A 288358-nucleotide genomic window follows, 5' to 3' on the forward strand; every position below is an offset into this window, starting at 1 on the left:
CCTGCCAGATGGGGGGTGCCAGCGGGCTGCTGATCACTGTGACCAGCAGTGATCAGTACATACTGGGTGATAATCCAAAGATGCAGGGGGCTGGGAGGTCCCTTTGAGATTGGTGGCTGCTGATAGATTATCTTCCAGCAGCCGCCCAGTGGGCGTTTCTCAATGTCCTTTAAGTTGAGAACATGGGTCTGATCCAGAGTTGTACGCAAAACTGTGTACAACTCTAATGGTGGGTGGACTGTGCATGCGCCAGAGTGCGCATGTTCTGTGAAGCAGCTGCGGCTCCAGTCGCAGTGTCGGGAAAGCGGCAGCCTCATTGACAGGCTGTGGTTGTTTTAAGGTGGGGGGGGCAGTGAGGGAAGTGTGTTAAAAAATGGGGGTATGCAGAGGCCAGTGTCCGCTTCTTCCAATGCAGATTTACTGGCCTCTGCAGCGTGAAATCCCCAGGCCATCCTGAAGGTTACTCAATGGCCAATGTTCCTGCAGAGACCCGAAGCTGCACCTTTGGACAGCAGCGGATCAGCCGACAGGAAGCGTCTCTTACACAAGACGCTTCTTGCAGCATTACTATATTTTAGCATTGCTGCTGTGTCCAAAGAAGCAGCTGCGATACTAATATCGTACAACTCTAAATCAGGCCCCATGTCAGGGAAAGCCCAGCCTGCATCTGATGCAACCACACGAGGCAAGTTGTTAAGAAACAACAATCTTTAGTGGCTTTGTTATCTACTTTATCAAAGAATTTCACAACTGTATTAACCTTTGAAGAATAAATTTAGAGTCCATCATGTGGAAAACAAGAGATCTGACCATTTTTAACCACTTGCCTGGTATGGACAGAATTTTCTTTCCACACCGGGCAGTTCTTTATCTGTACTGGACGTCAAATTTCATCCAGACAGATAAATATGAGGGCGGCTGCAGGAAGAGTAGCACCCTCTCCCCCTCTGTCAGCTGTGCTGATGATCACTGCTGATTGGTCAGCAAAGCAGAACCCCCTACCCAGCGCCTGCAGAACTGAGCAGCTGCTGGGGAAAAGTAAGTTAACCTCCCCCCTCATGCCCCTGACATAACTGGTTCCTGTATCCGGTCTCAAATTGAACGTTGCGATGGTCGCAATGTTTCCGATGTTCTGATGGAGGTTCCAATGTTCGGTTATTTCAAAAACCGTTTTTTTAGGTTTTTTTTCAAATCTTAAAAAAATTTTTTTTTCCTGAAACGATTTTGGATAAGTTAAAATGGATGTTCCTCCCTAATTCACTCATAAAAAAAAAAAAAAAAAAAGATAATTTTGGAGCGGCTTCTGGAAAAAAAAATTGTCAGTTAAGTGGTTAAAAAAAACAAAAAACTTCTCGTCCTTCATTTTCCAATACTGTCTAAGTAGACTCAGTATTCTTCGTGCTGGTACCGCAGCACATATACTACAGTTACTTTTGGGAATCCACTTATATGCTCTAGAGCCATATCCTTAATAAAATAATAAGAATGTTGTGCCTCTGTTTGTTCCAAGTTGGCGCAAAAACTACTGAACTGATTTTCATGAAAACTTTATCATTGTGTAGTGGAAACTCATAGAAGTAACCTGCACTTTGTTTCATCTCGATCCATCAAACTAAAGCTGAGCAATAACAAAAACAAAATGTATTGACATCATCAATGCAAGAAATTGGTATGGCACCATGCACACGGCTGGTAAAGGGTGGGGGGAGAGGTGCTTTGGACCCACGTTTACTTGAATAGGATAGGCTACATAGCAGTCTGTGCACAGAGCATACGGTGACATTGGTGTAAATGGTGGGTGAAGGCTCTGCAACCACCAGTCTACATTGCCCTAATAATCATGTGGGCCACTCCCGCGTTAAAGCCCCTATAACACCTCAAATTAAGAAAAGGTTGGCAGAAGCTATTTCATTGTGTGCAAAGCCGTGGGCAACAGCTAGTAGATAATATATTATTTCTGGTAGCACAGCTGAGATTGTACTTTGACGCAGGTTTAGCAAGTTCTGTTAACTCTTTAACCCAAATTAGATTCTTACTGTACCTTTATGTCTTTTCATATAGTTAGTTCTGTTCTACTTTTGCAGTCATAAGTGATATTTGCAGGCATTGAAGTGTTACAAAACTGAGCATTATTGAACAAATTAAATCCCATATTATGCTGCGCAGTCTAAGTTAATCATGGGTTCGTTGATTAAAAAGTGAATTATACTTTTTGCTTGTAATATAGTGATACTAAACTTGTTTACAGTGAGGAGATACTGTACCTCAATTAAGACCAGGTCAACAGACTGTAGGATCTGACCATTTCAGACCTGTAATGGCAATTTTGTTATTAAATGTATCATTTGTTCTTTTTACTTTCTCTGAGATATGAAGGTGGTATGGTCAACATTTAAGGTGCCCATACACTGTGCAATATAGCTGATCTGTAGAGTTGGTACGATATAGCTGCTATATCGTACCGTGTGTGAGCATGATATCGGCCAGTGTGCACTCCCGTGGTGTCGTACATTGCACCTCCAGAACTTACTGCATGTTCACTTTATCTGGGGATGCGATGTACGATCTCATGCAGCGCTATGCGGGTGGGGGAGGGGGTGCTGGCATATCGGGCGGGCAGCGGATCGCTCCATGTGTAGGGACTGCCCGATATGTCGGCCATCGGATAGGCCATTGCGTGCCAAGGTGCATATCGCACCGTGTATGGGTAGCTTAACACTGATTCTAACTATCCCTTTGTGGCAGTTCATAATTATGGTCAATTCTGAAGCTCTGCAGCCAAATTTTAAGTACATGTCATTAAGTGCCAAACACACACTGACTCTCGAGGTCTTGTTAGTCTTTGCACATCATAATGCTGACTAAGCTGCTAATAGGGCAAAGGATTCAGGGCCTGATTCAGACCCGGTCGGTATCAGCAGTGCGTTTGCTATTGCCAATGTTTGCTAATCTGCGCATGCATCGCAGTGCGCGTGCACGAACTACACAATGTGTTCATAGACCGCTTGCTCACCCAGCACAGCCAGCCCAGCAGAGTGAGTGACAGGAGAGGCCGTTTGTGGGTGGTAACAGGGGCAGTCCAGTAAAAACGGTGGGTTGGATTTGCGAACGAGGCGTGCCTGAGTTTTTCAACGCCGTTTTAGAGGTGTGCATAATTAACAGGCAGCGTCATAGTACACGTCACTTGCCTTTTTTTTTACACTGATTTCCTCGCAATGCTTGCGGTAGGGTAAAGCAACCGCAAGCACTGCGTTAGCATCCGATGGTGCTCGATGTACCAATGTTTTAATACACTTCCTGGAGATGACGTGTGCTGGTGGGCTGCTCTGCCTGTGTGATTGGGCGTACGCTCAGACAAAGTGGCCGCTCGCTAAGACATGGTGGGCGTGCTTATGCCTTGGTGAGCGTTTGCTTCCCGTGGCATCACTTTGACAAATTTGCAAACACATCCAGCGAGCGTACGCAGACAGCGAGCGTACGCATATAGTGACCAGCAGTGACAAACACAGAATTTTGAAAGGGGGGTTTCCAAACCAATGACCAAAAAACAAATTGAAACACATACTGGTACCACTCCTTGGGTTCTCAATAATCCAAGATTGCTAATACATTACTGTGCAAAATTTCAGATGCATTTATTATATATTTCGTCAATGCCTTAATGAAGGAAAATGCATCTGAAATGTTTCACAGTAATGGATTAGTAATCTTGGATTATTGAGTACCCGAGGAGTGCTGTATCTGACTGAATATATATATATATATATATACATACATACATATACATTCTGTTGCATAGTCCCATAGTCCGGCACTCAGGATGAATTGAATAAAGTTTTGTTTAGTTCAATTATAAAGAAAATCCCATGTGGAGCTTTTCAGCCCCTCCAAGAAATAAAAAGGCGACATCGAGTCCTCCGCTCACTGGCACAGACACACACACCGACAAAGACTACACAGACACAAAGATAGACTACACAAACACACACACTGACACAAACATTGAGACACACACTGACAGACTACACAGACACACACACTGACACAAACATTGACACACACACACACTGGCAGACTACACAGACACACACTGACACAAACATTGACGCACACACAGACTACACAGACACACACACTGACACAAACATTGACACACACAGACTACACAGACACACACACTGACACAAACATTGACATACACACATAGACTACACAGACACACACACTGACACAAACATTGACATACACACAGACTACACAGACACACACACTGACACAAACATTGACATACACACACAGAGTACACAGACACACACACTGACACAAACATTGACATACGCACTGACACAAACATTGACACACACACACACAAAACCTCTCACTTCAAAACACAAATAAATACAGCTCTGGCATCATTTATTAAAGAACACCTCCCACCCTGCCGATACACAGACCTGCGGTGTGGCTCCAGGAGAGAATGCCGGCAGCAACTCTCAGCCTCTCACAGCGCTGGTGCTCTCATGGGAACTGCCTGGGAGGGCTGTGTACTGCCGATGCAGCTCCCCCTACGGCCAGCACAGTATAACAGCAGGCACAGTTGCCTGAGCTTCGACAGGAGAGTGAGGAGACTCTCTTTACTAAAAAAAAAAAATTCAGCTGCGTGGCGATGGAGCAGCTAGCAGGGGGGGTTTCTAGGTACTCAGAAACCCCCCCTGCGTGTGCGTGTGACCGGGTCTGAATCAGGCTCTCAGTCTCCAGTAACTGACCTTACTTATCTAGCACAATTTCAGGGTGTGTAGCAAATGTGTGATACCCTGTAGTACGTGCCTTGTAATTTCTCCTATAAAGTGAGCACCTTTATAAGAAATAAATACATGTTTTCCCCCTAAATCTGCTTACAAATTCCTTCAACAACTTATTTGCACCAGTGGTGGAATCTGCTTTCTTATATGGGAATGCATCTAGCCATCCTGAAAATAGGTCAACACAAAATATCATATATTCTAATGTATGGCATTATATAAAGTCAATCTGCAAAGTTTGAATAGATAACATTGGGGGAGATGAGCCCTTGTCATTATTGGCGCTTTTATCTACAAGGTAGCGTGCCCATATGAGTATGAGTGGACAGTGGCACTGACCGTTCCGGCAGCTGCAGCTATTGATTTCAACAGCTGCAGCTGACACCCTAACATCACAGTAGAGACAGCACTGTCCCTGGCTGCGGCAGCTGCCGGCTGCGTGTGAGATCTTGTAATACTTGTGAGATCTTACTCGTGCCCAGTAGAGCTGGCCGGGAGGTGAGACACAGCACATCGACACTAGGCTAATGCGCTGTGGGCTCTGGCAGGGATCGCCAGAGGGGGAGTTTAGACTCCACCACTCCGGCAGACGGGATGTTTATACATCTCGTCAGTAGTGCTTCGCTTTGGTAAAGAGGCGAAGCATGAAGAGTCATAGCAGCACAATCAGGGCCGCTATAATACATCTCACCCATTGTTTGCAACATATTTGTTGTTATTTAGATAGTTACCAGTATTATGCTGTTGACAAACAAATAGCAGTTTCTGCAAAATTGAGATGCTACAGTACCATTGCAGTCTTCCCTCCTTTAGAGAGGCTGCAGCTGTCGAAATCGATAGCTACAGCTGTTGGAATGGTCAGTGCCACTGACTGTTCATCCATTGCCTAGCATATCGATGTGCTATCTTGTAGTTAGCAGCACTGATAACGACAGGGACACAATGCGCCCCTATCATTCTGCTCGCTTCCCTACATTACTACATGCAGAGAAGCCGTAACTGCAGCACTTAATGTGCGCAGTTACCAGTTTCCGCCCTTTCACCCCTTCATACATCTCCCCCATAATGAGAAAGTTGTGCCAAAGGCATAAAGAGAGAGTGGTACCAAAAGTCTGAGTGAGGTGTCTCTCCAAACACCAGCAGGCAGATCTATGGTACTGTATAAAAAATACTCAAAGTGCGCTAACTACCATACCAGAATGAATACAATGTGATATTTCACTTAATTGTACAGCTTTACATAACGTACAGTATATTCTGACAATATGTCTAATAAACAAATTATATATTCAAAAGCCTTTAAATTATGTCTTCTTTTCCTGAAGTCGCTTTAACACGTACTAATTTATCCAATTAATCTGAAAAATATCCTCAGGAAGGGGTGTAAGACCCTGAAACGCTGACCAGCACTTGCACTAATAAATCCCTCTGGTGAGAGTTATGGATTTTCAAGTCTCTGAGTGCCGCCAGTCATTGTGGAGTATATGTAGTAGTCACCACACGAGGAGGGCACCAGAGCCACTTGGGCTGCAAGCCCTATGTTAACAGAGTGCCGGAGGAGCGCATGTTTTTATATTTTTTTTCAACAACCTTTTTCAATTGTTGTATAAACTATATGTATTATCCAAAAACAAAAAGTATTGTAAATATGAAATCATGTTTTCCATACAATTTATGATATTCCACTTAGGGTGCTGGTGCCATATTTAATCGCCACATTGGAAGCAACCCGTCTTTGAGCTCATACAAATAACTCCATCTCTTTTATTATTGGCAACTTCATAAACACCGTTTTAGAAGTGTAAGCCACACTTTTTATTCATGATCATTTTTATCAATTTATTACCATTTAAATAAAAATGAAACTTGTTTTCAACTAACGAGTGGCCACTGGTCTTTTTGGGGTGATTCTGGTGAGTGGGTATTTTTCATATTCGTTGGATAAATAAGTACTTGTTAAAGCGACTCCTGGAAAAGAAGACACAATTTTAAAGGGTTTTGAATATATAATTTGTTTATTAGACATATCGTCAGAATATACACTAAGTCAGGGGTCTTCAACCTTTTTCACAGTGTGGGCCACATTAAAAAATTCAACGAAGCCCGAGGGCCACTAAGCTATATGCCACACAGTAGCACAATCTTGATTCACCCAATTCACATTACACCACATAGTCGTGTCCAGGGCCGTAGCTAGGGTAGTGCGGCCGGTGCCATCGCACAGAGTACCACAGGTCAGGGGGCGCTGTTTGGGCCTGTCACATTTCTGTTTCATTATCATTCTTGCTTGTAGCTTCCTCTTATTTCATCCCCAGCATCTCCTGGCCTTTCCTATCTCTTCCCTGGCCCTTCCCCATGAAGCCATGGCCCTTTTTTGGGTGCATTATGTCCCTTTGAAAAATGAGGGGGGCGCCAATGCTCTTTCTGGCACAGGGCACCAAAAAGTCTAGTTACGGCTCTGGTCGTGTCCCTTATTCATGTATGACACACAGCAGTGTCCCTTTTACACAATGCCCACATTCGTGCCCCTTATACACAATGCACACAGAAGTAGTGCCCCTTACACATAATGCCCACAGCAGTAGTGCCCCTAATGCAATGGTCACTATAGTGGTGCCCCTTATGCAGTCCCCTCAGTAGTGGTAGTGCCCCTTGTGTAGTGCCCCCAGTAGTGGTAGTGCCCCATATTGCATACCGCCAGTAGTGGTAATGCAGTGCCCCTTATACAGTGGGCACAGTGGTAATGCCTCTTATGTAGTGCCCCCAGTAGTGGTAGTACCCCTTATTCAGTGCTCCCAGTAGTGCTGCCCATTACGCAGTGCCCACAGTGGTAATGCCTCTTATGTAATGCCACCAGTATTGGTAGTACCCTTTATTCAGTGCTCCCAGTAGTGCTGCCCCTTATGTAGAGCCCACAGTGGTAATGCCCCTTATGCAGTGTCCCCAGTAGTGGTAGTGCCCCTTATATAGTGCCCCCAGGAGTGGTGCCCCCATGCAAGCCCCCATTAGTGGTGCCCCAGTATTAGTGCCCCCAGTAGTAATTCCCCCAGTACTAGTGCCCTAATAGAAATGCCCCTAGTAGTATTGCCATGTAAGGGGCATGCCCTGTGAAGCAGCTGCGGCTCCAGTCGCAGTGTCGGGAAAGCCGCAGCCTCATTGACAGGCTGTGGTTGTTTGAAGGTGGGGGGGGGGGCAGGGAGGGAAGTGTGTTAAAAAATGGGGGCGTGCAGGGGCCAGTGTCTGCTTCTTCCAATGCAGATTTACTGGACTCTGCAGCGTGAAATCCCCAGGCCATCCTGAAGGTTACTCATTGGCCAATGTTCCTTCAGAGACACGAAGATGCATCTTTGGACACAGCAGCGGATCACTGAAGCCGACAGGAGGCGTCTCTTACACAAGACGCTTCCTGCAGCATTACTATATTTTAGCATTGCTGCTGTGTCCAAAGAAGCGGCTGCGATACTAATATCATACAACTCTAAATCAGGCCCCATGTCAGGGAAAGCCCAGCCTGCATCTGATGCAACCACACGAGGCAAGTTGTTAACAAAGCCACTAAAGATTGTTGTTTCTTATCTACTTTATCAAAGAATTTCACAACTGTATTAACCTTTGAAGAATAAATTTAGAGTCCATCATGTGGAAAACAAGAGATCTGACCATTTTTAACCACTTGCCTGGTATGGACGGAATTTTCTTTCCACACCGGGCAGTTCTTTATCTGTACTGGACGTCAAATTTCGTCCAGACAGATAAATATGAGGGCGGCTGCAGGAAGAGCAGCACCCTCTCCCCCTCTGTCAGCTGTGCTGCCGATCACTGCTGATTGGTCAGCAAAGCAGAACCCCCTACCCAGCGCCTGCAGAACTGAGCAGCTGCTGGGGAAAAGTAAGTTAACCTCCCCCCTCATGCCCCTGACATACCTGGTTCCTGTATCTGGTCTCAAATTGAACGTTGCGATGGTCGCGATGTTTCCGATGTTCTGATGGAGGTTTCCGATGTTCAGTTATTTTGAAAAACGTTTTTTTAGGTTTTTTTTTTCAAATCTTCAAAAAAATATATTTTTTTTATGAAATCATTTTGGATAAGTTAAAATATATGTTCCTCCCTAATTCACTCATAAAAAACCCGACAATTTTGGAGCGGCTTCTGGAAAAAAAAATCGTCAGTTAAGTGGTTAAAAAAAAAAAAAAAAACTTCTCGTCCTTCATTTTCCAATACTGTCTAAGTAGACTCAGTATTCTTCGTGCTGGTACCGCAGCACATATACTACAGTTAGTTTTGGGAATCCACTTATATGCTCTAGAGCCATATCCTTAATAAAATAATAAGAATGTTGTGCCTCTGTTTGTTCCAAGTTGGCGCAAAAACTACTGAACTGATTTTCATGAAAACTTTATCATTGTGTAGTGGAAACTCATAGAAGTAACCTGCACTTTGTTTCATCTCGATCCATCAAACTAAAGCTGAGCAATAACAAAAACAAAATGTATTGACATCATCAATGCAAGAAATTGGTATGGCACCATGCACACGGCTGGTAAAGGGTGGGGGGAGAGGTGCTTTGGACCCACGTTCACTTGAATAGGATAGGCTACATAGCAGTCTGTGCACAGAGCATACGGTGACATTGGTGTAAATGGTGGGTGAAGGCTCTGCAACCACCAGTCTGCATAGCGCTGATAGTCATGTGGGCCACTCCTGCGTTAAAGCCCCTATAACACCTCAAATTAAAAAAAGGTTGGCAGAAGCTATTTCATTGTGTGCAAAGCCGTGGGCAACAGCTAGTAGATAATATATTATTTCTGGTAGTACAGGTGAAATTGTACTTTGACACAGGTTTAGCAAGTTCTGTTAACTCTTTAACCCAAATTAGATTCTTACTGTACCTTTATGTCTTTTCATATACTGTAGCGGTCCATGTGTAGGGACCGCCCGATATGTCGGCCATCAGATTAGCCATCGCGTCACAAGGTGCATATCGCACTGTTTATGGGTAGCTTAACACTGATTCTAACTATCCCTTTGTGGCAGTTCATAATTATGGTCAATTCTGGAGCTCTGCAGCCAAATTTTAAGTACATGTCATTAAGTGCCAAACACACACTGACTCTCGAGGTCTTGTTAGTCTTTGCACATCATGGTGCTGACTAAGCTGCTAATAGGGCAAAGGATTCAGGGCCTGATTCAGACCCGGACGCAAGCGCTGAGTGCTCGCAACCGAGTCGATGGTGGCCCACAGCGCACGTGCATGACGGAGCCGGCTCCGTCGTACGCATGCGCGAGACCCGGCTAGCGACAGGCACTCGGTCGCTCCGGGTCTCGCACCTAAGGGGGCGAGCTGTCAATGTTGAGTGACAGCTCGCCCCGTTTGGTGGGCGGGCCAGGGGGGTTCCCATGTGAACGCCTTCTTTTGGGGCCGGCCCCACTGACATCACGAGTGATGTCAGTGGGAGAGATTTCGGCTCTGTTAGAGCCGAAATCTCTGTGGGGCTTGTGGCAACGAGACCCTACCACAAGGGTCTCATCGCAAGCCCGATGGTCGCGATGGTCTTCACCATCGTGACCATCTTCCTGGCTGGTCACCCACAGCTATGCGAGCGGCCAGGAGGCCATTCTAAAAAAAAAAAAGACCGGCCCTGATTCAGAGCGAGCGCTCTGTCAGAGCGTCTGGCTCTGAATCAGGGCCATTAAGTGCTGCAATTAACGCTTCTCTGCATGTAGTAATGTAGGGAAGCGAGCAGAATGATAGGGGCGCATTGTGTCCCTGTCGTTATCAGTGCTGCTAACTACAAGATAGCACATCGATATGCTAGGCAATGGGTGAACAGTCAGTGGCACTGACCAATCCAACAGCTGCAGCTATCGATTTCGACAGCTGCAGTCTCTCTAAAGGAGGGATGACTGCAATGGTACTGTAGCATCTCAATTTTGCAGAAACTGCTATTTGTTTGTCAACAGCATAATACTGGTAACTATCTAAATAACAAATATGTTGCAAACAATGGGTGAGATGTATTATAGCGGCACTAATTGTGCTGCTCTGACTCTTCATGCTTCGCCTCTTTACCAAAGCGAAGCACTACTGACGAGATGTATAAACATCCCTCCTTCCGGAGTGGTGGAGTCTAAACTCCCCCTCTGGCGATCCCTGCCAGAGTCCACAGCGCATCAGCCTAGTGTCGATGTGCTGTGTCTCACCTCCCGGCCAGCTCTACTGGGCACGAGCAAGATCTCACAAGTATTACAAGATCTCACATGCAGCCGGCAGCTGCCGCAGCCAGGGACAGTACTGTCTCTGCTGTGATGTTAGGGTGTCAGCTGCAGCTGTTGAAATCAAGAGCTGCAGCTGCCAGAACGGTCAGTGCCACTGTCCACTCATACTCATATGGGCACTCTACCTTGCCATTTGGGGGCGGCCCCACTGACATCACAAGTGATGTCACAAATTTCCAGCTGTTAGAGCCGAAAGCTCTCTGGGGCTTGCGATGGGCAGAACCCTTCCACAATGGTCTTGTCGAAAGACTGATGGACGCGATGGTCTTGACCATCGCGACCATCATCCTGGCCGCTCGCAATAGCTGTGGGTGGTCACCCACAGCTATGCGAGCAGCCAAGAGGCCGCTCCAAAAAAAGAAAGCCCGGCCCTGATTCAGAGAGAGCGCTCTGTCAGAGCGAGCGGCTCTGAATCAGGCCCTCAGTCTCCAGTAACTGACATTACTTTTCTAGCACAACTTCAGGGTGTGTAGCAAATGTGTGATACCCTGTAGTACGTGCCTTGTAATTTCTCCTATAAAGTGAGCGCCTCTATAAGAACTAAATACATGTTTTTCCCCTAAATCTGCTTACAAATTCCTTCAACAACTTATTTGCACCAGTGGTGGAAACTGCTTTCTCATATGGGAATGCATCTAGCCATCCTGAAAATAGGTCAACACAAAATATCATATATTCTAATGTATGGCATTATATAAAGTCAATCTGCAAATTTTGAATAGATAACATTGGGGGAGATGAGCCCTTGTCATTATTGGCGCTGTTATCTACAAGGTAGCGTGCCCATATGAGTATGAGTGGACAGTGGCACTGACCGTTCCGGCAGCTGCAGCTATTGATTTCAACAGCTGCAGCTGACATCCTAACATCACAGCAAAGACAGCACTGTCCCTGGCTGCGGCAGCTGCCGGCTGCGTGTGAGATCTTGTAATACTTGTGAGATCTTGCTCGTGCCCAGTAGAGCTGGCCGGGAGGTGAGACACAGCACATCAACACTAGGCTGATGCGCTGTGGGCTCTGGCAGGGATCGCCAGAGGGGGAGTTTAGACTCCACCGCTCTGGCAGACGGGATGTTTATACATCTCGTCAGTAGTGCTTCGCTTTGGTAAAGAGGCGAAGCATGAAGAGTCATAGCAGCACAATTAGTGCCGCTATAATACATCTCCCCCATTGTTTGCAACATATTTGTTATTTAGATAGTTGCCTGTCTTGCTGTTGACAAACAAATAGCAGTTTCTGCAAAATTGAGATGCTACATTAGAAAACTAGGGATCAAACCAGAATTTGTGAACCATTGCAGTCTTCCCTCCTTTAGAGAGACTGCAGCTGTCGAAATCGATAGCTGCAGCTGTTGGAATGGTCAGTGCCACTGACTGTTCATTCATTGCCTAGCATATCGATGTGCTACCTTGTAGTTAGCAGCACTGATAACGACAGGGACACAATGCGCCCCTATCATTCTGCTCGCTTCCCTACATTACTACATGCAGAGAAGCAGTAACTGCAGCACTTAATGGCCCTGATTCAGAGCCGGACACTCTGACAGAGCACTCGCTCTGAATCAGGGTAGGTCTTTTTTTTTTTTTTTTAGAACGGCCTCCTGGCCGCTCGCATAGCTGTGGGTGACCACAGCTATGCGACAGCACGCCCCCTTTGGTACGAGACCCGGATTGATGGATTGCCCGCCGCTATCTGAGTCTCGCGCATGCGCACGACGGAGCCGTTTCTGTCGTGCGCACGCGCTCTGGGCCACCATCGACCCGGTTGCGAGCGCTCAGCGCTTGTGACCAGCTCTGACTCAGGCCCAATGTGCGCAGTTACCAGTTTCCCCCCTTTCATCCCTTCATACATCTCCCCCATAATGAGAAAGTTGTGCCAAAGGCATAAAGAGAGAGTGGTACCAAAAGTCTGAGTGAGGTGTCTCTCCAAACACCAGCAGGCAGATCTATGGTACTGTATAAAAATACTCAAAGAGCGCTAACTACCATACCAGAATGAATACAATGTGATATTTCACTTAATTGTACAGCTTTACATAACGTACAGTATATTCTGACAATATGTCTAATAAAGAAATTATATTTTCAAAAGCCTTTAAATTATGTCTTATTTTCCGGAAGTCGCTTTAACACGTACTAATTTATCCACCTAATCTGAAAAATATGCTAGAAAAGTAAGATCAGTTAATGGAGACTGGATCTTCTGTCAGCTATTTAATTTGAGATCACGTTTCTTGACTAATAGCACTAATGCTGCTACTGATTGCAAACGAGCTGGAAAAGCTCTAGCAATATTGTCGAGATTAAAATTATAGTACAGTAAGGGACACATGACCTGATTCAGACCCGCTCGCTAGATGCGATCGCTCGCACCCAGTGTATGCAAATTCCGCCAAGTGACAGCATAGCAGGCGCTCGCTCGGAAAGGCATAAGCACGCCCACTTTGTTTTTGCGAACTATCACTTTGCCTCTATAGACGCCCTTCAGCTTATGTAGAGACGCCCAGTAGCGCACGTCATCTCCAGGAAGTGTATCAAAACATTGGTAAATCGAGGACTATCGGAAGCGATCGCAGCGCTTGTGGTTGCCTTACCCTACCGCAAGCACTGCGAGAACTTCAGTGTAAAAACAGGCATGTGACCTGTGCTATGACGCTGGCTGTAAATTAAGCACGCCTCTGAAACAGCGTAGAAACACTCAGGCACGCCTGCGTTCGCACCTCCACTCCCCCGTTATTAGAGTCCTGCCTCTGTTACCACTGACGATACTGGCTCAGAACCTCTATACACACCTTCCTATACCTTCTAATATCCTGCCTATACCTTCTAAGGATAACACTAATTTGCGTACGCAGTCATACAGTAAATAAAGACTTAGACCTGGAATCTGTGGTTCCAAAGCACAAGTATTATTCAAGTAAAAGTTCAGACAGTTACACGCAATTGATCCAGACACAATTTAGGCACAAAAGGAATTATACAGACCCAAGTACAGTATACATACACAGCGCTTCCGGTACCAGGTGCTAGGCATCAGCAAGAGACCCCTCGTCTATCAGCATTCGGCACGAAGACTCAAACCCAGTGTTGGAGCACACATATTTATACTCCCCAGGAATAGGTAAAACAATAGAGACGTTTGTTGCTGATGCTATTGGTTCCCAAGGGGGATCCATCTGTTATGGAGCATTTAACAGGCTGGTTCAAATAGACTCTCCCTGCCTCTAACAGCTGGGGGTCTCTCCCTTCCTGCCCCCTGTAACATCCTAACAGTTAATACATTTTGTTGCTTGAAGTTTCTGCGATCCATAACTCAAGAATGCATGATGCGATCTCCTCACCGATAACACCGGAATACTGTGGAAAGAGTACGCATCAATACAAAACCAAACACGGCTTTCTTAGCATGTATAAAACCTTAGTTACCAAATATCTTTATTTCACAGCATTTATATTAACCGAACAAACTTAAATCTTATATCTTAAAGCTAATGGAACCTTGTAAGTGAATATGTAATGTGTGAGTGTACAGGGTTTGATATGAAGACGCTAGTTAACTTGGTGCGGATGCGAGCACATTTAGCTACTAAACGGTGTTTTCATTCGGGGTCTTGTGCATTCGCTAATATGCGACTAGTTAACAGCGCTATTATGCGTATTATTGTGTATATGAGAAATGATGGGAGATGCAATCGCATGGTGCTAATAGTATTATCGCCACATGTACTAAAATGTGAGTTTATCTAAAATGGCGCTTAGGCGGCCTTTCGCAAAATGGCGTTTTGCGATTTCATTCTCAAGATGGCGTCTTGCGGCCAGTCACAAGAAGGCGTCGCCGTGATTCAATTTTAAACTGAACTTATCTCAGCCAATTACTCAGCTTCGACAGTCCACCCTTTGATAGCAAACAACATGCTATCACAATCTGCTATTAGAATTTAATTTAGGCTACATTTACATATTATTTAGTGTCATTGTGGGATGGCACAAGGTGGTTCTTAATCCATCAATAATGTGTCTCTGGATGGGGACATAAAACTACTATTATACGCACACCGCGGATCTTGGAAGATCATGTGAAAGGTGTGGGAATGCACCAGTCTTATAAAAGCAGTCTTGCAGGGGAATTTAGACTTTACATTATCTGAGGTGTTTTAAAAATAACATTTCAATAATACATTCTATGCATGGCTAAATATAATACATTAAATGATGGTATTTCATAGTTCAGGGTTGTAATGCAGTTCTATATTTACCTCGGTATTCATATTGTCATTACTGACCACCATCGTAGTTTCGTTCTTGCGTTTTACTCTATTTTTAAATTTTCCACACTTCAACACAATAGGAACACACCGGAAGCATATGCCAATTATTATGATGACAATTAGTATAAGGATCAAGAATTTACCTATGCTGACGATCACTTCCTGGACCCATTCCCCTAGACCTGAGAACCATTTCACTGGGTTCAGCCATGAAACCCATCCTTCTATCTTCTCCCCTACTTCAGCCACTGATGCGTTATGGTTCTTATGAAACTCCCATTTTAGCTGCAGAATTTCATCCATCTTTCAGTCTATCACCTCCTTGGGGTCGCTGGTATCATTGGTGACATAGGTGCAACATTTTACTCCAAATTGGGTGGCCAATGTTACGCAATACCCTCCAGTAACAGCAGTTAAATAATTCAGCACTAGCCTGTGTTGCGCCAGTTCTTTCTTGTATGCTTGCAATTCTCTCCCTGTATACCTGAATGTGTCATCGTACATCTCGGTGATATTATATATCAATTTAGCAAGTTTATGGATATATCTAAAATTTAATGTACCCCGAGCAATCCTGGTGGGATCCAATGCGACTAAAACTTGAAAGCCAGTTGTCTCACTGATTAACTGAGTGGCTTTATGTACGTCACCAGGTATCATATTTCTTTTGCCTCTGTGTTCATATTGTGTGTGAAGATATGGTGACGGTGTGTTTTCATGTATACCAAGTATTTCAACATGTGTGAGGGTCATAACTTCTGGGACTACTCTTCCTAGGTAACACAAACCTTCGGAACTCGGGGAGAGCCGTTTATACGCTTTTCTTCCACAGATGAAATATACATTATCAGGGAGAACATAAGGAATGGTATGCATCATTATCATTAAGCACATTTCCCTTGCAAACAATCCTATTTCTGGGTCTTCCATCTGGTACATGCAAGTTTCTGGCTGTATTATTTTAGCACAATAACCATTTGGCACCTTACCAAATAATTTCTTTGGTGGAGCTCAATGTATACCGATACCTAAAATGTTTCCCACCAGACTTAATGGAGCATAACAGATCATGGTTTATGGACTCATTATCAGCTCTTTGTGAGAAGGTCATCGTCTGATTATTCCCCGTCACTTCCCAACTCCCGGGTTTATTGGGGTTGGTTATGTTTAAACACAAAAGTGATCTATCTACTTGGAATTGATAGAGTTTGAAATGAGGTGGTTTGGATGAGAGGAATTTTCCATCCAATGTTTTCCCTTTTGGTAATTCTAAAATTTCCGTGATATTCAGCGGAAATGGCACCAACCCTACATTATGCTGTCCCTGTGGCACATGTGAACACACCCAGCAATCAGTTTGATTTAACACTTTGCCTACCATACTGTGATAATCCTCTAAGAACTGTATCCAACGGTGCCAACCTATATACGGGCTATATTTAGGTTGGTACCATTGGATACAGTTCTCATCAACTAGGGACCCACAAAGCTCACAAATACAGGAATCTTCAGACGATAAACCTCCACACCTTCCCTGAGTATCCGGAATGATAGCTCTCTTAACAATAACAGTACTAAGCTTGGTCAGACACTCCCCTGATTGGCATTGCACTCCTCCTGACTCCACTCCATCGGCACTGCCATCAGCTCCCATTTCCTCGATCGTTCTCCCATCACAGAAAGTGGATACTCCCGAACCAACCAAGATGGTGAACACTCTAAAAGAGAATATGAAAATGAACACAGCAGGCCCGTCCATTGTCACAATAAGACCTGCAGATTTCTTTGAGTTCAGGTATCTCACTACAACCTGTTCAATCCTCCCGGAACAAGCTCGCGAGCGACAGGTCCACACTATCAGCCTTGTTTCCGACTTGTTTCTCCACTGGTTGATTGACCTTTTTGCAGTGAGTGGAATGGACCCAGGTATCTCTCTCGGCCACCTTCAAAGATGTAGTACTGGTCAGCAGCACCTGGTATGGATCTTCCCACCGATCAGTCAAACAACCTGAATGCAAGAAATTTCTGATCATTACATATTCTCCTGGTTCAACATCATGACAGTTAGTTTCAGGCATATCATTAGAAAACAATTTCAGTTTCTGCTGCTGTTGCTTTAACTGCTTACTCATTGATATAAGATACTTTACAGTTACCTCGTTGTTACCCTTCAGGTCTTCCTGTGGACTTATAATCAAATGAGGTTGTCTACCGAACAATATTTTAAATGGGGACAGATTCAGAGGAGGTCTAGGAGTGGTCCTTATGCTATGTAGGACCAAAGGTAACTCTTCTGGCCAGCCTAGTCCAGTCTCTGCCATGACTTTACTTAACTTATTTTAATAGTCCCGTTCATCCTCTCTACCTTGGCACTGGCTTGCAGTCGGTAGGGGGTATGAAGTCGGCTATTAATACCCATCAGCTTACACATATTTTGAAAAACATCACCTGTGAAATGAGTACCCCTATCACTCTCGATGATTTTAGGGATACCGTACCTGCATACAAATTTCTGAACTATTTTCTTGGCAGTAAACGCAGCAGTATTAGTGGCCGCTGGGTAGGCCTCAACCCAGTTAGAAAATACGTCTGTGCACACTAATACATACTTAAGGTTCCTGCTGGGTGGTAATTGGATGCAATCAATTTGAATGTGGGCGGTTCGGTAGGGATCGCTTTCCCTATGTTCTTTCTGAAGCAGGTCAGACAGGACATTGCTATCTTTTCTGCTTGTGAAGATAAACCTGTTGCGCACCAGTATGCCCTCACCAACTTGCACATACCCTGTTTACCCAGATGAGTCAGGCCATGTGCTGCCTCAGCCAGGCTGGGGTAATATGCCTTGGGGGCTACTGGCTTACCATGTCCGTCCCTCCAGAGCCAAGAGGACTCTTGCCCACATCCCTTGGACTTCCAAATGGATTTTTCCTGAATTGAACACAAATTTTGCATCTCAATTAATTTCAGCATAATTGTTTCAGTTGGAGAAAACATTTTTAACCCTGCTGCCCATTTTGCAGCTTCATCAGCTCTGTTGTTGCCCAGTGACACCGTGTCATCCTCACATGTATGGGCTTTGCATTTAATTACTTCCACCACTTTGGGCAGTTGGATTGCTTCTAAAAGATGTTTTATGTGTCGGGAATGGGCAACTGGTGTGCCTGCTGCTGTCATAAAATTTCTCAGACGCCATAGAGCCCCGAAATCGTGCACAACCCCGAACGCGTACCTCGAGTCAGTGTAAATGTTAGCAGATTTACCTGCTGCTAATTCACATGCTCTAGTTAGTGCTACTAACTCTGCCACCTGGGCTGAGTGAGGAGGACCGAGAGGTTTAGCTTCTATGATGTCTGTGTAATTTACAACAGCATAACCTGTACATAATTCACCTGTGTCTGTTTGTCTATGACAACTCCCATCCGTATAAAAGGTCACATCCACATTCTCTAAAGGTGTGTCATGTATGTCAGGTCTAGCAGTAAAGGTCTGATTCAGATATGTCATACAATCGTGCGTATCATTATGTCTGCCGAACTCACCTACCGCCAGCAACTCCTCTCCTTCCACCCTTTGTACATCATGTTGTACATATGGTAGGTATGTTGCTGGATTCAGCGTACTGCAACGTTTAACAGTAATATTTGCAGGAGCGATTAGAGCTAGTTCCCATTTGGTGAACCTACCCGAGGAGACGTGTCTGGTTTGAGCTGAGTTCAATAGAGCAGATACAGCATGGGGAGTGTAGACAATCATATCATGGCCCAATACTACGTCCTCAGTTTTACTCACCAATAGAGCGGTAGCTGTTACACTTCTCAAACAGGTGGGGAGTGATCTTGTCACAGTGTCCAATTGGGCACTGTAGTATGCTACGGGCCTACTGGCATCACCATGTTTTTGTGTAAGGACACCTGCAGCACAACCATCGGCTTCCGTACAATACAAATCAAAAGGTTTTTCATAATCAGGTATTCCCAATGCAGGAGCTCTTGTCAGACTATCCTTAAGATTAAGGAAAGCCTGTTCTGATTGCTCTGTGTGTATGACACGTTCGGGCTTTGAGGAAGAGACTAATTCCTGTAAAGCAAAAACCAAGGGAAGGGAATGGGGGAGGGTAGATGAGCACAGGATGAGGAAATATCATCAAAAAAATATGTATAGGGTAGAGTCATATGAAAAATCCACAATCATCAGCATCCAAAACCCTATAATCAATAGGGGTGTAGGAAAATAAACAAAGTGGAGGTGCTCCCCTGAGAGTATAAATCAATAGGAAAAAGAAAGAAGGAAGAACTCTCTGGTTGGGGTCACTCTTAAATTGTAGTAATTACGTAATTAATAGATAACTTTTAATACATATGCATTAAAATAACTGCCATTGTACAGTACAAATCCTAAATAGAAGTAATTAAATGGACATACAAAGACGAAACAAAAAACAAAAAACAGAACATGAAAAATCAAACTGATATGTAGAAAGCAATGTGAAATATTCATCAGCGGGGTGATATCAGAAGAAAGAAAATTACTGGTATAATCCTGTAATAAAAATATTTCTGAGTTGACCCACCTAATAGTCAGTCCAATGACTGAATTAATTAGTACATATAGTGTATTAATATACAAGTGAAATAGGTTGTATAGGATATGCAACCTTTTACAGCACCAACACACAGTTAGTATCGTAGATCTCAAAACTTAGAGAATTATATGTCACACGGATATCTGTAGAGAGCTCCCACTATACATATTTACAGAATATATAGACTGACGTAAGCAAGTCCATCTACCATACTGAGGCATATGAAAATGAAAAGATATAAACAAATTATGCTTGTGTCTACACCACTTGTCATGTATATATAATGGTAGGTACCGCTGAAAAAAAGAAGTATGAGAGATATAAGGGGGTTGTGAGTAAGATTACTCCCTTTACATGGTGTCAAGACAGCAGCTGCTGCTTGTCATTATGAATCACAGTGAATGGCATGTGAGCATGCTGTCAGGCTCACCCAAGGGTGTGAATAAGTAAATTGAGCATCTGCTGTTAGATCTGATGTGAAAAAGGAACCTGGTGTCAAGGTAGTGCAGGAACGTATCCAGATCAGGCTCTAATGAGAGTGCCCATAGACTAAAAGCAGATTTGCAGTAGATAGTAAATGTGACTCAAGATAAATTCCACAGTATAATATCATCTCTAATGCTGCTAGTCACATGCCACAAGGGTAGTGGTGAGTAGTGAGAAGCATGGAAGCATATACTATGGTATGAAGGAAGAGAAGTTATGGCTGCACTATGACCCACACAGGGTAAGCTATGCTCTGTTAGAAGGTGTTTGTCCTCATCTAGGCTATAGGTCAGCTGTGCGCTCTCACCAGTATCTGACTGAGGAAGCAGCTCGTGAAACGCGATCTTGGATCAGGTGTATTCCCGCTGTGTACAGGCGGGACTTTACAGCACAACACACGGAAGACTCCCGTCTAGGTAGATCGTTTCTACCACTTGCCGATTCTTATCAGGGTATACAGGTACCGCTCTTCTTTTGTTTCCAGGCGCACGTGTCAACCCTCTTGCATGTGTAGGTGATTGGCCCTGCACTACCCCTACAGGCAAACAGAGCATAGCTTACCCTGTGTGGGTCATAGTGCAGCCATAACTTCTCTTCCTTCATACCATAGTATATGCTTCCATGCTTCTCACTACTCACCACTACCCTTGTGGCATGTGACTAGCAGCATTAGGGACGATATTATACTGTGGAATTTATCTTGAGTCACATTTACTATCTACTGCAAATCTGCTTTTAGTCTATGGGCACTCTCATTAGAGCCTGATCTGGATACGTTCCTGCACTACCTTGACACCAGGTTCCTTTTTCACATCAGATCTAACAGCAGATGCTCAATTTACTTATTCACACCCTTGGGTGAGCCTGACAGCACGCTCACATGCCATTCACTGTGATTCATAATGACAAGCAGCAGCTGCTGTCTTGACACCATGTAAAGGGAGTAATCTTACTCACATCCCCCTTATATCTCTCATACTTCTTTTTTTCAGCGGTACCTACCATTATATATACATGACAAGTGGTGTAGACACAAGCATAATTTGTTTATATCTTTTCATTTTCATATGCCTCAATATGGTAGATGGACTTGCTTACGTCAGTCTATATATTCTGTAAATATGTATAGTGGGAGCTCTCTACAGATATCCGTGTGACATATAATTCTCTAAGTTTTGAGATCTACGATACTAACTGTGTGTTGGTGCTGTAAAAGGTTGCATATCCTATACAACCTATTTCACTTGTATATTAATACACTATATGTACTAATTAATTCAGTCATTGGACTGACTATTAGGTGGGTCAACTCAGAAATTTTTTTATTACAGGATTATACCAGTAATTTTCTTTCTTCTGATACCACCCCGCTGATGAATATTTCACATTGCTTTCTACATATCAGTTTGATTTTTCATGTTCTGTTTTTTGTTTCGTCTTTGTATGTCCATTTAATTACTTCTATTTAGGATTTGTACTGTACAATGGCAGTTATTTTAATGCATATCTATTAAAAGTTATCTATTAATTACGTAATTACTACAATTTAAGAGTGACCCCAACCAGAGAGTTCTTCCCTCTTTCTTTTTCCAAAATTCCTGTAAAGGTAAGGCCAAAATATAAAAACCTGGTATCCACATTCTACAGTATCCACACATTCCCAAGAAGGTATGAATTTGCTGTCAATTCTGCGGCAGTGTCATGTTTTGTATGGCCTGGATTCTATCTGTTGTAAGATGTCGTAACCCCTGGGTTAGGCAGTGTCCCAAATATTTTACTCTGGGCTGGCACGGCTGTAGTCTGTCCTTAGCCACCTTGTATCCTGTATGCGAGAGATGAAGTAACAAAAGTTTAGTATCATTCAAACATGACATAAACGAGTCAGAACATAGCAATAAATCGTCCACATATTGAATTAGAACAGATCCATTGGCAGGTTGAAAAGATTGTAAACAGTCGTGCAATGCCTGGGAGAAGATACTGGGGCTATCTATGAAACCTTGGGGTAACCGTGTCCATGTGTATTGTAAACCTCTGTATGTAAATGCGAATAGATACTGACAGTCAGGATGGAGAGGCACAGAGAAGAAAGCAGAACAGAGGTCAATGACAGTGAAATGGGTTGCATTTGGTGGGATCTGCATCAAAATGACAACTGGATTTGGCACTACAGGTAATTGGCTCTCTTCTACCTTATTAACACCTCTAAGGTCTTGTACCAGCCTATAACCCCTCCCACCACTCTTCTTCACCAGGAAGATGGGACTGTTGGCTACACTAGCTGTACGAACTAAAATTCCCTGTTGCAATAATCGCTCAATTATTGGAAAAAACCCTAATTCTACCTCCTGTTTTAGTGGGTAGTGGGGAATTTTTGGAGCTTGCCTTCCGCTTTTGAAATTTACCATTACGGGGCTTATGTTTGCCATTAATCCAGTGTCCTGTCCATCTTTAGTCCAAAGGGAGTCTGGAATTAGGGACAACATTTCATTTATCTGAGATGGATTTTCATTTAAACTTGTAGAGTGACACATTATCCTTTGGGGAGTGTCCAACATATCCCACACCTCGTGTGCCACTCTCTCTGGGATGTCTAAAAATACACCATCAGGGGTGCAATATATGACACATCCCATCTTACATAACAAGTCTCTACCCAGAAGGTTAGTAAGAGCCGCAGCAGCCAGGAGAAAAGAATGCCTGGTATGCAACGGCCCAATAGTAACCTCTGTGGACTTTGTTAAAGGATAATGTTCCACTTTACCTGTTACCCCCATTGTTGGTACTGTCTCATTGGTCACCTGTAATTAACGGGAGATTTTATCACTGACCTGGTCGCCCCTGTGTCTACAAGAAAAGGATATTCAGTACCAGCTATATCAACCATCATGACCGGTTCTTCCCTAGTACTTCCCATTAACCTGACTATCTGTAGACTACAGGTATGACCTGACCCCTAGCGTTGGCTACCATTCTCCAATAAAGCATTTACGGCTACAATTGGAGCTGGTGCCTGCTGAACATTTGCTGGCCTCTGTGCATATCCCTTATGGGGATATCCAGGTCTTCCCTGATGTGGGGTTCCTACTCTTTTTACTGTACAGTTTCTACTTAAGTGTCCTGGTTGTTTACAGTTAAAACATGTTCGTGTATTGGGTGAAGACATGTGGTGTTGTGAGGTTTGCGCAGAGGGTAAAGGTGGTGGATATGGGTGCGGATAGGAAGGGTAAGGGTATTGTGGGGGATAAGAAGTTGGTGGGTAGTATGGGACCTGTCGTTGCATCGGGTTAGTGGGATAGAGTTGTGTTTGTTGTTGCGTGGGGTTAGTGAGAGCACATACTTGTTCAGATGTGAGTGTGTGTGCAAGTGCAAGTGTGTCTGTTGACTGTGATGTTACCGTCATTCCCTCCAGAGCTTGTATACTGACAGCCATTAGTTTTTCGCTCTGGGCTTCTCTCTTCTTTGAGATGTTTTTATCATGTTCGATGACGGTTTCTATGAGGGTATCTATTGTGAGTCCCCGCCAGCCAGGCTGTGAGGTCTGAACCCGGGTTTTTAAACTCTCCTTCAGACCTTCCACGAGTATCGTGACTATCATTCCTCTGTGGTGAATATCTTTAATATCTTCTATCCCAGTGTACTGGGTGATAGCCTGCAGAGCCCGGTCGCAATAATCTTCTGCAGATTGACTCTCCTTCTGCTTTATGGTGAAAATTTTGTTCCAGTTAACTACTACTGGAAAATATTTACCCAATTGAATTACAATGCGGGAAATGTTACCTTGGTTTACTTGGTCTGTTAAGGGAACGTCACCATCCAATACACAATCCGTGATAAATTTTGTCACGTCGGTATTGCGTGGTAGACAGGCCCTTAACACCACACGCCAATCTTTATTAGTGGGTTCATGTGAACTACCCAAATTTCTCAAAAATCTTTGACATTTGGCTAATTCTTTTTTGGGATCGGGGAAATCATTTATGATGGAATTTAGTTCTGCTCTTGTCCAAGGACAATGCATTACTACTTCCCTCGTGGGCACTATACCGTTTGCATCTGCATTTCCATTTGGAACAGTTATTGTCCGAATGGGATGCATACCGGTAGCGCTGCTACCTTTGACCTGATTACCTGGCTGGGGGTTTAGTCTGCTGCTGCTACTTATGGTATGAACAACTTCCTCTACGGATGCAGAGGGCATTAACACTTCCCTTGCTGTTACCGATGGAGATGGCATCACCACTCATGATTGTGGTGATGCAGCATCTATCATCTGCACAGCATGGGAAATGGCAGACATTACAATAGGCTCATCATCCACATCATAAACATTTTCTTTATGGTTGCTTAAGAGAGGGTACAAATTGCTTATTACATTTTATGAGTATTTTTGGTAACTGTACTTGCACCTCCATCCAAATAAAGTGGGGGAGGTGAGCGTGAACTGCTGACAATACTCTCCACAACGCTACCTTGTCACACGTGCGCGCCATTTTGCGGCTCGCCCGTATTGAAATTCAGCGTCGCGGATGTATTCTCTGGCGATGTGCTCGTGACGCTAGTTTGCATAGTTTGCACATTTTTAAGCCACGCATCCCCTTCATGCTGCCACAGTTTTAAACATTCATAATATTTAACCTTTTTCTCTCGGGAGCGCATCAGCCTGATGTGATCCCGGACATTATCTAATACATTTTTATCAAAACTACCAATTCTGGGAAACGGTTTAACACTCTTCATCGTCATTTTAAACCATACATCACACGCAATAGCTTATCGCATAAGTACCGTACTTAGTATGCATAATACGACGATCCGATCCGATCGGCGCCTCCATTAGCAGCACATCATTGTCTAACATCTCCACTGTTTGTGCGGCTCCCATTCTGAGACAAAATCCTATGCTTTTCAATGAAGATTTAAACTGGTGAAAGACAATCAAGATACTTTCACTTACCTGTGGACGATTTAAGTCGGCGGCGCCCACACACCTGGATAAGATTTGAAAAAGGCAACTTCCACACCCGGATAAGATTTAGTAAGGCAACTTCCACACCTATGGAAGTTTATATGTCGGCCACTTCCACGCACCTCTCTACAACAAAGACAACATGTACACCTGCTACTGTGTATAGAACGGCAAAGCTGCTTACCGAGCGACTAGCACTTAGCCCTTAAAGGTCATACGGTACCTTTAACCGTAGGGTACAAGTTACCCCTACCATCAAAACACTGTTACACACTTTTTCCTGTGCAGAAAAATACACGTTAACCCAGATATTGGTAATAATTGAAAAATTTAAACCTCAACGGCTTTATCCAAAACACGTGGCAGCACAACCAGAAGTATGTATACGCTATTGTGAAACCAGTCGCATACACAATAATGCAACTACCACACAACCGTATGACAACCTTTAGCTGCGTACACAAAAGTGCGTCTTTGCTGTGCGCAAACCTGCGACTTAGCCACGTACTCAGTACTGCGGCACCCCTTTAAACGTAAGGTTCTATCAACAGAGGAAAACAAACTTTTTCCTCTCTTAGTCAGCTTCCTTGATTCACACGGAGACGGATAGCGATCTTTCAGCACAAAGCGGTTGCAGGCAAACCCTGCATGTGGCCACTCCACCCTTTGCTGAAATATCGATAGCCATATGTACCGTGTGAGCAGGTAAGTGACTTGACTACGAGCCCCCAACTAACGATACTGGATCAGAACCTCTCTACACACCTTCCTATACCTTCTAATATCCTGCCTATACCTTCTAAGGATAACGCTAATTTGCGTACGCAGTCATACAGTAAATAAAGACTTAGACCTGGAATCTGTGGTTCCAAAGCACAAGTATTATTCAAGTAAAAGTTCAGACAGTTACACGCAATTGATCCAGACACAATTTAGGTGCAAAAGGAATTATACAGACCCAAGTACAGTATACATACACAGCGCTTCCGGTACCAGGTGCTAGGCATCAGCAAGAAACCCCTCGTCTATCAGCATTCGGCACGAAGACTCAAACCCAGTGTTGGAGCACACATATTTATACCCCCCAGGAATAGGTAAAACAATAGAGACGTTTGTTGCTGATGCTATTGGTTCCCAAGGGGGATCCATCTGTTACGGAGCATTTAACAGGCTGGTTCAAATAGACTCTCCCTGCCTCTAACAGCTGGGGGTCTCTCCCTTCCTGCCCCCTGTAACATCTTAACAGTTAATACATTTTGTTGCTTGAAGTCTCTGCGATCCATAACTCAAGAATGCATGATGCGATCTCCCCACCGATTACACCAGAATACTGTGGAAAGAGTACACGTCAGTACAAAACCAAACACGGCTTTCTTAGCATGTATAAAACCTTAGTTACCAAATATCTTTATTTCACAGCATTTATATTAACCAAACAAACTTAAATCTTATATCTTAAAGCTAATGGAACCTTGTAAGTGAATATGTAATGTGTGAGTGTACAAGGTTTGATATGAAGAGGCTAGTTAACTTGGTGCGGATGCGAGCGTATTTAGCTACTAAACGGTGTTTTCATTCGGGGTCTTGTGCATTCGCTAATATGCGACTAGTTAACAGCGCTATATTGTGTATTATTGTGTATATGAGAAATGATGGGAGATGCAATCGCATGGTGCTAATAGTATTATCGCCACATGTACTAAAATGTGAGTTTATCTAAAATGGCGCTTAGGCGGCCATTCGCAAAATGGCATCTTGCGATCTCATTTTCAAGATGGCGTCTTGCGGCCAGTCGCAAGATGGCATCGCTGCAATTCAATTTTAAACTGAACTTGTCTCAGCCAATTACTCAGCTTCGACACCATCCACAATCGGCCTCTCCTGTCACTCATTACACTGGGCTGTCTTTGCTGGGCGAGCGATCGGATTCTGATCGCTCCGAGTAGTCCGCGCACCCTGAAGCGTACGCATGCGCAGTCGCTAACCATCGGCCGCAAACGAGCGAGCGGCTCTGAATGAGCTTGACTGTCTGATTTCACGTTGTTGTGTGAGAACCTCTGCTTGTATGTGTTCCTTGTGACAAAACAGCATGGATGGTTTTCGTGTAATATGGGAGTCCCAAAGCAGTTGGTGAAACAAGACCATATTTAATGTGTATAAGTGCCTGCAGCCTGTATTGTGCCCAATTTAATGTTTCAGGTTAAACAGAAACCAATATCATATATCCCAATATTTATAAAAACAAAATGGTGTAACAATTAAGCCCCGCCTTGATCTGTTCATCCATAATCACAATTAGGTCAAAATGTCAGAAATCTGAACTGAACAACCTAATTTCAGTAGGAGATATGTAACATCTCATGTAAGGGGGGACATGTCTAGCACACTCAGGGATCATCTGACAGCAGGATCCAGTTATTCCAAGATATTATCATAGTTTAGACTTATTTCTAGGCTGTGGGACCTGTGTCCCTCATCGCAGTGATAGAAATTTTTTTTTCGGTCCAATTTACCAAAAAACAGGCATCTGAGCAATACTTGTGGTATGAGTACTCTCACCTCATCTTTGGCTAGTATAGGTTCCTTCTGCACATTTATGACCCAGCTTTGCCAGGTCTCGTTTGTACACTGCACCGAAAGCCTAGACTGGGGCTTCCAGTTGCAGATTCCAAATACAATAAAAAAGAGAAAAGATTTATGGATATATTAGTAATAAAAAATAGAAGAAGAAAATAAAACTATGTGGAAACTATCGCTGGATATCCCTAGCAAAGGCAAATACATATTCTCCTATATTTTGATTATTTTTTGGCACAGAGGGGATGGGTCACAATGATGACACACACACACACACACACACACACACACACACACACACACACACACACACACACACACACACACACACACACACACACACACACACACACACACACACACACACACACACACACACACACACTCTCTCTCTCTCTCTCTCTCTCTCTCTCTCTCTCTCTCTCTCTCTCTCTCTCTCCAAGGAGTGGATGGGACACAGGAGGGTGCCAAGAATCAGGCATCTCCCAGATGACTGCAAATCAGACTCTTGCACCATTAATCAGTCCCTTGGGGGAGCGAGGTGGTTGGGAACTAATACCAATAGAGATTTTAACAAAGTAAAAGGATTAATATTGAAAATAATAAATAAATAAGTTATATGGTTGGTACATTACTTTAGAATAATTTCACTGCTTAGGACACTGCCTTTTCAAGTGTCCCCTCAGTTAAAGTAGAAACAGACATAAGTTTTATTGTCCCATGAATCATTGTAACAAAACTTGTTTCTCTGTTAACACCACCATAAGATCTGACTGCTTTTAATATTATACTGTACGAGAGGAAATATTTTACCCCTTTTCAGTCCCTTAAGAGTCTAATTTATAAAAGTCCCCAAATTAGATGTTTCTAGGTCCAGGGGTTTGGGCTGGGCGTTGATGAGTCAGGACATTGGTTTTATATATTAAGATATATCCATATATCTATTGCCCCAATAATACATTGTCATCGGGGAACAAAATGGCTGCCAAGGAGCCATACTTGTATTTGCCTTTTTATGTATGTGTCAGTATTCAAAAGCGTATAAACAGAAACTAATTGTACAAGCGAGGGAATGTGTCCTTCTCACCATAGTTTTGTATAATCCAATACTATGGGGAATATTCAATTGGGCGCGAGGTTTAGCAACGTTAAAAACCTTGCGCCCCTAGCGCCCAATTTTGGATTACCACAGGTATGTGCTCTCCCGATACCCACGGAATGCAATTTAAACAAGTGGTCACGGGGTTGTCAGCTCTGAAAACCCAATGTGCGTAAAAATAAAAAAATTCTGCACTTACCTGCCCGCGGGTCTCTGGTGATCTTCATGGGTCCCGGTGGCATCCACTCTAACTTCTCACTGGAGAGGGCGCTGCTGGGAGTCCCGGGGGCTGCTGGGAGGCTCCAGTGGCTGGTGGGAGGGGCAAGGGCTGCTGGGAGATGTAGTTCTCCCAGCGCCCATTCCGGGGGGCCACACTGACACTGGGGGGGACACATACAGCGGGGGTCACACTCACACACACTCATGCACACACACACTTACTCATACACACTCACACACACTACATACTCACCGCTGCTGCTGGAGTCCGGGTCCCAATGCTGGATGCACAAGACAGCACTTCGGAAGGTGAGTAATTACTGACTAATTAAGCTAATTGGAAACTTCCAAAAGCTTAATTAGTCATTAGGAGGGGTGACGCCGGGGTCCCAGAGCAAGTCCCACTGATTTTTCCAAAATGTAGAGATTTTAGAAAAAATCACACTTGCTCTGGTGGTGCAATTATAAAACCCCCAGCGTACAAAATAGAAAAAAAATTATGCACCTAATTGAATAGCAAAAAAACTGCACCTGCAGGGAAAACCTCGCAGGTGCGGGTTTTTTGCTTTACTCGCACCCAATTGAATATGCCCCTATGTGCCTTTTGTTTGCAGTAGCAGAGAGATATATACCATTGTAACTTTAGATGCGCTAAATGTTGCTATTCACGCATATTCTCATGCACAAAGAACAATAAACCTTTTACACATTGTTAAGCATTATAGGTCATAGAAAGATCTAGAATCCAATGGTTAATTCCCTTATAATAATAATAATAATAATAATAATAATAATAAATTAGGCAATACTGCCCCCTATTGATATTAAAGTAAATTACCAACATATGGATCATTTTTATGGAGACTATATTATCCCTGCCACGCCCACAACACATGGTATAAACTAGGTTTACAGGTGTAACAACTGGGCCTCATGGGAAGAGTGCAATTGGACTGCGTGTCTACCTGTTGCCAGGTTCAGGGGTCCCTAGAGTCATTGTTCGTGCCCTTTGGGGAGAACGTGAGTGCACAGCGTGTCTCCTGCCTGAAATCTCTGGTCTCAAATCGAGAGAAGGGCACTCAGAGTATGATTTGCCAAAACACTTGCTGCACCCAGAAGAGAGCCAAGAAGCTTAAATGCAGCGAAGTGTTTTTGGGCATTGTTTGTATATTCACATTAATATCCATATTAATGCATTGCTTCTGTTTGTTTGAACTTTACTAATATGGGTGGAGGGGGGAGGTGTTGGCTATCGGCAGAAAAACAGGAGTAATTTACAGGAAAAAAACACAAGTCACAGTCTGAACATGTACAACAAATTTCCTATACAGTGCCCCCAGTAGTGCTCCATATACAGTGCCCCCAGTAGTAGTCCCCCTATGCAGTGCTCCCAGTAGTAGTCCCCTCTATGCATTGCCCCCAGTAGTAGTCCTCCCTATGCATTGCCCCCAGTAGTCCCCCCTATGCAGTGCCCCCAGTAGTAGTCCCCTCTGTGCAGTGCCCCCAGTAGTAATCCCCCCTATGCATTGGCCCCCAGTAGTAATCCCCCTATGCATTGGCCCCAGTAGTAATCCCCCCTATGCAGTACCCCCAGTAGTAGTCCCCCCCATACAGTGCCCCCAGTAGTGGCCACTCTCCCCATACAGTGCCCCCAGTAGCAGCCCCCTTATACAGTGCCCCTAGTTGTGCCTATACAATGCCCCCAGTAGCAGCCACCATCCCCAGACAGTGCCCCCAGTAGCAGCCCCCCCTATGCTCTGCCCCCCTTACACACAAAAAAAAAGCAACTTACCTGATCCCCGTTCCTGCCGACGACCACCACTGTCCACTCCTCGTCATGATATCTCTCCCATCACCCGCTGCGGGGGGAGCCGGAAGGCGGAGCTCCTGAGTGAGCTCCAGCCGGCTCCCTCCATGGACGACGCAGCAGCCAATGACAGTCTGTCTAACTCTCATTGGCTGCTATAGCAAACACACAGCCGCTGCTGGGCTGGTACCCGCCTCTGGCTCTTCCCCATTCAGGACTATCAGCAGTGACAGCTTAGCTTTAACGTGCCTAAAAAAGCCTCACAGTAAAAAGAAAAATAAGGCTTGCGGGTATTATTCACTTCATTTACTTAAATGAGACAGCCATGAAGAAGGCACTATACTGAGTATATAACCTGCACACATTTTTAAGTGTGTTTCTAAACTTTTAGACACACCCGAAAAGGGAACGTGACCTGATAGAAAAGTGGGCATGGCCTGATGGCACGCTCCCGTTTACATCACTAAAGGACGTGCCCATCTGACTGACCCCAGGCTTCCCCCCGTACTGTGAAAAGATGCTGCGCGCAAGCATTTATTCCCGCCCTGCATACTTCCCCCCCACCGCGGGACACTACGGCCCGTGGATGGGACAGCAGGACAATCCCAGAAAAATTGAATTCTACTATATTCAACACAGAGTGGGAAGCCATTTTGTGAGACCAGTATGAAACAGTCTATAAAACAGTATGAGGCAGTCCTTAAATGACTACAGTGACAACACTAAGGGGATATGAGGAATCTGCATTAATTGTACTACTTCTGTCACTGCTTGCTAGTTAATTTAGAAGATATATTATCATGGAAAATGGCTGCACCATCATGGAGGGTAAACCTGTGGTTATTTTCTGTTTTCTGTTGCACTTGCTGTAATATGCGGTTAGTACAATAATACTAAGAGAGTTTGCTAGCCTCTGTAATTTCAATACAAATGAGGGCACTTCTAACGTCACGTGACTGAGGATACTTGTCTTAATTGCCTACAAATCCACTAAAAAAAACGAATACATCAATCCGCACTGGTATCCATTCTTATAACGATCAGTATTATGTGTATAGACTCATGGGCCCCTTATATCATGTAGCTTTAATTAATTAGTTCTTAATTAAGGACAGGGGGTGCTATCCATACGACAATAATTAGACTGTATGAACAACAAAGAAAGGAAAATATATATCGTTATTGATGCACTTAGACTAAAACATTTATTATATGCATGTCAAATTTATAATCAATGTTAAAACAGTGAAATATAAAACTGAATTGTGTTGATAGAGAAATTAGTGTAAATTAAAATGTTAATTCCGACCGCTTAGAGCTCTTCTAATGACCTAAACTACTGTGTTTTATTATTAATGTAAATCCATGTTGTTACACAGGAATAAATAAACACATTTTCTTTCCTCAAATGATCACGTGTGTGTTTCTATTTTCAAAAATTTGTTTTTCTGATTATTTATACAGATACTGTTTTCATATGTCTTAAAAATCTGTATTCTCATACCCCTTTTACACCTAAATTCCGGGTCTGACCCGGAGTTGGAACAAAGTTCCTATCCGGATCAGACCCGGAATTTTGCCGGCGCTGACTCGGGATATTCCCGAGTCAGCGCCGCTCACACCGCAGTCGGGTCTGCATAGACCCGGCTTTTGCAGAATGAAAGTGGACACTTGGAGATGACGTCATCTCCAAGCGCCACTGAAGCCGGGCCAATCGGCCGGCTAGCAGCGCACTCCAGGTCTTCGTGACCCGGAGTGCGCTGTTCCCATAGCAGGGTTTCACGGGCTACGCCCGTGTTAAACCCTGCTAGTTACCTGGGTTGGATTGCCGGGTCACTCGACCCGGCGATCCAACCCTCTCCCCTTTTACACCAGGGAGCTGCCCGGGTTAACCCTTCAAAAACCCGGGTTTTAGCTCCGGTGTAAAAGGGGTATCAGGGAATAATTATTACTCCCTCAGTAATATCATGTGTGTTAGAAACACAGGACCTCATTCAGAGTCAGTCGAAGCGGCCGCACGGTCATACGGAAAAAGGGGCCAGATATGCAAATGATTCCCTCGCAAGTTGCGTCCCTAAGTTCAGATCGGTAGTTGTTCAACCAAGGGGAGGAAGCGGTCGGAAGACAAAAAAATACGCCCCCTTCTCGTACGCTTTGCACGTCATCTCCGGCCATATAAGGATTAATCGAGACCATCGGGAACCATCAGCACTGGTCGTAGAGCTTAAGGTTGACCATACCCTCTCTTAAGATCTACGATCATGTCAGTGTAAAAACCTCCCATGTCACATGTGCCATGACGCTACTTTGTTAATTATGCACTCCCATAATCCGTATGCACTCCCATAAAACGCCGTTCGCATAATTAGGCACGCCTGCGTTCGGATCTCCACTCCCCCGTTTTCAAGCACCTTCCCCTGTTACCACCCACAAACGCCTCCATCTGTCACTCAAACTACCGACCTGGCTGTGTTCAAGGAGAGAGAAATTTCTGATCGTAGCGGCTAGTTTGCGCAATCGCATTGCGAACTTTACGCATGCGCAGTATAGCGAACAACGGTGGCAGACGACCGTGCGGCCGCTTCGACCGACTCTGAATGAGGTCCACAGTATTCAGTATGGAATCGGTATGGTATACAGCCGGACGTCAGCAGATGAGATACCGACGCCGGAAGTCCGTCAGATGAAGATCCCAACAGGGGAGGTAAGTAGGCTATCCCTACCCCTCTCCCCCCCATAACCCTCCCTTAGGGGTGCCTAACCCTAACCTCCCCCCCCAGGGGTGCCTAAACCTAACCCTCCTGGGGGGTGCCTATCCCTAACCCCCCCTTCCCCTAGCCTATCCCTAATCATCCCGGGCGTCAGGATTTCGGCATGGGGCTAATGATAGGTTTAGTATTTAGACACCTATCATTAGTCCCATGCAGGGATTTTACTGTCGGAAGTCGGCGGTCGGCATTTTGACCACCGGCTTCCTGACTACATACCTCCAGTATATAAAGAACTTATACTTTGTGTCTCTTTTTAGAGACTATCAGAGAAGCAATTCCATTGCTTGTTATTGTATCAAGTAATCCAATAAATGGTTCTCTTATATCAGGCACATTGACAGACTTGTTTGAGAAATGTTATACTCCTTTGTCTTACTACTATAGTTCTACTACATATAAGAGATAGCTGTACATTTACCTATTATAGACAGGGGTGGATTGGGTATTACTTTCTGCGTGGAAAATCACGGTGGGCCGATTGGTTGTGGGGCCGCTTGTTAATTGAGGCCACGCCCCCCGATTTACGTTACCTGGCCGGCTCCTGTGTGTTTTACACAAACAGCCCGGCTGCCTGTCATTACTGCCTCGCCGAGCCACTCTCGGAAAAAGAGAGGCCAGCAGCCTATTAAAGCCCCACATGCCGCGGCGCCATCAAGGAGTGAGGAGGTGAAGTGGCGCGGGACCATGGGTGACAGCAGCTGTTGGTGAGGCCGTGGTGGAAGTAAGTTGCGGTGGGGCTAGGGGGCCGGCCAGGGTAGTCTGTCAGTCTGATCGTCTTCTCTCCACTCTCCCCTCCCCGGGCTGTGAAGTGTCAAGTTTAAGTTTAATTTCACAGCCTGGGGAGGGGGGCCAATCGGGCTGGCTGCAGTCCAGAGAGAGATGATCTGTCTGTGGGGAAGGGGGGGGTCTGCTATACTAGGGGTGGGGGAGATGATGATCTGTCTGTGGGGGAGGAGTCTGCTATACTAGGGACAGGGGAGATGATCTGTCTGTGGGGAGGGTGTGTCTGCTATACTAGGGGCGGGGGAGATGATCGGTCTGGGGGAGGGGGGTCTGCTATACTAAGGGCAGGGGAGATGACGATCTGATTGTGGGGACTGGAGGGTCTGCTATACTAGGGGCGTGGGAGATGATGATCTGTTTGTGGGGGGTATTCTGTGCTAAGGGGAAATGATCTGTGTGTGAGAAAGAAGGGCTACTCTGTTATAGGGCAGGGGGACACCACTGGGGAGACGCAGGATGATGGAGCGCAGGAGACGCAGGAGGATGGCACTGTGGGGAGACACAGGTGGATGGTGTCGGAGAGTATTGGGGGTGGCACTGGAGACACACCAAGGCAATGGCATTGGGGGGCATAGCTATCATCTCCTGGAGCAGTGGCCATGCCCCCAGCATGACAAAATGGGGGGAGTGGCTTGTGGGCATGGCATTTCACATTAGATCACACCCCTTGCAATTAGGTCCCACCCACTTTTCCATGCGCACACACATAGGGCCTCTTCCACATTTTTTTCCAGGGCCACTTTAAATTCCCAATCCACCCCTGATTATAGATATATATGTACTTATCAGGAAACACCCTTAGTTGCAGGTCAATATACTGAATGTTGTCATCTCTCTTTATGATAGTACATATATATATATTGCCAATATTTATGCAATGCTAACGCAAGTGTTTCATATCCAGGACAGGCATCCTGTAATACTAAGCTCCAACATGACAAAGACAAGATCGCAATTCATGTAGGACAGATATATATATATCTCTAGCTGTTTCTCTTATGTAGTGCAGTCATGGCGCTATCTATAAGGGATTTTAGAAAGAGGTACTGTAGTCACTTTATCCTCTCTGTCCCTGTTCCTCCTAAAGTATAAATTATATTATGCAGCCTTAGAAATATTCTTTATTATGCGGCTTAATAATAGAGGTTTTAAGTGGATTAGCCTGTGTTCGGCTGCTTCCCCATATGGTGTTAGTCAGTGGCGGGCTGGGCCGGGGGGCAGGGTGCCATCTGCCCCCCGGGCCAGTACAATTGCACAGCACTAGTGGCCGCCGCTGCACTCTGTAAGAAGATATCAGTGACAGCAGGTTCCTATGCCTGCCTCCTGGCTGTCACTGTCAGACTGCAGCAGTGCAAGTAAAGAAGGTGCCAGCAGACACAGACAGGCACTGGGGAAACTACACGGGTGGTCCGGGGCTGCAATGCACCACCCGTCCTGGCCGCGGCATTTACAAAGTGTGCCGAATCCTATAGCTGCCAGGAGGCTGTTCTCTCTGCTTGTGTGAGGCCAGGCGGTGCGGTCAGGGGCGGAACTACTGGATACAATGGAGGAGGGAGTCTCCATTGCTCCAGCCCCCGGAGGTATGTGCTGCTGTCTGCAGGCTATCTGCCGGAAGAAGGGAGGGCACGGACGGGTGGGCGGGGGGTTAGGGGACTACCTGCTGGGCCTGCATTAAAATGAGAGATCAGTGCTGTCAGGGTGGTGTTGTATGGGCAGAGTGGCACTCGCTGCTCCCGCCACGCCCATACCTCCGAGGCACTGATCTCAAATTAATCCAGACTCAGCAGGTGATCTCCCCCCATGTGTTCTGTGTTAGGGGCGGTGGAATCTGTGTGGGTGAAGCGCCATGTGAGGGGTGGGGGGGAACAGTGTGGAGGGTCCTGAGTGTGTAGGGAGAGCGTTTGTGTGAGGGGGTTCTGAGCAGTGGCGGAACTGCCGGAGACAATGGAGGCAGTTGCCGCCGGGCTCCAGGCCTGAAGGGGGCACCTCCTCCATTGTCCCCCGTTCCATATGTTCCTTCCTGTTACTGTAATAGAGGAGCTGCCGAGCTGATTGCTGATCAGCAGCATCAGCGGTGCCCCTCCACTGCGACCTGGACCCTCTGCTCGGGTCGCGGACGTCACAAAACATGTGACCGCAACCATGAGCCACTTGCCTGCTGAGTGGGAGCCCGGATAGTGCGGTTGGGCGTGCTGCGTACATGCTGAGGACGGCTATCACGCACTGTGGGGAGCGCGCAGGAGTCGAGAGAGCAGCCAGCAGTCGGGACTGGGAGAGCAGCCAGCACATAAGCACGGGCAGTGCAGTGGTGTCAGCAGACAGGCACCAGTCTGAGCGGCATGGAGGGGATGGAGACCCTAGCTATAGATGTCCCAGGCTCCAGCCAAGGTAGGGGAAATTGCATTCAACATGTACAGGGAAGGGGGGGGGGAGTGTATCATGGTGGCCAGGGGAGAAAACAGGGGGGCTGAGAGAGGAAAGTTTAGAAAAGGAAAACTAGCAGAAGGGGGCACAGATAGAGGCACAAGGGGGCATAGAGATGCAAAAGGTACAAAAGGCCCAGACAGACAGAAGGGGTGCAGGTTGAGGCACAGAGAGGTAGGAGGGGGGAACTGAGAGTCAAAATGGGGCACAAGTTTGTAGGCTTGCCATATCATCCCTTTATCTCAGGATACATGTGGATTACACAGGTTCTGTGGCCAGGGGTGCATCTATAGTGGCTGCAGGGGTGCCCCGCACCACACACCCTGCACCCATAGTATTACTTATCTCTCCGGAGACCCACGTCGGTGCGGGGGTCCGGCGCTGTAAAGATGACTGGAAAATGGGCGGGGGGGCGCCAAATTAGAATTTGCCTCCGGGCGACTGGGATGAACTTACACCACTGGTTCTGAGAAAGGGGGAAGATCTTTGTGTGGTGGGGATCTATCACTATGATGTGACCAAGCTGGTGCGAAACGTACGTCATCATGAAGAAATAGCTGCACACGAGCGAGGCTAACAGACGGAGCGGGCAGGCACCATCCTGCTTAACAGCGTGGAAAGAATCCCCCGCTGTTCTCACCACTCCGATCTAACCCTCGCCGCGATACACACTCAGACCCCCGCCTGCGGTGATTGCACACTGACAAGCGGTGCACTCTGGTGATCTTTATAAGCTAAGTATATGGTGCATTGGAACACACTGCCTCCAATTGAGACAATAAGCTTGTTATCGGAAAAGCACTGTAGATATAATTCTCTTAATCCCCATGCACGCTCACATAGGGGTTTAATCCAGGACATGCGCTTTTTGTGTATTCTGCAAATTAGATATAGCGGCTTCCTGGATGAGTTATAATTACTTTTAAATATTTTCTACAATTTGTTTTGATACTGCTGCTTTTCTCCTATATGCGGGTATTGGGATTTGTTTGATTGTATCAGATCTCGAGAACCCTGCAATATAGTTTTGTTTTACAATGTGTCAGGAGGATATTATTGTATCTGTCTTCTAGCAGCTCAGTATTTGTTACACTATCAGTCTCTCTGTTTTATGAAACTTATTACTGGGGGTTGCGCAAGCAAATGAGCGCCTTTGCCCCAGTCTAATACAGAATATACATGCTAAAATATGATGGCACATAATTACTAGAGGACTTCAATATGTATGTCTGTATAGCAGTTAATTATGTGGTATCGCGTTGTGTAAGTACTGATTATATTGTACCATTATTGTTAACTTCTGCAAAAGAGTCCAAACATTTATGATATACCGTCTGCTGTCCACAGCTTCTCTATATGTTGATTTAATTATCATTTTGGTAATATAGAATCATTGTTCACAGAGATATGAATTGACATACTGAGTTATGCATCAACAATAATTTTTTCTTTTCTCTGCTCTAACACAGGTGACATATATGCTAAGATGGTGTTAATTCATACTAATATATTATCAGTTTTCTTAGCCTAAATTACTGGATTGTCACCAATCGAGTTCACCTTAGAAACCAAGAGAGGGGTGGAACCATTAATATTGGGCTAATTCTGCCGGATTGTGAACACTTTGTGTATCTGATGTGTGTAGCACTGTATAAGCAATTTAAGTGCTCCAATTGAAACTACCATTTTAATTCGCTTAAGTATATGGTTACTCTATATGCTATATATGATTGTCACTTATATGTTACATGTGATTTGTGTCTGTTCAGTGTTTGTATTCTATTTTATTCCTTAATTCATTAAAAGTTATATTTTAATTATTATTTATCTTTCTAAGTAGTGCCCCCAAAAGGAGACTTCCTTCTCTCTCTGTCTGGGATCTGTATGGGTGCAGCAATGTATGTGTGTGAGGAGGTGATCTTAGTGATTAGGGAGAGCTGTGTGTGAGAGCTGGAGGCTGTGTGTGTGTGGTGGAGGCTGTGTGTGTGTGTGTGATCGGGGGAACTGAGTGAGTGGGCAGAGAGCTATATGGGGGGATATGAGTAAATAGACAGAGCTATGTGGTGGGGGGCCTGTGTGTGAGGGAGAGCTCTAAGAGGGTGGGATCTGTGTGAGGAGGGGAGAGCTATATGAGGGGAAAGATCTGAGTGAGGGGGGGAGCTGTGTGAGGGATATATATATAATGTTTGTATTTATATATACATTAATATGAGGCCCCAAAGCAGCATTTTTATTATCAGTTGTTAGTCTCGATAATTATAATTTCTTGTCACCAATATTGCACGTGTGTATATATAAATAGGGTGCTGCATTGCCGTGCCCCTTTCCTCCCCCCGAGTGTTGATCCAGTAACGCCAGCGGGAGGGTGGGGGCGGGGTTTTCCGGTGATGGTGCGTTCAGGCATTACCCTTTCGGGGCCAAGCTGCTAAATGCTTCACTGGCTTGTGTTTGCCCTCCAGGCTGAAAGTTGCCAGCCAGCCCCTGGTGTTAGTAGTATGCAGTATCGCAAAGCAACAGGGGAGACCGCCCGCCTCTGGCTGTTTCCCCGTGTAATATGGTCACAGTATTAATCAGAAAGGGGGATTCTTATATCTCGATTCCCCTTGGAGGGATTCTTGTGTCTCGATCCCTCTTTCTCACTGTGCACTGTTAGTATGCAGAAAGCACAGTTCAAAAGGGACAGTCGGTATCTGGCTGTTTCCCCGACAGTGCCTGTCCATTCCCCTTCCCCCCCATCTCTCCCCACCACCTGCACATGTTCACCTGCATAAACCACACAGATTATCAGCTGCCACATGCATGTATTTTAAACAGCTAGTCCTCACTATACTGCGAGTGACATCAATAAATTACTTTGTACATCCCCCTTGGTATATATCCAGTCTGCATTATTTCACTCACAGTGTTTCTGCAAGTGGGGTCCAATCTACAACATCTACAACATTCACTAAAGAGAGCGCGATCCCTACTATAACATAAATTGTGTTTACATTTTTTTTATGTTCAATTGGTAATTTATCACACTAGTTTAGATTGGGGTATCTAAACATAAGGATCTGCAGCACTCACATCAATTGCTTCTCTTACCTACAGTGAGCGCCGAGAAACGGATCTACGTGATCTCCCTGTACATGTTTCCCCGATCAGACTGATCGTGCTACTAATCATAAAGGGACTTCTATATCTCAATCCCTCACTGTACTGCTTAGACAGTATTCAAGTACCACTATCAGTAAGGTTATTATCTGTTTAGCATATTTGTTATTTTATAAACATACAGTAGGTCTCAGCAGAGCTGTTTGGCTGGTACAAGCCGACGCACGTTTCACTGCGTTCGTTTTTTCAAGGCAAGCAGAGCGCTTAGCAAAACACACAATCCTCAATTGCCACATCATAAACACTTTTGTCCAATCCTCAAGTCTGTTTCCCATAACATCAACTCCAGCTAGAATGCCAAAGGTCTGCAATGCTGTAATTGCTGCAAAAGGAGCATTCTTTGTCGAAAGCAAAGTTTGAACGACAAAATTATTATTTCAAATAAAAATCATTATTTCTAACTTTGCCAATGTCTTGACTATATGTGCTATTCATTTTGCAACTCATTTGATAAATAAAAGTCAGTTTTCATGTAAAACACAAAATTGTCTGGGTGATCCCAAACTTTTGAACGGTAGTGTAATTCATGTGTGATAGCGAAGGTCAATTATACTCTATAACAATAAAAAGGAGTGTTATTTATTCTATAAGTTGAATATACTTATAATTATTATAAGCTATAACTACTAGTGTATATGACAAATGAGAAAAATATATGTACTTATAATAGTAATTGTATGGTGTGCATAATTTATGTGAAGTGATAGTGTAAATAACTAAAATTGTCATATTATTATCCTTTATTTATATGGCACCACAAGTGTTCCGCAGCACATTACAGAGTACATAAACTAATAAGTGAACAAGAAACAAGTAACTTACAGTACATTACAGTGCAGAACAAGACATGGTTTATGTACATTGCTGCAATAACAAATGAAACACTCACAATAAGCAGCAGGGAGTTGGCAGTCACATGTTAGGTGCCCTTGTGGGGAGTAAAGAGTAGAAGAAAGTTTAAAGAGAAGAACATGAGGGAAGAGGTCCCTGCTCGTGAGAGCTTACATTCTAAAGGGGATGGGCAGACAGACTGGCGTGACACAGAAAGGGTAGATAGGGAGGAAAGAGCATGAGGTGGGTTAGGATGAGGGCTGGAAGGCCTTGATGAAGTTGTGGGTCTTGAGAGCCCATTTGAAGATTTGTAGAGAGGCGGAGAGTCGGAGAGGGAGAGAGTTCCAAAGGTAGGGAGCAGCACGGGCAAAATCTTGGAGGTGTGAGGAAGTAATCAGGTGGCAGAAGAGATGGCATGCATTTGTTGAGCAAAGTAGACAGGCGGGAGCGTGAAGGGAGAGGAGGTCAGAGATGTAAATGGGAGAGGATTGGGTGAGGGCTTTGTAAGTGAGTGTAAGAACCTTGAATTGGCATCTGAAGGGGAGCCAGTGTAGGGCTTGAAGGAGAGGGGAAGCAGATGTGGAATGTTTAGAGAGGAAGATGAGCTGAGCAGCAGCATTGAGGACAGATTGTAGTGGAGAGAGGTGGGAGACTGGGAGGCCAGCTAGGAGGTTACAGTAGTCCAATCTGGAGATGACCAGCGAGTAGATGAGGGTTTTAGTAGCATCCAGGGAGAGGAAGGGTCTAATCCTGGACATATTTTTGAGATGGAAATGACAGGACTGCCAGAAGTGCTGAATGTGTGGTTTGAAGGAGAGGGAGGAGTCTAGAATAACTCCAAGACAGTGCACGTTGGGGCTAGAGGAGATAGTGTGAACAAATAATGAAATTGTGGGAAGTGATGTAGTGGAAGAGGGTGGGAAGATGATCAGCTCAGTCTTAGACATGTTAAGTTTAAGAAAGCGCTGGGACATCTAGGAAGAGATAGCAGAGAGACAGTTGGAGTACACGGGCAAGGAGAAAGGGAGAGAGGTCAGGGTTGGAAAGATAGATTTGAGTATCATCAGCATAGAGACTATATTGGATGTCAAAAGAGTTGAGTTCACCTAAAGAGGACGTATATAGAGAGAATAGGAGAGGTCCAAGAACAGACCCTTGGGGAACACCTACTGTTAGTGGAAGTAGGTGGGAAAAGGAGTCATGAGAGGAGACAGAGAAGGAACGATCAGAGGTAGGAGGACAGCCAGGATAGGGCAGTGCCATGTAGACCATGAGAGCGAAGCATTTGCAGGAGAGGGTGGTCTACGGTGTCAAATGCAGCAGAGAGGTCAAGGAGAATGAGCAGAGAGTAGTGGCCTTTGGATTTGGCAGCAAGGAGGTCATTGCTGACTTTCGTGAGGGCAGTTTCAGTGAAGTGGAGAGAACGGAAGCCAAATTGAAGGGAGTCAAGGAGGGAGTGGGAGGAAAGAAAAGTGGTAAGGTGGTTATAAACAATGTGCTCAAGGAGTTTGGAAGCAAAAGGTGCAAAACGGACAGTGCCAGATGATAGGGAGAGATTGAGGAGGTGGGCAAGATGAGAACAGGCAGAAGGAGAAAGGTAACAGAGGAGACAGAAAGGGATAGGGTCAAGGGGTAAGGTGGGGAGGACCGGATGAGGGCTATGACTTTCTCTCCAGAAACAGGGGAGAAGGATGTAAAAGTTGGTGAGACAGATGGGGAGGGGTTGTCAGGGAAAGGAGGGGCAGGAGTGCTGGGTCTCATGGTATGATGTCATCAAGTATGAAGTCAATTTTAGATGTAAAGTAGGTAGCAAAATCAAGGGCAGAGAGTGAGGAGGGAAGGCAAGGAAGGAGAGGACAGAGGAGGGAGTTGAAAGTGGTAAAGAGACACCAGGGGTTTGATGACTGGGAGATGAGGTTCTTGAAATAAGAGGAGAGGGACAGGGCAGCACTGTAGGATGAGAGAATAGATTTGAAATGGAGGAAGTTTGCATTAGAGCGTGATTTCCTCCACTGACGCTCGGCAATTCGTGAACACTTTTGCAGGTATCTGGTGCATTGGAATTCCAGGGTTGTGGTGTGGATCTGTGAGGGTGAGTAGTAATTGCCGAAGCAACAGAGTCAAGAGCAGAAGTAAGGGAGGCATTGTACAGGGAAGTGCAGGGCAGGAGAGAGAAAGGGCAGGAGGGCAGGAGAGAGAAAGGAATGGGGAAACAAGCCCGTCCAGCAGGGAGGAAAAAGCAATAGTGTCAATAGCCTCAATGTTACGCTTAGTAATGGTAGCCTTAGGAGGTAGAAGAGGGGAAGGAGAGATGGATAAGAGAGGGGGAATGGGAGCAAACAGAAATATCACAACTGTGAGTAAAGACCAGGTCAAGTGAGTGCCCACTCACGTGGGAGGGTGAGGAGGTCCATTGGGAGAGACCAAATGAAGAGGTGAGGGAAAGGAGGATTCTGTGGGAATGTCAATAGGAATATTAAAATCACCTAGGATAATGGAGGCAAGATCTGTGAAGAGAAAGTGAGGGAGCCAGGAAGCAAAGTTGTCAAGGAATTTGGAGGGAGGGCCAAGGGGACGGTAGATGACAGCTACTCGGAAGTGTACTGGTTGGAAGAGGCGTATAGCATAAACCCCAAATGTGGAGAATGTAAGGGATGGTTCAGAGGGTATTAGCTGGTAGGAATAACTGGCAGAAAAAAGGACCCCAACACCACCACCATGGCAACCCCCAGGCCGAGGGGTATTGGAGGAGTGGCCCCCAGAGGAGAGAGCAGCAGAAGTGGTGTCAGAGGGTGAAATCCAGGTTTCAGTAATGGCTAGGAGATGTAGTGAGTTGGAGATAAGGTCACGGGTGGGGACCAGTTTATTACAGACTCACCTGGCATTCCAGAGGGCACAGGATAGAGACAAAGCGTTTGTGGGGGAGATGTAAAAATGAGATTATCAAGGTTGCTGTAGCGTGGAGGTGAGATTAATTTGGGGGGGCGATATGAGTAGAGTGCAGCGATGGTGCGGGTACCTGAGCTAGAAAGAGAATCTGTAGGAGGTGGGCTGGGAGGGAGATGTGGATGCCAGTGGGGTGATGTGACAGGGAGAGGAATGTAGGAATAGGGATTAGCGGAGGGGTAGTAGGACAAAGGGGGTGTAGAACAGGATGAAAATGGAGTAATGGGAGAGGAGGGGAAAGAAGTCAGAGGAGGGGGGAGGAGACAAGGGGGAAGGGATAAAGGTGGAAGCAGGGGCAGAACAGAGGATTAGGTAGAGACTGAGTGAAGGGGGGAGTTGAAGAAAACATTGTCATGGTGTGGATAAGTAAACTAGATGGACGAAAAATTGGAAATATAAATGAAATATGATTGCAAGAAATTTGCAGAAATGCAAGTGAAAGAACAGTGTTGGTAAATATGTTTGTTATTAAGCGGAATAAAGATGGGGATATAATGCGTGCAGAAATTGAATAATAAAGTAGACTGTAAGTAGATAATGGATGTGAGGCTAGACAAGAGAGCTAAGATAAAAGACAGTGGCCCTCATTCAGAGCCACTCGCTAGCGGCAGTACGCTCATTCCGAGCGATGTTCGCATATCTGCGCATGCGTACGGTTTTTAGTACGCATGCGCGAACCAGTCAGTGCAGCCGAAAATCATTTGTACGCAATATAGCGAGTGCCTGCTATTTTGAGTGACAGAATGAGGCGTATGTGGGTGGTAACAGGGGAAGGTGCTTGAAAACGGGGAGTGGAGATCCGATCGCAGGCGTGCCTAAAGGTCAAAACGGGCGTTTTATGGGTGTGCATAATTAATACAGCAGCGTCAATGACCACGTCACTTGGTTTTTTTTAACTCAGAACTGCTCGCAAAATAGCGGTTGAAAAAACCAACCACAAGAATAGCGAGCAGTTCATATCCTGTTCGATGTACTCGATTAATCTAATAAATAGCGGACATGACGTATGGTGCGAGCGGCCAGGGGGGCGTTTTTATCAAATAAACGAGCGTATGAACAGACTGCAATGTGCGAACGGATCATTTGCATAGCCACCCCTTGTTTTTGAACGAACGAACGCAAATAGCGAACGGCTCTGAATGAGGGCCAGTATTTCCAAGTGGAAAGAGGCAAACTGACATAGGCACAAATACAGTATGCATTGAGATGTATGTGAAAATCAGAAGGCCAGCATTATTAATAGCAATAGAAGTGTTGAGTTTTTGCCGTGACCACACAGGGAGTCCAGTGTAGCAGTCCTGAATATGTAGACAGCAGAGGTTTGTCGTGTAGAGACTTTGAACTCACAATTTTTGATGCAAGTTTGTCCTGATATTGAGTGGATTGTTGAAAGATGGAACATAGAGTATTCTCCTTCTGTTTATCTTTGGTTTAACTCAGGTATAACGCTACAGTTAAGCACTTAGAAAAATCTGCACTTTGAAAAAATGTACCTTCCAACCAGGCCTACAGCCTAGATACAGATATGCAGGCAAGTGTGGACACTAATAATGAAAACCCCCAATTGGCCATCCAAAAGAAAGCTAGCAATAAAATGGCTTAAGTAAACAGGCAGCACATAACAAACATCTAGGACTAGAAATAAATCATGCCTTCACTGGAGACAATCCTTATAACAAATTAACTACTATTACAAATCATAAGTATAATTCAGTATAGAAATAACGGAGACTGAACTGAGACCTCTACCTTAAACGTGTATAGCTATATTTTCATTAAGAGGTAATTATGCTATATATAATAATTATCATCCAAAATTAAAATTCATAGATGATCAGGTTTTATTTAAAATCATTGTATTTTTATCTAAAAAGTATAGGATATTAATACACCTCTCACCAATATTGGAATCAATATCTCCTTATATGCTCTTTTTATTGTTACTGAGTATATATTTTTGGTTCATTATAAGGAGAATAATTTATATATAGAGTCACTTTATTAATTACACCATATATTTTTATCACATTTACACTATATATCTTATTTAATTTATAGCCTTTTTTAATTAAATAATTATAAATAAGATCAATATGAGCAAATATAAATATTTTTGCTGTTAAAGAATTTGAAAGGAAATATCTGTATACTTTAAGTTGAATTTGGATATTGTCTAGAATATTTTGCATTACTTATTAATTCTTAGTATCTATATGGATAGGAATGATAACAATTACTATCCCTCTTATAGAGCACTATTATAGGGATTAAGTATATGTCTAAACTATATAACTAGTCCTAATGATATATAGATTGCATCATACCTTATTAGATTTCCAGGCACTGGGATGCCGGAGTTGACGTTATGGGAAACAGACTCGAGGATTGGACAAAAGAGTTTATGACGTGGCAATCGAGGATTGGGTGTTTTGAAACCACCCAGGATAAAAGGCGGTACTTGCTAAGCACTTGGCTTGCCTTGAAAAAGCTGACTCAGTGAAACATGCGTCGGCTTGTACCGGCCGCACGGAGCTCTGCTGAGACCTATGTTTACAAAATACCAAATATGCTAAACAGATAACCTTACTGATAGTGGGACTCGAATACTATCTAAGTCTTACCGTGAGTAATTGAGATATAGAAGTCCCTTTATGGTATGTAGCACTGCACAATCAATCTGATCGGGGAAACAGCCAGCTATGGACTGTCCCTTTTGAACTGTGTTTTCTGCATACTAACAGTGCACAGTGAGAAAGAGGGATCGAGACGCAAGAATCCCTCCAAGGGGAATAGAGATACAAGAATCCCCCTTTCTGATTAATACTGTGACCATATTACACGGGGAAACAGCCAGAGACGGGCGGTATCCCCTGTTGATTTGTGATACAGCATATTAACACAGGCTACTCCACTTAATACCTCTATTATTAAGCCACAAAATAAAGAATATTTCTTGGGCTGCATAATATAATTTATACTTTAGGAACAGGGACAGAGAGGATAAAGTGACTATGGAATCAGTATGTAAACCCAACATGAGAAGCCCGACAGCAGGAGATCCCGACACTGGCTGGTAAGTACCCTAAAACTCCCCTCTCCCCTTATCCTCCATTAGGGATGCCTAACCCTAACCCTCCCCCCTAGGGGTGCCTAATCCTACCCAACAAAACCTAACCCCCTCCCTGCGGCTAATGCTAAGGACGCCCGGGACTTACCTCGTTCGGGCTGTCGTCCTTTGGCATCGGGATACAGATAGGCGTAGGTATTTTGACACCTATCTGAAGTCCCCCATCAGGCTTCTCGTGTCGGGATATAGACCGACGACATTTAGTCTTTCTAAAATCCCTTATAGATAGCGCCATGACTGCACTACATAAGAGAAACAGCTATATTATATACATATATATATACACCTACAAATCACAGACCTGATGTAAGGGGTGTACCAGGTGAGATATAAGTATTCAGTGTGAGATGGTAAGTTAGGTTTTTAATACCTTTGTTCATTAATAGTAATAAAAAATATAAACTACTGTAAGAGAAGCAAGTGTCAAGCTCCAAATGTATACTATATACATGTTCAGACAAACTAAATAACCACAACATAAAGCCTGACCACCACAAGCGTTTCATTAACAATTGTTATGATAAGGACCTGGAGGTTTATGTGTCCAGCTATCTTTCTGTGGCTAATATACAGGAAATTGCCAATGTGCTACTATCCCAACATGAGTGTCTGTCTCCCATAAGTGTATGCCAACATGAGTGTCTCACATAAGTGTATGCCAACATGAGTGTCCCACATAAGTATGCCAACATGTGTCTCACATAAGAGTATGCCAACATGTGTGTCTCACATAAGTGTATGCCAACATGAGTGTCTCACATAAGTGTATGCCAACATGAGTGTCTCACATAAGTGTATGCCAACATGAGTGTCTCACATAAGTGTATGCCCACATGAGTGTCTCACATAAGTGTATGCCCACATGAGTGTCTCACATAAGTGTATGCCCACATGAGTGTCTCACATAAGTGTATGCCAACATGAGTGTCTCACATAAGTGTATGCCCACATGAGTGTCTCACATAAGTGTATGCCAACATGTCTCACAAAAGTGTATGCCCACATGAGTGTCTCACATAAGTGTATGCAAACATGTGTATCCCAACACGAGTGTCTCACATAAGTGTATCCCAACACGAGTGTCTCACATAAGTGTATGCCAACACGAGTGTCTCACATAAGTGTATGCCAACACGAGTGTCTCACATAATGTATGCCAACACGAGTGTCTCACAATCTGACAGTATTATGTGTTTCAAACCAAATAGCATAACTCGGGATTGTGCACAGGCCAGAATGGGAGTAAGCTAGATAGTAAAATAGTCGCCCCCCGTTCCTGAATGAGATAACCAAACTGACACCAGACATATAACCCACTATTACGCTTAACAACCCCTACAATTATTGTTACAGTTTGAAGGTGACTTGGAAATGATAAGTATTACCACAATCCACCCTAATATGACACTCCTGTTCCACAACCCACCCAGTAAGTAATCTTCAGGATGGAGTAATGACATGAGGGAGATACAATATTACACCCTTATGTCAAGGAGCACTAAAATAAGGCTGTGCCACTTCGGAGAGCAATAGGGCATTACATGTGGTTGCTCAGGATCCCGGCGGTCAAAATCCCGATGCCAGCATCCAGACAGAGTTAGAACCCGGACATCTGTCAATCGGTATCCCAAGCCTTCTCCTACCCCTTCCCGGTGCCTAAACCTAACCTCCCCCTCCCAGCTCCCTAAACTTAACCGCTTAGTGCCTAACTCTGCTACTTACCTTCGGGATGCCGGCGCCGGGATTCTGACAGGTGTCGGGATTCTGGCGCCGGTATTCTAAGCGATGACATCCCACGTGACGGGAAACTGAACGTATACCATGTAGAGGGGTGTATGGAAAACCTGTAGGCAATCGTGCTACCAGACCATTATAAAAGCTGCCACATTCTAGTGCCTGCACATAAAATCATTGCAGAACAAAGGTAAAGGATGACAAGTAGCATACATTAGGTGCCAGATAGGGTTCTGTTGTGTGTGTGTGTCTGGTCCCAATTACAAACAATAAGAAATACTAGGTGCAAAGTATGGAAAACTTGCCATAGCTATCGCCAATAGAAAGCTGAACCAAATCTTATTCTGACCTCCAGTATATGTGGTGCTAACACCAATATGCAAACTCCAATCTACTATCAAATATATAAAGAAAAAAAAAAAAAAGACTGGGGAATTAGTAGGCTCATAGGATCCAAGTGTCTTCCAGATCCCTGACTACCATTTGGTTCAGAGTGGGAAGGGGACTCTATTCTATTACACAGCATGGACTATAGAGCTGCAAGTGCATATTACTCGTATAGGGGCAGATGTACTAAGCTCTGGAAAGTGATAAACTACCAGCCACTCAGCTCCTGTCATTTTTCAAACACAGCCTGTAACATGACAGTTAGGAGCTGAGTGGCTGGTAGTTTATTCCTCTAAAATGTATCACTTTCCAGAGCTTAGTACATCTCCCCCATAGTGTGACAACCAAGTGTTCCCTGGTGGGAAGTACTCAATGAAGTAGTAATCAGATCTTGGTCATGTTACAGGCGTTGGGGGGAGGCTGTTGCTGTAAGGTGAGAGTCTATACTTAGGCCACTTACAAAAGTGCAAATTACGCTTTCTATCCTGTACTCAGAATTGTACACCTCTCTGTAGCTGCACCGTCCTCAACACTCATCACCATCAGCGTGCATGTACACCAAGCCCTGTGACTGGTGCAAGAGATCCATCCAAAATCAAATGGGATATCTGGTACGCACAACTCAGCAGGGCCCACAATTCCATCTATGCATCCACAACATGCCCTCAGCACACTGAGTCTTGCGGCTGAGATGCATATGACGCGGAATCGTCTGTAGCTGCTCATAATAGCGAACGCTTGGCTGCAAGCTCTGTGTGAAAAATCCCAAGATCTGTCAGTCACATGGACTTGTCAATCAGTGTCCGTGATTTCAGAGGAAGATATTGCAGTGAGAGAAAGGGGTGGGGAAGTGTATTTTTAAGAAGGGTGTTTCATGCAGGGACACACGGCCATTACAATTTCCCAACAGGTCGACAATTTTTCACCAGCTCAGCTGACGCTCGTGCGTTCTCTCACTCTACTCTTAATGGGGGCCTAACGGAGAAGCACATTTCTAGGCACATTCTAATACCCCTTTTCCACCATAATCCCGGGTCTGTCCCGGGATTTTTTACCCGGCTTAGACTCAGTATCCATTGCACCCTCGTCCCAGGCTTTTCCCGGGTCACATCCATTTCCACTGAAAGTCCAGTGGGTAAGTCCAGCAAAACCTGTGGATGTCATTAAAAATGGCCTTTATTCAGGCCATTTTTAATGACATCCTTTATTATTTATTTTTGTTTTATTTATTTAATTTAATTATCATTCATTTGTTTATTTATTTATTTAATTTAATGACATCCTTTATTCAGACGTCTCCTCCGGTCTCTTGGTGATTACATCAGCAGCCAGCACCCTGGAAGGACCAATCAGTGGCTTTTGCAATTACCTGGGTCAAAAAACCCGGATAAGATCTATTTCCACTTCGGTGTTACCGGGTTTTACCTGCTAAAAACCCTGCTCAATACCCAGGAAGAAATAATGGGTCAGTAGACCCGGGATTTTTTTCCTTGGAGCAGTTTTCACTGAGCCGTGTCCCACGTAGGCACAGCAATTACCCAGATTTTTTAGGCAGTAGAAAAGGGGTATAAGCCATATCATTAAAAGGTATAGCACACATACATTTGTCTCAATGTCCCCACATTCTCAGGATTTAATGAAAACATACATAAGTCGAAACCAAGTAACATTTCAATTAAAAAACAGAAAAGCTTGTTTTATTGTAAGGGACGGTACTAAAGTGACATTTCATGTATTTGATGCAACATTTCTGCACAGTGTGCCCCTGAAGACTTCCTCATCTCTCCTCGGTCCCAAGGCTTCTCCTGGGAGCAGAGAGTCGGCACGGTCTCTCATGTGTACTAGGCAGACCATCAAGGTGCACTGATGCAACACAAAAGAGTTGGTCTGTGCGTCCGCTGTGCTTCGTAAATGACCTCCAGTGAATATACTGAGTAGTTAGGTGGGTAAGATAAAGGCTCCCTGTTACTCAGTATACAATCGATTTTGTTACATGGGTGATAGAAAAACAGAATTTAGGTTTTGTAATAAACACTAAAAAAAAATTAAACAGATGTGAAATTACAACATATAAATTCTATATAAGCACAAGCATGAGAAAAATATGTTTTTTTTATTAAACAGAAATATAGGACCTGATTCAGGATGGATCGCACAGCTGCGTAATCACATTCAATGAAGCTGCAAAGTATGCTATTGTCTGCCACAGCTCAGCCAGCATAGAGACGCCCACTGCTGCTTTCTCACATCCGTAACACCTTCCAGTCCAGCGTATACATCGCTACCATCGAAGCCATCGGCCCGTCAAGCACAATTACAGCAGGTCTGACCATTCGCAGAGACTGCAAGTCTTGTCGCATGCAGTGAATACTCAAGCTGCGTATGCAATCGTAGTGGCTAATATATGCACGTCCATGCAATGGCGTCCAAATGGGCAGGCACACCTGAACCACTCCCCCATCACCACCCACAAACGCTCACGACCTGTCACTCACTCTGCAATGGATTCCTATGTGCGCGCAATTGCGGTACGACTGCAGCGCGGTGCATACGCAGTACTGAACAATCGGCCGATCTGCGTACGCTGCTGAATCAGTCCCATAGTTCTTGTAAAAGGCATTCCTAATAATGCGCAGGTAAGTATATTATCACTACAGAAAATGACATTAAAGCCGCTCCTCTGGCAGTAGCACATAACTTAATGTTGTTTGAACAGGGTAAAAAGTGAGACAAGTTTGCTATTCAGTTTATTAATAAATACTATATAAACACGTGAGGTCAAAAACAGGATTCATGTTTTAATAGATGATGGGCGCAGACCCCATTTGACGTGGACACACAGCAGAAGCAGTCATGTTGTGTGCTGCACCAACATAGATGAAAATGAAGCCTGTCCATTAACTAGGAGGAAGCAACTTCACTGAGGCAATTCTCCAGAAGCTCCTAGAAAAAGGATAGGCTCTCCCAAAATGGCTGCCTCCAGTGTATTTGATGGAACGGATGGCTACATCTACATGTAAATACCAAGTACGCTTTTCAAGTGGGAAGACATGACTTGTTTTATCTAGTACAACTTTTGCAGATGCTTTGCTATGAAGTATCACTTGGAAATGTTTTTCATCTACTTTAACATTTGGCCAGAGATATGGTTTCGTTCCTTATGGTCAACTGTATCGACAATGAACACACATCAATTGCTTTGTTTGTGCTTTTTATTTTTACAGGGGAACCCCAACTCTGAAACATATAACCCTCCCGTTAATAGGTCTAGGGGTCAATGTGGCAAAATTTGCAGTATATTTTCCATGGCAAAGAGCCACAAGAAGTTTGAAAGCGAGAGTAGGATATTGGTTGATTGGGCCAATTGGATGCTGTGGCATCACTACCTCATGGATGGAGTTCAAACTTCTCCTTACAATCACACCAAGGTGAAAAACCATTACAGGAGCTGGTAGGGATGGATATCGCTGCAGGACGACACAGCTCCTGAGGTTCTAAAGTGATGTAAGGGCTGCTAATTCTCCTTTAGGTATTTAAACCCAATGACAATTATGAGCACAGCAGCTATTACCACAAGAAACATTCTAAAAGTGCAGCGATGTGAAGACCATGAGGGCTTGCTGGGCACATGAATAACAGGCGACAGAAGCACCTGACGAGCAGAAGACAAGATGTGTTCAGCAACTACAGTTTTAGGCTGCCTAGATTCAGCAATACATCATGGCCTAGAAGAGCATTGAAAATTAACTTTTACAATACAGAGGGTTAACCAAATATTATATTAGCTTTTATAACGTAAAAACAGAACATTTGCCACAAACTCCATTTAAACAAAACAATAATTAACAATTGAAAAAAAAAAAAAAAAGAGCTTCACTCTATGGTACTTATTTGTTTTACAAAGCATTTTTCATTACAATCATATACAAAAATGAACACGTTGCATGTCTTTGTGCTTCATAATAGGACGAAAAGAGTGATGGAATCCTTTCCCTGTTCCCAGAAGGAGTTTTTTTTCAAAAGGAGTTAAGCTTATCTGTGCCCCTTGGCAAGATTCCTCCTGGAGTTGAGTTCTTAAAAAAATATATATATTTCTATATATACTTTCTTGGTTTTAAAAAAAAATAATCTTAATACCGTGCACTAAGAAGTGTTTATTTTTTGGCGGGAAAACATTCCCAGTATGCGGTTGTCATTACGTCAAATTTATGATAGTTTTGTGTTCAACAAGGTCCTTAAGAAACATCTGCTCCGCCGATATATTGTGATATTCATTCTGCCGAGAGAAAGAAGACACAGTAGATGTAAAACACTGATCATATGAGTAACTCGGCCTGGGCCGTAGGTGTCTTATCGCTTGATAAATACTAACGCTCCAACACAACTGTCAATGCAGGCCCTCAGCACAGGGTTACATGGCTCAGTGGCCAATTTCTCATACCATACAAGCTCTAGAATGCAATGGACACTGTTGCTGATATTGCCCATTGCTGGGAAGAGATGCAATGCGTTCCTAGCTGACATTTTGGCTTACTGCAGTGGCTTCACCACCCTCTACCTGCAGAAACATAGCAGGTTGTCACCAATGCCATGTCGATTGTTCTAACACTTGAATACATTACCACTGATGTAACAAAAAGACACATATACGTGCTAGAGAGATTTTGGGGTGCAGTGAATTATATTTAGAAGAGGTTTCGGCCGCTTTTACAAAAAGGTTAGTTTTACTTTCTGGATACATTCCGATACACAGAGCGGTGTCAAATCCAACGGTAACAAAAATAAACAATTATACTCTCAATGGCATAGATCAGATAAAGCAATGTAATAAACAAAACATTGCTGGAAGGGATTAATATAAAAAAAACAAAAGTGGGGGCAAAAATTTGAAATATTCTTAATCCACAAAACCTTTCAGCACAGTTTATAAAAAGGCATCTTAATTTCTGGTTGCCAAATCCAGCTGTTCTCTCTAAATCCTCATCTGGTTGGTAAAATTGTCTCATAAATGAGCACTAGGTGAAAGGAGCCCATCACTGGGCAGACAGGCGGCATTGACAGACACAAATCTTTTACCTGTGCCATTACAGACATTGTTTCGTTTCCATAATAGTGAAGTGAACTATTCAAGGATGTCAAGTTGTACTTAAATCCTGCTATATGAACTTCATTGCATATGTGAAATGCCAATGCGATGGCAATGATTCCAGTTGTGGGGTGCTTTGGCTTCTAGAAAACAAAACAAAAAAAAGAAAAAACAGGCAAAAAGTTAGAACCAATCCATTTTTAAAATTTACGAAATAGACAGAGCACAAACTTTTCTCTAACTGCAACAGAGAATTAACCAGCAGGTGGCAGCATTTGCAAGCACTTAATGTTCAGGTTTGTGCAAACACAACTGTGAGTGGCTTTTAACCCTAAGTAGTTGCATAAGATAAATATCACTTTCCTTTCATTCCCTAAATTAAATCCACTAACAATTCTACACTCTGAGCCAATTCCATTGATTTCATGAAACCTGATCTACAGTAACTTAGTCTAACAAATTTTCCAAAACAGAAAAATTTCACAACTGTAAACAAAAAAGTCTTTAAGAACTGATGCGCCCTAAGCCTTGGAGAGAGATAAAGTGGACGGAGACAAAGTACCAACCAATCAGCTCCTGACACTTTACAGGCTGTTTTTGAAAAATGACAGGAGCTGATTGGTTGGTACTTTATCGTCGTCCACTTTATCTCTCTCCAAGGATTTGTACATAGACCCCTGAGTGGTTAGAAACTTTATGCCTGTAAGATGTATATAGAAATTCATCGGCACTCCACATATGTGAACAACAGTGTGCATTGGTGCCCTCCCCCGCAGCAGGCAGGCTGATTACAATACAAGCGGGTATAGCATGGTGGCACTACCTGCACTTTGAACATAGCAACAAAGCAGGCAACAGACATTGTCTTTTAATCCAACATTTCAGTCATTTAATTATCTTCCTCAGGGGCAAATACATACTAAAGTGTCTTACCCTACATACCCAAATGACACCCACGTGCAGGATGTATGGTCGGTCCACGTCTAGATGCGTCATCCAGGGGCGCACCCATGACAACAGACACTATGTCCATAAGGATACCACCCCCACAAATTTACAATAACAAAGCAGCGATTCAAAACAAACTATACATCTAGTGACACAATTATAAATAAAGCATATAAATCAGTATCTCCAAATCATAATGCATACTGGGACTATACATCAAAAAAGAATAATATATGTGGTGCTGCATGAAATGTGACTCTTGAACTAAATCTATATAAATAAGCAAGAAAGTGTGTCTGCTCGGCCAGAGTTTTGGACCTAGCCCCACCAAATTTGGCATGGTGGTGTAGTTTAACCAGGATTAGGTTTTTGCCTAGGTTTGAATTTAGTCAGGGCCACACACTGTCACATAATCCCTAAAAATGGGGACACTTAAATTACATAGTTAAGGTACAAGGGCTGGCTCTAGTGGAATTTAGCAGTTCCAAAAACCTGTGTGAAAGCTACAATGGTATCTAGTGTTCACTCTAGGTCCGGCGTCGGGCAGGGCGTTGGACCTAGAGAAAGGGCACTCTGGCGCGCAGCAAAGGGCACAGGAAAAGAAGCGCCCCCTTTTCATTAATCTTGGAGGCGTGTTCGGCACTTACAGATACGCCAGGCTGTGCCCAAGCTCTCATGTCTTTGTGAATTTATGCCGAGCGCATTCCCCCGGCATCCATTCACCAGCGGTAATCGATATACCGCAATTTGCCCCACCCGCAGGACATTGCGGCGAGCGGGTGGGAACTAAAGCAGCCTAGCGGAAACGCTACAGTAACCTCACAGTCTGAGCAAGTGTCAAACTTTATGACTCATGCAAGTTCATATTAAAACCAGAGTTAGTCCTTTTTATAGTGACTATATATATTAGTCAGCCCTTTGTTTTTGTATGCAAAGGCGTAACTAGAACTTTGTGGGCCACTTAGCAAGATCTTAAAAGGCCCCCCCCAGAGGTAAAAGAAAAAAAAAATAAAGAAAAACATACATTTGTCCCAACACAGAGCCCATTCAGGTAATGCCACACAGTTGTACCCCTTATACACATTATGCCATGCAGTAGTAGTGCCCCTTATACATTATGCTACACAGTAATGCCCCTTACACTACACCGTAATGCCCCTTATACCACTAAGCCACACAGTGATGCCCCTTACACATTATGCCCCCCCAGAAACTGACCTCCCTGTCTCCCTCCAGCAGCCTCTCGTCTCCCTCCGTGTGCCATCAGCAGCCAACAGTTGTGGATTTTGTGCCGGGACGTCAGCTAATCAGAGCTGGCGCAGCGTCACAAGCCAGCTGGACAGACAGTGTCGCACAATTTCAATATGGCGCCGGTCACAAGCCAATTGGAGCTTGCAGACCGGCAGCCAATCAGGAGCAGCCACTGCTGATTGGCTCCTGGTCCACCAGCTGATTGCCTCGCGACCAGTGGTGCTCTCTCTCCTTGTCTGCCTGCCAATGCGCCAACTGTAATCAGCTAGCGGGCCGGCACCAAATCAAAACCGCTGACATCTGGACCCTCCTCGGCAGCCCTGCCTGGACTGGCCCACAATGTGTGTGTGACTGGGTGCAGGGGGAGCGGCGGGCCACAAAGTCACCATAGCAGCTGCACCCTTTGCACCCACGGTACTTACACCACTGTTTGCTTGAATGTTAGCAAACTGTGTGGTCTTCTACAGGATCAATGGAATGGGGTTATATGCAGGGACAATGTAAACAAATAAAGGCTGCAGGTGTACTTCAGGGCCCAGTCTTCAACCCGGGTATCCCAGTTAGTCTCTAATAACAAAGAGCTCAAAAAGACAAATACAGCAAGTACAAAAGGAAAGTGCAAAACAATTAAGTTATAACTGCATATAAGAAGAATACAACAAATGCATAAATCAAGACAATAAAAATTATAAGAACCGAAACAAAAAATACTGGAAAATCTAATATATGGCAGAGCATCACCAGGGATGAAACCCAGCGTCTGGTGATGTCTATGCGTTCCAGACTTCAGGCTGTAATTGCCTGCAAAGGATTTGCAACAAAGTATTAAAAAGTGAAAGTTAGATTTAGGATTGTTTAGTTTGTCCCATTACTTTTGGCCCCTTAAAAAGTGGGAGGCACATATAGAAACCGTTGTAATTCCTACACCGTTCACCTGATTTGGATGTAATTACCCTCAAATTAAATCTGAAAGTCTGCAGTTAAATCACATCTTGTTTGTTTCATTCCAAAGCCATTGTGGTGGTGAATAGAGGCCAAAATATGAAAATTCTGTCAATGTCCCAATATTTATGCACCTGACTGTATAAGGAAGACACTTTTGTATATATTATCCGTGAGGAAAATTAAATGACATATATATATATTTTGGGAAGATAATTCTGGATCTAATTTAAGCGGGATGTAGTTATGTGACTGGCGGCCGCATGGGCGCGATCACAATACCGACTGCCGAATGCCGGCAAAGGATTCATGATAGGCGTCGAAATACCAACGCCTATCATAATCCTGACGTCGGAATCCAGGACGACGTGTGGCCGGACGAGGTAAGTAAGGTTTAAGGTTTAAAGCAGCTGGTGGGGTTAGTGGTAGGTTTTGGGGGAAAGGGTTAGGCACCCCCAGGGAGAGGTTAGGGGTTATGCATCCCACTGGGAGGGTCATGTTTGGGGAGCGGTTAGGGGGGGGTTAGGGTTTGGCATCACTAAGGGAGGGATAGGGACAGAGGGGGGGGCAGGGGGAGGTTAGAGTACTTACCTGCCTCTGTCGGGATCTCCATCCTGTCGGGATTTGAACCAGCGGCTAAACAGCCACCGGCATTTCAATCCCATTCCATTTTAAGCTATCAAAGAATTCTGATTTCTGAAGTGCCACTGAATGTTATAATGTACCATAATAGGGAGAGCACCACACAATCCTCCCACAGCACTAAACAATGACAATGAGATACTTGCAATTATCAATATGGAACCACATTACATACAATGCTCACTGTATACAAATGTATCACTATTTTTATCAGGATTTGAAAAACGGAGAATATTATACATTACTATACAAAAGGAAAACTTGAAAATGGCAGCTTATGTACATTGTGTTACATGAAATGATGTTAGCCACATTATGCAATTCACCGTGGATATTGATCAATTAGGTTATTACGCAGCATGTGGCCATGAAAGCAGACGCTAAATAGTCATAGTAACCTGAATACAACGCTTCCAATTATCAGGCACATAGGTAGATAAGAGGACAGCTATCAGCCTCTGTATGTAGTCATCTACTGACCACAGTAAAAGGTTCTATTCATGTCAGAAATGATCCAATCAGCATCGATCAAGGGGACAAACAGAAGGAGTTTTTTATATTTTTAGCCACGTTTTTAATCGAAGTGTACACCGTCCTGTTTCAGTTAAATTAAATCAGCTCCCTAGCAGCCTAAAGAACCTGATAGGACTGATAGTTCCCCAGCGGGAGTTTGCAGTGTAACATGTTAAGTATGGTCTTAATGTCCAACCTTGAGCTTTGGACACTTCACAGAACAGGAAAAACTCTTACTCAGAGCTCTTATTGCAAGAACAAAAACAACAACAATGTCATTGAACTTACTTCTGTCTTTGGAAAGTTTGTTGGAAAATTCAATAGATTTTGAGATACTCGCCGAAGGATAACAGGGTTGAGCACTCTCAGCTGATGAGGTTGGTAGATTAAATTCATGGCAGGTTTTCTCCAAAATCCATAAGTGCTCTGCAATAATAGAACAGTATGAGTGCAATGAGTATGTACACTTAGGAAGACAGAGATACAGGTGGTAAAACACACAAAAAAAGGCTTATTTACTAAGGTCATCATTCTGAGGTGGGAGTAAAGCAAAAAAGAGCAAGTAACTATGCACTACAAGGGTACAAATACATAAAAAAAAAATTTACACTGCAATTTAGATTTGTTTGGACACGCTCATCTTACATCTAAATTTCTCTGCACATTTTATAGCTGCCCTGACTGCAGTGCGACATGGGTTTGCCAAAGTGCAAAGTTACATGCTCTTTATTGCTTTACCAAGACCTCAGAATCAGGGGCCTATGTACCAAGCCTTGGAGAAAGAAAGCGGATGAAGATAAAGTACCAAATAATCAGCTCCTAACTGTCACTTTACAGTCTCTCTCTCTTCAAGGATTAGTACTTAGACGCCTCAGTCCCCAAGTAGGGGTGTGTGTGAGGTTATGGGGAGGCAGTGTGTGTGTGTATGTGAGGCTATAGGGGCAGTGCATTTGTGGCTATATGGGCAGTGTGTGTGTGTGTGAGGCTATGGGGGCAGTGAGTGCGAGTGTGTGTGTGTGTGTGAGGCTATGGGGGCAGTGAGTGCGAGTGTGTGTGTGTGTGTGTGAGGCTATAGGGGCAGTGAGTGCGAGTGTGTCTGTGTGTGAGGCCATGGGGACAGCGCGCGCGCATGTGTGTGTGTCGCTATAGGGGCAGCGTGTGTGCGGCTATGGGAGCATTGTGTAGCTATAAGGCCAGTGCGTTTGTGGCTATATGGGCAGTGTGTGAGTGAGGCCATGTGGCAGAGTGTGTGTGTGTGAGGCTATGGGGCTGTGAGTGTTCGAATGAGGCAATGGGAACAGTGAGTGAGTGTGTGTGAGGCTATGGGGCAGCGTGTGTGTGACTATGGGGGCAGAGTGTGTGTGTGGTTATGGGGGCAGCGAGTGTGGCTACGGGGCAGTGAGTGTGTGTGGGGCTACGGGGGCAGTGTGTGTGAGTGAGGCTATGGGGGCAGAGTGTGTGCGTGTGTGTCTAGGGGGCAGAGAGTGTGTGTGTAAGGCTATGGGGACAGTGTGTGTTTGTGGGTGGCTATGGGGGCAGTGAGTGTGAGAGGGGCTTTGGGGCCAGTGAGTGTGTGGGGGGTCATGCCAAAGGAAATTCTCGCCCTGGGCTCCACTTGGCCTAGAACCAGCCCTGCATCTAGTACCAGTATGGAATCTGCGGGGAAACCTCTAATAATAATAATAAAAAAAAATTATATATATATATATTTATATTTATATATTATGGTGCGTACACAGGTAGCGATTTAAATGATCGATTTGAACGATATCGTTACTGTTCAAATTGGTAATTTAAATGGCCCTTACCATCGACCAGCAATGCGCGGCCATGTATGGACGATAGCAATATCGTCCATCGGCCGTGCATGCCGGTCAACTTGCTGGATATGGAGTAGCTTACTATATAGGGTGTCGTCGGTAAGTATGTGGTGTGGTGGGTGATCGATAGGTGCATGACGATCAGCCAGCGATATTGTATCGCTGGCAGATCGCTACTTGTGTATGTACCATTAGACTGATGAGCCCAAATGTTATTTGCCTTTGAGTTACGGGCAGTGATGAGATTATAGTGATGTGTTCTCAAATTTAAAGTCTCAGAAATTACTTAAAAGGCAAAACCAACCCTGCCTCGAGGACACATCACAGTCTTGCCACTGCCTGCAATTGGCACTGCTATTACATTTGGGCCGTGTGGTTTTACATATGTATGTGCTACATTTTTCTGTACTGCAGTCACTGGATAATGACTGTAACCAGAAAACAGGTAAAAACAGGGATCACTGGTTACAGTGACACAATAATAAGGAGCCCGCAGCACTGGATAAAGCTGCTATCCACTATTTATCAGTGTTACTATTTCAGACCATCAATAAAAATAAACCAAAACAATAGTCTGCCATACTGATGTGCCCACATACAACTTACTTCCTTGCGCATTAAAAAGCCTCACTAGTCATGCCATGCCGTCACTCAGTAGTGTCGAGCGTCTTTTTGCGCAACGTTTTACCTCCAAATAAGTTTTATTCGCAAAGCGATGCGAAAAGGACACACAAGCTGCTTCTGCTGATTAAAATGATATGCAGCATGTCTATATTCCGTGTGCAACTGCAGGTGAATCTGCATGTGAAATGCTACGTTACAGTGTCACAGCCGCTGACACTGTAATAGAGCATTTCGCACACAGTGCCTGAATCAGAGCGCACATAAGCGGCCACTCGTTCGCTCTGAGCGATGTTCGCACAACTGCGCATGCGTATGGGTCGTAATGCACATGCGCAAACCAGTCATTGCGGTCGGAAATAGTGCGCTCGCTAAACAGCGAGGAGCTGCTAATTTGATTGGCAGAATGTACCGTTTGTGAGTGGTAACAGGGGAAGGTGCTTGAAAACGGGGGAGTGGAGATCCGAACGCAGGCGTGCCAAACGCTCAAAAGGGCGTTTAATGGGAGTGCATAATTAGTCATCGACCACGTCACTTGGTTGTCTTTTAGCTTGAACTGCTCGCAGTGACAGCGGTAAGAAAATCCTACCACAAGCACTGCGAGCAGTTCAGATGCCTTTCGATGTACCCGATTAATCTAATAAATACCAGAGATGATGTGTGATGCGAACGGCAAAGGGGTGTCTTTACAAAATATCGAGCGCATTTTTCGTTCGCTGGCTCAGACATACAGGCATCAACAAACCGCAAAGAGCGAGCGCTCAATTTAAATAACCGCCCCCTTTTTTGGAACGACCGTCCGCAAATAGCGTCCGGCTCTGAATCAGGCCCACAGAACATAGGCATTCCGCATAACATTTTAATCAGCAGAAGCTACTTGTGCGTCCTAGTCGCATCACATCACACAATTGAAGGTAAAAAGTTGCATGAAAAGACGTTCGGCAGTACCAAGTTGAATGACGCTCACTCGTTATGCTTAAGGCGACTTGTAGAGCACGGAGGTAAGTTGTATGTGGATACATCTGGATCTGGGATAATGTGTTAAATATCAATACAATATTTCATCAGAGACATGGTAAATACCTCTCCAAAGCATTAATTTTTTACATATTAACGTACGAGAAAAGCATTCATAGCAAAAGCAAGTAGATAAATACGGCTTTATGTGCAGAACGGGTGTGGTATATAATATTGACATCATCTAGATAGACACTAAATGAGTCAACACCAAATGGTCTCGAGGCAATATGTCGACAGGTACAAAAGGTTGACTGACAAATGGTCGACAGTGAAAACTAGTCCACACATTTATTGTAATTTAAGCCTAATCCTCAGCCTAACCTTTACCCTACCCTCCCTCTAGTGCCTAGCCCTAACTCTTCCCCTTGTGCCTAAGCCTAACCGTCCCCTCCGCAGCCTAACCCTTCACTAAAAGCCTAACCATAACTCTTCACCGTAACCCTAAAAATGGTGGAAAAACATGTGTCAACTATTTTTTTGTCTCGGCCATTTGAATATTGACCTTTTGACCTTGTCAACCTACTGCCTGTTGACAATCTGGTGTCGACCTATTGAGTGTCTATCTAGACACTATCTTTAATCCGGATACCAAGCAGAACAACTGGTGTCTTAATACATTACCAAAATAAAGAAACAAAACAATTTTGTGAATGCAGTATGTTTTGCATTTAAAGACAATAACCTTGTTATGACTACATTTTATACAATGTCTTATGACACCACTGTGCAAAGATACTCTTTGATATTATCGCCACAAACAATGAGAAAATCAACAGTATTTATTTAAAGGAGGATTTGCAACGTCAAGTTACACTGAATATACTGATTGTTCTGTGATAGGACACATAGTGCCGGGAGCTGAAGACAAGGCTGACCTGAATGAATGTTTAGTTAATGCGACCATGTTTTGCATACACAAATACACAGGATCTTCATGATAGCAAAGGCAGACAAATTAGTATTTAAACACAATTATGTAACTTTTCAGTAAGACCAGTTACCCCATATGACCAGATTCCTTGACCCACTAGTTGAGTTTATTGATAATCAATTATACTACTTAAGAAAGCAACAACTCTTAAGGCTCCCATACATCTGCAATCGATTGCGCAATTCTGCAATTTGCAATCGATTGTGTATAAAAATCTGCAAAGTATGGGCTTTACAGATCGCAACCAAAAAGTGACTGGAATGATTAGATCAGATTGTCCAACATGTTGGATTTACCAGTAAAATGATGGGCCTTTCAAGATTGGCAGATCTGTGTTTGCTGCAATCGATCTGCAAATCACTGAAAAAGATCTGTAAGGTATGGGGACAGATTGCTAGTTTGGGATATCCTAACATGGCAATAAATCTTTAAATTGTTCAATTGTGGTTTTCAGATTGCTGATGTATGGGGGTTTCTAGCCATGTAGTTTCTCAGCAGGTGGCAATGAGCAATGTTATAGGTGTAAAAAAAAACAAAACATGTTATTAAACCATTCATTTTGCATAGACTGCATGTATGACACTGGTGGTCAAACAAAGAATACTACAGACAAGTGCATATTTTAATGTACCAGAAAATGTACAGCAATTGTGCCTAAAAGTTACACTGTGAATAGTCAATTGGAGGTGCTCTGATTACCTGTCCATTATTTGCTTATTATCTCGTATTTATAAGGAATTACAAGGATTCAGTAGACCCGAACAAGGGGATAAGACTGTCAACAAGATACAGAAGTACAGACCAATACAATCTGTATTCATGTAGACTTTCCTTGGTTCCAAGATGCCCTGAAAACCCCATTTGCCACAAAATGCACTGAACTGCCAGCATACACTGCGACGAAAGGTCTGACTTATTCTATATGCACCAATACGCTCTACCCCCTTTTCCAGCTAAGCCTGTCCCCATTAGCACAATAAACCATGCTGGGCTGTACTGAGCTCCATACTTGCATGGGATTTCGTGTGCAAGCTGCAATTTTAAATGTCCACCTAGGAAACATATTACATGCGTTACACAAATAATCGCTAACACCTTGCAGATTTGTATCCATTTCCCTGTTCCAACCTATAACTTTCTTTTTGGTGTAATGTATTAATCTTGCAAGAGGTTAATGCCACAGAGAGTATATGCCAATTGCTCAAACAGGTTCCTTTCCATCGCTTTAGCCTTATGTTTGCATGAAGCCCGTATGGTTTGCATACTGTGATGTAAAGCAGTTTAAACCTCTCTAAACCAGTGCCTCTTTAACCTGGTAAAATCCTTTACCCAGCATAATTTTAGAAACGTAATAACAGCTGGCTATTGACGAGGGGTTGCAGAAACAAAGATGACAAGACCTCAGCTTGTGTTCTTCCACTTTGAAATATCCAGAAACCTGGAGACTCTCTTTATCCAGAAAATGTTCTAACCCTCAACAGCATTAAACCTAGAATCTGATGGTGTGACTATGTTATAATGTACAGATGTGTCCTGCTACATCGCTGCTGCGTACGCAGCAAAAAGCACCACTCGGGGCTCGAGTCGTACGTCCGTGAACAGATACGCGCACCGCGTTCGCACCAGCGCCCACATAGGATTGCATGGTGTGGTCGCAGTGTGCGCCAGACCGTACCGTAGTGTATGCTACTGCGGGTAATCGCATGGCGCGATGTGTGCGCACGTTTGTAGCGTGATCTGCAAATATGTAGCTGGACACATCTGTTTGTTCTGGAAATGATGTGTTGACTCAAAATTACACCCCCACCTACAACTTGATCAACAAAAGTCATCAGATTATATATTAAATTGCCTATATGGGACATTGTATATATCAGTACTGTTAAAATAACCTGCACTTTTTTCATCTCGATCCGTCAAAGTAAAGCTGAGCAATAATAAAGCAAAATTTATTAACATTGTCAATGCAAAAGATAGGTGTGACACCATGCGCACAGCCGGTAAGGGGTGGGGGGAGAGGTGCTTTGGGCCAGTGTTCACTTGACTAGGATAGGCTACACAGCAGTCTGTGCACAGGGCACACAGTGACATTGGTGTGAGTGGTGGGTGAATAGTATAGGCTACATAGCAGTCTGTGCACAGGGCACACAGTGACATTGGTGTGAGTGGTGGGTGAATAGGATAGGTTACATAGCAGTCTGCGCACAGGGCACACAGTGACATTGGTGTGAGTGGTGAATGAATAGGATAGGCTACATAGCAGTTTGTACACAGGGCACACAGTGACATTGGTGTGAGTGGTGAGTGAATAGGATAGGTTACATAGCAGTCTGTGCACAGAGCACACAGCGACATTGGTGTGAGTGGTGGGTGAATAGGATAGGCTACATAGCAGTCTGTGCACAGGGCACACAGTGACATAGGTGTGAGTGGTGGGTGAATATGATAGGCTACATAGCAGTCTGTGCACAGAGCACACAGTGACATTGGTGTGAGTGGTGGGTGAATAGGATAGGTTACATAGCAGTCTGTACACAGGGCACACAGTGACATTGGTGTGAGTGGTGGGTGAATAGGATAGGTTACATAGCTGTCTGTGCACAGGGCACACAGTGACATTGGTGTGAGTGGTGGGTGAATAGGATAGGCTACATAGCAGTCTGTGCACAGAGCACACAGTGACATTGGTGTGAGTGGTGAATGAATAGGATAGGTTACATAGCAGTCTGTGCACAGGGCACACAGTGACATTGGTGTGAGTGGTGGGTGAATAGTATAGGCTACATAGCAGTCTGTGCACAGGGCAAACAGTGACATTGGTGTGAGTGGTGGGTGAATAGGATAGGTTACATAGCAGTCTGCGCACAGGGCACACAGTGACATTGGTGTGAGTGGTGAGTGAATAGGATAGGTTACATAGCAGTCTGTGCACAGAGCACGCAGTGACATTGGTGTGAGTGGTGGGTGAATAGGATAGGCTACATAGCAGTCTGTGCACAGGGCACACAGTGACATAGGTGTGAGTGGTGGGTAAATATGATAGGCTACATAGCAGTCTGTGCACAGAGCACACAGTGACATTGGTGTGAGTGGTGAATGAATAGGATAGGTTACATAGCAGTCTGTGCACAGAGCACACAGTGACATTGGTGTGAGAGTGGTGGATAAAGGCGCTGCTGCCACCAGCCTGTACAGCGCTGCTGGTCACGTGGCCTACTCCAGTGACAGGGCCACAAGCAATACAATTGTAACATCTCAAATAAAAAAAAAGTTGGCAGAAGCGATTTCATCGTGGACGAAGCAGCGGGCAACAGGTAGTTTCATATAAAATACTCTTAAGAGGAATTCCATAGTCCAAAAAGACTCCCTAAATCAGAAAAGATCCAGTAAATACTGGATTATACTACTATTTGCGCAGTATAGACTTGTCAGAAATTGACTATTGTGTCTCTGTGTTGGGTCAATTGAATGTAATGCAACAAATTTACAAGGACAAAGTAAATTGTGACATAACTGCTGTATAACTCATGGGGGCAGATGTATGAAGCTGTGGAAAGTGATAAAGTGGAGAGTGATAAACGACCAACCAATCCGCTCCCACCTGTCATTTTTCAAACACAGCCTGTAACATGACAGTTGTGAGCTGATTGGTTGGTCGTTTATCACTCTGCACTTTATCACTTTCCAGAGCTTCATACATCTGCCCCATGGTCTTATCTCATGTTTTCCTATACAGCAGTACAGAGCAGATGTACACAACAGAGCACTTTGCATCAGGTAACAGATGTGCAATCACTAATCACCATCCCAACGGCAGTCTCTGTCCTGTAATTAGCACTGCTGCAACCTTCATACCTAGATGCAAATGACTAACCGACTCTTGCAAAGCACCTCATTGTCGCTTGGCTTTTTTTGCTAGTGCACGATGCAAACTACAAATAAAATCTGTCTAGCTACGTGAATTCCAGCTAACTTATGTCAATGAATATTAGAGAACAGTGCTTATATATAATATTGATTGGATATATTTACAGATTTTCAGTGTTTATCCTTTTTACCCCCACAAGCCCAGCCCGACATCATGGACACACAAATCTGTCCTGACACAATTTGACAGTAGTGTTGGAGGACACGAAGGTAGCTAAACAATAGGGAGATCCTGAATGAATCTGTCCTGCAAGCAGAACATGACAACCTAAATACATCAACAGCATGCAATCCCTCTCATGGGACACATTTTTAAAATACCATTAATTTATGCAGTTTTCACATTACAAAAAGATCAAAACCTAGAAAATATGTGTTTAACCTACATGTGTGAAAAACACAATTCTGGGCGCTCAATGGTTTCGTTGACGCTTAGTAATAGTACAGATGTATGTTGTATTTACAGGGATCGGTATGTAATGCCCTCCTTTAGGGGTGCCTAACCCTAACCTTCTAATCTCCCCCCGTTAGTGCCTAAACCTAACCCCCCCCTCCCTGTACCCTAAACCTCCTGGGGGGGGGTGAGTAACCCTAACCCCCCCCTAGTGGTGCCCAAACCCTAACCCCCCCCTTCTCTACTCTAACCCTCCTGGGGGCGGTGCCTAACCCTAAGTCCGCCTGGGGGTCCCCCCCTCCCACGGCTACACTTCGTTCGGTAAGCCGGCTGTCGGGATTTAGTAGTGGGGCTTATGATAGGCGTCAGGATTTCAACGCCTATCTTTAGTCCCATGTTGAGATGTGGCTGTCGGGATATCGGTGAGCGGGATAGCGCCCACCGGTATCCTAACTAGATCCCATATTTACATCACATATAGAATATTAAAACAGATGTGTCCACATACTCTATCCTCTGTGCCCCACAAGTCGCGTTACAAATAACGAGTGAGCGATGCGTGACTCTGTAGCGCTGAGCGTCTTCTCGTGCGACTGTGGGTACATCTGCATGCGAAATGCTACGTTACAGTGTCAGCGGCTGTGACACTGTAACAAAGCATTTCGCATGCAGATGCACTGGCAGTTGCACACAGAATATAGGCATGACACATTTTAATAAGCAGAAGCTGCTGCTTTGCAAATAAGACGCATTTGAAGGGGAAAAGTTACACGAGAAGACGCTCTATGCTACTGGGTCACGCCACGGAATGGCACGACGACTACAAGGGCTGTTTAACGCATAAGGAGGCTAGATGTATGAGGACACATCTGTACGTCCTGATTCAGAGATGGATGCAAATCCCATCGCAACTGAAGTTGAAACTCATCATAGCTAGTAGATTGGGTCAACACGTATAAAAGGAGTCATAACAGGGTATGTAGAGGTCGGCAAATCATACGTAGCCCTAAGATGGAACTAATTAATATTCAGGACCACAGGAAACGCAAACTCTCAGACATACTGTTAAGCCGGGTACACACAAGACAATATGTTGTCCAATCCGGCGGATCAACCAACATATAGTCTGCATCGAGCAGTGTGTACCCGCTATGTCACTGACAATGGGCGATATCGTCATGGGGGCCATGCTGACAAATGCAGCATGGCCCCCGCTGTCGCACTGTCGCACCATCGCTCCAGGCATCGGCAAGTGTGTATGCACTTGCCAATGACAACATCCCCGCCGGGACTCGCTGCACGAGACATCGGCTGGGTACACATTGTTAAGTGTGTACCCAGCATAAGTCCTTAAAACAGACATCATCCAATTATTAAATGTACCTCCAGCACTGTGCAGCTGCGCATTTACCCACATACCCAGAATGCCAACAAACTTTCCCCCCAACCAGGGCACAAATTCTATGGCCATCGTGCCGCAACCTGATTTCTGGATACAGGCAGAACAGGTCTGTTCTACGGACAGTTTTCAGTGACGTGTTCAAATGAACATCGAAGAGTATCCGGTCAGAATGTCGACATGTACTTTACGTTGACAACCAATGTGTCGACATTGATGACAACTTTTAACATGTTGACAGCAGAATGCCGACATTGTTTTTTGCTTATTTTTAGGGTCAGGGTTTAGGCTAAAATTAGCAAAAAACATAAGTCTACATTCTGGTGTTGGCATTTAACATTTTAACCATGTCAACCTTTTTGAATGTTGACGTATTGGTTGACGACCTAAAGACCATGTCGAAATTCAGATCCTGACAAATGTCTGGTGCGACCATCTGAATGTCAACATGTCATACCATACACACTTTAAATTTTCAGTCAGTCATACCTGTGCTTTGGTAGCCAACACACACAAGAGTTTGATGAATGTCAAACAGGAACAAAGGTGGTTACAAGTGTGGTACCCAGAGTCCTGGGAGTACCACTTATTAGTATCATCTATGCCAAGATACGCCTGCCATACTAAGAGGTAATGCTGCATGTGTTTTAGTGTGTAGATGTTAATATTGTATTGCCATATATCATAAATCTTCGCAATTGTAAATAATACATGGCGCCCTAGCTGGCAGTTATCTATTGGGCGCTATACCAGAGACTATGCCCTATTGTTTGGGGGTGATGTGGTCTTCCCCACCCAGACTGTACTGCTGGAGATTGGGGGTTGCGAGGCAGGGGCTCTCCCACTGGACATGGGAGGGGAGCCCTGCCTGTATTAGAGACACTGGCCAGCTACCGTTGGAATAGCCGCAGTGCTGCAAGCGGGCCCGGCGGGAGAGAAGCTGGGCCGTGCAAGGGACCCGGACGGGGACTATAAAGGGGGCTGCCCAGCTGGCCGTTGGGCAGTCCTGAGGTACTGGCGACAAGAAGCGGACCTCTTCTGAGCAGCTTACCTGGCTGCTAACCGTGACCGGAGCCAAGTGCAGAGGGGAGGACAGTGCGGACCGGTGGAGCGATAATCCAGAGATGTGGAGCAACTGACAGTCCGTGTCACAGGAGGTGTGCAAAGAGGTTGAGGCCATTAGTCCAGAGGCTGGCTGGAAGGTGTGCCGGAGCCCAGAGGCAGTGCTTACTGATAGGGGTGGAGATCTCCGTATTGCAAGGCATCCCTCTCAGGAGAAAGGAGCAAATGTCGAGAGAGGTCTGTAAAGAGTGCACACCCCTGCCTTTCTGTCCGATCACACTACTGACAGGCTCTGCCATAGCATACATTTGACTGTGAAAGGGACACTTTCTCTCCTTACACTGCAGAGTATATTGCAGCCAGAATAGTTGTAATTTCACTTAGAAAGATTGCCCAGGAAGAAATTAGATTGGCAATTGCCAAAGGAATATTTTACATAGTGAAAGGGGAGCAGCTATAAACGGTCATCACAATTAACCAGTTCAAGACTCGCAGTCCCAAACAGTTATATCTGTCAGTTACCTGCAGGATCAATACAACTTATGAGACAGCAGGGATTGCTTTCATAGCTGCTTTCATAGGAGCTCACTTACTTGCTGTGGCAGAGGAAACCGGCTGTAATTAATAGAAAAGACTAACTTGCTACCTTCCGAACCCTTACAGTTTAATGATAATTGCTACTAAGCACCTCACCCTTGCCCTCAACGCAGAGAGATAGGAGACAGCGCCAGGGTGCTGGAAATAGTTTAGTAAAGCCAAGTGGCTTATCCACAATCAAATGTGTCAAAAGGAGCCTAGGAGTACAGGAGAGACATCAGCGCACCACCTTACAGAATTAACTGGCCAGCAACTTGTAAAATATTAAAGACTTTAATAGGTATAGTCAGTTGCAATGTTTATGTAGGTCATAAGTTACACATAATAGTGTCTTTCGTAGTGTTCAGATCTTTACTGCATGTCTCTGTCTAACTCATTCACAGATGTACAGTCCCAGGGACAAGACTGTTCCTGTGTAATAAAACTTTACGTTATTCTGCGTATTTTATGTGCATTGAAAATGTGTTTGCATGTACTTGTCTAAACTGTATGTTCAGAAAAGTATAAGTATATCTGTTTCAAATATGCACTGTTATTGAAGTTGTTGTGAATAAAACATCACGTTTAAGTACCAGTTGGCTTGATACATTGTCGAACAACGGGAGACTCTCTCTGTATCATAAGGTAACTTCCAGAACCATATCTCCTAAGTGTGTCGGAAGTGAAAATTGACAGGCTGCCCAAAGCTTTGTGATACTCTTTAGATTGGGGTGTCACAACAATCTATTCCTAACACATAATACATGTAATAACTGCACGTAGCACACATATGCCAGTACCTCTACAGCACCCACAGGGAGGAATAAGCCCACAGGGAGATTTTGCATGGATAAACAGTTGTGGGTAAGGCTACTATGCTGGATTAACCCAAACTAGTATTTTACTTATTAACCACTTACCACTCTTTTGTGTAAGAGTAACTCTGACAGCCATTTCACATCATGTGGTTTGAACATCATAAGCACCACAGTTGTGTTGGGATCATAGTGCAAAATGTCTGAAAAGATGGACTCTGGGTAACAAAGGCGGAAAGTAGTTTTTTGACCAACATCCTCTTCATATCCTAGAACAGGACCATCGTTCATCCTTACAAAAGAGGGGGAAAAAAGGTATTCGATTAAAAAAAAAAATCTTTAAACCTTTAAATCTTTACTTGCATTCATTGCACTTTCTATCACAATTTTAAGAAGTACTGTCATTTTTGTGCGAGTTTTACATTACAGTGCATCAATTCCCATATGAGGGCTGACTCATGTTTATTGCAATGCAGCTCCCTAATTATAAACTAGTGACATCAATGTGGCGGTCTTTGCATGTCTAGGAACTAGTGACATCACTTTGTGCATCCCCTGCTACAGTGAGGTCACTGGCACCTCATGATTTGGCAAATGGCTGCCATCAGGTGACTGGTCCAAGAGCCTCCAGCACAGGCAGTGAGCGGATGCATCGTAACATCATCTGCACCTCAACCGCTCCTGTGCCTCCTTCTTACTCTTAGAGCCATATTCAATTGCCGGCGAAAAGTCCCGGACTTTTTGCATGCCGGAGTTTTTCGCCGTCATCGCCAGTTTTGCCTCTGGAAAAGTATCGCGCTCGTCACTGCGATTCGCCCTATTCAATTGCAAAGGACGCGAGAAGGCGTCCCGGTGAAATTGAGATGGGCGAAAAGGTAAATCAGCCTGAGACTCCCCTAAAGATGCATTGACATGGGGGATCACTATGGATACCCCCAAATGGCCCTGCTGAAGGTATTTGGGGTGCGTTAATACTCCCTATTGGTGCTATTTAGCGTTTTTGCACAAGTGGTGAAGAAAAGCATTTAGCAGTTTTTTGGGGGGAAAATTAGTAGCCTCAGCAGATTAGTGGTACATGAAAATGGGTGCAAAAATGGTTAAAATTCACTAAAGTGCTTTTTTAAAAAAAACTTAAAAAAACGCACCTTCAGCATGCACCTGCAATCAAAAAAATAGCTTGGGCATACTCGGGGGACCCCCTGGTGTCCGCTGGTTACAAGGCGCAGACTTTTTGCACCAGCTGAGTTCCTATTCACTTATCACTATAATTATTTCCACATTTATGAGACCTATCCAAACATTATATAGGAGCAATTCTTATTTTATTTAGAAGGTTTAACACAGTAAAATGTTTATATGCAGCATGAATATACTGTACACTATATGTGTCAGTTTGACACCGAAACAGCTAAAGTTCATATCACAGTTGTTTGCAAATGTGATTTATAATTGGTTTAGTTGCCACATTATATAGTGTTACAACTATAGTTCGGATTTATGATACTGTTGTAACAGTATTGCTTTTTTACTTGTTACCTATTTGATATTAAATTTATTTTATTGTTACTCTTGGAGCCATCTGACTTCTTAATCAGACCTCGAATGCTGGGTACACACTTGGCAATATATAGCTTGTTCCACTGACAAGCGATATATCACGAGAGCATTGGCAGGTGTGTACCCCCCGATAGGTCTGTTCACAAAGATATCAGGTCGACCCTGCAGCACAGCCAATGCCGATATAACTGAAAGATATATCTGTGCAACTGGCTGTATGTGCGGACGACCTGCCGACCACCCATACAATGGCTGCATGGGCTACCGACATCTCAACTACGCATGCAAATTTAAATGCTCGCCCAGTTGTGAAGTCAGCCCAGATACATCAAGCAGCCATTTGGTAAAGGTGTATAGCTTACCAATCGGCCGCTCTGACTGCTGTCCCATCCGTCATCAAAGTGTGTAACCAGTTTAAGGGCGGTTTATTTTTAATGTGGGTAGAGTTGTAAATCTCACAGTGGTTTATTCTAAACAGCCGCTGGGGTCTGATTCTTCTTTTCATGTATTTTTTCTCAGCAACACTGCACGCCAACTGGGGTTTCCTTTCTTATTGCTGACAACTGTATAAGCCAGCAAATCTATCCCCACATCCTCTCTGACCTTTGCCTGTGAGAGAACGCCCCATTACAGAGATAGGACTGATATGCATAAGATGTTGCATCACCCATACTTGTGAACGCTCAGTTCCAGAGCATGGACACAGCAATCTCTGTAAACAGGCGTACACTCAAATCTACATCGAAACCAAAATGTTTAGCATTATCTCTGTTCCCAGCTTTCAGCCAATCTAGGTACTGAGAGAACACACAGGGGCGCTGAGAGGGGGGTCCTAATAACCTGGGCCCAGCTTGCTAGAGGAGCCCACTGCCGCCCCCCCACCTCCTTCTTACATCACAGCAGCCCAGCACGATGCTGTGTGCTGGGCTGCACTGGGAGACTACTCGCGGCTGCTAAGCAGCAGCAGTCTCCTATGCCTGTGGGGGGAATCGAACACACTGATCGCGCCCCCCACTGGCTATGCGCGCCAGGCTGAGGGGCTCACAGCGCCCCCCCTCCCCAGCGAGCAGCGGTGCTGCAAAATAATATTTTTTCCCCTAAGGGACTGTGGCCACGCCTCCCGCGGCTGTCGGCACGCCTGAGAACACACAGGGGCAGATGTAACCTTGGAGAGTGATAAAATGGATTGAGAAAGTACCCACCAATCTGCTCCTGTCATTTTTCAAACACAGCCTGTAAAGTGACAGGAGCTAATTAGTTGGTACTTTATCTCTCTCTCCAAGGTTTAATACATCTCCCCCAAAGTCTCATTCAAGTGTATTACAGAAAGAAAGCCTGATGTGCATAGGAGAAATGTCTACCCATGCCCGATAATCCCTGTGTTAGTAAAATATAGGATAGTGCTAGATTCCAAAAGACAGTCTCTAAAAGTGCTAAATATACAATCCCATAATTAGCTTTTGGTTTTTCTTTTTCTATGATGCCCTTGTACAACATTATGTCACTCCGCTGGATCCCATTTACACTTCAGCCACCAAGCCTGTTTGCAGAAGGTCACTTGATCTCCAAATCAGTCCCCCGACTCCATGTACCTGTGTGTTTAGCAGTAGCAGTAACATGACACTTGTCTGTGAATCAAAGCTGTAACTGTATCATTGCTACGTATCAGTGTATGTGCTATCTGTTGAATTTGATAGCTGCTAAAAAGAAAATTATAGGGAAAAGTGACAACTTTGTGCATCCTTATAATAAGCTACAGTAATGAATGTTTTTTTTTTTTAATTAATAATCAATGTTTGAATTACTTATAGTCTTGAAGCGGCAAATGACACTATGGCTAATAATGTTAAGTGTCCTGCCAAGAGCAACAGCAATGAAAGAATGACACAGACAACAGTAAATCCCAAACCTCAGAATATAAATAGTGCATCATAGTCATAAAAGGCATGAAGCTTTATAAATCATAGAAGTCTAGCATTCAATTGTAAAAAGAACCTCCAGGTCTGTCTGGTCTGCTGCTCTTGTGTGGGAGTTTGTTCTGTTTGGGGATGGGGGAAAGAGATATTAATAATATATACTAAGTCTTCGCAATAGCCATTTGTTTTCCCTGTGAATTTTTTTTTTCAAAGCTATTATTATATAAATCCCCATGGGAACGGAGACTATTCTAGTTTTGTATATTCCAAATATTCCCTTTCAGTCATCTTGTCAGTTCAGACAATGTAACCTTATCCTATTTTTTACAAAAACTGGTTCATCCTGAGTACTATAAATACTATTAGGGGTAAATTTACTAAAGTGATAGTATTTAGAAGTGAGTTTTAAAAGTGATGTTGCCCATAGCAACCAATCAGATTCTAGCTATTATCTTCTAGAAGGTGCTATTTAAATGTTAAGTAGAATCTGATTGGTTGCTATGGGCAACATCACTTTTAAAACGCACTTCTAAAAACTCTCACTTTAGTAAATTTACCCCTTATATTTAAATATGTCCATCATATCACACCCTCTCCACGTTCAGCTCTTGCAGTCTTTGCTGACAATTTTTGTTATGTTGCTTTTATCTGAATTATGCCTTTTATTCAGGTCTTTGAGAGGTACTGTATGTCCTCCAGAACTGTACAAAGCCCAGGAGTTGAGGTCGTCTCAGTGACCTGTAAAGTGACAGTATAACCTCCCATCTTCCTGCTACCAGCAGCTCTTCCTATACAACCACCTCTAAGGGCTTTTCCCACAGCTGCCCTTTAGGTCATCTCAAACTTGTACGTAAAAGGTTATGTCGTAGAAGGAGTCAGTAATTTGTAGTTACTGATGGCCAGAGGGAATCCCTATACCCCAAAAGTGGTGTAATCCTCCACCTACTAGCGGATGGCAGAGACAGCCCATCCGGTCACAGATACTGAATATGCTATATCCACTGATCTGATCTATCACTTTGGTTAATCAAGTGAAATAAAATAAAAATGACAACAAATCCAATAGATTTATTTGACACGATCTCCCAGAAAATCTTTGCTGCCATGGATACTGTAGGAAAGATTCCTGGACTGCACACCCTGAAAATATATAAAGGGAGGTGCTACCTGATGAGACTAATTGTAGGCACAGAAACAGACAGATCACAGGTGCACAACTCCAAATTACTGATAATATATAAATGCAATAAAAACCTCTATTGATTGCAAAATTTTATTGCATTTATATATAATCAGTAATTTGGAGTTGTGCACCTGATATTTGTCTGTTTCTGTGCCTGCAATAAGTCTCATCAGGTAGCACCTCCCATTATATATATTCAGGGTGTGCAGTACAGGAATCTTTCCTATACACTCCATTTAATGTGCTTTTTTGCACACCTGAGGGAAAGGAGATGCCCTCAGTCTGGATTAGCACCCCTCTTTTATTGGTTTAAAAGCATGGAGTCTGGTTTTTATATGCACACTAGTAATAGGCACAATTTTAGGTAAGTCCTACAAGTTTGTATACTGTAGTGCAATTTTGGGTTGATTTTTGGGACGTTGGTCCCCTGGCTTGCCTTCGTTGGTCTGCTCCAGGGCACCGCATTAGAACACATTCTCTCATTTCTGCACAATTGTAATACTTTGTTTGTTTCATCATATTTGCATTCTCACCTTTCTATGCAGCCATAGCTGCTCTTACTTTTTTTTACTTCACTTTTCTCACTATTGCAATGCCCTGGGGTGGCTCGGCTGCGCTGATTTGGGGGGCCTGTGCTCTGGAGTTGAATCCTAGTATGTTAGGGACCTACCCTAAAGAGGTTACCTGGACATGGTGGGTAGGCCCATAACCTTGGCCGTGATTATGCTAAAAACCCTCTGATTGCAAAATTTTATTGCATTTATATATTATCAGTAATTTGGAGTTGTGCACCAGAGATCTGTCTGTTTCTCTGTCTTGGATACTGTAATTTATTTGATTCAAAACAAATCAACATTTTTTCTTTTGCCTGTTAATGTGATACTGGCCTATAGCCAATACATTCTTCCCTTTTTTGTGTAGTAAAACTACATTTGCCATTTACCAGCCTCCTTAAATTAAACCGGTTTGCAGTGATGGGTTAAAAAGTATAATGGCTCTGCAAGCACTACTCTTGTTTCTACATAGTCTTGATCCATTGTGTTAACTTACTATAAATTTGTGTTTATCTACTGTACTTAAAATATTTGTGTGTACAGTACGGTATATATTTCCACACTTGTGTAAATGCTCACAGTAAACAGAACAAAAAATACTTATCCATACAGCAATTTATTTTCCTTTCCAACATATCCACCTCTTCAGGTTTCAGCTTATTCCTTTATTTGTTTTGATTTTTACTAATGTATTTAGATAACGTCTTATCACCCTTTTTACTGCGCAGTTGTTTCCTCTCTTTGCACTTTGGCATGTTTTATTATAGGGTTTAATCTCTTTGGCTTCCGTTTATTTTTAGAACAAATTTGGCACATGGTACTGTTGCATTAAATGTTGCATTTTGTGTTTATTCCACGGTTGCTACATGCTATACAACTTCCACCCCTAGAGGTTCTCGTTTGAATAAAGTCGGCTTTTCTAAAATCTGACACCTTTGTTTTACTGCTGCTCTGTTTTATTGCTGCCTGTACATAAACCCACACTGACCGATGGTCACTAGGCCACAAGTCCTTCCTACAGGCACATCCGATACTACCCACAAATGGTAAAGAGTAATTCTCAGGGGTTGGAACTAACCTGCTTGAGAGATTTCACACACAAGCATTATTGAAAAATAAAGTGCCCATTACGTTCATGCTGTTGTGAGAGACTGCAGTCTAGTGCTGTCATCCTATGCAGTGCTGTACTGAGGATTCTTTCATTCTAAATCTTCATCTGCTGGAGTTCTCATGTGTCACGTGAATCCAAGGTGAACTTAAGAGGCACATTGTCTCATTATTACTAGATATACAAATACACAAATAAAAATTTACCATACCTTATTACTACATCATATCTATCGATTGTCTTGCCTAAAGTGCTGTTTCGAAGTATGCCTCCATTACCAACCACCATACATTTCTTACAGGAAATGCTGCAAAAAGAGCAGACAGGAGTTACTTGTTACTTTGTTGTTACTACTTTACCAAGTTCATCCTATAGACTGATTAATGCATATGCATATAGTGAATAATGAATCAGTAGTCATCTGTCTAATGCAAGCTAGACACTGAAGGCCTGATTCAGTGTTAAGAGTAAATCAGAAAAATAGCAATATGCGTCTGGAACAAACCATGTTACAATTCGAGGGGTGCAGATGCATTTATTTAGTTTTTGCATGCAAGGAAAACAGTCTGTTTGTGCATGTAGCAAACAAATACTGGACAGCTTTATTTTTACACTGAAATTTAGTGTTATGCTAAAACACGCGAAGTAAGGGCATGAACTGAGGGCAGAGGGACATGTGCCCCCCCCCCTCCCTTCCTGGGCAGGACTGCTACAGGAGATTTTGGGCCGCCTTTGAAGCAATGACATGGGGGTGGAGGGGAGCAGTTAATGTGCTACAGTGCTCCCGCAGCTACAGACAGTGGTGGATTCAGTGGGTGCAATCGGAGCACTAAGCACAGACCATCCGTGCTCCCCGGTCACCAGCCTGCTCTCTCCCTACTAGAATGCGCTACATGCTGGAGCTCTGCCACTAGAGCCGCCACAGCCTGCCCACGGATAAGAGAGAGAGCCAGGGCACCGGGAACATGACTGCTTCATGGCCACCGTGCTGGACAGGCAGTGCTGCCTTAAGAATCTGAGGATACCAGGCAGCAAGGGCACAAACAGGCACTGTAGTAATCAGTGAGCATGTGAAGAGATAAAACCACACAGGCTTAGGGCGGGATATACTAAAGGAAAAATGCGGTAAAAACCCCAGTTTCGGGGGTTTTACCGTATTTCCATATGCACCAAGTCCCATCCACCCTTTTTTCGGACCGGAGGGTAACACCAGAAAAACCTGGCGTTACCCTATAAAAGCCTATGGGCTTCTTACCGGACCCTGCACCCGACGCTTAGCCGCCTCCTCGCCATCGTCCAGCGCTGGCCCCCACTCACCTGTCCATGGTCGCCAGCCAGAGCTCCTCCTGGGTCCTCTGTCTCCTCCTCCTCCTCCTAATCTTACTGGGTGCAGGGAGGGGGAGGAGCAGCCTGGGGCTTGCCGCACATGTGACCAGCAGGAAGCTCCTGGGGCTTGGAGGCAGCGGTGTCCCACGGAGACCCCGTCACCAGGCATCGGTTGCTTCGCAAAGGGCAGCTCTTATCGCAAAAGCTGTCCTTTGCGATACTAATCGCATATGTTAGTACATATGCGATTAGTAAGGTTGCAATGACTGTCGGAATGGTTACTTAAACCTTAGTACATCCCGCCCTTAGTCAGAATAACATGGGCAGCCAAAAAGAATTCTCGTTGCTGCTGTTTTTTCTCTAGCAGTGAGTGAAAAGGGAAAAAATAAATAAATGGGCGAGTATATAATGATCTATACATCCAATGGAAAGAGTTATTTTAGCACAGAAAAGTAAGGGTAGATCTTGGTAAACCGAAAACTGACTTTGTACGTAGGTAATTAACCGGATAATTTATTAAATGGTCATACAGTATTTAGAGGTGAGCGCATCAAGCAATCAAAGAGAGTACGACGTTGCCCATAGCAACCAATCAGTTTTGAGGTAGCGTCTATAAAATTCGACAGCATTTACACATCTATAAAATAATCGGTAGAAGCTGATTGGCTGCCATGGACAACTTCACTCTTCACTGCTTGATTGATACATCAACCCAATAGTTTGCTATTCCCCCTCTATTACAGTCCTCCAGGAACTTGTGACACTTACTTCTTGATGTCATCTGGGAGGTCACATTTTGGGAGTTTCTTTAGAGCCGTGTCAAAATACCTGTCTGGTAAAAACACAAATGAAACCATGTGAAACTACAATGCCCTGCACAGACACAACGTAATAGAACTAATATGGTTTATAGTGTGACTTGGGGGAAAAAACATTACCACAATTTAAAGGTTATAAGTATCTGAAAACATTCATAATAAGAGAAAATGGCTTGTACAAGATGTTGTACATGGAATTGTGTTGGGTAATTAAAAGAGAGGGTTACTAAAGAGTGATTTCACCATCTTAAGGGATCTATTTACTAAGCTTTGTTAGGAGATAAAGTGAACGGAAATTAGGTACCAGCCAATTAGCTCCTGCCAGCTGTGTTTGAAAAATTACAGTTAGAAGCTGATTGGCTGGCACCTTATCACCGTTCACTTTATCTCCGAACAAAGCTTAGTAAATAGACCCCCAAACCTCAGGTCAACAGGACAGATATTTGCTAATCCCACTTTTCTCCAACAACTCTGACCTTTGGCACTGGTTAGTTTTTTTTGTTTTTTTTAGAAAAAGTTACTAGCTGTACAATATTGCTCTTTGATAATATCCTAGATACTGGTAATGATACTGGTTAGACAAAGATGATGTGACCCTTGTGTCATGGCTGTTTTGTTGGGAGAGGGATGTGATCACACTAATTGCATTTGGCTGAATTTTATCTAAAGCAAAGTTACACTATACTGTGCGCTTAGGCTGTAGGTCATAAGCAAATCCCATGACCTGCAACAGAATCAAACTGAGTGTATAGGAGGTTACTGAGACAGACAATGTCTATAGGAAAAACCAATATATGTTCAGTGTGATTTTCATCTTACAGTCATTGAGCTCAATCCAATAAGGAGCGAGTTTGCAAAAGTAAGTTTATAAATGAACTTGCATACATCGTCAATTAGAAATATCAATTCACTGTAGTTGTGGTGAGCTTGGCGACCTGAGAGAAGTGCATGAAGAAGTGGGGAAACTGCCCTCGCCCCCAAAAATTAGCAACTGAGATAAGAGATAAGCAGGATAATACAGAAGGCTGTTAGTGGCTATAAGGCAGGTACTGGAGGTTTTTAAAAGGAGTCAACTGTCTGATTTTTGCACTTTTTATTAATGGTGGAAACATGGTAGCAAGCGTTTTTCATCAAAGTCTTTCCAGCATTTTGGGGTACAGAAAGTCGTTTGTAAAATGATTTTTCAGTGTTTTAATACCAATTTGTAAAGAGTTGAAAAATTGCTTTTTGCCTCTGATCTCAAAGTTCTAAAACCCCTCTCCCATCAATACAACACCCCAACAAACTTGTCCCACATCATTTACACCTCCACATACCTGTCCCACATCATTTACACCTCCACATCACTTACACCTCCACGTACCTGTCCCACATCATTTACACCTCCACATACCTTCCCACATCATTTACACCTCCACATCACTTACACCTCCACGTACCTGTCCCACATCATTTACACCTCCACATACCTTCCCACATCATTTACATCTCCACGTTCCTGTCCCATATCATTTACACCTCCACGTACCTGTCCCACATCATTTACACCTCCACGTTCCTGTCCCATATCATTTACACCTCCACGTTCCTGTCCCCCATCATTTACACTTCCACATCACTTACACCTCCACGTTCCTGTCCCCCATCATTTACACCTCCACATCACTTACACCTCCACGTACCTGTCCCCCATCATTTACACCTCCACATCACTTACACCTCCACGTACCTGTCCCACATCATTTACACCTCCACATCACTTACACCTCCACGTTCCTGTCCCACATAATTTACACCTCCACATCACTTACACCTCCACGTATCTGTCCCATATCATTTACATCTCCACACGTTACTAATCTTAAATTGTGCTCCAACCAATCAGCTCCTAACTGTTGTTTTTCAAACACATGACAGTTAGGAAGATGATTGGTGGGAGCACCATTTAAGATTAGTAACAAGGGATAACAAGAATATCACTCGTTATGAAATGAGGCCCTATGAAGCACTGTATTATGGTGCTACATCACCAGGCCATATTAATCGGACACTTTCTTTCACTGTTTAGCTTCCATGAGACAGATAAAAGCTCATTCAGTAGTTCAGTGCGTATTTTTGCACATAAATACAATATTAGTACATGAGGACTTCTCTGTTTTCCACACAAACCATTCCATGAACAAGCACAGTTAAACCACTTACAGTGGAGAACATGATGCAATGTGCAATACTGTATATGCCCTTTTTACTGCTCAGCGTACATAATGGACACGCGCATGCTTTCCACAAAAGACTTTGGGCTCTATTTACTAAGCAGTGTTAGGAGACAGAGTGAAAAGTGATAAGAAAGTGATAAGGTGCCAGCCAATCAGCTCCCAACTGTCATCTCACAGGCTGTGTTTGAAAAATGACAGTTGGGAGCTGATTGGCTGGCACCTTATCATCACTTTTCACTCTGTCTCCTAACATTGCTTAGTAAATAGACCCCTTGATATTCTAAAAGGGATTAGACTTGCACATAATTACACTCTTTTTACATGGAAAAGCAGTAAGCTCAGAGTCAATATTCTAATATATCAATGTTTGTGCTGTATTTCTGTGTAACAGTAAAAAACAATTAGGCGGGCATTGCCCAGATTATAGCTGCGCCGTGCGGCCTCAATACCTGTAATGTCAAACAAAGAAATATTACCAGCTCGTTAGTTGTATACATAGATCTGCTGCCCTGTTGCATCCTTTTCTCTTGCTGGTTTTAAATTGAACAATAAGCCATTTTACACAATGTCGTTCATCTGCTTAAAGTACATTATTGACATAATGGTTCAGTAAGAATGCCCCTGGGTATAAAGGTTGTGAGCATTAAACACGGGCATAAATAAGGTCGAGCATGTCACGAAGACAACTGACGCACAAAAATAATCCCGTAGCCTGATAGTCTTATCATTTGATATTTAGAAGAGATTTCACGCCGGGTCTGCTTGCATTAAACATGTAGTGGTTTTTCAGATGACTGGCGTTTCACTCATCAAGTAAGTGCATGTACGGGTACAGGTTTTCCATGGAAGTCTTCCCATTACTGCCCCCAGCTAAACAGTCTCCACCCTGTGTCATATGATTTCTACTAAACAGACATTTAGCTGGGCAACCTCAGAAACAGAATGAAACACGGCATCCTTCAGCCGGGGAGCATTCACTGAACCGTTCATGCGGTTATCATTGGGGTTGGGTACAGGATGCCAGCGCTCGGGATCCCGGTGGTCAGAATCCCCATGTCGGCATCCCACCAAGGTTAGGATACCGACACCTAACCCTACCCCTAACCCTCCCCGCTGCCTAAACCTATCCCCCCCCCCCACCCGTAGCCTAAACCTAACCGAACGCAGCCTAAACCAAACCACCCCCTCTAGTGCCTAACCCTAACCCACCCCCTAACCACCCCACTACTTACCGTCGGGAGTCCAGCGGTCGCGATGAGGCGCCGGGATTCTGGCACCGGCATTCAGATTGCCGGGAGTTAAAGAACATAACTTGAACAATAGCTGCCTAGGTCACAACAAATTGCAGAGTTAACCATACATGGGCTGACCCCATCTAGCCAAATGTAATAAGATTGACCAGGCCCGATGGGACCCTATTAGTGCGTCTGGGAAAAATGACTGCACACATCAGATGTGATCCTCATTAGACAAGATAAACCCTATGTCCAGATTGCTACTTGATTGCTCATGCTCAGATGTTGATCTGTGACCTTAGAATTTTTAACCAGTTTGTTCTAAAATATTTTAATCGGTCATTTAAAAGGCTGGTATGAGCACCACTAGTCAGTCATAGGAGCACAGTAAAGCCCTGTAAAGTGAATACCATGTGCAACTCAATATTTAATTTAGATAATAAATGTAATATTAAAACACAGTGGGGTACATTTAATAAAGTGTGATGGTGTTGCCTATAGCAACCACATAGATGGTAGCTATCATTTCTATATTGCATTCTAGCATACTTTCCAACTCTCCCTGATTGCCAGGGAGACTCTCTGAAATAGTAGCAATCTCCGTGACTCCCCGACGAGCCCAGCAATCTCCCTGATTGCACCTTACCTGAGCGTTATTCAAATTGGCCTCGAACATTGTTCGGGCACTAATTGACCCCGCGATCTGCGAAAAACGGTGATTTTTCGCTGATTATCCCCAATTTTCACCAATATTTATTTTCACCCTATCCTATTATTTTGGTCGAAATAATAGGATAGTTCTCCCGAAAACACATAGGTGCCGCGATAAGCTCAGGTGAAAAAAACGGCAATTATCATGGATTCTTTTTCAGGACACATCAGGTCCCGAAAAAAAAAACCATGATAAGTGCACAGTGACAGTTCGACTTCGGGGCTAATTGGATAGCCACAGGCTAGGTAATTAGCCGCGGCTAATTGGATACCCCCATTATATAGTGGTTATATAAAAAAAAACATACATTTAAATGGGATCATTAGTATAATTACCCTGCATTGGGTATAAGGCCCAATGATCCCTATGGCTACATGCATTTTCTGAAAAGTATCAGTGTGTTTTCATCAACAAGTAGAGCTTACTAACTGCTTTCGTGCTCATTTACATTTGTATGTAAATTAATTTTATGACACGCCTCTCAGATATAGCAGTACACACCCACTTTATTGTGCGCTTATAGGTGTTTGCTTCCAAATCTCCCTGAAATGCTTTTTCAAAAGTAGGCAAGTATACATTCTAGAAAATGATTGACAGAATCTGATAGGTTGCTATGGCAACACCTCCACTTTTAGAAGCTTTAGTAAATCCATCCCTGTGTCTTTTCTACAGTTTTTCTCAGCCTATGCTGTTCTTATACTATACAGTACTGTCAGGGTTATGTATTACTGGACATATTTGTTACAGTAGTTCATGTTTTAGTAATGCAAAAGTTTCAAAATGTTGTATATAAAGAACTATGACTGAATGGGTTCATATCAGCTTTCCCCCCTCAAATGAACACTTTATTTTACATATAGATGTTTTTCATGGGAAGTCCACGTTTTACATGCTGGAATTACCTTTACTATAGTCAATTATCAATGGCCTTGTATGGTTTTTCTTTTTGTACAAGGCACTTCGTTCAAGACTTACCATCCTCATTTTGCTGAATGAAGTTTAGTTTGTATTACAAATTCTTGACTCTGTTCTCTTCCAAAAACTGTAAACTTACCTGTTAATTGCATCTGATATCTTCGGCTGCTGAATTGCCTTCTATTCCTCACTATAATGCTGTCAGCAGCGGACTTCAGATTACGCTGATTACAGCAACTCATCTCATTTCTTCTGAGACAAATCACATAACACTCCAAACATTGTGCAAAGCAGGGGTTGAGGGAACATTCAGAAAAGGAATACCTGATAGATTTTCATTGAATTGCATCACAAATCGTGCAATCAATGTGGTATATTTACTAAAGTGCGGGTTTACAAAAGTGAAGGTTTTGCCCATAGCTACCAAACAGATTCTACTTATTATTTATGTAGTACAGAGGTTCCCAAACGCAATTCTCAAGGCACCCCAACAGATCAGGTTATACAGATATCCATGGTTGAGCACAGGTGGTTAAATCAAATTGACTGAGCTACTAATTAAGTCACCTGTGGTCAAGCATGGATATCCTTAAAACCTGGACTGTAATGGTGCTTTGAGGACTGAGTTTGGGAACCTCTGTTCTAGTACCTTTTAGAACATGATAGCTAGAATCTGATTGGTTGCTATGGACAACATCTCAACTTCTGTATATCTACAATTTAGTAAATATACCCCAATATATGCAGCTTTGCTTTGTTATATCGCCTGCTCCATTCACTTCTATAACGAAGATATAGACAATATAGTGGGTCACTTTGAAGCATAAAATATAAGCAGTTCAGTCTACCATGGTATAATGACACATGACTGCTATAGTATAGCTCTGAGGCTGGGTTTATACCAATTTGCCTGGAAAGTAGGGACAATGCAAATGTACAAGTATTTAATGTTTTCAGGTAATATAATATATATATATATATATATATATATATATCACAGCAGTTTACAGTGGATATTTTAATAATTCACACCATTCCATGGAGAGAATTGAACCCAGAGGCAGCCATGCTAACAACTGTATGCCCACAAGAAAATATTGTTCTCCTGGGAGTGATCAAAGTATTGCAATGTCATATAACTGATCACAGCGCACAGATTGTCAATTTCAACATACAGTACATTAACATGTATTAAGGTCCTTTACAAAGACTCCCTCCAAACAGCAGCTGGCTTTCATTTCCAGCGCTGCATCAATCATCCCCTAGGTTTATTTACTCTGTCAAGTGCGTTTGAATTCTAGTAAAGTATTCCTAGTGAATTGACATGCTGCATTCTCATGGATATTAGACCAACAGACAAAATAAAAATCCTCACAGTGTGTAGGTGATAGGTACATTACCTTTTAGGAGGGAGGGGATTCAATAGTTTTTTTGGGAGCAATTCAATTGTTGCTCCGATTAGGTGCGAATGCCACAGACGCCTACATTTCTTCTCTGTGGGGGATCAGAGATGTGCGAAAAGTCCGGCCATTTGGGACTTTTCGCATCGCGCGCATTAGTTTAGATGGGTTTAGCCACTTTGCACGGCTAATTCTGGTGCTTTTGGGCAAGCTTGATAATTAATGAGCATCCAAAACAATTTAATTGCCCCGTCGGGAGCCCATTATTTATTGCCGTCCACAAAAAAACAAAAACAATTGAATTGCCCGCTAAAAGTTTTCTGGCCCGATTCACCCAGCACTTGCATGGTTGAAACCAAATACAAACTAATATTGTGCTGGAACTGATGATTTGACACTTTAGCAAAATTGGTGTCAGATTCCCCAGGATTGTTGGAGCACTCTCTCCAGATGTGGAACAGGAAACCTGGAAGTACCACCAAGCTCAGACGCTATTGCAATGCAGTGTTGAAATTTTCTCCTCCCTACCCCATATTATGGCCCTTTCACCTGTTAACAATGCCTATTTCGAGATATCAGAAATCTATTCTGAATCATTTAAACAATGTCGCTAAGGACTCGAGGTTCGCTGATGCTCCTATCATCTTTCAACAGAGTCAGAATGGTTCTCTACAATGGATTTCTTAATGGATATAGAGGCTATTATCTCCTCCACAGAAGATAATGATGATTCCTTTCAGGACACTTGGCTTCACTCGCCTTATGCCCTCACTGAGACCTTCTTTCTAGTCCCATTATGTCTTCTAGATTTTCGGTCACTTACAGTAGCTCTATCTTGGCTAATGGAATCGGTATGGATTTACTTGCGTCTGGCGGTTGGAATCCTGACAGTGGCTGCCCGACATGGGTGAAAATCCCGATTGTCCCTAAGGTAAGTATTGACTAACTTAATTCTCTCCCCTAACCCTAACCCTACCTTAGGGGTGCCTAACCCTAACCTTCCCCCCAGTGCCTAACCCTCCCCCTCTAAGTGCCTAAACCTAAGCCCCCTTTTCCCCGCCGCCTAAAACCTAAGTCCCCCCGGAGGTGCCTAACCCTAACCCCCCCTTCCCCTAGCCTAAACCTAACCTCCCAGGGGGGTGCCTAACCCTAAATCGCCCCCGGGAACCCTAAACCTAACCCTCCCCCCGCGGCTATCCGCGCTCGGAGTCCCTTCGATCGGGATGCCGGTCGCCTGGCGTCGGTAATATGACAAGCGTCTAGATTTAGATGTCTGTCATTTAACCCTCGCCGGGATTAAGCAGTCGGGAAGCCGGCTGTCGGGATTAGGTCCGCCAGCTTCCCGACTGCATACCTGGCTAACCAGCCGATTAGTTTATACTTTTACACTCCTATGAGGCCTTCCTTCCCACTTCAGATCTTGATGCCCTTCATAGACAACTCAACCCACTCCCTCCTCCCTTTTTCTACCATTGTTTTACCAGCCCTACTCCTAAAACAGAATAGGTGCTTTATGTATAAAACTCTTCTCCTGCACTCAGCTTTGATGATGCCATGATGAGACTGATCACTCACCTCATCACCTAGTATACAGGTGGTTGCCCTGTTAGTGTATCAATGTATACCTAATATTTGTTTACATGTGCCCTCTGTTCAGTGCTATTTACAGTATCTCTTATTTCTCCTTTGTAACCAATAAAGATATTTTTTACTAAAAGTTTAAGGGGCAGATTTAAATAGGCATAAAGATCCGTGATGCGTGGCTGCGCACATTGCGGGTAATTACGGGCGAAAAACCTTGATTATTTTTACTCGCACCTCTACCGAGTTCAAGTAAAAACAAGTGCGGTTATCCTGCCTCCATAACGTGTGTCATAGTAGTGATTTCAAAACAAGATTTTACAGAGTATATATTTATAGTCTAAACATGATTATTTAAAGTTATTTATTTATTCTGTGGCCTTTTGTACTATACTCTTATTTCCTGTCAGCAAATGTAGGGTCACAAGAGGTAAACCACGCACAAACAGATATACTAAGCTCTAGGAAGTGATAAATCAACAACAATCAGTTCCGAACTTTCTAACACAGCCTGTAACATGACAGTTAGGAGCTGACTGGCTGGTCATTTATCACTCTCAAATGTATCACTTTCCAGAGCCTTAGTACATCTTAGTACGCTGTGTTTTGCATTAGGATTTACAACAGAGCAATAAGTACAACAGTTTTGAGTTTGTACAAAGGAAATGTTTACCTGATCTGGTGTGAATGCAAATGAATCTGCAGATTAGAATCTAAGCAATTAATCTCTTACCACCAAGCACTAAAGTATGTAAATCCTTTATTACAAAGTAAAATATGCGTGCAATACCTTCAACTGCACAAGAAATGTAATCTAACATCTGAAAAACACATGTAAAAGGGGGTATCCACTAGGCGATTTTAGCAAGCGATTGCACGATAACGACGTCATTATCGTGCAATCGCTTGCAAATCACCCATGTATCGGGCATGTTTTGGTCAGAAGCAACCAGCTATGCGCGTGCACGCTGGTTGCTTCCGACATCTATCATCGCCCGTACATGCTGGTCAACCTGGCGATCTCGTCAGGTTCAGCATGTGGGGAGATGATGGATGTGCCTGGACTGAACGAGTGAACGTTCAGTTTAGGCACATCACTAGATATACAAACGAGAGCACGATTACGACATTTCAATCATGCTCTCGTTTGTATATCTAGCAGTGGATACCCGCCTTAAGAATGAGAAACATCTTAAGGTGGGTACACACCTGAAAGATATATCTGCAGATCAAGTGACCTGCAGATGATGGTCGTTCGTACATACTGAACGACCATCATCTGCATGCTGCAGTGGGTCCCAGCATCCGGAGGGCATGGCCTAATCGTGGGAGGTGTGGCCACACCACCTTCGGAAAAAAAAATATAAAAACCCATTTGCAGTGCTTGGGAGGTGGGCGCTGTGTGCCCCTCAGCCCGGCGCTCATCGCGTGATCGCTCCCCCTTTGGCATAGGAGACTGCTCGGGCTGCTGCTTTAGCAGCCTCGGACAGTCTCCCAGTTCAGCCCAGCACACAGCAGCGTGTGCTGGGCTGCTGTGGATGAGGAGCTGTGCCGCTCGCGGCTCCCCCTCCCTCTCTGCACCCCTGTGTACGGGCAATCGGCTGATCGCCTGTACACACTTGTCGATGGACAGATATGTCTGCAGCAGGGCCGTAGTTAGGGTAGTGAGGGCGGTGCCATCGCACAGGGCACCACAGGTCAGGGGGCGCTGTTTGGGCATGTCAAATTTCTGTTTATTATCATTCTTGTTTGTAGCTTCCTCTTATTTCATCCCCAGCATTCTCCTGGCCTCTCCCATCTCTTGCCGGCCCTTCCCCATGAAGCCATGGCCCTTTTTTTGGTGCATCAAGTCCCTTTGAAAAATGAGGGGGGCGCCAATGCTCTTTCTGGCACAGGGCAACAAAAAGTCTAGTTACGGCTCTGGTCTGCAGACATATCTGTTCATTGGCTGTGCAGCACAGCCAATGCAATATGTCTGTGAACGACGTTGTTCACAGACATATCGTCTGTACACACTGGCCGACGGGAGCAAAATATATTGGCCGATCAATTGATCGGCCAATATATCGGCCAGTGTGTACCCAGCTTAAATAAACCTTAACTACAGCATATTGTTTCTAACTGAAGAACTTTGTTGTATATACGGTCTACATGCGCGAAACCAGCAACTATTGTTACTAAACTTCAGTCACCTACATTCTGGCTAATATGTCAAAATAAAGGGATGGCAAAAACTAAAAGATAAGTGAAAGCAGTACAAAAAAGAACTCAATCATTCCCCAAACGTTTCTGTAAAATTTCCCATAACGCGGCACCAATTTCAAATGTCTGACGCGGTTATGTAGCACTATGGGGGGAAATGTATCAAATCTTCTAAAGAATGACAAAGTGGCAACCAATGAGCTTCTAGCTAGCATTTATATGATACTGTAGTGCCCTCCCACCCATATATGCAAAATGTATGTTTTCTGTATTGCCGGGTAACATTTTCTGGTGATCACCTGTGTCTACCAGGATGTCACTTCATATAAAAAGAGGGTTCCCCCATCTCTATAAGTGCTAGGAAGGAGGAGATAGGGGATAGAGTCATTTTATATCCCACTCGCCATGTGCATCGATGGGCTAAATATTAACTGCAATATAGCTAAATTGCGCTCTATCTCAGAAATCGCCTCAGTGATGGTAGTTCATTTTCAGACTGTATTCTGTAGAAACTGATCGTAGCACTTGTGACAAAGTCCTAGATGGACTGTGATAACATTAGCAGAACGTGTTGGGGAGCAGCCAGACAGCTCTAAGCCTGCATTTAGCATTACCCAGAGGAAACTAAAACTGCAGCTCTGTACCTTCTAAAACTCAAAACTACCACATTGACGTATTGGTAAATACTAATAAGTTTAATAGAAGTCACTTGAAAATGGAAATGTCTGTTAGTTAGGCTTGCCATAATACCCCTTTAATCCGGGATACCTATGATTTACACAGGTTCTGAGGTTGATTAAACCAGGCGACATCTAGGCGGGAATTTAGCCAACCACAAAAGCTGTGTAATTCATGTACGTCCCGGATTAAAGGGATATTATGGCAAGCCCACACTGTTAGTGACTTTAAAAAATAAATAAATAAAATAATGGAGAAAAACCTGAATAAACTGTAAGGCAAACTGAGAACTTACCTCCTCTTCGGGTTCCATAAGGGAGGTCAATTTTATTGAACCCATGAATTGCAGACTGCTTCAAGTAGTCATCACACAGAAAAGGGGTGATCTCAGATATGCTGTGGGGAGAACAGCCATGTTAATGGGATATTATACGTGTCCCTCACTGTCAGCATCAATTATATTGTTACAGCAAGGTTACCTTTTATACACACACGACATGAATGAATGTAAGGTGTTCAGACAAATAAACTTTATATTTAGCAAGTACTGTTATTTTTATAAATTGTGCCAACACACACTAAGGTGTTATAGTGTACAATGGATACGGATAAATGCTCTTGTTTGCACTTGTTCTTTTGTCTGTTATACTCAATGAACCATCCCCTAGTTTATATTATTCGTTATAGGTGTTCCCCTGACTACTGTAGTTCACGGAAGAATCATAATCTAGAAATACCAAGATGTGAAGATCAACTAATAGTTGAGAAACTTGACTTGTTTGTTTAATATAAAGTAGAAGGAATTAAAGTGACAATCACAGGAGCTGGAACATTACCTGGTATTATTAACTGGCCAAGGCCGGGAAATAGCACAGTGCTTACAGTCACCAACTGCCCCAAATCAGGAGCTAGCGTAATGTCTGCGGTCACCAACTGCCCTTAACCAGGAGCTAGCATAGTGCCTGTGGCCATCAACTGCCCCTATCCAGGAGCTAGCATAGTGCCTGTGGCCATCAACTGGCCCTATCCAGGAGCTAGCATAGTGCCTGAGGTCATCAACTGCCCCTATCCAGGAGCTAGCATAGTGCCTGAGGTCATCAACTGCCCCTATCCAGGAGCTAGCATAGTGCCTGAGGTCATCAACTGCCCCTATCCAGGAGCTAGCATAGTGCCTGAGGTCATCAACTTCCCCTATCCAGGAGCTAGCATAGTGCCTGAGGTCATCAACTGCCCCTATCCAGGAGCTAGCATAGTGCCTGAGGTCATCAACTGCCCCTATCCAGGAGCTAGCATAGTGCCTGAGGTCATCAACTGTACCTAGCCAGGAGCTAGCATATTGCCTGTGGCCATCAACTGCCCCTTAACCAGGAGCTAGTGTAGTGCCTGTGGCCACCAACTACACTTAATGAGGAGCTAGCATAGTGCCTGTGGCCATCAACTGCCCCTAACCAGAAGCTTGTGGCAGTGCATGTGGTCATCAACTGCCCCTAACTAGGAGCTAGCGCAAGGTCTGCAGTCACCAACTGCTCCTATACAGGAGCTATCCTAGTGCCTGTGGCCATCAACAGCCCCTAACCAGGAGCTTGCGGCAGTGCATGTGGTCATCAACTGCCCCTAACCAGGAGCTAGCAGTAGTGCCTGTGTTCACCAACAACAAAGAACCAGGAGCTAGCATTGTGCCTTGTAATGTTAACTCCAATGAGCACCTTTAGCTGCTGTTTTATAACACTATGTCATTTTTTTCCAAGATTACCCCCAATGTATAGCACTGCGTAGTATGTGGGCACTTTTTAAACAAAAGAGAACAACAATTAAAAACCTACCCAACTTTTAGAATTTTTTATCGTTAATTAATAAGACATGCGTTTTGTTTTCATTACTGGATTAAGACAGATAAAGGAATTAATCAGATTAAGGATTTATTGATTTGTTCTACAAGAATTTTAGAACAAACAATTTAAATGGTTTTGCAAACAGACTTTTCACCAGGTGCTTCCAACCAGCGTTACCTCCAACAAGTGTAAAGGGGAAAATGATAAACTAAATATTGCAATGGAAAAAAAAATAAAAATACATACTTTGGGGCCTATGTATCAAGCTGATTTTTACATAAAATTATGCATAAATCTCCAGCAAAGTGCAAATTAGCACTGCAGACCGAGACCCCCTTTATTATCAATGGGGACTGATGCTGTGTACACATGGAACAATCTGTACCACCAACGACTTGAAAGATATATTTCATTGAAGTCCTTCTGCCGCATCTCTGAACAGGCAAAGTTGACGATGTCGTCCAGATTGGTCTGCATGTTCGAACTATCATAGATACAGTTATCGTTCATGCGGGAAAGCGCATCGTTGGTCGTTCACTGCATATATAGTTGAACTATATCGTTTTCGTTCATAGATATCGTACCGTGTGTACGCACCTTAAGACCTGACCACTATATATTAAACCCCAAAAAGCAAAGCTTATCGGAGTTTAGCCCTGGTAGTTTATACCATCTTTAGATGGTGTAAACTACTGTTTACCTATGGGGGCTCCCGATGCAGGAGGGAGATCTTTTGATCTCTCCCCTGCAGCCCCCGGCCAGTCCAGGAAGCGGACGCTTTGCGCATGCGCAGTGTCATCTTCCCCCGGGGAAGTCTACCCCTTCAGTGAAAGACTTCTCCTAATGCCGAGGATATAACTCACGGGGACAGCGTTTACCTCAACCTTTGTCCCTGCGAATTCTCAGAAGTACATAGCTGGGATATTTTTATTAAAAATAATAATATCCCCGGCGAGTTGGAACGTTAATAATCCGCGATTATTAATACATAGACCCCTTTGTCTCTACGCTGCAAACGACATGTGCTTATTTGCATCAACAGAACAAAATATTTGAATAACACACCAAGCCCAGTATACACTAGATTTAATCTGAAACATGTATTAATGCAGTGGTTCCCAAACACGCTTCTCAGGACCCGACACAGTTCACATTTTCCAGGTCACCTAGAAGGGGCACAGGTGTATTCATTACTCACTGACAGGGTTTAAAAGATTCACAGGTGGAGCTAATTATTTCACTTGTGATTCTGTGAGGAGACCTGGAAAACATGCACTGTTTGGTTCCTGAGGACAGAGTTTGAGAACCTGTGTATTAATTTAATTGTTCATTAGGTCCACTTCTACTAATCCAAATACTTCAAATGTTATTGTATTTCAACTCAATACCTGTATGCAAATACATACATTACTACAATTTTACTACTGTACAGACAATATAATCCATGTCGCGGGAGAAGAGGGAAAATTTGGCTTGATTTGCAATTTCATACCGTGCTAAAAGTAACAGTTCCCTTTCAGCTTTAATCAATGCATTGCATTGAGCCAATCGAGCCTCCACACTATACATAAGAATGGGCTCTGATTAAGTCTCGCCCTATATAGAGAAGTCATTTCCGTCAAAAGATCGTATCTCGGAAGCTCGTGGAACCTCCACATCATATTCGCAACTGCCCAACATTGGTAGATTAGGAATTGGGACAGGTGACCGGCCTGAGGTGCGCTGGGATCATGACCGCCTCAGTGTGTGGACTATCCCCCTGGTGGGAAGCTTCCAATAAATGTAAACATTTTCTGCTGCGTATAATATGCAAATATCGACAAATGAACAGATTGCGGGTCTCAAGTTTGTCCCAACAAAACAGATAGTTGGGAGGTCTCTATTTGTGAATTTGCCAGGGTGTATACTGCATTTAGGGCCAGATTCAATCAACCTCGCTAACTTATACCCCTTTTACACCAGAGCAAAAACCTGGGTTTTTGCTGGGTCTACCCGGGTCGCAGCTCAGTGTTAAAGGGTGCTTGAATAATAACCCGGGTCAAGTGACCCAGCAATCCAACCCAGGTAGCTACCAGGGATGGACCTGGGTAATGGTGCAGTGTAAACGGAGCAACCCAGGTTATCCTACCTGGGTCATGCCTAAAATTAGCTTATTGGTGGTTGTGGAGCAGTCACCTCCCACTTTTTATGATCTCACAAGTTTAGCAGGGCAGACCCAGGTCCAGTGTGAACGGGGCTGACCTGAGAATAACCCAGATCGATGGTGCTGTGTAAACAGTGTCTGACCTGGGTCTGATCTGGGTTGGAACCATGCCTGAAAACCCAGGTTGGACCCGGATTTTTGATGGAAAAGAGGTATTACTGCATGGGGAAAAGGAGTTGTAGCCTCGGAATTTTACACCCGGAGCTATTAAATTACCAGTCAGTCATTTTCCTCATGCGATAAATCTGTGTCTAAGGTGCGTTAATCCGCCCATATATTCAGGAATAAGTACCCAGAGCTATTGATTAAGCCACAATAAGGGCAAAAAGCCCAAAAGCCCTACTTAACGCGGATTTCTAATCAAACTTAAGGAGGAGGTGAACCGTAAAGTGCTGCCTGTGGGCTTTTCGTGAGCTGCAGCGGGCTGCAATTGAATAGCCCCGGGCACTGCACTGCGAATTGCGATTGTGAATCTGCCTGGCCACTGTAGCCTTTTTGAACAAGGTGTAATATGCTCTGTGAATAACCTATATTTGTGTTAATTTAGGGGAAAAATTTAGTGTAGGGTGGGCAATAAGCAGCCCTCCAGCTGTTGTTGAACTACACAACCCAGCATGCCTTGCAACAGTTTTAGTATGGCCAAATAGCAAAACTGTGGCAAGGTATGCTGGGATGTTTAGTTCTACAACAGCTAGGGGGTTGCTTATTGCCCACCCCTAATTTAGAGGAACTATCCCTGTGTTTTTTCTAATATGTACGCCCACTGTTCCTGTTAAACTATCCCAACAGCACTTTGCCATTGATCACTCACTCGGACCATCACTTTCCTAATTGTACAATATAAAAAAACCTCTCTATATTAAACAGATAAGCAAGGTGTTTCTGGAGGCAGCACACGTCTAACATTAGCCATAAAATAATATTGTACGCTGTTAGTACTGCATACAACAACATGGAAGGGCAAGATATTGCTGCTTAGAAGACATTTATTTAAAGGCTTATTAGGAGCCTTTGACAGAAAACAGCTATTACATGGAAAACATTTACTGTTATAAGAGGGGATGTGATATAAAACGGCTGAGCAATTCCTCTCTGGGAGAGAGAGAGGCTTGATTCAGTACAGGAAATCAGTCCTATCACCTCAGTAACCTAATCTGACGCTACAACACAGAACATGTCATTCTGCCAAGAAATGTTCCATTCCTGCAGGTCTGCTTTCACTAACCACTTCTGACTAGGGGGCAATTTATTGCTTCATTGCCAGAACATTTTCCAATTTTGATGCGTGTTTTTAAACAGAATAATTTTGAGAAGAAGCTTAGTATACATTAGTAAATTTAGCCTTCGTTTGGGATTTTTCTTTTCTTTTCAGGACAGCGGCCTGTGCTGCTTTAGGAAACATAGGCCCTGATTCAGACCCGCTCGCAGCTGCTGGCCGATTTTTAATTTTTATTTTTTTCTCCAGCCGCTCGCAAAGCTGTGAGAGACCACCCACAGCTTGTACGAGCGGCCAGGAGAACAAAGCGATAATCGCGAACATCGGCCTTGCGATGAGACCCTGTGGTAGGGTCTAGGCTTCTGCAAGGCCGAGTGGACCTCCTGCTCTAATAGACCAGGAAGTCCACTACTGACATCAGTAGTGATGTCATTTTGCCCTCCCTACAAACACCAGGCATTCTTAAGGAAACGCCTGCGTTTGTCCGGCCACCCCCCCCTACCCGCCCACTCACCTTCAACAGCCGCCCCGTCTTGTTGCGAGCACCATAGCGAGTGAACTTCAGTCGCTTGGCCAGGGCTCACGCACGCCGGACGCGGCGCATGCGCAGTGCACAGACATCGGGCCGCTTGAGAGTGCACAGCGCTTGCGAGCGGCTCTGAATGAGCTCCATAGTGGGGAATTCAATAAGAGGCAATAAGCTGTTTTCGTGTGAAAAGTTATCACGTTTCGTAAACGATGGTTATCGCCCAATTCAATTGCAGGTTAACACTCAATAATTGCGGCTGTATCTGCATGCGAAGAGCTACGTTACAGTGTCACAGCCACCGACACTAACGTAGCGTTTCGCATGCAGAAGCACCCGCAGTCGCACACAGAATAAAGGCATGCCATGTATCATTTTAATCATCACGGCGATTACGCGTTGTTTAATACGACTTGTAGCGTACAGAGGGCCTGATTCAGACCCGCTCGCAAGCGGGTCGATGTTGGCCCAGTGCGCATGCCGTCGCTCCGGGTCTCGCTACAAAAGGGGCGTGATGTCGATGTTGAGTGACAGCACATCCCCTTTGGCACTCTTGGGCTTGCGGCAACGAGACCCTACCACAAGGATCTCGTCGCAAGCCCGATGGTCGCGATGGTCTTGACCATCGCGACCATCTTTTTGGCCGCTCACTATAGCTGTCGGTGGTCACCCACAGCTATGTGAGCGGCCAGGAGGCCGCTCTAAAAATAAAGAGGACGGCCCTGATTCAGAGCGAGCGCTCTGTCAGAGCGTCTGGCTCTGAATCAGGGCCAGAGGTAAGAGGTATGTTGACACATCTGTAGGAGTATCACACGTATACTATGTATAAGGTGCAGTTACATGTTATTTGTAGTTTGATGTTAGAGAGAGACTGTCTCAGAACTCCCTAGTTTTAATTCAGTGTAACTAAAGCTGGGTACACACTAGAATATCAGAATGATATATTGTGTGAATTGTATAGTGTGTACGCCTGATTGCGCATGCATGGTGGTCTTTAATCGCACTGTTCCGTCTGCAGTGCTGCACAGCAGATGGGACGATGCAATGAAGGACGCCATGCTCCTACATGCAGCACAGAACGATACATGGCAGATCATGCAGTATATACGGCTGGTGCAATGTATAGTTACATAGCGTTGTTCTGCAGCTGGGTACACACATCGTATAGTGTGTCCCCAGCTTTGGATCCAATAGCAGCTGACCTCCCCTATAGCACCTGATGACGTGACTAGTGTGATGTCCATGCATTTTTTTGTGGTCAATGTGGCTGATCTGTACATCGCAATCACTTACAGCACTGTCTGCAGTAACTGTGTGGTCAGGAACCATAATAATAGTTATTGGTCACTGCACTAGAACATGCATCTGTCACATACATCTGGGTTCTTAGAATAAAGCCTTGTGCTTGATTGTAATGCCGCGGTAATCAGCCAGCCTCAATTAACATCAGCTGGGAGGCAGCCAAAATTATAAGTATTTAAAACCCAAACCCTTTTCCCAACCTAATTCTCTCCCTTTGCCCACCTCCATGTCTCTCCCTTTACTTACCTTTAGCTGGTCTGCAGCAGATCACTTCCTGTCTGATTTGTTGTAGTACCCCATTCATCAACAGGCAGCCTGAGGATTCACTGACTGTTGCTTTCCACTGACAGGACCGCTCCTGCACGCTCCCCATGCTCATCACAAAAAAAAAAACCCTCCCCTCTGCATTCTGAGCTCCAACCCCTCTCCCACCATGCACAAGAAAAAAATAAATACACTGGATAGTCTCATTATGTCACCGGTCGCCGCAGCACTGCGGTGAGAGCACAGCATTACACCAGGGAGCAGCGGGCACAGTTTTGGGAACCACTGGTCTATGCTTCGATTTCAAAATATTAGCGCAGCATGGGTAAGTCCCAGATACTTTACCAGCTGATCGGTGGGAGGGTATGCTGGGACTTGTAGTTTCACAACAGCTCGGAGAGTCACAGGTTGGCCCAGGCCTGTATTAGAGCCTTTAGAAGACTAATTATTATGAAAAATTATAAAATGCTTCTATGGGAGCAATTCAATTTGGCAAGACGGACTCAATGTGCCGTTCTGATACGGCCAACCATGTCCGGTGTTATCGCAAGTTTTCCCTCGCACCTCAAAGAGGTTCACAGGAAGACTTGTGAGAGTAACATAACTGGCGATACATCGCCGATATTTAAATTCTCCCCTATGGACATTAAACTGCGTTACCTTGTAATGGTTAAATGTTACTATCTTCCTCCCTCCCCTCGCTGGTGCCCCAGGGATACAACAGTTTGTGGTGCTGCATAGGGGGAGTTAGATGTGAGTTGGAAGAACCAAATTGAAGGCAACAATCACAGAATGAATGTTTTTTTTTCCCTTCTGCTCTGGTGTCCAACCACCTCCCCTTGCAGTAATTTTAATGTTGCGACCACAATGGGTCAGTTGACAGAGACAGAGAAGCCCTGAAAAACAGCTGCACAGAGGCGCCCCGGGGGCTCCTGAAAGGTTATGGAGCAGGTCACTAATATATAACCATTAGGTGGCAATGTAGCTTTAAAGAACCTTATATTACAATCATTTCCTCTAAGACGACAAAAAAAAAAAAACTACTAATCCAATGTAAATCTGATTAATACAATTAGATTTTCCTGCCTCTTTGAATGAGTTCAAACAAACAATGTCCTGTGAAGTCTGACAAATTATGAGAACATTTTTAGCTATAAATTATGAAGCAGAAAACACGGATCTAACTTTAACTACATCCTGCGAAGTTCCCCCACAAGACTAATTACACAGCCAAAAAAAAAAAATTGTTCAGTTGTGAAGGATATTTGAACGTATTCAGGGTATTTTGTTGTTGCTGTATTCAAAAATGAAAGTAGTTTTTTTTTTTTTACATTTTCTAGTTCTTGAGATAATGGACATCCTCAAGTAATAGGGAACTTGTCCATAACGCATGTATATGGGAATTTATCTGTACATTCCGGAAGAAGAGACATGCAAATATTCCAAGCGTTCACTCCGTGATCATTCAAGAAATTCCCCATATATATATATATATATATATATATATATATATATATATATATATATAAATATATATATATATATATATATATGTGATCGTCCACCCAACCAGCAGTCAGTTGACAGCTACAGGATGCGGTCTATATTGCACGCAGGGATTTCGGTGCCCAGAATGCAACACCGGATTCCTGACACAATCCCGGTGCCGGCATCCAGACCACTGGAATCCTGAAGATAAGTACCGGGGGTTAGGGGGAAGGGTTAGGCACAGGCACTAAGGTTAGGTTTAGGGTGCAGGGAGGGGGAGGTTAGGTTCAGGCACTGGGGCGGGAGGGTTAGGATACCTACTGACAAGTGTCGGTATCCTAACCCTGTCAGGATGCGGGCGTCGCGATTCTGTCCACCAGGATTACGAGCGCCGGCATCCTGGACCCATCCCGATAGTTACTGTGCTTTTCTTGTTTCTCATCTGTGTCTCAAAAAATAGAAAAGAGATATAATGGCACCACAAAGTTACCTCTAATAGGATTGGCAATAAAATGAGTGTTGATCAGTGTTATACGTGCAGTGTACAGCACATTCAGAGTGAGCGGTTTAGAACATGAAAGTATAACAGTGACCTCTGAGTAACACATAGGACAGGAGTTAGCAGATTCTACGCACATTTGATGTAAAGTGGCTACACAAAAGTAATGGTCTCACGGGAACAGCTGAATGACCAGACCAAACATGGCTACTTTTGCTGAGCAGATTCTCCGTTCCATTCATTAGGATTGGATTTTGAGTGTACATTAGAACTATGGGGTCTAATCAGTATGGCTGAAAGAAATCAAATTAGCAAACCATTCATTTTCGAGAGTGTGGGGCCAGATTTAGAGGATGGCCCTACCATATCGAACAGCAGCCCTACAACAGCATTTATTGGAGGGGAACATTTATGAAACCAGAAGCAATAGTACAATATTCAGTAACCAATCTTTTTTCAGTACTGTATGACAAACATTCTTTGCAGCTACCTGTGCCCCAATTTTCAGAAATGCACTGTACTGCTGAGCTATTTGTTTAGACATATTTGCATATACACCACTAATACACATATATGTAATTTAAGAAGCAAAACATAAAGAGAAACAATTAGATGCTGGATAAAATATGAATAAAGAGAATCCACTTGCTTATCATACAGAAACTTGGCAGATGTGCCAACACTAAAGTTACAATAGAAAAAAAACAATGAATAAATACATTCGGTACACGTTGTACGCCTTTAGCAAAACCTTGGCTACAAGTGAACATAATACACAAAGCACAGTGCAAAGCATTACGCTATTGAAAGTTTATAGGGGGGAGATATTTCAGTTGCTTGGCCTGGTTGACATAGAAAAGCGGTAAAATAACTGAGCAGAGCAGGATGAAACTAATACAGACAGTATGGACCCATAGCACATACAAAATACATATACCAAGTATATCTTATGACCACGCACAAGATAAGTACAATAAGGGTTTCATTTTTTTTTAATTTCCCCGTGTTTATCCAATAAGGACTCCCTGTCACTTTGCAGTCAATTCAACTCTGCGGGAATGGCGTCAGCAGAAAGCTCCCGAAGCTTTTCAATTCAGCAGCCTAGGTGTAGAACATTTGTTGAACCTTCTACAAAAGTGTTGGGAAGAACTTCCTAAATAATATTTGAGTTTCATTATAGATGTCATGAGCGTGTACAATGGTTATATCAGCAAAAGGCAGCTACTTTGACGAGTAAAAAAGATTAGATTATAGTTGGTTAAACAAAACGATGCTATGATTATCTGCCATATGCTTCCATTTCAGAGCACATTCACACATTAAACTAAACTTCAATAAAATTTGTAAAAAAAAAAAAAAAAGGGGGAACTGCTAAAACTTTTTACCGGTTGTGAATACGTAGTATCTTGATCTTATACAATATCTGAAATGTTTACATATATACCTGAGTATGTTACCAACAGCTCTGTCATATAAAACAGCCTGCAGCGTAGTTCTAGCACTTTGCAATAGATGAGTGATAATGCTTTTTAATTACACACAGGAAATCTTCTCACCTTTAAATAGAATGGGACTAAAACGTACACTGCAAAGCTGTAGGCACGAGCTTCCTCTCTACAGTGTAACTATGATGCTGTGAGCACTAACATAAGTGAGGGTGAGGAAAAACTCATCTCCAGTGACTCAACTCATGGAAGCTACTGTAATCAGGGTGGCTGCTGCTTTTGGGCCACCAGTGTAAAATTAAAAGGGACTGTCTGCCAGAGAGCTGGTAAGTAGACTACTTACACTGTCACCAACAGGTGGAACATCAGCCATTTTAATTCAATTGATTTTAAGGAGCCAGTAAGTTTTGGCAACTGATCCCCATTCTTTTGTTTACTTTGCTCTGGAATGTGCTGGCTTACTCTCGTAAAACGTCTAGAAAACGCATTGTGAATTTCATCATCACTCAGACTCTGGCTTCTAATAACCCCATCTGCTGACAGGACTGCTTGATCTTTACTCACCAAATTCCTCTCTGGTAAAAATCACCCCAGCCCAGTAGGTCTACTTCATGCTGTACAACACAGCAACATAACACCTTATAAGGGAGTAATGCGAAACGCGTGGTAGAGGATGACACAAGGCTTTGGCCAGCTGATTCGTGGTCATTGATAATTATGATCTTTCACATGCTTTATCTACTTTTGGCAAAAATAGGGTTGAAACCCCCTAATGGAAGTGTGACTGAAATCTAAAGTCTGTGCTCTCAGATTATATGACCATATTACTTTCTAACAATTCAGAAGCATTCTTAATGTAAGATTTGCTTTTGCGGGATTATACCAGCTGTTTAGCTGGCGGCAATGCAAGCATCGCCTGTATCATGTGGTAGGAAGCCATTTTGTGGGCTTTGCCCAACTCATGAGCATACTTCCCATTAATGCCCTATGAACCAATGACTAATGAATAATGGCTGCATCTCACGAATATAAATACTTATTTTAACACAGTCATTATACTAGCTTGTGATAAACACATATGTTAATCATTCAACGCTCTTATCTCACCAGTAGTGTTTAAAAATGCTGATCCTGTTTTGAATTTCCATTTCCTTAAAAAATAATACAAATACATAAATAAACTAAAACATAGAATGTCAGGAAATGACTACTAGGCTACATTACCACTCACAGAGGCGGAAACATTATAGAAGGCCAACATTATTCTTTTGGTAACGGATAGCGATCTGCAAGCTGTTGCTGGATTACATAAACAGAAATATGGGATGATGTGGTTATGGCTCGTACACAAAGGCTAGGATTCTGCAGTGTATTGCAAAAGGCGATAAACATTATTCACTGTGAATAAGGAAAATATACACACAAGGGTGATCTACCCAGTACTAGAAAGGCACGCCAGTTTGCCCCAGAACAGCTGAATTCTTTGTGACATGGATTCAACAAGTTGCTGGAAACATTATTAATGATTCTGGCCAATGGTGACACGATAGCATCACTCAGTAGCTGCAAATTTGTCAGCTGCACATCTCCAGCTCTACCACATAACAAAGGTCCTCTACTGTACTGAGATCTGGTGACAGTGGAGGTCACTAGAGTACACTGATATCATGGTCATGTTCGTGGAACTAGCTTGCAATGTAACTATGGGGGGCAGGGGGGGATTTATCAAAATTTGGAGAGAGAAAGTACCAACCAATCAGCTCCTGTCATTTTTCAAACACAGCCAGTAAAACGATAGTTAGGAGCCAATTGGTACGTTCTCTCTCCAAGCTTTGATAAATCTCCCCCATGGTGCATTACCCTGCTAGAAGTAGCCATTAGAGAAACGTAAACTGTAGCCATAAAGGGATGCACAAGGTCAGCAACAATGCTTCCGTACGTTCTTATTGTTACAATCCTTTAATGGTCATGTTACACTATCCTTGTTGAGAAACTTTCCTTTCTCCTTAGCTCCCAATGACATTGGCGGGTTTCTTATTCTTTAAGAACACCCCTCTAAATTTCTGGAAGCCTATTACACTTATTGTTATAGTCATTATATAGTGCATTTTCTGTCAGCATTTATCAAATTCTCAATTAGTATAAAGGAGTCTAAAGTGTGCCAAGAAAACATTCCGCACACCAGCACCAGCCTGAGCAGTTGGCACAAGGCAGTATGAATCCATGTTGCTTACACCATATTATGACCCTACAATCTATGGGGGGAATGCAATTGTTTTTTCGCTTGCAGCTTATAGTGCCGGACACCAGACAGAGCATTACAATTGCTGCTCTGTATGGGCGCATACAGCGGCTGGAGCACACATTTCTGCTTGCATCACCCAGGCAGCCGAGCAGAAAATGTGCGATAAGTCATGAGTTGGGGCACCCAAAGCAGGACGTTAGATGGGTTTAGCCATATTACGCGGCAAAACCCTGTCTATTTGGGTGCGATATGTATGGGCAACCAAAAACGAAAGCAATTGAATATCGCATCCCGATCTCCCGTTACTTTAGATGGGAGATAGGGTGCAATAAAACATTTGAATTGCCCCAATATGTCGCACCAGAACTCAAGATTTGTCAGACCTGCTCAGTGTTGGAAAGCATGTGCCCACTGTGGGCCTGATTCAGAGCCGAACGCTCTGAATCAGGGCGTTTTTTTTTTTTTTTGTGCGGCCCCCTGGGCCAGCGGCTATCGCGGCTTGCGACGAGACCCTTGTGGTAGGGTCCGTTGGGTACGCCTCCGTTTGGCCAGCCCCCCCCCCCCGCCCACCTCCAAAATGGTGCGAGCTGTCGATTAAAATCGAAAGCCGCCCCCTTTTAGTGCGAGACCCAGAGCGACAGAGTGGTCGTCTCTAGCCGGGTCTCGCGCATGGCGCACGTCGAAGCCGGCTCCGGCATGCACAGTGGCCAAACATCGACCTGCTCGCGAGCACTATGCGGGTCTGAATTAGGCCCTGTATCCCTAATCTCCTGCTCTTAGCCAGGAAAAGTGAAACCAGGTGTGGTCTTCTGCTGCTATAGCTCATTTACAATTCCACATGCTGTGCATTAAAAAATGCTTCTGCATACCACTGTTGTAACGCATGGTTATTTTTACTACTGCACCAGTCTTGTCAGCTTGAAACAGTCTAGCCATGCTCTAACCTCTTTAACAAGGCATTATTGCCTAAAGAACTGCTGTTCACTGCATGTATTTGATGTGTGCAACATTCTCTGCAAACTATAAAGACTGCTGTGAGTAAAAAAAAAAAAAACACAGGAGATCAGCAGTTCTTAAGATACTCATACCACTCTGCCTGGCAGCAACAATAGAGTCTTAAATCACATTTCCTCCTCATTCTGGTGTTTGATCGGAACAGCAGCTAAGGCTCCTGATCTCACTTTATGCATTGAGACACTGCCACATCATTGGCTGATTAGATATTTCCATTAACAAGCAGGTGGCCACTAACCACATAAGTTCTAACACGCAGAGAGCAGAATCAGCAGTAGGGTCCAGGTGGGGTGTTTTATAGGATGAAATATTACTTTCCTGATTAAGTGGGATGGGAGGAACACCTTAAATATGGATATGGCCTCCGTATATTATTAATTCACAACAAGTAGAGTCACTTCACATTTCTGCCTATGTTATTATGATCACTTACTTCAATATTAACCGGAACTTTTCATTATAACAAGACTTGTAGTCTTTAACTGGGTCTGTAGGAAACCTGGAAGAAAAAAAAATGTAGTCAAATCAGTAAATATAAATTCAAGCTCTATATTTGTAAATCTGATCAGGTCATCCAGGTACTCTTCTAATATCTGTTAGTACTGGCCACTCTGGTACAAATTAACATAACAGCTTCTATCATTCTTTATCTACCCAGTCGCCAACTCCGCTATCTCATCTAACACTTGGAGGGAATAGAGATATCACCAAGTACATGAGGCACTAAAGCTGGGCACACACATTGACGACGGACCGGTCTGCAGACCAACCCGCTGTCAAGGGCGACCGATTGGTAAGCTATACACACTCAGTAATCGGTCGCTCGATGTGTCTGGGCTGACATCACAACTGGGCAGGCATTTAAATCAGCAAGTGTACAGGTGAGCGGGGTCGCCCATACACACATGCAGACACATATCAGGTTGGCTGTGCTGTAGGGCCGACCTGATATGTCTGTGAACGTCGTCATTCACAGACACATCAGGTGTATTCCCCCACCTATGAACCCATGATAGATTGCTTGCCGAGAGAACGAGCGATATATCAACAAGTGTGTAACCCATCTTAAGGGGGAGATTTAGCAAACCTTCTAATGAGGAAAAGTGGAGGGTCTTACCCAGAGCAGCCAGTCGGCTTCTAGCTATCATTCTATAGATACAGTAGATAAATGACAGCTAGAATGTAATTGGTTGCTTTGATCAACACCTCTATTGTCCTCTCTATAAGATTTGATATACACAGTAATAGAGTTTACTCCAGTGGTGTCAGCAGTTGTAATAAAATGGATAGGGTCAAATATGGAAGTAGCCACAAAATCAAACTAGCATTCTTGGAAACAAGTTTTTTTACATTGTAGTGAACGAAGCCAAATTCACAAGCGAACAGCTTAGCAAGACAAAGTGGTAACATAATAAACAGTTATAACAAGACAATATATTAACATATATGATTTTATTGCTGGGTAAAAGTAAATGTGATTGTTGCAGGAAAATGCATATAGAGTGTAAATGGAAATATTTAATGCAAGCAATATGGCTAAAACATAAAACATACTATATACATCAGCAGCTCCATCCCATCATACCACCCATAGAGCACCATATAGTGTCACATGTCCCCATATATCCCAAAGTAATGGTTAAATATCAACTGATAAACCCTCATATTCCTTCCTATAGCCTTATGTGATTTCCCAAGCCAAATTAGTGGTTGTCACCACTGCCCCAAACTGTGCACTGCAGTATAAAGTAAGCAAAGATGGGTATGGGAAAAAGTCACGCTATAAGTAGAAATATGGTAAGAACTTACCCTTGTTATCTCTTTTTCTACGAGGTCCATTGAGTCCACAGGAAACCTTTGGGTATAGGTGATGACGAAGACATCCGGGCCCCATGTAGTTACATTTTTTCTTCCAGGATGCAACGTGGACTCCCTCTATACCCCGCCCCCGGGCCGGAGGCTCCTCAGTTACATAGCGAGCCAAAGGCCGGAGGAGGATAAAAGAGAAAAAAGTCTGGAACACACTAGAATCACATTCTCACACCAAAGGAGACGGAAAACTGGTGACCAGAGCGAAGCCCATCTGAAGTACAGGTGTGAAAAAGAGATAACAAGGGTAAGTTCTTACCATATCTCTACGTTTCTACTTCAGGGTCCATAGAAGGTCCACAGGAAACCTTGGGGATTCCCAAAGCAGTACCCTCAAGGACGGGGACGCTCCTGTGCAGAAAGGAAAATCTGCCACTCAGAATGCTTCCTTCGGGCGGCGAAGGTATCAAAGGCATAATACCTCAAAAAGGTCTGGATAGGAGACCACGTGGCCGCCTTACAAAGCTGTACAGCCGAGGCACTATGACTAGTTGCCCATGAAGGGCCTACAGACCGAGTAGAATGAGCAGTAACAAAGGGCGGGACTGGAAGACCCTCATGAATGTAAGCCTCAGAGATAGCCATGCGAAGCCATCTAGCCAAAGTTTGTTTATTGGCTGGCCATCCTCTCTTGTGGAATCCATAAAGAACAAACAAGGAGTCAGATTTTGAAGGAGAACTGGTACGATCCACATAAATCCTGAGGGCACGTACCACATCCAATGAGACCTCCCCTGCCGAGAGGTCTGAGGAATTAAAGGCCGGCACAATAATTTCTTCATTAATGTAGAAACTAGAGACCATCTTAGGAAGGAACCCAGAGCGAGTTCGAAGCACTGCCCTGTCCCTATGAAAAACTAGAAATGGGGAACGACAAGAGAGAGCCCCTAAATCAGAACTCTTCTGGCAGAAGCAATGGCCAGAAGAAAACAGTCTTGGCAGTAAGCCATTTGAGATCCACTGAGCCCAGTGGTTCAAATGGAGGGCTCTGGAGAGCCTTAAGGACAACAGCCAAATCCCAAGGCGCTACAGGAGGGACAAAGGGAGGCTGGACACGAAGGACCCCCTGCAGAAATGTGCGGATGTCAGGAAGAGGAGCAATCCTTCGCTGGAACACCACTGAAAGGGCCGAGATATGGACCTTCAGTGTAGCAAGGCGGGCAAGGTCTAAACCCGCTTGCAGGAACGCCAACACTCTGGGTATCCTAAACACTTGAGAGTCGTAATCTCTGGGACGACACCATTCAAAGTAGGTATGCCACACCCTGTGGTATATCCTGGCAGAGGCAGGTTTCTATGCTCTGAGCATGGTGTTAACCACAGAGCTGGAAAACCCTTTGGACCTTAAGAGGAACGTCTCAAGAGCCACGCCGTCAAAGACAGACTACCCAGATCTGGGTAGAGGCAAGGACCCTGAGACAACAGGTCCGGATATTGAGGCAATAGCCACGGAGTGTCGCTGGAGAGACTCCGAAGATCTGAGTACCATGGATTTCGGGGCCATGCTGGAGCCACCAGCAGGACCATGCCTCCCTCTTGTTTGAACTTCCAAATTACTCAAGGAAGGAGGGAGATTGGAGGAAACCGGTACACAAGCTGGAAAGTCCACTTGACTGACAGAGCGTCCACCAAGAGAGCACTGGTGTCTCTTGTCCTGTACCCGTACTGAAGCAGCTTGTGATTTAGTCGAGAGGCCATGAGGTCCACGTCTGGAAGGCCCTACCTATCCACTAAGAGTTGAAACACTTCTTGGTGAAGAGCTCAATCCCCTGGATGCACGTCGTGACGGCTGAGGAAGTCCGCTTCCCAATTCAGCACCCCTGGAATGAACACAGCAGATATGGCTGGTAGATGGCCTTCCGCCCATGTCAGAATGCGTCACACCTCTGTCATTGCCGTCTGACTTCGAGTTCCTCCTTGATAGTTTAGATAAGCCACTGTCGTGGCATTGTCTGACTGTACTTGCACAGGTTTTCCGTGAAGCAACAGCCTGGTTTGCTGCAGAGCCCTGAAGACTGCAAGCAGTTCCAATATATTGATTGGAAGCGCAGTTTTCTCTGCGGTCCACCTTCTCTGAAAGGAGTGTGGATCCGTCACTGCGCCCCAGCCCCGAAGACTGGCATCCGTGGTCAAGAGCTAGCATACTGTCACAAATAAATGGCAGAAAATAATAATACCTGCACTTAATGACACTTCCTTAAATCAACTACAGAGACTTAACATCTAGTAGGACAACAGAGGAGAGGTATGTAGGGGGACCCTTACTCCGCACTGCCTGTGGAGTTCAGCAACACACAGCCACGAGAATGACCATCGAAGAACTCATGGGGAGGCGGAGCCAGAAATAGGAAGCTGTCACAAATCAAGCCAGACCACAGTGGAAAGGCATGTCCAGCAGCGGGGAGGAGCCGGCTGTTAGACAGGGAAGGCTGGCCAGCGTTTAGCCCCTGGGACGCTGGAGTGTTCCGAAAAACTCCAGTCCCAAGTCTCAGGTGACTCAGTGCCTGGCCACACTTGCCGTCATCCCGAGGGTGTCCCCCAACCCTGAAGGAAAAAGACTGCGTCTCTGCAAGTGTTGCTTACCTGCACCCCTTAGCGTCCAGCCGCAGTCTAGTAATCCTCCGGGGGCCCTACTAGCCAAGAACCCTGAGGCCCGCTGAGAGGCATGGATCAGTACCGGCGTCTCAGCACCAGTGGCCGTGCAAACTTCTACTGGACTGTTCACGCTGACCGCACTTAGAAAAACTTGACATTTTCAGGGCTGCTTGTAACAGCACCACTGCAATACAGTGACCCGACTCCGTCGGGCACCAAACGAAACTGAGGAGGTCCTGGGAGAAAAAAATAATAACTGCACGGTGCGGGGATGTCTCCGTCATCACCTATACCCCAAGGTTTCCTGTGGACCTTCTATGGACCCTGAAGTAGAAAACAAGCTGCCTAAGTGGTCATAAGGTATTACCAAAGAAATACTGTTAAACCTTTTTTTTTTGTATAGCAGTCTGCACTGCAGTACCTCCAACTAGATTGAGCATGGAACTTGCTTTTCAGAGCTAAAGGTTGTGCTTCTACATAATTGGTAAATGGCACAATGTTTTGTTTCATACACTATGGGCTCGATTCAATTCAAAGCGAATTGAATAGCGCCGGGAATGAGTTCCCGGATCTATTCAATTCAGTACGCTGTTAAGCCCAACTAAGGATTTCTTCTCACACCCCTCCTTTGTTGTTTTTTTATTAAACCAGTGCTTATCCCTCCTTAATATAGGCATTTAGTACACTTCAAAAAGACTAATTTCTGAGTATTGTTTTATACAGCAAGTACCCGGTAACACTATGCAATGCAGACATTGGACAAGCAGCAGTTCTTCCGCATTAAATATATTTTGTCAACATTCATCATCTCAACGCGAGAATGTCGACCATTCATCATGTTGACATGATTAGAATGTCAACAAAACGTTCTTGGTGGTCCTGCTTGGTCTCCCGGGTTTGGCGGTCAGCTGACTGAGTTCCGTCTGATCCTGTGGCGGTTCTGGCAGTGAGTAACGCTAACCCTTAACCGTCCCCCCAGCAACCGAACCCTAACCCTCCCCTCCCACAGCCTACCTCTGTCAGCATTCTGAAAATGAGGCATTTGACATGTCGACATTTCAGATATTGACATTCTGCAGATGTCGACATGTTTCATTGTGGTGTCAACATTGTAAATGTTGAAATGATGACTGCATCCCTTTGTTTCTGGTACCCAAAGCTCATGTTTTATCCATGTTTTCTAACTCCCATAATACTAGTAACATGGTACAGCAACAGGCTATCATGCATTTGCTTTGGGCATAAGTAGTAAACAAAGAAAAGAGGACAAGCGTATAAGCACATATATGCGGGCCATACATCTACGACCCCTATTCCCCGTTCTGCCGAGCCAATCGGCGATCAAGAATTTGTTGGAAGCCTTATAAGGATTTGGTGGCAAACTGAATCTTACTAAAAACTGCGGAGATTGAACTGAATGTCAAATCATCGGCTAGTAACGGACTCTTATTTTAATTTTTAGATTATACATTCTTATTTAAAGGAGACACAATCATCAAAACCACAAAATATTTAGTTTCTCGTTAGACAAATAAACAACTAGACTCAGAGCTAGAATAGATGTTATTAGATAAAACATTCTACTCGTCATTTTACCCAATTTTGTCCATATTGTGTTTCTCTCAGTTATATCAGTATCAATTGCATTACACATAGAACAAAATATAAATAAATTATATATAGATATATATATATATATATATAGATATATATATATAGAGAGAGAGAGAGAGAGAGAGAGAGAGAGAGAGAGAGAGAGAGAGAGAGAGAGAGAGAGAGAGAGAGAGAGAGAGAGAGAGAGAGAGAGAGAGATCATCATTATGTTCATTAATATTATGCAGACTGGCGCAGTCCATTGACTTTTTATTAAACAAGTGAATAAACACAGCAGAGTCACATGAGTATCATTTAGAAAGACATTTAGGAGACATTTGGAGATTAGGTCACAGATTATAGAATGACTGATTAAACAGAAGACAACACACAATGAATATGCTTTTTATATAGCTCTGGATGATGAAACTAATGTGCATGCGTGATTAATGCGTTAGTTTTTGGTTATGCGTTGCTGAGAGTTAAAGCGGAGGTTTTTCTTGATTATAGGAGCATTTTGATGAAAGGGTCTCTTTAATATACCTTAGTGCATTGTTCAGAAAGTCTGTAGTCGACGGTTTGAGCGTTGTGCAAGGCTCTTGTAGGGGCACAATGGACCTGTACATACGAGATTCCAGATCAATAAGTCAAAACAAATGGGGAAAAAAAACTGAAAAAAAAAATATACTTTTATAAATTCGTTTTGGGAAAAAAAAAATATATCAGTTACGGCTAGGCTTCATAAACGACCATTGTTCTGCTTTACTTCCCGCAGACACAGGAGCAAGGGGTCCCAACAGTGGCTGTCTGTTTCATGTTCTGTCTGATCATGTGATTTTTACACGTGGTTACATGTGAGTCAATGCGCCCTCGGCTTTCATTTTCCACAATACTGGTATCCACAGAGTCGAATTTTAATAGTATGTCTTGTCACAGGCTTAGATGAAAGTTGACTGAAATTGCCAACAAGTGGTAGCTGTAACAAACTATGTAGGGCACAAAGTTAGGACTATATATGCAAAATACTACTATGTAAAGATCCAGACTGGTGCTAAATAAATGTACTGTATGGCCTCCTTTGCTGAAAATGTATTTTATTAGTTTTCGTATATCCAAGTAACAACTGCAAACTGTTAATGCTAAAAAGTTGTTGCTAAATAAGTATTTGACTAGCAATTTTGCTGCGAACATAATTTCCCTATTTTATTTATTTTTTTTTTTTTTAGATGCATCCGTCAAGGGAGAGTTAAAACTTGCTGACACCTGCTGATAAGGTTGGCTGCCTTCCCATAAACTTTCATTATCTTTGGCTTGCAGATAATTTATTGAAACCTGCTCTTGTGTAAAGCAGTGTAGGTTGAGGACTCAAATGACAGAAAACACTGCAAATTTCAAAAGACACTTTAATGTGCAAACTGCTGAACTGTTAATGGAACAAAGACTGGGAGGTCTCTAGGACACCCGGCCTTGTACACATGTGATTTCATACAACCAAACTGTTTTCAAACTGCAAACACAAACTGGACACAAGCTAACGGGACATAGAAAGTAAACCGAACCAGTTTTTACTGCATCGGTTATAATAGGTGTATTACTGTAAATAATAGGAACTGTTTCTATTTGCTTTTCCCCATTTATTTTAATGGCGTATTTAAAAAATAAAATAAAATCAGCATTACAGAAAATAACCCAAAACAAGGTAGTTATTCTAATCTACGAGAAAAATAATAGGTTTTATAATGTCTTTGAAAGCTATAGGACAGTGCAGACATTATATACGGATATTACTACTTATGATTAAAGGCTCATATGACACTTTTGGGTCAGTTCAATTAGCCGCGAGTCAGCTCGCCCCACAAGTAAGGGTGGGCATGCATTGCGCTTATGGTATCCCCGGACTCACAGACCCTTTTTAGCTGCCCCAAAGGGCAAGATGATGTGCCCTTGATGGAGTTTCCACGCTACTGAAACGACATTGTCCTGTACGTGGCTAATTGATCTGACCCCACTCGGTGTGACCAGCTTAATGCATAAATACAAGCATAGGAATACTCATGCTTGGCAATAATGGCAGACTCTATGGGGTCAATTCAATTAGATCTCACCCCGGACTACTGGAGTTTTGTACGCAGCCCCATGGGACTGCAAACAAAAATCTGTGAGTCTGGTGGTAACACAAGTGCAGCCGTGAGTAAGTAGAGTCTTTTTGAACTGTCCCCTTTTGTGTTTTTAACAAAATTTCCCTACCATACCATCTGCTGGGATAAACATGCAAGTGAATTGCTCAGGATGAAGAGTTGAATGGCCTGCATGTAAAATCAAATAGGGCAATAAATTATATGGCGTATCTGCGTAATCATCAGAGCTCCCTGTAATACAGTCATTCTGTCTGACCCACCAGGTGTCCACCCAAATTATCCAATTAAGTTGTATACATCCATTAGCCCAATCAACCAGATCAGTCAACATAGAAAAAGTATTAACTAACTACTGATCTAACAATAGGTAGTTTTCTCAGAAGCTGCAGGAAGACAGGAGTGAAAACAGATCAGAGTGTCGGACGACCTTTGAGCCGAGCAAATTCAAACATAATTAAACATTATTGATGTTACATGTATAGTAAAAAATAATTAATATATATATATTTTTTTTTTTATTATTTACAATGCACTTACGTAGAAATGGTTTTCTTTTGAACAAATATATGGAGCATGAAATGAAGCAAAGCTGCAAAAACTATTCCAACAAACAGGAACTTTCTCATGACTAAAAAACCTAAAAAAGAAAAAAAAAACAATAAAAACGCAAATGAAATGTACAATTCTTTTAATTACAAAACAAATTGCATGCGTTTGATGCCTAGTATTCATTCGGATATACCTGCGCTTTACTATGGTGCAATCTATGGCATGTTAACAGGTAAAAATAGTCCTAGTGTTCATTCTTGCATCCTGCATGTAATCAGTGAGGAGGGCATATTTTAATTTTGAAGGGCAACATTTTAGACGTGATGTATCACTACAGCTACTGTAGCTGCAGCGATACGTCACATATAAAATTTTGCCCTTCAAATTAAAATATGCCCTGCTCACTGATTACGTGCATGGTGCTAGAATGAACACCAAGTTCACACTTCCAGCCCTAAGTATATTTCTAGCCATAGACTTAACACCAGTCACAATACTAAATACAGACCTAAAATTGTAGTGCTCGTTCATAACTATGAAGGTTTTTGCCCATGGTCAATTTAAGGGTTGAATGGTAAAAGTTTAATAGGAATATTTAGGCAATCTACCCCACACAACCATCTTTCCTCCAAAGTAGTTTGTGAAGTTCAGCATACATGGTCTTCCCCTATGCAGGCCTCCGATTCCCTGACCGCTTACATGATTATTTCAAATCACTATACAACCTTATGATTAGCTGTAAGAATACATGGCCTTTCCTTCCCTAAACAGCCGTCTGATTGGTTTCAACCATACATGGTCTTTTATTCTCTAAATAGATTTCTGATTGGCTAAAAGCATACCTAGGGGTAAATTTACTAAGATGGGAGTTCTATTTAAGAAGTGATGTTGCCCATAGCAACCAATCAGATTCCACTTCTTATTTATCTAGCACCTTCTAGAAGATAATACCTGGAATCTAACTGGTTGCTATGGGCAACATCACTTCTTAATAGAACTCCCATCTTAGTAAATTTACCCCTTAAGCTGCATACACACACAACGATTTTTTGAACGATTAACGTTAAACGATATCGTTTAACGATAATCATTTGAAAAAATCGTTCACTTTCTGAGTCAAATGATGAACGATTATCGTTCATGCGCGTTCACGTTTGTAGTTTAGTCAGACTTGTCAACTGAACGATTTTCATTAAGGGAATATGCAAAAATCGTTTGTAGTTCATAAAAATCGTTCATTACACTTTAAAAAATCTGACAGATAATCTGACAGAAAATCGTTCATAAAAATCGTTCATAAAATCGTTGGTAACAAAATCGTTGTGTGTGTGTATGCAGCTTTAGTATTTCCTTCCATAAGTAGGCCACTGATTGGCTATAGGTATACAAGAACTTTCCTTCCCTAAGCAGCATCCTGACTGTCTATTAGAATACATGGTCTATGCCAGGGCCGGTGCTAGGCGGCCCCCTGCAAACTAAAAACATGCGCCCTCCTACAAATATATCCTCTTGGCATGTCTCTTTAAAATACCCTTATTTGGATTTTTATTTTACTCTTATTCTCTGCTTTTCTCCCTCTCTCTTCTATTTCCTTTAACTGGGGTCTTTATACATATAATAGATGCTTTAATTAGATAAAACGGTCTGCTCGGCATTTAACCCAATTTTGTCCTTATTGTGTTTTTCTCAGTTATATCAGCATCAATTGCATTACACAAATAACACACACATATACTATGAGAGAGAGAGAGAGAGAGAGAGAGAGAGAGAGAGAGAGAGAGAGAGAGAGAGAGAGATGCAACAATGGGCAGCACTCCCAGCGACTTCACAAAAACCCCAGAAACGCTCGTGATATTAAATCAACGTTTCAGAACTCTTATGAAGGTTCTTTCCTCGGGATACAATCCTGATTGTATCCTGTGGAAAGAACCTTCATTAGAGTTCTGAAACGTTGATTTAATATCACAAGTGTTTGTGGGTTTTGTGAAGTCGCCGGTAGTGCCGCCCATTGTTGCATATATTTTTTTCTTTCCAACACAGGGATAGGTAATTTAGGAAGGCACCAGGCGCACATTATATCTTTAGCCCTTTGGAGTGCCGGCCATAATTGCTGTATATATAGATATATAAAACGCAAATTGGGAGGCACTCGATGAGACTTTACACCAAGGAATAAAACACAGCAGTACTTTGCTCTCTTAGACAATGTTTCAGTGTCAAGTCTCATCGAGTGCCTCCCAATTTGCGTTATATGTTTGATCACACGGGATGGGCACCACAGCTATTGCCATCTAAAGAGAAGTGCCGGGTCTGTAGAAAATTCTAGAATAAATATATCTATATATCCTGATGACAGTGCACATTAAACTGGTACTGAAACGTTTAAATGATTAACTGATATTGTTAAGGAGTGTTTATTGCTGTGAGTGCCGCACCTGCTGTGGATACGGGTTGTGAAGGACTGGGAGGGCATCCGGGCGTTTGGATACATGGTTTTTGTGAGTGCCAGACCAAAAGTACGAGACCAAAAATGCTATATATGATGCCATTCACAGACATATCCGTTGTACACACCTGGCGGTGCTCTATAGATGGATATATCGCCCATCCAATGGACGGGTGATATATCTAACAGTGTGTACCCAGCTTTAGTTAACCAGACAGGGATACTTTAATTATGTTGTTTGTATAAGAGGCAACCATTGTTTAACAGACTATGTTCTGATAGTTTACACATTTGATCTGATAAATGAAAGCAGAATACACTGCCAAAAGAGGCTATGGCATCTGGTTTCAAGTTTAAAAAGGAAAGTGGCCGACTAATCCTTCCACAGTCTCACAGTTCTAAACCTTCTACATAATCCTACTTCGTTCACAATACAAACATAAAGGGATATACGTATAATCTTGGCAGTTGTAGGCTACCACTAATCTACAGTTGTAGACAGGTGACATGAAATAGAAAAATAAAATCTGGGCACTTGATTAGGGTGGCCTAAAGCAAATCCACAAGTTGTAGCATACAGAAAAAAATGGGGACGTGTACCCATCCAAAAAATAAAAAAAAGTGTCCACAGAAAAGGAATGACTTGCGCTACTTGTGGTTGAGAAATAGAAATCACTTCAAGTATTTCTTTTACCCATTTACAATGTACAAAATAGCTGTACATACATTCAGATTAAAAATAATATGAAGAAAATCGCTGCTACAACACTGCATGAATAAAACATTTTCACAAAAATGTCATGCATCAGCTGTCATAACACACATCTACATAGCGTTCCCGCTAGGCTGTTTTAGCAGGGTGCGGCGCCCTGCCCTCCTTCTGGAGGGCAAAAAGCACCCTGCCCTCACAGCCTGCGGGTGCCGTCTTCACCCGTGGGTCGCAGTGCCCCGCGGGTGGGGAAATGTGCGGTGACCCGGTCACCTCCGGAGAATAGACGCCGGGCACAATTCTCCCTGTCGGCAGCGTTTGGGGGCTGCCCGGCGTGTCCATAAGTGCTGGGCACGCCCCCAAGAGTAATGAAAAGGGGACACGTCTTATAGACACGCCCCCTTTTCAATGGCCATGCCCCCTTTTCGGGCGCGCGCACAGAAGTGCCCTCTCTAGCTCCGGCGCCCTGCCTGCCGCCGGAGCTAGAGTGAACACTACTACAATCTCCAAACACTTCTGTTATTACCCATACTTGAGGTGGATACACACTTGGTGATATATCGCTACTGCATAGGCAGGTGTGTATACCTGATAGGTCTGTGTACACTTACTGCAGGTGACCACCGACATTTAAATTAAAAATTTAAATGCCCACCCATTTGTGATGTCAGTCCAGACACATGGAGCGGATGCTTGGTAAGTGTGTATTGCTTACCAATCGGTCAAGCTGGCGGCGAATGGGTCTGCCACCTCACATAGCACCTCATGCTGAAAACACAGACACTCCTAAAAATAAAAAAAAATCACCAAACATCACAACATTATCCACAACCAAAAATGTATAAGCATACAGAAGAAAGGAAAAATGCACATAGGGATGCACAGGCCGCAAGAAAAAAGGTAATGCTAAGGATAATCTATTCAATAACGTCTAATGCTGAAAAGAGAAACAGACAGGTGAGGGATTTTATGTAGTGTACCTATGCACAATGCAGGAAAATTCATAGAAGTCTCTGGCAAAGTGCTAATTAGCACTGCAGATTGCAGCCCCCATTATCAATAACGGCGACTACGATTTAACCCCTATGTACTAAACTCTATATATATAAAAAAAAAAAAGCTTTCCAGAGATTAGCCATGGTAGTAGGAGATAGATCTTTCGATCTCACTCTCGCAGACCCAGCTGGCCCCGGAAGCCGACATTGTGCGCATGCGCAGTGACCACTTCCTCCGGGGAAGTCTTTCACTTCTGTGAAAGACTTACACAATTTGCAGGGGATATAACTCGCAGGGACAGTGGTTACTGTAACCGATGTCCCTGCGAGTTCCCCTTGGTACATAGCGAGGATAATTTAATTAAAAATGAAAATATTCCCTTCGAGTTGGGTCGATAATAATTGCGGCTATTATTGATACATAGAACCCTAAATCTGTCTAGTATCAGCTGAGACTCCACAAACTCCTCCCCTAGCAATCCTATAGGACAGGAGAAAACCGCAACTAACATTCACAATCTTAAAGGGTAAACAACTCCAACACATTAAAGAGGCAATACACAGAAAATACCTCATGGTTTAGGGGTCTATTCCAGGCATGCCAACAATCTTGCTGCCTCTTCTGGGAGAGGCAGCCAGTTCGGCACAGCTGGGGGGGGGGGGGGGGGCGTGTCACTGTTTTGAGGGCATGGTGGTGGGACGTGACCACACGATCGCACCATTGCAGCCCTGCCCCGGGGCCACGATGACGCAGTTCATCACGAATCGGCTCATTAGCTACCCCCTGACCAGCCAGTTTCAAAAGGTAGGAGCCGCGCCGGCGGGGGCTGCGCGCAGGTGGCGCCAGTCGGGAGATTTGCCCACTCTTCCGGGAGCGACACCCTATTTTCATGAGGCTCCCGACCATTTTGGGAGAGTAAGCAAGTATGTTCTATTCATGAGGTGGAGAAAAGCCCTGTTTTACTAATCTATTCATACAACAATATGGGGAGAGCGGTTCATAGAGGCGCGGAAAGCTCTGCTTTCCGTTTCGCTTCACAAACTCCATTCGCCATCTCAGGATGGCAAATGGATGCTTGTTAGGGGAGAAGAGTAGTGAAGACAGCAGTCTCTCTGCTTTCTCCCAGGTCTCTCCACCCCTTTCCTGGACAGCAGCCAATCAGAGGAGCCCAGAGCATATTCATATGCCGAATCTTTTCTGAATTATGACTGCCTGCTGCTCAATCTGTTCCTGCTATATCCCCGCCAGCGCCACAATATTATTAGCAAAGTGACTCGGCATATGCATGTCACCTCATCTTAAGTGGCCGGCACCAGCGCTCCCCACCACTATAGTTAAGTGACCCAGCATATGCCGGGTAACCTCCATCCTGACTGCTCGCTGCCCTTGATTCCTCGTTCCGTCCTTCATTACTTGCAATGGTGCTGCATGTTGGACATACACACTGAGCGATGTGGACGATATGTCGTTCCGATTTGGCCGTAAACTACATATCGTGCCGACATAGTCTCAATGTGTACCCAGCGTGAGTCTGGCTCTCTTTTGATATGATAAAAAAACCTAATAACTTTGGATTGTTAATATTAGAAAGCATTAAAACATGGTTGATCAAGGTTTCTAATACATAGCAATGTTTCACAGTATTAATATAATAAGCAGGATTCAACTTTTTATTAAAACATTAATGCAAAAAAACATGGTTTAAAAAAAAAAAAAAACGTTTAAAAAAAATAAAAAAATTTTCCCAACCCTCAAAAAAAATTAAACCAAAGAATAAATTAGATAATTACACGTCTGTTATCGCATCATCCCCTCTGCTGTGCTGCAAGTCAGATGGGAGATTGTCATGAACGATGTGGTGCACATTGCGTAGTATGTACGCACGACTGCAAATAGTGTAGAGGAGAAATTAATAATTAGATAAACCCCCGACACAATATATTGTACCGCCATTCCGAAGGTGCCATAGTGTGTACGCTCAATATCGTATGTTCGAGGATTAGTAAAATTGGAACAATCTTCACATCATTTGTTACATCATTCATGTGTGTACCTAGCTTTAGACACTAGTTATCCAGATATACACTGAACTCCTCCAAGTAGAGATAATAATGTTGGTCACATATTAAAAAAAAAAAAAGTAGGCTTAAGATATTGATAAAGATCTAAGATTGTCGTTAGCACACAGATGTTTTTGTAGGTGGTACATAAAAAAAAACAGGAATTTGTGAGAGTAACACCATGCTGACCCAGCATGAGAAAATACACCAAATAAATGATCAGTGCAAAATAAACTGCTGAATCTTCCTGATCATTGCCTGCAGCAGAAAAGGCAAAGACGCTTCTACAGCAAAGCATATTTAGGGAGGGAATTCAATTAGCAGTGAGCGCTCAATTGCCAGCGCTGTAATCCACTGACTAGCGGAGCTCTGCTCGCACCCTACTGAGCTGCAAGTGGTGCCCATAATTAAATTAACAAATGACTCATGTATAAATGCATTATTTCACCATTCTGACTTGATGCAGATCATTACAACTGAATCGTTGATACCAATAAAATGTATAAACGAAAAACAAGAGCAAAAACACATGCCCATATTGGAGTAGTAAATTATTGATAAATTATTACGCAGCTCTTTACAGGGAAAAGTTAATAATTCACCTCTGTGCTACTACATCAATCTAGTTAGCAGAGTAGTCAATTCCTTTATTTTATGTAGAACCATAAAATACAACAAGAATGCAAATAAAAAATATTTACTACCCTTAAATATGAAACAAGACAATTTTAAATTCTACTTTAGCTGAACATTAAGGCCTTTGGCGATAGGTTCTCAACCTGTAAATCCATTCCTCTTATTTTTTGTGACAGTACTGTCCCCCATTTCCAGCATGTCTTCAAATCAATCCCTTTAACGCACTGGATGCACAATTCATGCCTTATCGGTGGAGAGTAGAACTGTGCTAGGTTTGCATGAAAAGGAAAAAAATCTGAGGCATGCTCTGAAGTAGTATAAACCTCCTACCACCACCATAATTTTCCTTAAAATACATATTTCTCCTGACATACTGCTCTGTTCAGCTTCATGTATATTTGAAGGGCTTTTTTTGTTTGGTTATTACACTGCTAGAAGTGTTCCTAGAATTGCACAGCTCCGTTAAACTGCTACTGGAAGGTGAAAAATGCATACTGTTAAAAGTAGAACACAAAAATAAATCTGTGCACCTAAAAAGGCTCCTACACACCTTTATCCGTTTAATAGTCATGCTCAAAATCTCTTCTTTGTACTTCTCTGCAAAATGAATCATGCACGGAACGCCCTCTCCCTGCTCAAACTCCTCGAATTGGCTGGAGCAAACGACTGCTGCTTCTCAGACGTCGCTATTCTGTTCTTCATGTCCATACGTCCCATAAACTTGAGACCACATCCAAGTAGATGAACCATTCCTTTGTTATTGTAAGTTATGAAGGTATCTAGTTTATACTCTATGGCAGAGGTTCCCAAACTCGGTCCCTCAAGGCTCCCCAACAGCTGAGGTTTTAGAGATATCCATGGTTGAGCAAAGGTGGTTAAATCAAATTGACTGAGGCAGGGGCGTTTTAAGAGAGGAGGGGGCCTGCGTGCAGACACAGTGTGGGCCTCCTCCTCTCTCCAGTGGTCCCGCGGTGCACTGTAGATTCTGGATTAGTGCCAGAATCGATTGCGCAGGACCATTTTCCCGAGGACAGTAGTATTGCGCATGTGCAAGTCACTGGGAAAATGGCCGCCGCCATTTTCCCAGTGATTTTTGCTGCTCTGCACTGCCGGCTCTGCGCTGCAAAGCAGCATGACGGAGAGGTAAGCATAAAACTATGGGTGCAGAGTGTGCGTTGTGGGCCCCCCTGGAACCAGGGGCCCGTGTGCCCCAAACACCCTGCACCCGTTATAGATACGCCCCTGGACTGGGGTACTAATAAAGGGGTCTATTTACTAAGTGATAAGGTGCCAGCCAATCAGCTCCCAACTGTCATTTTTCAACCACAGCCTGTGAGATGGCAGTTAGGAGCTGATTGGCTGGTACCTTATCACTTTTCACTCTGTCTCCTAACACTGCTAGTAAATAGACCCCTTAGGCCGGGATGTACTAATGTTGCAGTGACCATTCCGCCAGTCACCGCAACCTTACTAATCGCATATGTACTAACATATGCGATTAGTATCGCAAAGGACAGCTCTTGCGATAAGAGCTGCCCTTTGCGAAGCAGCCGACGCTGGGTGACGGGGTCTCCGTGGGACCCAGCCCCCTCCGAGCCCCGGGAGCTTCCTGCTGGTCACCAGTGCAGGAAGCCCCGGGCTCCTCCTCCTCCCTGCACCCGGAAGAAGATTAGGAGGAGGAGGAGGTGGAGGACCCAGGAGGAGCGCAGGCCGGCGACCATGGACAGCAGGTGAGTGGGGGCCAGCGCTGGGCGACGGCGGCGAATCGTCGGGAGCCGGGTGCGGTAAGAAGCCCATAGGCTTCTATAGGGTAACGCCAGCTTTTTCTGGCGTTACCCTCTGCACCGATAAAAGTGCGGCTGGGTCCTAGAACATATGGAAATGTGATAAAACCGCCGAAAACGGGGTTTTCACCGCATTTTTCCTTTAGTACATCCCGGCCTTAGTCACCTGTGATCAACCATGGACATCTCTAAAACCTAAACTGTTGGGAAGCCTTGGGGACCGCGTTTGGGAATTTCTGCTCTATGGGTTAAATTTACTATGTTATTTGTGTAATACCGCTGGATTTTGGTGGTTTTGAAAATCACAGATTTATTAAGGCAAAAACGCTGGGAAAGCTACCAGTTTAGAAGGCACCACTTAACATATCGCCACCCCGATTCTTTTTTCTTGAGAAGAATCGAGGCCATCAAATTTATCAAGTAGAGATTTTAAAAACTCGTCGCCAACCCCTTTTACTCTCATCTGTCAATAACACCCTTGACTACACATTTTTTTTTAAAATATATTTTACTCTTCCTACCACAATATAACTTCAATGGCATTTACAAACATTGTATCAGTTCCTGTTTTCTATGTTTATATTATGTATTACCATAATTTCTCAAAAAAAAAAGGGAATCACCTTGCAGTAGCGATAAATAAAATAGAATTAATTAGCTTACTCACACATAGGAGTCTTGTGTCCGGTACATCTGAGCCGTGTAGGATTGTATCACACTCGATCGGTCCACTACATGCTAATACCAATCAATAAGGGATGTAGTCGGCATCCCGGCATGCAGGATGCCAACGTTGTAAATACCGGCGCCAGTATGCCAACTGCCGGCCAGCGCCAAAATCCTGACAGTGTTGGGTTCCTGGCACCAGTATTCTGACCGCCGGCATCTCGAAGGTAAGTATTGGCAGTTAGGGGAGGGTTAGAATGCGGGGTTAGGCACTAGGGAGAGGGTTAGGCACCGGGGAGGGGTTAGGTTTAGGGTGCGAGGAGGGGAAGGTTAGGTTTAGGCACTAGGGGGTGAGGTTAGGTTTAGGCACTAGGGGTTGAGGTTAGGTTTAGGCAGCAGGGAGGGGTGCTAGGTTTAGGGTGCGGGGAGGTTTAGGCAGCGGGGAGGGATGGTTAAGGTTGGTGCTAGCATACTTATCACCTATGGGTGTCGGGATGCCGCTGTCTGTATTCTGACCAGCGGCATCCCGACCGTCGGCAATCCATACCTAACCCATCAATAATAACAGGAAACTTCCATCAATATTAGAAATGTAATTTATCTATAAAAAACACACAGGTACACGGTACCACCACATTCTAAGAAGTCAGTCCTCCTCAATCCTCTCCCAAATAACCACATTTCAAAAACTGGGAGGATTCTTGGTAATCACTTTAGGTGTCGTATCAGTGTCGTATCAGTGTCAAATAGTCAGCCAACACTTTTTAAAGTACTTGCCTCTTTATCAGGGTGTACAACATTTACAACAAACCTGCTATTTATACAAAATGACGGCACATCATGTGATCTATTTCATTTATTTATAGCTACAGATGTCTCCACATACATCTATCCTCCGTATGCTACGCATAACGAGTGAGAGCTGTGTGACTCAGTACCACCAAGCGTCTTTCCGTGAAATTTTTTACCTTCAAATGCGTCTTATTCACACAGTGTTGTGAATGGGACACACAAGCAGCTTCTGCTGATTAAAATGATATGCGGCATGCCTATGTTCTGTGTGTGACTGCGGCTGTATCTGCGTGAGAAATGCTACGTTACAGTGTCAGCGGCTGTGACTCTGTAACGTAGCGTTTCGCATGCAGATAGACCCGCATTCACACACAGAACACAGGCATGCCGCATATCATTTTAATCAGCAGAAGCTGCTTGTGTGTCCCATTCACAACACTGTGTGAATAAGACGCATTTGAAGGTAAAACATTGCACTGAAAGACGTGCGTGGCGAGACTAGAAAGGCTGTTTAACGCACAATGAGGGTACATGTATGAGGCCACATCAGTACTACAAGGTGATTTCCTTCTTTTTTTGTGGAGGACAAATGGATTTCACGTCTTTTAGCCCACATTCATTCCAATTGTGATCATGAAGACTAATATTGTTGCGCGCTGAACCAGTCTCATCTATATTTTTATTTTGTTGGAATTTATGAATGTGTGGGCCGTGACACATTATACGTTGACTAGGTTCTTAGCAGCCTACTGTGCGCAGGAGGAAGGTTGTTTTTGTATACCATCGTTTCTGTTCACCATTTTAAATAAAGCATTAAAGAAAAAAAACAGAAGTACAGTATAAGCAAATAAGCCCCATGGAATCTGGTCAAGGACGCAAACCCTGAAGCCTTGTGGTTGCCAGCCAATTTTACAGATCAATCTCATCTCTAATACAGTTCTCTTTTTAATACAGTCGCTCTGGACATTTGCACGGTATTAAACCCTGCAAAAGGAGAGACAGAAATGGTGAGTAAGGAAGCAACAGAGGAAGTCAGATTTCCTGTGCATTGTCCTCGTCATAGCTCTCATGAGTCCCCATAAAAGAGCTGATTAGCTGTAAAACAAACACAGAATTGCACAAAAGAGATCCTGGTAATTGCTTCTGAGACTTCAGACAGTTTAGAGCAGCTAACTACATTAAGCTTCATGGCAGTGGTTCTCAACTCCAAAAATGGGGATGAATTGTGTTCTCAGCACAAATTAATATCTATTTGTGTTATTTTAACCAAGTCAACAGTGCCAAATACATAAAAAAAAAAAAAATACAACGGGGTTACTATAAAAGTGTTTTTGCTGTAAAGTTATCATGTTTGTCTTTGCAGGGTATTTACCAACTGTCCCACAACATTTTTTTTTTTTTTTTTTTTTTAATAATGCCTGGTCCGTGGAATAAGTGTTGAAATTCTGATGAGATAGTTTCATATACTCATTTCATTGTACATAAAAAATAAAAAAAAAAGAGTGACCGTTATGTATAATTAGGGAGCAAATTTAAACAAATCAAGACATTTTAAGGATCCAGGGAATTTACACAAGCCTACTATACTTACAGCCTTAATGCATGGAGGTTTAATTTGGATAATAAAGTATAATTAACATAGACACAGAGTCTATGTATTCATATTGTGCCCATTGTAACACCTTCATTTTCTATGACAGCTGAACAAGAGTCCAAGCCATGTATAGTGGGGCAGGGGGTTCAAGTTGAACCTTGCTGCAGCTTCCTTCAGGACAGTGAAGTCATGTGCTGGGATGCCAAAAGCCATTGATATTTTAACGAATGGTGGAGGCAGCTGAGGGTGAGTGCAACTGTTTCGTAATGTACAGATGTGTCCTCTTACATCTAGCCTCAATATGCCAGGCGGAGCGAGATGCCAGGCGCAAGTGAGACGCCAGTTCCCGCGCTACTCTGCGAGCGTCGGACAACCTTTTTGCAGAAAATGCATCTTAGTTGCAATGCGATGTGATTAGGACGCACCAGGAGACTGCACTGATTAATGCGATACGCGACACTTGTATATCTGTGGGAGTCTGTATACGAAGCACAACGGAACTTGGCATGGAAAAAAGCTGAGGTCGGGGAAGCGTACCATCCTTCGTATACATATTCAGTGTTGCATATCAAATTAATCAGCACAGTCTCCAGGTGCGTCCTAGTCGCATCGCGGCAAAGACGCATTTTCATCAAAAAAAGGATGCATCCAAAAGCGGCTGTTTGGAGCAATTGCAGCAATGAAGTATTTATTTTATTATTTATTTATTACCAGTTATTTATATAGCGCACACATATTCCGCAGCGTTTTACAGAGAATATTTGGCCATTCACATCAGTCCCTGCCCCAGTGGAGCTTACAATCTATGTTTCCTAACAAGAAAGAAAAGAGAAAGAAGACTCTCTATGTGGGGGCACTCTAAGACATTATTAGAAAACTTAACTTTTATTGGATCTATCTCAAAGACTGACACAGTTACTCACAACATATAACATATATATATATATACTTAGATACAAAGATATGTTAGAATCAACAAATTGTTCAAACAACCTGCTGCAAGAATATATACTCAAGCACAGAAGCTTTTGAATATCCAATCTCTTAGATATTAGCTGCCTTAAAAGGGCAGTCTATTAACGTCAGATATCCTAATCCCTCAAAAATTCCGGAGTATGAATGAACTTATTGCAGAGAGTTATGGCCTTAAATCACCATCATAAACTTTATACATGTATTAATCACTGTTTCAATAACCACATTGAATAATGTTATAACTCTTAATAAAAGTTGCGGCTGATGGTAAACACATGATCACATCATCTTAATTAATGGTTTGCTCTTAAAGATAATCACATATGGTTGTTTATGCCAATATCATAGGTATTTTATATGCACATATTTCCAAGTCACATGGCTGAGATCTGCACAGGAAGATTACTCCAAAAAATTCTCAGCTCAACAGTATAATTTACCAGTATGTGTGTTAATAGAGCAACCAAGAAGGCTCTATATGTTGATAGATTAGTTCTGAAAAGCGCCTGCATTCATATGAAGAGATAATCGGCTTTTGGTCACATACCCGTCGATAGAGGTGATGAATGAGAGTTACCTACTCCAATGCAGGTGATCTGCAAGATTCCCTGCATCTGCTGTCAGCTTCCAAAGATTGAAGCTGATGAGAGTACAGAAAGAAAAAGTCAACAGATAAGAGAAGTGTGACCTCACGTATTGGATATTTCAGAAAGCAGGTTATGAGGACAAGGGTGACAATATTACATAACATAAAAAATACATTGTATATGTGTCTGTCAGACAGCTCATGCACACAAACACGGACCCAGGAGGAAGCCCTTAGGGTGAAACGCGCGTTGGTCTGATAGAGGGAATACCGGAGTGCGCATACCGGATCCCCGCATTAGCAGCAGCCGATTTACCAGATCCACCCAGTATTACACTATTGGTAACACTTATTCACTTTATTCTCTTTTCTTATAGCACTCAGCAGATAGTGAGGGTTATCCTCACCAAGGGAATCCCACCCCCATATCTGCAGGAGGAGTGCTATGTACCTTTTCCTCCCAGTAGGGCTTCCAGCTTTATCTACTGAGCATTCACTGCAATCCTTCTGGATTTGCACATGCCGCATGAATCTTGCTGGCTCTGCATAGAAAAGAGGTTTTTCTCCTTCCTTTTCTATATCTTATTCTTATTCATCACTAAAAATTTATTTTATATACTTGTTTCTTTACCAAAAGATACACACTATTTCTTTGGTATATTGCTCAGTGATTTAAGTGAATAATGGAATCTAAGGCTATAATATAAAAGCTGCTATTACATTATGCATTTGTATAGGGCAATGATTATTTTATATAATTGAAACTATTGAATTGCCTGACACATATACAATGTATTTTTTATGTTATGTAATATTGTCACCCTTGTCCTCATAACCTGCTTTCTGAAATATCCAATACGTGAGGTCACACTTCTCTTATCTGTTGACTTTTCTTTCTGTACTCTCATCAGCTTCAATCTTTGGAAGCTGACAGCAGATGCAGGGAATCTTGCAGATCACCTGCATTGGAGTAGGTAACTCTCATTCATCACCTCTATCGACGGGTATGTGACCAAAAGCAGATTATCTCTTCATATGAATGCAGGCGCTTTTCAGAACTAATCTATCAACATATAGAGCCTTCTTGGTTGCTCTATTAACACACATACTGGTAAATTATACTGTTGAGCTGAGAATTTTTTGGAGTAATCTTCCTGTGCAGATCTCAGCCATGTGACTTGGAAATATGTGCATATAAAATACCTATGATATTGGCATAAACAACCATATGTGATTATCTTTAAGAGCAAACCATTAATTAAGATGATGTGATCATGTGTTTACCATCAGCCGCAACTTTTATTAAGAGTTATAACATTATTCAATGTGGTTATTGAAACTGTGATTAATACATGTATAAATAAGTTTATGGTGGTGATTTAAGGCCATAACTCTCTGCAATAAGTTCATTCATACTCCGGAATCTTTGAGGGATTAGGATATCTGACGTTAATAGACTGCCCTTTTAAGGCAGCTAATATCTAAGAGATTGGATATTCAAAAGCTTCTGTGCTTGAGTATATATTCTTGCAGCAGGTTGTTTGAACAATTTGTTGATTCTAACATATCTTTGTATCTAAGTATATATATATATATATATGTTATATGTTGTGAGTAACTGTGTCAGTCTTTAAGAAATTATTATAAAACTTAACTTTTATTGGATCTATCTCAGAGTGTCCCCACATAGAGAGTCTTCTTTCTCTTTTCTTTCTTGTTATTTGACTTAATGACTCAAAGGGGAGCACCACCGGTCATAGGAATAATAATTTTCGTTTAAGTGAAATATTTATCATATTAAGAAACTGACAAATTACCGGTTTATATTGAATTACTTTATTGATATAACGGGTTAGGTACCTGTGCCCAGGCCATCCCTCTATATTATAAATCTATGTTTCCTATCACATGCACACACACATACACACTAGGGTTAATTTTTGTTGGGAGCCAATTAACCTACCAGTATATTTTTTGGAGTGTGGGAGGAAACCGGAGTACCCGGAGGAAACCCACGCAAGCACAGGGAGAATATACAAACTCCACACAGATAGGGCCGTGGTGGGAATCGAACCCACGACCTCAGTGCTGTGAGGCAGTAACGCTAACCATTACACAGTTTGTGCTGCCCATATATGTTATGTACATATTTCATTTTTAGGTTAATACGGAGAGACTCCTAAAAGTTATATTTATTATTGCAGTCAAAAATAGGGAAAACTAAAGCAGACTCAAAATTAAGTCAAGACACAAAAAGTTGCAGAGATCTTGCAAGTACTTTTCACATCTTATCCAGTATATTATCAGTAAATAATTTAAGTAAAATTGACCAAACCTACCCACCACACCTTAACAATCAGAATACCGACATCCACCTTCCATCTACACATACATAGGAGTGTGTCAGAATACCTCATTTTCAACATAACTTATAAGTCAGTCATAGCCTTGAAGGTAAAACCACAACAACTCCTCTACATAACAAATAACCAACATGGGATAGCTAAATTGAAATCCAGGTCAGCAAAAATGGCACCGAGTACAGGAGGTTGGTGGCAAAATAAAGTATTGCCTAACTTTGTAAACTGAGCAAAGACTAATCAGATACCAAAAGCCCAACTACCATCCCCCATCCCACCCCCAACTGAGTCACAACCCCAGGTCCAGGACATCCTTCATTTGTACAGTACAATAGTCATCCCATGTAAATATATCTGGTAGTAAAGTAAGCTCACTCAACTAAAGGTAAACCTATGGTGGAGTGCGGACAGGGTGAGATAAAGCCTTTTCCGATAAACACACAACACGTTCATAAATATTATGAAGGTTTTCATGGAACGCTCCTCAAGTGGCAGGGTTATCTGGCTGAGGCACACTCACTGGTTGGCATATACCAACTGATTAGCACAAACAAACAGAGTTTGAAGTTCATTAAGGCCAAACCATCACCGGAAAGAAGTCTGCAAAAGGTATCTACAGGTCTACTGAAGCCCAAGGCAGTCAGCCTAACAATGCAACTCTGCATGTGAGTATAGACTCCAAAACTGGAAATTGTGGAATATATACAAAAACCTTTGGCAGAAAGAATAATTTTCTGTTAGTGACTGAACAGGGGTCAGTTGATCCTGCTGAAAAATCAAGGTAACATTAGATATATATATATATATATATATATATATATAGCCACAGAAATCTTTGCAACGGTCGTACATACACATTGAACGACCATCATCTGCTTCTGGCTGCGGGTCCTGCTGGCGTGTCCCAACCCCCTCACCGCAGCCTCGGTGTACGGGCGGTCGGTAGATATATCTGCCATTGGTGGTGCAGCACAGCAGACGCGATATGTCTGAACGATGTCGTTCACAGACATATCGCTGGTACACACTGGCCAACAGACACCAGATATATTGGCCGATCAATTGATCGGCCAATATGTATGTCATTGTGTACCCAGCTTTAGTGAGACATACACCACAGGCCCTTACCGATTCGAAACTCCTGCAGACGTTGGTGAACTGGGTAACTATCAGATTTTCAGCAAGATAATGTAACAAAGGGAGCTCCAGCCATATGATTTTTACTTAAATTAGGAAGCAACTGACCCCCCCCGTCTAAAATGAAAATTGCACTGTGAAGTGTCGCCACCCCTCACTAAGGCATAGTACAATCTCATCCACAGAGACAAACATGCAAAGTCCTCCTACAAAGGTAGGCCATGCTCGCCATGCTTCAAAGAGTAAGTGCTCCAGGACGACTTCCTACATCCTACGTGGACGCCGGTTTGTAGCTCCTTCCCGCCCAACTTGTACTTTGTCAGATTAAAGAATTAGTAAAACAGACAAACACATGACAACAAAACAAAAAATAGAGGGAAACTAGAAAACAGCAAGATGGATGCCAATCTCACAACCAGTCTTATATACCATAGTACTAGCAACCCCCCTCCAAAGGCCAAAACTGACCAATAACAAAAACACGTTCACAAAATCTACCTAGTAACTGGTGACAAATTATTAAACAGTTACAAAAAACTAAGGACTCGAATGCCATTTTCAGACCAAAGCCGAGGCATCGACCCTGCTTTTTCTCAGGTTATTGCACAGATTGGACCTAGGTCACAGCTATGAAACCCCCTTTCACACTGTATCTTGGTTCAGAGTTATTCCCAGGTCGACCCCTTTCACACAGAACCAGTGTCAGCCCGGTCAATTGTGTGAGTCATTAGAAGTGGACGTTTTGTTACAGGCTCACAAAGATGAGTCATGAAAGTGGGTGTCAGCGCTCCTGAACTGCCAAGGAGTTACTTTTACTGTAACCCGGGAGGAATAACCCAAGTCACACCCTATCAGACTGCAGGCAACCATGGTTGAACCCGGGGAAAATCCTGGTGGCGACCAGGGTCAAAGCCTGGCAACTTGGACCCGGGTAGACCCTTTCAGACAGAGAAAGGACCCAGGTTGACCCAGCATGCCTCTGAGTGAGAAGCTTGGTCTGAGAGTGGTATTATAAACTAAAGTATCTAGCGTCCTAGTATTTGAAGGCCCCATAGTTTATAAGGGCACCCATGTACCACCCAAAGGTGAAAAATGTATATAACGCATGTAACTGATGAGGAAGATGGGTCCCCTCAGCTCTGGGTCCCATAGAAGCTGCACCCCTTAAATCTATGGTAGTTTTGCCCATGCATGTAGGACACCCTCTAGCCTGGCGAAATGCAGCAACTCAATGTGACATCGATTCCTCAAGTGGACAGCAGACCTCTGGAGAGATGATGACCCATGCCGTCTGGATATTTCCCCAGAGCTCACTGATATTTGTAGGTGCAGGGTCTTGGTCTTGGGTATGAAAGGGCCTCTCTATCATGTCCCATAAATGCTTGATTGGGTTCATGTCAGGCAAATTTAGTGGTGGCCACACCATTCGTCGTAACTCTCCAGAATGCTCCTCGAACCAATTCTGGACAACTTGGGACAGATGATATGGCGCCTTGCTAACAAATGGGTTCCATGGGCTAATAGGGCCTTCGCCACACCCGAACCCTACCGGAAATGTGACTCATTGGACCACACCACATGTTGCCAGTTCCCCAGGGTCCAATTAGCAACATCACGAACCCAGGTGAAGCACAGTGCCTGGTGTTGTAGTGTTAACAAGGGCACTCTGGTGGGTCTTCTGCTCCCATATCATATGGAAGCTAAAGAACGCTGCATTTAACTGCTGGATATGCGTCTGGTACCTCCTGCATTGCATATTGATGTGATTTGAGCCAGTGATGCTTGTCTGTTACCACAGACAATTCTGGCCAGATGTCGCTGTCATGATCATTAAGCACCTGCGGTCGGCCACTGAGCTGTCCACGGTGGGTGGCAATGCCTTCCATGAGGTATTCCCTGCACACGTGACACCGTAGATTAAGGAATGTTGAATGTTCACACACCTTCAGAAATGGAATGTCCCATTCGTCGGGCAAGCTTAAACCGACTTATTACAGTCAGCCCACTGAAGACAGCCACACTAGTACCAAACACAGAACCAGGACCTTGGAGCTAGCTTACAGTACACAGCCCAGTCTATGGTGGGATTGTGTGCTCTACTTTGTTAATAAAGAAAGTATGAAAATAAGTTAGGTCTGAAAAAGATACCACTGCTGATTTAACATTCATTCAACTTAAATAAAAACGAGCTGATGGCTTAAACTTCAGGACAGGTAAGTTCTGTATACACACAAAAAAAAAAATTTTGTTTAAGGGCAGTGGTTCTTGGGGTGGATGGCTAGATATGTCCACTTCTTGGTGAATATACAAAAATTGTACTATTCCTCCCGTTTTGCAAAATAACAAGAATAGGTTTTAAATATTATGCAACATGTTTTCTTATATTTAACGAAGAGATAATAACAGAATATCATGAAGGACAAACTCTACTGCTCTGATAAAAATTTCAGCTGACTTAGGAAGAAACCAAGCGATTTCATTATCTCTGTGCTGGGCATGCATCCTCTGAAAATGTTTACGTATAATTAAAATATGAGAACATCTGTTGGAAAAGCAAGCAGGAGGATTTAAATACATTGTTAGTGTGGGAGATGGCTATGACCTGTCTGCCAGCACCAACTTGTCCCAAGTAACTAGTAGCCAATTAACTACTAGGCTCTCCACATTACCTCCAGACAGCTGCATAATTTACACTGTAAGGAAACTGGAATAATTGATGGGACCTTGTTTCTTTAAGTAAAACATATTCATTCACTAAGAGGTATAATTTTCTGACCTAACTACTTTTCATGCTTCATTATTTTTTACCAGTTATCCCACCATGAACTGAGCTATCTCCTTTACACTTACCCACTATCATGGACTTGGGCTCTGTATTGTAAGCTAGCCACCAATGCACAAGTTCTAAGAAAAGGGGGGGGGGGGGGGGGGGAGAAAGAGAAAAAGAAAAACGATGCACGTGGTCAGTGGTAGGTTAGGTCAGCAGGCCAGCAAATGGCATGTTAGAGGGTAAAGGCTGACAGATGGTCTAATTGGGAGGGGGGGGTGCAGGCTACCAAATGTCCTGATGGAGGATGCCGGCTGACAAAAGGCCTCATGAGGGGCATAGGCAGGAACATTGATGTGATGGAGGTCCTTAGTGAGGCACACAACGCAGGTAGCAATTTTGTGGGTTGAACTCAATACATGTGAAAATTTACCATATCTACTAATAAAGGACCTATGAAATCAGTGTTACTTCATGATTTACATACTGGTGGCAGCATATAGTTTGAAGCTAGAAACCAGCAACATCACTAAGGCAGATCTAGCACTATAGGTTCTATGTACCAAGCCTTGGATAGCGAAAAAGTGGATGGATAATAAGTACCAATCAGCTCCTGTCATTTTTCAAACACAGCCGGTACAGTGACAGGAGCTGATTGGTTGGCATTTTATCTCCATCCACTTTCTCTCTCCAAGGTTTAGTACATAGGCCCCAATGTCACTCATTGCATAATCATTAATGGAAGTAATGTTGTAAAGCAAAAGGGTTTCTATTTATACATAGAGAAAATAAATCATGCAGCTAACCAGTATACACAGAGGTATGAAAGAATGGGTGTGGGAAGAAAGGCGTGAAAACACACAGCCCTTAATTATCAGATATTTACTAGCCTAGGTACATGGATTGTTAAAACTGTTTAGTTAAGGTGTTATTTACTCTTTAACGAGGTATTCAAAAAAGAGTGAGGCGATTAAAATAAACATTTAGATTGTGATTAATCTGCACTCGTTTGTATTTATACAAAAGCAAATTCTTTGCACTGTCAATGGTGGAGAAAGGGGAAAAAACCACCAAGTACATATAGGATTCAATAATTCAATGCATGGAAGGTCAGAGGCTGTGCCCTTACAGCATCTCACTAATCATTTGACCTGACATCAGAAAGCCGACACATGGCGACGTCTGGGGAACGCGGTCACACAGGAAGCACGGACGCGGGAGAGAGCCGAGTGTTCAGGCAACTTGCTGATCAAAGAGAAAGCGAATGCGGAGTAAAAAAAAAGGTTGCCATGAAATCAACATATTTTAAAGGGATGAATGAAATAAGGTAGTTGAGAGACAAAATCTGCACTAAATAGAAGACAGCTCGCTCAATCTCATCCTACGAACCACCAAAAGAGATACAATGATATACATGAAAATTAAATAAAAAATGAGAGATATAGGGGGCCCTCTCTAACAGTCTCCCAGGTGAGGTTGCCAAATAATTTCTTTATCACTTAGGAGATGTTAAACATATAAATAGAAACAAAATAATCATTGTGTAGTAAGTAAGCATTGATCAAAGAGTTCACACTATTCGTGGCACTTCACACTCCTATGCACATAGGGAATGAGGGAGGCAGATCACCAGGAGGACAAAATAGGGATAGTAGTCCACTCCCAAATATTTCTATGCAGAAATAACCTTATTTCTCCCAGATGGTCCCCCAAGGTAATATGCTTACAGTGTCATTTCTTGTAAATGTAGCACTGAAAGATCATAAGGGAGATGCACTAAGCCTTGGAGACAGATAAAGTGGAGAGAGATAAAGTACCAACCAATCAGCTCCTGTCATTTTTCTAGCACAGCCTGTAAACTGACAGTTAGGAGCCAACTGGTTGGTACTTTATCACTCTCCAAGGCTTAGTGCATCCGTATATTATCAGGTCCATTTCACTGATACCAATGTCCATTCATGTGGGAGTAAAAATGTAAGAAAAAGGCATCTAGTGCATTACTTTTAAAAGGTGTTTTAATAGTACACTAACATAAAACACAATAAGAGGTATTGTAAATATACTCAGAGAGAGGGGGGAATACATTCTTACCAAATCCCAAGTTCCTTTAAGGCATATAAAGTAAAGAGTTCCTAGAGGGTCACCAGTAACCTTCCAAATAAATTTACTGGTAGTGTGATTTTCCCCGATTCCACAGCCTCCTTTTTTACCTTGAAAGAGACTTTATACACAAGTCGAAACGCGTCGGTGAATTCACAAACGTGAAAAAGTTGACCATTATGCATACACAGACATCGTGATTCTGTCTATTTTATTATTTTCACTTGACCTAACTTTACAATTGTTTAGCTAGTCTACAAATAAGACTGCAGTTACTCTTAGGGGAAAAACATTTTTTTTTTTTAGGGATGGCTTCTTCATGATTAACAACTTTTATTGCAGATATCCCTGGATCTGGACTGATTCTCTTATGGTCGCTCTAGTTTTAATATCCGTGTCTCTATAAACAATAGTGCTGTTTGCATTATCTATATGTATTTCATCTGCTAATTTTTTTCACATCTTTTCTATTTATATTTTCCTGGGGTTTTTTCTTCTGTACTGTCAATTTGATTATTAAATTGTTTATTACTTTGATATACAGTAGGCATTCTATATTATACATTTGTTACTTTGGGTTTTCACATTAGTGGCATATTCAAAGGCAGCATAAATGTTTTTTTGCCCATTCAATTAGCCGCAAGAAGTTCAGCTACAGTCATTTCAATAGGATTTAACACTTTTTTTTTCTTGCAGCCCCAGATCTGGTGCAAAGTTGGGGAGAAAAAAAACGTTAATTTAGGGCAAAAATGACGGGCTTTGGTTCACCCCCTCAACTATCATTAAGTTAATCATTTAGTGTAATTGGGCCAATAATTGCATGCCATGACGATATTCTGCAAAGATTATAAAAGATATGAAAGTTATATGGAGGGTGCTGTACAGATGGGACAGATGTTTTTTAAATAATTTTTAAAACTGGCTTCATGACTCAAAAATCAGCTTACATGAATTTTTATGCACCCCAAATTTAACTACAGCATTTATTTTAACAGAAAAAAATAGCTTTCTAGTGTTTTTGTAACTGTTCTTAAAAAAATAATAATAATAATTTCAAATCAGCAATTTAAAAATAACCAAATATTTTATTTTTCTTTTGGACAGCAAAATATATTTATAATGTTATCCAATATTATTTTTACTGTGTTTTAGGTACAGGCTGATTTCCCCATTTGTAAGAAAAAAAAATTCCTGCAGGTTTTTGCAGAAAAAAAATTACGCCATAAATTTTTTCAATTGGATAGTGCAAGAATCTGGAGCGCGCATAGCCACGTTATTCCAAACTTGTGAGCACTAGGCCATTAACTTTGCTGCAAGAATCATGCAGTCAATTGCATATGCCCCTTAGCACTCCTTATTGCTAATATTAAAACCATTAGATTACAGATGTATCCTTTTTTACTGTAGCTTCAGTCACGCCAAATAGCCCATATTCAGCACCGCCAGGTCTGTGCGTCTCGGCAACGCCAAGCTGTTGTTTTTTTTGCTCAAAATGTGCATCTAATTCACATACATAAACCCGGGAGCGATATAACTGCACTGCTAGAGTACAGTGACCACTGGGTACTGATGCAAGCAACCACAACTTATTCTCACGGAAGAGGGGGGGGGGATTATTTGAAACCGCACAGGAAAAAAAAAATAATCTAAAGAGTCATTGAGATATAATAATCAATAGCCAGCATATTTTAAATTGAAAACAGGATATAATTCCTTTATAATTCACAAAAGGTTGCTGGTGGTGCACCACTGGAAAAGTACAGACAGTACTTATATAGTAGGTGGTGAGTCATAAGAGAAATGACTCAAAAATATAATTTTCCATTATTGTTGCACTCTTGACATTAGATAATTATAACATAATATATTAATACAGCATAAAACCTAACTTAATTAATTAAACAGACAAACATAAAAAGACATACAAAACAGATCTGCTTGAAATTGAAGCATATAATGCTGCAGATCACTTACTCCCATTAGGAGCATAGAATGTAAAACTGGCTCAAAAATAAATGTAGGTCTATTACTATACCAATAACCTGTAATCCAATGTGTACTAATTGTTTAATACACCATTTTCCATTGCATTAATTCCTTATTGGTAGACCATCTTTAGAACAAGAAAAATAAAAGTGAAATATATCAGTAAAAAAAACACTCCAATAAATCAATCCCATATTAGACTTAGCTTGTGGTCTACATATGGGTGTGGTTTGAATACAGCAAGACTAATCACATCCTCATAATTAACCCCTGTCAGTTGGTCCACATGTAATATTGGATATTGCTGAATATATTATATCACATGGAAAACAAAGCAAATAATAGCCTATATAATTGTATCCATATCAAACATAATGCAGAATGTGATACAGGTTGAGTCTCTCATATCCAAATATTCCGAAATATGGAATATTCCGAATTACAGAATATTTTTAGTATGACTGAGAAAGTGAAACCTTTGCTTTCTGATGGTTCAATGTACACAAACGTTTTTTAAATCATAAAATCATTAAAATACAGTATACAATAAGGCTCTGTGTATAAGGTGTATATGAAACGTAAATAAATTTCATGTATGTGCACAAACTTTTTTTGATGCTCAATATTATTAAAAATATTTTATAAAATGACCTGCAGGCTGTGTGTATAAGGTGTATATAGAACATAAATGCATTCTGTGTTTAGATTTGGGTCCCATACCCAAGATATTTCATTATAGTATGCAAATATTCCAAAACACGGAAAATATTCTGATATCCAAAATACCCCTGGTCCCAAGCATTTCGGATATGGGAGACTCAACCTGTATTGAGAAAAAGAATATAAACTAATATATGGTATACATAATTGTAATATACAGTAGGGCCAATCCAGGTAAAAATAGAAAGAAAAGACCCCTGCCCTATTGGGGGAAGACCACTCACCTCTACCCCCGTTTACCCCAGTGGGTATTGGACGGGTCAGAGGGAGATGGAGACCTCCTGGGTGCAGGGTGAAAAAATGGAGACAGAGAAAATGTAGTCGGTTCCTACTTTCCCTGCTGACTCCGGTATCACCCTGTTGCGATTGCGCATTGCAGGGCGGAATCACCGGTGACAGCGGGATGAGGGGGCCGACAGAGTTACCTGATTGCCCGGCAAGGTGGTCTGGCAGGGGAGAGATGGTCGGGAACAGCGTCCCGCTGAATAGTCTTGCCGCCTCTGACCCGTCCAATACCCACTGGGGTAAACGGGGGTAGGGGTGAGTGGTCTTCCCCCAATAGGGCGGGGGTCTTTTCTTTCTATTTTTACCTGGATTGGCCATACTGTATATTACAATTATGTATACCATATATTAGTTTATATTCTTTTTCTCAATATCACATTCTGCATTATGTTTGATATGGATACAATTACCGTATATACTCGAGTATAAGTCGACCCGAATATAAGCCGAGGTACCTAATTTTACCACAAAAAAAACTGGGTAAACTTATTGACTCGAGTATAAGCCATGGGTGGGAAATGCAGCAGCTACTGGTAGTAATCCCTCCCTTGGTACTGCCCCCAGTAGTAATATTTCCCCTCTGGTAGTGCCCCCAGTAGTAATATTCCCCCTTTGGTAGTGCCCCCAGTAGTAATACCCCACCTGGTAATGCCCCCAGTAGCAATATCCTTCCCTGGTAATGCCCCCAGTAGCAATATCCTTCCCTGGTAGTGCCCCCAGTATTAATCCCCCCCCTGGTACTGCCCCAGTAGTAATCCCCTCCCCCTGGTACTGCCCCCAGTAGTAATACCCCCCCTGGTAGTGCCCCCAGTATTAATCCCCCCCCTGGTACTGCCCCAGTATTAATCCCCCCCCTGGTACTGCCCCAGTAGTAATCCCCCCCTGGTACTGCCCCCAGTAGTAATACCCCCCCTGGTACTGCCCCCAGTAGTAATACCCCCCTGGTACTGCCTCAGTAGTAATACCCCACTGGTAGTGCCCCCAGTAGTAATACCCACCCTGGGAGTGCCCCCAGTAGTAATACCCACCCTGGGAGTGCCCCCAGTAGTATTAATCCCCCCCTGGTAGTGCCCCCAGTAGTATTAATCCCCCCTGGTAGTGCCCCCAGTAGTAGTCCCCCCCTGGTACTGCCCCCAGTAGTAATACCCCCCTGGTACTGCCCCAGTAGTAATACCCCCCTAGTAGTGCCCCCTGTAGTAATACCCCCCTGGGAGTGCCCCCAGTAGTATTAATCCCCCCCTGGTAGTGCCCCCAGTAGTAGTCCCCCCCTGGTACTGCCCCCAGTAGAGAGATGTAATATAAAAAAAAAAAAAAACACTTACCTGAAACCCCGCTCCTGGTCCCGACGCTGCTACTTGATCCTCCGGCCGCTTTGCATTATGGGAGAGACGTCGTCATGACGACGTCTCTCCCATTACCCACTGCGGGAGCCGGAAGATGGCTCCCGCAGTGGGAGCAGCAGCAGACGGTGAGAGTCTGACAGACTCTCATTGGCTGCTGATTACAACAAACACGCAGCCGCCGGCTCCGGAGGCTGTGTGTTTGGCAGTGTGTAGTGCTGACCGAACTCCGTCCGGTCAGCGCTACACACGCGGTGCAGCTGTGTCACAGAGACACAGTCTGCACGGCAGCCCACATGGTACGCTACTCTGCTGCGTACCATGCGGGCATCACTCGAGTATAAGCCGAGGGGGTGCTTTTTCAGCACAAAAAATGTGCTGAAAAACTCGGCTTATACTCGAGTATATACGGTATATAGGCTATTATTTGTTTTGTTTTCCATGTGATGTAATATTGGATATTGCTGAATATATTATATGTGGACCAACTGACAGGTTAATTATGAGGATGTGATTAGTCTTGCTGTATTCAAACCACACCCATATGTAGACCACAAGCTAAGTCTAATATGGGATGGATTTATCGGAGTGGTTTTTTTTACGGATATATTTCACTTTTATTTTTCTTGTTCTAAAGATAGTCTATCAATAAGGAATGAATGCAATGGAAAATAGTGTATTAAACAATTAGTACACATTGGATTACAGCTTATTGGTATAGTAATAGACCTACATTTAGTTTTGAGCCAGTTTTACATTCTATGGCCCTTATTCAGAGCCGGACGCTCTGACCAGAACGCTCGCTCTGAATCAGGGCCCACCTCCATTAATATGAAGCGTCCTCCTGGACGCTCGTATAGCTGTGGGTCACCACCCACAGCATATACGAGCGTGCAGGATGATGGTCGCGATGGTCTTGACCATCGCGACCATCGCCACTGCGAGCAGAAGCCTGCGGTTGAGTTTTTCAACCGCAAGGCCAGGAGTGATTTTGGCTCTATCAGAGCCAAAATCACTCCCACTGACATCACTAGTGATGTCAGTGGGGCCGGCTTCAGACGGTAGGCGTTCCCTTCGGTATGCCTCCATCTGGCAGGCACGCCCACTAAAGGCGGCGTGCTGTCAGTCAACATCGACAGCATGCCCCCTTTGTTGAGACACTACGAGCGAAGGAAAGTCCTTCGCTCGTCGCGTCTCGCGCATGCGCACGACAGAGCTCCCTCCGTCGTGCGCATGCGCAGTGCAGACCATCGACCCACTTGCGAGCGGACAGCCGCTCGCGAGTGGGTCTGAATGAGGGCCTATGCTCCTAATGGGAGTAAGTGATCTGCAGCATTATATGCTTCAATTTCAAGCAGATCTGTTTTGTGTGTGTTTTTTCATGTTTGTCTGTTTAATTAATTAAAAGTTAAGTTTTATGCTGTATTAATATATTATGTTATAATTATCTAATGTCAAGAGTGCAACAATAATGGAAAATTCTTTTTTTTGAGTCATTTCTCTTATGACTTAACACCTACTATATAAGCTTATTCTCAGACCAAGTTTCATTGTGCTTTATCTACGATGTTGTACATGGATAAAACCAATTCCTGTACAGTTAAACTCGCATCCCAGCATCTCTAGTACACCGAGTGCTTTTCGCTGAAATATACTGTACGTTACTCCTCTCGGAGCTTCTCATACGCACCAGGCGTCTCGCAAAGTATGGTGTAAAGACATCCGGTGCATAAGGCCACATCTGTAGGTGAAAGAAACGAAAGGGGAGTTATTTTTCTCTTCTTACTTTCAAGGGGGGGGTCACAGATTGTTTGTCATCTATCTCTACCCATTATTTAATGGGTTTTTTTTTTTTTTTTTTTAATGGCCAGTTCAGTTGTTGAATGCAATTTTTTTTTTTTTAATAAACTAAAAGGTAGACTTTAAACTATTGCAATATGTCAAGCGACAATCAAATGATTAGTGACTTGCTGGTGCCTAGGATCTATTTGTTATTAACTCCATATCGGCTGGTCAGCCTACACATTCCCAGACAGTTGACAAACATACTTATCTAAAATAAAGACTCTGAGGCATATATGGTGGGGAATTAAAGGGTCAGCTTTTATTTAGTTTTAAACTATTTTAAGTTATAACTAAATGAAAAAAAGGGGAGGAGCATGGTGGCAAACAAAGAGCGGCCGTAACCATCTGCAAACTTCCACAACCAGGTCTAGATGGGGGACCTTCAGCCAGCCCATCATACTCCACTCAAGGTATCCAAATCCCCTCCCAATGACACAAATTCATAAGGCCCACCTGGATCAGTGGTTGCCGCTAAACCCAGAAGGGTAGAATCAGCCTAAAAACAGTAAATTGGCGAGGAGCGCACCTCAAGATCTAAAATCAGACTGCAGCCGCTCTTTCCCGCAAAAGCCAAAAGCCTACTACAACTAGTGAGGGAGGGTGAGATGTCCAACAGGCAAGAGGACCTAGAAGGTTCCACAGGGGATAGACATACCCTCAAACACTCCCACCCACCCCCATAACCACTCTGCCAATGAAACTTCATCTATGCTAATCATCTAACATTACAATTATCCCTGTCTAGTCCGTGTCAGCTGACCCAAGCCTCATGTGTTTAAACCCCCGGCAGGCATACGACATGCCTTCTGTCACTCCTCTACTAAATCACAAAGGCCGGATTCCCATACAGATGTCCGGTCCCCACTACACACACACACGTAGTTAAAGTAGCCACTGTGGGACCTACAGGGGATAGTTGCAGCGGGAAGCCTTTCTCGGCTGGCTGCCGTTTCTTCATAAAGCTTCACTGAAGCTTTTTGAAGAAATGGCAGCCAGCCAAGAAACGCGTCGCCACTCCCCTTGACCGTGACGTAGATCGGGATACCCCATCCACTGCACTCCAGCGCCCCGTTCTCTCCCGCCGAGGTTGAGACAGCTACACCGCTGACAACACAGACTCCGGCTTATGAAATAGAGACAAAGCCGGAGGAGAGACTTCTGACTATGGCCGCCCCACACTGATTCATCTGTGGGATAGGATTAACACCCGGTTATCGATGTAACATCACTACTCCTACCAGGCAGCAGAGCCTGATCAACTCTGCAAAGTCTGTCATCAGATGGACGGTAGGACGAATTTAACTTAAACTTATCTAAAATCGGAGCAAGTCATAACGTAGAGACGCAATAGCGGTGATTACACTTCTATGTTTATGGATATATCCAGAGAATTATAGTCAAATGCCTGACAACTCATGAGTAATATCTTTTGGCTAAGGCACAGCCATATTATTAATCATTTGCTGGAACTTTTACCATTATACCATCATACAGAGGCTTACCAAAGAACTACATCTCAATTTTTTATTATATATAGGTTACTATTGTAACCATAGAGACCTAACTGCTTATATCTGTAATCAATATAACATCAAGAGAGATATAATTATCTGTTTCAATGTGCAAATAAGAATTTGGGGCCCCATCTATATGTTTTTCTACATGCACAAGTTTCCTTTTTATTATAATGATTAAGGTCATTAAGGATTGTCATTTCTACTCTGATACATATTGATACTGGTCGTTATTGCAATAATATATATATTTTATTAAATCTTATTATATACCAAATGAAGTTTGTACTTTTCTAAACCTTTAGCAGCGCTCCACATAGTTCTTCTCTTTTTATCACTGTATACACAGGGCCAGCACCTCAGTGGTAGCAGCAGCAGAGGTGAAGGACTGAGTCAGTCACAAGTTTACACAATTCACATATAAGTATAGCGCCTCCTTTTTTGGAAAAATGAAATGCCTGTACCACCTTAGCTGGCTACTTTTAACATGCTGCACTTTTTACTTTCTGACAAGTCAGACACTTGCAACGCTGAGCAGGGTGCGCATTTGTTGATGAATGATGCGTGCTGCCAATGCCAAAATAGCACCACTCAGACAAGTTAGGGGTCAACGTTTCGATGTACAAAACACTGTCTTCAGGACTAATAATACCTTAGCAAATAAAGTAAACCTATATTCATAGGTTTAACTTTATTTCTTTACTATAGGGTTACTTTATTTGTTCTGCCATTATTGGTCCTGAAAATGGTATTTTGTACACTGAAATGCTGGCGATGTTTATTAGGTACTCTGTTATGGATATAACACATTTAAGACCCAGAGTACCATCCCTTCCCTTTGTACAAATATATAAACAGCCACGCAAACGTCTGTGATTTTTGTTTAACAATGTGGTCACATACCGCATGCATCCCACATCTAGGAGCGGCAAGTGCAGTGGATAAATGTCTTGTTTATTTGATTCATTTTTAAATTGATCTTTTTGTGATCACGTCTTCTCATCCACCCAAGTGTTACCTCACTTATTTTAACTTGTATCAGGTGCTTTCCTGGGTATTGTATGGCTGATATGCTTGGTGGCAGACTCACCTTTAAAAGCTTCAAACCAGGAATCATATCTTAAGTGCAATTCTAATGTGATAGCAATTGCCATGTTTATAATTCTGAATGACAGAGTAGGAACTTGCAGAAAATTGAGGTTCCTTGACAGGTGCTGCTTAAATGTTTTGATGAAAATATGAACTAAACAGCCACGCTTTATTACGGCATCTGTGAGTATAATTATATATATATATATATATATATATATATATATATATATATATACACATAGATATATGTACAAACATACTATATATATTCTCACACACACACATTATATATATATATATATATATATATATATATAAAACTTTCACACTACAGAGAACCCCACATAGAACAACAGAGAACAACCGCCTTCCCTTGAGCTACACAACCTGCTCTGTACCATAGCAAATGTGAGCTGCGTCGGTATGGAAAATTTTGCATACAGATTGGCAAGGTTTACAAGATGCTTATTCAAATTGCATAAATTGCATTTTAAGGTGAGCAGCTTCAGTGTTCTCCCCAGGCTGTTTTTGGCGGGTGCACCACCCGGCAAGAAACAGCCTACCACCCGGCAGTTTGGAAGCCTCCAAGTGGGGACAGTATCTGGGAGCTGTATAAAAAGGACCGGATCCTACAGACTTTGCAGCTTTTTCATAATCAGACAACTGGGCCTCTAATAAGAAGGAGAATTAATATATAAAATGTTATTTCAGATCATTATAAGGTCAAGGTTTAAAACATTTTATTATTGCGAAGGCCCCACCCGGCTACTTCTTGATGCCACCCGGCTGGAAAAATTTTCTGAGGAGAACACTGAGCTTTAAACAAATTGATACATGCATACAGATAAATGTACATGTACATACCCTGATACATGGTACAAAACCCTCGACCGGGACGGATCAGCTAATCTGAGTCGGTCAAATCCTCATAGCAAGCTTTGGGCTTGTCCTTCGACACAGAAAAAGTCCACATTGAATCGTAATTTTGAGATCCTACAACAAAAAAATAGTGAGAAGAGAGAGATAACATTATATACACGGCAATTCCTGGTGAGTTTTTAGTTTTTGAAGAAAATAGAACACATGTTGTAAAAACACCGCATAAGCCAATACCTTCATTCCTCCCCTACTCAAGATATTTATTATAGCAGATAACTGCTTGCATCCAGCTAGCCGTTCTTTATCTAGTTTAGCTGTTTGCAGTAGAAAAAGCAGTTGTATGCAGGCTCTACATAAATAAAAGTTAATAAATAATCTCAGACACCTACTTTCTGCTTAAAAATACTATTTACTGTTTACAGGCTTTAAAGCCAAAGGGCTGGTGTAAGTAATAATGCATACCTAACATCAGAGTACTATGACAACCAGGACAAACACAGAATACTAAATAATTCCCACGTGTTATTCTTATAACGGCCCCCCTTTTTCCACCCAAAATATTCAACTGACAATGATAACGTTCCCATAATTCATGCTCACAATGCAACCAAATGAACATGATAAATGGTCAGTTTCCTGTTACGGTTTTACCTAATTAACTCATGGGGTGTAATTTATCTCTACGGCAAACTTTACGTCACCTGGTGTCCCATTTTTTTTTTATTATTCCAAGTGATAGAAACCCTAAGGAAAAATGACCAAATAATACAAATATATATACTTAATAAATAAATCTTGACATTTTTAGATATTATATGGAAAATATATTAAAAACCAGATATGTGCTACTGCAAAATATTTGTTTAATATTTAAACAAGTTAGATGCAAGTACTTTGTTTCATACAGAAGTACGTTTGACATCGCTATCTTTCTTTATCACTGCGACAGGAGGCTCACGTCACCATTTCCATGTCAGGTCACTATGCACCTTCTATTATCAAAGTTCAGCCTGTGTCCTCCAGCTTTTCTGTGTTCCCCTCCTCACACTACCTGACACATACAGTCCTTTCTTCACTGACAAACACACAAGTGGACAGGTCACCGATTATCTCCTGAAATATTCTGTGCTGCTGAGAGCGTCCCAGTGAATGGCTACAGGTTTGTTTTAGCTCCAAATCAGGTTACACGGAAGAGCTGGAGACAAAGTAATAAATATAAAAGTGTTCCCTGATGTTGCTCATACTGTATCTACCCTCCTTTTTTCCTATCTGATTTCAGTTCAAAACCTTTACTTAGGTTGATTCATTTTAAAGGATCTTAATGGCTATCTAATACCCCGTTACACCAGAGCAAAAACCTGGGCTTTTGCTGGGTCTACCTGGATCGCAGCTCAGTGTAGAAGGTTCCCTGAAAAATAACCTGGGTCAAGTGACCCGGCAAACTAACCCAGGGAGCTACCAGGGTCGAACCCAGGATGGACCTGGGTAATGGTGCAGTGTAAACGGCACAACCCGGGTTATCCGACCTGGGTCATGCCTAAAAAGAGCAGATTGGTGGTTGTGGAACAGTCACCTCACACTTTTTATGACCTCACAAGTTTAGCAGGGCAGACCCAGATTCAGTGTGAATGGAGCTGACCAGAGAATAATCCAGATCGATGGTACTGTGTAAAAGGGATCTGACCTGGGTTGGAATCATGTCTGAAAACCCAGATCGGACCCGGGTTTTTGGTGAAAAAGAGGTATTAATTAAGGTCCAGTAGGAGCATGGTGGAATGAGCTGCGGCACGTGCGTCTGAGTATTGTGGTATGGAAGATATTCATAATTTTTGCTGAAATCTGTATATTGTGCCAGTAATAACTTGCGGAGAAGCATTGCGTAAAACTTTCTATAGGACCTTGCAGAAATTCCAACTATGACCTGAGGGACAAGTGGTGATAAGGATCAGGAACGCTAGTAACTGAGGAGCTCATTCAGACCCGCTCGCTAGAGGAGTTCGCTCGCACCCAGCGCATGCAAATTCAGCTAAGTGACGGTGCGGCAGGCGATCGCACGGCAAGGCATAAGCACGCCCACTATGTCTTGGCGTGCGATCACTTCGTGCATGCAAACGCCCATCAGCCTGTCTTAGGACTGCACGTCATCTCCAGGAAGTGTATGCAACCATTGGTACATCGAGCACCATCGGATGTGATCGCAGCGCTTGAGGTGGACTATACCCTGCCGCAAGCACTGCGATCACTTCAGTGTGAAATACAACCAGGTGACGTGTACTATGGCGCTGCCGTTAACTGTGCACGCCTCTGAAACGGCGTTGAGACGCTCAGGCATACCTGCGTTCGCACCTCCACTAGCCTGTTTCTAGCGGCCAGCCCGTCACCACCCACAAACGGCTGCTCCTGTCACTCACTCTGCTGGGCAGTCTATGCGTAACGAGCGAACTCTTGCACTGGTTCGCGTACATGCACTGCTATGCGTACGCATGCGCAGAAAGCGACAATCGGCCAGCTACGAGCAAACGCATCCTAGCGAGCGGGTCTGAATCAGGTCCTGAATGCGATGTGACGCTAGGCATAACCACAATGCCTGGCTGCGCATATATATAGGCCATATACGGTAGGGATGAGACTGCAAGTTTTCCCTCGCTTTCCTATGGGGTGAGAGGAGAACTTGCATCCATCGCTCTGAATTAAAGTAGGGGGTAATCCCAATTACCTACCTATTCTGGCTATGGTATGCATTTTGGTGACTTTTCTTGGGGACTACTGAGAGAGCATAAAGAAATAGGACCTCACAGAATCTTCACTTTGTGGCAAAGTGGGCAACGGTGCAGTATTGTGCGGGGTGGGGTATTCTGCACTCCTATGCCTGACAATTTGTGAATGTGTGTTGGTCTAGTGCTGCCAAATATACATGTGGTCCTTTCCTGATCACCGATAAACAGTCGAAAATTCTATAGGATTGATATCTTTATAGGCGCAAAATAGAGCAAATAACTATGTATAGATAGGATGTCTTTTGTAATGCTTGAAATTCAAAAAAAAAAAAAAAAAACAGAACTGAACTTATTTTTTTATCCAAATACTGACCCTTTCCCTTAGCAGTCAATCAGCTTCTGTCATTTATCTAGCAGACCAGGCCTGGCCAACCTGTGGCTCTCCAGCTGTTGTAAAACTACACATACCAGCAAGCCCTGCCACTGTTTTAGCATTCCCTAACAGCAAAACTGTGGCAGGGCATGCTGGGAATTGTAGTTTCACCACAGCTGGAGAGTCACAGGTTGGCCAGGCCTGTAGTAGTCTATAAAAGGACAGTTAGAAGCTGACTGGTTGCTATGAGCCACTTCTCCACTTTCTCTCTCTCGAAGGTTTAATCATACTTGTCTACTCTGCTGGGAGTCGTGGGAGGCTCCAGATTCTTCGGGTAACCCCCCCGCACCCCCCGGAATAGTAGGCAGATCTCCCGCGTCCTGCCCACTTCCTAGTTAAGTGGGCAGGATGGGTGGATTTTCCGTGAAATTTGCGGGTCCATAGGGAGGGGGCGGGGCTAAATGACGTGAAGCACGTCAGTAAGCCCCGCCCCCTCAGTGCAGACCCGCTCATCACGGGAGGTTTCCTGTAAATGGGGTGGGGCCTAATGCCAGCTATAGTCTGGCCCTACCCACTGAAGCAGAGAGAAGATGGTCCTCTCCGGCTGCTCCCGGAAAGGAGTGAAAGAAAGTCGGTAAGTATGGTTTAATACATCTCCCCCAGGGTCACTGAGCAACTGTCTGTACTAGCAGCTTTCCTCTGCAGTCTCCACACACCTTACAGTACCCACTGAGTATCAGTCTCCCTATGGGGGCTTTATCGCTCTTGAATGTTTGATACATTCACCACCACCATATAACAGCAGCTTTTTCTCCTGCAGCTGCCAGTTTAATCATTGCACCACTGGGCAGCTGTCCCACTATAGAAGCAGCTTTCTTTTCACTGCAAGTGCACCCACCACACATTATAGTATCTCTGTAACAGCAGATCTCTGTGATTTATATACATCGCTACAGCAGCAGTCATAATACTGTAAGCAGCAGGGTGGCAGAAGCTCCTGTCATTTTTTTAAACTCAGACGGTAATATGACAGTTTGAAGCTGATTGGTTGGTACTTTATATTAACTTTCACGCTCTCCAAGCTTAGATAAAGTCCCCCCTAAATTACATGACCATGCATTATTTCCCAACAACGGCACACCTCCCAGCATGACCGCACAACTACTACTACTACCTACTGTGACTAAAACCTAGTCACAAAGCCACAGCAGTATCACTCCACATAATAATGCAAGCGCTGTTTGTGACACAAGCGTTCAACTTCCCATGCCAGAAAAGACCTGTACGGAGGGTATTATTACAAAAGCCAGGCACACAGTAGACGTCATGCAGACGATTCGATGTCGCTTCAGAGTTCCCTGGAACTCCCAGACCAACGATATTGTGCATACAATGACCAAACGACATACGCGAGTCGATCGACATGATCAAATTATTGGATATCTGGCTAATTTAAATACGTGAAGACATATTGTTCGTCGCTCGTAGCGTACACACTGCACAATTTGCTCCTAGTCGTTAGCGACATATTCGAAAATTGATTTGTGTGTACAGACAACAGGACGACGCTTGCGAGCCGCGGGGGCCCACATCACTACCGGTATAGTGCGTACACACTGAACAATTAAATATTTTGCCATAACGATTGGTCGTTATCGGCAAATTCGTTTAAAATGTCGTTTAGTATGTACCCAGCTTTACACAATCACAAATCTTGCATGAATAACAGTCATCTTCAGGCACAAAGAGTACCTAAAAAATAGCCCCTCTCTCTGCACCAGGTCCTGTGAGACTCTGCTAGCAACAGTTGCCTTTTCTGCCGAAAATGTGTCTAAGTCGCAATGCGAAGTGATTACACTAGGACACACCAGCATACTGGGCTGATTAATTTGATATGTTACACTTGTATATCTGTATGCAACAGAGTCTCTGAATCTGTACATGAAGTGCTACAATGTAGCGGCTGCAACTTTTTTTCATTCTAAGCTCCGTTGTGCTTCATATGGCCCGTACACACGGAGCGATCAGACAACTATCAGATATTGTTGTCTGATCGTCCTGCATGTGCTGGATGTTCGATATCAAACAGCTATAACGACGATCGCAGGTCCCTATAGTAACCAGGCTAACCTGGTCGATATCGACCAAGTTGGCCTGCATGCACAGGCGATGGTAGATATCGACCATCCGTGCCTGCACATCGACCATCATTAGGAGGTTGGTAGGGGCCCAAAAACAGGACGATAAGAACAATAACAACATCGTTATCACTCAAATCATCCTGCAAAGTTGGACCATGTGTACGCACCAATATACAGACTCAGGTGCACACAGATATAAAAGAGTTGCATATCAAATTAATCAGCACGGTCTGCTGGTGCACCCTAGTCACATCACATTGCGATTAAGACGCATTTTCGACAAACAAAAAAAACAGATGCTAGCAGAGTTGCTCGGGACCTGGCGACTCACTCACGCCAGGCAAGTCGCGCTGCATGGCATATTGAGGCTTGATGTATGATGACGCATCTGTATCACTGGTATCCTGAAGCAAATCATTGCATCACCAACCCATAGATTTGCTCACAGTACTCCACCCTTGCATATGGTTAGTACACATTAATGTCACTAAAATGACAGCATTGTGGAGAAAGCTTTTCATACTGCAAAGTTTGCTGGAAATCCAAATATTAAATAAAAGCAAACACGGAAAAAATTACTAACTCTGTTACTCAGAAGCATTAAATGTCAATAAGTAGAATATGGCAGGGAAGAGATATCTATGCCAGGTATTTAGACACAAAATTAATTGTTGTATATAAAACACACAATAATGATACACACAACTAAAGTTATAGTATGCCTACACAGAGGTGGGTTGGATCAATAATGAAGTGACAAAGCAATAAAATGCACTTTAACAACATTCTGCTCTGGTTAGCGGAAACTGTACCAGCAGCTGAAGGGTAACTGCCCTTCCCCAGATCATATCCACAAAACCACTTCCATACACGAATCACTGCAGTACTTGAAAGAGATCAATTATTCATTCTAACATAGTAAATACACACAGGTTACAAATAATCCATACAAAAATAAAAAACAATAGAACACACAAAATGGAGTTGGTTTATTAAATAGATGAACGTTCATACTTTTTATAGGTACTATAGAAAATAAATGTAAAAAACCCAAAAAAACTAATTTGAGCATCAATTAATACGTAAAATTGTGATTTTATTAAATTAAATAGACACTAAAGTCATCCACACATTTTTATTCATATTTTTATACTGCAATGGAAAGTAGGCCACTCTACCAATAAGAAATATGTATTGCAGGAGTGAATAAATAAGCTTTGAACCAGATATTATACCTGTAAAACATATTAGTGACTATGTATCATCGAGACATGATGCACAAAGGGTCTAATGCAGAGTCGGGCTTACACCAGTTTGAGTACAGTAAAATATGCTAATTGGTTCTGCATATGCCCAGAAAACAGGCCACGGACATTAGGCATATTTGCTGGAATCTGACACTTGCAGCTGCTTGAGACTGAAGCGGGAGCAGGCCGCTTAACATTGGCTGAGAGCGCGCGTATCCGTGTAACTGCGAATGGTATGTCATATTATTTGCAGGTGCTTGTGGGCTGGTACAAGATGGCTCCTCCCCCTCACACTGTCCTATACAACCATTGTACATCATAGAACAGAAAGATCACAGGTATGTGAGAGTGCAGCTCTAGTACAGGCACTTTTATTTGTTTTTCTTAGTTAATTGGAAATGCCAAACATAACTATTGTTTTAAAACCAACCACTCACTCAGACTTGAGAAAACCACTGTAAAAACACAGTTTGTCTCTGTACTGCTCCATAAAGGACTTGTGAAGTTTATATGTACTATAAAGTTAATTTTTACACTGGAAATGACTAGTCACCCTTCAAACAATAAGAGGATTGATAACGCCCACCACTCTTTCCACAGTAATCTTGGCAAAGTGCTTAAAATTCAGTTCACCTGGATTTATGCTATTGAGTATCAATTATGTATTATTGCAACAATGCTAGCTGCAAACAAAGAACCAGCTGCGACAGTCATTGCCTTCCCATGTGTGTTCTGTGATCAGGGTTACCTATTCCCTTGCAATAATCTATAGGTTTATATAGTAAATAATTATGGTGCCTGCTCACAACGGGATGCCGGCGCTTAGAGTGCCGTTACCGGAATCCCGACACCTGTCAGAATCTCAGCGCAAGGAAGTACTGAGGTTAGGAGGGTTTGAGGTTAGGCACAGGCACTAAGGGGGAGGGTTAGGTTTAGGATCCAGGGGAAGGAGGGTTAGGATACTGCCTCACAGGTGTCGGTATCCTAACCATGTTGGGATTCTGACCACCGGAATCCCGAGTGCCGGCATCACGTACCCAATCCCTCATAACAACTTGCTGGCGTGTACTTGTGACATCAGGCATCCATTAGTTACTTTCAAGGTGCGTACACACTAGGCGATCAGGAAAGACAGTACGATTACGACATCGTAATCGTACCGTCGTTCCTGATCCCCTGTAGTGTCTGCACTGAACGATCAGTCGTTCAGTGCAGGCACTGTCCATCATTCCTGAACATGCCAATCTGTCGTTATCGTCAGATTGTACTGCATGTTCAGGCGATGGACAATGTCGGAAACGACCAGCGGGAGTGCGCATCGCTGGTCGTTTCCTACATACAAGTGCACGATTTGTGCATGATTACTGAGCGACTGCACGATTACGATGTTGTAATCGTGCAGTCGCTCAGTAATATCGCCCAGTGTGTACCCACCATTAGGGTTTTAACATGCAGCTGCCCCTACCATCCAGAACATATTCTGCACTGGTCCCATCCCGCTGATATACACTAACTAAACTATAATAATAATTATCTAAGGTCTGCCCCGCCTACAACATGCATACACATTTATAGCTGGGGTGCGCACTTCCTCTCCATCAGCTTAAACTGCTCAGGAGACCCTCAGTGGTGAGGACAAAGGACAAAGCAGGCCGCTGGCAATGAGATAAGTATGGGGGCTGGACAGAGCAGCAGAGAGGGGAGGGACGGACCAGCGGATAGAAAGGAGGGCTATGACTGAGTTGTGCCTGGTCCCATTACAAGTCTGTCATATAATTCTCAGACCAACTGTCAGTAACTGTAATTTAACAGTTAAGCTGGGTAGACACTATGCGATGCGTGACCCAGCGACAATGCGAAATGACGATACATTGAGCGCGCTGTACACACTGCATGATCCGCTGTAGGATGGCGTGATGTGTTGTAACATGTAACAGCACTTTGCCGTGCATTGCATCGTTCCATCTGCCGTGCAGAACACCAGATGGGAAAATTATTGTCCGACGCCAGGCATACCGAAAGAAGGTAAGCCGGGCGGCGGGCGTGGACAGGGCCAGGCACCCCCAGTAGGAGGGTTAGGTTTAGGCTGTGGGAACAGGGGGGGGGGGTTTAGGCACTTACAGAAGGGGGAGGGGGGGGTTAGGCACTAGGGGGGAGGTTAGGGTTAGGCACCCCTAAGGGTGGGAGGGTTAGTTATAGTTACCTTAATTACCTGTCGGGATCTTCACTGCTGCCGGTCTTCCGGCATCGGTATTTGAGCCGCCGGATTCATACTGATCCCCACCTAGAGTATCATCATTTGTTTCACGGCACTCCTGGGCCTAAAGTTTCTTGTTGAGAAATTCAGCAAAAAGTAAATTGTGCTTATATGTCACCCTTAGGGTCAGTTATGTGGTGGGTGACAGGGCTGCGCTTCTTTTTGCCCACATATTTTTTGATTGGCAGCCATTAGCACTGGTTTTGCCTATCAAACTGGACTAAAAATCATTTTATTTGGTACTGGACCACCAACCCGAAGCACCCCTGCAAGTGTCCTGAGACACCCCATGGTGCCACGGCACACAGTTTGTGAACCACTGTCATAACCCTTTCTTAAAGAATTGTGGGCAGAGAAGCTCCCTCAGACCTTTTTTTTTAGGTTATTAAATCTATACCCTGGTAATGTGGCATCATATAAGAAATCCCTACTCAAATATCTTAACAGTGCTGCAAAGACAGTCATTCCGGTACACTTGCGGTCTATTTCCCCACCTTTAATAAAAAAAGATTCTCTCGACTAGATCTTTTTCATGACCAAGGACAACCTTCTTTAGGGAATTGAGAAGCACCATGAAATCCGCTGTATCTGGTGTTCTTGGTTGGAATTTAAGTCCTCAATGACTTATAAGGCAGCTGTTACATAAATGCATCCAGAACCCTGCCTCGAAGCCCTTTCGAGTTTGTTTCGAATTGTCTCAATTACCCATAGTCACACTGGGGGTGATTCAATTCAGAGCGATGTTGAATAGCCCCGCTGCGCTGTTAAGTCCAACTACAGGATTTCTGCTCGCACCCTCCTAAGGTGCAAGCAGAAATCAGACTTAAGTGCCGGCCGTGATGCTGTTTTCCAGCTTAGCGCGGAGCTAACAGCATCGTGCCCGGCACTTTAGTTAGAGAATGCAGGTTAGTGCGACTGAACACCCAGCTTAAGACGCGGTAACCGGCATTCTTGGATTTAGGTGGTTCTAGTCGGACTTAACAGCGCTGTCAATTGAATAGCTCCGGTAACTCCCTTTCGTCTGGTTAATAAGAGTTTCCCTGATATTATGTAGAGCGAATTACGGACTTTATTCATATAGATAAAACGGAGCGCACACAGATTTAATCCACGTTAGATTTGAATTGTAGGACCTGAGTGAGATAATCTATATTCTATTCTGAACTGTATTCAGTACACATTATTTAAAAAGGTCTTATCCCTATATCCATATTACTCCTTAGATTGTGTCAAATAATGTTTGCCATCAAGATGCATGGCAAATGAAGAATTATCTAATACACACATATAGTCCAAATTATGGGAATAAATAACATATAATTCAAATACACAACAGGATCTTTTCGTTTTGAATCACATTGTTTTTTACAGACACTCTTTTGCACATCTCTTAAGGGGTGATTCAATTGATCGCGATGTTGAATAGCCCCAGGAAGGAGGTCCCGGAGCCATTCCATTGACTGTGATGTTAAGCTGACTAAGGAGGATCTCAGCTTGCAGCCTCCAGAGGTGAGAGCAGAGATCCAACTAAAGTGCCGGCCGCAATGCTGTTTTACAGCTTAGCACAGCGCTAACAGCATCCCTGCGGTCAAATGCCGGTTCTTGCAACTAAACACCCTGCATTAGTTGCGCTGACCAGCATTCTCTGACTTAAGTGCTTCTAGTAGGACTTAACAGTTCGCTGTTAAGTCAGACTATAACCACTTAAGTCGGTGAATTGAAAAGCCCTGGAACCTCCTTCCCAGGGCTTTTAACATCACAATCAATTGAATTGCCCCCTTTGTGTCTATTGGTTTTAATATTTTTGCTGTTTGTGTTCAAGTATATTTTATTGCTAAAATAAACGTTACATTTAGTTTTTTGTGCGCCGTCTGAAGACCACTCTTTTTCTCCTTTTTTGGTTCATGATTTTACCTGGCTGTCATAAGGCTGCTCCCACAATTTCATTATTATTAGTATGGGGTTTCAATATAAATATAAAACAGATGATAATAGTGCAGAAGGTTTTAAAAAAAATTTTTTTTTTACAAAATTATTGCTCTTATTTTGTGTTAGTGATAGGTACACTATGGGGGAGAATCAATTGTGAGTAATTACAGGAAGGAGAGCCTTGATCACTTTTCTCACAACTTTTGGAGAGTGAGCAAAAAACGAGCAATGTTTTCCTGCCCAGATACTTTGCAATATAGTTGCACCACATAGCTACCAGTCCCGACCCAACTCCCCCGCTACCCCACGTGGACGGAGCCGTGGCACTGAAGGGGATAACCTTTTAAGGGACCTATTGGCTCTAGGTGCCAATTTTAAATGGTTTGCCCGGTGCCAGGGGTTCAAATTAAAAAAAAATAATTTGTTTGTGTGCCGCAGTTCCCGGTCCTCTCTGGCAGCTGCAGCACTCTAATGGTTAAATTTCTGGTGCCGAGAGAACTCCGGCGGCTGCAGCGAGTTAACCGGGGAACTGTATACAAAGAGCCACTGCAGCTGGGACATAGTCCCAGGGCTCAGGACTGTGTGCTGACCGCTGGTGACCGGGAGCCGGGACACCCCAGCACTACAGGGTTGATCCACCGCACGCTGGAGGACATGGAGAGTCAGCTCCCCAAACCCCCAGCACTGAGAGAGGGTAAGGAGCACCCGCAGCCCAGACTGAGACTAGCGCCTGCGGCGCTCAGATGGCATGTGGTTAACTGCCAGTGCGCTACACCGGAGGAGTATAAATGCAGAGTTGCTGCAGCCAGGAGAGAGTCCCAGGCTGCAGGGCTGAGTGTCCCACGTTGGAGATTGAGAGCTTAGCTCCCAGCGGTCCAGCACTGCAGGGCTGTGTTAACAAAGCCCAGCGCAGGGCACAGTATATAAAACAAATATATAAAGGGTTAAAGAAAATGTATAAAGTGCTGCAGTGTGCAAAGCCCGGTGTTGCACAATGTATGTGTTTTTAGAAATGAGATTTAAAGTACAATTGCATTTACCTTTCCCTGGAGGCCCAGGGGGATCTGGAGAGCTCTGTGGGAAAGGGCAAAAAGCTTGTCAATGCGGCCAGCTAGTTATTTTCTTAGCGCTACAAAGTGCTCTCACTCGGTGAATAAGAAACTGCTGGCTGGTGATCATGTCTGCCTGTCTCTGGAGCCCAAAGAAGGATATAAGTTCCTCCTAGCTGAATCCAGGAAGTAAGTTTGTGGAGGGAATTATCCCCCTACTATAGACAATCCAGCACCTGGGCGGAGGTCATCACTCCAGGTAGCCACAAGCAGAGAGGAGTGACCACTACCCGCTGCCCATTAGAGACAATGATGAAGGTGTGCATGCAGGGCACATGCACTTCGCATGAATGGTTAAGAACCAAAAAACAGGCTTGTCCCCTTTGGTGTTGTGTATTGAAAGATAAAAAGAGGCCTGTGAGCCCTGTGTGTGTATCCTTCTGAACATCAAGGATTGTACTTCTGTATGTTGCAATACCCCCAAACACCATATGCAAGCGAAGTGTCTTTTTCAAGACATTGAGCAATAAACATCTTGCCTTTAAGAAGACGCATTTACTTTTATCTTGTGACCCACAGAATAGCGCAAACCGCTGTTCCAGTCTCCAACAGTGTCTCCAAGCTAAAGTCCTCTGCCAGCTACCCTGCAGAGACTGGTCCATGGTGAGGGACCAGTGGAAATTAGATAACACTATCCAGGAAGTGTTGCAGCAGCGTGCCCACACATAACCAAAAGTAGGAGATTCCAGGTGGCGATAGTAGGAGCCTGGGTGGAAGTAAGCAGTGCCAATGGTAGGAGCTTGGAGGTGGCAGTGAGTTGTCACCCCCCCCCCTCTCCCCTCCCACTGCATTGTGGTCTAGTGGTTGGAGGCAGTAACAGGCAGTTATTGACCATAAGAGGAAATCCCTAATTCTTCCCTAATACTTCAACACCCAGTGGAGTCAAAAATATCTGTGATCACCTGGTAGGGCGATCACAGGTCACACCCACTTTAAATGGAAATATATGGAAATATATCACCTAGTGTACACAGGAACACGTGTGATATTTCTCACTACAAGGTCTAGGCTCAACGTGAGAATGATAAATGTCAGAAAGGATATCAGAAACACCTGTGAAACATGTTAAAGATTACCGCCCATGGAATTAATGCATACAGACAAGTTCTCATATACCTGGTTGTAAATTTAATAAAATTAGAGTTTTTAGAAGTGGAGATGTTGCCCATAGCAACCAGTCAAATTCTAGCCATTATCTTCTAGAAGGTGCTAGTTAAATGTTAAGTAGAATCTGATTGGTTGCTATGGACAACATCTCCACGTCTTGTTATTTCTCTTTCTTCGAAGTCCATAGGGTTGACCTTGGGGTATAGGTTGGGAGCCAAATCCGGGCACCACGCAGTTAAAGCTTTCAGCTCCCAGGATGCACTGGGTCCACTCTCCCTATAACACCACCCCCAAGCCAGAGACACCTCAGTTTGTAAGTAGCCAAAGGCCGGAGGAAAGAAAGAGAGAAGACTATAAACCACGTAAGGGCCATCAAAACTAGTGGTTCAAATGGAGGCCCCTGGAGGGCACGAAGAACTACTGCCAAATCCCAAGGAGCCCCTTGGGGGGATAAAGGGAGGTAGAATCCAGAGAACACCCTGAAGGAAGGTCTGGACACCCGGGAGTGGAGCAATTCCACATACGAACCATACTGACAGTGCAGAGACCCGCACTTTCAGGGAGGTCAGGAGGAGGGGTAGACCCAATCCAGCTGGAAGGAATGTCAGCACTCTGGAAATCCTAAACACTTATGGTATCGTACTTGTAGCTACGATCCTCAAGAAAGGGAATCCTTTGGACCACAGTAGGGACGCAGTCAAAGACGATAATCCAGGTCCAGGGAAAGGCAAGGACCCTGAGACAACACTGCAGAGATGGCCAGGAGGTGACCCTTGGTCCATAAGTTGATTGGCAGGGTTGAATCGACCGACGTGCAACGGCCCCGACAGGAGTGCGGACCGGTCACTGCGCCCCAGAGACTGGCATCCGTTGTAAGGATTACCCAGTCCGGGATCCAAAAAGGGGCGACCCTTGGTTAGATGAGGTGGCCATAGCCACCCAGATAGAGACAGACGCAACTCTGGAGAGAGCATTATCGTCTGAACATTGATCCGATGGATAAACCCGTTCCACCTGGAGAGGATCAGATTTGGCAAAGGCCTGGAATGGAACTGAGTATATTCCACCATTCCGAAGGTAGACACCATGGATTCCAGAACCCGCATTACTGAGTGTAAGAACACTCATCGACTGTGGAGACATCTGCGCACTCGTAGTTGAAGAGTGGAGATCTTGTCTGACATCAAAAAGATTCTCTGATTCTGAGAATCCAGCAGGGCTCCTAGATTAATCATACCCTGTGAAGGATTCAGGGAGGAATTTTTCCCAGTTGATTAACCATTCGTGCTTGTGAAGGAAAGCAATGGTTAACTGGAAATGGCTTTGAAGTAGGGATGTGCAGGTTCGGATTAGTTCGGATTTTTCACACCAAAAATCAGGTCTCAGAAAGAGGCAATACACCATCTTTCATGGACAAATATCATCTTTCATGGACTTTTGTCCAGGAATGATGACTTTTGTCCATGAAAGATGACGTTTTGCCTCTTTCTGAGACCCGATTTTTGGCGGGAAAAATCTGAATTTGGCGGGAAAATCCGAACTAATCTGAGCATGCACATCCCTACTTTGGAGTACCCTGGTGATCCTGCTAAGAGCAGGAGGCCGTCCAGATACAGGAGCAGTCGGATACCCTGAGCAGGTGGGCTGTCATAAAAGCCTTTAATCTGGTAAGCCCCGGTGGGGCTGTGGTGTGGACAGTCCAAAGGGCATAGCCTGGAAATTGGAAGTGTTGCTGTGGCACAGCAAACCTGAGATAATGCTGATGAGAGAGCTCTATAGGTACGCGTCCTGAATATCCAGCGATACCATAAAGTCCCCAGGTTCCATAGCTCGGATGATGGAGCATCGGGGGTTCCCTCCTGAACCTAGGCACCTTTAAGAATTGGTTCAGGGATTTGACATTGAGGATAGGCCAATGAGGACCATTCGTTAGTAAGGCCTTGTTCGGGTCTGAAGAAGGGCCTGTGTAGCGAAACAGGTGGAAAGGCCATATGAGCAATGAGAGGGCGTACCCATGAGAGACCCTCTCTCTTACCAAAGCATCCGTGGTGGTTTGACACCAGCACTGGGCGAACTGAAAAAGTCGGCATCTCACTCTAGGATTCCCCAGATGAAGGCCTGTCCCGGCAGGCTGAAGGTTTATCCTCAGGTTTAGAAGCAGGGCGTCTGGAGTTCCAGGTCTGCTTGGTTACGGGTATGGCGGCCCTCGTGGAGGCCGACAGCCTAGAAAAAGGACTGGCCTTTAGGCTTTCCTTGAAGACAAACATATTTAACAGATGTAGTCCAAGGCCTTGTAGTGGAAGTAGCTGAATGCGGAAATGCAGTTTGTGATACTGCCAACGTTGCTACAATGTTGTCAAGGTCAGGGCCAAACAAGATCTCCCCATTATAGGGTAATCCATTTTAAGGTCTATCTTGGAGTCCACCTCTGCCTTCCATGAGCGCAGCCATAGGTTATGGCGGACATATACAGTCACGGCCAAAAACCCTGGAGGTTAGGAGACTGGCATCCCATGTTGTCACTTCAACAAAAGAAACTGCATCTTGAATGTGAGTAACAAAAGACACCTGATCCCCAGAAGCTTTTGAGGGAAAAAGGTCTACAAATGCGTCATCCCATATCTCAATAGCATTAGCCACCCATGCGATAGCCATGGTTGGATGGGCAACAGTCCCTGAAAGCGAGTATATTGATATCAGGCAAAGCTACCACCTGCCTATCCGAAGAATCCGTCAGGGCAGGGGATGGGGGGCATAGTAGCGCTAATCAAAAGTAACATGAGAATCCAACGCAGGAGGTTATTTCTATTACTTGCAATGACCCTCAGGGAATGGGTAACATGAGGCCAAACGCTTTTGTGATACCTCTTATCTGGTGATTGCCAGACCCCCGCCATGTGATCCACCCGCTGGTCAGAGTGGGTTGAAAACAGCGGAAGACACTTTAATGTTTAAACTGAGGGTGATTTGATTTAGGTGCAGGTTCGACATCCTCTATAACTAGGATGGACTTGACCACCAGTACCAAAGCAGGGATATTAATACTTGATTTAGGCTCCCCCTCATGTGAAAGGAATAGGAGTCAGATACATTATCCATTTCTCCCTTGGCTGACGATATGTGTTAGATAGCAGTGCACACTGAGGAGACACCACAGGGCGTTTATTACGCCTTCTTGGATTTCCTAGAAACAACATCCACCCAGGGTGGCTGTTGTGGTAATCCCTACAAGGGAAATTACAGACTGTTGTGGTACTGAGGGAATTGCATGTACTGTGAAAACCCTCTGGTAGGGTGCGACAGTCTGTGTCACAGGGGTAAACTGCAAGAACTGCGAGATACCCTGAGAGGGAAGGGTAGCATGTTGAGGTAACCCTAAGTGGGTTACAACTATGGGGACTGCCAGGCGATCCATATTGGAGGCCAGGTTCTTGAGGGAAAAAAAAAAACGCTCAAGGGGGGTCCTTCCTGAGTCAAATCCTCCTTACTCACACCTGCAGCACATGACTTGCAGGATAGCAAAAATGGGTGCAGTATCGTGCTCCATTTCCTAGTCAGACATATCTGACTAACAATCATTGTGGAAATATCAAGCAGCGTTATACTGGTCCTGACTGGCGCTAGGATTCGCTGCAGGGACCCACTATCAGCTTATGCAGGACACAGTTCCACCTAAAATATGGCAACGTGCAACAGTACCAACCTCACATATATTGACAAATATATACATATATGTGTGAAGTCTCAGAACCACCCTAAGTACGCCTGTATTAGGGCAGATTGTAAAGAAAAGGGATAGATATACACTGACAGGTGAGAGAATAAAGCATAGACAGTCAGCGCTAGCATAAGTCACATACAATGCAGAAATATATATACATAAACATTACATATAATATACTGTAAATGGCACTACAATCAACTGCCCAGATTCAGTGTCTGGGAAGGCTATAGCGCTGTGTACACTGACCCAATAGGCGAGGTACGCTGGGGGACTGCATACCTCCCAACATGACCCTCTCCAGGAGGGACACACTGCTCTGGTCCTGGACTTCCCTGGTAATTTATGATTGGTGGAGGCTCCAGGGGTGGGGCTGCAGCGCAGTCCAAAATTCACATAGGGGAGTCACACCAACTGCCAGTGAGTACCAGCCAGTGATGTTTGGCAGCGTGTGAAATGACAGTTGGTGTGACTCCCCTATTTAAATTTTGAACTGCGCTGCAGCCCAACCTCTTACCAGGGAAGTCCAGGAACAGAGTATTGTGTCCCTCCTGGAGAGGGTCATGTTGGGAGGTATGGGACTGGACCAACTGCCATCCTAGGATCTGCAATGCACCACAGTAGTCAAATGGCCGCTGGAGACCTCAGAGGAAGCGTGGCCCAAGGAGGAAGCAGCTCAGCAAAGCCAGACCTTAGAATGGAAAGGCGCGCTGAGCTGAGGGGAGGAGCCGCTGTAACAGGGAAGGCTGCCTTCCCTGGCCGGCTATTAACCCCCGGGACGCCGGCTCCCGCTGCCAAACTTTAAGTCCCTGGTGGTCTAGTGGACACGTGGGGTATAGGGGGGCCCGCCGCCACTACCAGCACCTCTGGTGTGTCCCCAACAACCGGAGGCAACGGACTGCATAAATATGCGGATCACCGCAAGCGGTGACCCACAACCTTACCTGTCCCCGTCGATCCGGCAGCAGCTTGGACGTCCTATGGACAGTTCGACTCTGCCGCTCTGACGAGTTTTAAAAGTAAAATAAAACTAAAAACTCATAAACTAAAAATAGGCTCAGGAGCTGCTAATCAGCCCCCCCCTGCGTTAACAGTGACCCGACTCCGGCCGGTCACCAACTTAAACTGAGGTGTCTCTGGCTTGAAGGCGGGGTTATAGGGAGAGTGGACCCAGCGCATCCTGGGAGCTGAAAGCTTTAACTGCCCGGATTTGGTTCCCAACCTATACCCCAAGGTCAACCCTGTGGACCCCCTATGGACCCTGAAGAAGAAACTCTCACTTCAGTTACCCCCTAGCTTCAATATGCCTGGTCAAGTGAGCCGCCAAATCCAGTGGGGACACTGCTTGCGCAGAGTGTCTTTCATCCAAAAATGTGTCTTAGCGGCAATGCGACTAAGACGCACCAGGAGACTGAACTGATTGATTTGATATGCTACACTTATATATCTGTGCAGGTCTTGTGGAGTGTTCCCGGTATACAGTGGTTAGTACCTACCAAAAGAGGTCCAAGGAAGGACAACATATTAATGAAATGTACTAATATATGCAATTTGTATTTGAATACACTACATTTTGAAAGTAAACATTATCTCGCTGTCTGATTTAATATTACACAGGGAATTACCCTCTAATTCTCCTTTCTGAAGCCTACTATCCCATACACTCTGGTGAGATTAGCAGGGGTATCTTTCAGTTATCATATATCTCATTGTCACATCTAAATTCTGGGATAAATTTAATTCAACAGAGATTACCAAGAAGAGTAGACCAGCAACACATCTCCAGAATCCACAATGAGAAATACCTGTGAAGGATATTTTGTAGTGTTCATCAAAAGGGACAACCCACCTGTTTCTACAGCTGCTGAGTAACCAAAGTCAGGGATTTACCCAACTGTCATGCCATATCGGCGCTTGTAGTTCCACAACAGCAGAAGAGACATCCTCTGCTCTACTACCTTCAAAACGACTTTATATTTACTATGCAGCCAAATGTTACTGTAATATTTGCATCATTATCTCTTGGTTCTGTTATTGACTCCTCCCACTGCATAGTGGGCAGGTACTTCGCTGCCACTACCAGGCTCCTACCACCAACACCTGGAGCCACCTACTTCCAGGTATGTGTGAACACGCTGCTGCAACACTTCCTGGGTAGTGTCAGCTAATTCCTACTGGTCCCTCACTATGACCAGTCTGCGCAGGGTAGTTGGCAGAGGGTTTCATCTTGAAGACTGGACTCAATCCAGAACAGCCGAGAACAGAACAGGGTTTTTCTCTATTCTGGTGGTCACAGGATACAGCTAGATGCAGGCGTCTGAAGGCAAGATGTTCATTGCACAAAGTCTTGAATAAAATACAATTCCCCTTGCAGAGGGTGCTTGGGGTAATCACAGCATAAAGAGGTCACAGAAGCACAATCCTTCTTGATGTCACATAGAAAACACACACACTCAGGGCTTCTAGGCCCTGATTTAATCCCATTCTAAACACAGTGCCAGAGGGAGTAATAGCCCACAGTGGGTCCCTTAACCAATCAAGCTAAGTGCATGCATACATTTAACATTGTCCCTAATAGACAGTGGTGAGTGGCGACTGTGCGATATACCGTTCAAAACAGAAGCTAGAATGCATGCCGTCAGCCGGGTCATCACATCCAAAGTGGAGAACATCCGATGTGAACACGTCGATGACAAACCCACAGGAGCGCACAATCGTGGGTACATTAGACGATGTGCCAGATACTGTATATCTTTCCAATCCGCGTCAAAACATATATCGTCTGTGTAACCCACCCTTGAACACAAATCTTAACACCTTCTTCTTCTTAATCAACTCCCACAAAGCAGGAATATCCCCCAGGCGTGCATTTCAAAGAAAGTGCTTTAAACAAGGGCTTGGCGAGTCAACAGCAAACCCCCTGCTAGCCAGGACAATTCCCATATAACTTCCTATGTCACAGTAGATGGCAACTCCTTAAATATTCCTTATAAGTGCCCAGTCTATACATTTAAACATGCAAGTCTACTATCGCACATAGCACAATTTTAATATAACATGTTAAAACACACTACATACACATGTAGAGTACATGGTGCGCAGCGTTGATAGTTCATATGTAAATGGTGCAACAGCACAAGGAATTAACCCCCTCGGGGTGCCATGGCCGCCATTTTGACCATATGGGCCTGATCTCCGGCCACAAATATACTGTATATGCCATGTGCAGAAAGGACTCCCAAGCAAAGCACAGTCTATTCTGTCCCTACCAAGTACAGGCCACACTAAAAAAAAAAAAATTCTAAATAAATGGATTATCCTAAAACATGTGCCAATTCTGCGCCACATACGTCAGTTATATCAACCCAGAAACTGTTCTTCTCAATGGAGATGATGGCTTCACTTTAAATTACTTACAGAGCACCTACCAATAAATAAACTTATATGCGCTTTTTTTTTGCAAAAAAATATATCAATCAGTACTGAATCAGACAGACCTTTACAGTCCCATAAAGAAACATAATAAAATCAGCACATGATAGAGAGCATTTCAGACACTTTTAATGACACGTGTATAAAGTTACAGACGTTTGGCACGCTGTAAGCACCATAAAAAGCTGAACGATTTTCTCCTTCAAAGCAGTCTGCAAATCTGCACCTACAACAAACGCATTATACTGCATTGTTTCCGACTGAACCCTGCAAAAGCAGTCATACTCCAAGAAGTAGGTCATGAATAGACTTGACTGGTCAAGATCAGAGTTTAAAAATATAAAATTGATCATTTAAAGAATAGCGTATTTTATTGTAACCCTTCCTCCTCCTAGGTCACTTATACCCCTTTTACACCAAACAAATAACCCGGGTTATTGCCAGGTCGATCCGGGTTGAGGCTCTGTGTGAACGGCTCCCAACAAAAAAACCCGGGTCGATTTACCGGGCAATCTTACTCAGGTTGAGAGCAGGGTTGAAAACGGGTTGTTCCCGGGTCATGAGGCAGTGTAAACGGGTGCTACCTTGCTTATTTGACCCGGCTAGCTCTGAAAGATGCTGATTGGAGCTTCTGGGGCACCGGCAGATGATGGAATTTGTCAGTGCCCTGCAGAGAGAGACGCATATGAAGCCATCGCTTGCCTGCCTAACCTCCTGCACCACAGCAGCCTGACCAGCAGCCACAGAAGCAGGAAGACACACAGCCTGCCACAGCCAGAACTGCAGCCTGACCAGCAGCCACAAACGCAAGCTGACACACAGCCTGCCACAGCCAGAACTGCAGCCTGCACCACAGCCTGACCAGCAGCCACAAAAGCAGGCAGGCAGACACACAGCCTACCACAGGCAGAACTGCAGCCTGCACCACAGCCTGACCAGCAGCCACAAACGCAGGCTGATACACAGCCTGCCACAGCCAGAACAGCAACCTGTAGCAATGCTGTAAGCAGTCCCCACCCCTCTCTTTTGTTGCCTTTTAGTGACCATCTTTGTCAGACCTTAAAACAGACCATTTTTAATGAATTCTATAGAGAAAAGCAGGGATTACCCGGGTTCAGTGTAAACGGGGCAAACCCAGGAATAACCCGGGTCGAGTTGCAGTGTAAACGGGGTCTGAAGCCGAGTTCGACCCGGGATTGACCAGTGTTCAAATTCCAGGGTCGGACCCGGGATTTTGGTGTAAAAGGGGTATTAGTAGCCTATAATCTACAGTAAAGAGTAACTAATGCCTGGCATAAATGATGACAAGTACGAGTAGCACTGTACAATTAAGGAACAAAGTCAGACAGAAAGGATGCTAATATACTAACAACATACTGTACACATATAAAAGAGCACTATGGGCCTGATTCAGAGCCGTTCGCTATTTGCGGTCGTTCGTTCAAAAACAAGGGGTGGCTATTCAAATGATCAGTTCGCAAATTGCAGTCTGTTCACACCTCTAAGTCTGAATGAGCGAGCAAAACATACGCTCGTTTATTTGTTAAAAACGCCCCCTGGCCGCACGCACCATACGTCATGTCCGCTATTTATTAGATTAATCGAGTACATCGACCAGCATATGAACTGCTCGCTATTCTTGTGGTTGGTTTTTGCTACCACAATCTTGCGAGCAGTTCTGGCTATAAAATAACCCAGTGACGTGGTCAATGACGCTGCTGTATTAATTATGCACACCCATAAAACGCCCGTTTTGACCTTTAAGCACGCCTGCGTTCGGATCTCCACTCCCCATTTTCAAGCACCTTCCCCTGTTACCACCCACATACGCCTCATTCTGTCACTCAAAATAGCAGGCATTCGCTATATTGCGAGCACATGAATTTCGGCCGCACTGACTGGTTCGCGCATGCGTATAACGATCCGTACGCATGCGCAGATGTGCGAACATCGCTCGGAACGAGCGTACTGCCGCTAGCGAGTGGCTCTGAATGAGGGCCTATATTCAGAGCTTAAACAGCACTCCAAGGGACTTTCCAATAGCTGGGAAGTCAGAATTTATAAAACCTTCACATTATCTGATAATAACATTAATATTGACTGTAGACAGGACATTTGGTGAAAAAAGAAAAACAAAACAAAAAAAAAATCAAAAGACGACTTTTGGTAAATTCCATAATATTAATTACTCTCACACTCCTACATCCGCCTTGGCAAGCCTGTGATCCTTATGGCCCAAGTGATACAGAATTAATTCACGATAAAGGTTTCATACGCTGTCCGGTTTCCTGGGAAAGAGGAAATCCGTCTCACATACGAGGGCTACCATTTGGAAAACATGTATCTTCAGGCTGCAAGTTATATACAAACATATCCCAGGAAGATCAACATGTCCCGATGTGTTTTACAAGATATTGTCTGTGTCAATTAACATAGTCAAATAAATAAAAGCCAGAGCTTTAGCACCTGTTGAATTTCTAATTATAATCTTATCGCTTCTGCACACAATAATGGCAGATTAGCAGATAAACAATAACCCGCCAAAAGTATTATCAAAGGTCATGTATACAGCTGACTGCACATGGGGGGCAATTCATTAGCCCTATGATTCGGTCAGATCCGTAGCATCAGTGAGACAGCTCTGGCCACCGGGAGCAATTAGCTATCTAAAATTAGGAGGTCACTCCAATCACATGCGAGGCGGGCGAGTTGCCATTGCAACGATATAGAACCGCCTGCAGCTGAACTCGCCCAATATTGCAGATTTTTGTGCACTGCGCTAAGGGGCTGCAAACAAAATTCTGCGAGCCCAGAGCTACAGTAAGTGCGGCGTATCCAAGGGGGGCGAGTTAATTGAACCGACCCCTAGGAATGAAACCACAATTTACAATATTCTTAAATAACTGCATCTTTCATCATTGAGAAAGTTTTCCCACACACACGCATTATGAAGACCCCTCCAAAGCCCTCGCCATTGCTAGCAAATGACTGCGGTTATCACGGTGGTGCCTTCCCCCTGATCCTGGCTCAGGCCAGATGGTAATTCACATGAGACTGGTTTCTGAATATTACACAGACAACTGGCAACAAATTACCGCACTACAATACAGTTAAAAAAAAAAAAAAAACTCAGTTGTACCAATCGTTAAAATAAAAATAAATCATGCAAATATTTCTGTCTCTATATATAATTGTTAACTAAGGGTCAGTGGACCACAGCTGCGACAGACCCATACTGTATTTGCCAACAACAACAGGTGCTTCTTTTGAAACATGCAGACTGGCATCAGATGTGTTTGCCCAACGCTGCTATTGGGGGGATCCACAGTGTGCTCTCTTGAAAATAGAACAATCGCGATTTCCCACCACGTTCCAGTGTGTTAAAAGAAGCAGGGTACGATTTCCTTTTAAAAATGATGAGCTCTTCCACAGGAACAAACAAGGCTGAACCAGACACAATCACAAGAACTTTAAAGCCAGCAAAGTCTTGCCATGGAATTCGAGGATACTGAAGCAGTAATCCTCTTACCCACTAGAAAATAACATTTGAAGTAGCAATGGAGACTAATCACACACATGCAGACAGCAACGCAAGAAAAAAGGGTGTATGTCGATCACCACATATTTCTTAAGCTACTATGTACTGACACAAACATAACATTATAATAACCACAAAGTGCTTGAGAAAAAATCCTGCAAGTCCAAACATAGTAAACATCTTTCAATAATAAAGTTTAACAGAGCACAAGTTTATAAATAGGATTTCATAAAGACAAGACTTGTCAGTCCATACATTGTATTACAGTGGAATAATGGTCCAAATCACAGTCCCCTCTTCCCCTTCCTTGTCCCCAGTCTTGCCTACAGCTCCAACTATCAGCTATGAAAACACCTGGTGCAAATGGAGGTGGGTAAATCTTGGGTGTCAGAAGAATATTTTTCCTCCAGACGAAGCATGCCTCCTAGCTCTTGCACTGACCGACATGGCCCACACATGCTCTACAGAGTCAGCAGTTTCTATCAGGTAAGGAAGGAAATGAATCACTTGGAGCAAGAAAAGTAATTGTTACATACACATGTGCCCTCATACATCTAGTCTCAATACGCCATACAGCGCGACTTACCTGGCGTGAGTGAGCCGCCTTGTCCAGTGCAACTCAGTCTTTTTCTTTTTTCTAGGACGCACCAGGAGACTTTGCTGATTAATTTTATATGAGACACTTGTATATCTGTGTGCAAGATACTTGGAAGAAAAAAAGATGTGAATACTACATTGTAGCACTTCGTATACAGATTCAAGGACTCAGTTGCACACAGATATACAAGTGTTGCGTATCAAATTAATCAGCACAGTCTGCTGGTGCACCCTAGTCACATCACAACTTCGGTGCATTTTCTGCAGAAAAAAAAAACAGCCGGCGCTAGCAGAGTTTCTCAGAAACTGGCGAGCAAAGAGGGACCTTTTGGCGCGACTGCAGCAAAGGTGTGTATGGACACATCTGTAACTAAATATATATATATATGAGTTGGACACTGATAGATCGGAAGATATTAAGACCCAGCTCTGAGGGGGGATTCAATTGTTCCTTGGGCGCTTGTTAGCAATGGGCGCCCAACTGAGCTATTCAATTGCTCTGATCGGGCGTAAGTGCCGCAGTTATCATGCCCAAATGCACCAGGTTTAGCTGCATAAAGCGCTAAACCCATCTAAAGTAAAGTACTGTGTAGCCGCCCAAACAGACAACTTTTTGCGGATTTCTGCTCGCCAACCCAGGGTGGCACGAACAGAAATTTGGGCGCCCGCAACACTCGCACCTGACCAGAACAACAATTGAATAGCTCAGTCTGCCGCCAAAAAACAAATTAAATTCCCCCTTTAAAGTCTGTAGGGTTAGGCCCAAAATAACCAGCCCCAAGCAATTGGATCTTTCCATGTGTGGGCACCTCCCAGTATATATATTATATATATATTTATTTATTCAGGGTGTGCAGTCCAGAAATCTTTCCCATGTGTGGGCAACTCGAGAAACCATTGAAAAACCCTTAATATGGTGTTATGGATATATGAAGCTGTTGAGGGCTACAAGTGTTACCAATCACTCTGGACTCTGCCGCAGCTCTGTGCTGTGGAGCCAGGCCCTTGTGCGGAACTGGAAGCAAAGTCTTAAAATAGACTGCAGTGTTCTACTTAGTGATTTGTAAATAAAGTATAATAATAAGATAAATATTAGATTAAATACAGCCTAACTTCAACCAAGCAAATTTTCATTTGTAATTATATAACAATTACCTCTAATGTTACCAGGAGTCACAGCCAGTCACTGTGGTCATTTCTTTGTTACATATAGATTTAATGAGCACTTGACATTAACAAAAAATGCTCACATATAGACATTTAAGGAGGAATTACACTGAAGCTGCTGATACTTAAACAATTGCTAATCTACATTACAATGCCGATGTTTTAAAAAAAAAAAAATTTAAGTAAATATACCCAGAAGTATAGTTATTTTAATCAACACATGATGCGAATTGAAGTTATGATTATACTTTATTTAAATGACAGATATGGATCTATAATCATTGCAGATTGCTGTTAATTGCCCATTACACTTTTACAACCTGTGTTTACAAGCTCATACTGCCATTACTAAATACATTGTACTACAAGTATCTATTTTTTCAACACATAACAAATCAGTTATAGGACGGCATATTACAAGCAGGATGAAAACATTTTGATTTAGAAACTGAATAATAAACATTTGGAGCAAATGTGCATACACAAGAGAGCTGTTCCCGATAGCACCGACGGCTTCCATCAGTAAGGAAGGACAGGATGTAAAGGCTGAGGCTGCAGTTTCCATAGACTGATAACTGAGCAGAATACACAGCATTTATTATTCATACGTACACAGAATGAGAACAAACCTGTTACACATTTAATGAGACAACATGTTAAACATTTTAAGAAATTGCTGCAGTTTCTCAAATGAAAGGAAAAAAAAAAAAAAAAAACAGTAGACCCATAGTACAGCAAAGCAAAATTCAAAAAATATGTTAACTCTATTTACATACAGCATAACTATGCATTATTCATTCTATCAATTCCTAATTTATAAGTAAGATTGCTGTGGTGACATCTGAGAGGGGGGGCATGAGGAGGTAGGGAGAGAATGTCACCGAGAGCCCTTTCTTTTAACGGAATCTGTATGAATGACTGCAAGGTTCAAATCCCGACGCCGGAAAACCGGCAGCAGTGAAGATCCCGATAGGGGATTTAGGTAAGTTAAACTAACCCTGTCCCCCACTAACCCTCCCTTAAGGGTGTCTAACCCTAACCTCCCCCCTAGTGCCTAAACCTAATCCCTCCGTTCCCGCAGCCTAAACCGAAGTCTCCAGGGGGGGTGCCTAACCCTACGTCCCACCCCGGGAGCCCCTAACCTAACCCTCCCCTGCCACGCACGCGGCTGTCCGCGCCCGGCATGTCGGGCTCCCAGCGTAGGGATAATGATAGGCGTTGGGCCAATCATTAGACCCCTGCCACGATTAGACAGTCGGGAAGCTGCCGGTCGGCATTTCAACCGTCGGCTCCCTGTCTGCATCTCCTTTTAACCTATGTCTCTAAAAGGCTTAAATCACATTGATTTAGGGGTATTAGTCCAAAGTCAGGTGGCTGGCTATACCCAGATACATGAACACCATGCAGTTTTGATTATAACAGTACATTTTATTTTGTAAACTGGTACACGGTCTACTTGAAGGGGCAGGTCCACCATCTGGGATCCCAGCAGCTATCCCTGGGGTAAAATTTAACTTTGTCCATTGTGTGGCAGTAGAGGTGCTGACTTTACTCTTGCCCCAACAAAGTAAAGGTTGCCTTCTTTGGGAATGTGTCACTATTTCACAGATCTTTCCTGCCCTTTGGAACTTAGACATTGCATGAGAGACCCGTGACAATATCATAGGATCACACCATCTTGCCATGTACTAGTGCAAATAACTCACACAGTAGGGAGGTGGTGACCAGTGATTGCTACCTAATCAAAAAGAACAGAAATAAAAAAGAAATTTATATATATATATATATATATATATATATATATATATATATATATATATTATATACACACACACACACACATACAGTCAGGTGCATAAATATTGGGACATTGACAGAATTTTCAGATTTTGGCCTCTATTCACCACCACAATGGCTTTGAAATGAAACAAACAAGATGTGATTTAACTGCAGACTTTCAGATTTAATTTGAGGGTAATTACATCCAAATCAGGTGAACGGTGTAGAAATTACAACGGTTTCTATATATGCCTCCCACTTTTTAAGGGGGCCAAAAGTAATGGGACAAACTAGACAATCCTAAATCCAACTTTCACTTTTTAATACTTTGTTGCAAATCCTTTGCAGGCAATTACAGCCTGAAGTCTGGAACGCATAGACATCACCAGACGCTGGGTTTCATCCCTGGTGATGCTCTGCCAGGCCTCTACTGCAAATGCCTTCAGTTCCTGCTTGTTCTTGGGGCATTTTCGCATCAGTTTTGTCTTCATCAAGTGAAATGCATGCTCAATCGGATTCAGGTCAGGGGATTGACTTGGCCATTGCATAACATTCCACTTTTTAGCCTTAAAAAACTCTTTGGTTGCTTTTGCAGTATGCTTCGGGTCATTGTCCATCTGCACTGTGAAGCGCCGTCCAACAAGTTCTGAAGCATTTGACTGAATATGAGCATATAATATTGCCCGAAACACTTCAGAATTCATTCTGCTGCTTTTGTCAGCAGTCACATCATCAATAAATACAAGGGAACCAGTTCCATTGGCAGGCATACATGCACACTCCATGACACTACCATGCTTCACTGATGAGGTGGTATGTTTTGGATCATGAGCAGTTCCTTTCCTTCTCCATACTCTTCTCTACCCATCACTCTGGTACAAATTGATCTTTGTCTCATCTGTCCATAGGATGTTGTTCCAGAACTGTAATGGATTTTGTAGATGTTGTTTGGCAAACTCTAATCTGGTCTTCCCGTTTTGGAGGCTCACCAATGGTTTACATCTTGTGGTGAACCCTCTATATTCACTCTTGTGAAGTCTTCTCATGATTGTTGACTTTGACACATGTACACCTAGCTCCTGGAGAGTGTTTTTGATTTGGCCAACTGTTGTGAAGGGGTTTTTCTTCACCAGGGAAATAATTCTTCTGTCATCCACCACAGTTGTTTTCCGTGGTCTTCCGAGTCTTTTGGTGTTGCTGAGCTCTCCGGTGTGTTCTTTCTTTTTAAGAATGTTCCAAACAGTTAATTTGGCCACACCTAATGTTTTTGCTATCTCTCTGATGGGTTTGTTTTGATTTTTCAGCCTAATGATGGCTTGCTTCACTGATAGTGACAGCTCTTTGGATCTCATATTGAGAGTCGCCAGCAACTGATTCCAAATGCAAATGTCACACCTAGAATCAACTCCAGACCTTTTACCTGCTTAATTGATAATGAAATAACGAGGGAATAGCCCACACCTGTCCATGAAATAGTTTTTGAGTTGATAGTCCCATTACTTTTGGCCCCTTCAAAAGTGGGATGCACATATAGAAACCGTTGTAATTCCTACACCGTTCACCTGATTTGGATGTAATTAGCCTCAAATTAAATCTTAAAGTCTGCAGTTAAAACACATCTTGTTTGTTTCATTTCAAAGCCATTGTGGTGGAGAATAGAGGCCAAAATTTGAAAATTCTGTCAATGTCCCAATATTTATGCACCTGACTGTATATAGTTTTGCAACTATCAGTGCAACATAAACAGGGCGGATAAATCAGGCAGGCACAGCAGCAGTACTGTTTACACAATTCTGTAGCAAATTTATGGATTACAATTTTTTTTACAGCACCAGCATATTCCATTGCTTTTTACAATTGGGAAAAAAAAAGAACATTAATAGAACAGCAATAAAACAAGATTGGGTTATAACAGACAGGCAAAGGCTATACGAGGGAACTGACTGCAAGTTACACTCTATGGGGGCAATTTAATTGAGAGCGCTGTTAATAGTGCTGGAAAGGGTTGCCCAGAGCTATTCAATTCACCACGCTGCCAGCTCGACTTAAGTGCCCCAGCGATGCTGTTTTTCATCTTAGTGCAGTGCTAACAACATCGCGGGTAAGATTTAAGTTGGAAAACGCTAGTTAGTGCGCCTAAATACCCGGTGGCCCGCAGGTGGTCAAATCGGAAGGTTGTGCCCCCGGAGTGTAAATGGATGCGCGGCAAACATTCACTGACGGGAGAGGGCTGGGGGAAGCCCAGCCAGTGACGGAGTGCTGGACTGTACCCCCAGCCTGACGTTATTTGGAGGGGTGCCATGCGGGCACGCCTCCAAATAAAGCAACACAGGGGGCGTGGCCTATGTTCATTTGGTCACGCCCTTAAAATATTAGACGCGCGCGTTGTTAGGGCGCCTTCTCAAGGGCAGGCACATGGTGATCCGAACCCTGGAGCCGGCCCTGCTGACCGGCATCTCCCGACTAAGTGCCGGGTGCAGGGGAAACAATTGAATAGCTCTGGGAACTTCTTCCCGGCACTATTCACATCGTGGTCAATTGAATTGCCCCCTATATGTGAAATGCAACATGCATAGCACAGTACTCTGCCCTGGCTAGTAATGCTATAGTGTATATTATATATATATATATATATCTCTCCACCATTTTTACACCACGCCGGTACAAAGAATTCATGATTCTCATCACTTCCTGCCCCATTGGAGCTTACAGTCTAGACTCCCTAACAACCCAGAAGAAAGTTCTGCTAAACATAGGGGACAACAGTCACACTCCACACAGCTAACGCCCTGGTCCCCCCTGAACTCATAACCCCCAGTGCTGCGAGAGCAGCCACAGTCAAGGAGAGTAGCCACACACACTATCACCGGGGAGAATGTGAACCTGGGATTGAAAACTGATTTATTTATTTCTGCAGACATATGATACTTGACTTCTCTATAGCCATGCACTCTGAGTAGCCAGCATTCAACAAGTCCACCTCACAATCAACTAATGGAAATGTTTGTTTGTTTTTTTTGCTTACCATGTTGGGTTTTATATACATAAAACTGAATATAATGTCTTTGTGACAGTAACCTGTTCAAAAGAATCTATTTGTAAAACAGAACCTGTATACAATCAGCCATATTGTAGCATTCAAGTACACTACAATAGATATGTAACAGACATGTTATTCGCATTACGTAAGTAAACAGTCATGCAACATACTTGTTACAGCATATGTGCGCAGCCTGGCTACATTGTCACCATATCCATGTCCTTTAAAGCATACACATGGTTCTATTTACTATATACTACATGTAAGAGGGTCCAGAATGTATATGGGAGTAACCTTCCCAAGAGCATTGATCTTGCAAAACTATTCACACACCTTTGTCTACGTAATAACCTTATATATATATAAAATTCATTGGTCTTTCTGTCTGGTTATGCATTTGGATACCCCTTCCCCGATTGGATGAAACCAACGTGAGGTGGTCCAGTTGGATCCTGGCCAGATTTTAAGGGGGATTAGAGTCCTGGTAGGACCTCCCGTTGGTGTACGCTGGGCAGAACTTTGACCCTGGGAGCCTGTTCTGGGCCTTCCACACTGGACGGATTTGCACATCATCACATAATAAAACCTTGAAGATTTAAACACGGGCAACACCGGGTAATTCGGCTAGTATGATTAAATTCATCTCTTTATTTAAAGTTGCTATATGAAGAGTGTCTTCCTTCCTGCTGTTAAATTATCTTCCCAATTTATTTTCACTTTCACACAATTCTGAAAAATTTCATAATAAGAGGAGGGACTAGAGCAGGGCTTTTTTCCAGTTTTTAATGGATTCCAGTATAGGAAACTCATTCACTGCAATGTGTATGTGTTACCAGAATAATGCAATATGATACAAATAATCCGAAAAAAATATGTAAATATCAACGAGTCAAAAGCAGTGGTTTGATCTGTGGAAATGAAGCCAAGTCCCTTAAATCAGGACACATACAGTCAGGTGCATAAATATTGGGACATTGACAGAATTTTCAAATTTTGGCCTCTATTCTCCACCACAATGGCTCTGAAATGAAACAAACAAGAGGTGTTTTAACTGCAGACTTTAAGATTTAATTTGAGGCTAATTACATCCAAATCAGGTGAACGGTGTAGGAATTACAACGGTTTCTATATGTGCATCCCACTTTTTAAGGGGCCAAAAGTAATGGGACTATCAACTCAAAAACTATTTCATGGACAGGTGTGGACTATTCCCTCGTTATTTCATTATCAATTAAGCAGGTAAAAGGTCTGGAGTTGATTCTAGGTTTGACATTTGCATTTGGAATCAGTTGCTATCAACTCTCAATATGAGATCCAAAGACCTGTCACTATCAGTGAAGCAAGCCATCATTAGGCTGAAAAATCAAAACAAACTCAACAGAGAGATAGCAAAAACATTAGGTGTGGCCAAATCAACTGTTCGGTGCGTCTTTCCTTTTAGGAATGTTCCAGAGAGCTCAGCAACACCAAAAGACCCCGGAAAACAACTGTGGTGGATGACAAAAGAATTATTTCCCTGGTGAAGAAAAACCCCTTCACAACAGTTGGCCAAATCAAAAACACTCTCCAGGAGGTAGATGTATATGTGTCAAAGTCAACAATCAATAGAAGACCACAAGAGTGAATATAGAGGGTTCACCACAAGATGTAAACCATTGGTGAGCCACAAAAACAGGAAGACCAGATTAGATTTTGCCAAACAACATCTAAAAAGCCATTACAGTTCTGGAACAACATCCTATGGACAGATGAGACAAAGATCAACTTGTACCAGAGTGATGAGAAGAGAAGAGAAGGAAAGGAACTGCTCATGATCCAAAACATACCACCTCATCAGTGAAGCATGGTGGTGGTAGTGTCATGGCGTGGGCATGTATGGCTGCCAATGGAACTGGTTCCCTTGTATTTATTGATGATGTGACTGCTGACAAAAGCAGCAGAATGAATTATGAAGTGTTTCGGGCAATATTATATGCTCATATTCAGTCAAATGCTTCAGAACTCATTGGACGTCGCTTCACAGTGCAGATGGACAATGACCCGAAGCATACTGCAAAAGCAACCAAAGAGTTTTTTAAGGCTAAAAAGTGGAATGTTATGCAATGGCCAAGTCAATCCCCTGACTTGAATCCGATTGAGCATGCATTTCACTTGATGAAGACAAAACTGAAGGGAAAATGCCCCAAGAACAAGCAGGAACTGAAGACATTTGCAGTAGAGGCCTGTGCGTTCCAGACTTCAGGCTGTAATTGCCCGTAAAGGATTGGCAACAAAGTATTAAAAAGTGAAAGTTAGATTTAGGATTGTTTAGTTTGTCCCATTACTTTTGGCCCCTTAAAAAGTGGGAGGCACATCTAGAAACCATTGTAATTCCTACACTGTTCACCTGATTTGGATGTAATTACTCTCAAATTAAATGTGAAAGTCTGCAGTTAAATCACATCTTGTTTGTTTCATTTCAAAGCCATTGTGGTGGTGAATAGAGGCCAAAATATGAAAATTCTGTCAATGTCCCAATATTTATGGACCTGACTGTACATCAGCAACACAGAGTCCGTTTGGAAAATGTTCATCACTAAAGTCTCAGTTACCTGGATCAAGTCACCTTTTTATTTATAGCTGAATGAGAAGGCTGGGTGACACTCAAGGGATTCAGTATGATTTACTGCCGGCCGCAGCTGCATCCCAGCAGCACTGAAAATCCTGATCGTCCCCAGGTAAGTATTCTCTAACCTATTCAACCCCCTAACCCTCCCTTAGGGGTGCCTAACCCTAACCCCCCCCCTTCACCGCCGACTAAACTTAACCTCCCTGGAGGCGTGCCTAACCCTAAGTCCCCCCCCCCCGGGACTGTGGCCCTCATTCAGAGGTTGTCGGAGGATGCAGGCGGTCGCTCAGAAACTGGGCGGCCGCTTGCATCCTAACCGGCTGCCTCTGTTTTGGTCGTTAGGCTGTGGGTTAACACCCACAGCTCTAACGACCGCTAGGGGCTTACGACGAGACCCTAGGGTAGGGTCTCACTTCCCATGGGAACGCCTGCCGTTTGGGGGAGGCCCCACTGACATCACTAGTCAGTGCCACCCCCCCGGCCCGCCTTCCAAACGGGGCGAGCTGTCAATCAACATCGACAGCTCGCCCCTTTGGAAAGAGATCCGCTACGACTGGCGCTGTCGGTCGTAGCGGGTCTCACGCATGTGCACGAAGGAGTCGGCTCCCTCGTGCGCATGCGCAGTAGACAAACATCAAGGCGGCCGTAGACCGTACGGCCACCTCTGAATAAAGCCCTGTGTACCCTGAAAGGTCATTGTTTTGATGCCTTTCAGTTTATAATTATTTATTATTTCTATTTGTGCATGTTATTTTATGCAGTGCATATTTATGTTAATTGTTCTACAAGTTAGAAAAGTTATTCTTAAATGTTGCCAAGTTTCAGGTTTTATTCAGATATGGGTTAAAGCAAAGTAATTGTGTGCTGGTGTCCTGGATTGAACTCCTGGGCACCTGCTCCACAGGGAGCCAACTGTCACCTACCACCATGAGGGAAGGGCACACACAGAGCCGTATTCAATTTGAGCCGAGACGCGAGACGCGGCCCGGACTTAACACCGACTGTTTTGGAGGCGGAAAAGTATAGCGCGCGTGCATGCTTTACCCCGTATTCAATTTGAAAGTAGGCGTAAACTGGACCCGTCGATTCTTTAACAAGCAGAAAGTACTGTCAGTTTGGGGGAAATCAGCCTGACACCCCCCCAAATGATGCTCTGACATACTATGGTTACTCATGTTTTGGCTTCCTGAAGGTATTTGGTGTTTTTAAATGGGCTCAATAGCTGCTAAATAGGGTTTTTCTATACCTGATGCAGAATAGTATTTAGGAGTATTTTTTTCAGAAAATAAGTTATCCCAGCAGATTTGTGGTACTTGAAAATGGGGGTCAGCATATTTAAAGTTGCTCAAGTGAAGTTTAAAAAATTGTGAGAAATCCACCTGCCGCAAGCCCCTGCAATGAAAAAAACACATGGGGCATACTTGGGGACCCCCCCCCCAGAGTCAAGTTCGCTAGTTTTTAAGTTTGTACCCCAACATTTTTTTTTTTCGCCCCCTTTTTCAAAGTCAATTTTTGGGATGTATTAAGTTTTTTTTTTTTTAAAAAAACAAAAACATTTTTGTCATAGATTATCTTTGGGGGACTGTCTGAAGGCTGCATGGGGGTTCCTGCAACGTTGCCCCCCCAAAACCCCAATTCTGTACTTTTTAACGCCTGCCATTCATAGGCGATACTTTACCGCCTATTACATTGCATTGACTTTCCGCCTAGGCGGAAAGTCTTTCAAATTGAATACGGGATAAAACCAAAACAGGCGATAATGACGTCATCGGCGGTAACTTAACGCGGATCCGGACTTAACGCTTCAAATTGAATAAGGGCCACAGAGTTAAGACATCATTTTTCACACCTATAACAATACGGCTACTGCCCTTAATCTGTCCAACACTAGCTACAACACTGTGGTAATATTTAAGGGCATATAATCTATGATTCCAACTGCACTGGTGTGTTCATGGATTGGTGATCAGGAACTGCACTTCCATCACTTGTGTATGCTGTACCTGCAAAGAAACGCATCTGTCTGGTGATTATATATCCACATTGTCATCTATAGAATAAAACACTTTTCGATAACAACAATCTGCCTAGGTGATTTAAAAGAACTCACTAAGACGTGCGGCCCTCAGGTCATTTTCATGTGGTCACTTGCAGTATACCCAATGCATTAACTTGACAGAGCAGTCTTTAGCCAAACTGCTGCTGTCCGTCATGTAAACTATAATCCTAACTCATCTACAGGGCCATATAGGGTGTGTGATAAAAATAAACTTTGTAAACAAAACATGAAGTAAGAGAAATCGCATAATAAAATACAGCACAACATTCAGCTAATGACAAAGTAGAAAAGTCCAGTAGGGTAAGGTGCGTACACACGGAACAATATAGCTTAATGATAACGATATATCGTTCCGTGTGTATGCAACGAACAACCAACGATGCGTGCTCCCGCTGGACGATAACGATAATCGACCATCATCCATGCATGCAGGCCAAACTGGATGATATCTTTATGTCTCCATAGGGATCTGCGATCGTTGATCGTGGGTCGTGTGTGGTTTTTGGGTGTGTGGATGAACAATATCGTTCATCCAGCACACCAGGATTTTTAAAGGAAGATCATTCAGCGATATCGCTGATGATCGTTCAGTGTGTACCCAGCATTAGTTGAACCATTGTTGATAACACCGCTGGCCAGGTTACCTTTCGTTTTCGGTTACTTGAGATTGGGTTGTAGCAGCAGGCCATGTTGAGCAACAAGGCCTAGAAGTAAGGCTCAAGCTTGTCGAGGTGATGAAGCCTATGAGAGATGAGGTGGTCAGTTACTGAGGGAGGTATCAGAGCATGAAGATTATGGGGGCAATTCTATTCAATGTGTTGTTAGAGCGACTAAAAAAATAATAAAAAAAAAAAGAACAAAAAAAAAAGGAGAAATCCGACTAAAGTGCCGGCTACACGGCTGTTTTACGGTTTAGTGCTGCGCTAACAGCCTCGCGGTCGGCACTTTATTAAAAACAAAATGCCGGCGCTTAAGACTAAACACCCTGCTTTAGTCGCGAGAACCGGCATTCTCCAACTTAAGTGATTATAGTCAGACTTGGACCAACATCCCAGCGTTATTAACATCCCGGACCAACTGAATTGCCCCCTATAAGCCATATTCCTGTTGGAGGGCCCAAAAATATGTAATATGTTGTAGACACCAGGTCTTGGATACTCATCTAGATGGAAGTGGTGCCCATATATTGGACCTTGCAAGAACAGGGGTCTTGTTTAAGATGGCTATCACTTTATGAACAGCAGGAGACAAAGAGCTTTTAGCGCTCACTTTGCACACGATCACAGGCTGTCAGAATCAACACAGCAGGTTTTCAACAGGGCAGTGGCATTGTAAAGAGGAATTGGTTCCAATAATCCATGATCTGGAAGTACAATCAGTAATGAGTGGTAACTGAGGCCTGCAGTCAGGTGGGAAGCTCCAGTTTCCGAAAAGTAAGGTAGGAAAGGATAGGAGTCCAAACAGCAACATTGTCAGAGCAAGGAGCAAGCAATGGGAACCAGAATTAGGGCCACTGGTAAAATAAGCAATGTGCTGGCGGGTCTGGAGACTTTGAAGTGCAATGCCATAATGAAAACTTGCCTGCTTGCAGCTCCAGAGATGCAAAAGGATTTCATTCATTGTGAAATAACGGAAGGACTGGATGCCCATAGATTCATGATGAAATATGGAGGCGAGGGGTTTATTTAAGAAATGCCCTAAAAATGTCAATATAAGTTAAATATAACATGTATTGTTCCCCCATCAAAGGTAAAAGTTTGCAGTAAGTCCACCAATGTCAATATCAATCTATTGCCTTATTTAGTTGTTGCTGTAGCCCAGTAAAATATTGACCTTGTAAAAACAACTCTGAAGAACAAAGGGAAACCTGGCTGCACCAAATATTTACCTGTACAATATGAAGCATGAAATAGCATTAGGCACAAAACATTAAGCATGTACGTTAAACGGCACATGTCCTAGCATGTAGAAGCTTTGGACAAAGTGTATTTTAAACGGAATTCTGCCCTACATGGAGCAGCAAGCAGAATAATGAATGAGACTGAAATGCTTCCTGGCTGTACATGAATGATCGGTACCTATGTTGTTGCAGCCTGGAGATTGCTGGAGTATAATTTTACTAATAGGAAACAAAAAAAAAAAAATCAGCAACATGATATCATTTTTATAGCAAGGTATATGTGATTATTAACATTTATTTATATACTGCCAGCATATTCCATAGCTCATTACATTTAGGAACACAGTAATAAAATAAGACTGGCTAGTAACTAACAAAGGGCAGGAATTCAATTCAGCAGGAAGTGCGACCGGTCTTCGCTGCGATGCCCAGCTGCGCACTTAACCACCATTAACGGCAGTGCAGACAGCACATGTTTTCGATGTCGGCAGACACGATGTGCCGTTCCAATACAGCATATCACTTCGATGTTGGCAATTGAATCCCCCCCCCCCCCCAAAAGAGTTAAGAGGACCCTTCTCACAATTATGGCTTATGTGCCAGCTGGAAGAGACGGTACTGTAAGTTTTCAACCTGTTTTAACACCCTAGTATGTAATTTGTTAGCAAAATGATAGCAATGATTTGTAACTGGACGATAATAAAATTAAAAGGATAATAAAACTATTCTATGAAATCCAAATGTACAGTTTGTAACAATAGTGCTGTAATCTGCACCCCTTGTATCACAACGTGATTTGTCCTGGTACCATCTGTACCATTTAATTGGACTTTACCATAACTCTTAATAAGTCCCATTTTATACCATCACTCTATGCAAGCTAAAGGCGAGACCATAATTATGTCTTCCAACTCTTTGCCTGTTCTGTCAGATTCTCTCTCCTTTCTGGATTTGTTACACATATCCATTACCATTAGGACACAGCCTCATTACAAACACTATTGGGAGAGGATTATCACAACTAAGCTTGTGATATGGGCAGCTGTTACTCAGCAGTTGGCACTAGTCTAACACAGCAGGTGTGGACCTTAAATGGCCCCAATGCCAGATTATCCGATTTAAATTCATTTTATAATTGGCGGATATGTTGCTAAATGCAGTGGGAAGATGACTACTGCCTGCATGTTCAGACACCACCAGCCCTAGCCATATGTGACATTGCGACGGTCAGATAAGCCGTGCGTGGTTGGCGTAACAGACAGGAGAGTTCTGGTAGAATATTATGCAGAGGATAAGAGGGAGCCTTGGCAACTGTACTGAATGATTAGCTTTGCAAACAGAGTTACTAGTGCCAGTGTATTAAATGTAATTTGTTTTTTTTCTTGCTTTATTTTATTCCAAATGTTTACAAAACCACCTATACTATAGCTTGCTTTTTTATTCAACTACATAAAAAAAATAAGTAAATAAAAAAATAAAAAAACAGATTGCTTAAATTAGTATTTTTTTTAAATGAGATTATAGGATATCTGCACAATTTTCAATACACTGGTAGTATTACTCTAATGAGCCCTTAAGGTTCTTAGCTCTAAATACTAGTACTATTGTTTATTTTTTCATAGGACAATGTATTGATACAATCTAGTATAACTGTCCCATTGTCTATGGTTCTAATGGTTTCCATTCATACAGAAAAGCTTTGTGCTCTGGTTGTATTGTATTCTCTACAGGTACAGAGGCTATGCTACTCTGCCTTCATATTGCAGCATAACTATAAACTCTAATTAAAAGTTTAATGTGAAATGAATACCATAGGCAAGTGAAAGCAATCAGAGAGGGTGAGGCAGAGTTGAACGTATGCCTGGTCGCATCTTGAGCGTTCTAGTACTGGGCATGCTCCGGAACCAAACCCAAGCAAGTACAGGTGGTGCAGAGACGTGCACAATTCACAATACGTGAGCTCCGTGTTCCTCGGTAGCACTGAGCATCTTTTCGTGCGACTTTTCCCCATAAAATGCGTCTTATTCGCAAAGTGATGCGAAAAGGACGCACACGCAGTTGATGCTGATTAAACAGATATGCGGCATGCCTATATTCTGTGTATCTACATGCAAAATGCTACGTTACAGTGTCAGCAGCTGAGGGAAAAAGTCGCACGAAAAGACACTCGGTGCTACAGAGTTATGCCACGGCAGGGCACGACTAGAAGGGCTGTGTAACGTGCAAGGAGGTTAGATGTATGTGGACACATCTGTAGTTCAATGCACAGGCAATTACAGGCAACTGGCGTGTAAATCAAAAGTAAAGCCGCTACTGAATCTATTTTATTTTTAACAATTTAAGATCCATAGTGAAACGTGGCATTATATCCATTGTCCTTTGTGAAATATTGCAGAAGATAAAAAGTTCAGGACAGCTTCACCTTTTCAGCTCAAAACAATATTTAAAATAATCAGGGACTGATGCGAAAGATTACACACTCCCTGTACAGCGCTGTGCCAAATGTTGGCGCTATATAAGCTAAAGTAATAATACATGTCGGGCACAATTGGAAAAGCAGCTGTATATGTCTCTGTAAATATGTAAATATAGGATGAAATTAAATATGTTTAGTGTTAGTGGCTTCAAGGGAGGTGGCACATGGCATAAAACCATCAAAATAAACATTCCCAGCAACTGGGAGAACAATGAATCATCGGATAACACAGACTACAGAAATAAAGAATGAAAGACAAGAGCTTATCTCTAAAGCTGCATACACACACAACGATTTTTTTAATGATTATCGTTAAACGATATCGTTTAACGATAATTGACGGCAAAAATCGTTCACTTTCTGAGTCAAACGATGAACGATTATTGTTCATGCACGTTCACGTTTGTAGTTTGTCGTTCAGTCAGACTTGTCAACTCAACGATTTTCATTAAGGGAATATGCAAAAATCGTTTGTAGTTCATAAAAATCGTTCATGACATTTAGTAAATGAACAACTTTAGTAAACGATTTTAGTAAATTTTTTCAAGGGAAAAAATCGTTTACTCAAATCGTTCATTAAAAAAATCGTTGTGTGTGTACGCAGCTTAATAGTTAGAAATTATAATTAGGTTTGGCTACACCCAGTAAACCGGAATGGATTTAAAAAATCATATTCACAGCTTTACTAAAAGGGGCACATCCACTAGGCGACTAGTGAAGGACTGAACGATAGCGATATCGTTCATTAAACTGTGCAGTGCCCACACTGAACGATATATCGTTCAGTGTAGGCACCCTCCCTCAACCCTGAACATGGTCAATCTGTCGTTATCAGCAGATTGACCAGCATGTTCAGGCGATGATTGATGTCGGAAACGACCAACGAGAGCGCGCATCACTGGTCGTTTTCCGACATTCTAGTGCCCGATTCATGCACGATTAAGGATATCGTTATCGTTCAATCGCTCATTAATATCGCCTAGTGGATGTGCCCCTTTACCGATGTGATCATGTACAGAAGGCGGTTTAAGAGAAGGCCGGCTTCTTTTCACGAAGGACTCCATTTAGTACAGATACTTACTGCATTTAGCAAGACTCACCTATGCTGGCGCCCTCTGCTCTGTTGCTGGAAGTCTATCACTGCCAGCGGCAGGCTTCTAAAGGTGCCCATATACGGTGCGATAAAGCAGCCGATCCGACGGATTGGTACAATTTGGCTGCTATATCGTACCGTGTATGGGCATGACATCGGCCAGTGTGCGGACCCGTGGGGTCGTACATCACACCCCCAGATCTTACTGCAAGTGCAGTCGATCTGGAGATGCGATGTGCGATTTTGAGGTTAGAGGAAAAGGTGCATCAGTAACGCACCTGTGCGAGAATGATCTGTGTATGCGCATTGCTCTTCCACCCGGCATGGACTCAGCAAAGCCTGGTTGGCTTTGCTGAAGCCGTAAAGGCTTTTGCCAGGTCTTCATTGCCAACTATTTTTTTAAATACAGAATGGAGGATATAACCCCTTTTAGCCAGTGCTAAAGGGGTTATGTCTTGTTCTTAAATGGAGCCATAGATCTCTAAAAACATGAAACCAGAAATACTGACAAAGCATTTTCTGTGCAAGGAACCTGGACTAAAATGTTGCTTTTGGTCAGAAAATCCAGCTGTATCATCAATTAAAACACTGCTACTTGTAATTCAATATGGTACCTCAATAGAGCAGCATTCATTTCCTGTCAGCTGGAAGAGAAGCTCCAGTGTGCAGGCAATGCATGATGGTAAGTATAATTCATTAAAAAAAAAAAAAGTAAAAAATACTGTATGCTATTCTCAATAAAGTTGCAGATATTTAAAAATGTAAGTAGCAGTGTGACTAAATCGCAATCATGTATGGATTGGGCTGGGTAATTCAGTATATACAGCTATGATTTAAAAATGTGGAGATCCTAATATTCTGGAAGGGCATTTTACTCGGGTCGGGTAGGAGTTCCCGGCGGTAGGGATGCCGATGGTCAGAATACAGACAGCGGCACCCTGACAGTGAAAATCCCTACAGTGGTAGGTAAGTATACTACCACTAACCCTAAGCCCTCCTAGGTGCCTAAACCTAACCTCACCTTCCCCGCACCCTAAACCTAACCCTCCCTCCCCGATGCCTAAACCTAACCTCCCCGCACCCTAAACCTAACCCTCCCTCCCCGATGCCTAAACCTAACCTCCCCGCACCCTAAACCTAACCCTCCCTCCCCGATGCCTAAACCTAACCTCCCCGCACCCTAAACCTAACCTCCCTTGCTAGTGCCTAAACCTAACCTCCCCGCACCCTAAACCTAACCCTCCCTCCCCGATGCCTAAACCTAACCTCCCCTGCTAGTGCCTAAATCTAACCTCCCCGCACCCTAAACCTAACTCTCCCCCTAGTGCCTAACCCCCGATACTTACCTTCAGAATGCCGGTGGTCGGGGTACTGAAGCCGAGATCCCGAAGCTGTCGGGATTCCGGCGCCAGTATTTAGACCGTCGGCATGCCGAACGCCGGGATGCCGACTACATCCCCTTTTACTCCTGTGACATCAACTTACCGGTTATCGCTAGTGTAAATTCACAAGCCATAACCATTTGTGCCATAATTATTTTGAGAGCCCCACCACCACCACAGCCAGCGTCCGAAGCATCCAATTATGACAATGTGGTAACAAGGATAAAAGATGCATCTTCGACAGGTAATATTAAGACACTATAAACAATTACCTGTTCCAGAAGCAGGGGATCAGCCCACTAAAACATATTTCTGTCTAAGAGAGCCTCAAGCAAGTAGCTACTTTGCATATATTTGTAAAGCTGCGATATTGCAAACAATAGTGTTGTTTGAGAACATTGTATTCAGGAGCAAGTAGACATTAAAGTCTATATACAGTAACGCCCAAATTTTCTTGCACTAGCCAGATAAAAGCAAAGTATTGCTGGTTTCAATGTTTTGGTGCAAATTTCCACTTCGAGAACCACCATTTGGGCACATATTCAAGTAGCGGCGAAAAGTCAGAATCCACGGAACAGTATCGCGGATGACGTCATTTCGCCTGGCGGAGACTTTTCTCCACATTCAATTGCAAACACTTTTCGCATCCGCGGAAAGTCAATGCAATGTAATAGGCCAAAAAGTTTTGCCTCTGAATAGGTGGTGAAAAAGTGCAAAATCGTTATTTTGGGGTGCAAAGGTGGGGAAACCACTCAGAACCCTTGGGACGGGCCCCTGAAGGATAACGGTGTCAAAAAATCCCTAAAAAAAATAAAAATTTGGGGGGGCGAAAAAGTGCAAAGTTGGGGTACAAGCCTAAAAACTAGTTAAATAGATTTTTGGGGGGTCTGCAAGGATGGGTAAGGTGTTTTTTTGATTGCAGGTGTTTGCTGCTAGGGGTTTTTAAAACTTCACTTTTGAGACTTTAAAAAAATATGCTAGCACCCATTTTCAAGTACTCCAAATTTGACAGGACTACTTTTTTTCACCAAAAAAATACTGCTTAATGCTATTCTTCACCACTAGTACAAAGATGCTAATTAGAGACTATTGACACAACTTAAGTACCCCAATTAGTTTTATTAGGGCTATTCGGGGACCTCTACATTGATCCCCAATGTTAGTGCATTTTTTGGTGGATGTCAGACTGATTTCCCCATTTTTGACAGCACTTTTCGCCTGTTTGAGCTCTCCCGGGTTGCGTTTTCGAGTGTGTTGGAATTGAATACGGCAAATAGCTGGGGCATGCACGAAAAGTTTTGTGGCCAAAACACATGAAGACGCGAAAAGTACGGCATGCGAAAAACCATCGCAGGTGCGAAACTAACTGAATACGGGCCTTACTTGGAACTGACAAATCAAGTATTGCACACCAATCTACAATACTATGACAAATGGAAATACTATTATTACTTATTTATATACGGCCAGTATATTATGCAGGGCTTTACAGAGACTATGTAATCCCTGCCTCATTGGAGCTTACAGTAGTCTAAGGCAGTGTTTCCCAACCTCGGTCCTCAAGGCACACTAACAGTCCAGGTTTTTGTGATATCCATGCTTGAGCACAGATGGTTAAATCAAAATAACTGAGGTACTAATTAAGACACCTGTGCTCAAGTATGGCTATCCTTAAATCCTGGACTGTTAGTGTGCTTTGAGGATCGTGGTTGGGAACCCCTGGTCTAAGGGCTATATTTAAAAAGGAAAATGAAAAACAGCAATGTTTTTGCCGGGACAGACCTAAAGGTGGGTACACACTATACAGATATATCTGCAGATTATCGTTGTTCGTACACACTGAACAACCATCATCTGTGCCTGCCCGCAGGTCCCGTCGGCCAGGGGGCGTGTCCCACCCCCCTCCTCGCGGCTGCCGCTGTGTGTGTACGGGCGGTCGTCCGTCAGCTGTGCAGCACAGTCAATGCGATATGTAGGTAAACGCCGACGTTCACCGACATATCGCGGGTACACGCTGCCCAACGGGCAGCAGATACATTGGCCCATCAATTGATCGGCCAATGTATCTGTCAGTGTGTACCCAGCATAACAGTAAAGGCCTGTCCCGGCGAGGAGATAAAGTAGCCCAGTGCCGTCTTACACCTTTGCAAAAGACTGCTAGAGAAAAGTCTTTATTTTGTTTACTACATAGACCCCTAAATTCTCTACTATACACACTAGGGTCCTATTTTGTTAGAAGACAATTACCTTACCAGCAGCGGTGTAACTTTAGTGGGTGCCATATCTATGGGGCTCATCTCCTGTGCACCCAACTTATATTGGCATTAGTGCACAATGCTGCTCCCGGCATTCTACTGAGGTCACTTCTGCTGGTGGATCCTCAGGGTGTATCTCTACTGACACTGACCATTGCAGAGACGGACAGGGGAACCATCAGTTGAAGAGGCACCAGTCCATAAGGTATGTAAAACCTGGGAATGGGCGGGTTTAAAGGTAGGGGAAGGGAGGGTTGTGCTTTATACTGAAAACTGCATACTACCTAAAATGCTGCATGGCACTACTACGGGGCTTATTATGAAGTGAGGACAGGGTACCACTGTGACGCATATCATGGGGGCATAACATAAACTAGGGCATTACTATGGGGCAATAAGTGAACTAGGGCACTAGTATGGGGCATAAAACTAACTAGAGTACAAGTGTGTGGCACTAGGAATTGTTGACACTCTAGTGTGCCAAATAATGACCTAAGGGCATTACTGTGTTGTATCTCAATACCCAAGGGACCTACTGTGGGGCATATGTACTTAATCTATTGTACAACAGTATACATTAAATACATAACTTCAGATTTATAGTTAACAGATTGCAGTTTTTCAGCACTCATATTGTTTAAGGTGATTGCGCTCACTTACAACAAGAGGACAAGACACAGAGCCCAGGAAAAAACAATAGGTAGGTGCTTGGTCTTTTTATTACTGAAGGTGGTTGTTGGATATTAGAATATGGGGTAAGGACCGTGACAGTGATATGTGGGGATGTGAAGATGATGAAGGGACTTGATGTTAATGCAATAAAATGATAGGCGACAGTAAGCACGCCACCTGGGAAGCTCCATAGAAGATATTCAAGTTTCAATTCTCCTCCCCTACTACAAAGGAATTGGAACTAATAGACTGATTACGTATATATTGTGCTGGACATTATATGGGTCAGAATTCTTGGTTTCCCACCATTGTTTCTTTTGGATCACAATTTATCTTGCGCTTTGGTGTCATTTTAGTTGATTGTTGTGTTTATTGAAGGTATTTTGGGGATTACCTTAGTACACCTTGAGCAGAATTTTAGGGCAGCGCAGATTTCTACAAATTCTTTTTACAGTACTAGGCATGTCCACTCCATTGGTGCGATCTGGAGAGATTAGGCCCTTTCAAAATGCTGCTATGGGGCCCACAAAGTTCTAGTTACGCCCCTACCTACAAGTATTTTTTAAGACTGTGACAGGAAACCAACGCAAACACTGCTTAGTAAATAGACCCCTTAATGAGCCCAGATTTCACCTCTGTTTATCTACTTGGTAAACGAAAGTGCAAAGATCCCCTCAGTGAACATCAACAATGCAGCCTTTCCTCTCCGCCAACCAATTATATAGGTTACTGCCGTCACAGGGCTCTGCAGATATTCCCTCGGAACTGCTGAAGCTCTGGCTGTAACATATTCCTGTTAAAGTGGACCAGGACAGATGGGACAAAGTAGTTTTGATGTTCTGCAACACTTCAAAAGCTTTTCAAAATGGAAGCAGCTATAATGGCCAAATGTTTAGTATTGGGACCAGTGAACTAGCTCAATTTTGCATTTCTGAGCTTTTTAATAGCACACATTTTATTCATTTCAAAGTATGGGGCTCTCTATTTGCTATATTAAGGTACATATGAAAAATGTTAGTTCTTAAAGGGTTCTCTACCTATTCTCCAACATTCTCAGTTAGAGGCCCAAAGCTATTCAATGAAATACCGCAACATGCCCCGCAGCTAATGCGCTTTATGGCATAATTTCCGAAGTATGTGCCGGAGCTATGCAGTTGCCAGTCGCAGTAAGCCCTGAGGGTGCATTTTCCTCTGATTTCTCTATCAGGCCCTACTGAGGATGATTGTATTGCCCTCACTGTGGCAGGGACCCAGTTAAGTACTGGAACGTCCGTGTTCCAGGTAAAAAGGCAAAGTCTACCTGCTAAGTTACTCACACAATTTAAACATGGATTGCATGACTACCCATTGCGGCTTGAATTAAACAGGACTTGTTCAATTCCAAGAAGCCTGCTTAGCTGCACTGGCATACCACACAGAACTCCTATTCTGAAAAAAAAAACTAATTGTGGCCAAAATCCTCTCCCTGATAACCATCCCGTCTCTCAATGCCAGAGCCCTTCCAAGACAGCCTATTTCAAGTTTTTGCTGCCAGCACGTCACAGAAACTGTACAAAGGTGATCGATAAATTGATCAGTACCAACACTACAGATCACTACTCACTTCTAATTTCTCCCAGACGCATTTAGAAAAGGCGATTACTCCATTCTCATACAATAGCTGCATTCCCTACATTTTGAGGACAATACCCTATCCTGGTTCTCTTTCCAGCTGTCAGACCACGCCACCTTTTCTATATTCACCACCTCTCTAGGATAACCAAGAATTTCCATTCAGTTTCAGCATTACCCGTACGCGCGTGATACACAAATGTTTTTTTAATTGGGAGGCTTGCCACAGATCAACTGCTGGTGGTCTAGGCAGCAAGACTCCCGAATCTCTTGAGCAGAGTGATGGAAGTTTCACTTCCCTGCTTGCACCCAGGACAAGATTCAGAGGTGGGCTCAGGAGCTGATTCAGACCCACTCGCTAGGAAGAGATCGCTCGTAGCTGGCCAATATTTGCAATCTGCACATGCGTATGTATCGCAATGTGCGTGCGCAAACCACTGCGAAACATCTGGAAGTGCTCGCTCGCCCAGCATAGACAGCCCAGTTGAATGAGTGACAGGAGAGGCCGTTTGTGGGTGGTAACAGGGGCAGGCAACTAGAAACAGGGGAGTGGAGGTACGAACGCAGGCATGCCCGAGTGTTTCAACGCCGTTTCAAAGGCGTGCATAATTAACAGGCAGTGTCATTGTACACGTCACCTGGCTGTATTTCACACTGAAGTGATCGCAGTGCTTGCGGCAAGGTATAGTCAACCTCAAACGCTGCAAGCACATCCAATGGTGCTCGATGTATCAATGTTTTCATGCACTTCCAGGAGATGACGTGCGCAAGTGGGTGTCTCATGAATGGCTGGTGGGCGTCTGCATACATAAAGTGATCGCATGCCAAGACATAGTGGGCGTGTTAATGCCTTGCCGTACGATCGCCTGCCTTGCTGGGCGTGCGCTGGATTTGCATATCCTGGGAGCAAACTAAAGCATCTAGCGAGTGGGTCTGAATGAGCTCCTCAATCAGGGTCGGTGTTGCGTCTCCGATTGCTGTGGAACTTAAAACATATGCAAATGCTGCATGTGCCGTCTTCTGTAATTAGACACCCACTACCGGCTTCTCAGATCCGCTGTATGCGTTTCGAAGACGCAGCGTCGGATAAACATTACTTGGACATCTGAGCAACCCTAAGGCTGGGTACATACGTAAAGATTTTCTGTCCCACCATCCAACTAGTTGATTGGTTGGAATGAAAATCTGGTAAGGTATGGGAGTAACTGATGATCAGCAATTTGCTCGTAAATGCCAGAAAACAGGTGAAAATGGTCGTCACACAAGTTTGAAAAAATTATTTAGCTCAAACATTTAACAAACAAAATTTTTTGTCCATTTTCCAGCATTTGGGAGAAAATTGTGGTGGTTGGACAGAAAATCTTTACGTGTGTATGTACCTTACCTCACTACTCACAGACGCCTTTATCCTCTAGGTGTTCTCCATCTCTTCAGGAAATAGCTCTCTCAACAGATAGTGGTGTCTTCCGTGCTCTATATTACCATTATTCACAGTTCAGCCAGCAGAGGACACACACATATCTATTTATTTTCCCAACAGCGGCTTTAAGGATGAAAATCCCAACAGAGGCAGGTAAGTATGCTAACCTCCCCTGCATCCCCCCCCCCCCCAAACCTCCTTCAGTGGTACCTAACCCTAACCTCCCCCCCTAGTGCCTAACTCTAACTTCCCTCGGGGGTGCCTTGCCCTGACACTACCTTACCGCTCCCTAAACCTAACCCTCCCGGGGGTGTGCCTAACCCTAACCACCCCCCACCAAAACCTAACTGCTCTAAACCTAACTGTCCCCCTCCCGCGGCTAAAAGGACGGGCGCCCCGAACTTACCTCGTTCGGGCACACGTCGTCCTGAATTCCGGGATTTCGATGCCTATCATAAATCCCTAGCCGGCATTCTGCTGTCGGGATCGTGACCAGTAAAGTGTATGTATAATAAATATATATATATATATATATATATATATATATGTATATATATATATATATCTCTCTCTTGAAGGTAATCTGTGCCCGATGCCTTCAGCAGCTCCAAAGCGTGGACCTGCCTATGTATTACAAGTTATTTGGTTCAGAGTGCCGCTTCCATAAATAAAATTCTTCCTAGGGACAAAAAAATAAATAAGTCTTGATATGATTGTAACATACCTCCCAACATGTGACCCTCTCCAGGAGGGACACAATGCTCTGGTCCTGGACTTCCCTGGTAATTTATGATTGGTGGAGGCTTCAGAGGTGGGGCTGCAGTACAGTCCAAAATTCAAATAGGGGAGTCACACCAACTGCCAGTGAGTCCCAGCCAGTGATGTTTGTCAGTGTGTGAAATGACAGTTGGTGTGACTCCCCTATTTGACTTTTGAACAGCGCTGCAGCCCCACCTCCTACCAGGGAAGTCCAGGACCAGAGCATTGTGTCCCTCCTGGAGAGGGTCATGTTGGGAGGTAAAAAAAAAAAAAAACGGTCACACTGAGTGCATGCAGCTGCGACCTCCCTCTCTTCCTCAGGACCGAGCTCTCAATCACAAATCCGCCTGTGAGTGCAGGCTAGGGAGTAAGATTTATTTTCACATCCCCCTGTCCACTGAGATCCAGGTGGCTTGCTGCCTAACCCACCAGCTGTTGTGGCAATCCTATTCCCCAGAACAAGATAAGTTTCCAGGTCATCGATCCTGTAAACTACCGCTTCTATCCTCTCCAGATCTTTCACCATCTGTGTTGGCACATGTTACTTACTACCATTCTGCCATTGCATCTGAATTTCTCACCACCTCAAACTCAAATAGATAGATCGATAGATCGATAGATAGATTTTGTGCCCTCTCTGAGGGATGGCGTAAGACACTAATTCCTTCTGCATCACAAGTTCTGGCTGCACTGAATATGGGTTTAAACAACAAAATGGCTGCCTTCACTCTGTTTACACAAGATAGACTAACATATTCAGATATGTAAATGTTAGAAATTCAAATACTGCCATACACACACTGGCTTCAGTACTGACAACGGGGGAGAAAAAAAAATTGGTCACAAAAGCAAATAAAAAAAAAAATTCCCAACACAAAACTGGCAATGATTGAATAGTGGGCCTAATTCAGCAAGGAACACAGTTGCTAATACACACACACACACACACACACACACAGTCGGCCGATTGTTGCGTACTGTGAATGCATCGCAGTGCGGGTGCGCGAACTTGCCACTGCGATCGCAGTGTCTACGCAGACCCATCGCAGAGTGATTGACAGGTAGTGCCGTTTGTGTGTGGTAACAGTGGGAAGGAGGTGGTTGGCCGAACGCAGGCGTGCCATTGCGTTTGAACGCCGTTGCAGGGGCGTGCATAAATTATCCACTGCGATGCCCTACGCAGCCTGATAGCGTGCGTGGAAGTTAGCAATTTCTGAGTAAGGTCAGAGCTTGTGCAAGTGTGCGTGAGGCTGCGATTGTACTCGACTGTACCGATGTTTTCGCAGTCTTGCTAAACATTACGGATGTGTGTAAGGTAAAGTGGGGGTCCTTATGTAGTGCTGCGGCGGCATAGCGATCGCAATGAATTAGCATATCATCGCAGTTGAACTGCGTGTGTGATCGCTATTGCATTTGCAGTTGCGTTCCAAAGTGAATCAGGCACCATGAACACTTTCATAAACACAATTAAATGCGAACAGAAAATCAAGCTCAGTTTTACACACATAGAATAGACATAAAAATATACCAAATGAGACAGTACATGGTGGCATATTAAAAAAAAAAATTGTAATGCATGTGCCATTTCAGTGTGATCGAAACTGATGAAAATATGCACTCAACTTAATGGGACCACATTGTAAACAGTGAAATGCTTTTTAACCAGCATTTACTATGCATATCCACAAGCTTATGACTTGGGTTGTTTTCTGTCATTTATAGACAAATGTTTATTTTGTTTGTTTTTTTTAAACTATTAAACTTTAAGATTTAAGAGCTATACTAAATACAATGCAGTTTAAGTTTTTACGTGCATTTTGCAAAGCAACAATAAATACATCACAAACACCATTGTACATAGATGAGTTAAAGGTGCCTACACACTTACCGATTTTTTACACGATCTGGCCAATTCCCATGCATCGGAACGACAGATCGTGTAAAAAAATTGCCAAATCGTGAGTCCCCACTCACGATCACGATGCGATGCGCGTCCCCGCTGGTCGCACATCGCATCGTCAGATCTGCCGTGCTGTAGGACAGATCTGCCAATCTGGGACACAAATGCACTGGAAAAAGTTTGTATGCACGATAGATCGTTTGTAGATTGGACACTTTCAACACCAAATCGTGTGCAGCGCTGCCGGGGAGGAGTTTCAAGGGAAATCGTACACGATGTCGGATCGTGTGCAGATCGGTAAGTGCGTAGGCACCTTAAGTCTTTTTAAAAATAAATTGTAATACTCAGACAGAACTTTCTCTTTCTCAGAAGCACATTTTATAAGTACGTCTCTCACTTTATAGCTCTATTGTAATTGTTGGCAGAGTTTTAAAAGAAATGCTTTAGGCTACATATTTTAGGGCGTTTTTCTTTGGTAAAATGAAATAAGAGTTCCTCATTAATCAATGCATATTCATTGATCTCCAGCTTCCCTTCAGTGGAACCCTGGGAAATTAACCATTTCCCCAGAGCGCCTACATTTCTGTGGTATGGCACCTGCAAATCTTTTTTTATGCACCACTTTAAAATGATGGATATGAGCGAAGGGACCGGTAGAAATCTGAAATCTCTGCGATCGGTCTAGGCCACAATGTCATATAGACCCTATTTTTTTATGGTAGGGTCAAGATGCCCTTCGCGAAGAGGATCCTGACGTCATCAGCTACTGTCCAACGTCATTCCCTACCATCCACGTAGACACAGAGGGGGAATATAATCTTGTGGCGAGCCCGCCAGGGGACAAGTTTCTTCTTTAGGTGGACTTTAGGGGGATGGACTCGCACTTCTGCCCTCACTCACGTCACTTCCAGGTCCTTAGCATTGAAGGGGAAATAACCTCTACCCATTTTTTTTTATCTGAGCTCAAGATGTCTAATGGGGAAACATTTTTCTTATGCACAGCAGACTTCCTGCCTTTGGGGTTGATAGAGCATTAATATTAAAATGGGCCTAAATGACTCCATTAACAATATATGCGCTTAATTGTACGTCAAGTAATCATCATCATCAGCCCTGCAGCAGGTGCAAAAGATAGAACCTTCAACAGGCGTATAATTGCTGTTTGCAGGAACACACTCCTCAGGAACATGAGCTTTCCGTATGGAAGAAGGACCTTCCCAGTCCTGCTTCTCTGAGTGTAAGCTTTGACACTTGCATACTGCGTGTGGGTCTGATTTCGCTTTCTGAGCATGTGCACAGTGCAACCACTCAGCTTCCAACGCTTTATGCCTACTGGGGAACACTGCAAGTTAAGGTCCCCATACATCAGAGATTGATTGCAGAAATCGTGCAATTTGCAATCGATTGTGTATAAAAATCTTTCCCTTTTTCAATCTTTCCCTTTTTTGATTGCAGAATTGCCACAATCGATTAAAAAAGGGAAAGATTTTTATACACAATCGATTGCAAATTGCACGTTTGCTGCAATCAATCTCTGATGTATGGGGGCCTTCAGTCCTACGATCCTTGCCACACAGGTTCTGATCTGTGGGTAATTGGGCCACATACACTTACTGGAACAGGCTGCACAAAATCAAGTCCCTCAGCAGTCATAACACGGACCCAGCAAACTAAACATGCAGAGTAATGATACTAATGTGCAATAAAACAATTCGGTTGGTTTAAGACCAAGGGGTCTATTTACTAAGCAGTGTTAGGAGACAGAGTGAAAAGTGATAAGAAAGTGATAAAGGTGCCAGCCAATCAGCTCCCAACTGTCATTTTTCAAACACAGCCTGTGAGATGACAGTTGGGAGCTGATTGGCTGGCACCTTATCACTTTTCACTCTGTCTCCTAACACTGCTTAGTAAATAGACCCCCAAGGGGTCTATTTACTGAGCCTTGGATGGAGATAAGGTGAACAGAGATAAGGTACCAGCCAATCAGCTCCTGCAATATCACAGGCTGTGTTTGAAAAATGACAGAAGTTGATTGGTTGTCACTTAATTTCCTTCCATTTTATCTCAATCCAAGGCTTAGTAAATAGTCCCTTAAAACAGTTGGCAACATAAAACAGTATCTGGTTCTCAGCAGATGTAAGAGTCTAGCATTCCATCTCCTATTGTGTTACAGATAAAACTTTCACATACACCCACCCAGCAATACATCCAACACACACTATTTCTTTTTTTTCCTCTTCAAGACAGCGACTGGATCTTTATGGAACTAATTTCAAAACTTTAAAAGCACAAAAAACAGTTTAACTCTCACAAACTTTCTGCCCACATCTGTTTCATTCAAGTGCTGTCGCTACTGTCCCAGAAACTTAATTTGCTGTAATTAATCGCATACAGGAGGACTCTGGGCCTCTCCAAAATTAAAGAGACACAATACAGCAAAACTTCTCTAAACATTAGCAGCCATTAGTCTGGTCTGGCCCAGTACAAGGAGCTCTTTAAGAAAGCTCGCAGGAGAGTCCCACACTTTACTCAGACAGACCTATGAACTGTTACAGAGTCCTAACACAGGATGCTATTCTGTGTGTGTCCCCTGGGCCCAACACACTGACAAAAAGATGTAACAAAAACTCCATTTATTTTCTCTGGTACCTTAGTGCATAAACAAAGAAACACAAACACAGCTTTCCTCCAACAGGCAGAAGCCCAAAAGTAATATCTAATATAGATTGCAAACTCATGGGAGCAGGGTCTTCTCTACATAATTATGCTATATGCTCATTGTATTTATGCATCTATGTGAATGTATATATACTGTATGTACTTTTGTATCCTGTAGTCAGTTTTATCCCTCCTTACAACACTATGGAAACTTTGTGGCACCCTATAAATTAATAATAGTGACCCGTCACGCAGGTCTGCAGGGCACAAAGCACTCAGGGGGCTGAGGGATATTTTTTAAGCAATAGGAACTACGCCATGTCAGGAGAAGGAGGGGGTTTCATAGGACCCAGCCTCCAACTACTCATAAAACTATTACACACTCAGACAAAAGATGGCTAAGTATTGCACAAGGGCGCCTGGGACACTAACACAGACAGGGGACATTAGTACATCTGATTATAGAACGTAGCCTGATAAGGAGCAATAGTGACTGTCATCATAGAACGTGGACTTGGTATGGCTGGTAACCCATTCGGTGCCAGACTGCAGGGAGGGGGGCTACTCAGTCCTATCAGATGTCACTGTTGCAGGGACTTGGCTCTGTGTTCCGTGGCCACCCAGTTCCACTGGTTACCCCATGGCACTTACTTGCGTTGTAGATGGCTGTTCAGTAGCGTAGCCAGGGTCCGTTAGCAGCTGCCCGGTGTGGAATGAGGGGAGGAGGGAGGTAATTCTACAGCCCAAGCTGCAGCACGCTGGAGCAGAGACTGGGAGGAGGCGGCGCTTGCAATGGGGGCTGGCTCAGGCACATGCAGAGGGGGGAGATCATCATAATATTAGGAGGACAAAGGGGGGATATCCTGTGTAAGGAAGGAGCGGAGGATGTGCATTGCTGGTGGCAGGAGAGGTGTGCGTGCTTTATAGGGACTGACCTGTCCTGTGTTCATTACAGAGACTGTCATAACTTAGCATCTGGCTGGACTGGTAGGGTGGGCATGATAGTCAGCCAGATGCCAAGTTATGAAGATGTGCCCATTGCTGCTTGTTCTATGATGCCACTATCTGCTCTTATCTTTTGAGACCCGTGACAATGGCACTTTGGATGACTGCAGCCAGTGCTCACCTAAAGGGCACCTGCAGAAATATTTTGGCTACTGGACACACAGTTTCTTTTTTATCTGTTTGTTTTGCTTCTTTTACTCTTTTTACACTTTGGTTTCCCATATTTACTCAATGATGGCTGCCTGTGCTTTTGGGTTTTTTGTCTTTTGATGGATTTTATGGAACAGATTCAATTAGCCATGGGACTAACTGTGGGGTTTTAGGTCCCAGTTTAAATGCCCGGAGCTATTCATTTACTAACCCAGAGGGTGCACTAAATGTGGATTTCTGCTTGCACCCTCCTGAGACTTGAATAAAAATCTTTGTTAACTAGTGCTCCCGGGGTAGTAGTTGCATAGTTTCAGTAACCCATTAGCTATGGCTAACTGCAAGCTTACTGTGGGAACTAATTGAATAGCTCTGGGCACTTAACCCAGGAGCGAAAACCTAGCGGTAAGGTCATATTCTAAAGCTAACAATCCAGGTTTCAGGTATTTCCATGCTTGAGCACAGATGGTTAAATAAAAGTGACTAAGGTACTAATTAAAGCTGGGTACACACTGGGATGATGGGCATTCGTTCCGACGTCGGGATGAATGCCCTTGTACATGGATTGCCCGTACACAGTGACGGTTCTAGGTGTGGGCTAACAGGGCCTTCGCCTGGAGCGCCGACACCTTGAGGGCGCCACTGAGTACCCCCCCCCCTGAAAAAAACCTATAAGGAAGAAATAAATAAAATAAAAATACGCCGGTCGACCCCCCCCGCTAGCCGCCGCCGCCGGGAGGCTGTATTTACCGGGCGCCCGCTGATATTTGTTATCAGCAGGCACCCGGCTCCCTCCCTGCAGCCGAAAGCCGGAGCTCACCCCTGAGCTCCGGCTTCCGGCAGAGAGAGTACGATGGGAGGGACGTCATGATGTCATGACGTATCTCCCATAGATCCGAGGAGCCGCGGTCGGACTGGACGGCAGCGGAAGCAGGAGCGGGGCTAAAGGTAAGTATTGTGGGGGTGGGTTTCAGTCGGAAGCACCAGCACTGGGGGCACGTTTATAGGGGCATTACTACTGGGGGGGGGCATTACTACTGGGGGACGGCTATAGGGGGCATTACTAATGGGGAGCATTACTAATGAGGGCACTACTATAGGGGGCATTACTAATTGGGGGATTACTACTGTGGAGCTTTACTACAGGGGGCATTATTTCTGGGGGCATTACTAATGGGGGCACTACAATAGGGGGGATTACTACTGGGGAGCATTACTAATGGGGGCACTACAATAGGGGGATTACTAATGGGGGCACTACTATAGGGGGCATTACTAATGGGGAGCATTACTAATGAGGGCACTACTATAGGGGGCATTACTAATTGGGGGATTACTACTGTGGAGCTTTACTACTGGGGGAACTACTATAGGGGGCATTACCACTGGGGGTACTACTAATGTGGGCACTGCATGGGGGGCACCACTACTGGGGCCATTGTGTAAGGGGCACCACTGCTGTGGGCATTGTATAAGGGGCACTACTACTGTGGGCATTGTATTAGGGGCACTACTACTGTGGGCCTTGTGTATAAGGCATTATGTAATTGGGCACCACTATGTTTCATAATATAAGGGACTACTGTGTGGTGTAATTTGAATTGGGGATAATGTATTATAAAGGTAATTACTGTGTGTGGCACAATGTATTATACACGGCATTACTACATGTGGCATAATGTGTTATAAAGGGCATTACTGCATGTGGCATAATGTGTTATTACTGCATGTGGCATAATGTGTTATAAAGGGCACTAAGGCGTGTGGCATAGTGTGATATAAAGGGCATTACTGCATGTGGCATAATGTGTTTATAAAGGGCATTACTGCGTGTGGCATAGTGTTATAAAGGGCATTACTGCATGTGGCATAATGTGTTGTAAAGGCCATTACTGCGTGTGGCATAATGTTATCTAAAAAAATTCTTTCTTTTTTTTTTGGGGGGGGGGGGGGGGGCCGCAACTGGGAACTTTTGCCCTGAGCTCCACAATGTCTAGAACCGGCCCTGCCCGTACACATTGGAACAAGTTAATAAACGACGGAACGATCACTGTTCCATCCATCACTAGTGATATCGCTAGGTTTGATGTGCAGCACGGGAGCGCGCAATCGCCAGTACACACTGAGCAATGTAGGCAATTTGTCGTTACAAAACGGTAAATCTGCCCAACATCGCTCCAGTGTGTACCCAGCTTAAGTCACCTGTGCTTAAGCATAAATATCCTTAAAACTTGTACTGTTAGTGTGTCTTGAGGACTCAGTTTGAGAAGCACTATACTAAAGTAAGGAGATGGGAGTGGGAGACACATGGCTAATGTGCTAAAAGTGTAGCAGTTAGTTATGCTTAAACAATGTTGTTTAAATGGGTTCCAACACATTAGTGTATGCATTTAAGGGGACATTCCCTGTTTAGTGGGGGCCGCAGAGCTTTCGTTTACACAGGGCCGACTCGAGGCACGTTTCGTGCTTGCAGTCGCACAAAGGTGCCAGGGTCCAGTTCCGGAGGAACCCTGTCCTCCACCCACTCGCTGGCGTTATTAGTATAAGCTCAGGGGGAGGGCAGGGGCGTAGGGGGAGCACAGGATGGTGCTGGGTGCCGAGTAACTTTGCAGCGGCCCTGGTTCTACATAAGATGACAAGTTATTTTTATTCTTTTTTTTATTTTAAACAACCTGGATATGCTAGAAATGAAACCTCGGCCTATACTTTAAATTGGACCTATTTTGTGCACTCAAGGCATATCTTATACAGGAATACGCCCTTCAGCCAATGTTGTGAAAACATTTAAGCACACAAAAATGTATTATTAACTTTTATGTATATAGCACCGTCCTATTAAGCATCACTTTACAGACAACAGTCCCTGAATAGATTTTACAGACAAAGGGGCATATGTATCAAAGGTTGATGTGAGATAAAATTGTGAAATATATATCCCCAACCAATCAGCTCTAAACTATCATTCTTAAACACAGCCTGCTAAATGTAAGTTAGAAGCTGATTGGTTGGTGATGTATATCTCACAATTTTATCTCACATCAAGCTTTGATACATATGCCCCTAAATGCTATAATATACCACACAAATAAACAGTATCATTGTGTTTTTTGGACTCGAGGGTCTAAAGGTCGAATTTAATCGATTTAAAATTGATCAAAATCAATGGTGTGTTTCTGGGGCTAAATTACACATTTACTAACAGACAACATTTGATTTAGTGTTTTAAGTATTAGTAGATGTGTGATTTAGCCCCAGAAACAAAACATCGATGTTGATTCCTGAGTTATAACAATGAACGAAAATCGTTCAAGCGTGCTCCCGTTTGTAGTTTATTTCAGACTGACCAACATAACAATTTTCGTTCATTGTTGTAAAAATCGTTCATTACACTTCAAAACATCGTTCACTTTTCATGGGAAAATCTGACAGATAATCGTTGATTACAAAATCGTTACATGTGTATGCACCTTTATGCTGCATACACATGTAAAGATTTTCTGTCCAACCATCCAACTACTTGATTGGTTGGAATGAAAATCTGGTAATGTATGGGAGTAAATGATGATCAGCAATTTGCTCTTAAATGCCAGAAAACAGATGAAAATGGCGTCAGACAAGTTTGTTAAATGTTTGATCAAAACAATTTGTTCAAACAACAGTTTTTAGTCCATTTTCCAGCTTTTGGGAGCAAATTGCTGATTGTTATTTGCTTTCATACCTTACCAGATTTTCATTCCAACCAATCAACTAGTTGGATGGTTGGATGTAAGTTGGTCTAGTGTGTGGCCAGCTTAACCCTGCAAAACATACACAAGATCCATTACTGCTGCTGCTACTGTGCTTCTCGGGTTCTCATGATCCGGTCCTCCTCCATGCTCTGTATAGCAACCACTCATACAGTTTAGTTAAGGGAAATATTCATTGACTGGTTAAAATGCCACCTTTCCTTCCAGTTGTCTGTGTTTTTTGCATTGTTTGAAGTCATCATGAAACTTCTCAGACTAAGGGCCGAATTAATTACAGGGGAAAAGCTTTCGCCGATTTGCGTTTTTCGCCTGTTTTCAAAGTATCTCCATATTCAATTCTCGTGAGTTTTCGCCTAGATGAAAACTCCATAGACAAAACCAGGCGAAAAAGTATCTCTAGCAAAGAGCAGGAGAAAAAAAGTGGAAAATCCATATTTTGGCTCAGAACCCTTTGGACACCCCCCTAATGACTAATTAGGCAAAAAATATATATATATCTTAATTCACCCCCAAAAACAAACATATTTTTTGGGACGAAAATGCAAAAGTGTGGGAAAATGGGTAAAAAGTAGGGGGCTAGGTATTTTGGGGTCTATAAGTTTGAGACACGTATTGTTAAGATTGCAGGAAGCTGCAGTAGGTGTATTTTTGAGATTTTTTAAATCTTCACTTTAGAGACATCAAAATATACTAGTACCCATTTACATGTACCCCAAATTTAACTGCGGTACATATTTTTATATAATTTTTTCACACTTATGCAATTATGCATATAACAGGCCTTTGACTAATTTTAAGATCACTAAATACTTTTATTAGGGCAATTAATACTCTTCTATATTGATTTCCAGGGTTAGTGAGGCTTTTTTTGGGGTACAGATTGATTTTTGCCAAAGTTTGCTGTCCTTTTCACTAGTTTTGTTATTAAATACATTCGCCTATCCGCGTTTTCGCCTGTTTTGGAATTGAATACAGAGATAAGCGCATGGCGAAAACATCGCGTCAAAACAGGCGAATGAGACTAAATCAACGTGCTTTTTGCCGACCTCGGGTTTTCGCTGCTAATTGAATTTGCCCCTAAAGCTGGGTACACACTGTACAATTTATTGGCCAATCTTACGATCTGCAATTGTTCGCAATGACCAGCGTATAATGTGTACCCCCAATCCCTGCACATCAGATGGGACGATGTGTTGCAGGAAAATTAATCCTGTAACGTTATACCGTGTCATCGTGTCAGATCGTGTAGTGTGTACTCCTGACACAATCTATCGTTACATCATATCAGCCCGTCGCTGATCGCTGGGTCATCCAAGTGCGTACCCTACTTTTGATTAACATATAAAAGGAACTGACGTGCAGCTATAAGCACAACAAAGACATTCCAAAAAGTGAAGTTGCCCTACCCAGTATATTTGCAATCAATAGAATAGAATAGAATAGAATAGACTAAACATACATATCTTTAACATATAATTTACTGAGCATATAATAAGATCTAATTAGGTATAAAACATGTGAACATAGCAACAAAGAGAGTTAAGTCAAACAGTTTGTTAAAGGGGAATTAGCCTTTACCTAATAATACCCCATCAGAGCTAATGATTTAATATGACACTTTATACAATGGGGAGTTCTTGTACAGATTCTGATACAGTACTTTGGTAACTATAGTAAGTTTCTAAAAAGGGCAGTTAGTTTCTCATGCAAGCAAAGAATCACTTTGCGAAATACCATTTAGTGTTAGTGAATATTACATATATTTAGGAGTATAATAAAATACCAGAAAACAAATCACAGCCTGTAACATGACAGTTAGGAGCTGATTGGCTGGTCGGTTATCACTCTCCACATTATCACTTCCCAGAGCTTGATACATCTGGCCCAGAGGGAGATACAGTTAGCTCCAAGGATCTGTCAGAACCTTGCGCGCTACTGCTATGCAGACAGGAAACCCTCATTTGTTTTTGTGCACAGCCCATAGAGGTTTCAGCAAAAAGATGATGATGGTGCCTTTTTCAGCTGCAGGCAGCCATGGCCAAAAGTATTGGTTTTCACAATGTTTGCTGCTTCAGTGTTTTTAGACCTTTTTGTCAGATGTTACTATGGTATACTGAAGTAAAGTTACAAGCATTTCATAAGTGTCAAAGGCTTTTATTGACAATTACATTAGGTTTATGCAAAGAGTCAATATTTTCAGTGTTGACCCTTCTTTTTCAAGACCTCTGCAATTCGCCCTGGCATGCTGTCAGTCAACTTCTGGGCCACATACTGACTGATGCCGCCCATTCTTGCCTAATCAATGCTTGGAGTTAGTAACATCTGATAAAAAGGTCTAAATACACTGAAGCATCAAACTTTGTGAAAATTAATACCTGTGTCATTCTCAAAAATTTTGGCCATGGCTGTACAGTGGCATGAAAAAATGTTTTTGCCCACTTCCTGATTTCTTCTGTTTTTGCAAATTTGTCACAATTAATTGTTTCAGATCTTCAAACAAAATTAAATATAAGACAAATACAACCTGAGTATACACAAAATACAGCTTTTAAATTAATTATTGGAGGAAAAATGTTATCCAACACCAACAGGCCCTGCATGAGATACATTAACACTAAATATGTGGTTAAACCTCCAAAAATGCTGCTTTCGGAGGTTTCAATGCAATCACCTTATGCACCAATCCTTGGAAAGCTAAGTTTTCCAGAACTTGTTCCCGTTAGGCAAAGCCATCTGTAGATGGTATTGCCTAATAGAAGTCTAAGGGCTTCTTATCAGAGTATTCCCTGAGGGGGATCCAATAGGATCTCTCCAAGATTCTCCAGGGGGCCACACATGCGCAGAAGGACTCCCGGGTCATACTGTAAACCCAGAAGTCCCCACACTGCAAAGGGAGAGCTTTCCTTTGCTTAAATGTTCATGCATACAGTGTTACTAAACGTTGGTATGCATGCAATCAGTGACGGGATGCATCACATCCAAAATGCGATGCTTGTTGCATCCTGCCCCCTGTTTGAAATAGAAATTGCCCCTTTAGTTACTCAATCAACCAATTAACCAAATTGACTAGGCTGGGTACACAGAACACTACCCCTAATTCCACCCCCCTCACCACCCTCCGCCCACGTGCACCATTGAATGCTCTGTAGACTAATGAGTAAAAAATTAAACTTTTCAAAAGAAACAGATCTTGTTACATCCAGTGGTGCTGAAAGGAGGAGCGGGAACTTATTACCTGGGCCCAGGCTTGATGAAGTGGCCAGACATGGGCCCGTGTCTGCCGCCCTTCCCCCTCTCTCTTACCTGTCAGCGGCAGTGTCACCCCACTGCCCAGTTCATACTGCTGTGTGCTGGGCTGTGGCGGGACCAGCAGCTGTAGCGGTCTCTTCTGGCTGAGGAAGGGGGGGTCGATCACACTGATTGCAACCCCCTGGATTTGCCCATGGCTGAGGGGCACATACTTTATTTATTTAACTTTTTTTTTAAGGTGGCATGGCCATGTCTACTGGCATTAGTCCATGCTCCCATAAAAATAACTGGGGCCTGGCAAAGCTCATTACAGCCCTGGTTACATCGGGCGTAAAGCTAACACAACATTCCAATAAGAACATCATACCAACATTCACACATGGTGGGGATAGTGTGATGATGTGGTCAGAGGTGTCACTTACCTTTGTGATACCCGGCGCGGCAAGGCTTAATTGCTGTGCACGCCGTAGGCAGGCGCTCTCGAAAGGGTGTGTGGCTTTGCTGGAAGGGGGCGTGACCACGAGATGCGAAGCCACGCCCCGTTTGTGTGCCGATATTGGGGACGTTACCGCCTCCCGTACTCTGCACACAGTGGGCTTCCCCGGCGTTCCTGCAGCTGCTGGGGAATCCCACAATCTCTCTCTGCCTGTCTCCATGTCACGGTGACACTATCCGACTGGGTGACAGCAAAATAGCAGAGCAGCTCTGCTATTTTGGTGTCACCCCCTCGGATGGTGTCACCCAGTGCGGCCCGCACCCCCCTAGTGACGCCAGTGGATGTGGTGTATGCTTTAGTGCTTCAGAACCTCAGGTTTTGGGAGCTCACTGGACTTGAATTAAGGCTACCTGTAACCTCCAGATCGTATCTATCTGCAGTTCTGCCGATGAAATGTATCAACAGTTATTTAAACAATGCCAGTATATTCCATTGCACTTTACAATTTGGAATAAAACAGTAATAAAATGTACTGTACAGATGAGCTAAGTGGGCCCCATTTGCCCTGTTTGCAAAATTACAATATATAGATTTAATTTATACTGTATATAAATAGTTTACTTTGCTAGCCACAACTTTTCTATCTGGGCGACCTTTCAACTGTACCTACTATATAATGACTCTAAACAGAATACATATTGATACAATACTTATGTTTACACCTGTTTCTCCAGGGTTCCAGAATATTCCAAAGAGCAGCTACTAATCGATGGCCACAACTAGGTCATATGCAGTGGCATAGAACAACCATACCATTACATAACCAAGCCAGGTGATCCCCTTACCTCCCAACATCTGCATGAGCAGAAATAGAAGTGCTGTCCGTCAGCGTATATGCAATTTATTTTAAACAGAGGTTTTTGTGCTACCTTATTCCGTGAACCAAAAAAGCACCTAACTGAGCAGATCAAATCATGGCACTGACTGAGGTCAACATAGGGGGTCACAGAACTGAATAATTACTAACTTTAGTTCAACAGTGCTACTGAGCACCAGACAAGAGACCAGAAATTACATACAATATGATTGCTATTCACATTACTCACATCAGCTTAAGTTATTATTTGTTATAATTCATTTTAACACAGTCAACAATACAGCGTCATGAAAACGCCAATTTACTGTGCAAAGCAGGTGCCTGCATTGGCGGCCTGTATTAATATCTATGTTGCCAAAGAGGGAGAGTACTAATTCACCTATTCAGCGAATTGCGCTCTCCCTCTCTCGGTGTGGTTGCAGTCACTGACCGGCGTTTGCATGCATACCGCGTATGCAGAGCCGTAACTAGACTTTTTGGTGCCCTGTGCCAGAAAGAGCATTGGCGCCCCCCTCATTTTTCAAAGGGACATAATGCACAGAAAAAGGGGGAATGGCCTCATGGGGAAGGGCCAGGGAAGAGATAGGGGAGGCCAGGAGATGCTGGGGATGAAATAAGAGGAAGCTACAAGTGAGAATGATAATAAACAGAAATTTGACAGGTCCAAACAGCGCCCCCTGCCCTGTGGTGCCCTGTGCGATGGCACCGGCCGCACTACCCTAGCTACGGCCCTGCGCGTATGCACCTGTCAAATTATTGAAAAAAAAAAAAATTATTGTTTTTTTAATGCATAATCCCTGGGTGACAGAACCGACAGCCAGGGACAGAGGGACAGTGCTATGCATGTGGCAACGATAGTTGCAGCTGTTGAAATCTGTTGTGGCATACAGTATTAAATACATTAATTATTCTGTGTCATTATTAAATAACAGGTAATATCCTCCTTATATGTGTTTCGTGTGTTCAGGTTCAATGACATTATCAAAATATTCTCTGTAAAGTGCTGCTGAATATTTATGTGCTATATACTGTAAATATATCTGTTAATAATAATAAAAATAATAATATTAATAATGTTTATATAGCGCCAGCATATTTTCCAGCACTTTACTATTGGGATCAAACAGAGACTGGTTATTAACACACAAGCAATTGTGGAGATTCAATTTTGCCCACGGTCCTGCAGGATATTGTACTAGAGAGCATATTTATAAAAATTATTTTGCCGGAAATGACTCAGTCATTTTTGGGGGATACCAACGATATTAAGTATCCCCAGAATGTATGTAGGGGGGCACCTCAGCAGATATTGGAAGATGGCGGGTTTTCGATTGCAAATTTTACCAAGCTTTGGAATGTGAAGCTTTTCAGGAGCTTGCTCCCAGTAGCTACCGCCGCCCTCCAGTACAGCTAACTCACTGCATTTTTTTTCAGATCCCTGCTTGTACTGGCAGACTGAGAGGTAGCAATCACTTTGCTTCCCATTACCATTACGGGCTTTTATCGCAGCCGGTGTCCTGGCAAGAAACACTTGGTAAATTCCACATTTTTATCAATTGTTATTACTGTTATAGGTGGTGATAAAAAAATATATATTTAACAATTTCAAAATGTTGGTAAATATGCCCCTAAAACTCAGAAATATATGCATAATTAGGTGGTGATTACAGTACAGTAATTATGTGTGGCTCCTAGCAGACCTGGTGGTTCGTTAAAGCTCCCCCATAGAGCTGGCAAGCTGCAATCTATAAAGAAATAGGAATCTGTTACATGAGGGCGAGTGCTATACATGTTATAATGGTCCAGACAGACTACAAGTGGGGAAGTGTACTTAGTAACATACAGTAGGATCCAGTCACAGCAATGCTATTTACAGCATTTCTCTAGTATGGATGGATATTAAATACATTTGAGTGAGTTAGCATTGATTTAGGTAACACGTTACCCTTCCTCCTCAGTACAGTTCAAGTCCTAATGCTCCTCTTCCCCATCCTAAGGTATTGTTACTATATTCTTGTATGAATATGAAACTAGGGACCTGATTTAGAGGCGGTTGCTAAGGCGCGATAGCTCGCAGCTGCTTTGAGCGAGAAAATGCAAAACGAGCGATCGCTCACAACGCAAGCAGGTAAACACCCATCACTATGAAAACACACCTAATGGACCACGTAACAGAACGAGCGTCGACTACACTCGTAGTAGTCTGATGGACGCAGCCTTCACCCTACGCGGTCATTGCGATTACTTGGCAGAGTCAAGTGTTCTCATCTGAGCTTTCGATGTACCCTTTAATTGCTTATGAGGCAATTGCAATCAGTGTAAAACCGCACCTTTTGGTTTTTTTTTGTTTTTGTTTCTTGTTTTTTCAGAGGATGGAGTTTGCAAATTTGACTTCCCCAAACTTTGTATGTCTAATTATATATTCTCTCTCTCAAAAAAGTAAAAAAAAAAAAAAATATATATATATATAGATATATATACAGATATAGATATAGAAATATATACATATATCTAGATGTAGAAGTATCTAATATCCACACACACACACATATATATATATATATATATTTATACACAAACACATATTTTTAAAGATATATATTAATATCTCTCTCTCTCTCTCTCTCTCTCTCTCTCTATATATATATATATATATATATATATATAATCTAGAAGATATTAAAATAGGGGGCACCACATAGTGCATTACCATAGAAAATATTTTAATAGACAGATAAAAATATAGAAGAGCATGCATACTCTAAGTGGCGGTCACAACCACCGCAGGTAAAAAAGCCACATAGATAAGTCCAGCCAGATTACTGCGACCAAACCATGGACCATCAGCTGCACGTCAGGCCACGCACCTACGTGTTTCATCACACGGACTTCGTCAGAAGGCTGGCCTTATTTGCATTCCATAGTGTTTAAATAGCAGATCTCTGTGAGCAATCAATTTAATCTAGTACAAATGTGTCAGTCTATTAACACGATACAAACAATAGTAACATATTCTAAACAATTCATTAACAAAGTATCTATTGACGAACGTATACATCATGTTCGCAAGTGCTGAGATATTCACATCATCACATTACTTTCATATCAATTTCTTAATTGCCCATTACAATATAGTGAAACATTAAAACAATAATTTGTATATCAATTAAAAACCATATTAAATACGGGATAATTTTAACATTAATTAAAACGGAGAGAAAAAATTACAATAGATCCAGGATAGACAACAAATTCAAAGCAAACTAATAATAATATTAATAAAATAGATTGCAGGGTTATTCAGTAGATACGGAAAAAAATAATTGATTATTCATAAAACCAATTTATATACATAAATGATGCAAACCAAATTGAATAAAATTATATTGTTTCAATAAGAAATAAATTAATAAAATAATTTAATAAAAATCAGGATTAATAAAAATAGCCAGGGATATTATAAAAAAGGCGTGATCTCATATCCTTCATTTAACCCTTTCGGTTGCAACATATCTAACGTAAGTATCCAAAAGGTCTCTCTCTTCAACAACAACTTATGTCTGTCACCGCCTTTTGGTCCTAATCTTACATGTTCGAGCCCCATATATTTTAAAGCATCAGGTTTGCTAGATTGACAATGTTTAAAGTGTCTAGGTACACTATGATTTTCAATCTTATTTTTTAAATTTCGAACATGTTCTAAAATACGAATTTTTAATGCTCATTTTGTCTGCCCTATATATCTTATCCTACAGCCACAAATTAACATGTATACCACATAAGTAGTATTACAATTAATGATTCCCTTTACTTTAAAATCTTTTCCTACTGAAGGATCACAATTAAAAGTTTTCTTTCCTTTTAAACCATATTGGCAGACCTTTCGTCCACCACACGTAAAAAAAACCTTGAGTTTTTCTTAAAAAATCAGTACCAATATTCCCCGTTTCCTGATTTTCTATACATGGTAATAACAAACTAGGGGATAAAGAATTTTTCAAGGTTTTTGCTCTTCTGAACACCAAATCTGGTCTGGTACTCAGATATGGATCGAGAACTGAGTCCATTTTAACAATATACCAATATTTGTTTAAAATCCTTCTAATATCTCCATTTGCATCATTGTATTGAGATATAAATGAACATTTTATTTTATCCTTAGTCTCCTCATTTAAGTCCTTGGATTTATATTGAATCAAATCATATCTATCCAGATTTCTTGCTCTACTTATAGCTGCATCAATCAGAACCATAGGGTAACCCTTATCCAAAATTCTCTGTTTATATATCAGAGCTTGTTCCTCAAATTTCTCCAACCTGTTACAATTACGTCGTAATCTGACCAACTGTGAGAAGGGAAGATTCTTTTTCCATTTAATATAGTGACAACTTTTATAATCTAGATAGCTGTTACTATCAACCGGCTTGAAAAAGGTTGAGGTAGTTATCCTTGAATCTATCCCATGACATAGTTTTGTATTGATTATAAGGTCCAAGAACTCAATCTCCTCTGTCTGAAAATTTGCAGTGAAAGTTAGATTGAATTCATTCACATTTAAATATTCTATAAACTTTGAAAAGTCTTCTCCAGAACCTTGCCAGATAACCAATATGTCATCTATGTATCTTTTAAATACAACCACATTCTCTACAAAAGGATTATTGGTGAAAACATACTTATTTTCCCAAACACCTATGTATAGATTGGCAAAACTGGGGGCGCAAATCGTCCCCGTCGCTGTCCCGCGTATCTGGATAAAGAACTCTCCCAAAAATGTAAAATAGTTGTGTTTTCATAATTCAAACACTCTATCACAAAATCGATTTTTTTGGGTTCTATCAATGAATCATTTTGTAACACTTCATAAATAGATTCTGTTCCCTTATCATGGGGTATCGAAGTGTACAATGACTGTACGTCTATAGTCCCCCAGTTATAGGAATCCTTCCATTCAAAATAATCTAATAGTTGTAAAACTTGTGTTGAATCCTTTATATAAGAGACTAATTGTGGTACGTACATCTTAGTCTGAGAATCGACATACTCAGATACTCTAGCAGTGATAGAGTCAATGCCGGACACAATAGGGCGTCCCGGAGGCATATCCCTATTTTTGTGTAGTTTCAGCAAATAGATTGATGCAATCCTTGGACATGTATTTAACAGATATCTAAATTCATCTTGGGTCAATATACCCTTAATCTTGCCTTTTTGCACCAATTCTTGTAAATCTACCAGACAATTTTTTGTAGGGTCTCCTTTTAATTTCATATATGAATCTTGATCTGATAATCTATAAATTTCCGTTTCATAACAAGACCTATCTAAAATAACTAGCCCCTCCCCCTTATCTGCTTGTTTAAGCACTATTTATTTATCTACTAAATTCTTACGGGATCTGGTTTCTGAAATGGTTAAATTTTCCTTTTTAAGTCTAAAATTATTAGATAGAGTATCAAATTCCTTTTTTACCAGTTGACTAAACAGGTCTAAATGTTTTTTATAGGTGCATTTGATCTATTATTAGTTTTCAAAAAATGTCTCTTTAAAGTCATTTTACGCATATATAGACTTAAATCAATCTGTAAATAAATTGATTAATTCCAACACTTGGTGCAAAGGATAGACCCTTTTGAAGTAATGATTTATTAGATTGGGACAAAGATACCTTGGATAAATTAAATATCCCCTTAATGGTTGAAGCTTCTGTATCTAATTTAGGGCTCTTCTCTTGCTGTACGGTGCCCTTTCCGCCTCTTTTGCCTCTCCGTCTCGGAATCTTCTTTTGATTCCAAGTGGAGAGGACAAGTGGAGAGGACGGTGTAGGAATTACAACGGTTTCTATATGTGCCTTCCACTTTTTAAGGGGTCAAAAGTAATGGGACAAACTAAACAATTCTAAATCTAACTTTCACTTTTTAATACTTTGTTGCAAATCTTTTGCAGGCAATTACAGCCTGAAGTCTGGAGCGCATAGATATCACCAGATGATGGGTTTCATCCCTGGTGATGCTCTGCCAGGCCTCTACTGCAAAGTGAAAGTTAGATTTAGAATTGTTTAGTTTGTCCAATTACTTTTGGCCCCTTAAAAAGTGGGAGGCACATATAGAAACCGTTGTAATTCCTACACCGTTCACCTGATTTGGATGTAATTACCCTCAAATGAAATCTGAAAGTCTGCAGTTAAAGCACATCTTGTTTGTTTAATTTCAAAGCCATTGTGGTGGTGAATAGAGGCCAAAATATGAAAATCCTGTCAATGTCCCAATATTTATGCACCTGACTGTAGTGTCTGTGCGCGTATATATATATATGCATATATATATATATATATATATATATACGTGTGTATGTGTGTGTGTGTATATATATGAATATATATACATAGTGTGTGTATGTGTGTGTAGATATATATATATATATATATATATATATATATCTATATAGATGCGCTATTTCCAGTCTGTTTTTCAGTTAGCTATGTGTTTGATTTGGTTGCTAAGGTGATGCGTGTTTCACATGCGTCACCTCCGGCATTATTAATAAGAAGCCCGTATTGTTTATCATGGTTGCCGTGGTGACACAGGTTTTCCATGCGTCACCTCCGGCGGCAGTAGTCAGATGCCCTTAATTGTGTATTTGGTTACCCTGACAACAGGGTTTCATTTCCGGCGACAGGTTTGCAGGGATAGCGCGTGTGCGTGTGTGTAGTTAGAAACAAGTGAGTGTGATCTACCAATTGTGTAATTAGGCTGCTAGGTATATAAACACAGTGTGTGGTATTGTGACTTAGGCTCCTGACGAAGGTGGTTGTGTATTACCGAAACGGCCGTCGAGTCTGTCATTTGGTGATGGCTACTGGCACTGCACGGTATATACGATGAGTATCTATTGGATCATTGCTGTTCAATATGCTTGTACTCTGTCATCCTGAAAGCACACTTTATGGATATGCTGAAATTTTTATGATGTCCCTTTTGACTTTATAAAACGTTTCCTTATTATGGATGTGCAGACTCTGGAGATTCTTTTTACATTAACCTATATGTGCAATACAAATTAACCTTTTATGCTGACTAACCATGGATATTTTTTCACTTTTTGTCATTTAGAATATATTTGGTGATATTTTTTTATACTTTTGGGATTGTTTTTTTTTACAATGGAGGATACTACAGCTCTATCTGATGCTTTGACGAATGTTAAAAGATTTGAAGCTAAGGACATTTCTAGAATCCTTTTTGCAGACACAGAATCTTTAGCCTTTGATGTGGATAGTCCGTTTGTAGGGTATTCTGACATACTGAAAGTAAGAAAAAAAAAAGTGGAATTAAACTTACATGGATTAACCCTTTCACAGTACTACAAAGAAAAAGTTATACCAAGGGGGTTCAGGATAACAAATCAGCCCACTATAGGAAGATCCAACATTGGCTTTTGTAAGCAGTGGTGCCAAATTTTAAATGAATGTTCGTTCCAGCTTATGGTATTAGTGATAGAACAGGTCAATTCAGAATATATAGTTTTTAGACAAAGAGATCGTGATTTGTGAAAAATCAGGTTTAGACATTCTTAAAGTTGATGTGGAAGGGGATTGGCTGAATAGAATTGAGACCAATGTAGATCAATTCTACTCAGAACTGCTCTCCTTCAAAAAAATTAAGTACAAGAGAGTTAAAGATGATTATAAAGACTCGAGGCTATATAACTGGATTCATGGAAGTGATCCCAAATTTAATTGGAGAGACAACATTAGACAGAGGCGCAGGGATCCAAGGAAATTTGAAAAGGTGTTTTCTGAAGTTGACACTCACACTTCAGCTAGTGACTCAGATCAACCACTGTCTACCCTTTTACTAAAGGGCAAGACAACACGTTCAAAATTCAAAGGCCCTTCCACAAAAAACCCTGTAGACGGGGAGGTAATACAAAATCTAAGCAGCAAAGATTCTGCCCCAAGAGGTCAGAGGAAGTTGTTGTTTTTAATTTGTCTGATTATGAACCTAATTCAGCTGAGTTATCTGTGTTATCCAGGGGTTTGACGTTTGTGAGGACATTTAGGCAGCGTTCTTTTGATTTTGAAATTCAACTTTATCGTTTTCATTGATCTTTAAAGCTTAAGGACTATTTTGTAAAACACCCAACTGATACTGTTAGTATTAGTAACTTTAAACCCAAAAGTACGTTTGATCCGCCAGGTTTAAATGCTTCAATAGAAACATTTATTAAACTTGTTAAAAGAGATATAATTCTTTATATGAATAAACAAAAAATGTCATATTCAAATTTGAGTAAAGAAGAGAACTTGGCTATTGTATCATTGGGTGATAACAAGGAAATTACTATCCGCCCCTCTGATAAGGGGGGTGGTATAGTAATTCTTAATACATCAGATTATACATTGGAAATAACCAGACAGCTTGCTGATAAGGATTGCTACAAGCTCCTTACCTATGATCCTACATATGTATATAAAAAAGAGATAGATGCGATCATTAATTTGGGCCTTAACAACAATTGGATCGATGAACCGATATCATATTTTTTAACTCAAACGCATCGTAGGATTCTGATAATTTTACGTGTTGCCTAAAATACACAAGACTCTAGTCAGACCACCTGGAAGACCTATAATATCTTCTTGTGGATCACTATGTCAACCTCTGTCCCAATTTATAGACTTTTGGTTACAACCTGTTGTCCAAAACACCAGTTTCTATTTGCATGATACTACTGATTTCATTACCAAGTTGAACAATTTGGGGCAACTCCCTGAATCCAGTTTGTTGGTTACGCTTGATATCCAAAGTTTATATACCAACATAACCCATCAAGATGGTTTAGATGCTGTTCGCAGTTTAATTTCCACCAGTCCACACTATAATGGTCCACCAACAGAATTTCTACTTTTGCTGATGGAAGTGGTTTTACTTAAAAACGATTTCTTGTTTGAGAATTCTTTTTTCTTACAGCAGCGAGGTACTGTCATAGGTTCAAATATGGCCCCTGCCTATGTAAACCTTTACATGCATATGTATGAGAAACAACACATCATGGCAGACCCACTTTTTCTGAAATTATATTTTTTTACGTTCAGTACATAGACGATTTCTTTATACTGTGGACAGGTGGCTTGGAACTGCTGACCAAATTTGTGGATAAACTTAACTCTCTACCTACCACTATAAGATTCACCAAGGCATATAGTGAGTTAATGATCAATTATTTGGATGTTTCTGTTTACATTAATAGTGATGTATTATGTACTAGACTATACAGAAAATTGACAGATAAGAACACACTACTATCTGCGTATAGTTTTCATCCAATACCGCTAAAACGTGGTCTGCCATTGTCCCAATTACTCAGGGTAGTGCATATCACCTCTGACGCTTCTGAACTGCCTATAGCACTACAACAAATGGGCAATAGATTTCTTGACAGGGGTTATTCTGCAACAGAGATTGATGATGCTGTTAAACATTGTAATGGACTCACACAGTCTAGTGCTTTATTGAACAGCAAGTGCAGTGACCAGAACAACAGAGACTCACCTTTGTTTCCATGTACTCCATTGCCTCTGCTCATATTCGGCACATTATACTTAGGCATTGGCATATTATACAGTCTGATGACACTGTTACAAAAAGAGCAGTAACATTAAGGATGTAATAGCAAAATCTGACATTGGTCCAATTAAATCTACCACCTGGCTGATGCCTAAAAATGGAGTTTACAAATGCCATGGTTGTGTGAACTGCCAGTATTTGAAAACAGGTACATCGTTTTTGAATCCTGAGACTGGTAGACATTATGAAATCAACCATCATCTAAATTGTGACAGCCGCTATGTGATTTACATCATCATTTGCCCTTGTCAACTCATTTATGTTGGCAAAACAATACGCACTCTCAAGGAGAGAATTGCATTACATCGATCTTCTATTAAAAAAAACGTTGAGTGTGATTGATGCTAATACACCTCCTGTTGCAAGACACTTTGTTTCTAAGGGACATACCTTGAGGCACTTTTGTTTTTTACCTATTGACTACATACCCCCAATAAGAAGGGGTGGTGATCGAGGCAGACTTCTTCTGCAAAGAGAATGTGTTTGGATAAATCGGTTGAATACGGTTGTTCCTCATGGCCTCAATGAGGGAATGTCTTTGAATTGCTTTTTGTAACATCAATATGTCTATGTGAAGTATTATTTGTTTTTTAGATAGAATAATGGTGAATCTTATGGTGGTATTATATTTGCTTTATTTTTATCCTGTTTGTAAATTACAATTTCTTATATACCTACCAGCCTTTTGATCACTATGGTGGAATCTAGCTCTCTAAGCTATTGGATAGGTTAGTACTGGACCCGGTACACCTGTACTATATAATTGAGTTTATTTCATCCTCTTTGTTTAAACACTATTTCTTCACACTTGATACTATCCCGATTGCAACATACTATCTTATGTTATAGATAGGCAGGATATGTTACTACTGCGGGATGTTCTATCACAATAGCCCTATATAACTTTTCATTTCTGGTAGCGCGATGCGCTATTTCCAGTCTGTTTTTCAGTTAGCTATGTGTTTGATTTGGTTGCTAAGGTGATGCGTGTTTCACATGCGTCACCTCCGGCGTTAGTAATAAGAAGCCTGTATTGTTTATCATGGTTGCCGTGGTGACGCAGGTTTTTCATGCGTCACCTCCGGCGGCAGTAGTCATATGCCCGTATTGTGTATTTGGTTACCCTGACAACAGGGTTTAATTTCCGGTGATAGGTTTGCAGGGATAGCACGTGTGCGTGTGTGTAGTTAGAAACAGGTGAGTGTGATCTACCAATTGTGTAATTAGGCTGCTAGGTATATAAACACAGTGTGTGGTATTGTGACTTAGGCTCCTGACGAAGGTGGTTGTGTATTACCGAAACGGTCGTCGAGTCTGTCATTTGGTGATGGCTACTGGCACTGCACGGTATATACGATGAGTATCTATTGGATCATTGCTGTTCAATATGCTTGTGCTCTGTCATCCTGAAAGCACACTTTATGGATATGCTGACATTTTTATGATTTCCCTGTTGACTTTATAAAACGTTTCCTTATTATGGATGTGCTGGCTCTGGACTTTCTTTTTATATTAACCTATATGTGCCATTGCACTCCTACTATCGTCTGCAATTGTGATGCAAGTCTGCTAAAGTGCAATACACACATATATATATATATATATATATATGTGTGTGTGTGTGTGTATACAGTATATGTAAGTGTGTGTGTGTATATATATATATATATATATATAAATAAAGTGTGCACACACAGGATGCTCCAGACGGGCACCCTTCACAGTATATGCAGCCAATCGGGCGTTCTGCGGATGCACGGTTAGCGCTGCACTTATCAGAGCTGCCAGTCACGCTCCCTCTGAGAGATGTAATGCACAGGGTGCATTGTGCCTTGCTATGGCTCTGTATATATGTATACAGAACCGAAAAGGGCACAATGCACCCTGTGAATTACGTCACTCAGAGGGAGCATGACCACATATATAATATACACATACATATGGGTTTTCTGTTCCAAATCAACCTGTTTTATATTTCTTATTGAATATATGTTTAGTCTATTTCACTTGCAGTCTTGGTATTTTGCAATAATTTTGTCTTGTAATAATATTTATTTTTAGTAGTGGTGGTGGTGGGGGGAGGGAGGCTGAAGCTTTACATAGGGTGCCGGGAAACCTTGTACCGGCCCTGGGTTTAGGAAAGTGTGCCTGAGCCCACACCAGATGATCCTTCTCCAGCTCCTACAAACACATCACCTCCAAATGTGGCTGGGCCATCAGATGGCACGATACAAGGTCAAGATATTCCTTGTGGGGTTACGGATACCCTCATCCAGGTGGCACTAACCAGATTCACTTTTGTACATAACATTCCTGTGCGACATCAGAAAAAAATCTGGGTGAAATTTTCCAATGATCATCAATCGGAAGCAGTCCACTCATTTGGATGCTTATTTTGTGCGTAAAAAGTAAGTTGTTTATATAATTTATGATCTTTGGTAAACTGTCTGCAAAATTTTTTTTTTTTTTTACATGTTTAAAACAAACAAACAAAAAGTTGAAAGCCCAATATGTTTTTGTGTCATAACAAGATTTGTTTTTTAGTAAATAATTGAAACAACACATTTCTTAAGGTGGGGTGACCTTTGCAGCCGACTGAAGACAAAGGTAATTTTGCAGATCAAGCACCTTAATGGGCCAGGGGGTCCTCTCCCTGACAACTTGGCTTTGACCCAAAGGCAACATCAAATTTTGGGGGCCTTAGATTGGAGGTTAGTGTTGGAGGCCAAAATAGACCATCAGGAGCCTCCACAAGATGACCAACATGCTGAGTCTGGTAATTATATGCATACACCTGTCTCTGTGTCTGTCTTTTTTTATTTTTGGCAATTTTTTTTTTTTTTTTTCCATTTTATAGGACCTAGCATAACTGAAAGCCTGCAGCTGGATGGGGTGACTGCACAACCTCCATCAATTGTGCCTCCCCCATCCTCCACTGGCACGCTTGCCCAAGTCTTGGATGGGCTAAGGATGGCAGTGTTAAGGCAAACAGCTGCCATTGAGGCAGTCCAGGCCAGCATGTTGGAGCAAAACTCCTTTCTAAGGTCCTTAAGACAAGATGTCAGGGAGAAGAAAGAACATCTGACTGGCCCAATAGAATGTGAGGTGGACCAGTACCCTGCTGTGGCTGGAGCGATTCCCAGTAGGGTCCACAACGATACACCCGAAATCAGCTTTCCAGAGTCGGCTGCAAAGAAAATGAAAAAAGATTGATGATCTTGGATTTATTTCACCCAGAACTTTCAGAATGTGCATGTCCATAAAATTTAATCTGGTTAGTGCCCCTGGATGCCCCACAAGGAATATATTGACATTGTATCATGCCATGTGATGAGCCAGCCACATTTTGAGGTGATGTGTTTGTAGGAGGTGGAGGAGGCACATCTGGTGGCGGCACAGCCATACTTTCCACACCCACATCTGTAATTGTGGGTTCGTCCAGAAAATCATGTGTTTTTAATGTTATGATTTTTTTTCACAAAAAAATAATAAATTTATATTTTCAATAACGAATGAAAAAAAAAATGTTATGGCAAAAATGTTGGTTTGATGAAATAAAAAAAAAAAATTGGAAAAAAATCAAGTCAGTCATTTTTCATATTAAAATATTTTTTAACCTTCTACCAAAAAAAAAAAAACACTAGATCTACTATGGAACAACAAATCCGGCCCTGGCCTGGCACAGTATTGCTAATAAGGCATGTATTTATGGAATGGCATGCTGGGATGTGCAGTTCCACACCAACTTGAAAGGAGTTTAATTATAAAAAAATATATATATTTACACTTTAAATACACCAAAAAAAAACCAAAACATGTATTTGTGATTAAAAAAAATATAGGGACAAATGTTTGGGAAGTAAAAGTTTTTTTGGATCGGTATCTTTCTAAATATCAAAAACACAAACACAAAGAGTAAACAAAAACCTAAAAACAAAAATATGCTAATTAACGCATCCAATTTGCAAATATATAATGTAATGAGTAACACCTGCTACTCTATTATTTGCAGATATCGGCAGCTGAAAGAACCATCGCCTGCTCACGCAGTGCTTGTGGTAGACCCTGGCCTTCCGCAAGCACTGGGAGTACTTCCATCGAAATAGATGCGAACTGATATCTACAATGACGCTGACTTTTAATTATGGATGCCCATAAAACTCTGTTTTGACGGTCAGACACGCCTGCGTTCGCTCCCTCACTCCCCTGTTCATAAGCACCTTCCTCTGTTAACACGCACAAACAGCACTATCTGTCACTCAAAGTAGTGGGAACTCTGTGTACTACGGGCGCACGATTTCCCATCGATGAAAATGGCTTGCGCACGCTCACTGCGAATTATACGCATGCTCACTGAGCAGCAATCGCTCGATCGCACCTTAGCGACCGCCTCTGAATCAGGGCCTATGTTCTGCTGCAACTTTGTTAAAGTGAAGGCTATCCACTCTTATATAGTATGTATACTTATATTGTATACTGTACATAGCCAGCCAGCAAACATAGTTAATCCATTCGATGCTCCAGTAGGGCCATCCTGTCTGGGCTGAATGTTTTATTTCAACTGTGGGCACCATTCCAAAGCATTGGAGCAAGTCCAGAAGTTTGGGGGAGCTGCATAAGAACCTAGCACTGCCCTGGACATATATGTACACAATGGGTTCCTTGTGCACTGGATAGTGTATGTTAGACAGTATTAATAATTATCCCTATAGATGGTCTATGGTAGTGCCCCCCTAACAGTGCATGTTTTCCAGATCTCCTAGTTGGTGCACAGGTGTAATCATTACTGGTTGTGGTAATTATTTTATTTGTGATATTGAGATCTTTAAAACATGCAGCTCTAGCAAAATTTTATTATATACTGTTATTGTGGTGTAATGGTATGTGGTGTGGGCTGGGGAGGGGGGATTCCAGGCAACCGGAAACCCCCTGTGTTTGCCTATGAACGGCCAGGAGGCTACCAAATCTCGGGTAGTGATCCTGGCTGCCTGAAAAAGTATTTAAGTTTCCCAGACAGGGGAAGCCACACAGTCGGCAAATATGCTCAATTCACCTTCTTCCTGTCTGAATTACCTGAGTATAAACTTTGAGGCTAATCAAACTTACCCATAAACTGAGAAAATCTTGTCTGTTGCATACTCCATAATTATTATTGAAATCGAAGGCAGGTTTATACGCCCTAAACCTCCAATTTTTAAAATAATAATTAGTTTACTATATTAAATTCCAGGTTTGTTTCGGACAAAAATAAATCTCATGTTAGATTAGATATTTAAATAATCTTTATGGTTTATTTCTTAGGGAATTTGAGACACAGGGTAGAATTTTTTATTTCAACAGAATTATAGGTTAGTAAATACAAAAAGAGAAAAGTCACATTGAAGATTAGAGCAGGGGAGTATCTATAATGGGTGCAGGGTGGGCGGTGCACACAGGCCCCTTGGTCCAGGCGGGCCCTCACCCTGCATCCATTTATTAAATACTTACCTCTCCAGAGTCCCATGTTGGCGGTACCATCGCTCTACAAATCACCTGGAAAATAGCCACCGCTGCCATTTTCATGGCATTTTCCCCAGGCCCAGTAGAGAAATTACCAGGAAAATGGCTGCCGCACAGTAGGTACTGGATTAGCACAATAGTCTTCTCTAGTGCCCAGAGTCTGCTGCTCTCAGTGTGCTGCCAGCCACCAAGCAAAGAGGAGGGGGCCCCAGATGGAGACTGGACATGGGCCCCCTCCTCTCTTAATATGCCCCTGCATTAGAGGCTCATATAACAGGGGGACAAATAACACATATGCACTAACCATTGATGGGGAGCAATGTGAAATTAAGGATATCAAGTAGTGACTAAGGGCAGAACTATGGGAGACAATGCAGGCGCCTGCCGCCGGGATCCAGCACTGAAGGGGCACCTCCCTACATTGCCCACAATATATTCACCCCACTTAGTGCTGTAACTATGTACATGGAGTGTACTGTCACAACCGCCCAATACATGGCACCTCTTGCCGGCACCTAAGAAGCCACCATACACTAGTGGAGATCTCTGTGTCAGACCATCAACTGCCGCCTCCGTCTATCTATAGCCTGTCCCTACTCATTGGTGTCACTGCTCCTCAGCCGCTCGAACCCGAGCAGCAGTTCCGGCGCATCCCCTCATCAACAACTCCCCGTTCCACTGTGGTTTTTCCTCTCCATCAGGAGGACTCTGAGCCTAATGCTATTTGCACCATAAAGCTCACTATCTTATCTGTAACTAATACATACAGATGTGTCCACATACATCTATCCTCCATGTGACACATAACTCGTGAGCGCAGAGTGACTCAGTAGCGCCGAGCACCTTTTTCGTGCAATTTTTTCCCTTCAAATGAGTCTTATTCGCACAGCGATACGAATAGGATGCACAGGCAGTTTCTGCTGATTAAAATGATCTGCGGCATGCTTATATTCTGTGTGCAACTATGGGTGCATCTGCATGCGAGATAGTACATTACAGTGTCAGCACCAAATTATAACTTGCCTCCAGGCGTCTGCGATGAACTTACGCCACTGGTAGTGACAAACCTAAAGGCTCTCAAAAGCACTGAAAGAGGTAAGGGGGGAAAGGAACCTTCTGGCTAACGTTTCCAGATTATATTAAGACATTAATTTTACTGCTTGTCTTGTGAAATCCTGTACATGGGAGAGAGGAGGTACAGTGGTAAAATAGGTAGACTATTTTTGTTACAATACTCGCTTTAACCATAGTACATGTCAAGATATATAACTGAAAATTGGTATATATTCATATAGTTGACACAAATCATATATGCTAAGTAACCCTAGATTTTTTTTTTATTGTTTTATGACTAGGAAGATTAATGTACATTGTATACAATGAATCACTAGTCTACGTAAACTATAGTTAAAGATTACCTAATTTTATTATGTACAACCACAGAATAGCACAAGGTGCCAGAGTTATGCAAGTCAAGGTTAGCCTCCTGCTTGCCATGAAGAGGATCTGATAAAAGAGACTTTTTGGCATCAAGCCCAAGGGAGGAGAGAAACATTGGGGCATATTCAATTGGGGGCGAGATTTAATGAGGTAAAAAACCTTGCACCCCTCGTGCCCAATTTTGGATTACCGTGGGTATGCGCGCTCCCAATATCCAATTTAAAAAAAAAAATGGTTGTGGGGTTTTCAGAGCTGAAAACCCAGCTGCGCGTAAAAAAAAAATAAAAAAAATTAGACCTGCATATCCGGGGGTCTCTGCGGCTCCTGGGGTTTCCCCTCCATCTTGTCACTGGGGAGGGGGCTTTTGGGAGTCCAGGGGGCTGCTGGGAGGCTCCGGGGGTGCTGGGAAGAGCAAGGTCTGCTGGGAGATGTAGTTCTCCAGCGCCAGCTACAACCAAACACACGCTCATGCACAGACACTCACTCATACACACTCACAAACACACTCACAAACTCACCCTGCTGCAGAAGACCCGGTTCCCGACGCTGGAGGAAGAAGGCAGCACTGCAGAAGGTAATTAATTAAGGACTAATTAAGCTAATTGGAAACTTCCAATTGCTTAATTAGTCATTAAGAGGGGTGCTGCCAGGGTCCCAGAGGATTTTCCGACCATTTTTCCTAAAAATATGGATTTTAGGAAAAATCAGGGTCGGCTTGAGGCATGTTCGACCAGAGCGGTCGAACAGGGGCTCCACCCCATAGAGGGGGCACCCCTCCCAACCATCCTGCTTTTCAGGGTGAGAGGGCGTCAGAGTCCTTCTCCACAAAGGGCACGGCAACACCTGGAGCTAGCCCTGGGAAAAATTGGTCATGCTCTGGGGCTGCTCAAAAAATAAACTCCTGGCGCTCAAAAACTAAAAAAGCCAGTATCTAATTGAATAGTAAAAATTCCACACCTGCAAGAAAACCCCAACAGGTGCGGGATTTTTGCTATTCTCGCACCTAATTGAATATCTCCCATAGAGGGCAGAGGTGAGGAGTAGAGGAGAGCCTGCGCAGTCCCACCATTGTGTATTGCAGAGAGATTTTTTTTCTGCAATATTTCCATCTGATTTGCACATCCGGAAATTTACTAAAGGCAAATACATCAGTAATTCACAGAAAAACCCGACTTTAGATAGCAATAGACCATTGGACCAAAGATCGTTTTTTTTTAAAAAGTATAGGATCTGCAAATTCCTAGTGGTCGGTTTTAGAACTGACCAAAATCCAACAGTTTGGAAACCCGCAGAAAAAAATCAATAGACCTGCCTGGGGTAGATACAGGTCATAAACTAGGGGTGTGCGAGCGATGCCGTCACACAGAGTGCAGGGCTTTGTTGGCGTCGCTGCTCCACGGCCCCCGCACCTGGCTAGCAGGGTTCCTGTCACTGCTGTAGTGCCTGCTCGAGTGCGACGCTCCATGCATGCAACCTGGGGCCTCTACAGCCACCCTGAGCCTGCTGTACTGCCTGATGCTAGTGCCTCATCCCCCTTGGTGCAACCTCATGACATCATGCATTCATGGAGCGGGCCTGGCACAAAAAAAAATAAAATGGGGTCCCCTCCCCATAGACAGACAGCTCTTCCCATGCTACATGAACTGAAGAGGACCTGATCCATACTTGCCTACTCTCTCTAATTCCACAGAAAAAAAGGAGTGTTCCCTCCAGCACACTGCAACGATATCAGCAAAAATACTTGAACCCTACATGATAATAGAAATTCATAGGTATTAGTTGTATGCCTTTGCAAATATATGATTAAGGGGCCGGGGCCAGCGTCAAGGCTCCACTATACAGGTGTCCCTGACATTCAGGGGTTCACGTCTGAGGCGCAGGGCACCCCAAAAGAATCCAGCAAAGGACCATCCCCAGGGCATCACACAGAAAAAAGGAAAGAAGGTCATAGTGAAGTGTAAAGCATAGATGTGTAAAGATAATCAATAAGTGTTAATATAGTAAGAAAGAATTAAAATTGCATGAATAATAAACAAACAAATAAAAAGGTGATGAAAAAGTATCTATGCGAGTTTAGCGGTGATGCCCTGAAAATGCCCAGCCAGAGCAACCCCGGGGGCCCCACGCCCAAACGCTCACCCCAAAATAATTAATGCTACCTAATCGTAGCACCCACTCTGGGTCATATAATTACATATTAATATACTGCATAATAGCAGCACATCAATATATATAAGCCGATAGCTGACTCATCTAGGAGGTACCCCAGAAACCTCCAAATGGCACTATATGAACCAACACATCCTCCCAATATAGTGCCCTGCGCCTCAGACGTGAACCCCTGAATGTTAGGGACGCCGGTATAGAGGAGCCTTGATGCTGGGCCGGCGCTTAATCATATTTTTGCAAATGTATGCAACTAATGCCTCTGAATTTCTATTATCATGTAGGATTCAAGTATTTTTGCTGATATTGTTGCAGTGTGCTGGAGGGAACACTCCTTTTATTCTGTAAGTAAACCCTGCCCTTTACAAGCACCTGTGCAATACCATTAAGCTGATGTGAGCGACCACTATATTTTTTATTGCTACTCTCCCTAATTGTCAGGGAGACTCCCTGAAATAGTAGCAATCTCCCTGTCTCCCTGAGGAGTCTAGCAATGTCCCTGATTGCACCTTACCCCCATTATGAAGCTATTATAGTAAAAAAAAACAGAGATATATACATTCAAATGCATTGGTTATAAGGCACAATGGCCCTCATTCAGAGCCGTACGCTCTGAGCAGAGCGCACGCTCTGAATGAGGGCCGGGCTCCATTTTCATGGAGCGTCCTCCTGGACGCTCGTATAGCTGTGGGTCACCACCCACAGACTATACGAGCGTGCATTGTGATGGCCGCGATGGTCGAGACCATCGCGACCATCGAATTTGCGAGCCGGAGCCTGCGGTTGAGGTTTTCAACCGCAAGCTCCGGAGTGATTTTGGCTCTATCAGAGCCAAAATCACTCCCACTGACATCACTAGTGGAGGGAGGCAGGGAGGCACGGGAGGCAGGGAGGCACGCCCCCGGCACGCCCACCAAAGGGGGCGTGCTGTCAATCAACATTGACAGCACGCCCCCTTTGATCGGACACAACGAGCGAAGGACTTTCCTTCGCTCGTCGCGTCTGGCGCATGCGCACGACGGAGCTCCCTCCGTCGTGCGCATGCTCAGTCCATAACATCGACCCACTTGCGAGCGGACAGCCGCTCGCGAGTGGGTCTGAATCAGGCCCAATGATCCCTATGGCTACATGCATTTTCTGAAAAGTATTAGTGTGTTTTCATCAACGAATAGCTCTTACTGCTTTTGGGCTTGTTTACATCTGGATGTAACTCATTTTTATGACACGCCTCTCAGATGTAGCAGTACACGCCCACTTTACCGCCACGCTCATAGATGTTGCTTTCACAATCTCCCTGAATTGCTTTTTCAAAAGTAGGCAAGTACTGTACTGTATGACCTGATCCAAGGGTTTTGTGAGTATTACATTTGAGAACGAGGGATGTGTGGGGAGTGGTTATTTATTAAAATTATATGAGAGAAAGAGGAGAGAGAGAGTCTTGTTTTCATTTTAATATTTTTTTACAGGCAGACTACAGGTGCCAGATGGCCGTTAATGTCCAGACATGCTGGCACTTGTGGTTCAACAATGACCAGGTCTTAGTTGTGCAAAACTGTATCTCCCTGGATATGTGCCAGACGCGATGCTGTTACCTCATGCGGTAGGACCGCAAATAGCCCCGAGTCACTAGTTAGCGTGGATTTCTGCTTGCATCCTTAGAAGGGAGTGAGCAGAAATCCGCTAGTTGCAGGCTTATAGCACGAGCATTTGAATAACTCCAGGCACTTAACCCAGGAGCTACATCCCTGCAATGCTAACTGAATTTCCCCCATGGAGAATAATCAATATTCTTAGTTAATAATGAATTCATTGGCTAGATTATTGTGAGTATTAATCCAGCCTACAAAATGGTTGCCCTATTGTACGCACCACATCCACTCTAATGCTATGAAAGGTGTCTTCTCAAAGAACTGGTTGCACTGTCATTGATATCAGTGTTGTACATGCTACTTGAAATGATTTTCCACCTTAAATTAACTTATTCACTGAGTTCAGGGAGCTGTAGAGAGTGGTGCCTGGCCCGGGTACTGTAGGGGGTGTGGTGTAATCATGCAGGCATGGCCACGGGCCGACAAAAAGTTTGAAAAACATTATTTGTGGCTCTGTGCACCCCTCAAGAAAGGGACTGATCCAGGAGTGGGAGGGGTCGTGATTGGTGCAATTGCTCTCCCCCACACACAGTTAATAAGGGGCAGGGACATCACTCAAGGACTTTTCAAGTGAAAAGGTATATAACTTCACTTTAAAAGTACTTAAGTGTTGCCCCTTTTTTCTACTTATGTATACATAAAGCTGGCATGTTAGGGTAGGACACCAAGGCTAATGTTACTTCTTTTGCTGAGTGGCGGGATAATATGTGGTTCCTCTGGCAGGCAGCAGCAGCATTACAGCAACACTGCCGAGTGCAGATATGTAGTCATGTGCTGCTGGAGAGTTGGGATCCAGGCACCTGGAGGAGGTGCATCAGAGCTCTATCTAAGGGGTGGCCGCAGTGGTGCCCCTTGGGAGCCCTGGTTACAACAGCCTTCTATGTGCTGTTTCGTGACATAATGTGACACGTGCCAGCCTGGATGAAGCGCTGACACTGCGGCACTATGCAGTGCAGCCTCATAGCACCAGCTGTAGCTGATTATACGGACGTACGGTACAGAGACACCCTTCAGTTTTGTTGTTTGATGGCTTCAGTGCCGCCCCCCCTAATGCTTCATAAGTGCAGTAACGCACTGCACTGATGAAGCAGCCTGTGGGCGGGGCTGGTGCCAGCGCGGTGCTTGATAGGCAGGTGTTGTCCATGTGTGCCAAAACTGGCGTCTGACATCACCCGCTGCAGAGGAGTAGGTTGGGGTTATCCCCTTCAGTTTGTGGAGCTGCCCTGGAGAGGATAATTTTTGTCTGCTTTACCTTTTGTAGTGCAGCTACTGACTGCCCTCAGTGCCCTGGACTAGCTTTGTTAGGTTAGGCATGTTTTAGTTTATAAAAAAGCCCCCTGCTTACTTTAGTAATAATACAGGTACTCCAACACTGATTATGTGGCACCTGAGGGTCAAAATTAGGAGGGGGGGACTAAAGCAAGGTACAGTACACACAAACACTAGATGACTTGGCAACGATGTTGTCGTAAATGGTTTCCCTGAACTCTGGGAAAATGATCTAGTGCATACATACCATGCAATCTATCAAACGCCCAAACAATATATCTTCCATCGTTTGGTAGTGAGATTGTTAACTATATAATGTAACCATATCGCCTGATCATCAGGTAGTGCATACACACTGTACGATCTGAGGGGAATCGTTAACGATAATAACAGGTCTTCCTGCATATACAAATGATCATAAGATGCAACACACGACGGCTCAGCAGTGCGCATAGTGAGTACACACTTACCGATTTGAACGATTTGTCATTCCGATGCGTTGGAATTGGTCAAATTGTTAAAAATTTTGTCTAGTAGTAGTGTGTAGGGGTCTTTAGATGGGGGGCTTTGATTGGCTGCAGGGTAGAGTTAGAGTGCGGTCCGGGGAGTCAGGTTAGCTGTCAGGATGCCGCCGATACCACCTCTGAGAGTCTTCCCAGGGAGGATACATTTTTTCAGAGATTCCACATTGTGAGAAGCCACCATATACTGTAGGTAAGATGCATAGGAAAGGAATGTTCCAAGAGTGACGAGAAATGAGTGGCATGTCATGTAGGCATCCCTTAGACATCCCTACATGCCCCTCAGATCTCCCTACATCACCTTCTTACATGCTCCCCAGACTTTCCCCATATGCCCTTCAGGTCTTCCTACATTACCTTCTCATATGCCCCAGACTTCCCCACATGCCCCTCAGACTTTATTCGGATTTTTCCCATCTGATTTTTTCCTCCAAAACATCATCTTTCATGGAGTTTTGTCCATGAAAGATGACATTTTGCCTCCACGAGACCCGAAATTTGTCTTTAGCGGGAAAAGTTAGCGGGAAAATCTGAACCGATTGAAGCCTACCCCAGGCATGCATCTCAAACATTCATACATCCCCCTAAGACCACCCCACACACACATCTTACATCCCTCACATTCCCTTACATGCCCATCAGACTTCCCCCAAACACCTCTAACATTTCTGTAACAGATCCAGGTCTAAGATACTCCGATCTCTGACTGCTGTCCATAACTTTGTCAAAAATCAGCACTAACTTGAGCCAGACATGGATCTGAATTAAACCACCTGGTCTGTCTAAAGAAATGATTACACTCCCCAGCAGTGATATAACTAGGGTTTTCGGAGCCCAGGGCAAGATGAAGAACAGCCACCCACACACACATGGGGAGGTATGTGACAAGGTGATGTAGGGAGATCTGAGGAGCATGTGGGATGTCTAAGGGACTAGTGGGAAGGCATGTGACAAGGTCATGTAGGGATATCTGCTGGACATTTTGCGGTGGTGAGGTTTGAGTGGCATGTGGGGTATTCTTGGAGTATATGTTGGACCTGAGAGAATGTGGGGCATTTTATGACAAGTTTGATGTTTTTTGGAGCAAGTAAGAGGTCTGAGTGTCATGTGGTGGAAATTTGGGGGAAGTGAGAGGCATATGGGAACACTTTGGGATAAGTTATGTGGGAGTACCAAAGTTGTTTTGGGCTGTTTTTTTTTCATTTCTGAAATTACGTGTAATGTGTTAAATGTTGGAGGGTGCACCTGCGGCACTTGAAGTATATCATGGTGCCCATCCATGACATACACATTACAACACAGATTTATCTACAAACTGTCAGTCAAAATGATTTTACAATGATGTCAAGGACGCTGCAACAGCTTGTATTTCCCTGAAAGTCAGAGCATCTTTGTTTATTTTCAAAATAGTTTAGTTGTATATGTCCTCATTGTATACAGCCCAGCACTGGCTACTTTGAGTGATGTAATTAGGTAAGCACCATCAGGAAAATATATGACATAATGTTTATCTAGTCTGGCAAACGTCCTAGAGTTCGATAGAAGATATTATTTAAGCACCCCAGAGAGAGGGGTTTGAGCCTGCCCTACTTATAAAAAATATTACCTAGCCATCCACCTGACACCAGTTTTTATGGCACATGCAAACATCCATACTCCATACTATGATGTTCTCACCCTACTCTCTATTCTGGATGGAGCCCAAGCATAGTCCCCCTTTAATACTTCTTCCTCCTATGCTTTCTTACACACTGGGGTATATCTACTAAAGTGAGCGTTTTTAGAAGTGGAGATGTTGCCCATGGCAACCAATCAGATTCTAGCTATTATCTTCTAGAAGTTGCTAGTTAAATGTTAAGTAGAATCTGGTTGCTATGGGCAACATCTCCGTTTCTAAAAACTCTCACTTTAGTAAATATACCCCCACTGTCTATTTGAAATGATTGTATATGTACTTATAAACTGGCAGATACAGTGGTCCCCTTGTGATATAAGCCTGCCTTCTCCCCAGGTATGGACCCCAAAGCTTTCTCTAACTAGACATTCTTTCATATTAAATTTTTCCCTGATATTACACCCAGAGTCTCGAATTTACGGTATTGCTTGAACGCTCAAACCTTTCCTCAGGTTTGTTCTATCAGTATTTGCAAATTAGCCATCTCTACAACAGTAAAATGACACCTCGGTTGCTCCTCTTCTACTGTGGTACGAGTTTTCCTGTTACACGGGCAGTCGCTAGATATCTGCCACAATGTTCTCAGTACACTGCTAGTGCTGTCAAGATTATTATTGGAGCTTTGTATCTGATGCTGTCCTTGCCTCCCATTCTCTTTAGTTTCCTCATGTATTAAGTAACGGGCTCATCTTTATTAGAGGCCCAATGTGGCCACTCTGTATTCAACAGTCTGAATACAGAGTGACCACATCTACTTGCAGGAACTGATGCCATCTACAGATAGTTAGTTACTGGTGGCACGCACCGTACTATTGAAGATAGTTTCCGGAGTGTGAAGAGGAATCTGATTGGTTCCCTCCAGCCCTGTGTCCTCTCCCTGTGGCCCTGTGTCCTCTCAGGGCCTGTTTCAGAGACGAATGGTAATGCAAAAGCAACTGCATACTCTCACGGATCACAGTTGCTAAAATATGCTAATACCTTCCAAAGCACACTAGAGCATAGGGACGCCCTTCTCATATCAGTACGATTGCCTGCAACAACGTAAACATCAGTACCATGTTTATGATTCCACCACTGATTAGTGGCGGAATCAGTTATGGTAAGTAACTCTGGGGCGATTGCTTTTTGTCCTTGCACTGTACTAATATTGAATTGCTCCATTGTTTTAGTATCCACCTGGCAACTTGTGGCGTATTGAATACTTAATTGTCAGGGATCAATTGATAATGAATAGACCACACAGCAATGGCAGCCATCTGGTTGAATTAACATTCATGAGAACATAGCTTATACATTCACTAGGGTCTGATTCTGAATCGCATGTTAAAGCGCACGCAAAAGCGTCTATTGGAATTCGCCCATCTGTGAGTTTATGCAAATGCCCTCCAAACACCTTCCCGTATATACATCTGGGAGGCCAAATGTACAAAGACTTATGCCCACTTTGAGTGCCCACTGCACACTGTAATACTACTAACCAGCTCCAAGTCCCTGCCCAGCAATGACCATCACTTTACCACCACCATTGTGATACTGTCTGAATCAATCTCAACAACACCTTTGTGCGTTAACGCTACAATCTATGCACCACAGGGGTTTGCAGAATGATTTGTGCATGCGCAGTTACAAATAATCGCTCAAGTACGGGAACGGGGCCTCGGAGTGAGGTTTCCTCTGCAATATAATTGGTTCCTAGTGAGGTACTTGCTGCATTTTCACAAAAAAATAATTCTGCCCACAAAATGACTTTTAATAATCATTTATTACTGTCACTGTCCAGGCAAGCAGACATGCACAGTGGTGTTCTTGTACCCAGTAGCCCTACCTATAGGAATGTAACATTATAATGAACCAGTGACGTGCAGTGAGGTCAATGGCTGGGGAGGCACACATGGACATTGGTCTGAGTGCTGGGAGCCTGTCTCACCCCCTACTCATTGTAACTCTCCCATCACTACACTAAGCTTCAGTGTCCATTGATTCTCCTGCCTGCATCACTGTGTCTTCACTTTCTTCTGCTGACTGAGCTCCGATCTGTAAACACTGCAGTGCACTTCCTGGTAACATGACACATCCAAGGTGTCCATCAGTGTTCAAGGCACACCCACCACACTCAGAGGCATGCCTCTATTAACTCGTTCTCTGCAGCTTACTGCCCATGGTGTGACCCTGCCCCCAGCTCTGCAAGCAGTGTCTGATTATACAGAAGTGAGGCTAAGCTGTTGCTGCCTCATCTCTCATCTCCCTGCAGACTCTGGGAGCTCCACAAAGCTGGTGAGTGTTAACTATAAAAATTGTTACAATAAACAAAGAAGATGTTTATAAGTTGTAAGTATCTTCTTTGTATTATTGTACTTATTTTTATATCAAATTTCAGGAGTATGACAGGGGAGGATTTGCCCCTCATAGTCAGGCTTCAAACGCAGCCTCTTCCTGGTGATCGCGACGACTTCGTACCTCTTAACCAATTTAATATGCTCAATAAACTTTCAGTTTCAAGCTTTGGAAATCATAATAATGGAATTTCCAAAAGTATCTTGGGGCAGTATTATAGTTTACCCTGTTTTTAATATTATGCATATTTTGCACAATTATCTAGAGGGGTTTTACTACTTTCCAATATATTTTGGACTGCAATCAGATTCAACCAAAATATTGCAAATAACATTTCACAGTTCATGTAATCAGCCATCACATTTCTTAATCTTTGTAATATCGCAGTTTGCACATGTTTTGTATTTCTGTGACTATGTTTACACATTTTACAGCAATTGCAGGTATAGCTGCCAAAACTGTATGCAGCCAGTTACTTGGAAATGTTACCTTACTCAATTTCCAAACAACATGATAGAAAAACCATTGAAAACTTAATTTGTTTCATAAAATTTTATTTTTTATCTGGAAAGTAAGTAGAAAGAACTTGGGCCTCATTCAGAGCCGCTTGCAAAAAGCGAGTGCTCACTCTGAATGAGGGCGGCCGCTTTTTTTTTTTTAAAGCCGGCTTCCTTGCCGCTCGCTAAGCTGTGGGTGGGGTCTAGTCTGCCGCAAGCCCCAGTGAGCTTTCGTGATTTCAGTAGGGCCGCCCCAAACGGGAACGCCTCCGTTTGGCCAGCCACCCCCCCTCCCCGCCTACAAAACGGGGAGAGCTGTCAATCAACATCGACAGCCACCCCGTTTGTATCGAGCCCCGGAGCAAGAGAATTTCACTCTTGCTCCAGGGCTTGCAGACATGTGCGCCTTGCCCCACCATTGACGTGCTTGCGAACGGGTCTGAATGAGGGCCTTGGTCCACATTGTATGGGGACTGACCCGCAGTGTTCCAGAAAATGTGGGTGAGTCATCGGCGTGTTCAAGTAGTACCCTTGCCAGTGTGATATGGATGCAGCAGAGATGCAGAAATATGCAAATGCCGCAGAAGACGTTTGAAGAAAAAAAGACGCCTTCTGTCGGCATTGCAGATCCGAGTGCTGTGTCCGAAGGTGCAACATCGCATAACCATCGCGACAACTGGTATAAGCTTACTCAGAATGGGCAACGAAACTGCTCTGAATCAGGCCTAATGTACTTTCAATCGTTTTAAATATTTTATTTATTACTCTCGAAATAGTTAAAAGTAATTTGGGTTATAAGTAGGGATGTGCAGGCTCGGATAGGTTCGAGTTTGCACGTGGAGTTCGGATTTTTCCCTCCAAAAAAACGGAACTCAGAACGAGGCAAAACGTCATCTTACATGGACGAACATCATCATTCCTGGACAAAAGACCAGGAATGATGATGTTCGTCCATGTAAGATGACGTTTTGCCTCGTTCTGAGTTCCGTTTTTTTGGAGGGAAAAATCCGAACTCCACGTGCAAACTCGAACCTATCCGAGCCTGCACATCCCTAGTTATAAGTAACACAAATGGCCAAATAAAGTGTTTTTCTTTATTTGAAATCTCAAGATAGGGATTTTTCTATTTCCATCTTATAATCACCATAAAGAAAGTGTTTCTTGCTTCGCCAATAATCCACCTTTCAATATTGTGAAAAGCAGGATGTGTAGGTTTTAACAAATCAAATCTGCACTTTAATTGAAAATTTATTTGTTTCAAATGTTCTCAGTTTAAACACTTCCTATGTGTAGGAAGAATATAATAGACCAACAAAGCCCACCAACATTGGGCTCAATGAATAGGAGACTCCCACGTATTAGTTCAGTTTTTACTGGGCCCGAACTGGTTGGAGGGGCCGGTTAGTGATCGCCCCCTTCTGAAAAATTCTGCTGTCTGCCCACTACAGTTGTGGACGTGTCTTTATAGCAGCACAGCGGCAAATTGAGCACACTGCAGAGGCAGTCTCCTCTCTTTCACTGCCCGATGCGACTGCGCTGCTATATAGACGCAGCTTCCAGCCACAGCACTAGTGGACAGAGAGGAGAATTGATAGAGGTAAGCCCCTGGATCACCCTCCCCCCCTGGAGCCACCCTTGTGCTGTGCATACTATTTTACTACATGCATTGAGGGAGTGGCGATGGCTACACCTCCCGGATTTGGACATGTCCCCAGTACTTGTGATTATATACTGCATATAAAGGGGTTCATTCTGAGTTGGACGCATCTGTGGCTACTTTCCATATGGCCGTGGCAGCCTGCTTACTAGCGAAAATTGGTCTGTGCGACTGCATGCAGAAGCCTATGCTGCACACTGGGCCTAATTCAGACGCGCTCGCAAGCGGGTCAATGTTAGCCCAGTGCGCATGCGCACAACCGAGGCGGCTCCGTCGTGCGCATACGTGAGACCCGGATAGCGACGGGCAAGCCGTTGCTATGGGTTTCGCTACAAAGGGGGCATGCTGTCGATGGTGAGTGACAGCATGCCCCCTTTAGTGGGCGTGGCTGGCCAGACGGAGGCGTTCCCATGGGAACGCCTACCGTCTGGGGCTGGCCCCACTGACATCACAAGTAATGTCAGTGGGAGATAGAGCCAAGAGCACTCCAGGGCTTGCGGCAATGAGACGCTACCACAAGGGTCTCGTTGCAAGCCCGATGGTCACGATGGTCTTGACCATCGCGACCATCTTCCTGGCCGCTCGCTATAGCTGTGGATGGTCACCCACAGCTATATGAGCGGCAAGGAGGCCACTCTAAAAATTCAGAGGGACGGTCCTGATTCAGAGCGGGGGCTCTGTCAGAGCGTCTGGCTCTGAATCAGACCCACAGTTCTTATGTCTGTAGCCGTAGCTGTAATTATTAGTATTGGGACTTGTTCCTACCCAGTGGCATATTAAGAGAGGAGAGGGCCTATGTGCAGTCCCTGTCTGGGGCTCCCTCCTCTCTACCTGTTGGCAGACAGTGCACCACTGAGTAGGCTACTGTGCACTAGTAGGCTGCTGGGCACTAGTAGGCTACTGTACATGCACAGGTCACCGGGGAACTGGCACGGCAGCCATTTTCCCAGCGATTTCCCTACTGCGTATATGTGAAAAAACGTCGGGAAAATGTCTGCCATGCCATTTTGACAGTAATATGTACAGCCAGGACTTTGAAGAAAAGGGTGCAGGGTGTGTGGTGTGGGCCCCCCTGGACCCAGGGGCCCGTGTGCATCTCACACTCTGCACCAATTATACTGTAGATATGCCACTTCCCCCACCCCAGATCCGTCAGAAACAGGCGTCCCATCTACATAAGCACACTATGAATGAGCGCAGAAGTCAAAAACAACATGCCCACAACACGAATCATTTCTGTGCGTCCGCATGGTTGCCACCCAGTCACTGCTCAGAAATGCCTATTTCACTGGAAGAGCACTCTATGGATGGTCGGATCAATCAGGCGATTTCTTCGGCACATGCACAGTACATACAGATGTATCCTTACCAGTGGCGTATCTATAATGGGTCCAGGGGGCCCCGCACCGCACACACTGCACCCATATTATTTTCGACTTACCTGCACGGTCCCACGTAGGGTGTCTGCGCTGCTCAGAACACCGGAAAATGGCAGCAGCAGCCATTTTTCGGTGTTCTGCGCATGCGCAGTAGACTCCGGGCACTAGACCCGGAGTCTACTGCGCATGCACAGAACGCTGGAAAAATGGCCATCACGGCCATTTTCAGGCATTCTGCGCATGCGCAGTAGACTACGGGCACGCTCTAGTGCCCAGAGCCTACTAAGAGAGAGGAGGGGGCCCAGCACAGGGAGTGCACACGGGCCCCCTCTTCTCTTAAGACGCCCCTGATCCTTACACATCTTTGCTGCAGTCGTGCTAAAAAAAACCCTCTTGGCACGCCAGGTCCTGCAACACTCTGCTAGCACATGGCGTCTTTTTTTCATCTTGTTTTGCTGCAAATGCGCCTAAGTTGCAAAGTCGCACCAGCAGACTGTGCTGATTAATTTGATATGTGACACTTGTATATCTGTGTGACACTCTGAATCTGTATACGAAGTGCTACAATGTAGCGACCACAGTGTTTTTCATTCCAAGTTCCATTGTGCTTCATATACACACACACTCAGGTGCACACAACTGCGATTACGCACACAATCGGTCACAAGTTCCATTGTGCTTCATATACACACTCAGGTGCACACAACTGCGATTACGCACACAATCGGTCACAAGTTCCATTGTGCTTTATATACACACTCAGGTGGTCGCAATCGGTTGATTGTGTGTACGCGAACCAGCCACTGCAATCGGGACTGTGATCGCAGTGACTACGCAGACCCATCGCATTGACAGGAAGTACTGCTTGTGGGTGGTGACTGGGGCGTGGTTGGGCAAATGCAGGCGTGCCAGTGTTTTTCTATGCCGTTACATGGGCCTACATAAATTACCCACTGCGATACCATACACAGCCTGAGGCCTCATAGCGTGCGCTGAAGTTAGCAATTCCTGAGTAAGGTCTGACCTGCCTTAACTATGCGTATGGGTCCGATGCTTTGATTGTACCAATGTGGTCTAACTAACTATTACGGATGTGCGTGTAAAGTAAAGTGGGCGTCCTTATGTAGTGCTGCGTCGGCATTGCGATCAATGGATTAGCATACAATCGCACTGAACTGCGTGCAACGCAATATTGTGTACTGTAATGAATCAGGCCCACTGTTTCTTATATGCTGCCTCTACAAGCTGGAGTCCTTCCATAGCAAGTCCCTCCTACCTGCCAATCAACTGCAAATTCTCAGCATCAGAGGTTCCCAGCTATGCACATTACCACTTATGTCGGGCAGCTGTTGCCAAAGGAATCATACATGACTTCACAGTGTCAGTTCCAAGTTCTAATTCTTTTAATTTGACTGTTAAACAACATATTATTGTATGGTAATTACAGGGCGTATATTCCCTATAAAACTGGCGGTGCTGCCCCAAGCTAAGAGGAGAGCATGCCATTTTCCTCTGCCTGAGGGAACAGGTAATTAAATGGATTAAGTTTGTGTGTTTGCAAGGAGTGCATACGTTTAACAAGTACTGCATTATTACTCTGCAAAACCAGCTGTTTCTAATTGGATTGCAACAAACAGGAGTGCCAGATCCTTTCATCTGAAACTAAAGAGTTGTCATTTATAAAGCTCGGTACAGGCAAAGCGATATTATAGACGATTTGACGATTTCCGATGGATTGGAACAAAAAATCGTTCAAATCGTCCAGTGTGTACTAACAATTGTGCGCTCCCGTGAGTCATTTGTCGCATTTTTTGGTCCTCCCTACATGCTGCTCAATCTGACAAAGTTTCTATACATACATGAAATTCATTTATGTTTCATACACACCTTACACCTCATACACAGAGGGTCTCATTCAGTCCCGGTCGCAAGCCCCGATGTGCTCGCAACCGGGTCGATAGTTAGCATGTTGATCGACAGCTCGCCCCGTTTTGTAGGTGGGCCGGGGGGTATTAAGGAACGCCTGCCGTTTTGTGGGCTGCCGCACTGACATCATCAGTGATGTCAGTGGGGAGCTTCCTGCTCGATCAGAGCAGGAAGCTCCCTGGGGCTTGCGGCTGCCGAGACCCAACCTTAGGATCTCGTTGCAAGCCCCGATGTTCGCGATGGTGTTCACCATCGCGATCATCAACCTGGTCGGTCATTAAGCTATGGGTGGTAACCCACAGCTTACCTATCGACCAGGAGGCCGCACTTCAAAAATGAAGCGGTCACCCTAATTCAGAGATAGCGGTGGCTTCTTGCGACTGCCTCTGAATGAGGGCCAGAGTGCGAAGGTAATTTTATACAATATTTTTAATAATTTTGTGCTTTAAACAAAGTTTCTGTACATTGAGCCATCAAAAAGCAAAGGTGTCACTATCTCAGTCTTGCTAAAAAAATTCAGTATTTCTGAATATTTGGATATGGGAGACTCAACCTGTAGTTGTTTCAAATGCCTCAGTATAACTGTAACAGATGGAAATCAGTTAAAAATATACTTTGTTCTATGCATAAATGTTTTTTTTTTTAAATCTTTAGCTGCATACACACACAACGATTGAGTTAATGAACGATTTCAGTAAACGATTTTCTACCTTGAAAAAATGAACTAAAATCGTTTACTAAAGTTGTTCATTTACTATGTTCATTTAAATGTAATGAACGATTTTTATGAACTGCAAACGATTTTTGCATATTCACTTAATGAAAATCATTGAGTTGACAAGTCTGACTGAACTACAAACTACAAACGTGAACGCGCATGAACAATAATCGTTCAACTCAGAAAGTGAATGATTTTTCCAAACTATTATCGTTAAACGATATCGTTTAACGATAATCGTTCAAAAAATCGTTGTGTGTGTATGCACCTTTTCTGTTTAACAAAGCAGTAGACAAACTGAAAACATTTTCAAAGATATATATAACATAGCGAGAATATGTCAAAAGTACAAAAAAGATGAATACAGTAACTAATGATTATATAAAGGAACTTATTGTAACAATAAAAGAATGTCAAACTACCATTTTTGTATATGAGTCTATAATTATCAACAGTAGTAATTATTGATAAGAAAATAGGGATGGGAAGGGGTGGTGTGTAGATGAGTGACAGGCAACATCATAACATAATTATTGTATATTGAGAGGGAGAAGCACAGCACAGGACTCAGTTTACAGAAGTAACACACTGTAAAATTTCTAATAAAAGATTCAGCCTATCAGGGGTATTCAATATGGAGCGAAAACGCAGTTTCCGCGAGGTTTTCGCTCGGATGACGTCTTTTTCGCCGCTTTTACTTTTACACCGTATTCAATTTGAAAACTTTTCGCTGGTGCGAAAAGTATATTGCATTCGACCCTACGAAAAAGTATCACCAAGGAATGGGTGGCAAAAAAAAGTGCAGAATTGGGGTTATGGGGTACAACATTTTGGAAACCACCCTGCAACCTTCAGACAGTCCCCCAAAGGTAAACTGTGTCAAAATTTTTTAAAAAAATACCTCAGAGGACCCCAAAAAAAAGCACTTTCATTTTCGGGGCAAAAAATTGGGGGGTACAAAGTTAAAAACTAGCGAACTACAATCTAGGGGAGTCCCAAGTATGCCCCAGGTGTTTTTTTCATTGCAGGTGTTTGCGGCAGGTAGATTTTAAAAATTAACTTTAGCAACTTTTAAATATGCTCACCCCCATTTTCAAGTACCCAAAATTTGCTGGGACTACTTATATTCTGCAAAAAAACCTTCTAAATACTATTCTTCAACACCTTCCCAAATCCCCGAAATAGCAGCTATCGAGCCCGTTTAAACACCCCAAAAACCTTCAACAGGGCTAATCGGGGGTATCCAGAGTGATCCCCCATGTCAGAGCATCTTTTTGGGGGTGTTAGGGTGATTTCCCCAAAAAACAGCAAAGTTTACGCTGATTTCAAATTCACCGGGTGCTGTTTTTGCAGATTTCATATTGAATACGGGTATAATCGGGGGCGCGCGCTCAACTTTTTCGCCGGCAAAAGCTTCGATGTGCGGCGAAAACTTCGACACGCATAGACGGCGAAGTTTTCGTTTTATATTGAATACCCCTGTAAGTGGTGCTTAGCCTGTAACCTGTACTTCTCACTTCATTCTGCAAAAATTAGAGGGACAAAGGGTCTCATTCAGAGCCGGTCGCTATTTGCGGTCGTTCGTTCTTAAAAAAGGGATGGCTTTTCAAATGAACAGTTCGCTCATTGTGGTCTGTTCACGCCTCTATGTCTGAATGAGCAAACAAAACATGCGGTTGCTATTTTGCAAAAAACGCCCCCTGGCTGCTCGCATCCTACGTCATGTCCGCTATTTGTTAGATTAATCGAGTACATCGACCAGCGTATGAACTGCTCGCTATTCTTGTGGTTGGTTTTTCCTACCGCAATCTTGCGAGCAGTTCTGACTATAATATAACCCAGTGACGTGGTCAATGACGCTGCTGTATTAATTATGCACACCCATAAAACGCCCATTTTGACCTTTAAGCACGCCTGCGTTCGGATCTCAACTCCCCGTTTTCAAGCACCTTCCCCTGTTACCACCCACATACGCCTCCTCCTGTCACTCAAAATATCAGGCATTCGCTATTTAGCGAACAAATGATTTTCGGCCGCACTGACTGGTTCGTGCATGCGTATTACGATCCGTACGCATGCGTAGTTGTGCAAATATCGCTCGGAGCGAACGAGCAGTCGCTAACGAGCGGCTCTGAATCAGGCCCAAAGTCCCCGGAAATATGTGAGAATCAGGTGATCCCTGCTGTAACCCAGGGGTGCATGTATGGGCCTGTACATCATAGAGGGAAATAAAGATGTCTCCAAAGAGGCGTCAGGGGATACGGGTATGGTGCCAAGTCCAAACTTCTTTAATGGTTAGCAAAAGAGGGAAATAATTGGCTCATATAGTTGGTGGTATATTTTCTTAATTTGAATACTTGGGTATTTAATGGACTTTGGACCTGATTCAGACCCGGTCGTAAGCGCTGAGCGCTCGCAACCGGGTCGATGGTGGCCCAGAGCGCATGCCATCTGTTTGAGCCGAAAGCTCTCTGGGGCTTGCGGCCACGAGACCCTACCACAAGGGTCTCGTCGCAAGCCCGATGGTCGCGATGGTCTTGACCATCGTGACCATCATCCTGGCCGCTCGTATTAGCTGTGGGTGGCAACCCACAGCAATGCGAGCGGCCAGGAGGCCGCTCCATAAAAAAATAAAAAGACGCCCTGATTCAGAGCGAGCTCTCTGTCCGAGCATCCGGCTCTGAATCAGGGCCTTTGGGCGCCATATATATTTAAAGTTGAGTTCAAAAAGTTTTAGAGTGGAGGGGGGAGATGGAGAGCTAACGCTTCTGATTTCGCACTGTTGACCTTGTATCCAGAATATTGACCATACAAGGCCAGTTCAGCTTCTATATTGAGGGGGGAAATCAGGGGGGATGACATAGTTGGCAGCACGTCATCTGCGAACAGTGACAACTTATTCTGTGTGCCCTTCACTGAAATACGATTAATGTTATTTTAATATTTAAGGTTTAAAAAAAATATTTTAAAAATATATATTTTAGTTTTGTTGTAATACTTTATCACTGCAATAAACAATCAGCTGTATCTCCTTTAGGCAAGGGAACCTATTAGTAAATAGCATGAACATGTCCTTATTGGAAAACATAACACATTTAATATAAACAACATAAAATGTAGTCAATAGATATACATCCAAATAGAGATGCCTGAGTTTGTTCTGGGAGTTGATAACAAGTAGGAAACAAAATATAAGTGGACTCCTAAAATTTGTAGTAGAGGATGGGAGTGCTCATGCCTCCCAACACATTCCCTATTTTGTATGGGTGGGGCTTACCCAAAAGTGGGAGTTTCTGGATGAACTTCACAGGGGTTTGGGCAGATAGGGGTCGAGCTCATTTTGTCCCGATTTCAAATGTCTTAGGGGTCTATTTACTAAGCAGTGTTAGGAGACAGAGTGAAAAGTGATACGAAAGTGATAAGGTGCCAGCCAATCAGCTCCCAACTGTCATCTCACCAACAGTGTTTGAAAAATGACAGTTGGGAGCTGATTGGCTGGCACCTTATAACTTTTCACTCTGTCTCCTAACACTGCTTAGTAAATAGACCCCTAAATGTTGGGATATACAGTATATTACAATAGGTAATAGCCAAGTATTACAACGGTAGGGTTACAGTAGTAACTTACATCTATGAAGGTGAAATTGCTCCTGCAGATAACGTTATTGTTGAAATCCTGCTGCAGGGCATGTCCATCAGGCGCCTTTCTCATGAAGCCGGGAGAGTTTCTTCCTCCAATTACTAGTAGCGATAATTTAGGCACCGTGTTGTTCTGTAACACTCCATAAGAGGCTTTGCAGCATTGCCATGGAAACTGTTTCTTGCCTACAAAAGCTAGCAGCTTCTTAAGGGGTTCATGTAGCTGCTTGTGGCTGTTTGGAGCTATTGTTATTATAATCGTTGATTGATATAGCGCCACTTTATCATGTTCTGCTGCACAAAATATTCATCATCCACATCAGTCCTTGCCCCATTGGAACTTAGGGCCTGATTCATACCCACTCGCAAGCGGCTGTCCGCTCGCAAGTGGGTCGATGTTGTGCTCTGCGCATGCGCACGACGGCGGGAGCTCCGTCGTGCGCATGCGCCAGACGCGACGAGCGAAGGACTTTCCTTCGCTCGTTGTGTCTGATCAAAGGGGGCGTGCTGTCGATGTTGATTGACAGCACGCCCCCTTTGGTGGGCGTGCCGGGGACGTGCCTCCCTGACGGGGGCGTTCCCACGGGAACGCCTCCCGTCAGAAGCCGGCCCACTGACATCACTAGTGATGTCAGTGGGAGTGATTTTGGCTCTGATAGAGCCAAAATCACTCCGGGGCTTGCGGTTGAAAACCTCAACCGCAGGCTCCGGCTCGCAGTTTCGATGGTCGCGATGGTCAAGACCATCGCGGCCATCAAACTGCACGCTCGTATAGGCTGTGGGTGGTGACCCACAGCTATACGAGCGTCCAGGAGGACGCTCCATTTTTATGGAGGGCGGCCCTCATTCAGAGTGTGCGCTCTGCTCAGAGCGTACGGCTCTGAATGAGGGCCATACTACGAGGAAATGCACACAAAGCCAGGGAGAATATGTAAACTGAGCCACCCTGTCATACCTCACAACATTTGGGAGGGGATATTCAGAGTCTGGGAGTCAACATTTGGAAGGTGGGAGTCTGCTATACAGAGGAGGAAGGCTACAATGGCTAAAGATGGCGTTAGCTTTGCTTTCCGGAGCTTGGTAAATTCAGTAAAAAAAGCAGCCCCTATAGAAAATGAAAGACCACAGCAGGTATCTCCGATATCTGTTTTTGTTCTCTGTACATACATTTGAGGATACATAGTATTTGCAGGTACCCCCCAAAAATGGGTGTTTTCACTTTTTACTCACACAGAGGAGCAGCAGCCAAAGGCAGCCCAGAAACTGATGTGTGTGTATATTTTATACTTACCTACTTTTGCTGCTCTCCGTCACGATATACAGGATTTACTGCATCGAGCTCTTATCCCACTGACTTCATTGGGGAAGCAGACAAGATACAGAAAGGTGAGATACTCTCCAAGGATTCTGGGGGAATCACAGAAAGTCATCTCCTGTACAAACTTGGTGTATATGTACTTGCAATGTGATTGGTTGGGGCTATATACAGCATTATGTCCAGATACCAGTGCACCAGTTTTCTTATATTTTCTTAAATATTATTATTTTATGTGGTACATACAATTGAACATATTTTCCCATATCAATAGCTTACATGAATATACAGTATACATTCTGTAAGTCATTGCGTATTTAAAGGATGGGGTTTGTGGCATGGGGCCTACCTTTGCATATTTTGTTACTGTAATGGCCAGCCTGAGCCTGACCTTTATGATCAATATTGCGTATTGCCATTGTAACCCCCCACTGTGTTTATGCAAATGGTTGGCAGCTGTGTGGTAATTAGGAGTATATTTCCAAGCGCTCAATGCAGACCACATGTTCTCAAAGTCGGTCCTCAGGACCCCAAACAGTGCATGTTTTCCAGGTCTCCTCACAGAATCAAAAGTGAAATAATTAGCTCCACCTGTGGATCTTTTAAAATGAGTCAGTCAGTAATCAATACACCTTTGCAGCTGCTGGGTGACCTGGAAAATGTGACATGTGTCGGGTCCTGAGGACCGAGTTTGAGAACCACTGATGTAGACAATGCAGGGATATGACAATGTATGCAAGCGGCAGCTAGCATGTTGCAGCCCCACTCCGGATAACTAGCCAGTTCACTTGGAGAACTGTCCGGTATCTAGGGATATTGATGAAGAAAGCTGGGTACACCTTGAACAGGTCTGTCAGCGAGTTGTAAGTGTTGGAGGAAATCCACACACATATTATTCAATGAAACACATTGATTGTCACAGCACCAAAGTGCCAAATCAGTGAGGCATACTGCTACTGTAGACAGACAAAAATAAAGCCACAAAGCTTGAGGGGTAAATTACCTGCTACATTATAGGATAGATAATTCAGAAATAAAAATTACCTGTATCAATAGTAGAGACAGCTGCTACCATGTAGCTATTGAAATAAGGAGAGTAGTGAAGACAAGGAACATTCAAATGACATTGGCCCTCATTCAGAGCCGTACGCTCTGAGCAGAGCGCACGCTCTGAATGAGGGCCGGGCTCCATTTTCATGGAGCGTCCTCCTGGACGCTCGTATAGCTGTGGGTCACCACCCACAGGCTATACGAGCGTGCTTTGTGATGGCAGCGATGGTCGAGACCATCGCGACCATCGAAATTGCGAGCCGGAGCCTGCGGTTGAGGTTTTCAACCGCAAGCTCCGGAGTGATTTTGGCTCTATCAGAGACAAAATCACTCCCACTGACATCACTAGTGATGTCAGTGGGCCGGCTTCTGACGGGAGGCGTTCCCGTGGGAACGCCCCCGTCAGGGAGGCTCGCCCCCGGCACGCCCACCAAAGGGGGCGTGCTGTCAATCAACATTGACAGCACGCCCCCTTTGATCGGACACAACGAGCGAAGGACTTTCCTTCGCTCGTCGCATCTGGCGCATGCGCACGACGGAGCTCCCTCCATCGTGTGCATGCTCAGTCCATAACATCGACCCACTTGCGAGCGGACAGCCGCTCGCGAGTGGGTCTGAATCAGGCCCATTGTCAGTGTTAATGTATGACCCGGGTCCAACTGCACTTTTCCTGCAATTGCACCAACAAGCTTTTGGCTAGATTATACTGAAGTGACTGCTGAATTATTATTGTTACAGATTGCATTATTGAAGTATTTATTTATTGGACTGTGTGTTGGATAAAAGGAGTAAATGAGGATTCGGATTTAGCCTAAAGTTTGTAAAATTTTAGTGTAGGCAAATTAGGTGTTAAGTGGTTATAATTCCAGTATTACTATTAACAAGGATTTTCTTATTACTTCTGCACAATTTATTACATATTGTATGGTTCATGGTGGAAGCAGATGACCAGAGCACATTGCTTTCAAAGTTTCTTACATTTAGCATACCTATTACCTAATTATTTGTTTGTTGAATTATTATCTATATAACAGTTTTATTACCAACTTGGTTTGCTTTGTTGGGAAGGGAGGTCCTCATCCCAAAACCATAGGAGTTCCGCGAGCCAACCCCTGGTAGACCACACTACTTGTATTATTTTGTGTCCTTAAAACGGTACATTTGCATTACCTTGGGGGCATGAGGGCATGGCTGTGGTATGCTGGGTGTGTGGCTGCAGTATGGGTATGACAAAGTCACCAGGAGCATTCTCAGCACTTATTAGCACCGTCATCATTCGTTCTGGCACTGGCACCTGCCCCATGCTGATTGCAAGAGACACGTCAGACGTATCTTATGCATTCTGCCGCAAAGTTGAAGCACAGAAATGTCCATTTCATGCAAGGAGGGATTTTATCAGCATCCACCACACTCAGTTATGTCCGGGCTTATGCATAAAGGCAGTGGTGGGAAGAGCCACATTGACTTATTTTTGTCAAATTGCCGTTTTCTTTTCATGTGTTCTTTTATTTAGGAGGCGCCAGAAGAATTCCGTTGCACTGTAAAAGAGCATATCACATGTGAAAACAGCAAATAAGCAGCTTGGTACAATGTCTAAAAAGGAAAATCAGTGACTAGAAAAACAAAGCAGTTTATTATTCCTTTGATTCTTATTTACTGAGTTGCTATACTGACAAGGTCGTTTCTCTACCCTTTTGTTCGGCTAGCTATCAGACAGTTTCTCGCAGTTTGCAACAGTGCCCCAGAGCCAGAAGTTTTGAACTTTGTGTTATATAAAGGCAACAAAACTCTCCTGCATGCAAACATTCCATGCATACTTTATTTAACTCTTGGAAGCTAAGCTGCTGCAATTATTTTCACCTTGCATAGGGCATGAGTCCATTTATGGTCTACTAGCTAAAATGATAATGCAATCAATGAGATAAGTGACAGTGGCAGATGTATAATAGAAAAATAGCCTACTGCAGTTACACATACTTACATGGTGATTTCAAGGTTATTTAAAAACCTAAGCAAGGAATTACAGGGACTGGATAAGCCATATTGCTGTCAGAGGAAGCAAATTCAATAGTACAATTTAATTTCTTACTTCTTGCATCTTAAAGTGGGTACACACTGCAAAGATATATGTGCAGTTCGAGTGATCTGCAGATATATCTGTAGATGATGGTCATTCATTTACACTGAACGACCATCATCTTCAAGGCAGACGCGGGTCCCGCTAGCCGGGGAGTGGGTAAGGGCCGTGTCTGCCTCCCTCCCTGCGGCTGTCTCTGTATGTGTAGGGGCAGTCGGCTGATCGCCCGTACACACACTGGCCGATGGACAGATATGTCTGTAGATACATCTGTCCAACGGCTGTGCAGCACAGCCAACACGATATGACGGTGAACGACGTCGTTCACAGACATAACGCCGGTACACACTGGCCTACGAGAATAAGATATATTGGCCAATCAATTGATCAGCCAATGTATCTGTCAGTGTGTCCCCAGCTTTACACTTGGAAAGGCTTAATCAGGGGTCAAGTACAGGACAACCAGTATGTAAAGACACAACATAAACATACAGTACATGGCAGAGGCACATCTATAATGGGTGCAGGATGTGCGGTGCACATGAGCCCCTGGGTCTGGGGGGGCCCACAACGCACACCCTGCACTCATATATACTTACCTCCCCGCAGTCTCTAGTGTGCTGCTGTGCAGTGTCGGGCCGGCGCTGCAGAGCAGCAAACTCACAGGGAAAATGGCGACGGCCATTTTCCCTGTGACTTGCTCATACGCAGCAGAGATTTCCCCGGATTATAAGACACTGGTGCCATTTTCCAGGAGACCCAGGCATGCGCAGTCATTTCTGGCACCAAGTCAGAATCTACTGCGCTGCCAGATGCAGTAGGAGGGGGGCATGCACTGAGTCTGCACATGGACCCTCTCCTTTCTTAAAACCCCATGGGATACATGCTAACCCTAACCCTCCCCCTAGTGCCTAACTGGCATTCTGACTAGTGTCGGGATTCCGGAGCTGTCATTCAGAGCGTCTGCATCCCGACAGAATTGAAACTGCATCTCATGGGAAAACATTGGCCCTCATTCAGAGCCACTCGCTAGCGGCAGTACGCTCGTTCCGAGCGATGTTCGCACATCTGCGCATGCGTACGGATCGTTATACGCATGCGCGAACCAGTCAGTGCGGCCGAAATTCATGTGCTCGCAATATAGCGAATGCCTGCTATTTTGAGTGACAGAATGAGGCGTATGTGGGTGGTAACAGGGGAAGGTGCTTGAAAATGGGGAGTGGAGATCCGAACGCAGGCGTGCTTAAAGGTCAAAACGGGCATTTTATGGGTGTGCATAATTAATACAGCAGCGTCATTGACCACGTCACTGGGTTATTTTATAGCCAGAACTGCTAGCAAGATTGTGGTAGCAAAAACCAACCACAAGAATAGCGAGCAGTTCATACGCTGGTCGATGTACTCGATTAATCTAATAAATAGCGGACATGACGTATGGTGCGTGCGGCCAGGGGGCGTTTTTAACAAATAAACGAGCGTATGTTTTGCTCGCTCATTCAGACTTAGAGGTGTGAACAGACTGCAATTTGCGAACTGATCATTTGAATAGCCACCCCTTGTTTTAGAACGAACGACCGCAAATAGCGAACGGCTCTGAATCAGGCCCATTGTCTCTATATTACATAACTACATTGCAATACTACAACCAATGGGTTATATCATATGAGAGCCATGTGGCAAATTTCCAATCATTTTATCTGCACATCAAACATTTTATCCATTAATTTTAAGTGTGAATTTAAATCTGTAGATATCAAAAAAATATTTTTCCACAAAACAAAGATTTAAAGAGTCTTTATCAATGGAATTAATTTATCTAGCGCTTGTGGGGAGAATGTGACCCCTGTCTTGAACAGTCCAACCTTTGAAATCTGTATCTTGTGACTGGAGACTGATCCTGTGTTTTCTATCATGTGAGTTACAGCCTAGCATGACATACACTTTCTGTAGCCATTCATTTCCAGCCACATTCACATCATTGTGAATAAAAAATGAGGTATAATCCGCGCCTGACCTGTTATAACTGCAGTTCTGTACAAATGTAAACCCAATAAACAGTAAAATATAGTCAGAGGTAATATGGGATGGGGATAGTCGAAGAGATTGATGTGCAAAACCAGGCTCATTCCTTTTCTCTTCGACTACCCCATCCTATATTACCTCTGACCATATTTTACTGTTTATTGGGTTTACATTTGTACAGAACTGTAGTTCTAACAGGCCAGGTGCGGATTATACCTCTTTTTATTTACTAAGCGAGAGACCGGGCTCTCTCTATTACTATCTGCTGCCACCCCCTGAGTGAGCCCTCGGTGACTTTGCTTATTTACTATTCACAGCAATGTGACTTTAATACTCAGACATTGGGGTCTATTCATCAAGACTTAAAACTATGCAATGTTAATTAGGTTTAGAACTCGCATTGAATTCAACCTAATTAACGGAGTCATTCATTATGGTTCCTGTACATAAGTATCTCTACCAAAAAACTGTCATTTTGGGAGAGACAGTTTTTCAGAAACTTTTCTCCTGCAGCCCTGGGCTCCCCGCACAGCTGACCACTGGCCCCCTCTTCCTAGGGCACCACATACAGCTGACTGCTGCCTATCCCCCGGGCACCCCGCACAGCTGACTGCTGCCTATCCCCCGGGCACCCCGCACAGCTGATCGCTACCTCCTCCCGGGTTCCCGCACAGCTGACTGCTGTTCCTTCCCCTCAGTCTCCCTGCACAGCTGACTGCTGCCTCCCCTATTCCCCACCCTCCAGCTTCCCGCACGGCTGGCTTAGGCTGACTCATGCCTCCCCTCCTTGACTATTCACACACCTGACTTCAGCCTCCCTCTCCCCCCCCACAGCTACCCGCACAGCTGAGCTGACATATGACTGCTGCCTCCCCCCACCACCCGCGTGGCTGACTTATGCCAATCTCCCGACTTCCCGCGCAGCTGACTGATGCCTCTTTCCACCTCGCTCCCCTCACGTCTGACTGATGCCTCCCCCCCCCACGGCTACCCACTGCCTTCCACCCGGGCTCCCGCCAAAAATAAATTATATTGATGCCGGCTGCTCTGCTCAGAGTTTGCAGGGGGGCGTGCAGCAGTCAGCGGTGCCGGGATCTGTCCCCCAGCGGCCCGCACCCTCTGACAGTTCCGGCTCCAGGGGTAGACACGCCCTGTCCAGCCTGGGGGCATGGCATAATTACCATATGCCACGCCCAATGACATTATTTGGGGGAGTGTCCACATGTCAGGCTGGCGGTGAGCCATTCGGCTACTCCAGGGTCTGGAACCGCCGCACAGCTGCGGCGGTGGGGGTGCCCATCTTCCCGACCAGACCATTCGCCCAACACTTTGGCCCACGGGTGGAACATTGGGACAGTGCTGTCCAGCTGAAATCGGGATGTTGGGAGAGGTGTGCCCTCTATGGGGTGGCGCACCTGTTCGTCCGCACTGGTCGAATATGCCTCAAGCCAACCCTGCCCTCTGATGTCCTCGGTCCACCCCCCCACCACCGCTCCATCAACTTTATACCCCAAGGTAAGCCAGTGTGTCCCAGTTAGAGGTGCTCCATACACTTTAGCATCGGCGGGTGCTAAAGTGATTAGTATGGAGAGGCGCAGGCTGTAAGGAGACACCAGTAAGGGATCTGAAAAGATCCCTTACCTGCACAAGCTGCCGTGTAGACGGCAGCTTGCGAACACTGTCGGGGGCTATACGCCATCTGAGTTTGGCGAACACTGTCGGGGGCTATACGCCATCTGAGTTTGGCGTACAGTAACACAATCAAATTCCGAAAATGCATAACTTTCAGAATTTGATGAATAGCCTAATTTCCTTATCCCCATACTAAAGTCACAGATGAACTTAACCAGGAGATATCAGTGATATATACTGCTTTAAGTGTATTAATGAATACAAGAGATAGATAAATTAAGGAAAATGGTCCTTAAAAATTATACCCTATATCTTTCACACCTTAAACTGGCCATACACTAGACCAACTTTCATCCAACCATCCAACTAGTTGGTTGGGTGGAATAAAAATTTGGTAATCTATGGGAGCAAATGACAATAAGCAATTTGCTCCCAAACACCAGAAAACAGACAAAAATGGTCGTTTAGTCAAGTTGGTTAAATCTGATTGATTTAAACAACTTGTCTGAATAACCGTTTGTGTCCATTTTCAGTGGTTTAGGAGCAAATGGCTCATTGTCATTTGCTCCCATACAGTACCAGATTTTCATTCCAACCAACCAACCAGGGGCTCTCCCATAGGGCCTGATTCAGAGCCGGACGCTCTGACCAGAGTGCTCGCTCTGAATCAGGGCCGGCCTACCTAAAATTGGAGCGGCCTCTTGGACGCTCGCATAGCTGTGGGTTACCACCCACAGCTTATGCGAGCGTCCATGATGATGGCCATGACCATCACGACCATCGGGCTTGCAACGAGACCCTGCAGTAGGGTCTCGTTGCCGCAAACCCTGGAGTGATTTTGGCTCTATCAGAGCCAAAATCACTCCCACTGACATCACTAGTGATGTCAGTGGGGCCGAACCCAGACGGTAGGCGTTCCCATGGGTAGGCGTCTGGCAGCCACGCCCCCGGCATGCCCACCAAAGGGGGCATGCTGTCACTCACCATCGACAGCACGCCCCCTTTGGTGCGAGACCCCGAGCGACGGCTTCCCCGTCGCTCGCCGGGTCTCGCGCATGCGCACGACGGAGCTCCCTCCGTCGTGCTCATGTGCACTTGGGCACCATCGACCCGCTTGCGAGCGTACAGCGCTCGTGAGCGGGTCTGAATGAGACCCATAGTTCCAAGGAGCACTGCAGTCAGACGGATGAGCGGGGCTTAAGGTAAGTATTCTGTGTTTATTTTTGTGTAAGGTGCACTACTAATGAGGGCACTACTAATGGGGCCACTACTGGGGACATTGCATAGGGGACTCTACATAAGGGGCACTACTCCTGGGGGCACTGCATAAGGAGTACCACTACGGGGGGGCCTGCATAAGGAGCACCACTACTGAGGGCACTGCATAAGGGGCACCACTACAGTGGGCATTATGTGTAAGGGGCACTACTGCTGTGGGCATTATGTGTATAAGGGGCACTAATTTGGGTATTGTGTAAAAGGGCACTACTGTCATAACATGAATAAGGGACACTACTATGTGGTGTAATGTGAATCAGGGGCGCTATGGCCCTGATTCAGAGCCGCTCGCAAAAGCTCTTAATCAGGGCGGCCGCTTTTTTTTTTTTTTTGTAAACCGGCATCCTGGCCGCTCGCTAAGCTGTGGGTTACCACCCACAGCTTTTGCGAGCGGCCAGGTGATGGTCGCGACCAACGGGCTTGCGACGAGACCCTTGTGGTAGGGTCTCATCGACAGCCGCCCCGTTTTGCTGCAAGTCCCGGAGCGAGTGATTTCTCGCTCGCTCCGGGGCTCGCGCATGCATATTGCCCGGCCATCGACCCGAATTAACAATTCTGAGTAAGGTCAGACCTTGTGCAAGTGTGCGTGAGGCTGCGATGATACCAATGCGAACGCACTGATAAAGTAACACAAGTGGAGAGAGCATCAGAGGGGAATGACAGCAGTGATTGTAGAAAGAATGGACCACGTTATCAACACGCGCAGTAAGTATGCATAGCTATGTGTATGCATGTTAGTGTGACTTGTGTATGCATGCCTGCTAATGTACGCGCACACCTCGCGGGCATACTGTTGATAGCTACTATATGCAGGTGTGTGCTGTTAGACCGGTCTGTCAGTTTTGTGCTTCCATTTTGTTTTATTCTGTGGCCATTCTTTTGGAAGTGGTGTACTGTGTAGTCCAAGTGCCTTTTGTGTCATAACACATTAATGTCATCTATAATAGGCTGTAGGATTAGTTAGTACCTAATGGTGTGTGTGTAAAAACACCTTTTTTAAAATTTTTATAATGTCCAATGGTGTTTTCGAAAATATAAATGTATTTATTCTTTATTTCCTAGGACAATAGCAAACCGTTCAGCAGAGGAGGAGGAGGGGCAGTCCCCATCTCCCGCTCCCCTGAAACCTCTCCCTCCCCGCCCAAACTCCCTCCCATGGCCAACCTTCCTCCCCTGCCCAAACCCCTTCCCCTGTCCTACCCCCCTTCCCTGCACACTCAGCCTTCGCTGCCCAGTCCTTCTTCCCTGGGCCATCTCCTACATCTACCACACCCTCAGACCAATTGGGCTGCATCATCCACCCCTGCCCATTGAAGTGGAACTTCGCAGCCTGCTGAGGATATGTCTCAGGGAGAACCTGTGCCTGAAGGTACATGATAAAGCAGGTCATCATATACCTCACATGTAGAAGTAATTTTTGTATTTGCAACACTTAAATTGTAAAATGTATGTTGAAGATAGACACTTACCAGGTCTATCTTAGGGCCTGATTCAGAGAAGGACAGAATTGTACAACCACACATAAGCAGCTGTACAAATCCATCCATCTCAGATGGAAATGCAGAGGGAGGTGTCAGACACCTCATTGCTGCATCCATGTGATCACAACACTGCAAACAAGGTTTCAGCCTGGGATCACCATTGGAACAATCACAAACATCTATTGGTATTTATTATATATTTGCAGAGGCTGTGGGAGATAGTTTTACCACCAGCCTGGGTGGTGCCTGGTCACGCAAGAGGTCAGGATGCTACCTTCATTGATGCAGACCCTGGCCTCTTGCCTCATGGAAAATGGAACCATCACACCTCCATTTCCGTGAATGCGGCACAAGCAGGCCCCTATGAGGAGGATTGTCAATCCTGCTGCAGGTTGGGTGGTCTGCAAGGGAGACTGCAGGACCCTTTCTGCACATGTGCTTAACGTATGTTATAACGTATCCTGGGATGAACATACATCTCTGAGTCAGACCCTTAGTCCTTAGTCATCATTTTATTGTAAGGGCCTCGTGTATCTCCAAAATTCAGACATACTCAAGAAGTGTGGATACTTGTGAAGTTTGATAATGGTATCCTCAGATAATAAGGGGGGATATTTACTAAGTTGTGGGTTGTTCGAAGTGGAGATGTTGACCATAGCAACCAATCAGATTGTAGCTATTATCTTCTTGACGTTGTTTGAAAAAAGATAGGTATATTCTGATTGGTTGTTATGGGCAACTCCACTTCTAAAAACCTGCATTTTAGTAAATATTCCCCCAGGTGTCATCTGTGCTCTTCTGCTCCATTTATCAAACGCACAAGATTCGTGCATGCAGGTCCAATGGGCAATGTCTATGACAACGTGTGGGAGCGCATACTATCAGCCAGATAGCCGGTACACACTTGCCAGTGCTGACAATGTGTTGTCCAGTCAGCTAGATTGTACAAAATATCATCAGGTGTGTTCCCAGTATTAAAACGTGCTGTTTTTTATATTATTTTTTATTTAATCTTGTACCTAATTTTTTAATTTATATAATTGTTTGCCTTTGTACAAGTGTCAGAAATATGTTTTAAAAAATATATATATATAATTTCAGATGCAGAACGTGAGAGGGACGACGATGTACTCAGGAGGCAGCTGGACCTCCTGAGCTTGGACTTACACCTCATGGGCGATTGTGTTCCAAGAATGAGGAGGGCCCTTTAATTTTTTTTTTTTGCATTCCAAAAATGTAATTGATAACAAAAGTTAATTTGCTTGAATCATGTGTTGTGTAATTTTTATATGTTAGCGTAGTATAGAATGGAAGGGAATATATATATTAACAAGTAAAAAAACACACATATTACACACACAACTTTTTATACATGATTAAAAAAAATACACATTCATTTAAGGCACACAGGCAGTTATCATATTTAAAAATGGTAAATATGCAAATGCTGCAGGAGGTGTCTGACATTCCTTGCTGCATTTGCTAGGCCAAAGGTCATAGGCTGGGATTACTATAGCGAACGTTGGTTTGGATGGTGGATGACGCCAGGACACCAGCCAGCTGAGTAAGCCTCAACTTGTGACGGTCTTATTTATCAACGAGTTTATCACTCAAAATGAGTGCTAAATATCACTGTTTGTGATAATTGGTGCTCAAGCCAATCAGCTCCCAACTGCCATCTGTTAGAAAAATTACAGTTAGGAGCTGATTGGCTGGAGCACCATTTATCACAAATAGTGATATTTATGACAAACTCGTTGATAAATAAGGATAAACCAGGGAAGTGCGTCCATCGATGCTGTCCTTGCCACTGCTGGAAAAAAGGGCGGTAACGCACCCGTTTGAAGGAACACCAGCCTGCATCATCACCGCAAGAAAAAACAACTCTGCCCAGTGGCATAACTTCATCCCAGTCGCCCGGAGGCAAGATAGATATTGGCGCCCCACCCCACCATGCCGACTCTTCAACTTTGTAAAACAAATGACACGCGGTTGATCCCTATGAAAATAAGTTGTATATTAATGACTCAGTCCTCCCCATAGGGTTACAGCCCATTTACCGCTAACCTGTTACTGCTCGCGTTCACAGATTGATGCTGATCCATGTGATTTTGTACTGCTAATCTGATGCATGCACAGAGTGACATCTCAGAAAATGACGCATGTGCAGTAGTGTAAAAATTGCTCATTCCTTCTGCAATCTCTGTGACTGCCAGACAATACGGAGAGCATTTTAGTGATGCTAGACAATACAGTGAGCATTTTAGTGATCACCAGGCAATACAGAGAACATCACAACAACCACCATAAAATGCAGAGGACGTAGCAGTGACTGCCATATAATGCAGAGAGCATCAGTAATCGCCATATAATGCAGAGAGCATCGCAGTGCCTGTCATATAATAGAGACCATGAGTGCCCACCATATGCAGAGAGCGTTGCAGTGCCCACCATACAATGCAGAGTGTCACAGTGCTCGCCATATAAAGCAGAGTGTTGCACTGCCTTCCATATAATGAAGGGAGTGTTGCAGTGACCCTCATATAATGCAGAGTATTGCAGTGCCACCTATATAATGCAGAGAGTGTTGCAGTGCCTGGCATGTAATGCAGGGAGTGTCTCAGTGACCCCCATATAATACAGAGAACATCACAGCAACCACCATACAATGCAGAGGATATTGCAGAGACTGCCATATAATGCAGAGAGCATCAGTGACCACCATATAATGCAGAGCATCGCAGTACCTGCAATATAATACAGAGTCCATCAGTGAGTGCTGCAGTACCCGCCATATGATGCAGAGTGTTGCAGTGCCCACAATATAATGCAGAGTGTGACAGTTGCAGCCATATAATGCAGAGTGTTCCATGTAATGCAGAGTGTAACAGTGCCTGTCATGTAATGCAGGGAGTGTCGCAGTGACCCCCATATAATGCACAGTGTCGCAGTGCCGGCTATATACTGCAGAGTGTTGCACTGCCTTCCATGTAATGCAGGGAGTGTCATAGTGACCCCCATATAATGCAGAGTGTTGCAGTGCCCGCAATATAATGCAGAGAGTATCGCAGTGCCCGCCATGTAATGCAGTGCCCGCTATGTGATGTAGAGAGTGTTGCAGTGACCACCATATAACACAGAGATGATCAGCAGTGACCCACGTTTAACACAGATAATATAAATATTGTATACCACATGTACAATATTAATATATACCTACCCCCCACACAACATTAATATACCACCCCACCACCACAGACAGTATTAAAAAACATCACCCCCAGAAAATAAATAATGAAAAAAAACACAAAACACAATGTAGTGGTTGGAAGGGAAATGATCCTGCGATTCACGGGGGAACTGGAAAGGTGCGGAGATAGCCATTTTGGCTCCACCCCTGCATGCGAGCAGCAGGGGAGGGGAGGGTAGGGGCTGGGGGGGATTTGCTTGCTAGGGAGCTGTTCGTCTGTGGCTGTCCCTGCCTATTCCTGCAAGGTGCTCTGAGCACCCTGCAGCAGATTGTCTCCTCCCAGATCCCCCCGTGAACCAGTGGTGCTGAAGCTGCTGCACACAGCTACATACACACGGAAGGCTTGCCGCCGGCAAGCAGCTGCACTGTGACTGGCAGGCCAGTCTGACCCTGGGGCTGTTGACAAAAGTAATAGGGGACAGAGGAAGCTGGCTGGGGTAATGAAGGAGAGGTGCCCCCTGCAGGGCTGGCATCCAGCGGCGACCTCCTCCATTGTCCCCGGCAGTTCCGCCCCTGCCTCTGCCTGTCAATCAAGCAAAGGCATCAAGGACCCATTCTGCAGGTCAGGCCTGCAGCAAGGGCTGCATGGCTGGTTGATGTGCGGCGATGTTACTGATATTTACGCTGATATGTGACGTCGGACGCAGATGAGAAGGCGGCAATGGGTGTCCCTATGCTCGGGTAAACTTTCGAACTACGCACTTGGATGCTTCATGTATGATACTGGCAGTCACTGTGATGCTTTCTGTATTATATGATGGTCACCGAGATGCTTTCTGTATCACAGCTATGTCCACTTTCATCCAGCCTCTTTGAGCGTTAAACAGCCCTTGGTAGCGCCAAGTATCTTTTCATGCAACTTTACAAAGCAATGCGAATAGGATGCACAGACAGCTAATTAAAATGATATGTGGCATGCCTATATTCTCTGTGAAACTGTGGGTGCATCTGCATGCGAAACGCTACATTACAGTGTCACAGCCGCTGACACTGTAAGGTAGCATTTCGCATGCAGATATAACCGCAGTTGCACACAGAATATTCTGCTTTGCGAATAAGATGCATTTTAAGGGAAAAAGTTGTACAAAAGAGGCTCTTTGCTACCGAGTCACATGGCGCTCACGCAAGTAGGATAGATGAATGGGGACACATCTATTCATGACTGCGATGCTCTCTGTAATATATGGTGGTCACTGCAATGCTCAATGTAATATTTGGTGATCACTACGATGCTCTCTGCATTATCTGGTGGTCATTTCAATGCTCTCTGTATTATATGGTTAGTGTTCCAGCTAGGTTGTGGGAAGGGCAGGGTTCAAGGGGCATGGCTGGCTGGGGAGGGTGTGTCCTTGTGACAGGCCTCCAATTTGTTACACTTGATGGTGTGCCTAGCACTTACGGAGGTGGGCATCCATTGACCCGGCGGTTATCGTTCACTGCATCTTTTACCACCCGCGGGACTTTGCGCCCATGGGTGAGGAAAACTCAGGGCAGGCTGATTTAGCAGGCACAGCTAATAGTCCAGGGTGCATTTTGCCCAGGCAGAGAGCGGCACCCCGCTAAAACAGCATAGCGGGAACTTTGTATTATATGTCAGTCATTGTAATATGCTCTCTGCAGTATATGGCAGTCACATAATGCTCTCTGTATTTTATTGTGGTCACTTCTATGCTCTCTGTATTAAATGACTTACTTTCTGTATTACATGGCAGGAAACTGATACACTTTGCAGTATATGGCAGATCACTGCAATGCTCTCGGAGATTATATAGCGGTCACTGTGAAGCTCTCTGCATTATATGGTGGTCACTGCGAAGCTATTGGTCTGTGCAAGTGTCATCAGAAACAGATGGAGGATCGCTCTCTGGAAAAATCTGTGGTACAGTAGCCCATAGGGTACTAGAAGCTTCACGTTCTGGAGCTTGGTAAATCTGACAGCGCTGGCCACACCACCTGCAGCGGCACACAATAGACCTTTCATAAATTTCTGCTCCAGGCCCTTAGGGACATTAATGTGGCACAGGTCCCAGCGCAATTGCAGCTGCTATAGTATTAGCATTCATCTCAGTTCTCCAACTGGGTTCCAGAAAATGTAGTCACCTGTTCCGCTCAGCCTGTCAGCATTGTGGATGTCCTATTTAAACGTGGACTTGTGTTCTGACCTTTTCCAGTACAAAATCTAATCTAGATATCATTACCTTGGCTCCTGGTAAATCTGCATTGTTCTAGTCTTCAGTCCTTTCCACTGCTTCCGGCATCCTGCGCTTGGGTCAGCTTAAGTCCTCAGCATTGCTATACAGCACACTGGGGTAGATGTACGAAGCCTAGAAGCGGTATCAGCGCACTTTATGTGCGCTGATACCGCTTCTCCCCGATGTGCTATGCGCCCCTGTCATTATCGGCGCTGCTATCTACAAGATATATACAAGTCCCTGCTGGGTCTGCTGTCGGCTCCAGGGCTGCATGCGGGGATCTCGCGATACTTGCGAGATCCCGCGCGTGCTCAGTGGAGCCGGCCGGGACAGAGACACACCGCATCAGCACTAAGCTGATGCGTTGTGGTCTCTAACGGGTAGCGCCGGAGGGGGGAGTTAGCGCTCCCCCTCTCCGGCCGATGAGATGTTCTTACATCTCATCGTAGTGCTTCCTGCTTCGCCTCGGTAAAGAGGCGAAGCGGGAAGCGTAACGTGCCGCTATCCTACATCTACCACACTGTGCTGGTTTCTTTTCAATACCTTTTATTGCTAAATGCTCTCTGTGCTTGTTCCACCTATCTCCAGCACTGCTAATTACATTCACCATCTGTTCAGCTACCAGCATTTACCAGTGCAATCTGCATCTGACTCAGGGCCTGATTCAGAGCCGGTCGCTATTTGCGGACGTTCGTTCTGAAAAAAGGGGTGGCTATTCAAATGAACCGTTCGCCCTTTGCGGTCTGTTCACGCCTCTATGTCTGAACGAGTGAACAAAACTTGCGGTCGTTTTTTGGGAAACTACGCCCCCTGGCCGCTCGCATCATACGTCATGTCCGCTATTTTTTTGATTAATCGAGTACATCGCTCAGCGTATGAACTGCTCGCAGTGCTTGTGGTTGGTTTTTCCTACCGCAATCTTGCGAGCAGTTCTGACTATAAAATAACCAAGTGACGTGGGCAATGACGCTGCTGTATTAATTATGCACACCCTTAAAACACCCGTTTTGACCTTTAAGCACGCCAGCGTTCTGATCTCCACTCCCCGTTTTCAAGCACCTTCCCCTGTTACCACCCACATACGCCTCCTCCTGTCACTCAAAATAGCAGGCATTCGCTATATTGCGAACAAACGATTTCTGGCCGCACTGACTGGTTCGCGCATGCGTATTACAATCCGTACGCATGCGCAGTTGTGCAAACATCGCTCGGAGCGAACGAGCAGCCGCTAACGAGCGGCTCTGAATCAGGCCCTGAGCCTTCAGCTATCTGCATTCACAATTACATGCTACATTTGACTCTGGGCTTGATTCAGCAGTGCACACAAGTGCACTGCTGATCGCAGATTCCCGATTATTGGGAATCTGCGCGTACGCAGGACCCATTCTGCGAGTGTGCAGAATGGGTCCTGGGTAGTCACACGCAGACCCTTCAATGCCTCTGCCTGAATGACAGGCAAAGACATTTAAGGGGCGGTGCGGGGGCGGCCACCCTTCCTGGAACACAGGAAACAGGGGCGTGCCCGCCACGTTTTCCGGGAGTGGCAAGCCCAGGATCTGACGCAGAGTCCCGGGATCGCAAGCCAGCCTGCCTGAGTAAGCTCAGGCTCGGCACCTTCCACCATCGCGACCATCAACCACCAATGTCAATCACTCTGCGATGGGTCTCCGTGGCCTGCGTGATCACAGTGCGATCGCAGAGCTGCCTTTGCACACTGTGATGCATATGAATGCAAAATGGCAAACAATCACTCGTCCTGCATGCGAATTGCATTAGCGTCCATCTCTGAATCAGAAACGCAATTCATATTATGCCACAGACTCTAGTTCCGATTGCTCCACAGTGCCCCAAGTTTACTATGGGGGCTCCTGCTTAGCATGCTCCTCCAGCCTATGTCAGAGTGGGGGTGACTTCAGCTGGCAGCTCCTCTGTCTGTCTCGGTGCTCAGTGACTGGTGCTGACGTGACCTTAGGGAATGCTGGGAGGAGCATCATGGTCTCTACTGGAAATGTTCAGTGGCATAAATTGGATGTGGGGGAGGCTGGTCCTAGAGGCAGCTCAGACCCATAGCAATTGCACCCCCTGCACCCGCTGTAGTTACGCCCCTAGTGGTAGTCTATAAAAGTACAGAAATCTGAATATGTTCTTAAAAATATCTGTAATGAAATGGCTATGCCTATTTACTCCATTTTCTATGGAAAAGTCTATTAGAGAGTAAAATATATATTTTTTATTTTATTTTTAAAAAAGATTTGTGCTTTTTTTTTTTTTTTTTTTTTAAATACATTTTAAAGATGTTCCAAAATTTAAACAAAAACCAGAAAGTCGATGTCACAAGAACAGTAATGAGTTACACCTGTATTCACAGATTTTGATCTATTTCTTGTAGAGAAACAAATAAACATTTCTCTCAGAATGTAATCCATATGTAATGGATGTCATTACGGTTTAATCCAGCTCGATAATGGAATCCTGCCCATTTTATAAGGGTTTTCAATCCAACTTTGTTCATTTTAGAATAATTCAACCATGCAGTCTTTACTAAGGGCCTGATTCACTAAGGAACGCTATTCTGCTTATACGCACGAAACGCAGTTGCTAATATCAGCGGTGATATGTAAATGTTTGCAATCGTATTGTGATTGAAGCCTGACAGACGGACGCCCACTTCCTCTTACTCACATCCGCATACTAGGGCAACATAGTGTAACATCGAGTAACATCGGACCCATACGCACACTTAAGGCAGATCAGACCTTACTCAGACTTGCTTAATTCAGCGCACGCTATGAGGCCTCAGGCTGCGTCTGGTATTGCAATGGCTAATTTGTGAACGCCCATGCACTGGCACGTCTGCGTTCGTCCGATCACCCACCCATCACCACCCACAAACGGCTCTTCCTGTCAATCACTCCGCCTTGGGTCTGCGTATCCTCTGCGATCGCAGTCCTGATCGCACGTCTGGCTCCCGCATGTGCACTGCAATGCATACACATGCGCAGTGTGAATTAATTGGCCGATTGCATGCGTATAAGCAATTGCATTCCTTGATGAATCAGGCCGTAAATTCTGTATGCAAAAATGGTTTACAACAGCGGCTCCCAAACTTTCTTGAGTAACGGCGCCCTAGGGTACCAGCATATTTTACACGGCATCCCTAGGCCAAAAATATCTTGAGAAATTCTGAATTTTTTTTTAATTAAGTAAATTGTGCTTATCTGTCATCCTAAGGCTCAGTTATGGAGTGGTGGACAGGGCTGCGTTTCTAATTGTACACATTTATTTTGATTGGCAGCTGCAAGCATTGGTTTTGCCTATCGCACTGATCATAAATAATTTGATTTGGTCCCAGACCACCAACCTGAGGCACCCCTGCAAGAGCCCTGAGGCACCATAGTTTGGGAACCACTGGTTTACGGTTTAAGTCCAATTATTGAAGATTACAGCATATCTCACAGCAGTCACAGACAAAATAAAGGTGCCTACACACATAGCGATGTGCTCACGATCCGACCTAAGGCACAATTTCCCCTGAACTCTCCCCAGGCAGTCGTGGTCACGATTTGGAGTAAAAAATGTCCAATCTGACTTAAGATCTATCGTGCATCCAGTGCATTGTGTCCCAGATTGGCAAATCTGCCCTACAGCACAGCAGATCTGAAGATGCGATGTGCGACGAGCGGGGACACGCATCGGCATCGTGAGTAGAAACTCACGATTTGGGCATATTTTACATGAATTGTCGTCACGATTCGTCAAAATCGGGCAAATTGTGTAAAAAAATCGCCATGTGTGTAGACACCTTAAGTCTTTGTGTGTCAGTAGCTTAGAGCTGACGCTGCCTGCGTGCAGGAAAACAGCTGACAAACTAGGCTGATAAATCACAGATGTGAAAAGCACCTAAATGCCTTTTGCCTGCACAAAGGTCAGTGTTGTGTGGACACAAGAGGTGTGAGGAAGGAAATCTGGCAAGTTTTATCAATTGTAGGGGGAGGTTCTGGCACAGTATTATCATTTATTACAATTACTCAATGTCTCTAATTTCCTGTGACAGATGTAATTGTTTGTCAATATACCTGATTAATTATATAGACCAATTTGCAATTTGAACATTAATGAAATTCTTAAGATAGGTACATAGGGAATAGGATTGAAATAATGATGGCTGTTTATCCACCGGTTCAAATCCCAACTACGGCAGCTCGACAGGAGGACATCCCGACGCTGACTAGTAAGATAGACAAAGAAAGACTGCGCTCTAATGTCTATGCTGGGACACCAGTCTAACACACATGAATAAATATCACAAATTTATTGCATAAGAATACATAAATCACACTATATCAATTATTGAATAAAAAAAGTACAAAAGATATAAATTGCAGTTGATCAGACTCTCATTTAAAACCATATACATACACTAATAGATCAATACAAACAAACATGAATGAAAATAAAAATCAATCTTGAGAATATTCAATCTAGTGTTACTTGTAACTAGTAGAAAGTTGCAATAATCCTGGAGATCCTTAAAAATTCAGGTCTAAGTAACAATGTTTCCTTTCATAGATAGAAAAGTAGAATTAGTACCATTGACCTGGGTTGTATGGCATGCACGTAATCAGTCAGAATGCTAGAGGTTGAAATTAAGGCCCTGATTCAGAGCCGGACGCTCTGACCAGAGCGCTCGCTCTGAATCAGGGCCCTCCTCCATTAATATGGAGCGTCCTCCTGGACGCTCGTATAGCTGTGGGTCACCACCCACAGCATATACGAGCGTGCAAAAAGATGGTCGTGATGGTCCATCGCGACCATCGGACTTGCGAGGGAAACCCTGCGGTCGGGTTTCCCAGCCGCAAGGCCAGGAGTGATTTTGGCTCTATCAGAGCCAAAATCACTCCCACTGACATCACTAGTGATGTCAGTGGGGCCGGCTTCAGACGGTAGGCGTTCCCATGGGAACGCCTCCGTCTGGCAGGCACGCCCCCGGCACGCCCAACAAAGGGGGCGTGCTGTCAATCAACATCAACAGCACGCCCCCTTTGGTGCAAGACCCGGAGCGATGGAAAGTCCTTCGCTCGCCGGGTCTCGCGCAGGCGCACGACGGAGCTCCCTCCGTCGTGCGCATGCGCAGTGGGGACGATCGACCTTGCGAGTGGGTCTGAATGACCCCCTAAGTCCTGTACAATATATTAGTACAACGTATACATCAAGGAAACTTCATTAGCATCTCTTGGGTATGTACACCTATAACAACCACCCAGATAATAAAAAGAGAGTGGCTGCTTGTAACAGGTAAATTCCAGCGTGATGTACCAGCTGGGCTTCAATTAGTATCTCCAAAATAGGTAGCCGAGTCTCTGTATATAATAACGTGGGTGACGCTGTAATCACTTGTGGTTACTCACGTAATGAATCACAAACATTTAGCCATTTCAAGACCAAGTGACATAGGTGGCAATCAAGTAGATCAGCATCCTTAGAGCTCCATAATATGTGTTAGCCCTCTGCTACAAAGCGGTTTGTGCCGCAATGCACCGTCAGTTTAGATCAAGGGCCCAGGTGCTGCAGAATGGCAACTGCTTGTAGCAGATGAATATCCAGCGTGGTGTGTCCGCTAAGGTTAGTAGCGATCTCCGGAATATATTAGCCGGGTGACGGGACGTAACGGGGACAGTACTATAAACGGTGATAGTCACTCACATTGAGGTTCACAGACAGATCTCCGTCTCAGGATCAGACAGCGTCAGTGACAGGTGGTTAAATCCGCGTCCTTACAGCTCCGTGGTATATGTCAGTCCTCCGCAATCTCAGCTTGTTATAAGAGCAGCCAGGTATAGAGATGGGCATTAGATATAAATAGGATCTCCAGTCTCCTTGGTGGGAACGGCAACGCGTTTCGGCTACTGCTGTAGCCTTTTTCAAGCCTAGGTGTTGCCCTGTATCCGTTATTTAGTTTAAATAACCCTAGAATGGAATTGAATGGTCAGTCAATCAATCTAATTAGTTTATTTTAACCCATAATAGTCTATTCAAGGTTCCATCCAGCACAGCTTGTAATTAACCACATATAGCCTTGGCCAATTACAGAGCTACTTAAATGTATCCTACTGGTTAAACTAATTGTTTATAAATTTATATATATAGTAAAACAATTAATAAACATATAAATATGTAAAAATATATAGAAAAACAAAAAAATATAAAAAAATATAGATATATAAATAATTACATTATTCAAAAATATTATAACATAATAAAACATAATAGTCAGTCTAGTGTCCCAGCATAAATATGACCCAATAAATCGGGATAATTCTATTAGACTTCATAAATATATCTGTCTATCTCAAAAAACATCTATATATTAAAAAAGAAGTAATAAACAAAAAAATATTAAATTACATTTATATGTTTAAACAAACACAAATAATATTACTAAACGATATTCGAATAATATAGTAATGAAATATAAAGAAAAAGTCACTAACCATAATCCCATTAACAGCATTAGCAACAATATCAATATTAATATGGATAACAGTCATAATAGTATTATTAACCACATTAATAATAGAGGTAAAGATATAATTTGTATAGAATCAGTGACCATTCAATAAAAAAATACTATGTATACACACTACTGATTTCAAAAGAAAAAATTCTTAGGGGAGAAGAGAAACTAAAAAGAGAATTAAGTTTGGCAGTTTTCCGTTTAAGTAATGATGGAAATAGGGGTGGAAAAATGCTATCAACTTAGGTAACATTAGCATCCCTCCACACCTCTACCCCACAATATATCATAATACCAATTAACACAAACCTACACTAAATTAGTAGACATAGAAGATATATCGGTATATGAATCTCCACATCCATATATAAACACACACACACCTATCAACAGGTGCAGTATATATGGATGGAGAAACTGACAAGATAAACATATATATAATTACGAAACCTAAAATAGTAATCAGATTCAAACTAAGTAAACCAGGCAAAATCCAAGGGGATATATAGTAAAAATTGAAAAATTGGCTAAGATATTAATTGTATTCATTGAAGGGGATCTATAGGGATAGGTAATACAAATTATATATAAATAAATAAGAATAACATAAATATATAAATATATAAATAAGGATAAATAATGAATAAAAGTCTTATAAATAATAATAAAAAATAAATAATAATAATAATAATAAATATAAACTAAGGGGTGGGAGGGGGAAGGGGGAGGGTAAAAAAAGGGTGGGGTTTTGGGGGGTGGGGTGGGCAATGACCGATCAGTTGACCAAACAGTACATAAAGATCGGTGACGGTCCACTCCAAGACCCCACATATCACATCAATCACAAAATTCCAGTGCCTCATTCAGACCGTCCGGAGAGAGTGTTTGGAGTTTAAAAATCCATTTAGACTCAGCTTCACAAAGTCTTCTATATCTATCGCCACCCCTCTTCGTAACATCTATATGTTCTATCCCCATAATTCTCAGACAAGCAGGGTTATTCTGATGTGCCTCAGAGAAATGTCTGGAGACACTATGTGTCACCAGACCTTTGAGAACATTGAGTCTGTGTTCACGAAAGCATTCTTTAAGGGTCCTAGTCGTTTGACCCACATATTGTATAGAGCATTCACAGCTAAATACATATATAACATAAGTGGATTCGCAATTAATAAAGCTAATGATATCAAATACATTTTCTGTTTTTATTGCTGTGACCTGTTTACTCTTAATAATATGTTTGCATGTAAGGCATCTTGTACGGTTGCAAGGGTAACACCCTTTAGGTTTCTCTGGAAGCCAAGTATTGCTTTTAATAGTCTCTTTATCACGTCTGGTAAATGTACTAGGAGCAAGGAAAATTTTAAGATTCCTTTTCTTTTTAAAAACATTATTCGGTTTGGGACTAATGTTGAATGAAAGTATTGGGTCACATAATAAAATTTTATAATTTTTATTTATAATTGACTTAATTCTTGTAGATTCATTATTGTATTGGGAAATAAATAATAAAGAAGTATCTTTATTCATAGGTTTAGTAATTGCTTCTAAAGATATAGGGATATCAGTATTCTCTAAAACGTCAGATGATTTGATAGTGGCACTGGCATGAGGGGTAGTGTTATTACGCTTAGACCTATATGCTGTTTCTGCATGAATTTTGGCACTCTCCACTAATCCAGGGGGGTAACCTTTCATTAGAAAGTTTTCTTTCAATTTGTCAGCATGCAGATGAAAATCCTCATCTCTCGTACAATTTCGCCTAATCCTCCCCATTTGGCTCTTTGGGACATTATCAATCCATGGACGATAATGTCCACTTTGGTAGTGGAGATATGAGCTTGAGTCCACTTGTTTTGTATAAAGGGTCGAGATGATTTTATCATCTGCAGTCGACAAAGAAACATCTAAAAAATCAATAGAGGTGTGACTAAAGTGCAAAGTGAACCACAAATTAAAAGTGTTTGTGTTAAGGAAAGAAGTAAAATTAGTGTCAGACAAACTATCCCCATTCCAAATAAAAAATAGGTCATCTAAATAGCGTCCATAGAATACCAGATTCGCTCCGGCTAGTCCATCCCAGTTAAAAGAATTCTCAAATATGCCCATGTATAAGTTGGCAAAGCTCGGAGCGAATCTAGTGCCCATGGCCATTCCGTGAATCTGTAAGTAGTGGGTGGAGTCAAAAACAAAATTATTATGTGTCAAAATAAACCGAATACACTTCACCAAAAAATCCCGTAAATCGTGAGAGATCTCGACATATTTATCCAATACTCTTCTAACTGCGTGGATCCCAGCCTCATGTGGGATATTGGTATAAAGAGCCTGGACATCCAGGGTAAAAAAAGCATATACCGGACGCCAGGTGATGGTACTCAATTTATTTAGGAGATCTGAGGTGTCTCAAATATGTGACTTCTGAGTGACAACATATTTTTGTAAAAAGTGATCAACAAAGAATGATAAATTAGATGTGAGTGAATTAATCCCCGAAATAATAGGACGCCCTGGTGGTGAAATTAAAGATTTGTGAATTTTAGGTAAATAATAAAACACCGGTGTAGTAGGGTGACTAATAAACAAAAAGTAAAATTCATCTTTATTGATGATATCTCTGTCTATAGCATCATCTAACAGAATTTTCAGTTCCTTCTGAAAAAGTGATGTTGGGTTAGATCCTAAGATCTGATAGAAACAAGTGTCGTGAAGCTGCGTCAAGGCCTCCTTAATATAATCCTCAGTGTTCAGGATGACCACTCCACCGCCCTTATCTGCGGGCTTAATAATGATGGAGCCGTCATCCTGAAGATTCTTTAAAGCCAATCTCTCACCCCGTGTCAAATTTCTCCTCCCAAGATCCCTATTGGGATTAGAATTACACAAGGTTTGGAATTCTTTAAATGTGTTTTTTATAGAATAATTGTATACTAGCACTTTTGTGGCTGAGTGGATAAAAGTTAGATTTATTTTTAAATTTAGTTCTATCTATGGAAGGGGGAATACCTTTTATGTCAAACATTTTGGTTTCTTCCTCTCTTATACCACCCTCAGCTTGTAGTGTTTGCAAAATAGACACATATTCCAAATCATACGTATCCAAAAAAAATTGGATCATCATTCTTGTCCAATTTCTCTTTTTTAAGCTTGGAGAAAAAATATCGTTGTCTACAAAGAGATCTTACATAGCGGTTAAGTTCGGTGAATAGATTGAATAAATTAGGGTTAGTACTAGGGGCAAAATTCAAACCCTTAGAAAGAAGAGAAGTTTCAGTGTCGCTCAGGGGCCTAGTTGACAAATTAAAAATACCACTCTTGCTTAATGAAATCTTGGACGTCTGAGGTCTCCTTCCTCCCATTCCCCTCTTTCCCCTTGCTCTCTTGTTCTTTTTGGGGTTCTTATTTGGAGGGGTAGGTATCGATTGCGATATGGGAAAGCCCTCCAATCTTTGTCTCGATTGGGAAAATCCCGTTGATGTGCCTGATTTATCTTATTTTTGGGTCTTGCTCCTAAATCAAATCTAGGAGATCTAATCGGGGCTGTGATATTTCTATCCATATTAGTAGATTCATTATTAGGATTAGTGTTAATATTGGTTCTAATTGGTCTCGATCTATAGGGAGGTTCTTGTGGTGAATTAAATCTCTGATTAGAGAAATATCTCTGTCTCGGATATGATCTTTTCTGATATCTATTGGAATAGGTGTGTGACACATTATCATCTCTTGATAATTTCTGTTTTTTCTTAGCTATTAACTCTTTCTCATACGTCATTATAGTCTGACTTAATTCTGATTCTCTCCTATTAAATTCTGGGTCATCTTTAAATTGTAATAAGTCCTTTTGACTCTGTTCAATTTGTTTAGTAACTTTCTCTATTTTCCTCTCTCTATAACTGATAAGGGATTTGACCAGAGAAACAGAACAACGCTTAAGTGCCATTTCCCATTCTTTGGTTAATTCTGGATCGTCATTAATAGAAAGATGTTTATTTATTTGTAAACCTTTCGGTTTCCTGTCCAGTTCTATATATTTTGACAGAAAAACACTGTCTAGCCAATGCCTACTCTCAGTTAGTAAGAGAGATTCCAGTTCCAAGAAGCTATGATTCATATCTGGTTTTAAATCATCAACATCAGTTTCATCATCAAATCTCGATAAGAGTTCCTCTCTCCTAATTCTCCTATTTTTAATCCACGACAATTCAGTCATATTGATCCTCCTGTCAAACAGGCAACTGGGATGACAAATTGGTTAGAACAAAGAAAGGTTATAGAAACCCAGCGCTAGTAAGGCAGAGGGAACAAACACTAAATCAGCAGTCAAAATAAGGTAATTGCCAACCTTATAAAAACAAACACCTAGGCTTGAAAAAGGCTACAGCAGTAGCCGAAACGCGTTGCCGTTCCCACCAAGGAGACTGGAGATCCTATTTATATCTAATGCCCATCTCTATACCTGGCTGCTCTTATAACAAGCTAAGATTGCGGAGGACTGACATATACCACGGAGCTGTAAGGACGTGGATTTAACCACTTGTCACCGTCGCTGTCTGATCCTGAGACGGAGATCTGTCTGTGAACCTCAATGTGAGTGACTATCACCGTTTACAGTACTGTCCCCGTTACGTCCCGTCACCCGGCTAATATATTCCGGAGATCGCTACTAACCTTAGCGGACACACCACGCTGGATATTCATCTGCTACAAGCTGTTGCCATTCTGCAGCACCTGGGCCCTTGATCTAAACTGACGGTGCATTGCGGCATAAACCGCTTTGTAGCAGAGGGCTAACACATATTATGGAGCTCTAGGGATGCTGAAATAGCTAAATGTCTGCGATTCATTACATGAGTAAATACAAGTGATTACAGCGTCACCCACGTTATTATATACAGAGACTCGGCTACCTATTTTGGAGATACTAATTGAAGCCCAGCTGGTACATCACGCTGGAATTTACCTGTTACAAGCAGCCACTCTCTTTTTATTATCTGGGTGGTTGTTATAGGTGTACATACCCAAGAGATGCTAATGAAGTTTCCTTGATATATACGTTGTACTAATATATTGTACAGGACTTAATTTCAACCTCTAGCATTCTGACTGATTACGTGCATGCCATACAACCCAGGTCAATGGTACTAATTCTACTTTTCTATCTATGAAAGGAAACATTGTTACTTAGACCTGAATCTTTAAGGATCTCCAGGATTATTGCAACTTTCTACTAGTTACAAGTATCACTAGATTGAATATTCTCAAGATTGATTTTTATTTTCATTCATGTTTGTTTGTATTGGTCTATTAGTGTCTGTGTATGTATATGGTTTTAAATGAGAGTCTGATCAACTCCAATTTATATCTATGTATTTTTTTTTATTCAATAATTGATATAGTGTGATTTATGTATTCTTATGCAATAAATTTGTGAAATGTATTCATGTGTGTTAGACTGGTGTCCCAGCATAGACATTAGAGCGCAGTCTTTCTTTGTCTATTTTGTTTTTATAAGGTTGGCAATTACCTTATTTTGACTGCTGATTTAGTGTTTGGTCCCTCTGCCTTACTAGCGCTGGGTTTCTATAACCTTTCGCTGACTAGTAAGAACCTTAACCCTCCCTTCTCCACCCCTTTAGAGTTGCCTAACCCTAAAACCAGGGGGGGGTATGCCTAACCCTAAGTCCCGCCGGGGGTTCCTAAACCTAACCCCCCCTTCCCGCATCCTAAACCTAACCCTCCCCCTAGTGGCACCTAACTCTAACCACCCCTCCCCTAGCCTAACCTTAACCTTCCCCTGGAGGTGCCTAACTCTAAGTTCCCTCAGGGGTCCCTAAACCTAACCCCCCAGTCCCTGGGCTAAGTAGTATACTTACCCGGCTCTTGACGATCGGGATGACGGGTGTTGGCCTTCCGGCGTCGGGATTAAGATAGGTGTCGGCATGTATGGTCATGAGTTAGACTGGCGGCATCGCATCCGTCGGTCTATTAACTACATCCTGTACATAGATAGTACATCATTCCTTAGCCTACAGCTATCTGATAATGGGGGAGATGCATCAATGGGAAAAATGCGGTCAAACCCCGAAAATGCGGGTTTGACCGCATTTCTCATATGCACTAAGCTTCGGAGTGTAATGCACTCCGGGGCTTAGTTGTGGAGGGTAACGCCATCTTCCTGATGGCGTTACCCATAGAAGCCTCTGGGCTTCTTTTCAATCGATTCCCTCCCAGCACCCCCTGCGGCACACACAGAAGGATGCTGGAGGGGCTTCAGAGTCATATACCCGGAAGTCCCTCCACCGAAAGGGCCGCTCTTACCGACAGAGCGGTCTTTTGCGGTGATCGTCATGCATACCGGTGTTACAGACACAGCCCCTACAATTAATGACACTGCTGCTGAACAGCTACAGGTACAAAGAAAGCATCCTGGGTGTTAATGACAGCCAGGACCAATAGGCAGAGCGGCCATAGAGAGTCCCGGTTGCCTAGTAACTGTCTGGTGTATGGGCCATTGCGGCTGGCGTGAAGCGGTGCCCCGGTCACTTAGCAACAACTCAATATCTATAGTATAAATGCGTTTTTAGAGAAATTTTATTGATCATTTTATTACCCACATTTTGCATACACTCCAATAGTGGCACCTATCTAACAATATAACCTCCAAAACATGAGGTTACCGCTACTTTTACTTCTGGTTTTTAAAACTTCCATTTTTATTTGAGTCAATAAAGTTTTTATTACTATTTTAGAAGCACTAATGCTCTACTCTAGCAATCCTTGATAAAGTGCCAATGTGCATGAAACGTGTTAAAGCTGAAGACAGGTTGCCGGAGTGATGTCATCAATATCGGCCTACCGCGGCCAGGTGCTCCCTGATCACACACTAATAGTTCCCAGCTGATTCCCACATCACTCACTGCATAGTAATGGGCAAGTCGGCCAGCAGCAGAACTTACCCACCCATAGAAGGAATTCACAGAACAGGAACCTATCAGAACAATAACAACAATTTATGTTCATCCTCGCATCCACCAAATTTTGCTCAAAAGAATATAAACATTATATATTGTTCAATAATTGAACCTCCTATTTTACAAGTGCCACTACACTTTGACAGCGCTCTTAATTATCGATTTGATAAAATATAAAAAAAAATTAAAAACAAACACGGGGTGCCAACCCAGGGCACAGAGGCTACGGTACTGTCTCCATGTGCTCACACATTGTATTCTCCTCATTGCATAATCTAGCATAATAACTACAGCTTGGTGACCTTATCTGCGTATATGGGTAAACTAAAAGACATAACGGAAGCACTATTGTCGTTTCCTTTTTTACTTTCTGGAAGTTGGTACTCTCTTAAGAGCAGATTCCATATAACAATTTCCCATTCTCTCTCTCTATTCTCTATTTAGCCTATCCCTCACTCCTTCTCCACCTCTGCCTCCGAAGGCTACCATCACAAAGCGTAATCTTGAGGCTATTGACACTATAGCCTTATCCTACCTGCTCAACTCACTTCTCTCCCCCATTGTGTCTCTCTTCTGCCCTGACTAAGCTGTTTCCCTATACAATGTCTCTGTCTCCCCAATCCTCTCCCTCCTTCCTCACTGTCTGCACTGCACTTTGCCACCCATTTCACATCTAAAATTTAACCCATATGCCAGGACATCACATCCCATCAGACCCTCATCACTCCATCCCCTTATTTCCCAGCCTGGCAATCCCCATCCTCCCCATTCATTTTGCCATCTATGACTTCGTTCTCCCAAGTATCTGGATATTAAATCATTGCCCTAATCAGCAGTGTCCTTAGTAGTAGTCCTTTCCCCCCCAGCAGTGCCCCTAGTAGTAGTCCTTTCCCCCCCCAGCAGTGCCCTTAGTAGTAGTCATTTCCACCCCAGCAGTGCCCTTAGTAGTAGTCCTTTCCCCCCCAGCAGTGCCCTTAGTAGTATTCCTTTCCCCCCCCAGCAGTGCCCTTAGTAGTAGTCCTTTCCCCCCCAGCAGTGCCCTTAGTAGTAGTAGTAGTTTGTTCCCCCCAGCAGTGCCCTTAGTAGTAGTTCATTCCCCCCCAGCAGTGCCCTTAGTAGTAGTCCTTTCCCCCCCAGCAGTGCCCTTAGTAGTAGTCCTTTCCCCCCCTCAGCAGTGCCCTTAGTAGTAGTTCGTTCCCCCCCAGCAGTGCACTTAGTAGTAGTCCTTTCCCCCCCCAGCAGTGCCCTTAGTAGTAGTTCGTTCCACCCCCAGCAGTGCCCTTAGTAGTAGTCCGTTCCCCCCCCAGCAGTGCCCTTAGGAGTAGTCGTCCCCGCCCCCAGACACAAACACACACACAGGAAAAAAAAAAGAAATCTACACTTACCTTAATCCCCGCTCCGGCATCTGCTCCTCCGTCCGGCATCCTCCCGGGCCGGCCCGCTCTGCATGATAGGAGAGACATCATCGTCTCTCCCATTAGCCACTGCGGGGGCCATATGACGGAGGCTTCGGCAGTGGGCCGCAGCGCAGCAGCCAATGAGAGTCTGTGTGACTCTCATTGGCTGCTAAAACAAACAGCTGCTGGCGCCGGCGGCTGTGTGTTTGTGCTGTGTAGTGCGGATGGCACTTATGTGCCGTCCACACTACCGCCCTGCCCCAAGCTGATGCAGCAGTGTGGGGGCCCTCTGTGTGTGGGGGCCCATTGACGACCGTCCCTGTCGCCCCCCTTAATACGGCCCTGTATCTCCCTCCTATTTGCCTCCAAACACCTTGAGCGGATTGTGTACCTTACCACCTTTCTTTCCTTTCAATCCCTGGTCGCTAATCTTCCCACTCTCCCAAATTACCTCATCTTCCACAATTTCACCATCGATTGATAGCACCACCATCTCCTCTAACTCACAAGTGCGCTGTATTGAAGTTTTTCTTGACTCCTCCCTCTACTTTAAACCACACATTTAGAACCTTTTGCAGTCCTGTCATTTCCACCTTAGAAATATATCCAGTATCAGACCCTTTTCCACCCTGGAAGCAACTAAGACCCTCATCCACTCACTGATCATTTCCTGACTGGACTACTGTAACCTCCTCTTATGCTCCCTCCTCTCTCCACTCCAATCTGTCCTCAATGCTGCTGCCCAGCTCATTTTCCTCTCCAAATGTACTAGATCTGCCACCACTCTCCTACAAACCCTACACTGGTTCCCCTTCAGAACACAACGCAAACTCCTCACTATTACTTATAAAGCCCTGACCCAATCCTCTCCCATTTACATCTTGAATCTTATCTCCCATTACACTACTGCCCACCCAATTCGCTCCACAAATAAATGCCTCCTTTCCAAACAACTGATTACTTCCTCCCACTTTCGCCTCCAAGACTTTCCTCGAGCTGCTCCTTTCCTCTGGAATTCTCTGCCTCTCCCTATCAGACTCTCCACAAAACTTCAAACAAGCTCCCAAGACTCACTTCTTTATCAATGCCTTCCAGGTCTCATCCTAACCCACTGTCTCATGCTCCTAGCTCACTATCTTTCCCCTCTGTGTCACCCCTGTCTGTCTGCCCATCCCATTTAGACTGTAAGCTCTCATGAGCAGGGCCCTCTTCCCTCATGTGCTTCACCTTCCCTCACTTATACTAATACTATCTTCTTCTCCCCACTGCCTACAATGGCACATTTCCCTTGGGTATTATGACTGCAGATGCAGCAGTGTTTATAAACCATGTCAGTGTCCTGCTATGTTCTGTACTCTAAGTGACATTGTTCTTATTTTGGTCATACTGTTTCTGTCTATGTACCATACTTTCTGACTTTATAAATCTGCTCTCTAGGAGAAGCCTGGAGAGTAGACGCTGCTGGCTAGTTTGGGGGCTGGATCGTGCTCCTATATCATTAGGCCTTACCCCTGTCACAGCAAACTGCATAGAAGTCACTTAGTATTTACACAGTATCACAGACAAGATTATCTCTTGAGATTTGTCTGTTCTGCCAAGTAGTATATTTATTCACTGTAATACTATTGCCTCTTGTGTGTAATGTAAACACGACTGAATTTAATTAATTTACTTAGTGCACTGTGTTTGTCTTGCTCAGGTCTCTTCCTAGTCTGAGAACAAATTGCTTACCCTTTTGCCAAACTCATTTAAAAGACTGCTGAGTGGTTGGGGTGAGTGACGGAACCCCCGGGGACAGTGGAGTGATTGGCCTCTGGGTGCCAGCTGTCAGGTGGGCATCAGTGAGCAGGCCCTGCGACAGAGAGGGGTACAATGGGCACACAGATAAATTCATCTATAATCAGCTGGTGTAAAAAAAATTGTGTCTATTGCTAGTCGCAAGAAACTTAACAAAAAATTTTATTGCAGCAACCGCCGACAGTGCTTGAAGATTTGACACACAAAAGGCAGAGGAGCAAAGACGAGCAGGTATGCCAGAAGAACCAGGAGAAGGTAAATGTCTGTGGGTTGAAGCCTGAGGGATATCGGGGCAGGAGATGGAGACACATTGTGGGACTGGATAAAGAGACAGAAGAGGACTGGCTGGAGAGACACTGCAGGGCTGGCTTGATAGGCAGATGGGGGGCTAGCTTGAGAGACACTGAAAAGGGCTAGAGAGACAGAAGGGTGCTGGCTGGAGAGACTTGGGGAGCCAGGAAAGTCAGAAAGGACTGGCTGGAGAGACACTGGGGGGAGCTGTAGACGCAGAAGGAAGCTGGCTGGAGCTGGAGAAACACTGTGTTCACCTAACCACCCCCTGTTATCTCCCCCATAACGCTGACCACATGACATTCAATTTGAGACTGATTCCTATGTGCATACATAATCACAAAGCAATCAGTGGATATGCCTGGTACATCCTATGCTTCTACTGGAGCAATTGTGTAGTCATCCTTGGCATTGACATTATGGATGGCTGTGGCATTAGTGGACCATAATTGCCGTCTCTCCACAAAACTTCAAACGTGCTCTCAAGACGCACTTCTTTATCAAAGCCTTCCGGGTCTCATCCTAACCCACTGCCCCATGCTCCTCACTCACTATCTCTCCCCTCTGTGTCACCCCTGTCTGTCTGCCCATCCCCTTTGGACTGTAAGCTCTCATGAGCAGGGCCCTCTTCCCTCATGTGCTTCGCCTTCCCTCACTTATACTATCTTCTTCTCCCCACTGCCTACAATGGCACATTTCCCTTGGGTATTATAACTGCTGCTGCAGCAGTGCAGTCATCCTCGGCACTGACGTTATGGATGGCTGTGGCATTAGTGGACTATAATTGAATGTCCCTCTGTCAACCCGTAAAGTTTGGGCATGCCTGGTGACTATCTATCTATCTATCTATCTATCTATCTATCTATCTATCTATCTATCTATCCCAAACTATACAACCGCTTTGGGGCTCATTTACAGTTGGACATGAGTCAATTTTACGAGATGTCTTAGATGGAGCAGTGCACGGCCTCTTCAGTGGCGTACGCATACTGTAAGTGCACAAACTCTCTGAAATATTTTTCAGAAGTAGGCAAATATGTAGTGGACTCATCCTAAATAAAAGACATTGCTCTGCTTTCTCACATCTTCAAAGGCAGTGATCTCTATAGGGTCCACCGAGGATTCCACCGACTCCCGGGTGGCCCAGCCTGAGCCTGGGTACACACCATATGATGGTGCGACCCAGCAACGATATGAAGCTACGTAACAATACATCATGCGCACTGTACACACTGCACGATCCGGCATACGATGGCACAATGTATGCTGCATGTAACTGCACTGCATGCATCATTCATTGCATCATCCCATCTGACATGCAGAACAGCAGATGGGACGATGCTGTGAGTGACGGATCAGGCATACACACTATACACATACTTGCCTACATTTTTAAACTCTCCTCCGGGAGCAGCAGCCCAGAGGAGAAATGCAGGTGACTTGACGAGGGGGTGGAGCCCGACACTATGCATCACTAAGCCCCGCCCCCTCAGGGAAATGCTGCTAATCACGGGTTAATTGAAAGTAGGCGGGGCAAATAAGACAAAATTTTGTAGAAACACATCATATAGGCTCCGTCCCTTCACTGTTTACCCGTGATTCACGGGTTACCCTCCCCATGGTGCCCACTTCACTAGAAAGTGGGCAAGATGTGGGAGGGCTGCCTACTCTTCCGGGGGTGCGGGGGGATGCCCACAAGTTCGGGAGACTCCCGCAACTTCTGGGACAGTAGACAGGTGCAACTTTATGATGTGTATTATATATCGTTCTGATCCGCGCCAGTGGCAAATGCAGGATTTTTAGCGGGGGGTTTCTATATATATATATATATATATATATATATATATATATATATATACACACATGCATAAACACGATATATATATATATATATAAATATTTATATATATATATATACACATATACCTTGTTAGATATACACTGTGTTTGTGTGTGTAGATTTTATATATATATATATATATAAATAATATAGTATATGTGTGAGACATACTCAGCAAACATACAGTACACACACACACAGCATTCAGCACATACACACTTAGCATTCGAACAGCATACATACACATATTGAAGCATACACACGCAGCATACTTACTAAGTACAAACACAGACACACACATAACATACTAATAACAGCTTTTCCTACTGCTAGCTGCGGACGTCCTCCTAAGTTCCGGGCTGCTGGGCGGCAGCGATCCTCCCTCAGGCTCTCCCGCGCTCCCTCTGGGAGGACTGTGTAGAGATTGCGGTGTGCTGCCCGGACCCTGCCCGTTTAGCTGTCAGCTCTTCCGTGTCAAGTGATGTGAAAGCCACCTGACGCGTAAGCGCTGACAGCGCTAATGGTAGCTGAAGGGGATAGTGGGTGGTCCGCGGGCTGGTGCAGAGACGGAGACAAGGTTGTCTCCGTCTCTGGAAAAAAAAGTGACCTGTCAGGGGGGGTTTCTGGGGGCTTAGAAATCCCCCCTGCGTGCGCTACTGCGCGCTGGAACAATATAGCATACAATACATCGTATAGTGTATACCCTGCTTGGTCTCTGTACACACTGAAAGCAACAGATACAATTGAAACACTTATTTTCTGTTTTCATCCTGTGGTTCAGTGTGATTCTAAGACCGTGCTTTATTACATCAGAATATTCCATCCCATCACTCTGTATGTCTCACATGTTCCATCAGTTTAGGCTGTAAGTACCTAAGGGCATGGATCTCATATAGGGGTCTATTTACTTAGCAGTGTTAGGAGACAGAATGAAAAGTGATAAGGTGCCAGCCAATCAGCTCCCAACTGTCATTTTTCAAACACAGCCTGTGAGATGACAGTTGGAAGCTGATTGGCTGGCACCTTATAACTTTTCACTTTGTCTCCTAACACTGTAAATAGACACCTTAGTGAATAACAATTTGTACATTTTGATGGGCAGTTATGCGGTTAGATGATAGGAGCTGCTTAGCCCGTGTCTAACAGCCAGCAGAGGTTCCCGAACTCCGCCACTACAGTCCCTTAAGGATATCCATGCTTGAGCAATGGGACTTAATTGGACTCAAGCATGGATATTCTTAAAACATGGTCTGTAATTTGCAGAGTTTGGGAACCTCTGACCTACAGTTTAGGAATAGGTTTAAAACATATGCACATTGATGGATAAATATGAAAGTGCTCTATTATCATTTTCTTTCCATAGCTCAGAAAAAAATGACATTAACCTACCAATACCCTCTTTCAGCAAATGATCACCGGCCTTTGTCTACATGAGAAATGAGATCTATCTACATAGGGGCAACATGCTTGGAGTATATTTCAGTGCTCTTAACTATAACTACTTGGAGTATGAAACGAGCACATTTAATACTTAGGGGCCCTATTCATCAAACCAAAAGTTTAGTTTTTAAGCTATTTGTTTCCATAATTATGTATCAGTAGTATTCATGAAAAGACTAATATCTCCTTGTTAAGTCCGAGTCCATTAATTTCTACACTCATATATTAATATGGGGATGTCGAAATGACTGTATTGATTTTCGGTATTTGATGATATAAATGTGCGCCATCTCCAGAAGGCATAGAGCCCCCCGAAAGTGCTAACAAGCTGCCGTTTACATGGCACATCAGCTTGTGTAGCAGATCTACCTGCTGCTGTGCATTCCAGTCCCCTCGTGTCCGGCAGCGGCTGCCCCCTCCTCCGCTCATCACGCTGCCTACTTGTATTGTGTCCTCTGTGCCAGTCCGGTGGCGCCCGCTCCCTCCTCTGATGTCTCTGTCAGCGCAGCCCGGCTCCCTCCTCCATCCCTAGGCTCCGGCTGCATTGTGTTCTCCCCGGCACTCCATGCTGCCGGGAAACATCTCCCCTCTATTCCCCGGTGGCACTTGTAAGTAAGCTTATTAATTAACTTTATTTATTATTATTATTATTATTATTATTATTAGTAGTAGTAGTAGTAGTAGCACTTAGTGCCACTGGGGACAGAGAGGGGAGATGCTCCCGGACAGCAGCAGCAGCGCCGGGGAGAACATGGATAAGATTCTTTATAAAAAATAAATATATATTAAATTAAATTACCGCAGCTGTAAGCGGAAATCAATGCTGCACATGCACCACTTCTGTGAATGGAAGCGGCACATGTGCAGCACTGATTACAGCTGCTGTAAAGGCCCCCATACATCAGAAACTGATTGCAGCAATCGTGCAATTTGCAATCGATTGTGTATAAAAATCTTTCCCTTTTTCAATCGATTGCAGATTGCAGAACTGTCACAATCGATTGAAAAATGGAAAGATTTTTATACACAATCGATTGCAAATTGCACGATTGCTGCAATCAATCTCTGATGTATGGGGGCCTTAAGTTAGAGCAGATAGGGAAAAGTATCTATTTTCCTAAGAGCTGTCATCACAAAAATGTCAGCTTTTTGGAATATATACTGATGGAGAGGAGGAATGATGAATTCCTCCGGTAATTAGGTAGAACTCCATGCGAGTTCTAAACCCAATTATCTCCATCGATATTTTAGTAATGATGAATAGGCCCCTAGGTATGGGTATTAAAGAATATAAGCGTTTGACATAATTATATGCTATAGAAGGGGCAGAGATACAAAAGATCAGAGCTGCAACTAGACTTTTTGGTGCCCTGTGCCAGGAATTGCATTGTGCTTATCTTGGATGCGCGCATGAAGGCAAAATGTGCGAATTATAAGGCGAAGTGTGCGACTTTTTTACAAAATGGAAAATCGTGGTGGGTTACACTGTAAATGCGCAACAGCAGCCTAAAATAATCTCCCAAGTTAAATGGAAATCACCACATCCATAAATACATGTACAGTTAAAAAGGTAACACAGGAGATACCAACAGGCGCTAATAATAAAAAATACTTAAATATGCATGATGAACTGGGACAATCCTTATATTGCTTGAAGTTCTTTGCATACAATTCATCCTCAAGGATCATCACCGTAGATTCTCTCCATATAGTGTATATGTAAGGAGAGATGAATAGGGGGTCATTGAGGGGTACTTTCAAAAACAATCAAAAAATTGTTCCTTATAATATTCGTGTGTGCTTCAGATAGTGCGTACCCAACTCACATAGAATATATATGAGTGTCTCCCATAAAGGTATCTTTAAACGTTCACAACCGTGATATGTGTGGTAAAAGGAAAGTGCCGCATACCATTCACTCACATCAAAGGAAGTTGGGAGAAATCACATAAAGGTATCTTTAATAATAGCTTAGTGCGTACCTAACTCACAATTCTCATGGAGTTTTAACTGCACATCAAGGTATCTTTCTTTTCCCCTTTGTTCTCAAAACATCATCACAAATCGATTAATGCTTCCAGAAATATTAAGTTCCAGTAAAAAAATTTATTCACACAGATATTCCGATGGTACAGTAAAAAATCAATTGTAGCAATACATAAAAAACATGAAATGAAAAATACAAAAAGTTAAAAATAGTAAAAAAATAACTAGCCAGAGGTAGTCTAAATAGCTAACTGGAATATATGAAAAAATCCAGCAGACAAAGAGTAAAAAAATGACATACCTCCGGATTCCAAAAAAATCATGCACCTTCTCAATCTGTCAACGCGTTTCAGCTCTCCTTGGGAGCCTTTGTCAAGACATGGGATAAGGTGCATGATTCTAGCATATATATATACCAATGGTCACCAATCATCTCTCATAAGAGGGGGAGTTCCCGCCCGATATCGGAAGATTGATTGGGCCAAAGAAACTTCAATCACCTCCGGTGGGATGGATCAGCCAAAAACCGATCTGGAGATTGCCTCCACATCCGGCCATGCGTCCATAACCGGAAATGACATACCCGCATCCGTCAACAGACGCGGGAATAGTATCCGGCATATCAGGTCTCCTGTCAGCGTGACTCTCACATCGAGCCTACTTCCAGTAACGCAGTGTGGTGGAACGCTCACCGAGTCATATTCACCGCCGGAAATGACACACACATGTCATCACACATGAGATCGATGCGGTAACCATAGTAACCTCTATAAGTTAAAAAACATAGCAACGACTCTACCAAAATGAATACAATAAATCAACATATAATAATCAATTATAAACATTAAAAAGGAAAACAGAAAAATTATAATAAGGGAGACAGGAAAATTATAATAATTGACAATAATTATCTTCAACAATTGATTCTTCCCTATATGATGTAGGAAGAGTTTTCAAGTCTCCTTCCACTTTCTTTAGATCTGTAACCGAGTTGTTTATTCCTTAGAGTAAATTCCTCTGAGCAGGCAGTTCATGTAAAACATACAACAAGATATCCATAATCCAGTGGTCATAAGACAATCTAGGGCTAAAGAAACAGATATTAAGGACCAGTTCGAATCAAGGAAACAATTTTAACTCAAAGTCCTTGTTGAGCCCCCTTGGAATTAGAGTCTTGTATGTATATATAAAGTTAATTTCCATTCTAGCTAACAGGGATGTAATGTCTGCGCATCTCCTATTGGGTTTGATGACTTTAAGCCCATAAAAGCCCACTATTTTAGTATGTGAACAATTATGCTTCTCCTTAAAATGTGATGCCAGGGAATGAGTATCAAAACCTTTTTTAATGTTCCGGAGATGTTCCCCAATACGTACTTTTAAAGGTCTTGTGGTTGGTCCTATGGAAACCATGTTACAGACACATTTCACAGCATAGATGACATTATTACTGTTACAAGTAATGAAATCTTTGATTGGGACATTCACTCCGTTTATTTCTACATTTTCAATTTTACTTCTCCCTTCACTTTTAATTAATTTACACGCTTGATAACCTCCACATATAAAAAAACCTTTTGACATGACAGTGGAAAAATTCTTATTCTTGCCAACCAACATACTACTGACTAGTTTAGATTTCAAACTGGGTGCCTTCCTGTAAATATTGGTTGGTTTCTCTGGTACCAATGATCCTATTTTAAAAAGGCCCCAATGCTTCATCAAAATTTTCTCAACATCTCTGTGTGCTGACTGGTATATTGTGTGACAAATGCCCACTGATACTTTTCATTAGATTTGGAGCTATTATGTGGTACATTAAATAAATCTTTGCGTTCCAGTTCTTTAATTGCTTCAACAGTTCTGCTTACTTTGTCCTTATCAAGCCCACAAGCTACAAACCTGTCCTCCATTTTTTTTTGCTTGATCTATAAATACTTTTTGTTCTGTGCAATTTCTTTTGAGTCTTTTTAATTGTCCAACAGGAATGGAATTTAACCAGTTATCATGATGACAGCTTTTAGCCCCTATATAGGAACCAGAATCTGTCAGCTTAGTGTAGGTCTTAGTGTGTATGATACCATCTTTTATATAGACTTATGTCTAAAAAATTAATGGTAGAGTCACTGATGTCAAATGTCAAAAGTATATTTTTATCATTATCATTCAGAATGTTACAGAAAGCTTCTAAACTTGTTCTTCCACTTCTCCAAACAAAAAAAGATGTAATCAATATACCTGCGATAGGACACTAGGCTCGCTCCGAGGTGCCCACAGCTCCACACAACCTCTTCCTCCCATTGACCCATGAAGAGGTTGGCATAACTCAGAGCGAACCTAGTGCCCATTGCGGTACCTATCCTTTGTAGGAAAAAATCATCAGAAAAAAAATTGTTGGAGAGGATAAATTCAATGCCTTCTAGTATAAAATCTTGTAAATCCCTTGATAAATTGGATTTATCCAATGTCATTTTGATAGCTTCCAGACCTATGGAATGATCGATAATCGTATACAATGAATTAACATCACATGTGACTAACAAGTCACCCTCTTCCCAAGTAATAGTTTCTAATGTAAGAAGAAAATCACGAGTATCTTTAAGATGTGATTTGTTGAGCGAAACCAAAGGTTGCAAGTAAAAGTCAATAAATTCTGAAAGTCTCGAGGTCATTGAATCCACCCGAGAGATAATTGGTCTACCGGGGGGATTTGTAAGACTTTTATGCACCTTAGGTAAAACATATAGCACTGGGGTCACTGGTTGTTCAATCATCAAAAACTGCGATTCTTTTAAAGTAATGGTTCCCTTTTTCTTGTATTTATCTATTACATTTTTACATTTATTTCATGTAATTTTAGTAGGGTCACATCTTAATTTTGTATACGTCTTTGCATCTTTCAATTGACGATAAACTTTATTTTCATAATTTTCAATGTCCATGAGGACAATGCCCCTCCCCTTTATCCGTGGGCTTAATTATCAATTCTTTATTTTCTTTTAGACCTTTAAGTGCCATTCTTTCTTTATATGTCAAATTTAAACTTCTTTTCTTATTTTTATTAGAAGTCAAATTTTCTACATCTTCTAAGACCAGAAAACCAAAAGTGTCTAAAAAAGACCCTTACAAATGTTGGGGAAAGAAAACTGATTTTGGACAAAAAGGGGTGACAAATGTCTCCTCCTCTTGGTCCAGAACCTGCCTCTCCCTACTTCAAAAAAACTTTTTAATAGTTAATTTCCTAATACATTTTTGTACATCTACAAACACATCAAAGGGATTTACAAAGTTACTGGGGAAATATTTCAGACCCTTTTCTAGTAAAGAGATCTCCTCTTTCTGTAAATTATGTGAACTGAGATAAAAAATTTTAACTTTCGATAAGGAATCTTCCTTATTTGTACCTGCATCCATATTGGGGGAATTATTAGTTGCACCCTTTTTGATAAGTTTCCTTTTTCTCTTGGTTTTCTTTCTACTATGGGACCTATCAGGTTTTGATCTCTTTTGCCCGCCCCTTTTTCCCCTAGCTTTTTTCTGACCGATCATCTGTAGAGGCAATTCTTTGGGAGCTCCTCTAAAAAATAGGGCTCATCTTTTGCAAGCTCTCACCTAATTGAATTCCCCCTAAGACATTCAGTGGACTGGCTGTGGGATGCTCACAAGAGGCTGCATAAGGACCCCTATCACAGTGATAACCAGTCTCACTTCCAGGGGCGCCGAAAGGGGGGGGGGAGCAGGTACTAATTACCCGGGCTTGCTGGAGTGCCTTGGGGGAGGCCAGGTCCGGTACCACTCCCCCCCTCTTACATCACAGCAACCCAACACACGCTGCTGTGTGCTGGGCTGCACTGGGAGTACTGCTCGCGGCTGCTAAGAAGCAGCCACAGTAGTCTCCTATGCCTGTGGGGGGAGCGATCAAGCTGATCGTGCCCCCATTGGTTATGCGCCGGGCTAAGGCGGCTCACTGCGCACCCCTCGCCAGCGCACAGCGGCGCTGCAAGTGTTTTTTTTACCTAAGGGGGCGTGACCATGCCTCCCACGATTAGGCCACGCCCCTTTAACCGGGCTTGGCACCGCTCTTGGAGGGCCTGCTCGCTTCTATCAGCAGGTCATGTCAGGTCATGTCAGTGGGTGATTCAGTGGAAATTCACTACAGCAGAGGTTCCCAAACTCCACCCTTACAGACCAGGTTTTAAGGATAATCATGCTTGAGCACAGGTGCTTTAAGGTGACTTAATAAGTACCACAGTCAATTTGATTTAACCATCTTGACTCAAGCGTGGATATCCTTAAAGCCTTGACTGTAATGGCGGAGTTTGGAAAATTTGCACTACAGTGAGATAATGAGCAGTTTTGAAAGTCTGTGAACGACAAATGATTAGTCATCATGAATTATAAAACAAGGGAGTCCTGTCATTTCATAGGGGTGTACTATTTTTGCATTGTTACTATAGAAAAGAAGCATAAACAATGGACAAAAACTTTCAGTATAACTGTATTCTTCTATATACTATATATACTGTATATGGTAAGCTGCTTTTGTGAACAATATTGTACCTTCTCTGAAGTTGTGCATTAAAATTCGAACTGCATTCAAGACGGGAGACTGCTCTTAATTAATCCCAGTAATATTTCAGGACTTTAAAACAAAGATTGTTTCAGTTATTAAACTGATATGGATTGAAATTAAGACAGATGACCAGCTGGTCCTTACTAATCTACAGGATTTCAAGACAAATAGTCTATAACAATGTTTTCCAAACTTGGGGCCTGATTCAGAGCCGGACTCTATTTGCGACGGTCGTTCCAAAAAAGGTGCTGGCTATTTAAATTGAGCGCTCGCTCTTTGCGGTTTGTTGAAGCCTCTATGTCTGAGCAAGTGAACGAAAAATGCGCTCGCTATTTTGTAAAGACGCCCCTTTTCCGTTCGCATCACACGTCATCTCCGGTATTTATTAGATTAATCGGGTACATCGAAAGGCATCTAAACTGCTCGCAGTGCTTGTGGTAGGTTTTTCTTACCGCTATCACTGCGAGCAGTTCAGGCTAAAAGACAACCAAGTGACGTGGGCAATGACGCTCCTTTACTAATTATGCACTCCCATTAAACGCCCTTTTTACCGTTAGGCACGCCTGCGTTCGGATCTCCACTCCCCGGTTTTCAAGCACCTTCCCCTGTTACCACCCACAAACGGTACATTCTGTCAATCAAATTAGCAGCCCCTCACTGTTTTGCGAGCACACGATTTCCGACCGCAATGACTGGTTTGCGCATGCGCATTACGACCCATACGCATGCGCAGTTGTGCGAACATCGCTCAGAGCGAAAGAACGGCTGCTTACGAGCGGCTCTGAATCAGGCCCTTGGTCCTCGAGACACCATTAATCTCGGTTTTAGGACTATCCATGCTTAATCACAAATAATAAAGTCAAACTGACTGAGGTACTACAGGTTGAGTCTCCGATATCCAAAATGCTTGGGACCAGGGGTATTTTGGATAACGGAATATTCCGTATTTTGGAATATTTGCATATCATAATGAAATATCTTGGGAATGATACCCAAATATACACACATCATGCATTTATGTGTTATATACACCTTATACACACAGCCTGCAGGTAATTTTAGACAATATTTTCAATATTTTGTGGCTCAAATAAAGTTTGTGTACATACATAAAATTCAGTTATGTTTTATATACACCCTATACATACAGCCTGAATGTAATTGTGTACAAAACTTGTATTAATTTGTGCCTTAGACAAAGTTTGTGTACATTGAACCATCAAAAATCAAAGGTTTCATTTTCTCAGTCAAGCCAAAAAAATTCCGTATTTCGGAATTATTATTATTATTATTATTATTATTATTATTATTATTATCCTTTATTTATATGGCACCACAAGGATTCTGCAGCACCTTACAAAGTACAGAAACAAATGAGCACACAAGACAACAGTACAGGCAATGCAGGACAAGTACATGATTTATAAACAATGCTGCATAACACCTAAATAAGCAGCAGGGTGTCAGTAAGCAGTTTTAGATGCCATTGTAAATGAAAATAAAAGTTAGGCAAAAAGAAGCAGGTGAGGAAAGAGGGCCCTGCTCGCGAGAGCTTACATTCTGAGGGGAGGGTCAGACAAACAGGGATGACACAGATGGGCTAGATAGTGAGGAAGGAGCATAGAGTAGTGGGTTAGGATGAGCGCTGGAAAGCATTGAGGAAGAAATGGGTCTTGAGGGCCCATTTGAAGATTAAGAGCCAGGAAGCCACGTGATGGAGGCATTTTGCAGGAGCAGTGGTGTCAGAGGGGTAAATCCAGGGTTTGGTGATGGCAAGGAGAATGAAGGCATTACAGATGAAGTGCTCATGAACGGAGATCAGTTTATTATAGACAAAACTGGCTTTACAGAGGGAACAGGAGAGAGGGACAGAGTTAAGAGGCGAGAGGAGAATGAGATTATTAGGGTCGATGTAGTGTGGAGGTGATATTGATCTAGAGAATGGGGATAAGGAGTGTGGGGTTATGTGGCTGGCTTCTGAATGAGGAAGGGTGACAGCAGGTGGTGGGTAAGGTGGAGGTTTAGTGTGGTGTGGGGGGGGGAGGATAGGTAACTTGGAGAAAAGAGAGGGTGCAGGATTTAGTGGTGGTGCAGCAGGACCATGGTGGAAGAGAAGTGAATAATACTGGCATTGTGGGAGATGCAGTTGAGAGACTTATATGTAATGAAGAGAGACAGAGGAGGGGGAGAATGTAGAGGGGACTA

At 43.4% G+C, this 288358-nt stretch overlaps 1 protein-coding gene and 1 long non-coding RNA gene across 4 annotated transcripts; one reads left to right on the forward strand and one right to left on the reverse strand.

Moving 5' to 3' along the window:
• Nucleotides 1-50912: 50912 nt before the first annotated feature.
• Nucleotides 50913-198442, reverse strand: ST3GAL6 (ST3 beta-galactoside alpha-2,3-sialyltransferase 6). Of its 3 annotated transcripts, XM_088481059.1 has the most exons (13): nt 198237-198442; nt 144624-144752; nt 140999-141049; nt 113358-113457; nt 111226-111300; nt 105059-105124; nt 90887-90987; nt 79603-79666; nt 77720-77815; nt 71296-71482; nt 58914-59051; nt 54320-54472; nt 50913-53519 (listed from the first exon to the last, which is right to left on the reverse strand). In XM_088481059.1, the coding sequence occupies exons 2-13, from the start codon at nt 144631-144633 to the stop codon at nt 53439-53441; spliced, it is 1122 nt and encodes a 373-aa protein (XP_088337185.1). In that variant the 5' UTR covers nt 144634-144752; nt 198237-198442; the 3' UTR covers nt 50913-53438. The 3 variants fall into 3 exon arrangements, with proteins under 3 accessions (XP_088337185.1, XP_088337187.1, XP_088337186.1); XM_088481061.1 differs by lacking the exon at nt 111226-111300 and having other exon boundaries at nt 198237-198441; XM_088481060.1 differs by lacking the exon at nt 140999-141049 and having other exon boundaries at nt 198237-198439.
• A 39773-nt stretch (nt 198443-238215) lies between these two features.
• Nucleotides 238216-255039, forward strand: LOC148514032 (uncharacterized). The gene is made up of 3 exons (XR_015879468.1): nt 238216-238289; nt 253481-253787; nt 255001-255039. It is a non-coding gene; the product is annotated as an uncharacterized LOC148514032 (long non-coding RNA).
• Nucleotides 255040-288358: the final 33319 nt, after the last annotated feature.

Source organism: Taudactylus pleione, unplaced genomic scaffold (assembly GCF_031769625.1).
Source record: "Taudactylus pleione unplaced genomic scaffold, aTauple2 ptg000262l, whole genome shotgun sequence".
Taxonomy (NCBI): domain Eukaryota; kingdom Metazoa; phylum Chordata; class Amphibia; order Anura; family Myobatrachidae; genus Taudactylus; species Taudactylus pleione.

Excerpts from the sequence above, each read along its gene's own strand:
- ST3GAL6 (XM_088481059.1), bottom strand. Across the intron at positions 90,988-105,058 it reads AAGTTCCGGTTAATATTGAA|CATATCTGAGATCACCCCTT; the intron begins GTAAGTGATCAT and ends TTCTCCCCACAG. Across the intron at positions 54,473-58,913 it reads CAAACTTTCCAAAGACAGAA|AAGCCAAAGCACCCCACAAC; the intron begins GTAAGTTCAATG and ends TTTGTTTTCTAG.